Source organism: Erpetoichthys calabaricus, chromosome 4 (assembly GCF_900747795.2).
Source record: "Erpetoichthys calabaricus chromosome 4, fErpCal1.3, whole genome shotgun sequence".
Classification (NCBI taxonomy): Eukaryota; Metazoa; Chordata; class Cladistia; order Polypteriformes; family Polypteridae; genus Erpetoichthys; species Erpetoichthys calabaricus.
Genome location: NC_041397.2, coordinates 26,794,697 through 27,065,942, shown reverse-complemented (window position 1 = coordinate 27,065,942; position 271,246 = coordinate 26,794,697). Strand labels below are relative to the sequence as shown.

The window sequence follows — 271,246 nt, the reverse complement described above, 5'->3', positions numbered from 1 at the left end:
TAAGGAAAGAGTTCATCATCTTGCTGTTGTGATATTTTTGTTTCTTGATTTAGATTTAAGGGATAATGATCATGTCTTCATCATGAAGAAATTGTATTATAAAGATAACACTGTCAATTATCGACTGACAACGATCAGATAAAAGTGAAATTGCTGCACCTTTAGTTTGATGGGGTGTGAAAGACTTGTGAGCTCTTTTATTGACAATTATCTCCTCTGACGTTCCAAGTCAAAGTCAAAAAAGGAAGAAGGGTGAAAAGGAATAATGGCAGATGAGAACAGGGGGTTGGGAGGTAAACCCCAGCTTGTATATAATGTTGTAGTCAGTTGAACCCGGGCATTTCAGTGGTCTTGCAGTTTGCGTGATGTTTCCCGTCGAGTGGCCTTCTGGTAAAGCTTGGTGACCTGTGAATAAAACTATGTCGCTGTGCCGTACAAGAATGTTTTAAAAGGAGTAAGTAGGAAAACCTTGTTTTATAACTTTATTGAAGTTCTCTCTGTAAATATTGCATTATGATCTTCTAACCAAGATGTCCTAGCTTTCACTCCGAATTTCACCTCAACTTTAGTACTTTCTTGTTCACATTCGAGTAAGTGCTAAGAAGTTGGGGCAGGGTTTGGCAGTGTATCTTTCTTCAGGTTTCTTCATCTTGCATGTTTAAATGTTACTTGCTATGTGCTGCAATAAGTTACACTTCTGATACTTTGCAGTTTTTATAGGAATTTAGGCAAAACCATTTATTTTGTAGAATGGAAGATCTTGCTTAAAGTTGCACAGATTTCTTCAACAGTAGCACTCACTTTTCGATTATCTATAGTAAGTGCTTCCTGTTGGGGTAGTTTCTAGCTGACTAAGTCTCCAGAAAGACAAAGTTGTGACTTAGAGATGAGAATACAACAAGACTGCAGAACTGTAAGAAAGGAAAGTTATGTGGGAAAACAATTCCTAGTCTTTAAAATTTCTTCAGCAGTTGCACTGACTTGTTTCTTTGTAGTGGTAAGTGCTTCCTGTTGGGGTAGTTTCTAGCTGACTAAGTCTCCAGAAAAACAAACTTGTGACTTATAGATGAAAATAGAAGAAGACTGCAGAACTGTAAGAAATGAAAGTTATGTGGGAAAAACAATTCCTAGTCTTTAAAATTTCTTCAGCAGTTGCACTGACTTGTTTCTTTGTAGTGGTAAGTGCTTCCTGTTGGGGTAGTTTTAGTATGACTTTTCTACACACCTTCCTGTGTTGTGGAAGAAACAGCGAAAACTTATTGGAATGGAAAATGATTTATTCATCTGTTTTTCTCCCTGGGATGTTAATTTTCTGTCAACTGAATCCATCCACATTTTCGAAAACCGGTCATAACTTTCTGTTCGACGAGCTCATGACTTTGTTTTTTCGTACAAAATCTTTAATGGCCTTACTCTGAATTTCACCTCAACTTTAGTACTTTCTTGTTCACAATCCAGTAAGTGCTCAGAAGTTGGGGCAGAATTTGGTAGTGTCCTACCCTTCAGCATGTACGATGTTGTACGATTGGGATGGATTAAATGTGTACAGCTATGAGAGAGTGGAAAAGGGAATATTCAAGAGATGGAGCAGTACAGTTGCAAAGGTGGTTTTTCAAGAAGAGGAGCAGCTTTATGTTGGTCTCTAAGGAATATTTCCTAATGGGGTGCTTCGTAAAGCACATTTTCTCACACTATTCACTCTTTTGGAACCAATGGAAAGTTAATTTTACCTGGAGAGAAGTTTGTGCTTGGAAACTGCACATTTATACATTCTTATAATGCCTAACTTACTTCAAAGGAAAGCGTTCACTGTTCTAATGCGAGTAAGTGCTTTCTTTTGGGGCAGCTTCGGCACAAAAGATGATTTAGAAGAAGACTGCAAATAAGAGTGTTTTCATTTACTTCAACTCCTTGGTGATTGACTTTTTAATCGAACTTTACTGTATTCGAAGGTAAAAGAGATTTTTTGATTAAATAGCCATTGCAATACAATGAAGTCACTATTTTACTTTAAGTTACAAGTGTGTTTTTGTCTATTGTAGATTGTACTTTAAGGTGGGGTAAAAGTTCTCTTTAATTAAAGAAAGGTATTACCTAAACCATACAAAACACCAGCACTGAATTTAAATGTTATACTGTTTATAATACTTTAAGGAAAGAGTTCATCATCTTGCTGTTGTGATATTTTTGTTTCTTGATTTAGATTTAAGGGATAATGCTCATGTCTTCATCATGAAGAAATTGTATTATAAAGATAACACCGTCAGACACTGACTAACGATGATCGGATTAAATTGAAATTGCTGCACATTTAGTTTGATGGGGTGTGAAAGACTTGTGAGCTCTTTTATTGACAATTATCTCCTCTGACGTTCCAAGTCAAAGTCAAAAAAGGAAGAAGGGTGAAAAGGAATAATGGCAGATGAGAACAGGGGGTTGGGAGGTAAACCCCAGCAGGCTTATAAATGTTGCAGTCAGTTGAACCCGGGCATTTCAGTGGTCTTGCAGTTTGCGTGATGTTTCCCGTCGAGTGGCCTTCTGGTAAAGCTTGGTGACCTGTGAATAAAACTATGTCGCTGTGCCGTACAAGAATGTTTAAAAGGAGTAAGTAGGAAAACCTTGTTTTATAACTTTATTGAAGTTCTCTCTGTAAATATTGCATTATGATCTTCTAACCAAGATGTCCTAGCTTTCACTCCGAATTTCACCTCAACTTTAGTACTTTCTTGTACACATTCTAGTAAGTGCTAAGAAGTTGGGGCAGGGTTTGGCAGTGTATCTTTCTTCAGGTTTCTTCATCTTGCATGTTTAAATGTTACTTGCTATGTGCTGCAATAAGTTACACTTCTGATTGTTTGCTGTTTTATAGGTATTAAGGCAAAACCATTCATTTTGAAGAAAGGAAGATCTTGCTTACAGTTGCACAGATTTCTTCAACAGTAGCCCTCACTTTTCCATTATCTATAGTAAGTGCTTCCTGTTGGGGTAGTTTCTAGCTGACGGAGTCTCCAGAAAAACAATGTTGTGACTTATACATGAGAACAGAAGAACACTGCAGAACTGTAAGAAATGGAAGTTATGTGGAAAAACAATGCCTAGTCTGTGAAATTTCTTCAACAGTTGCACTGACTTGTTTCTTTGTAGTGGTAAGTGCTTCCTGTTGGGGTAGTTTTAGTATGACTTTTCTACACACCTCCCTGTGCTGTGGAAGAAAGAAGCGAAAGCTACTTGGAATGGATAATGACTTATTCATCTGAGTTTTCACTGAGATGTTAGTTTTACCTCAATTAAAACCATCCTCATTTTGTAAACCGGTGATGGCTTGCTATTCAACTAGCTCTATGACTTTGCTTTTGCTTACAAAATGTTTAATGGCCTTACTCTGAATTTCACCTCAACTTTAGTACTTTCTTGTTCACAATCCAGTAAGTGCTCAGAAGTTGGGGCAGAATTTGGTAGTGTCCTACCCTTCAGCATGTACGATGTTGTACGATTGGGATGGATTAAATGTGTACAGCTAAAAGAGAGTGGAAAATGGAATATTCTAGAGATGGAGCAGTACAGTTGCAAAGGTGGTTTTTCAAGAAGAGGAGCAGCTTTATGTTGGTCTCTAAGGAATGTTTCCTATTGAGAAGCACATTCTCTCACGCTGTTCACTATTTTGGAACCAATGGAAAGTTAATTTTACCTGGAGACAACTTTGTGCTTGGGAACTACAAATTTTTAATTCATACAACCGCTTAGTTACTTCAAAGGAAAGCGTTCACTGTTCTAATGCGAGTAAGTGCTTTCTTTTGGGGCAGCTTCGGTAGAAAAGGTCATTTACAAGACGACTGCAAATAAGAGTGTTTTCATTTACTTCAACTCCTTGGCGATTGACTTCTTCATCCATCGTAACTATATTCGAAGGTAAAAGAGATTTTCAATTAAATAGCCATTGCAATACAATGAAGTCACTATTTTTACTTTAAGTTACAAGTGCGTTTTTGTCTATTGTAGATTGTACTTTAAGGTGGGGTAAAAGTTCTCTTTAATTAAAGAAAGGTATTACCTAAACCGTACAAAACAGTAAAACTGAATTCAGCTCTTGAACTGTTTATAATACTTTAAGGAAAGAGTTCATCATCTTGCTGTTGTGATATTTTTGTTTCTTGATTTAGATTTAAGGGATAATGATCATGTCTTCATCATGAAGAAATTGTATTATAAAGATAACACCGTCAGACACTGACTAACGATGATCGGATAAAATTGAAATTGCTGCACATTTAGTTTGATGGGGTGTGAAAGACTTGTGAGCTCTTTTATTGACAATTATCTCCTCTGACGTTCCAAGTCAAAGTCAAAAAAAGAAGAAAGGTGAAAAGGACTAATGGCACATGATAGACGTGGGCTGAAAGGTAAACCCCAGCAGGCTTATAAATGTTGTAGTCAGTTGAACCCGGGCATTTCAGTGGTCCTGCAGATTGCGTGCTGTTTCCCTTCGAGTGACCTTCTGGTAAAGCTTGATTAGCTGAGAATAAAACTCTGCCATTGTGCCGCACAAGAATGGTTGAAAAGGAGTAAGTAGGAAACCCTTGTTTTATAATTTTCTTGAAATTCCTCCTGTAAATATTGCACTGTGATCTTCAAACCAAGATGTCTGAGCTTTCACTCCGAATTTCACCTCCACTTTAGTACTTTCTTGTACACATTCTAGTAAGTGCTAAGAAGTTGGGGCAGAGTTTGGCAGTGTACCTTTCTTCAGGTTTCTTCATCTTGCATGTTTAAATGTTACATGCTATGTGCTGTAATAAGTTACACTTCTGATTGTTTGCTGTTTTATAGGTATTAAGGCAAAACCATTCATTTTGAAGAAAGGAAGATCTTGCTTACAGTTGCACAGATTTCTTCAACAGTAGCCCTCACTTTTCCATTATCTATAGTAAGTGCTTCCTGTTGGGGTAGTTTCTAGCTGACGGAGTCTCCAGAAAAACAATGTTGTGACTTATACATGAGAACAGAAGAACACTGCAGAACTGTAAGAAATGGAAGTTATGTGGAAAAACAATGCCTAGTCTGTGAAATTTCTTCAACAGTTGCACTGACTTGTTTCTTTGTAGTGGTAAGTGCTTCCTGTTGGGGTAGTTTTAGTATGACTTTTCTACACACCTCCCTGTGCTGTGGAAGAAAGAAGCGAAAGCTACTTGGAATGGATAATGACTTATTCATCTGAGTTTTCACTGAGATGTTAGTTTTACCTCAATTAAAACCATCCTCATTTTGTAAACCGGTGATGGCTTGCTATTCAACTAGCTCTATGACTTTGCTTTTGCTTACAAAATGTTTAATGGCCTTACTCTGAATTTCACCTCAACTGTAGTACTTTCTTGTTCACAATCCAGTAAGTGCTCAGAAGTTGGGGCAGGATTTGGTAGTGTCCTACCCTTCAGCATGTACGATGTTGTACGATTGGGATGGATTAAATGTGTACAGCTAAAAGAGAGTGGAAAATGGAATATTCTAGAGATGGAGCAGTACAGTTGCAAAGGTGGTTTATCGACAAGAGGAGCAGCTTTATGTTGGTCTCTAAGGAATATTTCCTAATGGGGTGCTTCGTAAAGCACATTTTCTCACACTATTCACTCTTTTGGAACCAATGGAAAGTTAATTTTACCTGGAGAGAAGTTTGTGCTTGGGAACTGCACATTTATACATTCTTACAATGCCTAAGTTACTTCAAAGGAAAGCGTTCACTGTTTTAATGCGAGTAAGTGCTTTCTTTTGGGGCAGCTTCGGTAGAAAAGGTCATTTACAAGACGACTGCAAGTAAAAGTATTTTCTTGTACTTTGTTTTTCCGGCGTTTGACTTTTTAATCGAACTTTACTGTACGCGAGGATTAAAGGAATTTTTTGATTAAATAGCCATTGCAATACAATGAAGTCACTATTTTACTTTAAGTTACAAGTGTGTTTTTGTCTATTGTAGATTGTACTTTAAGGTGGGGTAAAAGTTCTCTTTAATTAAAGAAAGGTATTACCTAAACCATACAAAACACCAGCACTGAATTTAAATGTTATACTGTTTATAATACTTTAAGGAAAGAGTTCATCATCTTGCTGTTGTGATATTTTTGTTTCTTGATTTAGATTTAAGGGATAATGATCATGTCTTCATCATGAAGAAATTGTATTATAAAGATAACACTGTCAATTATCGACTGACAACGATCAGATAAAAGTGAAATTGCTGCACATTTAGTTTGATGGGGTGTGAAAGACTTGTGAGCTCTTTTATTGACAATTATCTCCTCTGACGTTCCAAGTCAAAGTCAAAAAAAGGAAGAAGGGTGAAAAGGAATAATGGCAGATGAGAACAGGGGGTTGGGAGGTAAACCCCAGCTTGTATATAATGTTGTAGTCAGTTGAACCCGGGCATTTCAGTGGTCTTGCAGTTTGCGTGATGTTTCCCGTCGAGTGGCCTTCTGGTAAAGCTTGGTGACCTGTGAATAAAACTATGTCGCTGTGCCGTACAAGAATGTTTTAAAAGGAGTAAGTAGGAAAACCTTGTTTTATAACTTTATTGAAGTTCTCTCTGTAAATATTGCATTATGATCTTCTAACCAAGATGTCCTAGCTTTCACTCCGAATTTCACCTCAACTTTAGTACTTTCTTGTTCACATTCGAGTAAGTGCTAAGAAGTTGGGGCAGGGTTTGGCAATGTATCTTTCTTCAGGTTTCTTCATCTTGCATGTTTAAATGTTACTTGCTATGTGCTGCAATAAGTTACACTTCTGATAGTTTGCAGTTTTTATAGGAATTTAGGCAAAACCATTTATTTTGTAGAATGGAAGATCTTGCTTAAAGTTGCACAGATTTCTTCAACAGTAGCACTCACTTTTCGATTATCTATAGTAAGTGCTTCCTGTTGGGGTAGTTTCTAGCTGACTAAGTCTCCAGAAAGACAAAGTTGTGACTTAGAGATGAGAATACAACAAGACTGCAGAACTGTAAGAAAGGAAAGTTATGTGGGAAAACAATGCCTAGTCTGTAAAATTTCTTCAACAGTTGCACTGACTTGTTTCTTTGTAGTGGTAAGTGCTTCCTGTTGGGGTAGTTTCTAGCTGACTAAGTCTCCAGAAAAACAAACTTGTGACTTATAGATGAAAATAGAAGAAGACTGCAGAACTGTAAGAAATGAAAGTTATGTGGGAAAACAATGCCTAGTCTGTAAAATTTCTTCAGCAGTTGCACTGACTTGTTTCTTTGTAGTGGTAAGTGCTTCCTGTTGGGGTAGTTTTAGTATGACTTTTCTACACACCTTCCTGTGTTGTGGAAGAAACAGCGAAAACTTATTGGAATGGAAAATGATTTATTCATCTGAGTTTTCACTGAGATGTTAGTTTTACCTCAATTAAAACCATCCTCATTTTGTAAACCGGTGATGGCTTGCTATTCAACTAGCTCTATGACTTTGCTTTTGCTTACAAAATGTTTTATGGCCTTACTCTGAATTTCACCTCAACTTTAGTACTTTCTTGTTCACAATCCAGTAAGTGCTCAGAAGTTGGGGCAGAATTTGGTAGTGTCCTACCCTTCAGCATGTACGATGTTGTACGATTGGGATGGATTAAATGTGTACAGCTAAAAGAGAGTGGAAAAGGGAATATTCTAGAGATGGAGCAGTACAGTTGCAAAGGTGGTTTTTCAAGAAGAGGAGCAGCTTTATGTTGGTCTCTAAGGAATATTTCCTATTGAGAAGCACATTCTCTCACGCTGTTCACTATTTTGGAACCAATGGAAAGTTAATTTTACCTGGAGAGAAGTTTGTGCTTGGGAACTACAAATTTTTAAATTCATACAACCGCTTAGTTACTTCAAAAGAAAGCGTTCACTGTTCTAATGCGAGTAAGTGCTTTCTTTTGGGGCAGCTTCGGCACAAAAGATGATTTAGAAGAAGACTGCAAATAAGAGTGTTTTCATTTACTTCAACTCCTTGGCGATTGACTTCTTCATCCATCGTAACTATATTCGAAGGTAAAAGAGATTTTCAATAATCCTCCCTTAAACTACAGTGGAGGATGTGTTTCAAGTTAAGTTACAAGTGCGTTTTTGTCTTTTCTAGATTGTACTTTAAGGTGGGGAAAAAGTTCTCTTTAAATAGAGAAAGTCATAACCTAAACCGTACAAAACAGTAAAACTGAATTCAGCTCTTGAACTGTTTATAGAACTTTAAGGGAATAGTTCATCCTCTGGTGACATTTTAGTTTCTTGATTTCGATTTTAGGGATAATGCTCATGTGTTCAGTATGAGGAAATTGTTTTCTAAAGATAACACCGTCAGACACTGACTAACGATGATCGGATTAAATTGAAATTGCTGCACATTTAGTTTGATGGGGTGTGAAAGACTGGTGAGCTCTTTTATTGACAATTATCTCCTCTGACGTTCCAAGTCAAAGTCAAAAAAGGAAGAAGGGTGAAAAGGAATAATGGCAGATGAGAACAGGGGGTTGGGAGGTAAACCCCAGCTTGTATATAATGTTGTAGTCAGTTGAACCCGGGCATTTCAGTGGTCTTGCAGTTTGCGTGATGTTTCCCGTCGAGTGGCCTTCTGGTAAAGCTTGGTGACCTGTGAATAAAACTATGTCGCTGTGCCGTACAAGAATGTTTTAAAAGGAGTAAGTAGGAAAACCTTGTTTTATAACTTTATTGAAGTTCTCTCTGTAAATATTGCATTATGATCTTCTAACCAAGATGTCCTAGCTTTCACTCCGAATTTCACCTCATCTTTAGTACTTTCTTGTTCACATTCGAGTAAGTGCTAAGAAGTTGGGGCAGGGTTTGGCAGTGTATCTTTCTTCAGGTTTCTTCATCTTGCATGTTTAAATGTTACTTGCTATGTGCTGCAATAAGTTACACTTCTGATAGTTTGCAGTTTTTATAGGAATTTAGGCAAAACCATTTATTTTGTAGAATGGAAGATCTTGCTTAAAGTTGCACAGATTTCTTCAACAGTAGCACTCACTTTTCGATTATCTATAGTAAGTGCTTCCTGTTGGGGTAGTTTCTAGCTGACTAAGTCTCCAGAAAAACAAAGTTGTGACTTATAGATGAGAACAGAAGAAGACTGCAGAACTGTAAGAAATGAAAGTTATGTGGGAAAACAATTCCTAGTCTTTAAAATTTCTTCAGCAGTTGCACTGACTTGTTTCTTTGTAGTGGTAAGTGCTTCCTGTTGGGGTAGTTTTAGTATGACTTTTCTACACACCTTCCTGTGTTGTGGAAGAAACAGCGAAAACTTATTGGAATGGAAAATGATTTATTCATCTGTTTTTCTCCCTGGGATGTTAATTTTCTGTCAACTGAATCCATCCACATTTTCGAAAACCGGTGATAACTTTCTGTTCGACGAGCTCATGACTTTGTTTTTTCGTACAAAATCTTTTATGGCCTTACTCTGAATTTCACCTCAACTTTAGTACTTTCTTGTTCACAATCCAGTAAGTGCTCAGAAGTTGGGGCAGAATTTGGTAGTGTCCTACCCTTCAGCATGTACGATGTTGTACGATTCGGATGGATTAAATGTGTACAGCTAAAAGAGAGTGGAAAATGGAATATTCTAGAGATGGAGCAGTACAGTTGCAAAGGTGGTTTTTCAAGAAGAGGAGCAGCTTTATGTTGGTCTCTAAGGAATATTTCCTAATGGGGTGCTTCGTAAAGCACATTTTCTCACACTATTCACTCTTTTGGAACCAATGGAAAGTTAATTTTACCTGGAGAGAAGTTTGTGCTTGGGAACTGCACATTTATACATTCTTACAATGCCTAAGTTACTTCAAAGGAAAGCGTTCACTGTTTTAATGCGAGTAAGTGCTTTCTTTTGGGGCAGCTTCGGTAGAAAAGGTCATTTACAAGACGACTGCAAGTAAAAGTATTTTCTTGTACTTTGTTTTTCCGGCGTTTGACTTTTTAATCGAACTTTACTGTACGCGAGGATTAAAGGAATTTTTTGATTAAATAGCCATTGCAATACAATGAAGTCACTATTTTACTTTAAGTTACAAGTGTGTTTTTGTCTATTGTAGATTGAACTTTAAGGTGGGGTAAAAGTTCTCTTTAATTAAAGAAAGGTATTACCTAAACCATACAAAACACCAGCACTGAATTTAAATGTTATACTGTTTATAATACTTTAAGGAAAGAGTTCATCATCTTGCTGTTGTGATATTTTTGTTTCTTGATTTAGATTTAAGGGATAATGATCATGTCTTCATCATGAAGAAATTGTATTATAAAGATAACACTGTCAATTATCGACTGACAACGATCAGATAAAAGTGAAATTGCTGCACCTTTAGTTTGATGGGGTGTGAAAGACTTGTGAGCTCTTTTATTGACAATTATCTCCTCTGACGTTCCAAGTCAAAGTCAAAAAAGGAAGAAGGGTGAAAAGGAATAATGGCAGATGAGAACAGGGGGTTGGGAGGTAAACTCCAGCTTGTATATAATGTTGTAGTCAGTTGAACCCGGGCATTTCAGTGGTCTTGCAGTTTGCGTGATGTTTCCCGTCGAGTGGCCTTCTGGTAAAGCTTGGTGACCTGTGAATAAAACTATGTCGCTGTGCCGTACAAGAATGTTTTAAAAGGAGTAAGTAGGAAAACCTTGTTTTATAACTTTATTGAAGTTCTCTCTGTAAATATTGCATTATGATCTTCTAACCAACATGTCCTAGCTTTCACTCCGAATTTCACCTCATCTTTAGTACTTTCTTGTTCACATTCGAGTAAGTGCTAAGAAGTTGGGGCAGGGTTTGGCAGTGTATCTTTCTTCAGGTTTCTTCATCTTGCATGTTTAAATGTTACTTGCTATGTGCTGCAATAAGTTACACTTCTGATAGTTTGCAGTTTTTATAGGAATTTAGGCAAAACCATTTATTTTGTAGAATGGAAGATCTTGCTTAAAGTTGCACAGATTTCTTCAACAGTAGCACTCACTTTTCGATTATCTATAGTAAGTGCTTCCTGTTGGGGTAGTTTCTAGCTGACTAAGTCTCCAGAAAGACAAAGTTGTGACTTAGAGATGAGAATACAACAAGACTGCAGAACTGTAAGAAAGGAAAGTTATGTGGGAAAACAATGCCTAGTCTGTAAAATTTCTTCAACAGTTGCACTGACTTGTTTCTTTGTAGTGGTAAGTGCTTCCTGTTGGGGTAGTTTCTAGCTGACTAAGTCTCCAGAAAAACAAACTTGTGACTTATAGATGAAAATAGAAGAAGACTGCAGAACTGTAAGAAATGAAAGTTATGTGGGAAAACAATTCCTAGTCTTTAAAATTTCTTCAGCAGTTGCACTGACTTGTTTCTTTGTAGTGGTAAGTGCTTCCTGTTGGGGTAGTTTTAGTATGACTTTTCTACACACCTTCCTGTGTTGTGGAAGAAACAGCGAAAACTTATTGGAATGGAAAATGATTTATTCATCTGTTTTTCTCCCTGGGATGTTAATTTTCTGTCAACTGAATCCATCCACATTTTCGAAAACCGGTCATAACTTTCTGTTCGACGAGCTCATGACTTTGTTTTTTCGTACAAAATGTTTTATGGCCTTACTCTGAATTTCACCTCAACTTTAGTACTTTCTTGTTCACAATCCAGTAAGTGCTCAGAAGTTGGGGCAGAATTTGGTAGTGTCCTACCCTTCAGCATGTACGATGTTGTACGATTGGGATGGATTAAATGTGTACAGCTAAAAGAGAGTGGAAAATGGAATATTCTAGAGATGGAGCAGTACAGTTGCAAAGGTGGTTTTTCAAGAAGAGGAGCAGCTTTATGTTGGTCTCTAAGGAATATTTCCTAATGGGGTGCTTCGTAAAGCACATTTTCTCACACTATTCACTCTTTTGGAACCAATGGAAAGTTAATTTTACCTGGAGAGAAGTTTGTGCTTGGGAACTGCACATTTATACATTCTTACAATGCCTAAGTTACTTCAAAGGAAAGCGTTCACTGTTTTAATGCGAGTAAGTGCTTTCTTTTGGGGCAGCTTCGGTAGAAAAGGTCATTTACAAGACGACTGCAAGTAAAAGTATTTTCTTGTACTTTGTTTTTCCAGCGTTTGACTTTTTAATCGAACTTTACTGTACGCGAGGATTAAAGGAATTTTTTGATTAAATAGCCATTGCAATACAATGAAGTCACTATTTTACTTTAAGTTGCAAGTGTGTTTTTGTCTATTGTAGATTGTACTTTAAGGTGGGGTAAAAGTTCTCTTTAATTAAAGAAAGGTATTACCTAAACCATACAAAACACCAGCACTGAATTTAAATGTTATACTGTTTATAATACTTTAAGGAAAGAGTTCATCATCTTGCTGTTGTGATATTTTTGTTTCTTGATTTAGATTTAAGGGATAATGATCATGTCTTCATCATGAAGAAATTGTATTATAAAGATAACACTGTCAATTATCGACTGACAACGATCAGATAAAAGTGAAATTGCTGCACCTTTAGTTTGATGGGGTGTGAAAGACTTGTGAGCTCTTTTATTGACAATTATCTCCTCTGACGTTCCAAGTCAAAGTCAAAAAAGGAAGAAGGGTGAAAAGGAATAATGGCAGATGAGAACAGGGGGTTGGGAGGTAAACCCCAGCTTGTATATAATGTTGTAGTCAGTTGAACCCGGGCATTTCAGTGGTCTTGCAGTTTGCGTGATGTTTCCCGTCGAGTGGCCTTCTGGTAAAGCTTGGTGACCTGTGAATAAAACTATGTCGCTGTGCCGTACAAGAATGTTTTAAAAGGAGTAAGTAGGAAAACCTTGTTTTATAACTTTATTGAAGTTCTCTCTGTAAATATTGCATTATGATCTTCTAACCAAGATGTCCTAGCTTTCACTCCGAATTTCACCTCATCTTTAGTACTTTCTTGTTCACATTCGAGTAAGTGCTAAGAAGTTGGGGCAGGGTTTGGCAGTGTATCTTTCTTCAGGTTTCTTCATCTTGCATGTTTAAATGTTACTTGCTATGTGCTGCAATAAGTTACACTTCTGATAGTTTGCAGTTTTTATAGGAATTTAGGCAAAACCATTTATTTTGTAGAATGGAAGATCTTGCTTAAAGTTGCACAGATTTCTTCAACAGTAGCACTCACTTTTCGATTATCTATAGTAAGTGCTTCCTGTTGGGGTAGTTTCTAGCTGACTAAGTCTCCAGAAAGACAAAGTTGTGACTTAGAGATGAGAATACAACAAGACTGCAGAACTGTAAGAAAGGAAAGTTATGTGGGAAAACAATGCCTAGTCTGTAAAATTTCTTCAACAGTTGCACTGACTTGTTTCTTTGTAGTGGTAAGTGCTTCCTGTTGGGGTAGTTTCTAGCTGACTAAGTCTCCAGAAAAACAAACTTGTGACTTATAGATGAAAATAGAAGAAGACTGCAGAACTGTAAGAAATGAAAGTTATGTGGGAAAACAATTCCTAGTCTTTAAAATTTCTTCAGCAGTTGCACTGACTTGTTTCTTTGTAGTGGTAAGTGCTTCCTGTTGGGGTAGTTTTAGTATGACTTTTCTACACACCTTCCTGTGTTGTGGAAGAAACAGCGAAAACTTATTGGAATGGAAAATGATTTATTCATCTGTTTTTCTCCCTGGGATGTTAATTTTCTGTCAACTGAATCCATCCACATTTTCGAAAACCGGTCATAACTTTCTGTTCGACGAGCTCATGACTTTGTTTTTTCGTACAAAATCTTTTATGGCCTTACTCTGAATTTCACCTCAACTTTAGTACTTTCTTGTTCACAATCCAGTAAGTGCTCAGAAGTTGGGGCAGAATTTGGTAGTGTCCTACCCTTCAGCATGTACGATGTTGTACGATTGGGATGGATTAAATGTGTACAGCTAAAAGAGAGTGGAAAATGGAATATTCTAGAGATGGAGCAGTACAGTTGCAAAGGTGGTTTTTCAAGAAGAGGAGCAGCTTTATGTTGGTATCTAAGGAATATTTCCTAATGGGGTGCTTCGTAAAGCACATTTTCTCACACTATTCACTCTTTTGGAACCAATGGAAAGTTAATTTTACCTGGAGAGAAGTTTGTGCTTGGGAACTGCACATTTATACATTCTTACAATGCCTAAGTTACTTCAAAGGAAAGCGTTCACTGTTCTAATGCGAGTAAGTGCTTTCTTTTGGGGCAGCTTCGGTAGAAAAGGTCATTTACAAGACGACTGCAAGTAAAAGTATTTTCTTGTACTTTGTTTTTCCAGCGTTTGACTTTTTAATCGAACTTTACTGTACGCGAGGATTAAAGGAATTTTTTGATTAAATAGCCATTGCAATACAATGAAGTCACTATTTTACTTTAAGTTGCAAGTGTGTTTTTGTCTATTGTAGATTGTACTTTAAGGTGGGGTAAAAGTTCTCTTTAATTAAAGAAAGGTATTACCTAAACCATACAAAACACCAGCACTGAATTTAAATGTTATACTGTTTATAATACTTTAAGGAAAGAGTTCATCATCTTGCTGTTGTGATATTTTTGTTTCTTGATTTAGATTTAAGGGATAATGATCATGTCTTCATCATGAAGAAATTGTATTATAAAGATAACACTGTCAATTATCGACTGACAACGATCAGATAAAAGTGAAATTGCTGCACCTTTAGTTTGATGGGGTGTGAAAGACTTGTGAGCTCTTTTATTGACAATTATCTCCTCTGACGTTCCAAGTCAAAGTCAAAAAAGGAAGAAGGGTGAAAAGGAATAATGGCAGATGAGAACAGGGGGTTGGGAGGTAAACCCCAGCTTGTATATAATGTTGTAGTCAGTTGAACCCGGGCATTTCAGTGGTCTTGCAGTTTGCGTGATGTTTCCCGTCGAGTGGCCTTCTGGTAAAGCTTGGTGACCTGTGAATAAAACTATGTCGCTGTGCCGTACAAGAATGTTTTAAAAGGAGTAAGTAGGAAAACCTTGTTTTATAACTTTATTGAAGTTCTCTCTGTAAATATTGCATTATGATCTTCTAACCAAGATGTCCTAGCTTTCACTCCGAATTTCACCTCAACTTTAGTACTTTCTTGTTCACATTCGAGTAAGTGCTAAGAAGTTGGGGCAGGGTTTGGCAGTGTATCTTTCTTCAGGTTTCTTCATCTTGCATGTTTAAATGTTACTTGCTATGTGCTGCAATAAGTTACACTTCTGATAGTTTGCAGTTTTTATAGGAATTTAGGCAAAACCATTTATTTTGTAGAATGGAAGATCTTGCTTAAAGTTGCACAGATTTCTTCAACAGTAGCACTCACTTTTCGATTATCTATAGTAAGTGCTTCCTGTTGGGGTAGTTTCTAGCTGACTAAGTCTCCAGAAAGACAAAGTTGTGACTTAGAGATGAGAATACAACAAGACTGCAGAACTGTAAGAAAGGAAAGTTATGTGGGAAAACAATGCCTAGTCTGTAAAATTTCTTCAACAGTTGCACTGACTTGTTTCTTTGTAGTGGTAAGTGCTTCCTGTTGGGGTAGTTTCTAGCTGACTAAGTCTCCAGAAAAACAAACTTCTGACTTATAGATGAAAATAGAAGAAGACTGCAGAACTGTAAGAAATGAAAGTTATGTGGGAAAACAATTCCTAGTCTTTAAAATTTCTTCAGCAGTTGCACTGACTTGTTTCTTTGTAGTGGTAAGTGCTTCCTGTTGGGGTAGTTTTAGTATGACTTTTCTACACACCTTCCTGTGTTGTGGAAGAAACAGCGAAAACTTATTGGAATGGAAAATGATTTATTCATCTGTTTTTCTCCCTGGGATGTTAATTTTCTGTCAACTGAATCCATCCACATTTTCGAAAACCGGTCATAACTTTCTGTTCGACGAGCTCATGACTTTGTTTTTTCGTACAAAATCTTTTATGGCCTTACTCTGAATTTCACCTCAACTTTAGTACTTTCTTGTTCACAATCCAGTAAGTGCTCAGAAGTTGGGGCAGAATTTGGTAGTGTCCTACCCTTCAGCATGTACGATGTTGTACGATTGGGATGGATTAAATGTGTACAGCTAAAAGAGAGTGGAAAATGGAATATTCTAGAGATGGAGCAGTACAGTTGCAAAGGTGGTTTTTCAAGAAGAGGAGCAGCTTTATGTTGGTATCTAAGGAATATGTCCTAATGGGGTGCTTCGTAAAGCACATTTTCTCACACTATTCACTCTTTTGGAACCAATGGAAAGTTAATTTTACCTGGAGAGAAGTTTGTGCTTGGGAACTGCACATTTATACATTCTTACAATGCCTAAGTTACTTCAAAGGAAAGCGTTCACTGTTCTAATGCGAGTAAGTGCTTTCTTTTGGGGCAGCTTCGGTAGAAAAGGTCATTTACAAGACGACTGCAAGTAAAAGTATTTTCTTGTACTTTGTTTTTCCAGCGTTTGACTTTTTAATCGAACTTTACTGTACGCGAGGATTAAAGGAATTTTTTGATTAAATAGCCATTGCAATACAATGAAGTCACTATTCTACTTTAAGTTGCAAGTGTGTTTTTGTCTATTGTAGATTGTACTTTAAGGTGGGGTAAAAGTTCTCTTTAATTAAAGAAAGGTATTACCTAAACCATACAAAACACCAGCACTGAATTTAAATGTTATACTGTTTATAATACTTTAAGGAAAGAGTTCATCATCTTGCTGTTGTGATATTTTTGTTTCTTGATTTAGATTTAAGGGATAATGATCATGTCTTCATCATGAAGAAATTGTATTATAAAGATAACACTGTCAATTATCGACTGACAACGATCAGATAAAAGTGAAATTGCTGCACATTTAGTTTGATGGGGTGTGAAAGACTGGTGAGCTCTTTTATTGACAATTATCTCCTCTGACGTTCCAAGTCAAAGTCAAAAAAGGAAGAAGGGTGAAAAGGAATAATGGCAGATGAGAACAGGGGGTTGGGAGGTAAACCCCAGCTTGTATATAATGTTGTAGTCAGTTGAACCCGGGCATTTCAGTGGTCTTGCAGTTTGCGTGATGTTTCCCGTCGAGTGGCCTTCTGGTAAAGCTTGGTGACCTGTGAATAAAACTATGTCGCTGTGCCGTACAAGAATGTTTTAAAAGGAGTAAGTAGGAAAACCTTGTTTTATAACTTTATTGAAGTTCTCTCTGTAAATATTGCATTATGATCTTCTAACCAACATGTCCTAGCTTTCACTCCGAATTTCACCTCATCTTTAGTACTTTCTTGTTCACATTCGAGTAAGTGCTAAGAAGTTGGGGCAGGGTTTGGCAGTGTATCTTTCTTCAGGTTTCTTCATCTTGCATGTTTAAATGTTACTTGCTATGTGCTGCAATAAGTTACACTTCTGATAGTTTGCAGTTTTTATAGGAATTTAGGCAAAACCATTTATTTTGTAGAATGGAAGATCTTGCTTAAAGTTGCACAGATTTCTTCAACAGTAGCACTCACTTTTCGATTATCTATAGTAAGTGCTTCCTGTTGGGGTAGTTTCTAGCTGACTAAGTCTCCAGAAAGACAAAGTTGTGACTTAGAGATGAGAATACAACAAGACTGCAGAACTGTAAGAAAGGAAAGTTATGTGGGAAAACAATGCCTAGTCTGTAAAATTTCTTCAACAGTTGCACTGACTTGTTTCTTTGTAGTGGTAAGTGCTTCCTGTTGGGGTAGTTTCTAGCTGACTAAGTCTCCAGAAAAACAAACTTGTGACTTATAGATGAAAATAGAAGAAGACTGCAGAACTGTAAGAAATGAAAGTTATGTGGGAAAACAATTCCTAGTCTTTAAAATTTCTTCAGCAGTTGCACTGACTTGTTTCTTTGTAGTGGTAAGTGCTTCCTGTTAGGGTAGTTTTAGTATGACTTTTCTACACACCTTCCTGTGTTGTGGAAGAAACAGCGAAAACTTATTGGAATGGAAAATGATTTATTCATCTGTTTTTCTCCCTGGGATGTTAATTTTCTGTCAACTGAATCCATCCACATTTTCGAAAACCGGTCATAACTTTCTGTTCGACGAGCTCATGACTTTGTTTTTTCGTACAAAATCTTTTATGGCCTTACTCTGAATTTCACCTCAACTTTAGTACTTTCTTGTTCACAATCCAGTAAGTGCTCAGAAGTTGGGGCAGAATTTGGTAGTGTCCTACCCTTCAGCATGTACGATGTTGTACGATTGGGATGGATTAAATGTGTACAGCTAAAAGAGAGTGGAAAATGGAATATTCTAGAGATGGAGCAGTACAGTTGCAAAGGTGGTTTTTCAAGAAGAGGAGCAGCTTTATGTTGGTATCTAAGGAATATTTCCTAATGGGGTGCTTCGTAAAGCACATTTTCTCACACTATTCACTCTTTTGGAACCAATGGAAAGTTAATTTTACCTGGAGAGAAGTTTGTGCTTGGGAACTGCACATTTATACATTCTTACAATGCCTAAGTTACTTCAAAGGAAAGCGTTCACTGTTCTAATGCGAGTAAGTGCTTTCTTTTGGGGCAGCTTCGGTAGAAAAGGTCATTTACAAGACGACTGCAAGTAAAAGTATTTAATTGTACTTTGTTTTCAGGCGTTTGACTTTTTAATCGAACTTTACTGTACGCGAGGATTAAAGGAATTTTTTGATTAAATAGCCCTTGCAATACAATGAAGTCACTATTTTACTTTAAGTTACAAGTGTGTTTTTGTCTATTGTAGATTGTACTTTAAGGTGGGGTAAAAGTTCTCTTTAATTAAAGAAAGGTATTACCTAAACCATACAAAACACCAGCACTGAATTTAAATGTTATACTGTTTATAATACTTTAAGGAAAGAGTTCATCATCTTGCTGTTGTGATATTTTTGTTTCTTGATTTAGATTTAAGGGATAATGATCATGTCTTCATCATGAAGAAATTGTATTATAAAGATAACACTGTCAATTATCGACTGACAACGATCAGATAAAAGTGAAATTGCTGCACATTTAGTTTGATGGGGTGTGAAAGACTTGTGAGCTCTTTTATTGACAATTATCTCCTCTGACGTTCCAAGTCAAAGTCAAAAAAGGAAGAAGGGTGAAAAGGAATAATGGCAGATGAGAACAGGGGGTTGGGAGGTAAACCCCAGCTTGTATATAATGTTGTAGTCAGTTGAACCCGGGCATTTCAGTGGTCTTGCAGTTTGCGTGATGTTTCCCGTCGAGTGGCCTTCTGGTAAAGCTTGGTGACCTGTGAATAAAACTATGTCGCTGTGCCGTACAAGAATGTTTTAAAAGGAGTAAGTAGGAAAACCTTGTTTTATAACTTTATTGAAGTTCTCTCTGTAAATATTGCATTATGATCTTCTAACCAACATGTCCTAGCTTTCACTCCGAATTTCACCTCATCTTTAGTACTTTCTTGTTCACATTCGAGTAAGTGCTAAGAAGTTGGGGCAGGGTTTGGCAGTGTATCTTTCTTCAGGTTTCTTCATCTTGCATGTTTAAATGTTACTTGCTATGTGCTGCAATAAGTTACACTTCTGATAGTTTGCAGTTTTTATAGGAATTTAGGCAAAACCATTTATTTTGTAGAATGGAAGATCTTGCTTAAAGTTGCACAGATTTCTTCAACAGTAGCACTCACTTTTCGATTATCTATAGTAAGTGCTTCCTGTTGGGGTAGTTTCTAGCTGACTAAGTCTCCAGAAAGACAAAGTTGTGACTTAGAGATGAGAATACAACAAGACTGCAGAACTGTAAGAAAGGAAAGTTATGTGGGAAAACAATGCCTAGTCTGTAAAATTTCTTCAACAGTTGCACTGACTTGTTTCTTTGTAGTGGTAAGTGCTTCCTGTTGGGGTAGTTTCTAGCTGACTAAGTCTCCAGAAAAACAAACTTGTGACTTATAGATGAAAATAGAAGAAGACTGCAGAACTGTAAGAAATGAAAGTTATGTGGGAAAACAATTCCTAGTCTGTAAAATTTCTTCAGCAGTTGCACTGACTTGTTTCTTTGTAGTGGTAAGTGCTTCCTGTTGGGGTAGTTTTAGTATGACTTTTCTACACACCTTCCTGTGTTGTGGAAGAAACAGCGAAAACTTATTGGAATGGAAAATGATTTATTCATCTGTTTTTCTCCCTGGGATGTTAATTTTCTGTCAACTGAATCCATCCACATTTTCGAAAACCGGTCATAACTTTCTGTTCGACGAGCTCATGACTTTGTTTTTTCGTACAAAATCTTTTATGGCCTTACTCTGAATTTCACCTCAACTTTAGTACTTTCTTGTTCACAATCCAGTAAGTGCTCAGAAGTTGGGGCAGAATTTGGTAGTGTCCTACCCTTCAGCATGTACGATGTTGTACGATTGGGATGGATTAAATGTGTACAGCTAAAAGAGAGTGGAAAATGGAATATTCTAGAGATGGAGCAGTACAGTTGCAAAGGTGGTTTTTCAAGAAGAGGAGCAGCTTTATGTTGGTGTCTAAGGAATATTTCCTAATGGGGTGCTTCGTAAAGCACATTTTCTCACACTATTCACTCTTTTGGAACCAATGGAAAGTTAATTTTACCTGGAGAGAAGTTTGTGCTTGGGAACTGCACATTTATACATTCTTACAATGCCTAAGTTACTTCAAAGGAAAGCGTTCACTGTTTTAATGCGAGTAAGTGCTTTCTTTTGGGGCAGCTTCGGTAGAAAAGGTCATTTACAAGACGACTGCAAGTAAAAGTATTTTCTTGTACTTTGTTTTTCCAGCGTTTGACTTTTTAATCGAACTTTACTGTACGCGAGGATTAAAGGAATTTTTTGATTAAATAGCCATTGCAATACAATGAAGTCACTATTTTACTTTAAGTTACAAGTGTGTTTTTGTCTATTGTAGATTGTACTTTAAGGTGGGGTAAAAGTTCTCTTTAATTAAAGAAAGGTATTACCTAAACCATACAAAACACCAGCACTGAATTTAAATGTTATACTGTTTATAATACTTTAAGGAAAGAGTTCATCATCTTGCTGTTGTGATATTTTTGTTTCTTGATTTAGATTTAAGGGATAATGATCATGTCTTCATCATGAAGAAATTGTATTATAAAGATAACACTGTCAATTATCGACTGACAACGATCAGATAAAAGTGAAATTGCTGCACATTTAGTTTGATGGGGTGTGAAAGACTTGTGAGCTCTTTTATTGACAATTATCTCCTCTGACGTTCCAAGTCAAAGTCAAAAAAGGAAGAAGGGTGAAAAGGAATAATGGCAGATGAGAACAGGGGGTTGGGAGGTAAACCCCAGCTTGTATATAATGTTGTAGTCAGTTGAACCCGGGCATTTCAGTGGTCTTGCAGTTTGCGTGATGTTTCCCGTCGAGTGGCCTTCTGGTAAAGCTTGGTGACCTGTGAATAAAACTATGTCGCTGTGCCGTACAAGAATGTTTTAAAAGGAGTAAGTAGGAAAACCTTGTTTTATAACTTTATTGAAGTTCTCTCTGTAAATATTGCATTATGATCTTCTAACCAAGATGTCCTAGCTTTCACTCCGAATTTCACCTCATCTTTAGTACTTTCTTGTTCACATTCGAGTAAGTGCTAAGAAGTTGGGGCAGGGTTTGGCAGTGTATCTTTCTTCAGGTTTCTTCATCTTGCATGTTTAAATGTTACTTGCTATGTGCTGCAATAAGTTACACTTCTGATAGTTTGCAGTTTTTATAGGAATTTAGGCAAAACCATTTATTTTGTAGAATGGAAGATCTTGCTTAAAGTTGCACAGATTTCTTCAACAGTAGCACTCACTTTTCGATTATCTATAGTAAGTGCTTCCTGTTGGGGTAGTTTCTAGCTGACTAAGTCTCCAGAAAGACAAAGTTGTGACTTAGAGATGAGAATACAACAAGACTGCAGAACTGTAAGAAAGGAAAGTTATATGGGAAAACAATGCCTAGTCTGTAAAATTTCTTCAACAGTTGCACTGACTTGTTTCTTTGTAGTGGTAAGTGCTTCCTGTTGGGGTAGTTTCTAGCTGACTAAGTCTCCAGAAAAACAAACTTCTGACTTATAGATGAAAATAGAAGAAGACTGCAGAACTGTAAGAAATGAAAGTTATGTGGGAAAACAATTCCTAGTCTTTAAAATTTCTTCAGCAGTTGCACTGACTTGTTTCTTTGTAGTGGTAAGTGCTTCCTGTTGGGGTAGTTTTAGTATGACTTTTCTACACACCTTCCTGTGTTGTGGAAGAAACAGCGAAAACTTATTGGAATGGAAAATGATTTATTCATCTGTTTTTCTCCCTGGGATGTTAATTTTCTGTCAACTGAATCCATCCACATTTTCGAAAACCGGTCATAACTTTCTGTTCGACGAGCTCATGACTTTGTTTTTTCGTACAAAATCTTTTATGGCCTTACTCTGAATTTCACCTCAACTTTAGTACTTTCTTGTTCACAATCCAGTAAGTGCTCAGAAGTTGGGGCAGAATTTGGTAGTGTCCTACCCTTCAGCATGTACGATGTTGTACGATTGGGATGGATTAAATGTGTACAGCTAAAAGAGAGTGGAAAATGGAATATTCTAGAGATGGAGCAGTACAGTTGCAAAGGTGGTTTTTCAAGAAGAGGAGCAGCTTTATGTTGGTATCTAAGGAATATTTCCTAATGGGGTGCTTCGTAAAGCACATTTTCTCACACTATTCACTCTTTTGGAACCAATGGAAAGTTAATTTTACCTGGAGAGAAGTTTGTGCTTGGGAACTGCACATTTATACATTCTTACAATGCCTAAGTTACTTCAAAGGAAAGCGTTCACTGTTCTAATGCGAGTAAGTGCTTTCTTTTGGGGCAGCTTCGGTAGAAAAGGTCATTTACAAGACGACTGCAAGTAAAAGTATTTTCTTGTACTTTGTTTTTCCGGCGTTTGACTTTTTAATCGAACTTTACTGTACGCGAGGATTAAAGGAATTTTTTGATTAAATAGCCCTTGCAATACAATGAAGTCACTATTTTACTTTAAGTTACAAGTGTGTTTTTGTCTATTGTAGATTGAACTTTAAGGTGGGGTAAAAGTTCTCTTTAATTAAAGAAAGGTATTACCTAAACCATACAAAACACCAGCACTGAATTTAAATGTTATACTGTTTATAATACTTTAAGGAAAGAGTTCATCATCTTGCTGTTGTGATATTTTTGTTTCTTGATTTAGATTTAAGGGATAATGATCATGTCTTCATCATGAAGAAATTGTATTATAAAGATAACACTGTCAATTATCGACTGACAACGATCAGATAAAAGTGAAATTGCTGCACATTTAGTTTGATGGGGTGTGAAAGACTTGTGAGCTCTTTTATTGACAATTATCTCCTCTGACGTTCCAAGTCAAAGTCAAAAAAGGAAGAAGGGTGAAAAGGAATAATGGCAGATGAGAACAGGGGGTTGGGAGGTAAACCCCAGCTTGTATATAATGTTGTAGTCAGTTGAACCCGGGCATTTCAGTGGTCTTGCAGTTTGCGTGATGTTTCCCGTCGAGTGGCCTTCTGGTAAAGCTTGGTGACCTGTGAATAAAACTATGTCGCTGTGCCGTACAAGAATGTTTTAAAAGGAGTAAGTAGGAAAACCTTGTTTTATAACTTTATTGAAGTTCTCTCTGTAAATATTGCATTATGATCTTCTAACCAAGATGTCCTAGCTTTCACTCCGAATTTCACCTCAACTTTAGTACTTTCTTGTTCACATTCGAGTAAGTGCTAAGAAGTTGGGGCAGGGTTTGGCAGTGTATCTTTCTTCAGGTTTCTTCATCTTGCATGTTTAAATGTTACTTGCTATGTGCTGCAATAAGTTACACTTCTGATAGTTTGCAGTTTTTATAGGAATTTAGGCAAAACCATTTATTTTGTAGAATGGAAGATCTTGCTTAAAGTTGCACAGATTTCTTCAACAGTAGCACTCACTTTTCGATTATCTATAGTAAGTGCTTCCTGTTGGGGTAGTTTCTAGCTGACTAAGTCTCCAGAAAGACAAAGTTGTGACTTAGAGATGAGAATACAACAAGACTGCAGAACTGTAAGAAAGGAAAGTTATGTGGGAAAACAATGCCTAGTCTGTAAAATTTCTTCAGCAGTTGCACTGACTTGTTTCTTTGTAGTGGTAAGTGCTTCCTGTTGGGGTAGTTTCTAGCTGACTAAGTCTCCAGAAAAACAAACTTGTGACTTATAGATGAAAATAGAAGAAGACTGCAGAACTGTAAGAAATGAAAGTTATGTGGGAAAACAATTCCTAGTCTTTAAAATTTCTTCAGCAGTTGCACTGACTTGTTTCTTTGTAGTGGTAAGTGCTTCCTGTTGGGGTAGTTTTAGTATGACTTTTCTACACACCTTCCTGTGTTGTGGAAGAAAGTGCGAAAACTTATTGGAATGGAAAATGATTTATTCATCTGTTTTTCTCCCTGGGATGTTAATTTTCTGTCAACTGAATCCATCCACATTTTCGAAAACCGGTCATAACTTTCTGTTCGACGAGCTCATGACTTTGTTTTTTCGTACAAAATCTTTTATGGCCTTACTCTGAATTTCACCTCAACTTTAGTACTTTCTTGTTCACAATCCAGTAAGTGCTCAGAAGTTGGGGCAGAATTTGGTAGTGTCCTACCCTTCAGCATGTACGATGTTGTACGATTGGGATGGATTAAATGTGTACAGCTAAAAGAGAGTGGAAAATGGAATATTCTAGAGATGGAGCAGTACAGTTGCAAAGGTGGTTTTTCAAGAAGAGGAGCAGCTTTATGTTGGTATCTAAGGAATATGTCCTAATGGGGTGCTTCGTAAAGCACATTTTCTCACACTATTCACTCTTTTGGAACCAATGGAAAGTTAATTTTACCTGGAGAGAAGTTTGTGCTTGGGAACTGCACATTTATACATTCTTACAATGCCTAAGTTACTTCAAAGGAAAGCGTTCACTGTTCTAATGCGAGTAAGTGCTTTCTTTTGGGGCAGCTTCGGTAGAAAAGGTCATTTACAAGACGACTGCAAGTAAAAGTATTTTCTTGTACTTTGTTTTTCCAGCGTTTGACTTTTTAATCGAACTTTACTGTACGCGAGGATTAAAGGAATTTTTTGATTAAATAGCCCTTGCAATACAATGAAGTCACTATTTTACTTTAAGTTACAAGTGTGTTTTTGTCTATTGTAGATTGTACTTTAAGGTGGGGTAAAAGTTCTCTTTAATTAAAGAAAGGTATTACCTAAACCATACAAAACACCAGCACTGAATTTAAATGTTATACTGTTTATAATACTTTAAGGAAAGAGTTCATCATCTTGCTGTTGTGATATTTTTGTTTCTTGATTTAGATTTAAGGGATAATGATCATGTCTTCATCATGAAGAAATTGTATTATAAAGATAACACTGTCAATTATCGACTGACAACGATCAGATAAAAGTGAAATTGCTGCACATTTAGTTTGATGGGGTGTGAAAGACTTGTGAGCTCTTTTATTGACAATTATCTCCTCTGACGTTCCAAGTCAAAGTCAAAAAAGGAAGAAGGGTGAAAAGGAATAATGGCAGATGAGAACAGGGGGTTGGGAGGTAAACCCCAGCTTGTATATAATGTTGTAGTCAGTTGAACCCGGGCATTTCAGTGGTCTTGCAGTTTGCGTGATGTTTCCCGTCGAGTGGCCTTCTGGTAAAGCTTGGTGACCTGTGAATAAAACTATGTCGCTGTGCCGTACAAGAATGTTTTAAAAGGAGTAAGTAGGAAAACCTTGTTTTATAACTTTATTGAAGTTCTCTCTGTAAATATTGCATTATGATCTTCTAACCAAGATGTCCTAGCTTTCACTCCGAATTTCACCTCAACTTTAGTACTTTCTTGTTCACATTCGAGTAAGTGCGAAGAAGTTGGGGCAGGGTTTGGCAGTGTATCTTTCTTCAGGTTTCTTCATCTTGCATGTTTAAATGTTACTTGCTATGTGCTGCAATAAGTTACACTTCTGATAGTTTGCAGTTTTTATAGGAATTTAGGCAAAACCATTTATTTTGTAGAATGGAAGATCTTGCTTAAAGTTGCACAGATTTCTTCAACAGTAGCACTCACTTTTCGATTATCTATAGTAAGTGCTTCCTGTTGGGGTAGTTTCTAGCTGACTAAGTCTCCAGAAAAACAAACTTCTGACTTATAGATGAAAATAGAAGAAGACTGCAGAACTGTAAGAAATGAAAGTTATGTTGGAAAACAATTCCTAGTCTTTAAAATTTCTTCAGCAGTTGCACTGACTTGTTTCTTTGTAGTGGTAAGTGCTTCCTGTTGGGGTAGTTTTAGTATGACTTTTCTACACACCTTCCTGTGTTGTGGAAGAAACAGCGAAAACTTATTGGAATGGAAAATGATTTATTCATCTGTTTTTCTCCCTGGGATGTTAATTTTCTGTCAACTGAATCCATCCACATTTTCGAAAACCGGTCATAACTTTCTGTTCGACGAGCTCATGACTTTGTTTTTTCGTACAAAATCTTTTATGGCCTTACTCTGAATTTCACCTCAACTTTAGTACTTTCTTGTTCACAATCCAGTAAGTGCTCAGAAGTTGGGGCAGAATTTGGTAGTGTCCTACCCTTCAGCATGTACGATGTTGTACGATTGGGATGGATTAAATGTGTACAGCTAAAAGAGAGTGGAAAATGGAATATTCTAGAGATGGAGCAGTACAGTTGCAAAGGTGGTTTTTCAAGAAGAGGAGCAGCTTTATGTTGGTCTCTAAGGAATATTTCCTAATGGGGTGCTTCGTAAAGCACATTTTCTCACACTATTCACTCTTTTGGAACCAATGGAAAGTTAATTTTACCTGGAGAGAAGTTTGTGCTTGGGAACTGCACATTTATACATTCTTACAATGCCTAAGTTACTTCAAAGGAAAGCGTTCACTGTTCTAATGCGAGTAAGTGCTTTCTTTTGGGGCAGCTTCGGTAGAAAAGGTCATTTACAAGACGACTGCAAGTAAAAGTATTTTCTTGTACTTTGTTTTTCCAGCGTTTGACTTTTTAATCGAACTTTACTGTACGCGAGGATTAAAGGAATTTTTTGATTAAATAGCCATTGCAATACAATGAAGTCACTATTTTACTTTAAGTTGCAAGTGTGTTTTTGTCTATTGTAGATTGTACTTTAAGGTGGGGTAAAAGTTCTCTTTAATTAAAGAAAGGTATTACCTAAACCATACAAAACACCAGCACTGAATTTAAATGTTATACTGTTTATAATACTTTAAGGAAAGAGTTCATCATCTTGCTGTTGTGATATTTTTGTTTCTTGATTTAGATTTAAGGGATAATGATCATGTCTTCATCATGAAGAAATTGTATTATAAAGATAACACTGTCAATTATCGACTGACAACGATCAGATAAAAGTGAAATTGCTGCACCTTTAGTTTGATGGGGTGTGAAAGACTTGTGAGCTCTTTTATTGACAATTATCTCCTCTGACGTTCCAAGTCAAAGTCAAAAAAGGAAGAAGGGTGAAAAGGAATAATGGCAGATGAGAACAGGGGGTTGGGAGGTAAACCCCAGCTTGTATATAATGTTGTAGTCAGTTGAACCCGGGCATTTCAGTGGTCTTGCAGTTTGCGTGATGTTTCCCGTCGAGTGGCCTTCTGGTAAAGCTTGGTGACCTGTGAATAAAACTATGTCGCTGTGCCGTACAAGAATGTTTTAAAAGGAGTAAGTAGGAAAACCTTGTTTTATAACTTTATTGAAGTTCTCTCTGTAAATATTGCATTATGATCTTCTAACCAAGATGTCCTAGCTTTCACTCCGAATTTCACCTCAACTTTAGTACTTTCTTGTTCACATTCGAGTAAGTGCTAAGAAGTTGGGGCAGGGTTTGGCAATGTATCTTTCTTCAGGTTTCTTCATCTTGCATGTTTAAATGTTACTTGCTATGTGCTGCAATAAGTTACACTTCTGATAGTTTGCAGTTTTTATAGGAATTTAGGCAAAACCATTTATTTTGTAGAATGGAAGATCTTGCTTAAAGTTGCACAGATTTCTTCAACAGTAGCACTCACTTTTCGATTATCTATAGTAAGTGCTTCCTGTTGGGGTAGTTTCTAGCTGACTAAGTCTCCAGAAAGACAAAGTTGTGACTTAGAGATGAGAATACAACAAGACTGCAGAACTGTAAGAAAGGAAAGTTATATGGGAAAACAATGCCTAGTCTGTAAAATTTCTTCAACAGTTGCACTGACTTGTTTCTTTGTAGTGGTAAGTGCTTCCTGTTGGGGTAGTTTCTAGCTGACTAAGTCTCCAGAAAAACAAACTTCTGACTTATAGATGAAAATAGAAGAAGACTGCAGAACTGTAAGAAATGAAAGTTATGTGGGAAAACAATTCCTAGTCTTTAAAATTTCTTCAGCAGTTGCACTGACTTGTTTCTTTGTAGTGGTAAGTGCTTCCTGTTGGGGTAGTTTTAGTATGACTTTTCTACACACCTTCCTGTGTTGTGGAAGAAACAGCGAAAACTTATTGGAATGGAAAATGATTTATTCATCTGTTTTTCTCCCTGGGATGTTAATTTTCTGTCAACTGAATCCATCCACATTTTCGAAAACCGGTGATAACTTTCTGTTCGACGAGCTCATGACTTTGTTTTTTCGTACAAAATCTTTTATGGCCTTACTCTGAATTTCACCTCAACTTTAGTACTTTCTTGTTCACAATCCAGTAAGTGCTCAGAAGTTGGGGCAGAATTTGGTAGTGTCCTACCCTTCAGCATGTACGATGTTGTACGATTGGGATGGATTAAATGTGTACAGCTAAAAGAGAGTGGAAAATGGAATATTCTAGAGATGGAGCAGTACAGTTGCAAAGGTGGTTTTTCAAGAAGAGGAGCAGCTTTATGTTGGTCTCTAAGGAATATTTCCTAATGGGGTGCTTCGTAAAGCACATTTTCTCACACTATTCACTCTTTTGGAACCAATGGAAAGTTAATTTTACCTGGAGAGAAGTTTGTGCTTGGGAACTGCACATTTATACATTCTTACAATGCCTAAGTTACTTCAAAGGAAAGCGTTCACTGTTTTAATGCGAGTAAGTGCTTTCTTTTGGGGCAGCTTCGGTAGAAAAGGTCATTTACAAGACGACTGCAAGTAAAAGTATTTTCTTGTACTTTGTTTTTCCAGCGTTTGACTTTTTAATCGAACTTTACTGTACGCGAGGATTAAAGGAATTTTTTGATTAAATAGCCATTGCAATACAATGAAGTCACTATTTTACTTTAAGTTACAAGTGTGTTTTTGTCTATTGTAGATTGAACTTTAAGGTGGGGTAAAAGTTCTCTTTAATTAAAGAAAGGTATTACCTAAACCATACAAAACACCAGCACTGAATTTAAATGTTATACTGTTTATAATACTTTAAGGAAAGAGTTCATCATCTTGCTTTTGTGATATTTTTGTTTCTTGATTTAGATTTAAGGGATAATGATCATGTCTTCATCATGAAGAAATTGTATTATAAAGATAACACTGTCAATTATCGACTGACAACGATCAGATAAAAGTGAAATTGCTGCACATTTAGTTTGATGGGGTGTGAAAGACTTGTGAGCTCTTTTATTGACAATTATCTCCTCTGACGTTCCAAGTCAAAGTCAAAAAAGGAAGAAGGGTGAAAAGGAATAATGGCAGATGAGAACAGGGGGTTGGGAGGTAAACCCCAGCTTGTATATAATGTTGTAGTCAGTTGAACCCGGGCATTTCAGTGGTCTTGCAGTTTGCGTGATGTTTCCCGTCGAGTGGCCTTCTGGTAAAGCTTGGTGACCTGTGAATAAAACTATGTCGCTGTGCCGTACAAGAATGTTTTAAAAGGAGTAAGTAGGAAAACCTTGTTTTATAACTTTATTGAAGTTCTCTCTGTAAATATTGCATTATGATCTTCTAACCAAGATGTCCTAGCTTTCACTCCGAATTTCACCTCAACTTTAGTACTTTCTTGTTCACATTCGAGTAAGTGCTAAGAAGTTGGGGCAGGGTTTGGCAGTGTATCTTTCTTCAGGTTTCTTCATCTTGCATGTTTAAATGTTACTTGCTATGTGCTGCAATAAGTTACACTTCTGATAGTTTGCAGTTTTTATAGGAATTTAGGCAAAACCATTTATTTTGTAGAATGGAAGATCTTGCTTAAAGTTGCACAGATTTCTTCAACAGTAGCACTCACTTTTCGATTATCTATAGTAAGTGCTTCCTGTTGGGGTAGTTTCTAGCTGACTAAGTCTCCAGAAAGACAAAGTTGTGACTTAGAGATGAGAATACAACAAGACTGCAGAACTGTAAGAAAGGAAAGTTATGTGGGAAAACAATGCCTAGTCTGTAAAATTTCTTCAACAGTTGCACTGACTTGTTTCTTTGTAGTGGTAAGTGCTTCCTGTTGGGGTAGTTTCTAGCTGACTAAGTCTCCAGAAAAACAAACTTGTGACATATAGATGAAAATAGAAGAAGACTGCAGAACTGTAAGAAATGAAAGTTATGTGGGAAAACAATTCCTAGTCTTTAAAATTTCTTCAGCAGTTGCACTGACTTGTTTCTTTGTAGTGGTAAGTGCTTCCTGTTGGGGTAGTTTTAGTATGACTTTTCTACACACCTTCCTGTGTTGTGGAAGAAACAGCGAAAACTTATTGGAATGGAAAATGATTTATTCATCTGTTTTTCTCCCTGGGATGTTAATTTTCTGTCAACTGAATCCATCCACATTTTCGAAAACCGGTGATAACTTTCTGTTCGACGAGCTCATGACTTTGTTTTTTCGTACAAAATCTTTTATGGCCTTACTCTGAATTTCACCTCAACTTTAGTACTTTCTTGTTCACAATCCAGTAAGTGCTCAGAAGTTGGGGCAGAATTTGGTAGTGTCCTACCCTTCAGCATGTACGATGTTGTACGATTGGGATGGATTAAATGTGTACAGCTAAAAGAGAGTGGAAAATGGAATATTCTAGAGATGGAGCAGTACAGTTGCAAAGGTGGTTTTTCAAGAAGAGGAGCAGCTTTATGTTGGTCTCTAAGGAATATTTCCTAATGGGGTGCTTCGTAAAGCACATTTTCTCACACTATTCACTCTTTTGGAACCAATGGAAAGTTAATTTTACCTGGAGAGAAGTTTGTGCTTGGGAACTGCACATTTATACATTCTTACAATGCCTAAGTTACTTCAAAGGAAAGCGTTCACTGTTCTAATGCGAGTAAGTGCTTTCTTTTGGGGCAGCTTCGGTAGAAAAGGTCATTTACAAGACGACTGCAAGTAAAAGTATTTTCTTGTACTTTGTTTTTCCGGCGTTTGACTTTTTAATCGAACTTTACTGTACGCGAGGATTAAAGGAATTTTTTGATTAAATAGCCATTGCAATACAATGAAGTCACTATTTTACTTTAAGTTACAAGTGTGTTTTTGTCTATTGTAGATTGTACTTTAAGGTGGGGTAAAAGTTCTCTTTAATTAAAGAAAGGTATTACCTAAACCATACAAAACACCAGCACTGAATTTAAATGTTATACTGTTTATAATACTTTAAGGAAAGAGTTCATCATCTTGCTGTTGTGATATTTTTGTTTCTTGATTTAGATTTAAGGGATAATGATCATGTCTTCATCATGACGAAATTGTATTATAAAGATAACACTGTCAATTATCGACTGACAACGATCAGATAAAAGTGAAATTGCTGCACATTTAGTTTGATGGGGTGTGAAAGACTTGTGAGCTCTTTTATTGACAATTATCTCCTCTGACGTTCCAAGTCAAAGTCAAAAAAGGAAGAAGGGTGAAAAGGAATAATGGCAGATGAGAACAGGGGGTTGGGAGGTAAACCCCAGCTTGTATATAATGTTGTAGTCAGTTGAACCCGGGCATTTCAGTGGTCTTGCAGTTTGCGTGATGTTTCCCGTCGAGTGGCCTTCTGGTAAAGCTTGGTGACCTGTGAATAAAACTATGTCGCTGTGCCGTACAAGAATGTTTTAAAAGGAGTAAGTAGGAAAACCTTGTTTTATAACTTTATTGAAGTTCTCTCTGTAAATATTGCATTATGATCTTCTAACCAACATGTCCTAGCTTTCACTCCGAATTTCACCTCATCTTTAGTACTTTCTTGTTCACATTCGAGTAAGTGCTAAGAAGTTGGGGCAGGGTTTGGCAGTGTATCTTTCTTCAGGTTTCTTCATCTTGCATGTTTAAATGTTACTTGCTATGTGCTGCAATAAGTTACACTTCTGATAGTTTGCAGTTTTTATAGGAATTTAGGCAAAACCATTTATTTTGTAGAATGGAAGATCTTGCTTAAAGTTGCACAGATTTCTTCAACAGTAGCACTCACTTTTCGATTATCTATAGTAAGTGCTTCCTGTTGGGGTAGTTTCTAGCTGACTAAGTCTCCAGAAAGACAAAGTTGTGACTTAGAGATGAGAATACAACAAGACTGCAGAACTGTAAGAAAGGAAAGTTATGTGGGAAAACAATGCCTAGTCTGTAAAATTTCTTCAACAGTTGCACTGACTTGTTTCTTTGTAGTGGTAAGTGCTTCCTGTTGGGGTAGTTTCTAGCTGACTAAGTCTCCAGAAAAACAAACTTGTGACTTATAGATGAAAATAGAAGAAGACTGCAGAACTGTAAGAAATGAAAGTTATGTGGGAAAACAATTCCTAGTCTTTAAAATTTCTTCAGCAGTTGCACTGACTTGTTTCTTTGTAGTGGTAAGTGCTTCCTGTTGGGGTAGTTTTAGTATGACTTTTCTACACACCTTCCTGTGTTGTGGAAGAAACAGCGAAAACTTATTGGAATGGAAAATGATTTATTCATCTGTTTTTCTCCCTGGGATGTTAATTTTCTGTCAACTGAATCCATCCACATTTTCGAAAACCGGTGATAACTTTCTGTTCGACGAGCTCATGACTTTGTTTTTTCGTACAAAATGTTTTATGGCCTTACTCTGAATTTCACCTCAACTTTAGTACTTTCTTGTTCACAATCCAGTAAGTGCTCAGAAGTTGGGGCAGAATTTGGTAGTGTCCTACCCTTCAGCATGTACGATGTTGTACGATTCGGATGGATTAAATGTGTACAGCTAAAAGAGAGTGGAAAATGGAATATTCTAGAGATGGAGCAGTACAGTTGCAAAGGTGGTTTTTCAAGAAGAGGAGCAGCTTTATGTTGGTCTCTAAGGAATATTTCCTAATGGGGTGCTTCGTAAAGCACATTTTCTCACACTATTCACTCTTTTGGAACCAATGGAAAGTTAATTTTACCTGGAGAGAAGTTTGTGCTTGGGAACTGCACATTTATACATTCTTACAATGCCTAAGTTACTTCAAAGGAAAGCGTTCACTGTTCTAATGCGAGTAAGTGCTTTCTTTTGGGGCAGCTTCGGTAGAAAAGGTCATTTACAAGACGACTGCAAGTAAAAGTATTTTCTTGTACTTTGTTTTTCCAGCGTTTGACTTTTTAATCGAACTTTACTGTACGCGAGGATTAAAGGAATTTTTTGATTAAATAGCCCTTGCAATACAATGAAGTCACTATTTTACTTTAAGTTACAAGTGTGTTTTTGTCTATTGTAGATTGTACTTTAAGGTGGGGTAAAAGTTCTCTTTAATTAAAGAAAGGTATTACCTAAACCATACAAAACACCAGCACTGAATTTAAATGTTATACTGTTTATAATACTTTAAGGAAAGAGTTCATCATCTTGCTGTTGTGATATTTTTGTTTCTTGATTTAGATTTAAGGGATAATGATCATGTCTTCATCATGACGAAATTGTATTATAAAGATAACACTGTCAATTATCGACTGACAACGATCAGATAAAAGTGAAATTGCTGCACATTTAGTTTGATGGGGTGTGAAAGACTTGTGAGCTCTTTTATTGACAATTATCTCCTCTGACGTTCCAAGTCAAAGTCAAAAAAGGAAGAAGGGTGAAAAGGAATAATGGCAGATGAGAACAGGGGGTTGGGAGGTAAACTCCAGCTTGTATATAATGTTGTAGTCAGTTGAACCCGGGCATTTCAGTGGTCTTGCAGTTTGCGTGATGTTTCCCGTCGAGTGGCCTTCTGGTAAAGCTTGGTGACCTGTGAATAAAACTATGTCGCTGTGCCGTACAAGAATGTTTTAAAAGGAGTAAGTAGGAAAACCTTGTTTTATAACTTTATTGAAGTTCTCTCTGTAAATATTGCATTATGATCTTCTAACCAAGATGTCCTAGCTTTCACTCCGAATTTCACCTCAACTTTAGTACTTTCTTGTTCACATTCGAGTAAGTGCTAAGAAGTTGGGGCAGGGTTTGGCAGTGTATCTTTCTTCAGGTTTCTTCATCTTGCATGTTTAAATGTTACTTGCTATGTGCTGCAATAAGTTACACTTCTGATAGTTTGCAGTTTTTATAGGAATTTAGGCAAAACCATTTATTTTGTAGAATGGAAGATCTTGCTTAAAGTTGCACAGATTTCTTCAACAGTAGCACTCACTTTTCGATTATCTATAGTAAGTGCTTCCTGTTGGGGTAGTTTCTAGCTGACTAAGTCTCCAGAAAGACAAAGTTGTGACTTAGAGATGAGAATACAACAAGACTGCAGAACTGTAAGAAAGGAAAGTTATATGGGAAAACAATGCCTAGTCTGTAAAATTTCTTCAACAGTTGCACTGACTTGTTTCTTTGTAGTGGTAAGTGCTTCCTGTTGGGGTAGTTTCTAGCTGACTAAGTCTCCAGAAAAACAAACTTCTGACTTATAGATGAAAATAGAAGAAGACTGCAGAACTGTAAGAAATGAAAGTTATGTGGGAAAACAATTCCTAGTCTTTAAAATTTCTTCAGCAGTTGCACTGACTTGTTTCTTTGTAGTGGTAAGTGCTTCCTGTTAGGGTAGTTTTAGTATGACTTTTCTACACACCTTCCTGTGTTGTGGAAGAAACAGCGAAAACTTATTGGAATGGAAAATGATTTATTCATCTGTTTTTCTCCCTGGGATGTTAATTTTCTGTCAACTGAATCCATCCACATTTTCGAAAACCGGTGATAACTTTCTGTTCGACGAGCTCATGACTTTGTTTTTTCGTACAAAATCTTTTATGGCCTTACTCTGAATTTCACCTCAACTTTAGTACTTTCTTGTTCACAATCCAGTAAGTGCTCAGAAGTTGGGGCAGAATTTGGTAGTGTCCTACCCTTCAGCATGTACGATGTTGTACGATTCGGATGGATTAAATGTGTACAGCTAAAAGAGAGTGGAAAATGGAATATTCTAGAGATGGAGCAGTACAGTTGCAAAGGTGGTTTTTCAAGAAGAGGAGCAGCTTTATGTTGGTCTCTAAGGAATATTTCCTAATGGGGTGCTTCGTAAAGCACATTTTCTCACACTATTCACTCTTTTGGAACCAATGGAAAGTTAATTTTACCTGGAGAGAAGTTTGTGCTTGGGAACTGCACATTTATAAATTCTTACAATGCCTAAGTTACTTCAAAGGAAAGCGTTCACTGTTCTAATGCGAGTAAGTGCTTTCTTTTGGGGCAGCTTCGGTAGAAAAGGTCATTTACAAGACGACTGCAAGTAAAAGTATTTTCTTGTACTTTGTTTTTCCAGCGTTTGACTTTTTAATCGAACTTTACTGTACGCGAGGATTAAAGGAATTTTTTGATTAAATAGCCATTGCAATACAATGAAGTCACTATTTTACTTTAAGTTACAAGTGTGTTTTTGTCTATTGTAGATTGTACTTTAAGGTGGGGTAAAAGTTCTCTTTAATTAAAGAAAGGTATTACCTAAACCATACAAAACACCAGCACTGAATTTAAATGTTATACTGTTTATAATACTTTAAGGAAAGAGTTCATCATCTTGCTTTTGTGATATTTTTGTTTCTTGATTTAGATTTAAGGGATAATGATCATGTCTTCATCATGAAGAAATTGTATTATAAAGATAACACTGTCAATTATCGACTGACAACGATCAGATAAAAGTGAAATTGCTGCACATTTAGTTTGATGGGGTGTGAAAGACTTGTGAGCTCTTTTATTGACAATTATCTCCTCTGACGTTCCAAGTCAAAGTCAAAAAAGGAAGAAGGGTGAAAAGGAATAATGGCAGATGAGAACAGGGAGTTGGGAGGTAAACTCCAGCTTGTATATAATGTTGTAGTCAGTTGAACCCGGGTATTTCAGTGGTCTTGCAGTTTGCGTGATGTTTCCCGTCGAGTGGCCTTCTGGTAAAGCTTGGTGACCTGTGAATAAAACTATGTCGCTGTGCCGTACAAGAATGTTTTAAAAGGAGTAAGTAGGAAAACCTTGTTTTATAACTTTATTGAAGTTCTCTCTGTAAATATTGCATTATGATCTTCTAACCAACATGTCCTAGCTTTCACTCCGAATTTCACCTCAACTTTAGTACTTTCTTGTTCACATTCGAGTAAGTGCTAAGAAGTTGGGGCAGGGTTTGGCAGTGTATCTTTCTTCAGGTTTCTTCATCTTGCATGTTTAAATGTTACTTGCTATGTGCTGCAATAAGTTACACTTCTGATAGTTTGCAGTTTTTATAGGAATTTAGGCAAAACCATTTATTTTGTAGAATGGAAGATCTTGCTTAAAGTTGCACAGATTTCTTCAACAGTAGCACTCACTTTTCGATTATCTATAGTAAGTGCTTCCTGTTGGGGTAGTTTCTAGCTGACTAAGTCTCCAGAAAGACAAAGTTGTGACTTAGAGATGAGAATACAACAAGACTGCAGAACTGTAAGAAAGGAAAGTTATATGGGAAAACAATGCCTAGTCTGTAAAATTTCTTCAACAGTTGCACTGACTTGTTTCTTTGTAGTGGTAAGTGCTTCCTGTTGGGGTAGTTTCTAGCTGACTAAGTCTCCAGAAAAACAAACTTCTGACTTATAGATGAAAATAGAAGAAGACTGCAGAACTGTAAGAAATGAAAGTTATGTGGGAAAACAATTCCTAGTCTTTAAAATTTCTTCAGCAGTTGCACTGACTTGTTTCTTTGTAGTGGTAAGTGCTTCCTGTTGGGGTAGTTTTAGTATGACTTTTCTACACACCTTCCTGTGTTGTGGAAGAAACAGCGAAAACTTATTGGAATGGAAAATGATTTATTCATCTGTTTTTCTCCCTGGGATGTTAATTTTCTGTCAACTGAATCCATCCACATTTTCGAAAACCGGTGATAACTTTGTGTTCGACGAGCTCATGACTTTGTTTTTTCGTACAAAATGTTTTATGGCCTTACTCTGAATTTCACCTCAACTTTAGTACTTTCTTGTTCACAATCCAGTAAGTGCTCAGAAGTTGGGGCAGAATTTGGTAGTGTCCTACCCTTCAGCATGTACGATGTTGTACGATTGGGATGGATTAAATGTGTACAGCTAAAAGAGAGTGGAAAATGGAATATTCTAGAGATGGAGCAGTACAGTTGCAAAGGTGGTTTTTCAAGAAGAGGAGCAGCTTTATGTTGGTCTCTAAGGAATATTTCCTAATGGGGTGCTTCGTAAAGCACATTTTCTCACACTATTCACTCTTTTGGAACCAATGGAAAGTTAATTTTACCTGGAGAGAAGTTTGTGCTTGGGAACTGCACATTTATAAATTCTTACAATGCCTAAGTTACTTCAAAGGAAAGCGTTCACTGTTCTAATGCGAGTAAGTGCTTTCTTTTGGGGCAGCTTCGGTAGAAAAGGTCATTTACAAGACGACTGCAAGTAAAAGTATTTTCTTGTACTTTGTTTTTCCGGCGTTTGACTTTTTAATCGAACTTTACTGTACGCGAGGATTAAAGGAATTTTTTGATTAAATAGCCCTTGCAATACAATGAAGTCACTATTTTACTTTAAGTTACAAGTGTGTTTTTGTCTATTGTAGATTGAACTTTAAGGTGGGGTAAAAGTTCTCTTTAATTAAAGAAAGGTATTACCTAAACCATACAAAACACCAGCACTGAATTTAAATGTTATACTGTTTATAATACTTTAAGGAAAGAGTTCATCATCTTGCTTTTGTGATATTTTTGTTTCTTGATTTAGATTTAAGGGATAATGATCATGTCTTCATCATGAAGAAATTGTATTATAAAGATAACACTGTCAATTATCAACTGACAACGATCAGATAAAAGTGAAATTGCTGAAAATTTAGTTTGATGGGGTGTGAAAGACTTGTGAGCTCTTTTATTGACAATTATCTCCTCTGACGTTCCAAGTCAAAGTCAAAAAAGGAAGAAGGGTGAAAAGGAATAATGGCAGATGAGAACAGGGGGTTGGGAGGTAAACCCCAGCTTGTATATAATGTTGTAGTCGGTTGAACCCGGGCATTTCAGTGGTCTTGCAGTTTGCGTGATGTTTCCCGTCGAGTGGCCTTCTGGTAAAGCTTGGTGACCTGTGAATAAAACTATGTCGCTGTGCCGTACAAGAATGTTTTAAAAGGAGTAAGTAGGAAAACCTTGTTTTATAACTTTATTGAAGTTCTCTCTGTAAATATTGCATTATGATCTTCTAACCAAGATGTCCTAGCTTTCACTCCGAATTTCACCGCACCTTTAGTACTTTCTTGTTCATATTCGAGTAAGTGCTAAGAAGTTGGGGCAGGGTTTGGCAGTGTATCTTTCTTCAGGTTTCTTCATCTTGCATGTTTAAATGTTACTTGCTATGTGCTGCAATAAGTTACACTTCTGATAGTTTGCAGTTTTTATAGGAATTTAGGCAAAACCATTTATTTTGTAGAATGGAAGATCTTGCTTAAAGTTGCACAGATTTCTTCAACAGTAGCACTCACTTTTCGATTATCTATAGTAAGTGCTTCCTGTTGGGGTAGTTTCTAGCTGACTAAGTCTCCAGAAAGACAAAGTTGTGACTTAGAGATGAGAATACAACAAGACTGCAGAACTGTAAGAAAGGAAAGTTATGTGGGAAAACAATTCCTAGTCTTTAAAATTTCTTCAGCAGTTGCACTGACTTGTTTCTTTATAGTGGTAAGTGCTTCCTGTTGGGGTAGTTTTAGTATGACTTTTCTACACACCTTCCTGTGTTGTGGAAGAAACAGCGAAAACTAATTGGAATGGATAATGATTTATTCATCTGTTTTTCTCCCTGGGATGTTAATTTTCTGTCAACTGAATCCATCCACATTTTCGAAAACCGGTGAAAACTTTCTGTTCGATGAGCTCATCACTTTGTTTTTTCGTACAAAATGTTTTATGGCCTTACTCTGAATTTCACCTCAACTTTAGTACTTTCTTGTTCACAATCCAGTAAGTGCTCAGAAGTTGGGGCAGAATTTGGTAGTGTCCTACCCTTCAGCATGTACGATGTTGTACGATTGGAATGGATTAAATGTGTACAGCTAAAAGAGAGTGGAAAATGGAATATTCTAGAGATGGAGCAGTACAGTTGCAAAGGTGGTTTTTCAAGAAGAGGAGCAGCTTTATGTTGGTCTCTAAGGAATATTTCCTAATGGGGTGCTTTGTAAAGCACATTTTCTCACACTATTCACTCTTTTGGAACCAATAGAAAGTTAATTTTACCTGGAGAGAAGTTTGTGCTTGGGAACTGCACATTTATAAATTCTTACAATGCCTAAGTTACTTCAAAGGAAAGCGTTTACTGTTTTAATGCGAGTAAGTGCTTTCTTTTTGGGGCAGCTTCGGTAGAAAAGGTCATTTACAAGACGACTGCAAGTAAAAGTATTTTCTTGTACTTTCTTTTTCCGGCGTTTGACTTTTTAATCGAACTTTACTGTACGCGAGGATTAAAGGAATTTTTTGATTAAATAGCCTTTGCAATACAATGAAGTCACTATTTTACTTTAAGTTACAAGTGTGTTTTTGTCTATTGTAGATTGTACTTTTAGGTGGGGTAAAAGTTCTCTTTAATTAAAGAAAGGTATTACCTAAACCATACAAAACACCAGCACTGAATTTAAATGTTATACTGTTTATAATACTTTAAGGAAAGAGTTTATTATCTTGCTGTTGTGATATTTTTGTTTCTTGATTTAGATTTAAGGGATAATGATCATGTCTTCATCATGAAGAAATTGTATTATAAAGATAACACTGTCAATTATCGACTGACAACGATCAGATAAAAGTGAAACTGTTGCACATTTAGTTTGATGGGGTGTGAAAGACTTGTGAGCTCTTTTATTGACAATTATCTCCTCTGACGTTCCAAGTCAAAAAAGGAAGAAGGGTGAAAAGGAATAATGGCAGATGAGAACAGGGGGTTGGGAGGTAAACCCCAGCTTGTATATAATGTTGTAGTCAGTTGAACCTGGGCATTTCAGTGGTCTTGCAGTTTGCGTGATGTTTCCCGTCGAGTGGCCTTCTGGTAAAGCTTGGTGACCTGTGAATAAAATTATGTCGCTGTGCCGTACAAGAATGTTTTAAAAGGAGTAAGTAGGAAAACCTTGTTTTATAACTTTATTGAAGTTCTCTCTGTAAATATTGCATTATGATCTTCTAACCAAGATGTCCTAGCTTTCACTCCGAATTTCACCTCAACTTTAGTACTTTCTTGTTCACATTCGAGTAAGTGCTAAGAAGTTGGGGCAGGGTTTGGCAGTGTATCTTTCTTCAGGTTTCTTCATCTTGCATGTTTAAATGTTACTTGCTATGTGCTGCAATAAGTTACACTTCTGATAGTTTGCAGTTTTTATAGGAATTTAGGCAAAACCATTTATTTTGTAGAATGGAAGATCTTGCTTAAAGTTGCACAGATTTCTTCAACAGTAGCACTCACTTTTCGATTATCTATAGTAAGTGTTTCCTGTTGGGGTAGTTTCTAGGTGACTAAGTCTCCAGAAAGAGAAAGTTGTGACTTATAGATGAGAATACAACAAGACTGCAGAACTGTAAGAAAGGAAAGTTATGTGGGAAAACAATTCCTAGACTTTAAAATTTCTTCAGCAGTTGTACTGACTTGTTTCTTTGTAGTGGTAAGTGCTTCCTGTTGGGGTAGTTTTAGTATGACTTTTCTACACACCTTCCTGTGTTGTGGAAGAAAGTGCGAAAACTTATTGGAATGGAAAATGATTTATTCATCTGTTTTTCTCCCTGGGATGTTAATTTTCTGTCAATTGAACCCATCCACATTTTCAAAAACCGGTGATAACTTTCTATTCGACTAGCTGATGACTTTGCTTTTTCATACAAAATGTTTTATGGCCTTACTCTGAATTTCACCTCAACTTTAGTACTTTCTTGATCAAAATCCAGTAAGTGCTCAGAAGTTGGGGCAGGATTTGGTAGTGTCCTACCCTGCAGGATTTTCGATGTACGATTGGGATGGATTAAATGTGTACAGCTATGAGAGAGTGGAAAAGGGAATATTCAAGAGATGGAGCAGTACAGTTGCAAAGGTGGTTTATCGACAAGAGGATCAGCTTTGTGATGGTCTCTAAGGAATGTTTCCTATTGGGGTGCTTAGAAAAGCACATCATTTTGGACAAAAATTTTTAAGTGCCTCTCAGACAGCCTTGGTATCACAATCCCTCCTAACCCATTAACAGCTGTGTTCGGTGTTCTTCCAGACGGACTTGAATTGGAGAAGGACAAGCAAACTGTGATTGCATTCACTACACTTTTGGCATGCAGACTTATTTTGTTAAATTGGAAGAATCCTAATTCTCCTCTTATAAGTCAGTGGGAAACCGATGTTTTATATTATTTGAAATTGAAAAAAATCAAATTTTCAGTTAGAGGATCTGTACAAAATTTTTTCAAAACATGGCAGGATTTAATCAATATTATTTTAGAATAAGAGAAATAACTATTACCGCATTTAACTCCCTTCTCCATCTCTTATTTACATAGATATTTACTTCTTCCTTTCTTTTGTTTAATGTTGCCTTATTAAAAAGCCTTAAGCAATTTTCCTTTAGCTAAGCTCTCCTTCTCAGGGGTGGGGTTTGATTAGTCTTCAAATTTGTTGGGTTATAAATTGATCAGTTTGTATGGAATGATTACAATGAAAATTAATGAAATAAAAAAAAAAAAAAAAAAAAAAGCACATTCTCTCACACTACTATGTTGTACAATTGCGATGGATTAAATGTGTTTAGCTATGAGAGAGTGAGGAATGCCTAAGATACTTCAGAGGAAAGCATGAACGGTTCTAATATGAGAACCGAGAGAGTTTGGATAAGTTGATAATATGGAAGGAAAGTTGTGAGTTTTATCGTCTATACTTAAGTTCGACAGACAGTTAAATGGACCGTTTATGGTTCTCATATAGTTACAAATCTTCAGTAATATGTCAGTGTTAAAAATGAAGCATTATTATCAGTTGTAATCTAAAATATTAAATCCTTAAAAAGCATGACTGTAATATTAAAGTTTGGAAGCTGGAAAGTTACTTTTGTTAAGAGTTTCAAATTTAACAAAGGAAGTTGGAAAAAGGATTATAATTGAGTGGATATCCATCCATCCATCCATTTTCCAACCCGCTGAATCCGAACACAGGGTCACGGGGGTCTGCTGGAGCCAATCCCAGCCAACACAGGGCACAAGGCAGGAACCAATCCCGGGCAGGGTGCCAACCCACCGCAGTGAGTGGATATACAGTATCTTAATTTTAAAAAAGCGTCAATAGAAGGATGAAAATAATATGACGCAATACATAAAACACTAACACAGTTAGAATATTTAATGTTACTTAATTATGTGGACATAGTTATCAGTTATTTAATTGTGTGATTTGTTGTGTTTATTTGCTACTGTACTGTGGAAACCAATGATTGAATTATCTGTGTTTTTCTTTTGCCACTGAAGCCTCCTGTACTTCATTTTCTTTTGTTTGTTTATTGCAGCAGTATACTAACAACTGACATTCTATAAATGAAGCAGCAATCAAAATAAAGTAATAAAAATACAACTTTTGTCATTTGTCAGTTGTGGAGAAGCGATTTTATCTACATTCAGTCCAAGTTGATTTTGTTCTGTAAATAAACAGAAAGCTCAATGGTAATAATTATAATAACAATAATAGTAATGATAGCAATAATAATGGAATGATGATTATTGTTAAAAATCATAATTTTTAATTTAAGCAAGAGAAAATTTAATTTATGCGAAATCATATATGTTGTACTATTCTCTAATAGCACACAACATCCTGAAACTTTAAATGTTTTCCTTAAGTTTTCCAGTTCATTTATTGTCAACCCACCAAGGCTTAATTCCTACCTTGTGGCTAATGCTTGGTTAGACTCTCAGGCCCGATGATCCTGACTGCAGATCCCAGCAGTAAGAACATGTAAAAGGACAGTGATAGGTTTTTATTTATGGAGTAAATTTCCACATTTTAATATCAAATGAACCAGTTATTATTAACAACAAAAAAACAAAAAAAAAACAGACTAGCACATGTACAATAATCAAGTTTAATAGGCAGCAATTAAAAGCATTTCCTTTTGACCAAAATGAAACGATGCTTTAAATATAAACTAATTATAGATACGGAATTTCCATGTCCAAATGCTTAAACATTGTAGTTATTATTAAAACAGTACTAAACTAAAGGAAAATTGTTAGATGCCATGCATATTTTATGTTGAGACATTCCTGAATTTTACTAAAACTTAGAATCTAATTAATATCATTTCTATGCAATTCAGTTTTTCACCCTTTTACTTTTAATTAACTCACATGTTAGCAATACCTTAGTGGAGAAAAAGAAAATTATACATACGAATGTAATTGGTTTAACTATGTTGGAAAAGAGGCTTGTCAACATTTTAAAATTTCTCCAACTTCATTCAAGATTTTTATTTCAGATAATGAAAGACTCACAAGAAAGTTTATAATAAAATTGTAACTTGTCATTTGCTTTCTCTTTTTTAAAAGAACAATAAACTATATGGTGACACATTAAATAGGTAAGAACTTGCAATAATAACACAAAACACATTGGTAGTGTTAAACTAATCTTGTTTAAACACCTGAGGCTACATTAAAACAAGAAAAATCAGTAAACCTATACAGTATAAAAATAAAACAAGCTTTTATATTTATTTATTTCATAGAAATATGCAAATGTATTGTTTTATCAAAACAAGCACAATATAAAGCCTCTCATAGCTATGGTTACTTCTTTGCAAAAGAACTGTCAGTGAAATTAAAGAATTAGGGGTACAAGCTAATGATCAGCAAGTACAGAGACTAACACCCTGAAACAATAGGTCCATGTTCTGAAAAATCAAAATCTTTAAAGGACATGCTTACATTGGAAAGGGACACTCCTTGATTAAAAATAATAAAAGATCTATTTCTAGAAAACAATTACTTATACAGTACATTTTAAGAAATATTTCAATTAATTTGTGTTTTAGACAGTTGTACCCCAGATGAAATGACTATTTTTATTTAGGGTTAATTATATACAGTACATTAGCAACAGTCAATAGCCCAAAATCAATCAAAACTATTCTGTATAAGGCTATGTATTCTCTTGAATATCTAACTCAAAAAGTACTTTTTATTTATTCTCTTGAGTATCTGAATCATAAAATACTTATTTTTAAGGTAAAAGTGAGGACAATTTTAAAATTAAATGCATGCTTCAAAATCCAGTTTCACAGCTTTATGTTCAAGAGAATAGACCAATTAAATGACTCAATTTTAAATATTAAATGGACAATCTGGCTTCGCCGTCATGAATTTCTTTAAACGTTTAATACTACATATGGGAAAAAACTTGGAACTCTGCTGTCCGAAATCTGTGTCTCAGGCTAAATTAATGTATTCATTTTGTGCTCCAAAGATTTGTTGCATATTATTAGCCACAATGTCTCCGGAGCTTTTAGAAGAGATAATACACAAATGCACATACATTGAGTCATTGAGCATTACATAATTTTGTAATTCTGTGCAATATTTTATATCCAAAAATCATCTGATTTCATTTTTGCCCCATGCCAGTTAAGTATTGTCAATTGGACAAGACTAATCCAAGATGCAATCAAGGAACACACATAGATTTATTAATTTAAAACTTCTCTTTCGCAAATTTCAAAACATATCACGCCTGAGATTATTTCTGTTTGATATAAATTGGTCAGTTTTATTTATGTGTTTATTTTTGAATGTCTAATATGCAGCATATTTCTTATTATATTTTAACTTTTATTCATTTGTTTGATCAAGCAAACCTCAGTTTTTTCTCTTTCATTTAACCTTCATAACAATTCTGACTGGATTTGCTTCTTCATTTTCAAAGGAACTATTTCAGGTTTATAAAAATTATTTGTGAAGTACAAAATACGCACCATATCAAATTTACATGCTTTAGATTATCTAGATAGCTAGATAGCAAAAGATCAAACTATCTAAATTTGGGCAAGTGGAATGATTTCTTTTTATCTTAATAGCTTATGATTTTTGCAGAACTTATATAGTACCTTAGATGTAGAAAGTCTACGATCATAGCAATTTAAAGGTATGTTATTTTGTTGTATATCAGCCTAAAAATGTAAGAAAAGTATCTAATTTTATTGCAAGTTATTTTATATCCTTAATTAAATTATTGTAAGCAGATGTTATGCAGGCACGTTTCTTTTTGTTTAAACATTACATAAAGATTGTTATCTGTAATGATCAGCAACATACAGAGCCAATGCAGTACGAGTGACTCAAAACAGCAGAGGTGAGACTTGTGGAAACAAGTGGGTATTGAGGTAAATAGTCAAAATTTGAACCAACTGTTAATATAGATAGCCCTTAACATCAATTTTCCTTGTGCTTTCTTTCATATGACAGTATAAGCAGAGGTAGCCATATTCTTATCTACCCTGACTGCTCTGATCTGGGATGAGTTACCTTTTCAATTCTGCCTCTAGTTTAAGATAAACACAAGTTTAGGACTCAGTTTCAGGCTTTCATATTAAAACCTGTAAATATTTCACATGCAATTTTTGAGCTGTTGCTTTTTATTATCACTCTTTCAAAATTTCAGTGTCATTAAACAGTGTTATTTGTTCATTCACATACCCTTTATAATATTAGATTTTGGCTGAAGACCTGAAAACAAAAAAAAATGCAGCAATTGAGAGAATCAGGATGGGGTACATACTTTTTTACAACAGTGTACTGTAGCTAAGGGGTTTTATGAATGGCTACTCATTTTTAAAATGTTTGACCCTACTTCCTTTTTAAAATGTGCAAAATGAAAAAATATAAAATTCCAAGACCTTTTTTAAAATTGAAGAAACATGGTTTGACTTTAAATTCATGCTGTATTTTTATGGCACAAAGAGGATATCTGTCTTATCTGTAAAAAATTTGTAACATGATTAAAGTGGATTTTTATAAGGCCACTTTTCCTTCTGTTCAGTAATACACATTATTTCTGTGACTGTTTAATAAAAAACATTGCTAATCCTTTTGTTTTTATTATTTATCAAATTTCAATTTTTATTTATCTAGTTCTTTTAATTATCAAACTGTAGAGTATGTAATTTAACAGACATACATATTCTTATAGCAGATAAAAATAACTTTTAATTAGCACACATGATTTGTCATTTTACAAAATCAACAGAGAACCATAGTATTTGTGGGAAAGTTTACTAAGCAATTCCATTAGGACATAAAAATGCAAATTCCGCATTGGCTCCTTTATTATAGTACTGTTTTACAGTACAGTAGCAACCTATATGATACAGCAACAGATTTTAGATATCTGGTGGCAAATATCATTAATAGAGCCGAGGCTTGTTTAAACTATAAATTATATAAAAGAAACAACTGTTTCATAATTTATAGCCACAAAGGATCTTAGTTAGTATATAGTGCATGTACAATAAATACAATCTCCATATACACAGGAGATATCATTGTCACAATTTACTATCACAGCCATACTTCTACAAAGACAAGTCCTTTTCGTCTTCTGAGTGTGTCCTGCTTTCTGTAGTTATCTTAGAGGAGAAACAGGGACTACCACCAGAAGATGGTTTGTGTTCATTAGCAGACCCTTGTAATTGTTTGTCTGATTCACAGCTTGTCAATGATTTGTCTGCTTCCACTGCATTTATATCAGAAAATGGTTCGTCAAGTTCATATTCACCGATTTCCTCAGAGACGGAATATATTCTATTTGTGTACTGGTCTGTGCTACTTAATTTTGTCTGTCTTTGAAACAGCCCAAATTGTGAAATGTCTTTGTGAAAATCTCTTTTCTGCTGCTTTTCTTTTACCGTTTCTGAGACCAAAAGTGCAGAACCATTGACAATACCATTATAGGACTCTGGAACTTTAGATAAAGGCCTTTGCTGTAACAAGGATGTCACATTAAAAAGATGAAGTTTACACTTCGGTTTTTCTTCACTGACAAGCGGGTCATGCTTAAAAGTTTCATCAACATCACTCACGCTTGAAGCCCCAGAGCTAAATTTTGTACCTTTGTTTCCTTTTAATAGTCCAAGAACTTCATATCTGAAGCTTGAAATGTCTTGTTTCAATTCCTAAAAAATTAAAATTAAAATCAAGTCAGGAAAGCAACCTCATTAAAATCTTTTACATATACTCTGATTATTCCGCAAGAAAGTTGCAAGCAAACTTTTATTGGGCCATGCAACTTGAGAAGTAAAGACAAATGTATTGTTATTAAGGACATACAACAGTATTGCAAGACGGTTCCAAAATAAACAACAACAGAAATTTGATTTATTATTTTCAAACTTGCAATAGTACTTCTATTTGTATTATTTTTTACCATGATTTTCTTTTATTAAAATAACATTTTTTTAATTTTATACAGGATCTCTTTGAACTGATTGAACTATTATAGAAGCATGAATATGCTTCAAAATTTGCCTTAGAAAATTAGAACAATCTAGGCAAGTTTTGAAAGTCTCTAAAGTTTTACTGTATACCACAGTACTTGGCAAGTTATTCCACATGTCAGTGGTACTCTGTATAAAGCAAAAAGGCCCAATGTTTGTGTAAAATTTACCCTTAACAAGTTTCCAACTGTGTTCTCATATTCTTGATAAACTCATTTTAAAGTCACAGTCTCAATCCACTGGACTAATTCCCTTCATAATTTTATCCTCTTAATCTTCTTTTGCTTAAACTGAAAAGGCTCAGCTCTTTTAATCTTTCCTAATAATTCATCTCCTGTAGCCCTGGCAGACTAGTTGCTGTCCTTTAGACTTTTTCCAGCACTGCCATGTCGTTTTTGTAGCCTGGAGACCAAAACTGCACCCAGTACCCCAGATGAGACATTGCCTGTGCATTATAAAGCTCGAGTGTTAGTCTGCAGATTCATTAATGTAACCAAAGGTAATAAGAACTATGCATCTGTAATGTTTAGCCATTTTTGTCATTTTTGCATTCTTTTAAGCACTTTTAAGTTACGCAAAATTAGATGCTTGTTCCGGACGATCTACAGACTTACATTCTGTATGTTTTTGTTTCTGTCCACATCGTCATTTTCACCATGCTGATGCACTTGCTTGTACTGCTGATTCCTGGATTCAGTGCCCTGTGATTGTATACTGCGCCTGGTAATTGTCTTGTAGAGGTTACACATTCTTGTTCTTTCAGTATGAGTTTTACAATATGTACCTTGATTTTCATCCCACTGGTAACTGTAAATTTGCCCTGTAAGGGTATAAGCACGAGTGTGCCCTGTGATCTACTAGTACCTTGTCCAAGATTGGCACCTGCTTTGTATCTAATGTTGACAGGATAGGCTTTGGCCCTTTGATGATTATTTGGATTAATTTGGTTTGAGAATTTTATATTATTATTTTTACTAATTTGTCTTTAAAAGTTATGTCATAAATAACATCTAGGCATTTAATGTACTTTCAAACGTTAAGTCATCAGAATTGTTGAGAAATGTTATTAGTACAAGGGTGTTGTACCATGTCATTTTGATCGTCATCTCATTGATAAATATTAAGAAACTGGAATGATCAATCACTGACTTAACATTTTCTAGTAAATATTCTGTAAAAGCCTTACATTTTCTAAATACAGTGGTACCTTGGGATATGAGTGCCCCAAGGTATGAATTTTTTGAGATACGAGCCGTCACTAGGTCGATTTTTTGCCTTGAGTTACGAGCCAAAATTCAAAATACGAGCCATCAAAGCGCATTCCGAGGAACTGACAACGGAGGAGTTGACGGAACTACAGACGCGGCAACATACGAGAGGTTCTGCAGGAGATCGGTATGGTGCAGGAGGTTATCTCTTAAAGTGACATAAAGGAAGTGTTTGCAATGTGGGAAAAAGTTTCAAACTTTAAAGAAAAGAAACACCCTGAAAAAGTTACAACTGATTGTGCAGCGGCGCTATTTAATGACACTTGTCTAACGCTTGACTTTATTGAAAAGAAACACCAGTTGCAACTGATCGTGCAGCGGCGATAGTTAACTTGACTTTATTGAAAAGAAACACCATTTGCAACTGATTGTGCAGCGGTGCTATTTAATGACACTTGTCTAACGCTTGACTTTAATGAAAAGAAACACCAGTTGCAATTGATCGTGCAGCGGCGCTATTTAATGACACTTGCCTAACTCATTTCAGAAATATTCTAAAGGGGAGGACTAAACAAATCTCCTTGGACAGGTTTCTATTGAAACGCCTTGAGAATGAAAGTGATGAAAGCGTGGCAAAAAAGAAAAAAACTAGTGAAGAAGAAAATTAAGTTAAGCAAAAGTGAAGTGAAAGAAAAAAACATTACATGCGCTAATTGGCTTCGCCAACATCTGTTTATTTCTTTAGATTCTCTTTTATGTATTAGGTTTTATTTTGTTTGTATACAATATTTGCTCATTATAAATACATTTTTCTTATGTTGAAAACATTTAACAAAAAATTGGGGTGGTTTTTTGGGGGCTGGCCCACATTAATCTCTTTTCAATTAATTTCAATGGGGAAAATTGATTTGAGATACGAGCATTTTGACTTACGAGCTCGGTCACGGAACGAATTAAACTCGTTATCTCAAGGTATCACTGTAGACTTATTTACTTATGAGAAGCTTTATTTTATACTAGCATAAGAACATAGGACATTTGACAAATGAGAGGAGGCCATTCAGTCCATCAAGCTTGTTTGACTAGCTAATAGCTAATCTGTCCAAATATCTCATTCAACACTTTGACTTTGAGTGAAGGACTTAAACAATATTTTATTGTATCTATTCAACCATCCTCCTTGAAAAACAGTATGAAGCTTCAGTTCTTTCACAAAAATGTCTTCTTGCTTTTCTACAGTAGATCACATGATTATTATCCTTTTTTATTTATAAAATCAATGTCTTTTTGCATTTTGTTTATTTTCAAATGCCAGAATTTTGGTAGGTGAGCATTTCTAATAGACAATAGTTTGATCAGTTAGTAACTCTTCTCATTTAGTCAAGTCAAGATAGTTTTTTCATAGAGCTCATTTAAAACAATGGCTGTTGACTAAAGTGCTGTACAGTTTCCACAAACAGATCAATAAACATGTAATTAAAAATAAAGACGATAAACGGAAAAAGATTTGAAAATAATTTTTAGATGGTGCAGAAATAATATAAAGGGGTAGACTATTCCAAAGCTTAGGGGCAGCTACTGCAAAGGCATGGTCGTCTTCTAAGTTTAATTCTAAACCTCAGTGTGAACAGCAACAGACCTAAGTGATCTAAACCATTCTGTGACAAAAAACAAAAAATAAAATTTGAAACTCAGTCCTATATCAAACAGGAGGCCAGTGAGGAGAGGGTAGAACTGGTGTGATATGACCATGTTTTTGTGAGCCTATTAGGAACCTGGCTGCAGCAATCTGGACTAACTGTAGACAAGGAAGGGACCCCTGGTTGACTCCTTAATGGCTGGTTGACTACACTGTATAATGAGTTGCAATTTCCAAGCTATGAAGAGGCAATGGCATAATTTATTTTTTCAAAATCAGCTGCAAAAAGAAAAGGCTTGACTTTAGCTCACCCTGAGCTGATATAATAAGCCTTTAAAACTGGAGTTAGTTTGTTTGTCAAATTTGAGGGCACTGTCAAAAATCACAAAAATATTTTTTTTTTGTGAAGGGTTTATAGTAGGTTGTCAGAGGGCCAAGGTTAAATTGCAGTTGCACAGGTAAGGTTAGAAGGTCCACACCACATAATCTCTCTTTTGTTGTTATTTAAATTGAGAAAATCTAGTGATATCCATGTTTTAATGTCTTTCAGATATTCCGGAAAGAGTATTTGCTGTGTTTCAGTAGAAGATATATCAGAGTCTGGGTAGCAAGGAAAAGATGCATTGATGCAATCTGAAAAAAAATAAGCCCAAGAATAGATCCATAGGGAACCCCCGCAGGTGAGAGGAATCAAGGAGAAGGGGAAGTCCCCCAGGCTGACTGATTAACTTCTGCCTGTTAGGTATGACCTGAATGATTTCAAAGCAGTACCTTGGATGTCCACATACCGTACAAGACTGGCGAAGACGATGTCATGTTCAGCTTTATCAAATGCTTCAGTTAGATCTAAAAATAATAAGACACCAGGGGCCTCATGTATAAAGCCGTGCGTAGAACTCAGACTATAACATGGCGTAAGCACAAAAGCGGAAATGTTCGTATGCACAAAAAAATCCAGATGCATACATCTAATTAAATCCCGGTCAGCGTGAAAAGTAACGCACGTGCACGCGCCTGCTGTCCCACCCCAACTCCTCCCAGAATTACGCCTCTTTGAATATGCAAATAAATATAAACAGCCCTTAAGCTCAGCCTTCTGTGAAAAGACAATGGCAAAAGGACGAGGGAAAATAGAAGAATTTCAGTGAATACCAAGTTGAGGCAAGGAAAAACGTACTATTTGTTGGTTTAAACAGTGATATAAACAACAAAAGGAAGTTGATCGAGTGACACAGGGTGTCGGAGAAACTCGAAAGCTCAAGTTCACAGTGCCCGAAATAAAAAAGAAGTTGTCACATATTCAAAGTCGCCGTGAAAAGGCAAGTCGTAGCCCACCGTCTGAGTGTCATCACAGCTTATTAGGGTACAGAGAAAAAAAAAAGGCACACAGTGGGAAAAAAGCACGAAATGTCAACTTTAATCTCAAAATTTCCACTTTAATCACATAGTTTTTGTCATTAAAGTAGAACATCATAAACTTCATCTTAAAATCGTTTAATTTACTAGTTTCTCAAATCCCTGCGTAACTAAAGTAGCACGTTAAATGCTTTGCTTTATATTTGATCTTCTATGTGCTCTGTGTGTGTGAATCACTACATGCTTCCGGGCTTTCTCTTCCTCCAACAGGACACAGAATCCATTACATTCGTAATATTACAGCTCTCTGAATAATTAAAATACTGAGATGTATATGTGATATCATTTTCATGATGATAGGAGTTAAAGCATGTTATTAAACATGGGAACACGGTGGTGCAGTGATTGTTCATGTCTCACGCAAGATGCTTGCCTGTGCCATGCGCGACCTACGATGAAATACTTTATTGTAGCAGTACTGTCTCTTTCAAACGTACTAACCCCCAATTCCTGTCTTTACTTTTCTTTCTCCAAATACCCATTCGCCACACAATCAGGTCTGTAATAGACGTTAATCCATCTGTAAGCTTAGAATGCAGATTCTTTAAAACTTTCAAGGAACATTGAAATATCTTTGTAGTACGTGTTTAATTATTCTATCCATCTATCCTTCCAGTGTCGTGCGAGCACCAGCAAGAATACAGCGCGAGGCAGGAACAATCCGTGAACGGAGCGCCAGCTCCTTGCTAGCACTGCGACACTGTGTTCTCACATGTTTAATTATTAAAAATATAGATTATTTAAAAAATGTCAACATTTTATTTGTATAATGTAATAAACATATTTTGCTGCATTTCATCTTAAAAATGGTATCGTCATCATATGTAAATACGTGCTTTATAAAGTGGCTCAGGTTGTGCAATACTATAACTGTATCGCAAGTTTACAGTGCAGTGATTGTACTTATAAGTACAAACAGATCTACAAGGAGCACTTGATGGACTGAATGAGTGCATTTATAGTTCTTGGGATGAAACTGTTTCTGAACCGCGAGGTCTGTACAGGAAAGGCTCTGAAGCGTTTGCCGTGTGAGAGCAGTTCAATAGACAGCATGGCTGAGGCAGCGTGTGCTTGAAGCTGTATACCGATAATTCTCTTTCCGATTAGCTGCTGTAGATCTGTGATTCCCCACTCAGATATAGTGATATAAATACTCCGAGTGGTGCAGTCAGAGTAATATGGAAAAAGATGATCCACTGTGGCAATCCCTAACGGGAGCAGCTGAAAGAAGAAAAAGAAGGTGCAGTGAGAGTAACAACGCTAAAGCAACTATGGTATTTGGAATACTTTGGCTATTCCCTGGACCATTATATTGTTACAGGTTAATTACAATCAGATGCCTTAAACTAATAAACAATATGCAGTTAGTTTCAGTGTATATGATAAAGCCACGTCAGAGATATGGATCTAACAAAGAAAGGGTAACCACACAGGAAAAGTAGCACTGCTTTGACGCTGGGTGCCGCCAGTTTGCAAAACTGGGCGGAGAACTTGCGTACACCAGGGTTGGAGCTACCGTGAAAATGTGCGTGGCTTTATGCCAAGTTTAGGTTTTATACATCACGATTTGAGCATGGAAACGTTTGTATGCATCATTTTTGTTTATACATGAGGCCCCAAGATACCTGTGCTTAAAAGTGCAGACTCTGTGCTCTGGTGTGCCTCAAAACCAGACTGAAATATTTTATAATACTTTATATATACAAAGTATTTCATAAATCTGATGAATTCACAGCTTGAGGGTGGGACTGAACCAATTACTAAGACAATTTTTAATAATGTCCAAAACACTAGGCACAACCACAACAAAAATATCTTTAGGAAGACAAGAGGCAATAATATTTAGCAAACAGGTTGTGGGTTTAAGGTGATTAATACCTAAATAAAGAGAGAGATATAGGCTCAAACTGATGAAAAACAGCTGAGCATGTAGGAAAGACAGAAGGGTCATCAACAGAGGGTGTAATGTGGGATCTAATTTTTGAACAAAAAAATTCCAAGAAAATCGTTGCATACTGTTCATTGACATGTTCAGGACATTTAGGATCAGATGGATTAAGGACAGTGTTTATAGGGTTAACAACAATATTTATTTATATAGCACATTTTCATACAAAAAGTAGCTCAAAGTGCTTTACATAATGAAGAAAAGAAAAATAAAAGACAAAATACAAAATTAAAATAAGATAACATTAGTTAACATAGAAAAGGAGTAAGGTCCGATGGCCAGGGTGGACAGAAAAAACAAAAAAAAACTCCAGATGGCTGGAGAAAAAAATAAAATTCTAAGTCTATGACAGTTATTCATAATGACATCTGAAAAATACTTTGTTCTAGCAAATTTTACACCTTTCTGGTAATTTTATAAACTGTGCCATAAAATATCAAAAGACACCTGAACCTAGTCTTTTTTCCACTTACACCCTACTCGCCAAATGGCCCCCTGAGAGTCCTTGACCTTAAACAGAGCAACAGAGTCTAAAATGTTAAAACAAGTAGCAATAAACAAAGTAAATAGACCATCAGTGCTCAGCTGAGGTGGAACTGGGCAGCAGTAGTGGAGTTTATAGTGTGAAAGCACAAATACTGACCATCTGGCATATGATTAGAAAGGCAAGCATTACAAAACGATAAACCACTGCACACAATGAGATTGGTTAATTTCAAACAGCTGTATTTCAAAGCTGCAGTAACTGTCAGTTGTTAATTGCCGATAATAATAACCACTTTTAAATACTGTCGCTAATCCACCACCTCAGCCGACAGTCCTATGGGAACTAAAAAACATACAGTTGGGCGGTACTAATTCAGCGCACTTAATAGTCTTGATATCCAACACCCATGTCATTAGTTCCTGTCACATGCCCACTTTATTAGTCTCTTTAAAAACTAATCCTGCAAGTAATAATGTGTTTGTTTAATCTAGTTAACCATTCAAAAAATTTTCCTTCAGTGAAGGAATAAAAAAAAAATGGATTTGTTCATGACATTATGGTAAGATGAAATTGGCATTGATGATTGATATTCACTGGAACCTGGATCAAAAATGACAGCTTCACAGCACAAAAGACACTTCACACAAAACCACAATATTTTTAACTGTAATATTTAATTTAAACTCTTATTTTTAGTTAGCAGCCATTCATAGTACTGTCATGCATTACTGTCCCATGTTAAACGTTTACTATGTAACAAGGATCAGTGATAATTGTATTAGGTAAAGTATTAGCTTTAACAAGTTTTTTTTTTTAAATTCACCTTGTAAAAGTAAGGGATTCTTTTTCATAGTATAAGACAAGGTTCTCACTCAAAGCTGCTTGGTTAGAGTAACAACATTGAATGGAATTAGTCATGCGTTTCATACATTGAACAAAAGTCACAGACACTCAGAAAACAATTACAGTACCTGGGGAAAAGACTCTCACAATTACCCAGAAACTAAAAATGTCTTTGAACACAATAAAAACAGCCAGGTTAGTGACATAGGTTTGTCTATCTTATTATTAAGTCTTCTTGTTTAGATGTAAACTGTTAACCAGTTTATATCATCCTTGTGTAAATTGATAAATTGTATTGCTTAAAATGAACGTGGTTCATTTACTGTGATTTTGGTTTAACAGGTGGAAATCTGATCAGCACAGAAATCCAATGAAAGTATTGTATGTGTCTTACCAGAAGTTTGAGTAAATTATTGACTAAATGTAACCAAATATTAACAGAAAAAAAATCTCTACATCATTTTAACTTGCACTGGCTTTCCACATCTCTGGTGCTGATTAAATCAAATAGTTTTGCCTTATCAGAATTAAAAAAAGAGTACAATTTCAAGGTTTTTTTGAGCTTTTTATTCAAGTTGGAGAACTCAACAAGGACAGTTTTACTTTTCCAGTGAAAATCACACATGTAAGGTGACACATGTGGAACATATCAGAGAAAAAAAGTACTGCAAGATTTACTGATACAGTCAAAATGTCCCTGCCCATCTGAAGCACAATATAAACTTCATTTTTGAAATTATAATTTAATGTTATTTTAAATCTTTATTTAACAAAGGATGGAAAAGGTTAGCCCTTCAAATGTTTTACGTTATACAACTAACAGAAACATGATGCCTGTAGGTACAAAGGAGTCTGTAACTATTACAATGAAAATTTTGCAGAACACTCTTAAGACTAAGCAACTCATGCAGTAATATTAATTTCAACCCATGCTGTTGCATAACCATGCTATGTCACAATCAAAATGTGAAAGGGCTACTGTTGTCATGATGTAGCAGAGCTGAAATATAGAAAAAAATCCTTTTAGATTTGCAAGGTAACTATTATTTGTTTGTGCAGAATAGGTTAGGAGGGCTGTCAGCTAATAAAAATAGTAATCACAAAATTAAAAGTAAAGTCAAAGCCTGGAATATAACCAAGCTCAAGATCACAACATATTTAAAATCTTACACTGATCTTTCTCTAAACCTCAAGTAGGAACTACCCCATTCTTTATCAATCTCCCAATTAAAAAGGAGCCAACTTAAAAACCATGTCCATGGTTGTAAAATTTGTATTTTTGTGTGTTTTTAAAAAATTATTTTCTTTTAAATAGTTCCCCTCAAAACAGGCCAAAGCTCAGTTTATACTAAATAAAGACCTGACATCACACTTAGCTATGTGTGTGCTTAAATACAAAGTGTGCTCTGTGGTGGCCACCCAAAATAAACAAAAAGGTATGAAAATGATTAAGAGTGGGATAAAAATAGCAACAACAACAAAAAAAAGATTGGTGAGATAACTGCATTATTCATAGTGTTCCTTCTTTCTCAAATGAGCTTTAGTGAAAGCCAGAAAGGCACTGACCCAGATCATGCACTTCCCATCTACAGTCTGGTCAAGCTGGGATGATAAATAAGAATGACAGCAGAAGTAAATATGTAAATAAGAAAATGGGGAGGAAGAGACTATAACAACAAATCTTATATTAAGAGGAGAAGACAAAACCATGATCAGAAATAGAAAATATGGAAGAAAATAACTATCTGTATATATATTTTTCATCCTTTATACATGCCTGTATAATAAAAGTGCTGTATATAGTGCAAAAAGTATAAAGAAATAAAACATATGTAAATAGAAAAAATAATGTGAAAAAGTGTGTGCTGATCCAGCATATTACCAAAAAATAAGTTCAAAAAGGAATAGTAAAACTGTAGTAATTTTCATCCAGAGGTAGTGGACACCACACTGAAGTATATCCAGAACATGTCCAGATGGCTTTGTCTGAGGTGTATATCTGGGCAGCGTCTAGAAGGGAGCAATTCAATAAAAGTGCTGGCCAAAATGTTTCAAGATGCAGGGTCTCTTCATCAGATGAGATGGTCTCATTAGCTTCGTAGCTGAAAGCCAATTAGAAGAAAGGCAAGCATAGATTTTGTTAACTTCTGCTCATCTGATTTAAAGAACCACAAAATCTGGATGGCAGTATCAGTCTTCTTCATAAGTGCTGATAAACCGTCCATCTGAATGCGACTCTGCAGTAAGGCTTACTAAGCTAGTTTGCCCCCCCCCCCTGCTGTGCGTAGGTGATGTTTCTCTTTTGTAGTAACCGCCACAGTTTAGTAGTGGAACACTGTGTTAAATGCAATAGGAGATTTTGGTCAAGTAAGGAATATAGTTAAAGAGTTTTTGCAAGGAAAAGGAATTTCTTGGATCACTTTAGGGACAATATTTATCTCTACAAAGGCTCTACTGAAGCCTTCATTAACTATTTTTGCAACCAGTCTCAATAACAATAGTATACAAATAATACATTTTATAATATATAGTAACTCTCCTCATTATTGTGTTACAAATATATTCAACAGGATACAAAAGAATAAAAGCACAAATGAATCTCAGTAAAAACACTAGAAAGAAATTGGTATTGAAAGAATAAACATCAAGGAAAAGAGAAGCACAAACTGAATTTGGATTTGCTGGTTATCCACTATTTTATGTTTTGTTTCTTGTTTTTTCTCCGTGTGTTTTAAGATTTGGTTACCTTAGATTGCATTGTTGGCAATTCATTTTCGCTCTTGTTTAAACATTCTTTGTTATTTCTCATTTTTGTTTTAATAAATCATTCATTTACAAAGATTCAATGTTTTGTTTCCTAAATACAAGGCAGACTTTTCCTGGTTCTTCCTTTTGTGGGGTATTTTTGAGATTTTGAGACTTTTAAGAGAATTTTTGTACTTTTAAACCAATTTCCCGTTTTGGGTCTTAGTCAGGCCAAATTGAGGCTGTTTTGGGCAAGAACGGAGGATTCTGGCCTGCTTTGGTTGTTCATTTGAAGGTCTCATAACATTTTGTAGCTCATCTGGAACAATCCTTGCATATTTTGCTGTTTTAGCCCATTAGTACATGTGTGGGCAAAGAGATTTGAGACTAAACATAGTTTGTTTAAAAACGCAATTCATAATATGTGCAACTTCAGCATTCTTTTTAGTATATTATTTATCAAACTTCAGCTCATGACTGCATATCATTTGGATTCACCAAGGCTTTATAAAGCAGCAGGGCAAGATGAAAGAGTACAAACGGTGCAAATGTGTTCACTTGAATCAAATTTGAATAAAGCAACTCAGAAAAAGTATCTGGATAAAAGTGCTATGTCATGTGTACACACCATAGGGTATGTAACAAACAAAAAATATTATATTATTATATAATTATTATATATATTATTATATATTAATATTATTATATTATTGTAGCAAGAGGATTTTTCTGATACCTGAATTTAGAAGAATATTGAATTTTACTATTGCTGGAAGTAAGATGTTTATTATTATTGAGAAATATGACATGACATGACTTGACAACCTTAGAGCATGTGTAATGGCTGAAAAGATTTGCTTGGATATTATTGATTACTTCCTTTTGAATATTTCAGAGGAATGAAAAGAAGACAGTGACCAGGAAATTAAAAGAAAAAAGGTATAATCAGAAAACAGGCAAAGGTCAGAATAGCAAACATAGTGAAATCATTCATCAAAGACCAAAATATAAAACAAGAAAAATGGTACAAAAATCAGATTCCTAACACTAATGTCTTTTTGGATGCATTCTTCTAGCTCCTGCTAACACTAATAAGAAAATGGTTTGAGAGGTTTTGAGAAAGGGATGCAGACTCACTGCCCTATGCAATACTGTAGCTGTACGGCATCATATTTTATATGCAAGTTTGAGATGACTCAAAGTGTCACATGACCAGCATGTTTTAAATTGAATCCATAAATTGGAAAAACTGTAAGTGCTGCTTATGCCTTTGATCTTATGATATCATATGCAGCACACTTCTCATAGACCATACTTGAACAACAACATAGCTGGTACAGTGCGTTGCTGCACCCACCACACAATAAAACAGCTTGGGATCCTGGTTGGCAACCCCCAAGCAGACATGCAGTCCAGTCCCACCCCGGAAATGACCATCTACCTGCTGCAGCCAGGTGTTATGTGGATGCCCCCTTGGCCTGGTCCAGCCACTCAGGTCCTCAACAATGAGGATTTTGTGAGCCGATTCACCCTTGGGGAATCACGCCACATGGCCGTATCCCTTAACTGACACTCCCTCACAATTCAGGTAATGTGCTTCATTCGGGACTCCATGTACAACCGCTCGTTAGACACAAAGTCAAACAAGCAGTACCACAGATTTCCTCAGATTTATACTTTAGCCTGTGCTTCTCTGGTAAATACTATTCTGTGCATTTTATAGCATTATTCCACATACTATACTTTCTTGAACCAAAAACTCCAAGAACATAATTTTGCATTTGTTTTGGAGACTCTCTGGGTCACTCTCAGCACTCACATATGCTCAACCTTCCTTTTTCTGCTGGACCACTCTGCCTAACTGACCCAAAGTTTTCTCTCTTTTTCAGATTTGCTGTTTCTTAAGTAAGGATTACATTTTCATTATGCCGAAATATTTCTCTATATTAAGCACTCTGCCAAAATGCAAATGGTCACACTGGAATAATCCAAAAATCTGTGGCATTCAAAGCATATTTGCAAGAGATCGTGATATCAGCAGGGTACGTTTGGGAGCTTAATTGTGAACTTTACAATCCCGCTTAGGATTTATGATCACAAGAGTGTCAATGTACCAAATCTGCTTTATATTAAAATAAACTCTGGTGATGGATCTGTGAAAACAACGTTTCTGTATTTAACAATGAGGTGCTTCACATTCAGCTTATCAATGCTAAAACACTAAAATGATCTGACTCATTGTAAACTGCAATCTCAATATTTTACACCAAAGCAAAAAAAGTATGTAAACATGAGAAGTTTGCAGTGCTAAATGTGGTGAGTCCTGTGGATGTGTTTACTATGCAGCAGTGCACAATTCCGGTCAGGGTGATGGCGTGATGATCGGATGGCCCACAGCTAGCATTTACTCCTCTTGAACCTAGACATTGATACTCATGACGAAGGGTGGACTGGTCAATGAGGACACATAAACATCAAAGGTTTGTGCAAAAAGTGCTTTGTTACATGATCAGTAATTCTACACTGCAAATAATGCAGTGCAATTTTGAAGAAATAATAATCAAAAACCAGCAATAAACAAATAAAGGATTAAAATCAGAAGGATGAAAAATTGAGTGCCTCTCTCTCTCTCTCGTTTAAGCTGCAGTGCCTTTCTATGTCCTCTCAGCCCCCCTCACTCACTCATAAGTCAGATTCCTCCAGGAGCTGAGACACTAGCAAGCATGGTCAACCATTTAAAGAAGCTTGCGCTTCAAGCCACATCAACCAATCACCACTAGGGTGTCTCAAGCCTGGCTACACCATCCCACCACCTTTTTTCACAGGTGTCCGCAGGATGATCTTCAGTACCTTTTGGTTGCTCCTGCTCTCGAATGCTCAGCTACCCTATGATCGCCATTTACTAGCTTCACACTGGGCCAACTGCAACACACCATGCCTTATGTCCTTCGCACCGGCTCATCTGCCCAGTGTCTGTTCCTCAAACCTTCTGATTTATTTTGTCTCCTTTCTGATCTCTCCTCAAACCTGCTCAGGCTTCCCTTTATAGTTCTGTGAGTGACGTCCTAATTAGATCCCATAGAGTGATGATGTGGAATCAGCTCTGCAACTGCACACAACCAAAGAGCCCAAGATGCACTGTGATCATTTTAAAAACCACATATCATCATAAACCCCTAACGTGCAGTACCATTGGAGTCTTGGCTGAAATTGTTTAATCTGAACTGAACATCAAATTGACAGCCTTTGAATGGGTAATGTTCTTACACTATTTGGCTCTAAAACTGCTAAGAGAAACCTGGTCTCATCCTGTTCATTGTTATTTACCATTGTGGGTGATTTGTAACGTTTAACTTCTATTTCTACTTGTACGTGTGCAGAAGTTGCTTTATTTGTTCATAGCTTTCTTTATTTTTTTTGTGTATATTGTTTCTTATTCTAATTCAGAACTTTGATGTTAATCTATTCAGATATTGTTTGGTGTTTCATATTAGTTTGTATTCTGTGTTATTGATTTGATCTTTGCTTTAATTCATAATGTATTCCTTTGAACACCATGAAGCACTTTTATCAAGATCAATAACGTATATTAAAAAGTACAGACAGCACCATAACTGATCTCTGACGAACATCGCTTTTAATATTATGTAATTTGAAAAACATTCTTCACCCAATAACCCTTTGCTGTCCTGGGTTTAAGTCAACATTGCATGTCTTTTATTTTGATCACAAGCATCTCAAGGTACCTTATTACAATATTTCTGAAAATCTAGATTGATATTATCACATGTAACTATCTGAGTACATACAGCATATTAGTGAAACACAATCTAAACCTACATTATATTGCCAAAAGTATTGGGACGCTTGCCTATACACGCACATAAACTTTAATGACATCCCATTCTTAATACATAGGCTTTAATATGGAGTTGGCCCACCCTATGCAGCTGTAACAGCTTCAACTCTTCTTCACAAGGTGTATGAGTGTGTTTATGGGAATTTTTGACCATTGTTCCAGGTAAGCATTTGTGAGGTCAGGCACTGATGTTGGATGAGAAGGCCTGGCTCGCAGTCTCTACTCTAATTCATCCCAAAGGTGTTCTATTGGGTTGAGGTCTGAACTTTGTGCAGGCCAGTTAATTTCCTCCACACCAAACTCACTCATCCATTTCTTTATAGATCTTGCTTTGTGCACTGGTGCACAGTCATGTTGGAACAGGAAGGGGCCATCCCCAAACTGGTTCCCACAAAGTTGGGAGCATGAAATTGTCCAAAATGGCTTCGTATGATGAAGCATTATGAGTTCCTTTCACTGGAACTAAGGGGCCAAGCCCAACCCCTAAACAATCCCATACCATAATCCCCCCTCCACCAAACTTTACACTTGGCACAATACAGTCAGGCAAGTACCATTCTCCTGGCAACTGCCAAACCCAGACTCATCCATCGGATTGCCAGACAGAGAAGCATGATTTGTCACTCCAGAAGACACATTTCTACTGCTCTAGAGTCCAGTGGCAATGTGCTTTAAACCACTGCATCCGACACTTTGCATTGCACTTGGTGATGTAAGGCTTGGATGCAGCTACTCGGCCATGGCAACCCATTCCATGATGCTGTTTAAGCACTGTTCTTGAGCTTTTGGAGGACTTCTGTACACTGTGTGTCTCAGCATGCGTTGTCCCAACTCTGTGATTTTACGTGGCCTACCACTTTGTGGCTAAGTTGCTGTTGTTCCCAATTGATTCCACTTTGTTAAAATACCACTAACAGTTGACCGTGGAATATTTAAAAGCGAGGAAATTTCACGAATGAACTTATTGCACAGGTGGCATCCTATCACGGTACTACTCTTGAATTCACTGAGCTCCTAGAGCGACCCATTCTTTCACAAATGTTTATAGAAGCAGTCTGTATGCCTAGGTGCTTGATTTTATACACCTGTTGCCATGGAAGTGATTGGAACACCTGAATTCAATGATTTGGAGGAGTGTCCCAATACTTTTGGCAATATAGTGTATGTTGATTGTTCACTAATACACATCTTGCAATTGAAAGGACTTTTCTCATTATTCTTTTACACATACATTAATTACCCTTTGTTTTGCTAAATACTGAAAAAAATCAAAACTTTGTAAGTCACAGTGTCAAGCTAATGCAATTTCTAATAAAGTATAAATGTTTTAAAAAGTACCTTTCTCATAAACTTTTGACTTTTAAGAGCTAAGACTAAACATACCTTCCATAACACTGTGACATCATCTTCCAAAAATGTTATTCTTTGCGCATTTTATGTAAGCTTTGGTTTCATTTTTGAATTCTGTTTTCATTCTGTGTTGAAAATTAAGCATCATGCATTGGTGACATCATCATCATGAGCAGTGAGCTGATTTACCACCACTGCCGTGGTGTGCATGCGCTAGGACCAGTACTTGCTCACAGCTTACAGACAACACAAAGTCAGACTGGTGCTTTTAAAAAAACACGATGAAGAAGAAGAAGCATCTTTTTTTTAATTCTGAGGAAATACATTTTGCTTTGGTTGTCTCTATGGAGGACTGTTCAACACAAAAAGCCAGACAGCTTTCTCCCATCTGTTTTGTTTTTGTGCACTGCTCATGTCTTACAGAATGATTGTTGTTTGGCTCCATGCTTTGTAATCTTTCCTCACAGTTCCCAGCTGTTTTGTGTCTTTGTTCCTGGAAATGATTTACATGTTGTAAAGCACTGTCCATCTGGAAGTATTCATTTGCAGAGCCGGTGTTCAGCTCATTGAATCAGTGAAACAGTTTATCAAGAGCTGTTTTGTTTCTTTCCAGCAAGACTGTAAAGGTTTTCTGCTTTCTCTGTTGAGTTAGTTTTTCCAAGCAGCCATGGAATACAAATCAATCGAAACTTGTTAATCTTTGTTTTCTTTGGGTGTCTAGTAACCTTTAGCCAACCAGCAGCTGAATTATAAAGTGCATCTGGATGAAAGGCCAATCAACCAATACAACCAAAACAGGTAATTCAGGTCCTTGTTTTTATTGTTGTTGTGTAGACTCACATATCATGAAGGATATTGATCTACAAAGTCTATTGCACCATTCTGGAGTCTATAAGGAAAATTTGAATTCCTGGCATAGATTCTATTTCTTCACATCAAAATTCAAAGTTTCCCATGGATTCAGTTGGTCTAATTTCTTGCATTTGCTTATTGTTTCTACCCTTGCCTTTTCTAACAGTGAATTTTATGCTGTATGTCATTCATTATTTTATTTACTTTAATTCTACATTGCTATGCTAGCAGTTGTTCCTTATTACTAGGATTCCAGCTGTTCCATATATCAAAGACTTTGGACGTGGCCAGTGTCCATGTGATCATGGTTGAATAGTCTTGGTGGCCATTTTTCACCTATTAAAAAGTAGGCCAGTGGCAATAGTGTTATCTAATTTGATTATTTTACAGTTGCCAGAGCCATTTTTAAGATCAAAATGTATAATATTCTTTTAAGCACATATGAAATGTGTACCATTGCATTTTTACATGTTTATTCTTCTGCATTTTAGATAGATAGATAGATAGATACTTTATTAATCCCAATGGGAAATTCACAATGAGATTTTAATTTAATGAGATTTGTTTGGGGTAAAATTTATTTAAAATTTTTACAGCTGTGTAGGATTAGTGTTTAGGTTTATCTTGTTAGAAACTTATGTTAGGAAGGTAGTCTAATCTTTTGGAACAGGGGCATATCAGTGGTATACATCCTTGCAGATTCAGCATTTACTGTACCTCCATTTTCACACTAGCATTTAGCCGGTTAGATTTTCTAGAAACACATAGTGCTCCTTTTCTTTTGGTCTTCCTTTTGATGCCTAAATTTAGCCAGATATTATCTGGCACCAGGAAATATGTTTTTTATTTATACTGTTTGTGACAATTAATGATTTGTTCTCTTTAATTAAATATAATATTAATTTGTTTTGGAAGATATTGGTAACTCCTTTCTAACTATGATATTATCTACTGTTTAGGCAGGTAAATATGGCCACTCCAAAAATAACATCAGTGATAGAGAAGGCTTATAAAAAGGGTAATGTTTTTGACAGTTTGAGATGTTTTCTTTAAAAGTTTACAATGACGTTTCCTGCTTATCATTTTTCTCTCTTGTTAAATACTAACTCCATGAGATTCAACAAATTCAAAGAATGGATTAAGCCAATTTGATTCAATGTGGGTTAACTATATGCTGACGCAGTTATGTGTGATTCTTGTTACTGTTGTTTTACACTTCAAATTAATAAGGTTTTGTGAAAGATTTTAGCTTTTTTACTCTATATCATAAGGATCAACAGTTTCTTAAATTTGCTTTAGTGGATTATAAATAAATGGCATAACAAATGTGGGTAGGTAATACTTGCAATAACTTATACTGCATGTATTATCATGAGATATACTGCAGAAAAGAGTCCAACAGAAACAACCAAATTAAACAATGAATTTTTAGAGCTCCTTTAGTGTTACTCTTCTATAATCACTGCAGTATATCCAATCAATGCCAACCCACCCAAAACAAAGAGGAGGTGCAAGCAAGTACTATGTACTTGAAGAAAACCTTAATTGATGACTGAAATGTTTCCATCAGGTTTCTTTATTGATGCCATTTCTAATGTGCCAAGCTGAGAATAACTGCTGAAACTCAAATTTGTGCATTTTACTCATATATTGCTTTCTCAACAGTGAAATGTGTTTTGACGACATGCTATTCACGCCATGGCAGTTTGTTGTAAATCAAGAGTTGTTTAATTTGGAAATAAATTCTGATCCATTTTGGTGAAAATCAAACTGTAACAAGAAATGTGTACAAAATAACTAACAACACAGGTATTATTTGCCCAAGAATTAAAGTGTAGTTCAATAGGAACAAAAATATTATTTTATTCAAACATATTAAACTAAGAAAGAAAATTATATGGATCATTTAAAATTTTGAGAATATGCTTTTCTACTAACTTACTGAATTTAATATTAAAAACAGTTCTATCTGATGTCATGTGAACAAATTAATTATTGTCTTGTGGAAAATTGTTATGCTTAGTGTCATTTTGCTTAATAACATTTACTTAGTGCCATTTTGACTGACATTTCATTCTAGTGTTGTTGAATGTTATTATTATATATAATTTGCTGATCAAATACAAAAAATATTATTTTCTATTCATATAATTTATACTTCAGCAATGATATATTGTTTAATTTACTAAATATTTATGAGTTATCAGCAGCAGAGTCAATATTATTCAGGGTTTTAAAACTGTTTTGAAAACCATTGCTTATAAATATATGTTACTAGACATTAAGCCCGTTACAATAACGGGCACTAGAACAGTAGTGCATAAACATTAGTAGGAACAGTCTATATTAAATAGCAAGGGACCTTGACCTCATTCTGTTTCTTGTCTTAATTTTTTTTTGTCAAAAATATTTTTGCAAGAAGCCTTAAGTAAAATAATAATAAAAATAAAATAGAAACGTATATGACAATACAGTAAGTATAATTAATATTACATTTATCCTCTCCTCTGTGGCTGTTGATTGATGTGTTGTGTGTGTTTGACGATCTCCTATCCTGCCTCTCTTTATTTTAGCTTGCTGTGGCGTCTCTCCAGCAAGTACTGTGCAGTTCCCCAGCAAGTATTTTAATCTGTGCTGGCGTGCAGCTGATTATTTTATGTGTGGCGTCTCCCCAGCAACGGATTTTATGTGCGCGAAAATAAATCTACTTTTAAAAGTCATCCTATTGTAATATCATGAAAATTCGTATATTTAGGAAAACCCCTTCAACGACTGACACTTTACACTTTACTGGGCCAAGCTTCTTAATCGCAAATCTGACATCCTCAGAGTGAACACTTGCACAACAACAAACACTAATACCACCTCTTTGGGGAAGCTGGTCTCCGCATCTCAGTACCTGATTGGATTTTTCGTGCCTTATGTTTTAGGTGTTACCTCATTTACCGAAATCCGATTGGATCGGCCATGCAATATTTTATATGTCCCGCCCACTCTGTCTTGTGTGACGTGTCAGGCGGCCTTTGAAGCATCTGCTTTGAAGTGTCGCACCGTGCCCCGTGCATGTGCACTTCACCAGAAGACACACACATGGACACATGGACGCACACAGGGATTTTATTAAAGAGGATAATAGTTATAACTGAGGGAATCTTCAGGATTTTGGTCAAGTGGAGTTTGAATAAATTCTGTAAATCCCAAGCTGAAACTGCAAATTAAAACAGTAAGAACACAGCAGCAGGTAAACTATTTAAAGAAATTGACTCATGACATCAAGTTAAACTCATGATTAGATTTCTTTATGGGCTGTCATTTTCATGCCTTGAATACTAAAATAACATTTGTTTGCGTAGCACAGTCACACATGTGACAATGTCTCAGTTAAACCAATGTCATGTGAAATAGTGTCTGCTCATAAAATCTGGCTAATTATGAGCATTTTAGTTACAAGTAAATGAGCATCATCAGAATCCGAGTTGTTTTAGCAAAGCCGGCAAATTATATTAAAAAGTATACTTATTTTAAATTTTGTCTTAAAATTACAATAAAAAAATCTTTCAGTATTTTCAGTACTACACTTTAAATAATTAATTTACCTGTAAGAAAATACTTGTTCACTAGATTTCTAAAACTGAGTATTTTCATAATTAAAAATTGTAACTAGTTGTCAGAATAAAATCTTATTACAGAAATGGCTCAGTTTAGCCACCTTGTCAAAATACCTGATTCAATGTAAAAATGTTTTTTGTTCTTTTCTAGAAATAACTACATTATTATAATACATTATTTACATGATGTTACCTAGTAATTGTTGAGATGAACCCACTGACAATAACAATGATAGAAGAAAAACAAAATATTGCAAATGATAACACTATGAAAACAAAACTACAGAAATGATCTGGGGTCTGTTTTAGAAAGACTGATTGGATCTTAAATGAACCCTGCTGTGGTATTGTGCAATTTTGCACCCGCAGATTAGCTTGTGGCAGAACACCGGATTTCAATCGGTACACATTCATGGCAACATTTACAAACCCTTATTAGTTGATAACTGAACAGCCAATCAACCATGCAGTACAAGTCTGAGAAACAGAGGGCAACAACATTCATGCCAACAGAGAAAGAGTTGCCAGCAGTAAAATGAACTACAATACATAAGTCATATCTGTTGGCCTTATTCCATTACAGAACCCCAAATCGAAACTGCATTAATAATCTTATAGGTATAGGTATTTGTGGATGAGGGGAGTTTTCAGAGTTGCTTCTTTAAAAGGTGGGAGAGTCCACAGAAGGGATGAATGTAGGCAGCCCATTCCATCAGCAAGTGTACTGTCATTTTTTACTGCTCAGAAATGTTTAAGATATTTAAATTTGTTTGCCTTACTATGACTATGTGGATTTTACCTTTGATGGCGGTGATTTATTTGTGTCTCAAAAAAAAAGGGAATGCCCTTAATTTTCATCTATGTCAAATGAAAACCACAGTTTGTTACATTATCACGTTTTACAAGGTTCCCCCAGATATATTAAAGTCTCAGATGTACTTGTAAAACAGTAACATTCATGCAGACACTTCTCTGGACATGGCAGAATGTCTGATCACAGTCAGATTATGTTTCTCTGGGCAGAATTTGGTGATGGAATTGTGTTTCTGTGTCAATTGTTTGTTTAAGAAGTGGAACTAAGTTTTTAATATTTGTGGCCCACCAGGCTGGCACCACCAGCTTATCCCGACACAGACAAGTGCGGGACACAAGTTCAAAGCAAACAGATTTTATTTTTTCTTTTTCCCTTGTGGGAAACACCTTCCCCATTCCCCACAAGTATAATACAGTCCAAGCACAAGCACAATACCACAAGTCTCTTCCTTCTCCTTATCTTTTCTCCTGTCCACTACTCCGGTTAAGCTTTGTTGCTCCTCCTTCCGACTCTGGCTCCCCGAGTAGAGGCTGCTGGCTCCTTTTATAAGGCACCCGGAAGTGTTCCAGGTGCTTGATTACTCGTTTCCAGCAGCACTTCCAGGTGTGGCGAAAGAACTGCCCATTAAGGCTCAGCAGCTCCTGCTGCAGCACCCCCTGGTGGTGCCTGCAGATCCCAACAGGGCTGCACTACACTCCACCTCCCATAAAGCCTTGCTGGAGTCCGAGGCACCGCTGCAACCCAGGGGGGTTGCCATCTAGTGTCCCGGGGAAGGTAACGCTCTGGCCACGCTTGCTCCCCCGGTCCTTCCAGCATGGAGGCGTCCTGGCGAGGCAACAGCCCCGGCCGCAAGCTACAATTTCATTGACTTTTTCTACTTTTTAAATAGTGCAGCTAGCATCAGCATTTCTGACAGGACATTTACAACCTTTGATCTTATGATTGGAAGCTCTGCTTCTTAATTATTGCAGCCTCAAAACATTAATCCTTCATGTTTATACCTGCACTTTTGCAGGTCAGTTTTAGAGCAATGTTTGCCCTAGTAAATGACCTGGAATTTGACAAATCTTTCTTTTTGGATGTGATAAAGCATGTTAAGGGTCCATGACAGTGTGTAGGTTTTACATTATATATATACTGCACTTTGTGCTCCAGGAGGGCATAGGCACATGTGGTAGCATAGATTAGATACCCTCATTCGGTAATGGGGAGATTAATTGCATATGCATTCACATCCAGATGTGCGCAGTTCAACCGGTTTCTTTGTTAGTGTTCTCAGGTTTACAATTAAGGCATCTGCACCCACAGGAATAAAAGGAACCTGAATTGAGAGAACTTGGAAGGAACAAAAATAAAAGAAATGAGAAGATCCAGAGGTTAAGAGCAGAAGAAAAATAAAGAAAAGCAGAAGTGTCAGGATTGTGGGAGAGCCAGTGCTACAGTGAGGAGGCAAGCAGTTGGAAATGTGGCCCTGAGTGCAGCGAGTGGACGCCACTTGCATGGTCGGGTCGCTCTTGAGGTGCTCTTATGTTCCTGCTGAAGTCAAAAAGATGGTGGCAGGAGACAGCAGCAGGACTTGTAGTGTTTCCTATTGAAGGCCAGGGGATAGTGGTGGAAACATGAGCCAGAAAAAATGGATGACTGTCTTTTGGAGCACATCTCCTCTTGCTGAGGAGACTGTAATGAGTATGGAGAGGAGATATTCATTTTAGGAAGCATAGAGGCTCATGATGGTTACATTGGATGGATCCTAATTGTATTTTAACTTTCGATATTTAACCTTTTTCTTGGATTATTTATTTATTTGAATTTTAACCTCCAATGAACACTGTTTATATTATAGATTATTTATTAAGTTATTTATTAAGGATGACTACATTGCACTTTATTTATTGTTTGAACATTGTACAAAATAAAAATCACTTTTTGCACATTTGCATCTAACTCATGTTTTTATTCTGTCTTATCATTCACAGGTTCAAGGGAGTATGCTAGAAGCATGCAACTCTGGTATCACACTAGAGCAGACACAGCTATTTCAAAAAGCAAGGTTAGTGAATTTTTCACATCTTTGGCCTCACAAATCTGTTCCAGAAACACAGGTTTTGCTAAACTCATGTTTACTGGATTGGAATTACCTGATTTCCATAAATCCTGATTTACTTTAACCAGATATCACACTACTCTTGCTTTCTGGTATAGACCCCATCTATTCATTGCCTTGTGTCATCATGGTTGAATAAAAATACAAGGCACATTCAGAGTGAACAAAGAGCTCTAATAAGCCAGAAACAGCTAAATCCACAACCAAGAAACACTAAATCTATGGTGTGATCTTCTATGGATATTTAGACTCTAAAATGGGAAAATATTAGTTACTCCTTCTTACACACAAATTAAATACGGAAGACACATTTGCAAATTAATCATACATCATACTAGTGGTTGAGATTGTGGATGTTGAGATTTGAAATACTTATTACTGTTATTTACAGATCTGTCTAAAACATTTTTCTAAGCTCTTTGATCCAAATTTTTTCATTTACTTAGCTGTTATATCTGAATAATGAACTGAAACAGATATGAAACCATAGTGCTGCTTAATATAGCTACATTACCTTGAAGTTTTCTTCTGTGAGGCCTTCTTCTGTTTTTGCATCTCTAATCATGGCTGCAACATATCGTTTTACCAAATTCTTCATAACATCCTAAAAAGGAAGAAAATACAGATCGCTTGGTAGTTATTTTAAGTTCTGAAATATTGTTAAAGATTTCTGACTTATTTCAAAGACCACAGCAGCTTGGATTATGCCATATGTCTTGCATTCTTCCAGCTTTATTTTTTTCACACCCTATACTACATGTAAGAGCTAGTGCTAAAATTTTATAAAGAACTAAAGAATATAAAATCAATGTTATAATTATTTGATTATAATTAACATGTGGCTTAAGAAATTAGAAAATATAAGGAAACTACAAAAAGTAAGAAAGGGCTAAGAATGCAATGTCACATTTTATTAAAAAGGAAAAAATGCACAATATGCACAAAGTAAAAGAAGCAGGAACTGGTACACAATTAACTTTTTGTACACATATTGAAATCACTGATCCTGCTAGAGGTAAAAATTAAATAAGGACTTAATATAAACTTAATAACATTTACTATTCCAGCAACAACTACTGTAGGTTATAATATCAATTTCTAATATATACTTTACAATTAGTACAGTATGTATATTAAATAGCAATGTCCTTGATGCTGTTAAGAACAAGGTTTAGTATAAAAGGCATAATATTTTATAAGAAATAAAAATTTAAAATAATTGGAAAATGAGGTACAGTTATAAAAGGCCTTGATGAAAGGACAAATACCCAGAATGTGTAAACGTCTTTAGTTCTTCCTACATTAAACACATTTGGTTGGCTGAGCTTGCAGTTTTCTGTTTTTTGTTTTTAAGTACTTAAAATTTCTCACAAATGACAGGACACAATCCAATGCATCTAGCTAGTTAGTTAGTTTTTGAATATCTGCTCAATGCACTGTATTAACTATTAAAGTAGGTAACTCTAATATAAACCAAAAACTGTTACCTGGTATTCATGGTTTTTTCTTAAATTTCCGGCTGCTCGTCTCTATAAAAAAAACAAAAAACTTATTACTGAAACCTTTTGCATATTATATATATATATATATATATACAATATATGTAGTGTATATTTATATATATATATTTTACTGATAATAATGTAATGTTTATAAATGAGATGTGACCAATTATTCTACTAAATGATACAACTCATTAGCATCTCTGTAAGTAGTTGCTTTTATTTCCACTGCACTGTACTGATATCTTCAAGTATTTTGCTTTTAAACACAAAAAAGCTTTGTTGGTTTAACTTCAAGGCTTTGAAATGCCGAGGTTATTTTCTGCAATGTGTTCTTTATTCAGGTGATAACAAATTCAGTAGGAGATGAAAAAGCCCACTAGTGCAGGTATGGTACTGGTTGTTACTCAGTTTTGCAATGATGTCACTAAATTTTAATACATTCAGCTAAACATGGTCTCGGGGTACTTTTTGAGGTTTGAGGATTAGGTATACGCTTTGTTCAATATTTAAACTGGGCAATGTTATCATACTGTACCGTACCAAAACGTAACTCCAAGTATGAATTCAATTAACTGGCTTCCAATTAAGTTAAGAGCTGATTTTAAAATTCTCTATCTCCTCATATAAAAATAATAAATAGTTAAGCCCCACTTATCTGACAGAAATTATTAAAACCTATACTCCTGTATAATCATATACTATTATGCAATTAGAAAGTGGCGACGTGTTTATTGAACATAATCTTGTTAGTTTTGTTATTTGTGCAGTTTCACCAGGGGAGCACTAATAAATCCCGATTAAGTACTAAGTAGACTGTCCATTACCTTGCCCTTACCCAGTAGAGTTAAACTGGCTCTCAGTGCTGCTCTGCTGCTGTAACTTATATGCAGAATCTGAAGCATGAGGGGCTAGTAACAAAAGTGGTACACTCCTGGAATAGGGAGATGGAGGAAAAGTAACTGGATCGCTTTGATCTTAACTTATACAAATGCTTAGAGATGTCTTATCCGATGTGGGAGAGTACGCAAGAATTTTTTGCATTGTTAATCAAAAAATGTGTTATTGATTGTGTCCTTACTAAAGCAATTCACCCATTCCCTAATAAAAAATCAGCAGTGACATCCATAATTTATCAAAGGTTAGCACTAAAGTATTTGAGGTTGTTCATATGGAAAGATACAAGAAATGCAGGAAGAAACCCTGAAAGCAACTCAAGCTGCTAAACTTCAGAACTTTACTTTTTATCTGCATTTACTAAGTATTTTCCATTTTCATTCCCTTCTCAGTGTTCCTTATGTCTTCCTTAAAGTCAATGTTATCTTCTGTCCAAATTGAACTGTTGTTGTTTGCCTAGGGAATGATTTTTTCAAAAAGCATCTAACCTGGAACAGTTAATATTTGAACTTAAAATCATACCAATTTATTTATATTTTTGTACATATTTCTTAATATTTCCATGCTTATGTTTTATCATCATATTTTGTGTTTATACTATATTTGTAACTATTGTATAATAATGTGATGGTAATAGGTAGCAGTGTGATTATTAAGAATTATTTGACTGTTGTGCTTTATCATTTTTCTTAAAATAAAAATATTACATTGTCATGACATCTCAGAAGAAGATAAACATCTTTCAGTTATAAGGCCATGCTTATGTGCATGGATTTATTTTACCATTATTTGTTCCAGGTTCACTGCTTTATCTTCATCAGGTTTTGAAAATAAATACGTAAAATTTTATGCAGTAGTATAAAAGTGTTACCTTTAAAATTAATATGTCAATTGCTCTGACATCTGTGCCTGTTATTTCCAAATGAAATTTTCACATACTGTACTTGCCTCTTCTAAAGTCTTTATCTCTTCTAATGTATGTACTTGATTTCTCTTGGTTTTTTATTAACCCTGTGTCATTGCTGGCCTGATAAAGCCTTTTCTGACCTTAGTCCTTTCAGATGCAATATTGTGTCGTGGATACATTTATTTATTAGTTTATTAACCTGCTTTGGCCATTGAATAGTCTTTGGGAGCCACCTTGGCTAACGTGGTAGCATCACTTTATACAATAAATATTGAGGCTTTTGTTACAAATAATGGCTCATCTTATTGTGAGATGCTAGTTAAACTGCATTCAACCCATGTATCTGTAATCTATCGATTTACATAATATTTCTCATTTCCAGAATGTTCCTTTTCTTCCTTTACTGAAGGTTGCTTATAGTTATACCTTACAACATTCAAGCCTACATAAGTTGTGTCCCTGTTGCTTATTTCATCTATCTGAAAAGTGGTAATTAATAGTAGTTGTGTTGGATTGAGATGCTAACTTTTTTCTGTTATCTCATTTTACTGTTATTAAATATGACTGTAATATTGGAATTACAGAGTAAGCAAACTTTTGGTACATTTAGGTTGTCCTTAACTTTACATTGAATTAATATTAAAGGAAGCATTGTATTAATAATATAATGAACAGATTTGGCCAAAATAATACATATCTAAGATTAAAATATATTATTTTGTGATATCATGAATTGTTCTATAATTTTAAAGGATTGTCCATGTTTTCACAGTCATTGTACTTTTATTAACTCCATCCTTAATTTTGTTGTGCAGAATCATGTTTGACTGCCTTCTAGTAGTGTATGTTTTAGCATACAAATGATTTTAGACACTGTATATTTATTAATTATAAAAGCACATTACTAAGCACTTTATTTACTGTTCTTTTAATGAATACTTTTCTGAAATGATTTTAGGAACAGCCTGAAAGGTTTAATTCATAATGTATTTCTGAAACTGAAACCAAATATAGGGCTTGGTACCTGTTAACTAAACAGATTTAAATTCTTGACTTGCTATTACATTTATTAAGAATGACTTGTCAAAGAAAAATCATATATTTTGCAAACACAAACAAAAAGTGCCAATGGTGGTTTTGATTATGATTTTAAAAAAGCAGTTTTCCTTAGTAGATATCATATTGATATGATTTCAACATAGTGTATGTTTAAGGAATTGATGAATTCAGTAAAATGTACAATAATTTCTAGTTATGTAACAGTAAAATAAAAAAAAAAAAATTGTTATACACTTAAAATCTGATCTTAATTATATTTTTGTTTAATGTAACATGAAATAACATAACACTCTCAAATATGCACAGGGCAGGAGACTGACATCAGACTGAAGTAGAACTGAGACTTCTTAAAGGGAGATATGGAGAGACCAGGAATGGTAAACATTGCAGAGGGCAGCCTTGCTGAGATCTGTAGTTCATGACAAGAAATTTGACTGAATTTTGAGCAACAACTAGAAGACAATAGTAATAGTTTAGCAATGAAATTATGTGAGTCAAAACAAAAATGAGTTCATCAGTAGGGTAAGAAACAGTTTCTGGGAGCACTGTCTAAACACAGTTACAGTATCCAGCCTAGAGAGAACTTGGAATGAGGGCCTGAGTGGCAAAGATAGTGAAGGAATAGTCAGCTCTTGTGACTGAAAGGATAAAACATGACTGACTCAGTGAAGACATGTTAATTGAAAAAGAGGAAATAATCCTTAAGGTTGGTGATGTTTGTGAAGAGAGGGTGATGTCAAATACAAAATTCAGAGAATGATATTGTTGTGGTTGAAAGCTATGTATTGAAACAGCAAAATAAAAGTAAGATTCAGGTATTGCTAACATAAATAGCTAAGAAGAAGCTATAAGAAGAATTCTAAGGCATGAAGGTAGAAAAAGAAGCAGACCCTGTACTAACACTTGAGGCACACCTGTGGAGAACTTCCAAGGACTGAACAACAAGTTATGCTATGAAATACAAAATGAAAACTCAGAAAACTGAACAAAATTTATGGAATGATGAAGTAAGCAAGGAGGGATATGGTAGAAGTTGCTCAAGTAGAATCAAGAGCTAATGAGAGTAAAGCCATTTTAACAGGTTGAAGTAAGTGAACTTAAGATGTATCTTTTGGAAATTAAGTGTAATACTGTTTAGCAGTAAAATAACAAGAAGCAAGGGTCAATGTCAAATGCATTCCATTTTTAACTGATAGGAAACATAATCACTTATATAATGGTGCCAATGTGAGGCACTTTTAATTACACACCTACAGTCACACATATAAAGGCAAGTTCGATTGAGAAATAAAATCTTTTAAAATGTACATGGACACTGGTCTACCTGAAGCAAAATGATTTAGAGAGAACAAGCATACCCTATAGAAATAGTGGCATGGGTAAGAAATGAAGCCACAACACTACCATACTGGTTTATATATTGAAATACTTACACATATAGCACTTATTTATAGTTTTGAAAATTAGCCAATGTGTCATTCTTTACAGTTTTTATTGCCACAATAAACAGATATTCACTTTATTAATGCATTACATTTGTCATAGTATTTTACATTTAACAGTATACCTGCATAATGAATGTAATATATTACTGAGCATTTTGTTAACACTTTAGTTCGAGTATTGCAGAAAAGCATCTATTACTCATTTTCTCTTATTCTTCATAAAACTAATCAAACATCAATAGATTAGTTATTCGTCTGTGTTGTTTGGCATATTGACATGATAGTAAAATGACTTATTAATATGAAGGATTCACAGTTTCTTATACTAAATATGCAATAGAGAAAAATGTGTCTCTGTACTTCATACTTAAGGCCACATTACACAAATAAACCATTTTTCTGATGCTTTGTAAGTGTCATTAAAATCAAAAGAAGCCTTTGTTAAGGTCTTGTTACATAAATGCATAAATGTAAATGTGTAATTGATGTAGTACCTAAAGTTTTATCAGAACTTTTTGCCAGATGGTTTCATTACACCATTGTAAGTGCCAGAGAAGAAGAACAGGCATCCTGGCCGCAATAAAGGTAGGATTCATGCCTGGCCATAAGGCCATAATGGAATGAGTAGGCAAACAAACTCAACAGGAGCAGATAATTTTCCCACACAACAGTTGACCGTGTCCCTCCAAGCTAAACCTGATCAGGACACCCACAGGGTGGCATGGAAGTTAGAGTCTGGAAATGCAGCCCTGTCAGGGTCTTCGGGGACAACCAGAGAGAGCTGCCGAGGGAGGACTGCCCTAGTTTCCAAACAACCTGGAAAGGGTCTGGATGACCAGGACAGGAGACCAGAAGCATTTTCCGGGTCTGGTTTACAAGGAAGCCTGCTGCCTCACTTGAATTAAGTCAGAGTCTGGAAACAGTGGGCTACACTCTTAGAGGAGGAAGGAGGAATCACGATTGGTTTATTTGTGTATTTTGACGTGTCTTTGGAAGGATGATCATTGGAGATCTACTGTGTTTGAATAAATGTCTTTTATTTGTACCGGGAATTGTGTGAGGTATTACTGGGTCTGTGGTTTGGGACTCTCTGGCACCCTCTTGTGGTTACAATATATATTTTTTATTCCCATAATGATACACAGTATTATATGCCCATAATGGTACACAATTATCAAATATAAGGTATTAAACATGTGCCGGGTTCCACTTGGTAGAATATACAGTAATACTATTTTGATGTGTATATACTTAATGGAAATTTTGTATACTTACTCCAAGAGATCCAAGACTCTCTGGCCTTTTTGTGATTTTCACTTTACACACATGTCTCTTGATCCATTTCAACAAGTGCCAAACTGATTTAGGGCTTGGAATGATATTAAATGGTGGAGGTAATGTTCCGCCTTCTTCAAAATAACTCATCCAAAGTTTTGTCCTTGCAAATTTCCACTCAATATCTGCATGATCCTAAAGTTAATAGAGTTAGTGACCATGTATGGTTAAGAAGCAGATTAAAGAATAATGTGTAACAGCAATAATATACATGTTGTACTTTAAAAAAAATGTGTTTTATGGTTTTTCATTTTAGAAACATATACATTCTTAGATTAAACTTAAACGTAATTAAAATATAAGTGCAATTCACCAATTTAAAACCCTTATTTATGGAATAGTCATCAAAAAAAAAATAAAACAATTAAATATATGTAATTAAATAAGAGAAAACTTACTGCAATAAGCTGATATGAATTGTTCATCATGGCAATTAACATATTTAGGAGGACTACAAGTGAAATCACATTATATGTTCCAAACATTGTAGCCCCAACAAATTCTGTAAACTCATGCTTTGCTTCAACATTTGTTACATGCAGACCAATTAACCCAAATATGGACCAGAATAAGGACTGTAGTGTCTCAAACAACCTAAAATATAAACAAAACACGTTTTATTAATTCCATATTTAAAAGTTTATATATTTTCAGATAACAAGAACATCAAAGTAGAAATTTTACTTTAGAATTAGACAATGATAATACATTTTAGTCAAGCTAGGAAGCCAATTTGACTAAATGAATCTGGATCTTAGAATGTAGTATTTAATCAACAATTTAATCATAAGATGAAGTTAAGGCTATTGGGCTATAGTCTAAATAATGTATTTCATTACAATCGTTTTTAACACCATGTTCTTCACTTATATAAAAATTATTTTCTGTAATAAATTCACAGGTGAGGAAAAATCAAATTGGGTCTGCAACAGATTTTCCTCCCTACACGATTACTGGCTTGTTCCACATCAGTTTTTGTCCATTGGTTTATTATTTGTGTCTTTATTCTAAAATGGTACATAGTAATTGTTCATTCTGTTTAGGGGAATAGAGGGAATAGAGAATAGAGATTCTGGAAATCTGTCTCCAAATTACAACATCAGAAAGATTTAGACAAGACCTGGCCATTCACCCCAACAAAGCTTGCCAGTCAGATCCTCTCAATTCCTCCAATATAACATCAAGTCGAGTTCTGAAGGTTCCTGAAGTCCTACTGCCTACCACACCACTTGGTAACTCATTCCATATGTCTATGGCTCACTGTATGAAGAAAAACTTCCTAACATCTGTGCAAAATTTAGCCTTAACAAGTTTCCAACTGTGTCCACATGTTCTTAATGTACTCATTTTAAAGTAACAGCCTCTATTCACTGTACTAATTCCCTTCATAATTTTAAATATTTCAATCACGTCATGTCTTAATCTCCATTTGCTTAAACTGAAAAGGCTCAGATCTTTTAATCTTTCCTCATAACTCATCCCTGTAGCCCTGGAATCAGCCTTCTCTGGAATTTTCTAGAACTGCTATGTCTTTTTTGTAGCCTGGAGACCAAAAAAGCTGCACACAGTACTTCAGATTAGACCACACAAGTGCATTATAAAGCTTCAGCACAGCGTCATTGGACGCTTTGTTAGGCTTCTTAATAGCTTCTGAACACTGTCTGGAAGTAGATAGTGACAAGTCCACTAGGACTCCTAAATCCTTCTCATAGGGTGTACTTTTGATTTTCAGAACTACTATGGTCTATTCACACCTAAAACTTTTACTTTCATTTTGTACTTACATTAAATTTCATCTCTCACAAATCTGCTGAAGCCTGTATGCTGTCCAAGTCCCTCCGTATTGATTGAACAGATCTGAGATTATCTGTCAATTTACCTAGCTTGATATCATTTGCACACTTAACCAGCTTGTTATATATAATAAAAATAGCAATGGCGCCAGCACTGACCCATGTAGGACATCACTTTTAACATCACCAGTTTCAGATAAGGTTCTTCACACCGTCACCCTCTGCTTCCTATGTCTGAGTCAATTTTGCGCCCATCTACAAAGTACACCCTCAACTCTCATGTGGCTTGTTATCAAATACTTATTGAAAGTCAATGTAAATAATTTCACATGTACCACTCTGTTTGCATCCTTTTGTTTCTTCCTCATAGGATTCCAACCTGTTAATAAAACATGACCTTCCTGGTCTGAACCCATACTGACTGTTCAGTAAGACTCCTGTTCTTGCCATGTGTTGCTCAACAGTATCCTTAATAATTCCTTCAATTAATTTACCTATGATACTATACTTGTTGACATTTGGGAGGACATGCATGTTAGTTGAACATATAAGTGAGAATTTCAATATATTCTGTATGTGTGACAATAATACTAACATTAATAATAATGCATTGTTTATATAAAAGAAACCCATTGTGAAATTATGGGAATAACACAGATAAATATATGGCTGTTGTTTTCAGGATCTGAAGACTCCTGAAGGCAAATCCCTGCATGTAATGCAAAAGATTTCATTATATAATAAAGCAGATGTGGGCACTAATTTCCTGCCTGATCTTTGTGTGAGAAAGTGGAGACTGACATCTGTTAGGAAAAATTCTGGGGAAAAAAAAAAAACAAACACCAAGCACAAAGAAGAGGGAAACATTAGAAAATTAGTGGTGAGAAAGAAAGGTTGTATTTTTTGCAGGGTAAAAATAAGCAGTTTGTTTTTCCTGTTGCTAATTCATAATTCTATATGTGTCTTCTTTCGTCTGCTGTATATTGTTCCTACTGGGCATGCACAATGTAAAATGGGGTCATGCATTCTGTGAGGACAGCAGAAAATGACCGCATTAGCCAGTCAAGCTAAAAAAGAACTGAAATAGCCCTACTGACTAACAGGGCATTTGGCCAGTATCATCTTCTTTAGCAGTTTGACATCATCACTTGCCTAACAAATCTCAACTGTCAGCAGTTAAGTGCTTCTTGATCCACCACTACAAAAATCCAGGTCAAAGTGCAAAATAAGCGACTGTTCTTTGTATTGACAGTGCTCCTGTTGCAAATTGCTTCTACTGGACATTCAAGATACAAACTTACTTTACAGTCATCATGATGTGTTCTTGCTGTCCCACGAGTGTAACTTACTGCAGTAACGCCACCAGTAACTTGTATACATGTTGATTATGACTTCAGTTTGCATTAGTGAATCTGAGTTTATTTAGCAGCCAGGTAATCTAACATCTATCACTCAACTACATTTTAATGGTCTGGTGATTAAAAAAAGCTTGTTATTCATTATTCTTTCTGGACAGATAGACTTTGACAGTAAAACCTTGATCATGAATTTTGTGTGATTAATAGCTGAATTATTGGGTTTTGACCTTTTAAATTTATTTTTCAGTCATGTAAATCCATCTGACATTCCTACCATATACTGTAGCTATGTGATAATAAAAATTGATTTATTGCTGAATTGATATTGCTACAGTGTAAGTCACTTTTGACTGCTTTAATTTTTTAATAGCTGATAACATAGTCAATTTAGAGGACTTTGCTTCTCATCCATTCAGTTTGTGCTTGCTTAGTCTTCCTGGCACTTTCCCGTCCATGTTCTGAGATTGCCCTGTGGTTTCCCACTTCCCATATTACTCAGCTATAAAGTTTGTTTTCTTTCTTCTATAATACTTTTAGCAGATGACTCTTCCATTTCTTTCTATTGCATTTTATAGCTGGCAAAATCATTTTAGCTTTTACATGGCAAACTCTTGAACCAAAGGAGGTGAAATGAACTTATATTTAACTTCACTGTTTGGTGTGTGTTGCTTGAAATATTTAATTCAACTTTCTTTCTGAACACCTTCAAATTTTTTTACATAGATTCAACTACAGAGTGTTTGGAGAGGTATATGTTAACAGGAGTATTGTGTGATTGAAAAATTAAGGTGAAGATAAAAGGTAAAGTTTTTAAAACAGTGGTAAGACAAGCAATGATGTATGAATCTGAGGGTTGGGCAATAAAGGGAGCGCAGAATAATAAGTTGGATGTGTAGAGTAAAAACAAAGGACAGAATAAGTAATGAGACAATCAGAGGTACAATAAACGTTGGGAGAGATATCTAAGAAAGTACAGAAAAGTAAGTTTATGTGTTATGGACGTGATGATGAAAGAAAATGAATATGTGGGCAAAACAGTGATGGAAATAGAAGTACAGGGGAAGAGAAAGCAATTAAGGCCAAAGCAGAGGTGGATGGATAAAGCAAAAGAAGACTGGAAGGAAAAGGGCATGACCGGGGAGGAGATGCAGGACCAAGGTGTATGGAGAAAGTTAATCATGAACATTGACCCCACATAGAAGTGGGAAAAGATGAAGAAGAAGAAGAAGATTCTGTTTTTAGTTCTGCTTTAATTTTCATCTATAAGGTCCAACCCAAATGGTCAATTAGCACACTTCTTTATTTGAACTGACCAATACACTTATGTTTTATGTACATTCTGACAGCCTGGCAGGAATTCGCAGGAACTAATTTTTGGCAGAAAATTTCCATTTATAGTGATAATTCTTAAGTGCATACAGAAGTCTTCTACCTCCTTTTGATTTTCCTCTCATATATGTACATACTGTATCGCCAACTGCTGAAATGAAAAATTTATTTGAGAGTGCATTTAGCAATAAAATGTATAATGGGGCAACAAATGTTTATGTATTTGACTAGAAAGACTGAATATAATGCATATTCTAATCCTTGGCTTTTACAAACACTTGAAACATGTTTTCTTTTGAAGTATTGTGCTAAGTGGGCTGAAGCAGCTGAGCTGTAACACATGCTCTTTTGGTAGGTTTATGAATTTTGAACACATTTGTCATTTATTCATTCTGGTTCACTAGGCTTTATCTTCTTCCTAGGCAGTACTACAAACAAATAAATTATTGTGGACAGAAGTTGGCCTAAAACTCTAACAATTTCAAAGATAAAAATCATATCTTTCTTTTTCTCATAATTATAACCTTTACTTTTCAAAGCACTGTCTATTCAAATCCAAACAAGATAATTTGATTTGGAATAGGAATTATTATTATTATGTTTTATTGTAAATTGTGTGTTACAAATTGTCATTTGTGATAACCATAAATAATACTTCCTTAAATACATTAAAAAGACAGTTTAAGAAAGTCAAATTTGTTTATGGGAAAATAGTTATGGGTAAGAGAGACCACTTACGTTGAAAATGCGTTGTTTTGCTTTTCACATCTTATTCCTTTACAGACTAAAGTTGTATCATTTGCATTAGTTTCATAGTAAAAGTACAATTGATTTAATCCATTTGCAAAGGCTAGCAGTACCAAGCAATATATGAATAAAAATTTTAAGATATCTAGTAACATTCTTCCAAGTGATATCTGTAGAGGTCCAAGATGGGAGTTTGCTGTAAACAGAGAAATTAACCTCAGAGAGCTAAAAATATTTGCAATGGCAAAAAAAGCCTCTGCCATGAGAGTTGGATGCCACATGTCCCAATCTGCCCGTTTCGTTAACCCATTGTGCTGTGAACAAATAAAAGACAGGAAAAAACAAAGTTAAAAAAACTGAAGTTGCAAATTTGAAATCCATGTAACACAGTGGATAGTAATTAGAGAAGCTGTTTTACTTTCTTGGTTAAAATATTTGCATGGCCAGTGGTTACTTGGTATGTATGGGTATTTTCCAGGTGCTCCAATTTTCTCTCACACACGTGCATACAGGCAACTCTAAATTATCTCTTTATGAGCAAGTATGGGTGTGTGACACAATGTGTCTTCCAAAGGATTTGTACCTTTGTGATGGCTCAGTGCTGCCACTCTTGTCTGGGAGCCTCTTGAACCCGAAACCATTGATAATGCAACTAGTCGAGCCAGCAGATAAGGACACAACTCAAAACAAGTAGAAGGTGCAAAAGTTATTTTATTAAAACACAATTCAAGGAAGTGTCCTAAAAAGTGCAGTACTCAAAGATGTTCAGTAAATAAATAATCCATAAAAACTGTGTATAGTATGGAGATTAAAACCCAATAAACAAACATTCCTTTAAAAACTGAGGTTCAAATCCACATAGCGACAATCTTTTAAAAAACACATGAGCCCCAGTGCTTCCCTTCTTACATGGTGTCCCCTACCCTTATCCTATTCAGACCTTGCAGTGGGAGGAGACACCTGCTGACAGGTGCAGTCAACCTTCTTATTTGGGCTCAGTTCCCTGCCGCCCTATGCAGGACAACCCGATGAGCCCTACAAGCCTCTCACGCCACTCCCTTTCCGCCCTTATGGGGAGATGCAGTCAGTCGGGCTGCTCCTACTCCAAAAAAAGTGCTCAGTAGCTTCCATGGCCCTGAGGCTCACTCCCAACAACCTGCCTCACTCCATTCACCTCGGGCACACTCGCTCTCCATCTTCCAAGTCCTTTTAACCTCCTTCGCGTCTACCTCTCTTGGTCACAGGCCAGTCTGTTTTCCTCTTGACCTCCGATCTGCTTTTTTCTCTCCTCCTGCACTTACGCTTCCCTTTTAAAACAGGGACATGGCACTACTGCAGCACTCAGCACCTGCTACAGTCAATTAGGGTTGCGGACACTACCATGGCCCCACACAAAGCCACAAGTGTGACAATTAGAACCATTTATTTATTAATATGGGCACCTTTCTCAGCCGCAGACCCCAATTTACCACAGCCTTATCTGGGGTAGTTATTACCTTTCATTTTGCAGTTTTGTAGCTTTCCATGCAATTCTTATTGTAACAAGACTCTTCACAAAATTAATGACAAAATAAATACTATTTTTGAGCCAATTCCCATTACAAACTCCTGACAACACAGAGCATAAGGCAGGAGTCACTACTGGTTGAGATGCAAGACCACTGATACATATATTAACACTCACCTAAAGTGAGTCAGTTTAGTTACCATATATCCTTAAGCTTATTGGAATCTGTGAGGAAGGTGGAATACTCCAGTGCCATCTCCATGCAGACAGAATCTCTAGATATATTATTATTGCCATAAACTGTTTTGGGGCATTTTCCTTTAAATGTCTAGCAAAAATTCTTTTAATACTGAATATGCTTCAGTTTTAAAAAAAAAAACGTTTTGCTCTGTAGCAGTGACCATGTTTCTTGAACCTACACTGTAGCTGAAATGCATGAATATGCATGAAAATCTGAGGATACTACAGAAAAGTTGAAGAAAACATAATGTTTTATATTGTAGAAAGCAAAATAGAAACAAAATTTGAAATGTGCTGCCAAAGCAGATCTTCATCTTTGCCAAATATAGTTTTGGATTAAGAATGCTGAGCTTAATATCTTTACTTCTGCCACATACACTTAATATTTTGCATGAATAAACTCAACATACAGTAAAATTGTTTGTAATTGTAGCTTTTCTTCAGAAAGTTAATTTTGTTTGATAAAAGCAATGCTAAATCATCTGCAGAGTTGTTCTTTGAACCCTTAAAAAGTATTAAATGAGTTCTAGGAACTCAACCCTTTACATGTTTCTAGTAATTGCAATTTTTATTAAGAAATCTATTATTTAGCAACTGCACTTTATCATTACATACAGTAAAAATTTTTATTTTCAGTATGAGTTCTGAAACAGTAATCAGCTTTGTGTACAAGTTGACGAATATGATTTTATGTATCTTTTTGATGCTGTCATATTAATCATTTTTGTATCAGAAATATTTTGCATTAGTAAAATCAGTAATATTTTATGTCATTTTTTCTGTGTCCACCTGGTTGCTACACTCTTAAAAATAAAGGTGTCAGAGAGTTCATTCAGAGTGATGTTTCCTAAAAGACCCATCCACATGGAGGTTCCTGAAAACTTCAATCTATTTAGCTCTGTAACAAGATTCATTCAGTAAATAACCAATAGATTTTTGATTTTAAAAGGACTCTTACTGCATACAATAACACAGGCAAAGATTAGGTTTTATTAATCTTTTGGTGTTCTGATAGGTAGCCTACTATACATTAAAGATTTAATTTTTTTCCCTTATATATTGTGAAGCTTTTCAAAGCACATAGAACCAAATTCATATGCAAAGAACCCTTTGCAGAATGAAATGGTGCTCAGTCAAACAATAATTCTACAAAAAATAACACAACCCAGTAAAGAACCACAAAAAGCCACTAATCATTATTTTTAAGAGCATAGGGTTGTGTTTAAAATCGGCAAAACATGTAGAAGAAGGGTAAAAAAAAAATCATAATAAAAATAACAAATAAGGGTCTGAAAATAAGAAAATTGGTCTTATCAGCCTATTCTGTAGCATGAAGTTATACGCTAGCAACAGCAACATGTCAGTAAATTTTGTTCAGGCCACATGAATGAGGTTTATAACTATAATACTAATGACTGATAACTTCGTGAGGTGGGTAATACATAAGTGAAAATAACGATAAAATGATATGCACATTGGGAAAGCAAAGACCCAACACAACTAGGTTTGACTTACTAAACCAGACCAATGTGGTACTGACTACCACCACATTTTCCCAGCAGAACACTTCACCTATAACAATGGTTAGTGCAACAAGCAACACCAAGAGGAAAATTGGCATCTCTAATTGAAGAGGAAAATGCCACCAAGAGGGAAATGGATCAGGTTTGTATTTTTTTACCAGACCAAATAGACAACCCATGTTATCAAATATTAGTAAAAACATGATGTCTACATTGATTACTTAATTTCAACTTATGTCTTAGACAGATAGCATGGCTAGTACTATACCAATTTGTTTTTTGAAGCAGTAAGATACACTTTTTCACTATCCTTTGTTTTATGCTTGGATGGGATGAAGATTATGAAGACATTAAGTGCTTTATGAAGCATTGAGCAGCTGGTCAGAAAAACAGCTCTCCAAGATTAAAAATAAAACATCAATGGTAGACAAGTAAAGATGTACAGCCATACCATATCTTGTAAAGTTAGTCGAAAATGCTTAGACCTAGATACACTTTAATCTAATATATCTGGGCTGAGCTGGTAGCCTTTATAGTTATTTTACAGGAGTTATTATACCAGTTGCAGTGGGTTGGCGTCCTGCCCAGGGTTTGTTTCCTGCCTTGCGCCCTGTGTTGGCTGGGATTGGCTCTAGCAGATCCCCGTGACCCTGTAATTAGGATATAGCGGGTTGGATAATGGATGGATGGATATTATACCAGTTCTGAAAGAATACAATTCATACTGTAGTTTGCATTAGAATATTGCTGCATCTAATTTACTGTTTGGAGTTATTGAACACAACCCAAATCGTGAAGACAATAAAGCATGCTCTGTGAGAAACAGTGCCAGTCACATTAGGTCTTTTGGGGTCTTTGCAAAGATTGTTTCAGTATATATAAGCAAACTCGATTGACTTAGTAACTGTCAGTCACTCACTCATGAACAAAAACACTATTTCTCGAATAACTGTAAAACAAATTTGTCAAAATAGTACTAGGTCAGAAGGTATCCGCTAAGAAAGTATTTTAATATTTAGGGGTAAACCAACCCAATAGTAAAAATAATACTACAAAATCTCAAAAATACCTTGATGGATTTGATTGGACATTGGTGACATTATAGAAAAAACTGCCACATGTTTTTATTTCTTGATAGTTGTCAATAAAATTGGTGTGTTAGAATATTCCAACATGTCCTTTCCTCATCAAAATGCTGCCTTGTATGCAAATGAAGCTTGCCAGGCAGAACAGCAGCATTAGCAATTGGGTCAAAGGAGTGTAAAAGGCAAAGTATACTGCACAAGGAAAAGATGGGATCAGAGCTTTGATTTCACATACTAACATCAACACTCTTTGATCTGAACTCCTCTCTCCCCATTCTTCAATATCGTGTACTAAAATAAACATGCTTCGATCTCCAATAGTGATAACTCCACACCATGTACATAGACCTAACACTCTTCAATATCATATAATAAAATAAATTAGCTCTGATCTCCAAGGAAGACCACTAAACAAAAATGTCATGCAATATTTGTAATGCATCGTGAGGGTAAACAAGATGTGAAAAACACACAGCACCTCCTGCATGGTTTCACTTCAGCCATTGAACAGGATGATATGTAGCATGAGCTGTGAAGTGAAAGGAGGAAGGTTCGGCAAAGCTCAAGTAAGATATGTTTAGCAATAAAGTTTGAGTCAAGTAGTCAGAGAAGGAGGGAGAAATACAGCAGAAGTGGTTTTCTTGTGTCCACCTCAAGCAGGTAGGAATGAGTCTGTTTAAATACCTTTTCCCTCGGTTAACACATCCCACAAGACCAAAAGGGAGAGGGATAGCTCTCGGAATTATTTCTTAACACCTGTTCTCTTCTATACAATTCTTACTTCTCTCTGGTTTTGAACTTCACTCCTTCATAAGAAGTTCTTCCCTTCATTGTTTACATTGTTTACAATTCTGTGTTTTATTTTCTCTACCAAGAAAGACATCACCACAATACATTTATGGGGAGAAAACCAGTGCTTGAAATGGCCTGGTATACATTCCTCCAGCAACTGTTTAAGAAACTTTGAAACCATAGTACTGGCTGTTCCACTTCAACCACAACACAGAACAACCCCAAAATTAAAATGTTCAATTCATTGCACTGCCTAAATGTTCAACTTCTTAACAACATTGTTGTTTGTAACAAGTTAAAGTACAATATGATTCAGTGTTGTAACTTCCATATCTGGCTATGGCTAGGGCAAAAAATAAGCTTAAACATCCAACTGATAAAAAACATGAAATGTAATGATTGAGTAAACGACACCAACAAATGAAAATTATAAACATTCAACAACAACAACAACAATAATAACAGAAATAATAGTAAAAATTCACTGTTTTTTTTACTGATTAACCATTTCAATTCAAAAGAATAGTTTCCTCTCACATTGTCTTTTGCAGTGTCTGTCAACCAAGGCCAAAGCCAGACACTAGGAAAAGCAGGAATTGATCAATGTCAGGAATGTTTTAGTCATGTGCAATTGTATGTAGCATATTCAGGGGCAAGGTGCTCCAGCTAACTAATAATATTAGCCTCTGGCAAAAAATAAAAACAACAAATGTTGTTCACAAAAAAAGTACTGTGTTAATTACATAGTACTTCTCATAAAATCTACTCTCTCTCTATACATAAAAATGTCTATCCATCCGGCATCCACAACATGGCTGAATTGTTAGTGAACCAAGGCAAGTGACCAACTTAAGATGTGGCATACAGTATTCAAGTTCTAGAATGTTTAATGAAAAAAGGCAACAAGAAGCACAAAGAGAGAAGGATGTAAGGGCTAGAATGTTCAATGAAAAAGGCAACAAGACCTAAAAAGAGAGGGATATAAGGCATATATGGTGAACTGAGGTTTGTAAATGCACAACACGATCAAAACAGATGGATTTACCATTGAACAATTAAACCCATTTTAATAAATAGAAGTTTTGCTATGCTAGCACATAACATTAAATACATGTATGTATAATGTATTTATATTATACAAATAGCTTGTCCATATGGAAAATTGTTAAAATATTTTTAATTTATTCACTATAGATGTTTTTTACCAAATAATTATAGGAACACAAATGTCTAAAACAATATCAAATAATGGAGAGTTGTATGTAACAAGATAGCCTTAAACAGCCAACTACAAAAATGAATTAACATGCAGAGAAGTGTCCTCTTATTTTGCCATGCATTTTTGGGATTTATTTATTCTGGACAATGCTAAATATATATGCATATCCAAAAAGAAATATAACAAAAGGAAAGAAACTAAAAATAAATAAAGATGAGTAAAAAATTGTGTACACTTACAGAAAATGGAAAGGGAGTGTAGCAATAAGAGGATGAAGTTATTTGACAAAGGCAATATTGTCTTATTATTTTTAAGAACAGATAGGGCTAGCCACCTGCATAAGATTTTATTTTTAGTTGATTAATTTTAAATGGTAAAAGTTTTAGTTAAGGCCAATGAGTGAACAGCATGACCTTTTCACATTAAGGGTCTTGCATATTAACTGAGTGAATGTCTAAATGTATTTCTGTTAAACTGACTTTTTGAGGACAGTGTGGGATAAGGATTATGTTTGTCCTTCTATTTGATATCTGAATCAGTGTTTTATTTCTATGAGCTTCAAAAAATTGAATTCAAGCAACTGATGTTGTTATGACAATGAAGCAAAGTAACTATAACCTTCAAAATTCACTGACCTCCTTTGTTAGAAAAGTATGTTGCTGGTCCTAGTGAGTAATCTGTTCATAATTCCCCTGCTGGGAATAAACTAATTGCAGTCTTTTCAAACATCATGCAAGATCAAAAGAATAATTTAACATTAGCTGCAGGATGCAGCTGAAGTCTACTTGTGTAACTTGCTACACTTGTGGAATGTCACTTTTTTCATCTTTATCTTTTTCTGTACCAGCACTTTTAGAAGGTGTGAAAATTTTATTTTAAAACTATGACTAAGCCTTTTCTGAACTGCATGCACTTTAGACTGTTCTGTTCTAAAACTATTATTTATTGATTTATTTATTCTGTTTATTATATCCCTCTATTGAAAGAAAGAAGTTCAGAATATTATTTTATTAAATTTATATGTGTATATACGTATGTTTAAACTTTTTCCATGCTATTTTATTTTCTGTCACATTTTCATGAATATACAGTATATCCATGCATGTATTCTGAACCTGTACCTTAACAAAAGCAAAGCATAAAAATAAACTGAACTGAAAAATAAAATTTTACAGGTAAAATGTAATCAAAGTTGACTGGGTGAAATATAATATGTGAACCAAATCAAAAAAAAAAAAAAATATATATATATATGACATTTTTTTAAGTTATAGTATAATTGTTTTATTTACTGCTTTTGATTTAGAGGGTATTAAAACAGTATAAAGCATTATATTAAGACATGAGTATTGAAAAGTGACAATTAAAAATAGTTAAATAATAATAAAAAAATGTAAAAAGTATTTTAAGTGAAAATTTATGATTGACTATAGAACTGTTGTAAGTAATGGAAGCACTGCTTCATATACCAACACCAGTAAAATTCTAAAATGCTAAAAATTATACTGGTAGCAAGAATGTGAATTAAAAAATTGGACTGACAAAGTGACACAAGTGTACATAAAATAACTATATAAAATGAAAAACTATAGATGCCAAGCATGGTCATAGCACATTATGTCTACTAATTTGTTACTAAATAATAGCAAAGCCATTAGTGTTTTTCAAAGTTGGCTTTTTTCTGATTTCTAACACAATTCTGAAAACAAACAGACAGACAATGTGGCAGAAATCACAGAATGTGCTCCCTATTTCTGAAGAGCTGGACTGGATATGTGAAGGTTGCAAAATGTCACCAGTGACATGTATGGCGTGCTAATTATTCAACCTGCCTGTGTTACAGTTGGGCGATATGGCAAAAAAATAAAACCTTGATTTTTTTTACAATGTATGGATGATTTATGATTTATTTGAATTCTTCAACATTTAAATTATTTCACCTATTCTTTAGAGAATAAAACACAAAATGGGAAGGTTGTACACATTTTGCAAACTAAAAATACAACTATCCCCTTTTTAGAAATACAAAAACATAAATATATACAGTACATATTTACATATACATATATATATATATATTATTGCTGGGCAATGATTAAAATATTTTAATCGTGATTAATCGCAGACAATCATAACAATCACATTGTTATCTGCAAAATTCAATAATGAACTCAAAAGTAGTGTACTGTGTGTATTTGGTTTGCAAACACTTTAAACAAATTAGGTGTTTTTTAACAGCAGTATTACCTTTACATAGTATCAGTTAAAATATTTCTTGTAAATCTCAACATAAACATTAATTTAATCAAATCAAATATAAAAAAAAGCTATTTGCCAGTGCCAGGGCATTAACATTTTATCTAGTCTGTTATAGAAAAACAAGTTACCCTCAGAGTCCAGAGCCACGATCACAACATTATAACGGGAACCTTCCGAGCAACAGCAAGTTAACATTTCTAAATCTGTTTTCTTTTTTATCTCAACAGATACCAGCAGAAACATTTTCTTTTATCAGGGAGCAACATCTATGTTCAGTAGCAATTCTTTGAGGGCTAATATTTTTTTCCAAAAAACTCACAAAGCAATGGTTTCACACATAAATCTACATAAAAAGTCTGTTGCTGCCTATTGTGCCTGCTGTCGGCACCTGTTTGCAGTTTGTGGCAGCAGTGGCTGTGCGGGGGGCAGCTCGACGACCAGCAGGAATGCACGGTGGGCTGGCTGCCTAGCTGTCTTTGTGAGACAGGTGCACAGGGGTGGCAGCTACAGTGAGATGCAATATGGTTTGCACCTCCTGTCATCGTAAGTGTCTGTCCTCCCATGCAAACGTTGCCATAGGTGCATCAGCTACATGAACATGTTCAGCATCATGATCAGCTGGGGACCGATCAGCTGATGCCGGTACCTCACTTTCGTTTTCAATCTACATCTCCAGATCACTTGCATCAAAATCTGAGTCCTACAAATCAGTGTCTGATTCAGCAATAATACGAAAAAAGTCATCCATGGATTAATTTGCTTTGTGCATTCACTTTGGTATCTCTCTACATGCCATTTTAGAAGCTGTTTGCTCTTTGCTACTCATGCACGCGCAGGGAATCGAGGTCAAATCGACAAAGCTAACTTTCCTTCTAGCGAAAGTGTATCGAAAAACACTGTAACAAGAAGATCACTGATCTATATACATCGCTAGCAAGACTGAGGCTCTCAAAATAATAATAATAACAAAAACTGTGTTAACGTGATAATAACTATATACATAATACAGTAATCCCTCCTCCATCGCGGGGGTTGCGTTCCAGAGCCACCCGCGAAATAAGAAAATCCGCGAAGTAGAAACCATATGTTTATATGGTTATTTTTATATTGTCATGCTTGGGTCACAGATTTGCGCAGAAACACAGGAGGTTGTAGAGAGACAGGAACGTTATTCAAACACTGCAAACAAACAGTTGTCTCTTTTTCAAAAGTTTAAACTGTGCTCCATGACAAGACAGAGATGACAGTTCCGTCTCACTATTAAAAGACTGTAAACATATCTTCCTCTTCAAAGGAGTGCCCGTCAGGAGCATATAAAGTCACAGAGATAGAGAAAAGCAAACAAATCAATAGGGCTGTTTGGCTTAAGTATGCGAAGCACCGCGGCACAAAGCTGTTGAAGGCGGCAGCTCACACCCCCTCCGTCAGGAGCAGAGAGAGAGAGAGAGAGAGAGAAATAGAGAGAGAGAGAGAGACAGAGTTTGTTTTTCAAGCAAAAATCAATACGTGCCCTACGAGCTTTTAAGTATGCGAAGCACCGTGCAGCATGTCGTTTCAGGAAGCAGCTGCACAAAAGATAGCAACGTGAAGATAATCTTTCAGCATTTTTAGACGAGCATCCGTATCGTCTAGGTGTGCAAACAGCCCCCCTGCTCAATCCCCCTACGTCAGGATCAGAGAAAGTCAGCGCAAGAGAGACAGAGAAAAGTAAGTTGGGTAGCTTCTCAGCCATCTGCCAATAGCGTCCCTTGTATGAAATCAACTGGGCAAACCAACTGAGGAAGCATGTACCAGAAATTAAAAGACCCATTGTCTGCAGAAATCCGCGAACCAGCAAAAAATCTGCGATATATATTTAAATATGCTTACATATAAAATCCGCGATGGAGTGAAGCCGCGAAAGGCAAAGCGCGATATAGCGAGGGATTACTGTATAAATATAATTATACTATATATATACACACACACAGATATATTATTGCCAGTGGGGAAAGGTGTTTTTATATTTGCAACCCTTGTTCTTCTCTGCAGCTTCCACATTTCTTTTGCATCACTTGCAGGAAACTTCCTAAATTTGTGCAATTTTCCTTACAACTTTTTTTTTATTATTTATTTTCTATCCCTCACTGCTCTTTCCTATAGTTCAGTTATGCCTTCTGCTTCTATCACAGGTCAGTTTTCTTTATCTTTTTATTTGTTTTCCCAAATAAGCAGTTTAGCTTGCAGAGCACATCAGCCAGCTTCTTCCCTCTGCTATCAGTACAGCTCTCTGGAGTTTCTCACCTATAGAGTAGTGGTTTTCAACCTTCTTGACATGTGAAACATTTTCAGTTTGCAAATTTCCTCACTCTAATGAGACTAGAAGTTGGTCCCCTCTATCATCTGTGTCTTCTTAAAGTTCCTAGCACTTTCTTGCACATGTTCTGGGAATGTCCTCTGGCTGCGGCTCTCTGGCACTATGTGGCTCAGCCTCTCTTTATGATTCTTTCCCCATTTCTTTGTCCCCACTCCTTCCTTTTTCTCCTTCCTCACTTTCCCTTTCCCTCTCCCAGTGTAGGCTTTTAATGACTGCAATCACTGCAACTAAATTGCTTTTAGCCTCTGGCTAGAAATCACCTGTGCTTGTCTCTTTTCCAATCAGGAAGTCTTCATTTCACAATCTTACCCTTCTTGAACTTTCTACATCTCAGATCAACAACTCTTCCATCTCTACTATCCACAATGTGCTTCATGTTTTTCAGTTAGTAAAGAGATAATTGAGGGTTTCTCCATTCTCCTTTCTTCATATTTTATTTTATTTTTGACCCCTTACTTTGCCATACGCTCCTTCATGATATGTGTGTGTTCCGGTTTACCCACTAACTCTTTATTTTTTGACCATTACAGATTAAACACTGTGAGGCACTGGGTTGGAATTCTGTGGGCCTACATGTACTAGTGTTAGATGGATTGGATAGCAAGGGGGAGAGGGTGTTCCAGCTTATGGATTTATTAACAGTGGAGAATGCAATGGACTGACAAAATGTCTTGTCTGGTTTTCACAGACAGACAGCTGGAAATTACTTTCATAAATTACATTTACCTTACCTAATACATTTACCTTTGCCTTACCTGATTCTCACAGACCAGCAAAATATTTTAATGTATTTGTTGCTAGTCCAAGGACCAGCAGTTGAGATACACTGCAGCAGAGAAGTCTTTTCCTCCAATCACATAGCCTTCCAATCGCTCTTCACATGCAGAATGTTTAATCGTCTTTCCCATTGCAGCTTAGCCACAGTTGCTGGGTAAGAAGGCACAATGGGCATCTCTGGTGCATTCTTCCCCGACCTGCAGATAAGGTACGCACTTTTAGCGGACCTTGTATGGTGCATGCTCAAGAAGAGGCTTTATTTTTGTCCTGTGTTTTCTTGCATTGGTTACATTCTGCAGGCTGTTTTAAGTGCTGAAGTAAACTGAATGTGCTTCCAGTTTTAACATCTATAATTTTTGCAAACTTTGCTTTTTGCATTTCTACACTGATCACAGCCTTTCTTTGGAACAAGCTCATTTGAGAAGTGACACTTGTCATATTGCTTGCATTAATGTTTTGTCTGTACACACGTGACCAGCTAATCAAACTATGGTGTTTGCTGAATTGTTTAACTGTACTATTTGGTAACTTAAAAACTACAATTTTTGTTTTTGAATATAGCTTTAAAACATTAATTTAAATTAAATGATTTAGTCCTAGTTAAAGCAGATTAATGATGGCATTCGGTAATAAATACATAAGTACTTAAGGTGCTGTATCAAGTAAAGTTTCTTATAGTACAAACTATACACAAGAATATTCTGCTTCTTAAGTTTGTTGAACTCCATAATTTATCAAACTCCATAATGCTTTGCAGGCACAGTGGGTAGCGCTGCTGCCTCGCAGTTAGGAGACCCGGGTTCACTTCCCGAGTCCTCCCTGCATGGAGTTTGCATGTTCTCCCCGTGTCTGCATGGGTTTCCTCTGGGTACTCCAGTTTCCTCCTACAGTCCAAAGACTTGCAGGTTAGGTGCATTGGCAATTCTAAATTGTCCCTAGTGTGTGCTTGGTGTATGGGTGTGTGTGTGTGCGCGTGACCTGCGGTGGGCTGGCGCACTGCCAGGGTTAGTTTCCTGCCTTGCGCCCTGTGTTGGCATGGATTGACTCCAGCAGACCCCTGTGATCCTGTAGTTGGGATACAGCGGGTTGGATAATGGATGGATGGATGGATAATGCTTTGCATTATCAGACAAAAGGCAAGCCTCAACAGGGTGACAGAACAACAGAGAATACGTAGAAAACTCACCCTATAGGATAAATATGAGTGAGTAATGCCTGTAAAATAGATTTATCATTTTAAATAAATGATTTCATGGCCCAATTCTTATGTATTGATTGCCTGTGCATAGCGTAAATTTACACCATCAGTAATCAAGTTACATGCAGAGTAATTTAAAAGCTATTCATAAAGGAATGGACAAGCATTGCTTACTGTAATAAAATGCCAGCACATACTGTATTTCAAGTACAGTTACAACATTAAGAAAATGTATTTTATGTTGTGCTTTAAACAAAATGCTCTTTCTGATGCAAAGATATAATGTCCTCCTTTTTCTTGTGAGCTCTCTGTCCTAACCTGTGCATATAATGACTTTCTCAGATAGCCTAAGGCATAATCATAGCCAATTATTTTAATTCAAGGTATTATACCAAGATCACAAATTCAATTTAAGACCCAGCGGCCAGTTACTGAAGTCGCAAATTGGAAGGCTGACACTATGTAGCATTATGTACTTGTTAAGCAAGGTGTGTGTTTTTTGTTAATGTGCGGATATCTTTAGCATAAAGATCTGAAGTTTTAGAAGCAAATAATGAAAATGTAAAATTATTATATCAGTAGGTATTTTTATATTAGTTAGGTAGGTCACCATAAAGCAATGTGAACATATTCTACAGTTATAAATTGAAGCAGATGGCTCATTTTTTTTTTTTGCAATAGAGTCCTTACTCATGCTTGTGCTGTTAGTAGAGAAAGAAAAAGGCAAAATAAAAAGCACAGAATTTATGAAAGATCATTAAAATGCTCAAAACAGGACAACGCAATACAGAACTGAAAAACATTACAAAAGTAATGTGCAAAACGTTCATCACTTAGTAGTGTTAACTCAGTGTTGTAAGTCCAGGTTTCTGGTGTCCTCTTACCCAAATAACTTAAAGTAACTATTTTTGATAACCATGCTTTAACTCAGAAATCAAAAATAGTCATCCACGTTCGCTGAAAGTGATTGCGTGAAAGGAGCTTTTGTTTGGGTACAGAAATCAAACCAGTGCCAGTCATTTTCTAAGTCTCACTTATAGTAGCTCCAATTAAAATTGTCATGCAGCTCCCTTAAGTTCTTGATTTCATCAAATTGTCCCACTCCAGGACACCCAAGTATGCTTTGAAGTACAGCTTCATGAATTTTCTGAGGTACTGCTAGTTTCAAACAATCTTCCCCATTGTCTGCTTATCACCACTGTCATTGCAGCATCACCATTATCATTGCAGCACCCTTTCCTGGACAGCTAGATTGTCCAGTTTAGCTGTGGGGCCTTTTTACAGTGTGATTCTCAGGTACCACCACTTCCTAATCAGGTCATTGTTCAGCTGGCACCCATTCTCACATCCGCTTTATTTCAGGGTCCTCTTTTTTAGATGTTCTTGACTCTGCTTTTCATTCGGCTAGTGCTAATGTGCAGTAACAAGTCCCTTCCTATGCGATTTGTAATTTTTCTTTCTCATCCTGCCTTTCACTGTACTGACAGTTCAATTTGGCATATGGCCTACGCATTTCTGTTGAACTGTGAACTGAAACAAATGTAGCCACTCCAACAAACAAGCAACTTAACTCTTATCCTCTTAAAATAAAAGCCATTGTATCACTGCATAGTCACTTCATATTGTAAAAGGTAGCCCATACATATACGATTTAAAGTGATGATTAGCCTCCACTGCTATCAGTTCCTTCCAGCCACAGAACACAATAATCATGTTCTTGTTTGTTCAGAGTCTGACTATAGTAGGCAGCCACCTTTTCTCCTTACAGATACTGCTGGGATGACACAGCTCCGAGGTCCATGCATCCTTTAATAACCTAAAAGCTTTTAGTCCCACAACTTCCCCATTTAAATGGTTGTGTTTTACAGTGTATATGAGCTGATGCAATTGGACAGCCATAGTTTGCAAACCCTGGCATAAACTTATGATAATATGAGGCAAATCATTGAAAGCCTCAGTTTTACTTTTGTGTAGTCTGAACTGACCAATCCTGGGTAGATTTCACTTTGTCCTGTTCTGTGGTAATATAACCAGCCACTCACCTGAAGACCTACAATAAACACTTCTCTTCTCAATAGCTGGAACTTTACAGGGTGCAGCTTCAACATATCTTCTATTGCAGCAACTAAATGCCAGAACAAAGAGCTAATAATTCAGCTAGATCATAGTATAGGCAAAGCCCACCTGCTTTTTTCACTTCCAAATTTCCCTGCTACAAGAAGAAGTTGGAAGAGGAGGATCAGGAGATGTCACAAAAGTTAAAATACCAAAGCAAGTTAACAGTCAATTTAAAATAAATTACTGCGAAAACCATACACACGAACAAAACTCAAAATCAAAAAGGGAATCACTACACTCAAAATCACTCAAATCACTCAAACTCTCTTATGTATATTATAATTTTAGATATTGTAGAAGCTGTTGTGCTTCTTTATAAGCATCATACCGGTTAAACGAGGCTGGGTGACCCCCTATATCACACCCCTACCAAACAAATGTCTCATCGCAGCAAGATAACCACAAAACCATAGTTCCTGCAAAGAAAATGAAAAAAGCATTGCAGTAACATGAAACTATTGCAGATAATAATAACTAGTGGAATAGCAAATCTAGAAAACAGACAAGACTGTATGAATTCTCCACATATCAACACCCCAAAAAGGTTAAATAAAACATTGCTACAGTACACAAGTTATAATAGATTGTCTTAATCACTCTAGCACAGTGTGCAAGTCCAACATGGTCTCTAAAGTTGGCCCATACACAACATATACCAAGCACAGGTACACAGTCCATTACATGTTCAAAACAGGAGAGACTTTACTTAAAGTACGTAAGACCATCTCTATAGAGAACACATTTTTTTCTGTGACATGGGGATTAACTTCACTTGCCAGCATCCACTATGAAGAGAGAGAACTAGCATTACCCCAAGCCCATTGAATTATCTATCCACAGGTGTGAGTTTGTGCATCTGACTTAGTGGTAGTCAACCTGGTCCCTACCGCCCACTAGTGGGCGTTCCAGCTTTCATGGTGGGCGGTAGCGGAGCAATCAAATGGCGCTGCAATTACGTACTATTGTCGCCCAAAAACTAGCAGTTCGTCGTTTTACTACCCCGTAGACAAAGAACTCCATGGTTTGACGCTTCTTTCTATGACAGAAACTGCTGGACAATGGAGACACCAATTAACTCATATTTTTGTCTCGATTCCCGGATTTTAGGGTAATAGGGTGACATTCTAGGAACCCCCCCCCTTTGACTGCCAAAACTAGCCGATGTCTCGCTACTTCGCCCCGATCGTAAAGAAGTGATGCCATTGGCCAACACCCGCTACATAAAATTTTATAAAACGCACAACCACGGATACTCACTAACTTAGTCTCGTCTCGACAAACTCTCGCTCAACCATGACACTTGTAACGTCCGGCAATCCTCAACTTAGAGGTACCCAGCATTTGTTACTCTGTCAACACATTCATCATTTCAACGTACGAGGAGCTACGATTACTACATCCCGATCCTGACTCCCAACGGCTGTTGTTGGATCCGCATATCTTTCAACATTACGGTCTGCCGAAAACCTTGTGGGATCATGATAGCCAGCGCCTTGACTGACCATCCACGTCCAACATACGCTGTGCTGTCCAGCGACCAGAACGCCTGATCCTGCCTGACCAACGCCAGGAGACGAGAAGGACGTCTCGCATACCGGATTGGAAAAGCGCGCAGCCTTCCAAAAGTCGCGACCATGCAACAGACTTCAAGCGCATAAGTTTTGTTCACGTTATGTAAGTGAAGCTAAATCGTTACGTAATCGAAACTAAAGTCAGTACGTAGTTAGATTTCTGAGAGCAAGCACAAGCTTACAGCTTCAAACAAAATATGTGAAATATCGTGAGTCCATGTATCAAAAAAAGAAATACGCACGCGGCTATTCGCCAGAGTATCTGAAGATGGGTTTCATAGAATCTGTTGTAAATAAACAACATCCAATGTGTTTATTGTGCCATAAAACATTATCCAATGAGGCAATGAAGCCAAGTCGATTGCGAGAACATCTTTCTACAAAGCATCCAAATAACAAGGACAAGCCCATTGAATATTTTCAGGAAATATATTAAAAATGTAAAAATCGTTCAACTATCGTTGCATCATTTAAGAAACAACATACAACGAACGAAGATGGATTAATTGCCACTTATCGCATTTCATAATTAATTGCAAAAAGTGGTAAAAGCTATACTATTTGAGAAACTGTAATAATACCCTCTATAAAAGAATTTATCTCAACAGTAATGCATCAGGATATACCTCAAATTTTAAAAACGCTGCCCCTAAGCAATAGCACAGTAAAGCGACAAATTGATGAAATGGCAGTTAATGTTGAAAACAAACTTATAAGTATTCTCCAAAACTCTTCATTTTCCATGCAATTGGACGAATTTACCATTGCAGATAATGATGCTTTATTGATGGCATATGTATGCTATTTTGATGAAAACAATATATTACGAGAAGAAATGCTATTCGCAATAAATCTCATCACAGATACAAAAGGATCATCTATATTTAATACTGTGAGAACATACTTTACAAAAAATATTCCTTTGAATAATATTGTTGCATGCGCTACTGATGGAGCACCATAAATGGTAGGTCGCTATCGTGGATTTTTTGCTTATTTGAAGCAGGAAGTGCCAAATGTTTTATGTATTCATTGTGTGGTGCACAGACAACATCTTGTAGGAAAACATCTAAGTACAAGTCTCCATTCATCATTAACTATAATAATTTGAGCCGTAAACAAGATCAAATCCAATGCAAAAAATGATAGAATGTTTCGGCAGCTTTGCCAGGACAATAATGAAGATTTTATTAAGATTACTTTTGCACACAGAAGTTCGGTGGCTGTCAAAGGGTACATCTTTGGCTAGATTTGTAGCATTATATGATAGTGTCATACAATTTTTTGAAAGTAATAATGAGACCAATCTGTGTCAACAGTTAAAAACAGTAAAGAATGATGCCTTTTACTTGGCAGATATTTTCAAGAAATTTAACGATGTCAATTTGCAGCTTCAAGGAGCTAATAAAATTCTTATAGGTTGCCAAAGTATTGTGCTATTATTTATTGACAAACTTGAACTACTTCGTCATAATCTATTGAAGAGAGAATTTCATTAGTTTCCTCAATTATCATCTATAAAAGATGATATAACTCCAGAGGATATTGACAGATTCAGTAGCCACCTCAACGAACTTAAATTGGACATGGAAAAACGATTTGAAGATATTTTGAAATTGAAGGTATATGACTGGATGAAAAATCCTTTTACCGCAAATATTGAAGAGGCTGATACAACTTGCCAAGAAGAACTGTTAGAAATTAGATATGATGAAGAAAGTAAACATAAATTCGACAGTGGTGGATATGAAAACCTATGGCAAAATAAAAAAATGCCAGTCTTATATCCAAATATGTGGAAAATGGTATTCAGTTTATTGATACCTTTCCCTACCTCATATCTTGTGGAATCAGGATTTAGTGCTGTTAATCATATTATGACCAAAGAAAGAAACCGCCTGAATATTTCCGAAAGGTGAGACCTTCGTTTGTTCCTCACAAAAACTGAACCGGATATTCAATATTTAGCTTCCCAGCATCAGCCTCAGGGATCCCACTAATAATTCAATTAACTAATGTAATTTCTATGTATGCAAAGTATAAATAAAAAGATAGAATTAACTATAGTAAGTTGTTTTATAAAGATTTATTCTGCCAAACTTAGCGAAACTCCGACATAAAGTACTTGGTAAGTAATTATTATTATATGCTTTAACTTGTTGTAACTCTGCTTTATAAATTTTATAAAGTAAAGTTACTTCCCTACTTTATAAATCACCATTACTGTGGAACCGGTGGGTGGTTAGAAAATTTTACTACTAACAGAGATACAAAAGTGGGCGGTAGGTATAAAAAGGTTGACTATCCCTGATCTAACTTATTATAATCTATGCAAAAGTGCCAACCCCCATTTTTATTCTTAGTATCACAATGAGTACACATCACCGAGACATGGAAGGTTCAATAGTCACAGCAACTAACCCAACCTGCACCATGCTTACCACCTCTCGTTTTCAAGCAAGGAAATCACACCAGGGGGTGCTTAATAGGTGTAGACTCTCTTGTACCGATAGCATGCTGTGCTAAATGAGTTGTACCAGTATTTGCAAGATGTTGGAGAATCAGCAACAATAACCCAAAAGCACCTTTCTCTGATGTAAACCCAGTCACTTACAGTTCTCATGCCGCAAAGTCTCTAACTTGCCGTACTGATGAGTGTCAGACATCTAGTTTCAGCTGAGTTAAAAACCCAGACTTGGGTTCTTGTTGTTAACAAAACCCCTGTGCTCTCTGTAGAAAGTCATCCCAAAATGTATGAATCCCTTCCTGACTCATGCCAACAGTGACCTCAGCCACTTTGTTAATAGCCCTCTAACTCTAACAAACTGTGATGAGATAGCTTGAAATATCTAGTCTTTTGGAAGGATGACAGTTCTTAATATAGAGCCAGTACCTCCAGCAATCACAAGGGCAGTCACTTTTTGATTCTTATTCCAAATATAAAAATGACAGTAGTCTCTTTGTTCAAGCTGTCCCACCGTTATTAGACTCAATGTTCATATTTCTATGGACTGTGAAGGATTCTGGGAATGCCCTGTTTATTGTCCCCAGACCCCATGCATTTCTTGACTGTTCTTTCTTAGTAGAGTTTGCTGATTTCTCTCACAATGGATAGAACCTTTAGATCAGACCCAATTATCCACATTACCAGCAGGGTCAATACTACAATACCTGATGCTACTCTGAATCCACTTCTTATAACAAAAAATTCTTATTTTACCCGAATAATGTCTTTACATCTGGTCCACATCATGTCCAATTCTCTCTTGACGACTCACCACAAAGTACAAGTTTTTATTCAGTAGCTTCATTTGATTTTTTTTCTAGGTAGATAGGTCGAGGAGATGATCATAATTATTCAGTGCAGCCGGAATCATCATCACCAAAAAACCATTCTGGACTAAATCAAAACTGTCCTTCAGATTCATCACCTAAATAATGTTCTCTTATTTATTGGATTTTCTATTGTGAAAATGTTACAGTTATTTTAATGATTCAGTGGTGCAGGTCAGTTGTAAGGCAACAAGGTGTATGTTTGGCAATTGATATTCACCTGTGTAAATGTGTTTTCACAACACAGGGATTGAATAGTTGCACAAACAGCATATTTCTGTTTTTTTCTTTTTAAAAGTTTTTTCTAATGAAAAACATTTTCATAGTAAAAAAAACTAGGGCTGAGTGTTAAGTTCTTAGAAATAAATACATTATAGAGACCAAAATTAGAGGACTGGTCAAGGAACTGAACACTTTTGCAAGGCACTGTATATAATTTTATTCACTGACATGAAACATAAATGTAACATGTTTTAAAATTTAGTGTGATTTGTAAGACTGCCCTACATTTAATGTCAAGACATTGAAAAAAGATACAACTATTATTCCATTGCGAGACATGGATGTCTGAGATAGCGCTCTGCTACCAGCGGTGTTATTTAGATTTTTTATTATTTACCCAATATATCCTGTATTAAGTCAACCTGAAAGGTTTAAATTACATGTATATTAAAAGCATAAGCAGGAAACCAAGGGTTCTGAAAGAGAAGGGAATGGTAGCAAAAGGTACATCAAAGTCTAAGCCGGTCTCAAGTTCATTTTATGGCTTGCCACAAACTGAGTTGGAAGAGACAGGCGAAAGGATGGATCAGCCAGGACCTCATGCTGCAGCATCTGCTCCAGCTAACACAGAAATGTGGAAGTACAACTGAGAGTAAGGTGCGCAATGAGAATTCGCGGATCTCAGGCAGGATAATGGAACCAAGTATGGCCACAACTACCACAAACATCCCCCAAGAGTCAATGGAATCAACTTCAATAGGTAACGTATCTCCACTCTCAGAACACGTACTAGCTATCTGTGTTGAAGGTGTTGATTATCTTGGTCAGGGGTAAAAAATAAATGATATAAAGGAGAATATACACAAGAGAATAGACAGTTCTAGCTAGAAGGATTGAGAAATGGCTTCCTTCTGTTATATCACAAGACCAAACCGAATTTATTAAAGGCAGACACTTTGCTTCTAAACTTCAATGTTTATTTAATGCAATATACTCACTAATAACTAATCAAACACACCAGAGATCTTTATTAACTTTGGCCACAGAAAAAGCATTTGACATGGTTGCATGGGATTACCTATTCACCTCATTTCACACTGTATAACTCTAGACCAGACCAGAAGCCACTATTTGTATTAACAACATTATTTCAAACTACTTCAAACTAGACAGGGGATTTGACAAGGATGCCCCCATCACCATTGTTTTTTGCAATCACCATTGGCCATTCAGTTTCAAAATGCATCAGAGATAAAGGGGATTATCAGAGAAGGATGTGAATAGAAAATATCACTTTATGCAGATGATATGTTACTACATATATCAGACCCATAAACTTTTGTACCAGTATTCCTTAATGCACTAGCAGATATTCAAAAGGATACTCAAAATTAATTTGTATAAAGGTGTGAATTTTCCAGTGAACACAATATTAGACTGGACATTTACCCATTTATTTTAGCAAATCATTTTAAATACCTAGGGGTAAACATCACAAGTAAATATAAAGATCTTTTTAAAAAAAAAATTTCTATGAGCATGGAAAAAATTAAACAAGATGTAAACAGTTTAACTTCCATCTCACATTAGCAGGGAGAATCAATACTGTCAACATGACCATCCTCGCCAGTCTTTCTTTTCTATTTCAGAGCATCAACATATACAATAACAAATCATTCTTTAAGAAACAGGACTCAATTATGACAAAATTTATTAGGTATTCTAAACATCCACGCATCCAGAGGGTGACTCTACAAAGACCTAACAGAGAACGGAGGCATGGCTGTACCTAGTTTTCAATTGTATTACTTACAGACAAATATGTAAGACCTGGAAATTGACACAAATTGATTAATATACATTAGCCTGGTCTGCAATAGAAAAAAAATCTTGCTGTGCTTCATTATATGCCCATGCTTTGTGCCCCAGCAAATACAAATTATCATCAATATACTAAATATCTAATTATCCATCAACCTCTCAGAATATGGAACCAATGCAGGAAGCACTTTAAGGCAGAGAAGCTTTAATCTGTTGCTCCTCTAAATGATAATCACCTTTTTCTACTCTTTCAAACCTACAAAGTATTTAATGCTTAGAAGATGACCGGGATTAAAGTGCATATAGATGATGTCTTTGCATGATATGAATAAATACACTTCAAATTTAACTTTACATCAACACAATTTTACACTGCTTTCAAATCAGAAAGTTAGCTAAAAGGAACCTGCCCAATTTCCCTCCCATTTCTATTTCAGAAAAAATACTGATCAGTCTTGAAGAGTCAGACAGCATCTCAATAATATTTAAAAAAATTTTAATGTCCCTTCCTTGCAAAGATTCCAGGGTAAAGTGGGAAAAGGATATTTCACTTAACATCTCAGAAAAGGAGTAGAAGGCAGCTATGCATAGAATACACTCCAGCTACACATGCACAAAGAATTCAATTATTCAACTTAAAATTTTTCAGGCTAAGATTCAGCCTGTGAATGTTACAATCAAGCTCCAGCCTCACTAGGCCACATGTTTTGGGCATGCACCAAATTAACATCAGGCTGAACAAAAATCTTTGAATGCTTATCAGACAGCCTAGGTGTCACAAGTGCTCCTAACCCATTAACAGCTGTGTTTGGTCCCAGATGGGCTTAAACTAGAGAAGGACAAATTGATTGTAATTGTTTGTACCACACAACTAGCATGCAGATATATCTTGTTCAACTTTCTTACTTAAAGGATCTGTTCAAAACTTTTTTAAAATATGGCAAAATCCAATTAAAACCTCTTTAAAATAAGCATTTACATCAAGGAAAAGGACATTCTCCCTTCTTTGTTATTTTTAAAGATTTGCTCTACTTGATGTCTCTTCTCTCTTTCAAGATGTAGGGCTTGAATTCTGCTTTGTTAACTTTGACATGATTGTATGGAATGTTATTTTCTTTGTTGTATAAGTTAGACTTGATCGTATCTAATGTTATTTTCTTCAAATAAAATCAAAAATAAAATCTTTAACCATTTCCACAAAATAAAAAAAAACAAATTTGACATTAATATATTTAATTCAGCTGGCTTCATCTATTTTTGTTATGTTCATGATAAACATGGTATAGGTTATTTAAGACAGATAAGGCATAATTTTACAACTGCAGCCTTAAATCTGCATTGTGTGGCGGACGGCCGATGCAGGTACACAATCTATAACATATTCAAAAGTAGGAGAGACTTTACTTAAAGTAAGACCACCTCAATAGAGAACATATTTTTTCTGTGACATGGGGGGTTATCTATCCACTGGTGTGAGTTTGTGCATTTAACTTACCATAATCTACATACAAGTGCCAATCCCCATTTTTTTCCTTAGTAATACAGTAAAAAAACATCACGGAGACATGGAAGGTTCAATAGTAACAGCAACTAACATATCCTGCACCATGCTTACCACCTCTGGTTTTCAAGCAAAGAAATCACGCCAGGGGTTGCTTAATAGGCGTAGCCTCCCTCGGGTGGGGATTAAATTCTGCTTTAAGTTTGACTTAATTGTATGGAATTTTATTTTCTTTGTTGTATAGGTTAGACATGATCACATGGAATGTTATTTTCTTCAAATAAAATCAATAAAAAAAGAATTTTTAACCATCTGCATAACATAAACAAACAAATTTGACATTAATATTTATTTCAGCTGTCCTCACATATTTTTGCTATGTTCAAGATAAACATGTTATAGGTTGTTAAAGGTAGATAAGGCATACGTTAAAAACTGCAGTCTTATATCTGTATTGTGTGGCGGACGGCTGGTGTCCTTACCTGGCCCAGACGCCTGTACAGTGGAAGGACCAGGGGGATATTGTGCTCATGGCATTATCTCCCTGGATTGCTAAATGGCAGCCCCAATGAGTGCTGCAGAACCACAGATTCCCACAGGGTCTCATGAAAGTTAGAGTTTGGTGGGTTAGCCTTTTTGGGTTCTGTGGATGCCGCCTGGGTTCGTGCAGGTGGCGGTGTTTTTGACCACACAAACAGAAGGGAACCAATTATTACAGATGTCTCTTTTTTGTTGTGCCACGACAAAACTGAAAAAGGGCCAAGATTGCAGCTTAAGTTGTCATGTCCAAAAAGCTTCACAAGCTCTTGGACTGTCAGACAGCACATTATTGGCTATCAGACTGCAGCAAGTTTGCAATACTTTGAAATTGTGAAACTGTGCTGAAAAGTCTGTTTGGAGACGTGTAGTTTGTCACCACCTGCGATTCACAGATGTGTAATCTGACAGCCACAAGACAATGAGATCCATCAACTTCAGTTATTAAATTTGATATGTCCTCTGATTAGAAGTTGTGTAATGTGCCAATAGCTTTAGACGATACTTAACACCAGTATGTATTTAAAAAAAAAAAATTAAAAAAGCTGTTTTTGAAGCTAAAACATTTTGGTAAATTTAGACAATGTTATTCACTGGATGTGCAAATTGTTCTTTATGCAGGTTTCAGTTAATTAAAAATGTTGCTGCAAGAATCATGACAAAAACTAGAAAGTGTGACCACATCACTCCTGTTCTTAAGTCATTAGGCTGGCTTCCAGATATGATTAGGGTGAGTTTAAAATGCTCCTTTTCACAAAAAACTAATAAAAAAATTAACAACTTAGTTGGCTAATGCCTTTACCCAAAGCAGCTTACCACACTTGAGATAAATTGTTTGGGATACTGATGAAGGCTTTGGACTTCAAACCCTGAAGTGTTGGACTCAAATCCTGCTACTGACACTACGTGACCATAAACAAAACCCTTCACCTGCCTATTGCTTCACCTGGATGAAGCTTTAAATGGCCAAGGCACTATTTATCTATTGTTTCTTTGGTTATTATTACTTGCAAACCAGAGTGTTCATTAAGATCTTAAGTATGTTTGTCTACTAAGAATTAGAAAGATTAAGAAAATAATAGTGAGTATTTGAGGTTTTATTTGCAGAACTAAATAGCTATGGACTGATCTGCTTGCCTATATAAGAGATGCCCCTTCAGTCTCAGCTTTTAAATCCAGGTTGAAGGCTTACTACTATACTCTGGCATATCCTAACTAGAGCTGCTGATTAGCTATGCAGAAAGCATCTGTTTGTAAGGTATTTCTCTCAAAATATAAGTAATACAAAAATTATAAACAATTAGTAACCCTTCTCTGTTATTTTAGTTATTAAGCTGTTTTCCTGCCCATGGGAAAGCTACCAGAGATTTTGTGAATTTTGGAATCAAAGGATGGAAAGATTTTGACATTATGTGAATTTTCAGCTGAGAGTTAGGAGGCCAGTTGGTCCAGATCTCCACAACTGTGAGTATGTTTGAGTTTGCCTTTTCAATTTGCATTATAACTGACCATTGGCTTATTGCAAATTACACTTAGATTTAAGTACTAGACCAACAGTCCATGCTTTATAATGGCAGTGACCAACTAGTTTATAATAATGCAATTATAAGAGTTAAGTTTCGACAGGATGGCATGGTGGTGCAGTGGTTTGTGTGGTTCAGGCTTTTGTTGAGTTTTTCTCCTGTTTTTCTTACACATTCTAAAGACATTCATGTTATTTTAATTGGTGATAAAGTATCTCACACATTCAAGGTTGCAAATGAAACAGAAAAAACAAAATATTAAAGAACATATTACAAGATTACTAAAGATTATTGTGTAGGCCGTAGTTTAGTAAAAAAATTCATAGCAGCAAAATCACTGACAAAGGAAATGGGTCAACTGGAAATTTCCTTATGTAGGTTTATATCAAAATATGAAATTATAAGAAAACAAAAATGAACTCTGTCACAAATGTTAATAAAAAAACAAATGAGTAGATCAACTCAAATTCAAACATTGTCTTTTGTAATCCATTCATAACAATGCAATGTGTAACAGGAGACAAAAAAAAATTAGACAGACTCAAAATGTTAAAAAGTTCAGCATGATAACTAGTAATTAGGAGGACAGAATAGGTTCTTAACAAGTAATCATTTTTCAAAGCTCTGTTATTTGTCATAATTAAACAGGTAATGAATGTTCAACAGAAAAAAAACAAAGAAAACTTCCCTTTCATCATAACAAATATTTTAAACCTTAAATTGTCTTACTCATATATAAAAGCATACAAGGGAATACAAATAAAGGAGGTCTAACAAATATTTAAAATAAGGTATCAATCAATCTCTATGCAGCGCATGTCTCAGAAAAAAAATACTGTATATGAATATTTAAAACATTACCTTTATATATGCAACAATTTTAAGAGAAATTGTTGCAAGATACAATGAGTTCATTAAGAAATCCATTAGATTCCACCAGTCATGCATGTAATCCTGAAGTCCGCCATCCCACATTTGCTTTATCTCAGCCCATATAAATCCTACAAATAAAAACATATAGTTATAACATTATAGTATAAAATATTTACCTTCAATTTAAGTCAGTTTAGTTGTTTTTATAGTGCTTTTCACTTTAATAAAAAAATCTGTATACAATGTATATATATGTGTGAGAAAAGGTTCTGTTTATACAGTGTAAGTGTCAGAGTGGATGTACTGGCATTTTCACAGAGACCAAGGTTAATTTCCTATCACACCAGGAAGTTGGTTCCTTGTACCTTTTCCAGTCTGAAGTCCATAATAAAAGGACAGAAGGAGGCTGCTTCCTGGGGCCATGTATTCTGCCTGTACACAGGGAGGCAGCATCCCTGTGGTGGAACTCCCATTTGTAAGCCCACAGGGCTTATTGGGAGCTGACATCCTGAGTGGCAGCCCTGGTGGGGTGCTTGGGTACCACCAAAGGGAGCTGCAGGAGAATGATGTCCCTTCTTTGGGAGACTTCTGCCTGGTCTGGAAGTGCTTCCGAAGTGCAATGCTTTGACCCCAGATGTACTCCCAGGTCAAGCATAAAAGATGCCACCTCATCTCACTTGGTGAGTCAGAGATGGTAGGAGGTGAAATACACTTGTGGAGGAGTGGTGGAAGGAGACACAAGGTGACCATTTCTGTGTGTTATTGGACTGATTTAACTCTACTGTATAAGAGAATTATTGCATCCTTTTATTTTATCTAAAATTGTGTTTGGCTGAGTTGTGTCTGGCATTTGGGCTCTGGCTGCCACAACATAGAGTTTCTTCAATAAAGACTTAGGGTGACATGGATGCAGTTTGTTAAACAATAACACATTACAGATGAGGGGGACTAGTTTTGATTTTTTAGCCTGGGTACGTTTTGCTGGAATTTGCATGTTGTCCCTATGTTTGTGTTGTTTTATGCCCTTATCCAGTTATGCAGATTTGTGTTAGGTTACGTGGAGAATCTGAAATCAGTTGGAATGTGCAAATACGTAATTGTAATTGAATAAGCCCTTAATTTTTTGGTTATTGCCATGCTATATAGTTATCGTCAGCCATTCCTCCTAGGATAGTTTACTCTAACAGGGTGGATTGTTTCAGGAAATAGATTAATGGATGGGAGAAAGAGACAAATGGTATACTAAATATGAGACATCAGTAAAAAAAAATAAATAAATTCAGTTGAAAGTAATTCTTACTGAAACAGTAATACAAGGGATGTTCAAAAAGTTTATGCACTTTTTTTAACTCTGTTTATTAAGAATTTAAAGAACAAATTACATCACTTTTCTACAGTCACCTTCCTTTGCAATGCAATTTTCCCAGCGTTAATTATTATTAAAATTATTAATCAATAATTAATTATTAAAATATAGATGAGTCCCATTTGCTAATTTTAAATGAAATCCAAAGACAGAAGTAAGCATACATTTTGAACAAAGAAAGCATTTGTATAACTTTAAGGTCATTTATTCATAGGTCATGTCTGCTCAGGTCAAGTCAGGGAGAATGCATTGAGAGCATGTTGCTTTACCCAACACTCGACAGAACAGCTCGGGATCCTGGTTGGTAACCACCAGGCAGACAAGTGGTCCAGTCCCATCTTCTGGAAATGACCATCTATCTGTCGTGTTACATGGGCATCCCATTGGCCTGGTCTAGCCACTCGGGTCCTCAACAATAAGGATCCTGTGAGCTAGATTTCTCCCTGGTAATCGCACCACATGGCTGTAGTACCGTAACTGACACTCCCTAACAATGCAGGTAATGTCCCTCATTCGGAACTCCATGAGAAACCGCTCCTTCAACATTAAGTCAAACCAACAGTACCCAAGGATTCTCCGAAGAGAAACAGTACCAAAGGAGTCCAGTCTTTGTCTCAGGTCACTGGATAGCGTCCATGTCTCACAACCATATAGCAAAGCATGAAGCACCAGGACTCTAAAGACTTGGACCTTTGTCCTTTTGCAAAGATATCGGGAGCGCCACATACCCTTTTCCAGCAACATCATGACCCACCATGCTCTCCCAATCCATCTACTGGCTTCATAGGAAGAGTCACCAGAGGCATGAATGTCACTGCTGAGGTAAGTAAACCTCTTGACAAGGTTTACACTCTCTCCGCAGACAGGACACTCGCAAGCCCGGGCACTCAGAATCCTCACTTAGTCTCTCAAGAGCCCCGATCTGAGCCTCCATTGACTCTGCGTACATCAGAACATCGTCGGCAAAGTGGAGACTAGTGAATCTCTCTTCACCAACAGATGCCCCACAGCAGCTGGACCCGACAACCCTGTCTAACACACAGTCCCTGCAAGCTTTGTACAGAGTAGGAGCAAGAACAAACACTTGACAAACCGCAAAATCAACTGGGAAAAACGCAGAGGTTCTGCCTCAACTCTGCACAGCAGTTACAGTACAAGCCAGCCACGATATCCAGCAACTTTTGAGGGGATCCTGCAAAGTCTCAGGATGTCCCACAGGGCAGCTCGATCAACTGAGTCGAACGCTTTACAAAAACTGGCAAAGGCTGCAAGAAACTCTGCTGATATTTGTGCTCCATGAGAACCCTGAGTGCCAGGATGCGGTCGATGGTAGACGTCTTAGGCGTAAAACCAGACTGTGCCAGTCTCTGGTAAGTGAGCAAGTGATCACAGATCTTATTGAGGATGACTCTAGCAAGAACCTTACCCGGCACAGAGAGCAGTGTTATTCCTCTGTAGTTGCCGCAATCCAGGAGATCACCCTTCCCTTTCCAGATAGGGACAACAAGTCCCATTTTCCAGTCAGTTGGAAGTAAAGATTGCTTGCAATGCCAGGAGGATAGCCTTACCACCAGCCTGGACAGAGTTCACCCCGAATACCACAGATCCCTGCAGCCTTCCCTACCCTCAACTGGTTCACCACCTGTCCAATCTCAGTGAGTTTGGGTGGTTCACAGCTAATTGGATGTTCAGGTTCAAGAACCGAGGACTCTAAGATAGCCAGCCCAGCGGGTCACAGCTGCAGTGTCATTCGTAAGGACTGTTCCATCAGCCCTACCCGGATATGCGTAATGCTTTGATTCCTCTGTCAGTATGACGTGGGTTACTAGACCGTATATGGTGTGTCACTTGCTCACAAATTTGTCTAACAAATGTCTCTTTATTTGTCCTCAGAGCCCTCAACTTCTCTCGATGATATCCAGGGTGAACTGCGAGATGAAGGACCTCCTTCTGGGAACACTGTTAACACAAACATATTTATTCACAATATATAATTAATGACCTTAACGTTAACAGTTGATTTCCCTGTTCAGAACCATTCTCAGTGACCAATATCAAGTAATCTAAAGATAGACATTTCATATCATTGTCATTACATGCTTCATACTTTATGTACATGTATGGTATCCCTTTTTGTCTGAACAATTTCTCTATATTGGATTTATGAGAAATATATATTCGAATAATGATGGTTCTTTCCATACATCATTAAATACTATACCTTCTTAACTTACTCTTTCTGAAGTATTTGCTTATATACATAACTGACCTACCTAAGTAAAATATAAGCTTACTGGACAAAAAATTTGTCACCGCCATGTAAGAGGTAAAACATACTTTAGACACCAACGGCGGGACACTTTGGAGATCTTATAGTGAAGAAGAAGTGGTGTTCTATGCGTGTTTGGTTCTCTCCGTGAAAAATGAGACATGTGACAGTTGTGATTGCTTGGCAAAAAATGGTTTTGCCAAAGGGTATAGTGTACAGGAAGTTGCCAACTTTGTGGGTGTGTTAAAGCGTACTGTCCAGTGTGTCTTCCAGCTGTGGCATGTGTTCCAGTCAAATGCTAATCATCACTAGAATTACTGTCGAAAGATGGTGCTCACAGATAGTGACAGTCACCGTGTGTCAAATATTGATAGTAGTAACAGCAAACAGCTTTGCCACCAGGCTTGAATTGTTGCAGACAATCAATGCAGACCCACAACAAACCATTTCCAAAGGAACACTCAGAAGAGAACTGCATGCCATGGATATCTGGAGCTGAGCACTACAGACAAGGCCCGTGCTAACAGCTATTCACAAACCTGCACGGAGGCATAAACACTGGATTATTGACACTTGTAAAAGTGTTATATGGTTTGATGAGTCACACCATACATTGTTAGCCTCCCATGAGAACTGTGTGTAAGGTGCTGTTCAAGCAGGAAGTGGCTTTCTTGTGTTCTGGGGGTGTTTTAATTTTTGGGAAATGGCTTCTTTGGTTGAGGGGACGATGTACATGAACCAGTAAAGCAACACTGAGGTTTTGGGTGATCATGTGTTACCTTTTGTGCTTCATTTCCAGAGTAAACACAGAATGACTAACCCATTTTCCAAGATGAACATTGCCATATAGAACATTCTGTGAGACAATTTGGGGCAACAAGCAGTCCGACCAATTTGGTCAAACTGTGGGATTTAGTACAGGAAGAGTGGATGAAAACTGAAGTCGCTTACATTCACCAACTGGTAGCATCCATGCTAGACAGAATTGCAGACAGAATTTGTTCTCATAGATGAGTTACATATTATTAGGACTTTCCTTATTTTTGGTCCGGTGACCAAAAAGTGTTTATTATATTGCAATTAATAAAAAATATTACCTAAAACCCAAGGAAGAATCATCCACTCCACAACAGTTGGTGCTGGTCCATGTATATTTGGGTCAGTGTTGACAATGCGTTGTGAAGCCAGAAGTAGCAAAAATAAGAAAGTCAAGTATGATGCTGTGTGACATATAAATTTGATAAATGGCTTTCTAATGAACAGTCCAAATCTGCTTTTGGGGGCCAGCAAATAACACAGAGAGAATACTGGAAACATGATTCCTATCAAAATACATGTCAAAAATTTTCCTGCCCAGTGGCGTCTTCTCCACCCAGGAAACTCATCATACCATCGAGAAGCCAGCAGCTGTTGACAGTTTGGCTGAGCAACAAACTATCAATAAAAACAAGAGAAATGCATTATGAAACAACTGTTAGTTATTTACTTCCTAATATGTTTACTGAATAAATAATTATTTGCATCAACACCCCCAAAACAAATAATTAATTTAGCTACATTATTGTTTAAGCTGCTATAAAAATAAAACCATCATTTAATATATTTTTTACATTTTTGCTTCCCAGATTTTTAGTTGACTTAATAAATCTTACTAGAAGAAATTGCTAATATGATATTTTGCCTTACTGATACACTTGCTACCTAATAAAGGCCAAACATATTAACTTTACAAAATGAATTGCTAGGCAACTACAATACAGGCATGTCCGTAAAAGACAATCCTGGGTATTATCCTTTGAAATAATTATAATTATAACAACAATAACTGAAAGTTACTTAGGCTTTTTTACACTTGAGCTGATTCATAGAATGAATTTCAGGTGCTAAATAACTGAAACTTGAAATGAGGAGAGATACTGAACATTTCTGATATGGCAAGCAGCAAATATGGGTAGGCATAATAATACCTGATACAGCTGAGATAATAGGAAACAATATAAGCTTTTTTAAATAAACCTTCACAAACAGAAAATATGGACAGGCATAAAAAATATCAGATAATGAAATAAATAAGCTTTCTTAAATAAACCTTTACATATTTATGTATCTGTATCCACATTTTATTGTGCAGAAAAGGTTGAATATAAACAGTCATTTTCCCCTCATGAAATGTGTGATAATTTCTCAAAGACTGCGCCTAGGTTAAAAACAAGAAACTAAACAACAAAAAAGCACTTACATTTTATGCTATGTTTTGAAAATGATATTATGAGGACATACTTGAATAAACCACATGGATGATGCTCTTCTTTGTGAGTTAGCAGGTGACGACTTCTGTTTATTTCTAATGCTGATACCCTACTGCTGTCCATTGTGTGGGACCAGGTAACACCTCCAAAATAATAAAACAATTCTGTTTTCATCTTGTTCACCTCTTTTCTACTCTTTTACTTCTTTATGTGCTTTCTCCCTGTCATTAATTTTCTTTTAACATATTCTGCTTTCCTCTGGTCTAAACCGCTCTCCATTTTTTTGGTGCAAATGCACCAATTTTTGCTTCTCTGTTCTGCATGAGATTACATTTTTCTTTGTCATCACTACAAATTACTGGGGTAAGTAACATATAAAAATATTATTTTTTGGTGAAGTATTCCTATAACAAAAATTCCTTATATTGTGTTAAATTTGTAATGTCAAATTTGTATACTATATAAGAGACTATAATTATAACAGATCTTGTATGATAACAGAAATTGTATGATAACCTAACAAAAAATCTTGCTAATATATTTATTTTTTGGGTTGCAAACACACCTGAAAAGGTCAAGTTTTGTTCACATCTTTTCTTTAAATATGTTGTTTGAAAATCTTGTATAGAGTACAAAATCTAACTTTTTCTTTGCCTCTCCTTATAACATTTATATAGATGTTTATTACAGTTAAATTCTGAAACAAAATTAAAATACAATTATACTATTCACATAGTAGTGTACAGTTGTAGGACAAAGTGGGCATTGCCCATTCTGCTAGACTTTAGTGGCACAATTTGTTTAAGAAAGCAAATTTAACAGGGAAGCAGGCTTTTCGCTGCAGAGTCCCTCACTTGAAATCCAAACTAAGTGACTGTACTCCAGCTTGTTCCAGGATCTGCCTGGACTTCATCTGATAACGAAGGTGTAAATCAGAGATGAACTGATATCACTCTAGGGGTCCCTCTGCAGACCTCTTTAGCCAGAAGGCACAAAATGGACTCAAGCAAGGACAAAGACCTGTAATTCAAAGGAAGACAACTAAGATGGACAGAAGAAGTCAAATATTAGAAGACACTGATTTTATAACTGGAAGTGACATTAATCCAATCAGGAAAAGGTTCAACCTTTCTTTAAAACTCTCTGCACCATCCTGAAGAAGACCCCTCTGGGATATTCGCTGGATACTTACCAAACTCCCTGGGGAATCTCTCAGGGTATCCTGTCTAGGATTCTCTCTGGGATGGTGAAATAAGCAAAATGACCTTCTGAAACCTGGTCTCTAAAACCTAAAAGGTTATGAGCTGTTCTTCCTTGGAGTACCAAATTCGACAAACTCTTTTCTTTGTGGAGCTGAGACCCAGTCAAGCCAAAGCCATATGCCAGTAGTTTGCTGAGGCTGAAAAGCCATTGCTTCAAGAAGGGAACTTCAGTATCTAAATTCTTGGGCTAAAATGAGAAACGCCTTTTCCCTATGAAGTGGCAAAAGACGGCAAAAGGCAAGATGAGGAAGCAGCAGCACAGCACTGACAAGTATCATGCAGCAAAGAGAAAGTGTTCACTCCAACACATGAATAATCTTCCACTTGAACCCGCAGCAGCAGCAAAGCAATAACTCTACACAACATCAGACATCATCCATAAAGACTTGGCATCATAAAACTACAGTATTTATCTGTGCCAAGATAAAGAACTCTGAATACCAGTAAACAGCCAGCCTATATGATATATGTTTGTCTGTCTAGTCTGTCTGCTTCCAATCTTATATATCAATATATATATATATATATATATATATATATATATATATATATATACAGTGGAACCTCGAGATACGAGCACCTCTGTATACGAGAAATTCAAAATACGAGGAAAGTATGAGCGAAAAATTCACCTCTAAATACGAGCATTGGCTCGCGTAACGAGCCACGAGCCGGGCTGTGGGTATAGCTCGCAGCTTAGCAAGGGGGCGTGGTAGCAGTTGCGAGCCGCGATCTGCGGTGTCTGCGTTTCTCACTTAAGTGCACAGGTGGGAAACTGCCCACATCCATGATTGTTCCTGTGGCTGATGGGCTGCAGCTGCCATGTCCTCCCCGCATATATAGAGAAGCGCAAGCCGGTTAAGGGGGAGAAAAAGTAAAAGAAGAGAGAGAGAGAGAGAGAGAGAGAGAGAGAGAGAGAGAGAAGGCAGGCAGGCAGGCAGGCGAGTGCAGGCTCGCGTGTAGCTGAACAGGCGAGCCAAACAGCTGAAGCAGGACTGTGTAGAGAAGGTCAGCTGCATTAAGAGTGTCTCACCTGTTGCACAGCCCGCAGGTGAGACGCTAACAGAGAAGAAGCACCGGCGATTGTCATCTGTTTTTTAAAGACGGCATCCTTTTGACGTTTTAACCTCGTGTTAAAGGATTGTTATTCTTGTGTATTTTAAACCTCCACTTCACAACTGTTTTAAGGATTATTTATTTAAAGATTTATTGAATGCTCTACTGCACTTTGGACACCTGTTTTGATTCTTTTAATAATCAGTTATATTATTTACCAGTGTTATTTATTAATGGTAGACTACAGTATATATAATTTATCAGTGTTATTTGTTAGGAAAATTGATTTTTATGTTAATATATTTGGGGTGCAGAACGGATTAACTGGATTTCCATTATTTTCAATGGGGAAGTTTGTTCTAGATACGAGAAATTCGCTATACAAGCTCAGTTCTGGAACGAATTAAACTCGTATCTAGAGGTTCCACTGTATTATATATATAATATATATATATATATATATATATATATATATATATATATATATATATATATATATATATATATATATATATATGCATTTATGATATTTGTATAATCCTTTTGTTTAACAATAAATTGATAAATGAGTGGGCTTCAGTTACCTTGATATAAATCTAAAGGCTGGAGACCCCCTCCTGCAACAGAGAAGGGTAAGGTAAATAAAGTAGAAGCCTTGCCAAATTATTGGATTAATTACTGGTATTGCCAAAGGTAATGAGACCATATGCTTTCTTAACCTTTAAACAGAAGAGAGTTTGAAATATCCAATCAGCTTTCATTCAATACCATTCACAGAGCTAAATCCACAAGGTATATTTTCTGCTCCACAGGCCACAAATGCCATGTACATTTTGCCTCAGACTAATTTACTTTTGTAGAAAAAAGGTCAAAATGCAGTGTTTACATCTACTACTTCAGTAAAATACTGTTGTCAGTATAGCCACACATCATTATATTATATGGTTGTTTGTATTCCTGAATTATTTACTAAACAACCTTTTATAAATAACAAGATAAAAAATGTGTCAAATGGTAAAAAAAATATGAAAATTCCTAATTTTCCTCCTAACATATATAATCAATCAATATGAATACTGTATAAATTTATTCACTGAGTAGCTGAACATGTGGCAAAACAGAAACTACAATTAGTATACATCTGGAGAAGGTAATAATGCATTTTGCATTGTCTTTTGCATCAAGAAATCTGCTGCAAAAAGATTAAAAATAGACATTATTGAAGTGTTTAAAGTTCTGAAGGAAAAAGGTACAGAGCATCAAGACTGTTACTTTAAAATGAGCTCAACAAGAACACAGAGACACAGTGGGAAATTGTTAAGGGCACATTTCACACATTACAAAGATTTTCTTCACACAGAACCAAAAACACCTAAAATTAGATACCAAGTAGTGTGGTAGACATTAGAACTTCAGGATCCTTCATAACTCAATTTGATGTTATTTTGGGGGAATTAAGTGGATAGTACTGGAAAGCCTTGTTGGGCTGAATGGCCTGTTCTCGTCTAGATTGTTCTAATATTTGAAAAGTGTTTTCTATCTTCAAAGGCGGAATACTTTTAAAAATGACCTAAGCTATATTCTTTATTACCACTGATGTAGGTAACTGTATTACATTTTTTGTATTTTTAAACTAAATAATCCCACCTAATAATATACATGTAAAATCTAAATGAAATATGTAATTTTAAAAAATCTATGCAAATGTTTTAGAAGTTATTTTTTAACCTTATGTATTTATATGAAAATTTATAGTAAAATGTATGCCTTCAGAAAATGTATTTTTATTTAACATTACCTTCAATAATTGACTATGCTGTTATTAAAAATTCTTTGAGGTTTTCCTTTTTTGAGACCATTATCAAAATTACCATGGATTTACTTGTGCTGTTAATATTGAAAACATAATTATCCCTCCTCTAAATCAAAGGATTTCAGATCAGCCTTTGTCTCTTCTGTGACCCTGAACAGAGTATAGAAAATATATGGATAGATGGACAGATAGATATTTAATTATGTTTGATCTGCTTTTGTTTTTGCCAATAAATGCTTGTTGAAATAAAACAAGATGACACTTAAAATTACAACAATAAATCAAAACTCATTGATTTTTTAAAGACCAAAATAGATCAAATATGATTACAACTTGTCTCTAAAAGAAAAGATCTCTTAATATCACATTGAATGCTTTACCAAATTAACAGAGAAAAATAGGAACATACCTTGCATATTAATTAGGTAGTACATTGGCTAATTTAATTTAATTAAGTTTAATTGTCTGTGTTTTTTTTTCTTTATACAGAACTCTTGACAGACCACACCATTACATCTCATTCTTGTTTTATTATGGTGGATTGACCTTTAGTCGATATTGACAATTTCTTCAAATACTTCTGGTCTACTGCATTTCAAATCAGCTTTCTTTGTTTTTGTTGAAACTCTCCTTCTCACATATGAAGCAGAAGTTTGTGTTGGTGACACATACAGCTAGTCTGTGGAGTCAAGCATTAAACAACAAAGCTGCAATAGCAGTACTTGCAATGAAAGAAGAAAGCAGTTACATTGGCTTCAATTTTATCAAAAGTATAGGGTTCTGAGGGATTCCTTGTGGAGGGTCTCCAAAGAGAAACCTTCATCTTTTTAGTTTTGTAAGAAATTCAGCCTTAGGAAGTCTTCTATATGAGGTATAACTTTCACTTTGCATAACAATAGATGAAGGTAAGTTCTGTCATGCCAAAAAAAGAAGAAATTATATGATAGGTGTAATGAAGTAAAGACAGTTGTGTAGAACACTAACTTGGGATAAAGTAACTCAAGTGAATCTCAAGTAAATTGTTTTTTTTAGCATAAAATGTCATAATAATTTCAATGTTTACATGAAAGACAAATGGGAACAACTAATAAAAGCAGAGTGAAGTGTAGGTAGTTTAGCACAAACACAAGAATAGTGATAAAACTGTGACTGGTGCCTTTAAATCATTTTTTGTGTCTTTTCTGAGGAGTTATAAGAACTTTTTTGCAGAGAGTCTGTGTTTTTTTAACCCAAGGAATATGATTCTTGTGTTTATTTCACTCTAACATTTGCTCTGAGTGTTTACCTTTTTAGTTTGCTTACTATGGCTGCCATTTTGTAGTACCTGTGTCTGCAATTGCTATGGCAATCCTACCTACAACCACCCAAGAGTATGTGATTGGCGCAGCCATATGAAGGGTGGAGCATGCATTCCCAAATCCTTCATGTTTAGAATAATAAAAGTGTGATTATTACAATTTAAACTTTTCTTGGTTAACAAACTTATTTTGCCATACAGGTCTTTTATTTTTGTTTTTCCTAATCTCGATGACAGATTGGTTTGATTTTTGGTAATGACCAAAGCTTAAATTGATGATTTTTCATCTCAAAAATGACTGACAACAAAATCAAAACTAATAGAAAGACTTGAAGTTAGGATAAATGTTGATCAAAAAGATAAGTCAAAAAATCCTGGAAAAGAAATGGAAAGAAAGCTTCCCCTTTTTACAGACAATTACTGAGCAATCCTGCTCATATGAGCCAACATACACACTGCATATGTGCACACAAACTCTCTGGCGATGCATGGACATAAACAGCAAACCGGACTGGTCTAACAACACAGTGGTGCTGTACAAGAAGGGCTAGAACAGACTGTACTTGTTAAGGAGAATCTGGTCTTTTGATGTGTGCAGCAAGCCGCTGCAAATGTTCTGCCAGTCCATAGTAGCCAGTATGTTGTTCTACATTGTGGTCTCCTGGGGAAGCAACTTGGGCTCAAAAGAAGTACAAAGCCTGAACAAAATTATCAAGAAATTTTGCTCCATCACAGGGTGAATCTTGGACACACTGGAAGCTGTTGTGGAAAAGAGGATGGTGGCAAAAACAGATAGATAGATAGATAGATAGATAGATAGATAGATAGATAGATAGATAGATAGATAGATAGATAGATAGATAGATAGATAGATAGATAGATAGATAGATAGATAGATAGATAGATGCCATTAACACTAGAATTACCAAAGCCTACGAAAAAACCCGTACATCCGGCCCACCTTAAATCCGTTCGTACCTCTCCATCAGCGTCTTTTGTCCTGTAAATGTGCCAATAAAGACAAGCAGCACTTTTTATCTGAAACTGGGAATAACCGCAGATGTGAGTGGTGAGGGGCAATGGAACTGGACATTCTCTGATCTGGATGGATAAAAGCTGACACACAAACGCTGGGGAATGTGCCTTCTTCGTACCTCACCGTCACTTACTTTTTTTTAAATCAGTTTAATTGAGTGATCGTGCTCACGCTGAATTAGTATGCACCTTATGGTCCATGATGTCAAAGCCGCTGACAAAAAAAACCCAGTGACATAGGTACAGTAATCCCTCGCTATATCGCACTTCGACTTTCGCGGCTTCACTCTATCGTGGATTTTATATGTAAGCATATATCAGATTTTTCGCTGGTTCATGGGTTTCAGTGGACAATGGGTCTTTTAATTTCTGGTACATGCTTCCTCAGTTGGTTTGCCCAGTTGATTTCATACAAGGGACGCTATAGGCAGATTGACTGAGAAGCTACCCAATCAGAGCACGTATTACGTATTAAATAAAACTCCTCAAATATATTGTGAGCAGGAGAGCTGTTCGCACCCCTAGAGGATACGGACACTCCTCAAAAAACACTGAAAGACTACCTTCACATTGCTCCCTTCCTTGCTGGGCTTACTTGTTACTTTGTTGCGCGATATGCTTCCCGCACGGTGCTTCGCATACTTAAAAGCCCAAACAGCACGTATTGATTTTTGATTGTTTGCTTTTCTCTCTCTCTCTCTCTCTCGCTCTGACATTCTCTGCTCCTGACGGAGGTGGTGTGAGCAAGGAGGCTGTTCGCACTCCTAGAGGATACGGACGCTCGTCTAAAAAATACTGAAAGATTACTTGCGGCTGCTTTGTAAAGCGATATGCTTCCCGCATGGTGCTTTGCATACTTAAAAAGCTTGAACAGCACCTATCGGTTTTTGATTGTTTGCTTTTCTCTTCCACTCTCTGACATTCTCTGTTCCTGATGCGCACTCCTTTGAAAAGGAAGATATGTTTGCATTCTTTTAATTGTGAGACGGAACTGTCATCTCTGTCTTGTCATGGAGCACGTTTAAACTTTTGAAAAAGAGACAAATGTTTGTTTGCAGTGTTTGAATAAAGTTCTTATCTCTCTACAACCTCATGTGTTTCTGTACAAATCTGTGACCCAAGAGTGACAATATAAAAATAACCATATAATCCATATGGTTTTTACTTCACGGATTTTCACCTTTCGCAGGGGGTTCTGGAACGCAACCCCCGCGATGGAGGAGGGATCACTGTATATATGATAATTTGGAATAACTAATTTTATGACCTGTATAGTACATTTCGGAAAACATTGTGGCACGGATGCAATATTATTTATATTATTCATATTCATTCGCATAACATCTTCAGGTTGTAATCAGTGACCGCGTGTTTCACGTTTTTTTTTCCCCTGATCTTGCCAGTCCCCACATGTTACTGTATGGTGCTGTTTCTTTTAAACTCCAGGACATGCAGAGGAAAGAATAGTACAGAGAGGTCAGTTCAGCGCTATATGCAATCATCAGATTCAAATGTTAACAGTTCACACACACGCAAGGACGGTCTTTCCTACATTTACAACATGTGTACCTGTTGCAATGTACACACTTCTCTCGTGTATAAACGGTGTGTACGCACAAAAGTGTTGCGTACACCCGTTTACACGCTCACATCGCGATGTATAAAAACTAAACTTGCCGTAAAGCCATGCACATTTTCACACCAAGTCAAAGCATAGCATATACACGTTTTTGGCTCAGTTTTGCAAACTGGTGGCACCCAGCGTCAAAGCAGTGCTACTGTTCCTGTGTGGTTTGCCTTTTTTTATTTGATTCACATCCCTGACGCAGCTTTATCAGATACACTGAAATTAACCGCATATCGTTTTTTAGTTTAAGGCATCTGATTGTAATCAACCTGTAACAATATAGTAATGCACAGAATGGCTAAACTACTCCAAATACCATAGCTGCTTTAGCGTTGTTACTCTCAGTGCACCTGCATTGTAACCAATTATATGTGAGTGGGGAATCACAGATATACAGCAGCTGATCGGAAAGCTGTATGACAGATTGTGTCAAGTACAGAGAGAATTGTCGGGGTAGAGCATCTAGCACACTCTGCCTTAACCATGTGCACAGTCTATTTGAACTTCTCCCATTGGCAAACGCTTCAGAGCCTTTCCTGTATGGACCTCGCGGATCAGAAACAGTTTCATCCCAAGAGCTCTAAATACATTCAATCAGTCCATCAAGTGCTCCCGATAGAACTGTTTGCAATTTTAAGTACAATTTATTGTTGTTGTTATTTTACCATTTTATAGGAAAATAAGTTTATGGAGGATTTGCATATTGAATTTCATTGTACCATACAATAAAAATAAAGGAATTCAATTCAACAGAAGAGAGCGTGTATTTACAGATGATGACGACTGGCTTCTAAGTCGATTTAGATTTCCAAGCGCTATCTTCCTGGAGCTCTTGATATAATTTTTAAGATGAAATTCCGTAAAGAATACTACATTATACATTTTTAACTTCATTTAAATAATGTATACTGTTATTAATTAAACGTATGGACCCAGTGGACAGCAGCAGCTATGAGCTGGAACCCTGTTCAGGGATTGCTCCTGCCTCGCGCTGCATGGTTGCTGGGATTGGCGCGACCCTGGACGGAGAGATGGATGGAATAATTAAACATGTACTGCGAAGATATTAATGTTCCTAAAAAGGTTTTAAGAATTGCCATTCTGACTTTTATTAAAGAGCTGATTGTGTAGCGATTGGTTACTTGGAGAAAGAAAAGGAAGTACAGGAATTGGGGGTTAGTATGTTTTAAAGAGACAGTACTGCTACAATAAATGATTTCATCGAGGGTCATGCACGGTGCAGCAAGCACCTAGTGGGAGGCAGGAACAATCTCTGGACAGGGCGCTAGCTCATCACTACCCCTGCACCACTGTGGCCCTATGTTTAATACATGCTTTAATTCATTTCATCTTGAAAATTATATCAAGCATATATCTTAGCATTTAAATTGTTCAGAGAGCTGTAATATCATGAATGTATTGTGTGTCCTGTCACCGTAAGAGAAAGCAAGTTTAATAACAAGCAAATAGTGATTCACACACATACAGTACATAGAAGAACACATAGAATACAAAGCATTTATCATGCTGCTTTAGTTACAATTGGATTTTAGAAACAAGTAAATCAAAAGATTTTAAGATTAAGTTTATGGCGTTCTACTTTAATGACAAAATAAACTATGTGATTAAAGTGGAAATTTCAAGATTAAAGTTGACATTTCAAGCTTTTTTTTCCACTGTGTTCCATATGACACTCAGATGGTGGGCTACAACTCGCCTTTTCATGGCGACTTTGATATCTGACAACTTCTTTATTTTGTGCACTGTGTGACTTCCTGATCTTGACCTTTCGATCAGCTTCCTTTTGTTGTTTATACAACTACTTAAACCAACAAATAGTACATTTTTCATTACCTCCACTTGGCATTCACTGGAATTCTTCTTTTTCCCCGTGCTTTTGCCATTGTCTTTTCACAGTTGGTACTAAAGGGAATATTTATATTGATTTGCATATTCAAAGAGGCGTAATTCTGAGAAGGGGTGGGCCAGCAGGCATGTGCACAAGCATTACACTTCACACTGACCGGGATTTATGTAGCGGAAGTGCATGAAATTTGTCTTATGCATGGTTTTGTGCATCTGAATTTTTTTGTGCATACACACATTTCGAATTTTGTCCATACACCATGTTTTAGTGTGAATTCTACACATGGCATTATGCATGAGACCCCAGATCAGCACAAAATCATCCTAGGCTGATAGCAACTGCTGATGACACTGCAACTGACATCTTATGTTTAAATAAAAAAAAAAACTCAAGTGTTTAAAAAATCAAAGGGAAAATCAAATCTAGTGAGTACTACATAAAAAAACAATTTAGTCTAAGAGGAAAAAAGACAGAAGCACTCAGTTTATGTTCTGATCAAGTTTATTATACTTAATGGAAACTAAAAATCAAAACAAACTATTATTAAAAAAACATTTTTGTAAACTGAAATAAAATAATTAACAAAGCTGAAATGAAAAACTGAAACTAAACAAAACTCTTAAAGCAACTGGAAAGACTAACTAAAATAAAATAACTTACAAAAAATATTTTCAGTTTTTGTTTTTGTAAGAATATTCTTGCCGTTAACCCTTGTAACTTTTAACTCTAAAACAGAAAGCCATCCACCATGATATATATTCATCCAGTGAACGGCAGCTGGTGACACAGGGCGGGTGTTAACACAGCATTTGTGGTGACGTAGCAAGCTGAGTATGGGCACGTAAAACGTGCGAAATAGAAAGTGATTTATGTTCCGCCTTTCTTTGCACTTGTTGTATATCAAGATATAATTCAAACGCCTGAAATCGGTATGTGCTGGTCAACAAAACCTTTACCATATGGACAGAAAAATCACGAGTGAGTAATGTTTCAGTTTATTTCTCATGTTACTGCTTTTTGTTGACAGTAAATCACCTTCCACTTCGCACAAGGAAAAATCATTTTTACTTTCTCGTATACAAAGTATAGAGAAAGTATAGAAATCATGAAAAAAATTCAACCTCAAAATTCTGATGAATCTTGACATTTTAGACCTCCCTGAGTCCAAAAAGACTGTTTTTTTGGAATTATCTGTGTGTGTGTGTAAACACAATAACTCAAAAACGCAATGAGATAGATGGATGAAATTTGACATGTGGTTGTAACACCAAAATTGTTGATCTGTATTAACTTTTGGGTCAAATCCATCAACTGGTAGTGGTACTTTACCTGAACACATTTTTTTGTTATTCATGCAGCTACAGAGTCTGATTTATTCAACTTTACTTTTATAATAATTTTTCAAGATATTATTTATTTGATTTGATTTGTTGTTGATGGTTCTTTAATGTACATAATATAAAAACATAATCATTGTCTTGCGGTTTACTCCTCAAATATCCATCCACATATCTGAGTTACAAGAAAGTCTAGGGGAGACTACTCCCGATTTTTTTAATGACCAATCACTTTTGCTTTAAAAAAAGTCGTCTAACAACAAAGTGATACAAACTTCTGAGTTGGTAATGTCTCTACTGTACTACAGGTAGGTAGGCGAAGACAGTCTGCCAAGTGATGAAAAACTAAACATACTGATGTGTTTTTGCATTTATTCTATATTTGTTAATCTTTTTTAGTTAATATTCACAGCTCAAAATACCTGATATTGTGAAATTAATCCAGTAGCAGAATTATATTTTTTTTCAATGTTGCTCTCTCTGAAAATAAACAGCTGAAATATCATTCTTTTGTTCTCAACATCAGCAATATCATACATATTGCATACCAGGGATTTTTTCTGCCTTGTATCCAAACCTGCTGGGGTAGGCTCCAGGTTTCCTGTGATCCTACTGTGGACAAACAGGTTTGGAATATGTATATATTGTTCTTAATATCAGATGCTGTTGTATTGTGGCTGTCCATATACCTATTCTCTGCTCATTAAGGGTTTACTGTTCTTATGCATGGGCTATTCAAATCTCACTACCCCTAACCTTTACACTACATTGTTATTTTTCTTAGTTTTCCTCAACAGAGCTATGTGGGGTCTGCACAGTGATTCAAGTCGAAGAGTTCTGTTCTTCCTAAGCCCCTGTGATTTTCATGATCACACCTGTCAGAACACAGTAGAATCTGTTTTCTGATTTTTGATATCTTTTCAGGCCAACAGATGGAAAAATTCTGTCTATAAATTGTATGTGCCTGAGATGAAATCAGAGATCAATATGGCTGGTAGAAAATGACAATACCTGTATGGGAGATTTTTGAATGCAATATTGAAGGCATTCATTATAAGCACATTACCTTGGAGCAGGATATGTTGTGTGCTGTAGACATTTTGAGTAAAAACTCTCAAACCTTAAAATTCACATAAATTTAATTTCAGATTGGGTCATTGTGGGAAATAAAAGGAAAAGATAAAAAGTGCCAGTGGTCAGCACAGATTTATTCAGCACAAATGACATCAAAAATATTTTAAAAATTATAAAAGTGTGTAAAATTGTTCATATTCAGTATCTGGTTTTGATTAAGCTTGTTTTTATCAGACAAAGACAAAACCAGATAGTAACCTATGTAGTGTTGTAAGATTACACTAACATTAAACTCATATCCAAATCCGTTAAGTGTACAGTTCTGCCTGATTGTGACACAAAATTAAACTCCGTAGGCACTCCATGCCATAATTACTAAAACTAAAACTGAAACTAATAGATATATAAATAAAATAGAAATGTCTTTGTGAAATAAAAACTAAATTAAAACTAAAAATACACGATGAAGGAAAACTAAAACTAAACAGAATTTCCAAGTAAGGTCAGAAAAAATATAGAAATAAAAACTTAACATAAAAAGGCAGAACTGTAATAACCTTGGTTCTGATATTCAGGTTAGACATAAGTATTTAATAGTTTTTACACAATTTGAAAGTCTTGATATATTGGCTTCACGAATACATTACGAAGAAAATATCGAGTATGGATTTGTCAGGTATTCAGACTACTGTTCCTCTACCACTAATGAAATAAAATAAGCACTCAAGCAGCAAGAAAAAGAAATTGCAAGTGCTGTGTAAAATTTTTCCCTACAATAGTAAAAATAACTTAATTTTTTAAATGCCTAAAATTCTGACCACTACTGCCAATTAATTATTAAGTAAACTCAACCATAATAATGCAGTTTGTTTCCAAAAGCACAGGAAGAAAGAGAAAATGTAATGCCACTATAACGCAATAGGAGACCTACTGTACATGTGTCCCTTAAATATAAATACTGCAAGTTAAGAATAGAACCTATTCATACTATACTTCAAAGTGACATTTAACAAACATTAAACAGAAGAAAATGTTCTCCAAATTGCACTCCACAGTATATGGAAAAAATGTCATTTGAGATTTCTTCCAAATTAGACAGTTCAACCTGAGAATGGGCCACTTAAGTGCATTTATTTGATTTTTATTGCCTTATATACAGTAATTTTAACTAAAATATAAATCCTCAAATAGTGCCTTCTATTTGAAAAAATTTGCACTCAAACAAAAAAATTAACACAGCTATAGAAGATTTAAAAGCAATTACCTTTACTGCTGCTTAATCTCTTTATTGTCCATTTTCTACAACTTTCTACCTAAATTACTTTTATGGAGATTTACATTGCAGCACAACAGATACAAATTAGCTTGTTGTGCAGCAGAGTAACTAATTAATCATCAGGCCCACCTGTGCATGTTCCTTACAGAGTACTTGCTTTTTAATATAAACAGTTATGGATCTGCATTAAATAAGTACGTCAGACAATAACTATAGTTCTGTGTATAAATGACCAAAGTGGCTGAATTTTACACTGCAGATCTGTTCAACAGATCTTACCCTCACCACAATGATCCATTGATGGCCATAGGGGTGTTGGCCACAATAATGGAAGGGCAGTTTTTCTGTCCCAAATATGTCATGACTCCTACCCATATTTGCACTCATCCCCATTTGAGATAAAGCCCACAGATTTCACAATGACACTGAACCTGTTGGTAGCCATGTTGTTATGGGAGTAAAGTCAATAAAAGAGATATCTCGATACAAATCCTTGGGGAGAACCTGTGCTAAAGGTGAGTGGAGAGGAAGTCATTTCCTCTCAGTATAACTATCAGGTGTCAGTCCAATACAAAAGTTCAGAATCCAACTCTACAGATGGCTATTTATGCCCGGAACTTAAAACTTAACTTGTGAGGGAACAACTGCATTGAATACTGAGCTGTATTCCAACAACAGCATTCTTACATTTGTGTCTCTTTTCTCAAAATGGAAGAGCACAGATGTAGTGTCAAAGCTATTGCATCATTAGCAGATCTACTCTGGTAATATGCAAATTATGCTGGATCAAAAATGGTAGGCTTGACAAAGAAAATAATGTCCCTGATCAGCCTTTTACAGCATTTGCTTACAATGGGGTGGTAAAAAATGGAAGTTTGTTATTTTTTGGCACTGGGACAATAACAGAAATTATTAAGCTATTGTTAACAGATAATACAAGATATTGTTACTGTTAAGGAACAACAGGCAAGGAGAGGGAATGACTGAAGATATCCATGAAAACATTAGCCAGCTGGCACACAAATACTCGGAGAGCACAACTAAAACACCACCTGGGTCAGCCAATTTGTAAGTGTTTACCCACATAAAAGTCTTGGACACATCATCTTCTGAGATGGAACGCATGTGGTGCTCTCACTCTCTATGTTTGAAACAAGCACAAAGCATATTTCACTCTGTGAGAGATGTGGTGATGTATATTGCCTTGGAGTTCCCTCAGTATTCAGTTATGGAATTTAGTACCTGCCACTAGGCCTGTGCGATATATCGAGTGGCACAATATGAACAATATTTTTTAATGCATCGTTTGAAAACAAACCTATCGCAATATATTATGCAATATGTTTTATTAAACACTACAAGTGTGTAGTGCGTTATTTCTGCTAATTGGAGCACATCCTAAATGCAGTCATTGCGATTAAACCCCACCTCCTGCTTATTTTAAACAGTAACAACAGTGGCTGAGATGGAGGCAGAAACGAGTATGGCTATCAGCGATGATTTAGTGCCAAAAAAAGGTACAAATGTGACTTCTGTTGTTTGGAAATGGTTTGGCTTTAGACCAAATGATACAGAACAAAAGACAGTTATATGTAAACTTTGTAAGAGAGAAGTAGGAACGAAGAGCGGCAACACCTCGAACCTCTTCTGTCATTTGAAAACAAAACACGTTACGAAGTACAAAGATGTATTAGACTTCGCGAGAACTCTGCTCAAAACGCAACGAAACACATCCCTGCCGCAAAACAAATCACGCTGGCAGCAACGTTCTCTCGTTGCATACCGTATGAAAAAACAAGCCCCAAATGGAAGGAAATAACAGCTGCAGTAACATACCACATTGCAAAAGATATGGTCCCTGTTGCCACTGTAGAAAAACACGGATTTCAGAAACTACTGAGAACGATTGATCCCAAATATGTAATTCCCAGTCGGAAATACTTTGCCGAAGAAGCGCTGCCCAAATTATACAACGAGGTAAAGGAGAAAATTCTGAATCAGCTTCAGAGCGTTCGCCACTTCTCCACCACATCCGATCTGTGGACTAATCGTACCATGCAACCATACATAAGCCTAACGGTTCATTTTATTGAAAACTGGGAGATAAGAAGCCTTTGTCTTCAGACAGGATTTGCACCAGATGACCATACCGGAGAAATGATTGCACGGGGGCTCAAAGATGCTCTTAAGTCATGGAAATTAGACGACGCGCGACAAGTGTGCATTACCACGGATAACGCTGCAAATGTGATTAAAGCTGTTGATCTGAACAAATGGAAGAGACTGCAGTGCTTTGGTCACCGGCTGAATCTGGCGATTGGTATGGCGTGTGTGTGCGTGCTAGTAATGTGTCGATCACGAACGAAACGGTTCTTTGAGCCAGCTCATTTTAGTGAGCGGTGGGAGCCGATTCCCGTTTTTTGGAACCGATGTCTGTGTAGTGTTTGTAGCGAAACACTAAGTGCAAACATCTAATCATGGGTCAGAACACTGCTAAATTAGACTGAATTATAAAAAGCTGGAGTGGGAAAATGAAGAGGCGTTTAGGAGCCGAAAGAGACGATTCTTAGTGAGCTGGGCAAAATGATCCGGCTCACTAAAAAGAGCCGAAATGCCCATCACTAGTGCGTGCGTGTATGAGAAATGTTTGAAAATAAACAATAACACGTAATAAATATAAGAAATTTGTAATAATAAACGTAAAGTGTGTGTGTGTGCACGTATGAGAAATATGTTAAATTAAATAATAAATATGCTAAGAAATAGTAAATAAACATAAATAATAGTGTGTATGAGAAATATTATTAATTAATAATTTTTATTTTATTTATTTTCATTGTAATCATTCCATACAAACAGATCAATTTATAACCCAACAAATTTGAAGACTAATCAAACCCCACCCCTGAGAAGGAGAGCTTAGCTAAAGGAAAATTGCTTTAGGCTTTTTAATAAGGCAACATTAAACAAAAGAAAGGGAGAAGTAAATATCTATGTAAATAAGAGATGGAGAAGGGAGTTAAATGCGATAATAGTTATTTCTCTTATTCTAAAATAATATTGATTAAATCCTGCCATGTTTTGAAAAAATGTTGTACAGATCCTCTAACTGAAAATTTGATTTTTTCCAATTTCAAATAATATAAAACATCGGTTTCCCAATGACTTATAAGAGGAGAATTAGGATTCTTCCAATTTAACAAAATAAGTCTGCGTGCCAAAAGTGTAGTGAATGCAATCACAGTTTGCTTGTACTTCTCCAACTCAAGTCCATCTGGAAGAACACCGAACACAGCTGTTAATGGGTTAGGAGGGATTGTAATACCAAGGCTGTCTGAGAGGCACTTAAAAATTTTTGTCCAAAATGATGTTAGTTTAGTGCAGGCCCAAAACATGTAAATGTTATTAATTAATAACAATGTAAATAATTAAAAAGACTGTAATTTGTGTTTGGTTTTAGAGAGAAGCATGAGAGATGCCCGCATTGAACGGGCAATTGGTGTATGCAAAAGAATTGTTGCATGTTTTTCCTTCAGCTGGAAAAAAAGAAGGGATTTGACCGCAACACAGAAAGAACTCAATCTGCCTTCCCATCAGCTCATAACAGAATCCCCTACAAGATGGGGGTCAAGGGCAGCAATGATACAGAGAGTGCTGGAACAAGAGAGGGCCATCACCCAAGTTCTCTCATCTGACAAGAAAACCAGACATCTGGCACTTACATGGCAGGACATAGATGTACTAGAGTCAACTGATAAAGCTATTCAGCCCCTCCTGGAATTTACAGATGCACTCTCAACTCAGTCCTATGTTACAGTCTCCTATGTTAAGCCAGTGCTACACCTTTTTCAAACCAGCATCTTGGCTCACCAGCCAGAAGACACAGAGCTCACTATGTCAATTAAGACAAAAATTCTTGATTATCTGAGAGAGAAATTTGATGACCCTGCCACCCAGCAACTACTAGATTTTGCTTCTTTTTTGGATCCACGTTTCAAAAGATCACACATTCCTGAGGAAAAGTATGAAGAGGTCAAACACAGAGTTGTGTCTGAAGTGGAGACCCTTCAACATGATGAGACCAGTGCCCAGCCTGACTTAGCTGGGGAACTTTCAGAAGCAGCTGAAGCATCACCACCACCAGCCAAAAAGGAGAAGAGAAGCCTTGGTAGCTTCTTTAAGAGGCCAACATCTTTATCGGCATTGTCTGACAGAGATAAAATTGAAGCTGAACTTTCAACCTACCTACAAGCAGCTGAAATTGACACTGAGACAAACCCACTTGCATGGTGGAAAGAGCATGAACCAATCTTTCCAACTCTCAGTCGCCTTGCAAAAAAATATCTCTGCATACAGGCCACTAGTTCACCCTCAGAAAGGGCATTTAGCACAGGTGGCAACATAGTAAACTGCCACAGGGCATCTTTAAAGCCAGAGGCAGTTGACAGACTTGTCTTTCTTGCACAAAATTTGTGAAATTGTGTTACCTGAATGCATGTTCTTGCCACGCTTTATTTGTTTACAAAACCTAGCTTAAAAAGAGCATATTCAAACATTATTATTTTAAGTTTTTTTTCGGACAACTGGCTTTCTTGCGTAAATGTTTAGATGGGTTTCTTGCATTAATGAGTATATTTTGGTTTATGCCTATGATGTAAAGTTGGAAGTTTGCAATTACATGTAAATAACTAAAGAGCAATATAAATGTGTGGCTTCTTTTTTAAGTACCCTAAGTTCTTGTCTATAAGCCGCGGCTTATCTAAGGAAAAAAGTTGTGAAAATGAAAAAATAGAATATCGGCATATACATAAGTCCGGCTTATACAGTAATCCCTCCTCCATCGCGGGGGTTGCATTCCAGAGCCACCCGCGAAATAAGAAAATCCGCGAAGTAGAAACCATATGTTTATATGGTTATTTTTATATTGTCATGCTTGGGTCACAGATTTGCGCAGAAACACAGGAGGTTGTAGAGAGACAGGAACGTTATTCAAACACTGCAAACAAACATTTGTCTCTTTTTCAAAAGTTTAAACTGTGCTCCATGACAAGACAGAGATGACAGTTCTGTCTCACAATTAAAAGAATGCAAACATATCTTCCTCTTCAAAGGAGTGTGTGTCAGGAGCACAGGATGTCACATAGATAGAGAAAACAATCTCTAGCAAACAAATCAATGGTGCTGTTTGGCTTTTAGGTATGCGAAGCACCGCGGCACAAAGCTGTTGAAGGCGGCAGCTCACACCCCCTCCGTCAGGAGCAGGGAGAGAGAGAGAGAGAGAGAGAGAGAGAGAGAGAGAGAGAGACAGAGACAGAGAGAGAGTTTGTTTTTCAGTCAAAAATCAATACGTGCCCTTCGAGCTTTTAAGTATGCGAAGCACTGTGCAGCATGTCATTTCAGAAATCAGCTTTACAAAAGATAGCAACGTGAAGATAATCTTTCAGCATTTTTAGACGAGCGTCCGTCTCGTCTAGGTGTGCGAGCAGCCCCCCTGCTCAATCCCCATACATCAGAATCACAGATAGTCAGAGCAAGAGAGAGAGAAAAGTAAGCAATCTAGCTTCTCAGCTATCTGCCAATAGCGTCCCTTGTATGAAATCAACTGGGCAAACCAACTGAGGAAGCATGTACCAGAAATTAAAAGACCCATTGTCCGCAGAAATCCGCGAACCAGCAAAAAATCCGCGATATATATTTAAATATGCTTACATATAAAATCACAATTTAAATGACCGCTACGCGCGTGTGTTGACTCGGTGACGCCCAGAGCAGAAAGAACGCGCTCCGGCCGCTCCTGCAGCGCCATGCGGGGAGTGAGAGAGACGCCAATATCTCACACTCTCTCCCCCATTAAAGAAATTAAATGGGTGCGAGTGAGACCACTGACCTCCCTCCCTTCTATTAGTTATAGGTTATAGTACGTTCGGCTTATCCACGAGTCCGGCTTATCTATGATAAGATTTTATTTTAAAAATTCGTATGATTTTTGGTCTCCGGCTTATACACGAGTCCGGCTTATAGACAAGAACCTAGGGTAATAATAGATAGGACAAAAATATCGTTGCATATCGTATATTGACTTTTGGTCCAAAAATATCGCAATTTGAATTTTGAGCCATATCGCCCAGCCCTACCTGCCACATGCTCCAGGTATGATTCACCTCTATCGCTGTATTCATACAAGGTTGTTTTTATTGCTTTCCAGAGTGCAGAGTGGCTTGTTTGTAGTTCATAGTGTTCCAAGAGGCAAATTAAATGTTTTGCACAATGAGACCTGTGGGAACTTTACTACTGATCCACACTTTCTGATAATGGTATATGTTTTTAATTTCGGATGAAGCAACATCCTCAGCACGCTTTTTGATCAACATCCAGATTGTATCTCTGTACTGGTCAATGTTATTTCTAGAGGCAACATTGGTCATATCTCAGTCATAATCAAAACAGTCTTGTAGCACAGAGTCTGATTGATCTGGCCACTGGTACACCACACTAATGCCAGATACATCCCATTTCAAATTCTGCTGATAGACAAGCAGAATACAGCAGATTTCTTTAGGTTTCAATTATTATAGTCCCTAGCCACAATGAACATTGCCTCTGGGTGTGGTTTCCTGCCAATTGAAAACTCACACAATTACCTGGACGTTGGCTTGTGGAGAAAAATAATCATAATAATGACTGTCCCAGTAGCCAAAATGGCCCACACATAATCATCACCAAAATTTCCCTCTTAGATGATGCTCTCTGTATCTCAAAAACTATAGATAAAGATTAATTTCCATGGTCATATTCATGTTCGGGGGGTAAAACATAGGGGAAATGAGCTATTTTGGTTGAGGATACATTTTGCCCGTTGACCAGTGTAATTATCATAACCATTAAGCATCCATCCATTCATTATCCAACCCGCTACATCCTAACTACAGGGTCACTGGGGTCTGCTGGAGCCAAACCCAGCCAAAACAGGGCGCAAGGCAGGAAACAAACCCCAGGCAGGGCGCCAGACAACACTGACAGACAAGCACTAATATCTGAGTTCTGCAGCACTTAATCCAAAAACAACATTAGAAAAAAAACTGTCTACTGTCCACAAGACTGTTCTGTAAATATTAACAGCTACTTCATTAAAAGACTTCTGCGGACCTGGCCCAGATGTCATTTAGAGAGATAGTGTGCACCCCCAAGGTGGTGAGGGAGGAGATTCCAGACCAGAGAGGTAGAAATAGGTGAGTCACAGTCACAAGACGTAATGTAAAGGGTGCACACACTCCAGGGGCCATCAACTCCAGAGTTAGTAGAGTCAAACTGTTATCACGTTCTTGTCTCTGAAGATTCTGAGGTGGTAGGCAGGGATGAGAAATAGTGAATGCCCTAAACATACATTTTTCTGAGGTGTTCACAAGTGAGCAAGTGGATAACCTCCCAGAGGTAAACAGGACTACTAAGGAGGTACTGAGGGATTCGGAAACTGTAGAGGGAGAAGTACTGCTGAGATTAAATAAGCTGAAATCAAACAAATCACCAGGACCAGATAATATTACCCTCGAGTTCTTAAGGAGGCTTGTGAGTACATATATAAACCCTTGACACATATTTTTAGGAAGTCACTGTGCACTGGAGAGATTCCAAAGGACTGGAAAATGTCAAATATCATCCCATTATATAAAAAGGGTGACAGGGCAGATCCAAGCAACTATAGGCCAGTAAGATTAACATGCATCACAAGAAAATTAATGGAAGGAATTATTAAGGATACGATTGAGCAACACCTGGCAAGGACAGGAGTTATTCTCAACAGTCAGCATGGGTTCAGAAGAGGGAGGTCGTGTTTAACTAACATGCTGGAATTCTATGAGGAGGCAACAAAAGGATATGATCAAAGTGGAGCATATGATATTATTTATCTTGACTTTCAAAAAGCATTTGATAAGGTGCCACATGAGAGGTTGGGCATCAAACTAAAAAGTTCAGGGTGATATTTTTAGATGGGTGCAGAATTGGCTCAGACGCAGTGGGTGATGGTGCGAGGAACCTCCTCAGAATTGGCCGATGTTAAGAGTAGTGTTCCACAGGAGTCAGTGCCGCTGCTATTTTTAATATATATATCTTCTTCTATAATACGCTACCGTGGCTGTTCGTTTATCTGTCCAGGATTTTAAATCACCTGTAGCTCGCAAACCGTTTTACCTATTGACTTGAAATTTGGTACACATATACTACGTGACGTCTACTATCCGCTTTCGGGGTGATGATTTTTTTACTCTTTTTATTTTTATTTTATTTTATTGTAGAATCAACTCTCGACAGCGTGGAGCAGGGCGGCCGTGCAGCGCATACGTACGGGTGCCGTTCTCATTCCCTACCACTTTCACTTTCTTGAGGCAGATTGAAGACTTAAGTGCCAAATTAAGTGAAAAATTTAAGAAAACGTACTAAGTAATTGCAACACAAAAACTAACTTAATCAGTTTTAACGCGAAAAGATGCTGACGAAAGAAGAGAAGCAGCGGGCCGCTAGGGTGGAGAAAAGAAGAGCTGCTCAGAAAGCAGCAAGTGCATCAACCTGTGAGCAAACGAATGCTAAACGTAGAGAGAAAGAGGATGAATACTATGAATGCTCAAGTCAAGTGTATTCACTGCACGTTATTGTGCAGTGCGCCGTTACTGGTGTATATATATATATATATATATATATATATATATATATATATATATATATATATATATATACAGGTACTCGTCGACATACGACCTATGCAAGTTACGACTGTTCGACTTTACGACGCGTTTGACTGTTTCCCCTGCCAGCTGTTGGCAGCGCCAGTTTCCCGCACTCTCAAGTCTCGCTACGCAGCAGTAAAAATATACGCAGCAGTGTTGCCCCACGTGTGTTTGTGTCTTGTTGTTTTGGCAATTTTCGATAATAATATAACCCTAACATATAACCCTATAATATTAACACTAATAGCAGCTTTCTACTCAAAACGGCAAACTTGAGAAGCTGCCAGCATCAAACCCAGAAGCTCTTGATTGGGCAGTTCTTAGGATTGCACTAGGCAAGCAGTCGCATCAACTGATTACCGCAACCTGCTTTCTTTTTTCTTCTTGAATAAAAGCGCACTTGTTCTGTTATACTTGTACTTGTGAAAGTGTTTATTTGATATTTGGACTTCAGGCTTCACACCAGTCATTCTCAGTCACACACACCACTCACATCCACATCCACAGTTATCCCAGTCTCGTTCGTGCACAAGTTTTATATACAATCATCACATTCAAATGTTAACAGTTCCCACACACAACTGCTGACTCCCAATCAAGAGCTTCTGGGTTCGATGCTAGCAGCTTCTCGAGTTTACCGCTTTGAGTAGAGAGCTGCTGTTATTGTTAATATTATACAATAAAAACACATTTGATTTACGTCTGTAACAAACGCTGTAAATTTATAGTGCTTGTCAAAGTTAGCGTTCACACTCGCCCCAATATGACACTGCTCTTTTCAAATAAAGACGCGCTATAACAGAGGTGAACTCAGATCAGAGAAAACCGAAGCCCTCCCCGCAAGAAATGTCGACTCACAGTGTATGAATGGCGTATGGAAGAAGTGTGTTAAGCGTTATGTAAATACTTTTGCTGGATTTAACAGTGAACAAGAACTTGATGAGATTCGTGAAGAAATAGTGAAACTGTCAAAAGACCTTTCATTGGAATGTGAAATGGAAGATGTCGAGGAGTTGCTAGACCGGGAATCAGGTGAACTTATGAATGAAGAGCTGATAGAATTGGAAGAAGAAAGAGTGGCGGAAGAAGAAACAAGAGAATTGGAGTAAGACGAAGAGGAGGAGGTGCCACAAAGAATGTTCACCACAAAGGGATTGTCAGAAGATTTATCTCTACTGAATAAACTCCTCGCTCATTTTGAAAAAATGGACCCAAATATTGAACGATTTGCGAGGATTGAACGGATGGCACGCAACACATTTCGTCCTTATTGCGAAATTTATGAAGAGAAAAAAAAACAAACAATTCAGACGAAGCTCACGATGTTTATGAAAAGAGCAACTCCTCCCATCACCCCGTCCGCAGCCTCGCCTGATCTGATGAAGGCGATATCGACAACCCGCAGCCAAGCACCAGTGGTGCCAGGAATTAAATGTACAGTACAGTATTTGTTTTGTACGTTTTCCACATATTAAACAAATTGTACTGTAGTATGCTGTGTTTGTCTTAGAAAGTAAGAAAATGTTGATAAAATATTACTTTAAGATGATTACAATATTATTACCCAGTCTAATATTCTTACCTTAAATTAACATAGGCCGACTTACGTCCAGATCAACTTACAACCAGTCAGTCGGAACCAATCGCGGTCGTAAGTCGACAAGTACCTGTATATATATATATATATATATATATATATATATATATATATATATATATATATATATATATATATAAATAAATATAAATGATTTAGATAGGAATATAAGTAACAAGCTGGTTAAGTTTGCAGATGATACCAAGATAGGTGGATTAGCAGATAATTTGGAATCTGTTATATCATTACAGAAGGAGTTGGATAGCATGGAGGCTTGGGCAGATTTATGGCAGATGAAATTTAATGTCAGTAAAAGTATTATAAATAGGAAGTAAAATTGTTAGGTTTGAATACACAATGGGCGGTCGGAAAATCAAGAGTACACCTTATGAGAAGGATTTAGGAGTCATAGTGGACTCTAAGCTATCGACTTCCAGACAGTGTTCAGAAGCCATTAAGAAGGCAAACAGAATGTAAGGTTATATAGCACAATGTGTGGAGTACAAGTCCAAGGAGGTTATGCTCAACATTTATAATGCACTAGTTAGGCCTCATCTGGAATACTGTGTGCAGTTTTGGTCTCCAGGCTACAAAAAGGACATGGCAGCACTAGAAAAGGTCCAGAGATGAGCAGCTAGGCTGATTCCAGGACTACAGGGGTTGAATTATGAGGAAAGATTAAAAGAGCTGAGCCTATACAGTTTAAGCAAAAGAAGATTAAGAGGTGACATGACTGAAGTATTTAAAATTATGAAGGGAATTAGTACAGTGAATCAAGACTGTTATTTTAAAATGAGTTCATCAAGAACACGTGGACACAGTTGGAAACTTGTTAAGGGAAAATTCCGCACAAATATTAGGAAGTTTTTCTTTTATCTCCAGGTATAGTGGAACCTCGGGTCACAACTGTAATTCGTTCCAAAACTCTGGTCGTAACCCGATTTGGTCGTTACCCGAAGTAATTTCCCCCATAGGATTGTATGTAAATACAATTATTCCATTCCAGACCATACGAACTGTATGTAAATATATATTTTTTAAGATTTGTAAGCACAAATATAGTTAATTACACCATAGAATGCACAGTGCAATAGTAAACTAAATGTAAAAACATTGAATAACACTGAGAAAAACTTGAACAACAGAGAAAACTAACACTGCAAGAGTTTGCGCTATAGCACTATGAACTGCTCGCTAAAAAAACTTTTTTTAATGAGTTTTAAGCACAGGTAAAAAAATAAACATTTGAAAAATCCGTAATTTAATAAACAACCAAGAAAAGTAATATTGCTGTAAACAGAAGTGAAGTGGAGGTTAAAATCCAATAGAAAAAAGTCATTAAATACAATGTGGTTAAAGCAATGCTTGAATCAGTCTCTTTAAAAACAAGCCCAGTGCATTCTTTAACTGCCTTCTCGGCCTTATGCCAGCCCTCTGTCTTGTGCGCATGCGTGTGTGTGTGTGTGTGTGTCTCTCTCTCTCGCGCACGCGCGTCTGTCTGTGTGTGTGTGTGTCTCTCTCTCTCTCTATCTCGCGTGCTCGCGTGTGTGTGTGTGTGTGTCTTTCTCCCGCTCGCTCACGCTCTCTCTCTGTCTGTCTCACTCGCTGCACAGGGAATGCACAGGGAGAGACTGAACACATGTGGAAATCATCAGCGCGCACAAACTGAAAGGGAAACTGACTTGTTCGTATACCGAGTGTGTGTGGTCGTGAACAGATGCAAAAGTTTGGCAAACTTTTTGGTTATAACCCGATTTGTACATGTACAGAGACGTTCGTGAACCGAGGTTCCACTGTACTCATTTTCACTGTTAAGAAAAAACATAGTAAACAGCTACTCTAGTTTGGTCATGCTCTGTGAACAACAAGTTAGAAGGAAGTTTGTTTTAAATTCCAGGAGGCAGAACTAGTCAGAACTTTTTTTTACCACAAATACTATGGAAGAAAGCTTCAGACAGAATAGAATAAATAAACGTACTGTGGAACATGACAATAAATAAACAATAACAAAAAATTGTGTCTTGAAATATACAGTATTTTTGGAGGTTGAAATATATTTTTGTAGCTTATTTCTTTTTGTATGTATATATTTATTTAATCATTTAGTTATGTCATTGATGAAACTGCACACAACATTAAATACACTTTGAATTTAAAACAGTAACTTTCAGTCCACAAAGCTGGTAGGGTGGGCTCTAGTGAATGCAGTGTTCTAATTGGAGAAGTGCCTGTACACCGTACTTAAACCTTCGGCTATCAAATACCACACTTACACCAGACACTAAGAATGCAGTCTCCTACTGATGAATTTGGAGTGTACAGAATTCTGGGCATCTTTTTCTGCACTTGTAGTCGACATGTCTACTCACATCTTTGAGCAAGCACATGAGCCACAGGATTCCCAAGACAAGCAAAATATGTCCGTCCAGTCTGCGGACAATTCATTAATAGGGCTCGCAAAATTGCTAGCCCGACGTCCCGGGGCTATTGTGTCTTCCAGTCGGGCTACCAAAATCTATCTCAGCCCTGCCCGTCGGGCTATCATAGGAAGGAAAAATATATGTCAATGCTTTTGCATTCTTTCGCAAATGTAGCTGGGTAATTATGTCATTTTCGGGCATCGATGAGCCACTGTCAATATGTGAAATATTGAAATCGCGTTTGAATTCGCGCTTGTTTTTTACTTTCACTTTGCGATCGCGCGAACTGTGTATAGAGAGCGGCAGCACTGATTGGTCAGTGACGGATTAATTGCGCACCAATTCCTCTGACATCGTCTTATCACTCATTAGCATTCAAACGTGACAAGTGAAATCTCCCGCAACAAGCTTAAACATGTGATAGAGGTTGATTGCACAGAGAATTTAAAAAATCGCTGACCGTTATGTGTGTGCGTGTGTAAAAATAGATGGATTTACGCAGGTATTTTAGTTCTGCTGAGCCAAATAAGACAGGTCAGGGTGAAGAAGGGACAGCCAAAGAAAAGCCTACCACAAAGCGGAAAAGTTATGACAAATCAGACTGTGAGGCAAAAAGAAAGTGCAGCTTTTTGGTTTCATGGAGAAAAGAATTTCTGTGGCTGGAATATGACAAGCTAAATAACATAATGTTCTGCCGGGTGTGTCGTGAGTTTCCCTCGATTTCTGACTCGACAAGCGCCTTTGTTACTGGGACCAGTAATTTTAGGAAAGGCCCCATCAAAACCCATGAGAAATCTCTGCATCACAAGAAATGCATTGGTGCTCAGTCTGCAGCATCTTTCCCAGAACAAACACCAATTGCAAAAAACATACTAAAAATAAACCAAGCACAACAAGAAGTCCTGAAAAAGCTGTTTAGAACAGCGTACTATGTTGCAAAGAGTGAACTACCATTGGCAAAATTTAGCAGTCTTTGCAAACTTCAAAAAGCAAATGGCCTAGATCTTGGTTCCACTTACCTCAATGACCCATGCTTGCAGAGAGTTTATTGGAGCAATAGCACAAACTTCAAGAGACCAGATCGAAAAGGAAATTCAAGAAAGCGGGTTCTTATCCATTCTTGCAGATGGCAGTACAGAGACTGGTATAATAGAACAGGAGTTGGTTCATGTCAGGTATGTGAGAGATAATGGTGACATATCCACATACATGATCAAATGTCAGCCAGTCAAGAGTGCAAATGCTGCAGGTATTTTAGAGGCTATTGATGAAGCAGTGAACACCATGGGTATCAGAGAAGACACATGGAAAAAGAAAGTAGTGTGTGCAAATTTTGATGGTACTGCAGGGATAATGGGTGAGAAAACAGGAGTAGCTGGGAGACTGAAACAGAGGATACCCCAGTCATAACAATCCACTGTGTGGCACACAAATTAGAGCTAGCCGTGCTGGATAGCGTGAAAGGCTGTGAGTACCTGGTGAAATTTGAAGATACACTGAAAACCATCTTTAAGATGTACTACTATTCCCCAAAGAAGCGAAAAGAACTGACAGAAATAAGTGAACTGCTAAATGAGAAACTGGCACATTTCAGTGGCCTGAAGAGCACACGGTGGCTTCCAAGCTGGCTGAGATGTCTGAAGGCTGTGGAAAAAAATTACACTCCGACTGTTGTTCATATGGAGAACATGGCAGGAGGAAGTGATGTTAAGTCCGAGGATGCAGCCAAGACTAAGGGGGTGGTGCAGGAGATGAAGACTGAGAAATATGTTCGCTTCCTGCATTTCATGTTGGACTACAGTACCATCTTATCCAAGTGCTGTACTGATTTTCAGCATGATAACCTAAACATCACATGAACAAATCAGTTAGTTGAGAGCACCACATCACGCTTACTCAGCCTAAAAACAAAACCAGGAGAATACCAGAAAACCTTGGACACAAAGTTCACAGCGAATGAGGATGGTAGCATTTGCTACTGTGGAACTCGGCTCACAAAAAGTCAGCAACCTGCTAGAAGAGGTGAGGGCACAGACAAAGACACTTTTGGTGCAGAGATTCAGAAGATTATTGACAACACATGGACAACAGATTTAAAAATCTGCGTGAAAAGCCTCTCTCTTGCTTCAAGGTTTTTGACCCTTCCACTCTTCCCTACCCCAGAGAAGAGCTGGCAAATTATGGGGATGAAGAGGTGGATTATCTTGTCACACATTTTGCCAGTTTGCTAGATGAGGAAGAGAAAGAGAAAATTTCACAAGAATGGATGGATCTAAAAATGTGGCTTGCAGAACACCGAGGTAGCAAGGTAGATGATTACTTGTACAGAGATCTCCTCTCTGAGAATCCAGAACACCTCTCTCATATCTTGTTGCTGGTGAAATTAATGCTGACACTTAGTCAACAGCCATCTGTGAAAGAGGATTTTCTTGCATGAACAGAGTGAAGACAACACATCGTACCTCTCTGCACCCTGAAACACTGAATGACTGCATGCAACTCTCCATTAATGGGGAAACAGTTGAATCTTTTTGCCCTGACAAGTCAATTCATTTCTGGATGTTTTCTGGAAAAGGTTCAAGACACCTGGATCATAAAACCCCGACAAGAACAAAGAGCAATGAATTGGAGGCCGATGCACAGGAAGAGAAAGCTGATGAAGGAGATGCTATGCCCTCAACGTCGAGTGGCATTTTCTCATCCGTGACTTCAGTGGAAATTTCAGATTCAGAATCTGACACAGACTGATTCATGTTCTACATAGTTCTTACAAGTTCATAGAAATTTCTGTTCAATTAGAACCAAATATTTGAGTTGATGATTGTAATTTTTATGCAGTTGTTGTAATTTGTGCTTTAACAATTTTTTGATTGTTGTTTTGTTTCCTTTACAATAGTATACATTAAAAATAATCTCTTTTTTATTCGGGCTACTTAAATTTATTTTGGGCTACCAAAAACTGAAGAGTGCCTGCCCGAAGGGCTACCAGGGATTTTGAAATTTTGCGAGCCCTGATTAATTAAAACACAACACTCACTACAGCCTGCCCTCCCAGGTCTGACAAGTGAAAGAAACCGTACTACATGTTGCATTTGGAGGAATATTACAAACAAAATTAAAAAAATACAGAAATAAATTAGCAATAAAAAACATATTCTGTGACAAATTTATTTACACTGACTCTTCATGTTCTTTGTCTTCATTTATTATTAAATTTCACAGTACTTTATTTACATTTTTATTTATTTATTTCATTTTGTCTGAAATATTTCTCCTTGAAATACCATGCACACCACTGAAAAGTGTAAAATTAATAGGTATAGGTATTTGTTTTTGCCTGAGGCCATCTGGCTCATTAATATAATGATAAAGCATAACCTTGTGCTCCTGTTGAAATAATGAAGTTGTGCAGGTTGGGACTGGTTATTGTTAAAATATTTTGTAAATGTGATTTTTGTGTCCATTCTTTGAAGATTATACATGAGCTTATGGATTCCCTTATGAAATAACATGATCTGCTTTCTACACGGAAACATACATCTGTGTTTACTAGTAGTGTGACGAGATCTCGTGGTATGAGATCTCGCGAGATCAGATTTGTCTTGTGAGATGTGTCTGGTCTCGCGAGAACATGACGATATCCTTGCGTTATTGGCATGATGGAGTGTGAGGGAGAAGTAAGGATAGAAGATGCGCCCGCGACATTTAAATCGCTGGTGTGGCAACATTTTGGATTCCTTGTGGAAATAAGAAACGGCGAAAAAATGACAGACAAGACAAAGACAATTTGCAAACACTGTAAGAAATTAATACCGTACACCTCTGCTAACACAAGCACTATGCAAAAGCATTTAGAAAACAACCACAGCTCGTTACTAAAAGCTGCGCCTGTGAAGAAAACGGAAAGCAATTCAGTTCGCATGAAAGGGCAAACAACCATAACAAATGCCTTTGCAGCTAAACTTCCACCATCCAATGCAAGAGCCACGGCAATAACAAGAGACATCGGCGTTTTCATTGCAGCCGATATGAGACCTTTTTCTGTGGTGGAAAATCTGGGATTTCGGCGACTCATCCACACACTGGAACCAAAGTATGCCATCCCGTCACGTGCACATTTTACTCGCATGGTGGTCCCAACCCTCTACAGGGAGTGCAAGGTAAACGTTGTACAGGCGCTGAAAGAGGCAGAAACCATCGCCATAACTACTGACGGACTTCTAGGTGTACACAGAGCTATATCACAATTACAGCCCACATTATCAACAGTAATTGGGAAATGGTACATTTTGTACTGCAGACGCGCCCACTTTTTGAATCACACACGGGGCAAACGTCGCTGAAGTTTTACAAGAAGCTGTCACACAGTGGGGTCTTAAAAAGCCAAACCATTGCATCGCTATTGTAACAGACAATGCGTGTAATATGGATGTGGCTGTGCGCGAGGCAGGATTTGAGCCGCACATCAAATGCTTCGCGCACACAATAAATCTCGCTACACAGGCTGGCCTCGGTGTTGCGCGTGTCGCTCGTTTGCTCGGGCGGGTGAGACGTGTAACTGCTTTTTTTCACCGGAGTTCGACAGCTGCCGTGGTACTGACGTCTAAGCAGAAGCTGCTACAACTGCCACCGCACAAATTAATAATGGACGTCACCACGCGATGGAATTCATCATTGGATATGCTGGTTCGTTACCTGGAGCAGCAGGCTGCTATAGCAGCAGCGCTCACCAGCCCAGAAATAAGCCAAAATGCCCGAAACATTGACACACTGGATACCTGCGACATTGTCAATGTCGAATTTCTTGTGAAAAAATGTAGACATGCTTATATTCTTAAAAAAGAACATGACCATATCTTAGGCTGTTCTGTATAGGTCATTACCTCATTACCTAGGTCTTAGCTCTTTTTCCATGCTTAAGAAAATTTTGTTCATTGTTTTGCACTCTGAGTTTTAAGACAGCACTACTTTGATAGTTACACTAATTATGGTTAATTGCACGTAAAGGGATATTTGTGTTGTTTATTATTTATTTTTATTTATACTATTTAATTTTATTGTGCAATTAATTGCCTGTCAGTTTGTGGCAAAATATTTTGCAGTGTTTACATGTTATTACTGCATATCATTCATCAAAATAGAAGTTTTATTTCATAAAGTTGATTTCAAAATGGATATGCATTTTTTGCATTTTGTGTTTTTCAGTTAAATAAAAGGCTATTTTTGCTATATATTTAAACATTGAGGATTTCTTTAAAAAAAATGTCTAAAAGTCTCGTCTCGTTCTCGTGAACCCAGTCTCGTGTCTCGTCTCGTCTCGTGGGAAAAGCGTCTCGTCACACCCCTAGTGTTTACTAAAAGTAAACATACTTTTTTTGAAAATCGGGGAAATGCCTTAAAAGAGGTTTTCTTGCCCTTAGGTACCTGTGTTATCGTGATATTTCCCTCTACTTACCCTTTACCTATTTTTTTCAAGGATACATGTACTCATCAGATTCGTTACCGGGTTGGTCTACTGTTGCACCTTAAGATCAACACACAAACACATACACACAGAGATACACACATACACACAGACCCTAACCACAACAGTGCCCTATGAGTTACACATACACAGTTGGTTAATCTCTAGCATGTTAAACCACACAAGTGCCTTATGAATAACACATACACAACTTGTCACTCTCTTAGCACTTCAAGAGACTTACTTAAAGAATTACTTATTATCTGCACAAACAACATACAATGTTTTAAATATATCTCAAACCTAAATATTACTTTGGTCTCTTGAATATATTCAAACATACAAACACTCAACATCCTTGGCTATAGGCCATTTATCAACCAAGAATGCCTTACTTTACATACTGTTCCCTACTATTGGGTGAAGCTCTCACCCCCAGCCTTAATATATCTTGCAGATCAGAGCATATGGCAAACTTCCAATTGCCCCAGGTGCTCTTAGTATCTACTTTATTACTTCAGTCACTCTAGATATGAAGACAAAGTATAGAACTTTAAAAGCTGTGTGGTATTTATTACATGAACAATAATACCAAATAGAACAAGGAATAATAGAAAATAAGACTGATAGTCTGGATATGTCTAGCACTTGAAGTTGTTGCTGACAATCAGATTAAAACGACCACACGTTGCTGGCACCCTCTTCTGACGTCGCTCTTCTTTCGTCGCTGTTTTCTGATGTTGCTCTTCAGACAAGGCATACTTATTTCTATGCAGGGGGTTTTGTAGCATGTGATTGTTAGATACAACTGATTGGTTGGCTGTCAATATGATGGATGAATTTGCTCAGACACCATAATTTTTTTGATTTTCCCAATCAATACAAGTTTTTGATGTTTTAAGAATCTCCTGTTTCAAGCTTTAAATTGGTTTGGGCATTTCCAGTCTCATGGTATCTCCTTCTGTTTTGCAGGTTTAAAGTAATCAGATACAGCTTGAAGACTAGACATGCCTTCCTTTCCCAAGCTGTAAACCAATTTAGTCACAAGTGATAAAATCATTGATACAGTTTGAGGCATCTCCTGAATTTCTGGTCAGTTCAAACAGATGTTACTGTGACTGACACTGATACAATTCAGGAAAACAGAATGTTTTGATGGTAAACTGCGCATGCAAGTGTCCTGTATTTAAGTTCATTTTGTTTTGTCTTGAGCAAAATATAATGAATATATAGACACAAATATTGCAAATTTTTCACACCACAACAGTATCCCAAATCAATGATATCAAAAAGAAAAGGTATTAATAATGTATATAGTGAACTCTGATAAAGAACTCAGTTGTTTAAAGACAACTGCTCTCAAAATAATAACAACTGCCTTAATAGTATCATTTTATTATAAAATTAAAATATTCTGAACTGCAATAAAGAACTTCACTGTTTAAAGATTATTGCTATCAGGAGAATGACTATCATAAAAGTATAATTTTATAATAAAGTTTAAAGGTTAATAAATATTACATTTATTTCCTACAAACAAGAGCTACAGTATAAAAACAAATAATAGGTAATCTGTTGTTTTCAATGGATTGCAAGAATTCAGCTATACTTCTAAAATGCTACTCAAAGGTAAATCAGTATTAAGCATGATACAACTGCATTTCAAACTGAGCTTTTGGATATGCAATTACATTCTTAATTTGCCTTAAATTATAACCTCACACTGGCATTTTCTTGCAAAAATAACTTTCTTCATGCTGCTTTAGCATTCAAAAACATATGGTACCTTTTGTTCAGTTCCATGATATGCTATTATTTTAAGGATGTATGATCACATTTTACTGAACACAATTACCTTTGGGGGGTTTATTTATAGAGCAAAGATTTCAAAGCGCTTACCTCTTTCTGACGATACTTAATTGCCAGCTTTAATCGTGCTAGATCATTGCTGCTGTCCTCTTCCAAAAGACTACTATTATCTCGGTAATTAAGAATAATTTCTAATTCTCGTGAGCTTCTTGTCTGATCCAGCAGGTCCTTTGCAAATTGCTTACACTGGTGGGACAACTCCTCATATTCCGACTTGAACTCATTTTCCACTTTGCTTAATTCCTGTAACTCCCAGCTTAACTGAAAAGCGATTAGAAAGGGGTCTTCACTTGATAAGGCAATTAAAGAGGGGCTTGCCAAGGCTCTATAAATGTTTAACCTTGATCTGGAATGCCGGAGGCTGTCCACATCTGAACTGGACACACACTCTACACAGTTGCATCGTACTTCATGAGGCTGCGGTATGGAAACTCCCTTCTGAACCAATAGCTTTATTATTTCATAATTGTTGGTGTGGGCAGCCAGAATTACTGGCGTGATATCTGGAGTGAAATCTGAGAACTGCTTGTCTAACAAGATGGGTGGAACCTGTGAAAGAAAGCAAAAATTCTTTTATAATATTATTACTTCTCTATCAGACTTAAGAACATTATCAAATCTTTCATGTTGTTTACATTGTCAAGTGTAGCTTAAATAACTTAGATCAAATATTTAGCTAATTTATACATTTAAATTTATTGTAACTATGCAGGCAATAAACAAAATATTTGCAGACTACAGAGCAGTTACACGGATCTCCTCCTCGTCATCTCTGGAAACCCTTTGACAACCCCTAACTTGTGTATTTAAATAGTAATAATACAAAAGAGATGTAATTAAAAGAGCTGTTAACAACACTTAAATCATCCTTATACTTTAAAAATAGAACAGAATGCTTTATTGTCACTGCACAGCAGTACAACAAAATAATAGGTGCAGTTATCCAATGGTGCTAGCGGATAAAAATAAGCTACTATAAAGATCAAATATAAAAAATGTACATATTATCAAATTACACTATGCATGAATACATATGAACATACCTACCCATATACACACACACACACACACACCCAAACCTCTCAACTATACACTATTAAGTAGCATTGCCATTTTTGTGCATTACCAGAATTTACAAAAAGTTTAAGAGGCAGCAACAACTGTAGACAACCTTCTTGTTAGTTGCTACTTTACTACCTCAGAAGAGACAGTAATGCATAGACAGTAATTTCATCACCTACGTGCAAACTGAGTATTCTTCTTCAATTCCATATATAGTCAAAGTAAAAATGCTGGTATTTAAATCGTGATTTATTGGGCATATAAAGGCAAAGACTGCAAGCAAGACATTTTATCAAATGCAAAATGAATAAAAAATGGATAAGGAAATTTCAGAAAACAGCAACAATGAAAGCAAATGTACACATTTACTTAGAAGATGAGTGATCAATGTACTTACAGCATGTGCTGGGCAACCTCAGATTATGAAATCAAAAGATGGTTCAGATGTGTCAAAATAAAACCCAACATTGCAAAAGAAGTGAAAAAAAACTCAGAATGTGCAGCCAGAATTTCTGTCAAGAAACAGTGCAATAAAGTAAAAAGCCAAAAAAGACATTAAATAATGCAGTAACCAAAAACTCATAAATTACTTTAAAAGATGAACGCTTAAGTGTTTTGTGAATTCAGTTTATGACAACTAGGAAGTGTATAACATAGACATTTATACCATCAAAGCAACGACTTCATACACTGCACACTCTCTGTCATCCTTCACAGTAATGACATGGCAACTATTAACAAAAAAATCCCAAAATGGCAGTGTCCATAAGAAACACAACAAAGCTCTGCGGAACATATTTAGTTTTTAACTATGTTCAAAACAGTTTGAAAAAAAAAATAAACATAACCGATACACTCCTTGACCTCAATAACCACAGAAACTATCCTAAAATAAATTTTAGAGAGCAAGGAATAGTTAGAAAAAAATTAAAACCATCAGCCAGATCATGACAATCAGACACTCAAAAAGACTGGATATCAATGATTTCATAAGAGAACAATTAAAAATAATACTAATCTCTAAAAATACCAGCCTGCTTCATGTATATTTCTCCTAACAATAAACAGAAAATCTTTTTATTATTGCACTTTAAAGAGAGCAAGTTTATAAAGTAATGTATGCCATATTTTAGATAATCAATAAAGAGACATTATGTTAACAATACAGATTTACTGCATTACATTTGTACAGATAACTCTGTGTTAAGTGACATTATACTGAAATTCTGAGTTAAAAACAAACATCAGCAAGTCAGTCATGAACATTACATGCTGACAGTTTAATTGTTAGTTACATCTGAATGAAGCACTTATCCTAAATAGTAATGCATGAATTCAATTAGAAATGTCTATAAACTGTTTCATATGTAAAAAGAAAACTTGTAAATATGTAAAAAAAATGCTTGCAAACTTGTTAGCTATTTCATTTTAAGAAATGCTCAGTTTAAAAATTATGACATTGTCATTTAACTTTCACCCTCATCTGATTCAAAGTCTGTGTTCTTCAAGAAAAGATGAGATGTGCGTTATTACTATGCTATTCTTTTCAGAAACCACTTGGTATAAAATATGGCATGTGTAGGATAACAAAATGAAACATCATAAAATCTCAGGTGCAGAGGTAGCAAAGAATGAAAAAAGCACTACGGCTCTACAGTTAGGCCAAAACTATGTAAATGTTTTCCTGTTTCAGAACTGAGTCAACTGATTACCACCTGGCTAAAGATGGGACCTCAGCTGCCTCAAAAACCTGCATATTGTAATTGTTTCAGTTACCCAATAAAAGGTATAATTTCGCTTGACTTCTCACTGGAAAATACCAAGAATGGACAGCATCATACCTTTACTTTAGTAGTCATTGCTATGTATTTGTACTCCTTAACAGTTATTACTTATAGCTGTATTACTTTTATGAAATGTATGTTAAAACATGTTGATTTCTACTATTAAAATATTTAAGTTTGGCATTGTCTTCTTTAGTTTTATTTTCCAATCCAATTCCAAGTGGCTCTTGACACTTTATACTGTAGTTCTCCCACAGAATTCAGCTTATAGTTTTACATACTCAAAATAAACTGTGACATATGAAAATATGCAAGGAGAAACAATTTAAACATTTTTAGTCTTGACCATAGACAGGTATGAAGAGATTTAACCAGGATTTTAAACTTCTCAAAAGAATCAATAAAGCTGACCCAGCTGAATTATTTCAGTTAAATGGTGGATCACATACTTGAGGACATCAGAAGAAGGACATTCAAAAGAGGAACTTCACACAAAGTGCAATGGGAATCTAGAACAAGCTCCATAGTTAAAGTCAAGACTAACAATTTTTAAATAATATTTAGATAACATACTGGGACACCACAGCTATTAGGTAACCAAACAAGTTTAATGGAGTGAATAAAAAACATATGCAATATTGCGAGAATATTCATTTTAATAATTGTAATTATTCCAACTAATGTGAAATGAAGGCATAAGCAGTTGATAAGGTGTTTTTTAACACACTGTGTTACAATGCTAAACTTACGTTTGAATAAGACATGTAAATTATTTTGTAATTATAATTCATATGTTTAGACTATTGTGAGGCACCTAAAAAACAGTCCAATTTAAAAAAAAAAGTGATGTGTAAAGCTATTCACAGGAAATAATAAGCTGTTATGTAAATTCATTTTTATAACTGAAAATTTTTCTGACCTCTTAAATATATAGTATTTAGATCACATCTAAGTGATAAGTATGGATTAGTACTTTATTTTTTTATTTTTTATTTTTTTAATTTTTATTTTATTAATTTTCATTGTAATCATTCCATACAAACAGATCAATTTATAACCCAACAAATTTGAAAACAAATCAAACCCCACCCCTGAGAAGGAGAGCTTAGCTAAAGGAAAATTTCTTTAAGCTTTTTAATAAGGCAACATTAGACAAAAGAAGGGGAGAAGTAAATATCTATATAAATAAGAGATGGAGAAGGGAGTTAAATGCAATAATAGTTGTTTCTCTTATTCTAAAATAATATTGATTAAATCCTGCCATGTTTTGAAAAAATTTTGTACAGATCCTCTAACTGAAAATTTGATTTTTTCCAATTTCAAATAATATAAAACATCGGTTTCCCACTGACTTATAAGAGGAGAATTAGGATTCTTCCAATTTAACAAAATAAGTCTGTGTGCCGAGAGTGTAGTGAATGCAATCACCGTTTGCTTGTCCTTCTCCAATTCCAGTCCATCTGGAAGGACACCAAACACAGCTGTTAGTGGGTTAGGAGGGATTGTGATACTAAGGCTGTCTGAGAGGCACTTAAAAATTTTTGTCCAAAATGATGTTAGTTTGGTGCAGGCCCAGAACATGTGACCCAGTGAGGCAGGAGCTTGGTTGCAGCGCTCGCAGGTTGGATCCTGGCCTGGAAACATTTTGGACAGTTTTAAGCGAGACAGATGAGCTCGATATATAATTTTTAGTTGAATAATTCTATGCTTTGCGCATATAGAACTCGAGTGAATTCTCTGCTTTGCTACCTTCCACTCCTTTTCTGATATATTGATTAAGAGATCTTCTTCCCAATGTCCTCTTGGGTCTTTGAAAGGTAGGGACTCTAATAAGATTTTATATATTGCGGAAATAGTGTTTGTTTCCTCGGAATTGAGCAGTATTTTTTCCAGCATTGTGGAGGGTGCAAGGTGGGGGAAATCGGGCAATTTCTGTTTAACAAAATTTCTAATTTGAAGATAGTAAAAGAAATGTGTAGCTGGGAGGTTAAATTTTGAACGTAATTGTTCAAAAGATGTAAATATGTTGTCTATATAAAGATCTCTGAGCATTTTAATCCCAAAACTTTTCCAGGTATTAAAAACTGGATATACTTGCGAAGGTTGAAAGAGGTGGTTCCCTTGCAGAGGTGCCACTGATAAAAGATTTTCCATCTTAAAATGCTTCCTAATTTGGTTCCATATTCTGAGTGAGTAAAGCACAATTGGGTTATTAGTATATTTGCGATAACTTTCATTTATTGGAGAGCAGAGCAGGGAATATAAAGAAGTACTACAGGATTTTACTTCTATTGCAGACCAAGCCTGGGTATGTGCATTTATTTGTGTCCAGGTTTTTATGGCTTGTATGTTTGCTTCCCAGTAATAAAACTGAAAATTAGGTAAAGCCATGCCACCTTCTGCCTGAGGTCTTTGTAGGGTCGCTCTTCGGATACGTGGGTGTTTTGAGTTCCAAATGAATGAGGTTATTATTGAATCTAACTGTTTAAAAAACGATTTATTGATATATATTGAAATGTTTTGAAATAAAAAGAGAAGTTTAGGAAGGATATTCATCTTAACAATGTTAATTCTTCCGGCTAGAGTGAGATGAAGGGTTGACCATCTATGCAAGTCTTGCTTAATTTTTTCCATACAGACGCCAAAATTTTGTTGATAAAGAGCTTTATGTTTACTTGTGATATTTACCCCTAGGTATTTAAACTGATCTGCTATGGTAAAAGGTAGGGTGTCTAATCTAATATTATATGCTTGTGAGTTCACTGGAAAGAGTATACTTTTATTCAGATTAATTCTAAGACCAGATATCTTTTGAAATTCTGTTAGTGCTGTTAAAACAGCAGGGACAGTGTTTTCTGGGTCCGATATATATAAGACCATATCATCTGCATATAGGGAAATTTTCTGTTCCAGTCCTTCTCTGACAATCCCCTTTATCTGATAAGAATTTCGGCAGTGAACCGCCAGTGGTTCAATAGCGATTGCAAACAACAGTGGCGACAAGGGACATCCTTGTCTGGTACCACGTTCTAGTTTAAAGTAGTCTGAGCAAATTTTATTAATACAAACTGAAGCTTCTGGACTGGTATACAGTAGTTTGATCCAAGCACAAATATTCGGGCCAAACCCAAATTTCTCCAATGCAGTGAAAAGGTAATTCCATTCGATCATGTCAAATGCCTTTTCTGCGTCTAATGATAGTAATATCTCTGGGGTGTTTGATTTTGCTGGTGAATATATAACATTAAACAAGCGTCGGAGATTTGAAGATAGATGTCGGCCTTTAATAAATCCAGTTTGATCTTGTGATATTACCGAGGGCAGCACTTTCTCCATCCTTCTAGCTAGGATTTTTGAGAGTATCTTAACATCATTATTCAGGAGTGAAATTGGTCTGTATGATGCACATTGTAACAAGTCCTTATTTTGTTTAGGAAAGACGGTGATTAATGCTTGTCGAAATGTTTGAGGTAGTATTTGGTGGTCTTTAGCTTCTGTAAATGTTACCAATAAGAGTGGAGCTAGCTGAGTGGAGAATTTCTTATAAAACTCTACGGGGTAACCATCAGGGCCTGATGATTTCCTGCTTTGTAGTGACTTTATAGCGTCTAGTAATTCTGTTAGCGTTAGAGGTTTATCCAGTTCCTCAGCACTTAAAGCATCTATTTGTGGTATTTGTGAATTATCCAGAAATGCATTAGATTGCGTGTTGTCTTCTTTGGGCTCAGTGGAATATAAAGACTTATAGTAATCTCTAAATGTGTGCATTATTTTATTATGGTCGATGATTTCTTCTCCATTCTTGTTGGTGATTACTGGTATTGCATTGTGAACTTCTTGTTTATGAATTTGTTGAGCTAAAAGCTTATTAGCTTTTTCTCCGTGTTCATAGTAATGCTGTCTAGACTTATAAATAAGTTGTTCAGTTTCTTTAGTTGTTAAGATGTTAAGTTCTGTATGCAGGGCCTGCCTTTTCCTGTGAAGAGCTTCACTTGGACGCCTGGCTTGTTCTTCATCTATTCTAGTAATTTCATTTCTTAGCTCTGACACTTTCTTGGTTTCTAATTTATTTCTATGGGAAAGATATGAAATAATCTGGCCTCTTAAGAAGGCCTTTAGAGTTTCCCAGAGTGTTCCTGCAGAAACCTCTGTGGACGTGTTTGTCTCTAGGAAGAAGCTGATTTGTTTGGATATAAATTCTGTGCAGTTCTCGTCTGCCAATAAAAGAGGGTTAAGACGCCATCTGCGAGGTGAGTATGAGGGGCTTATTGATTTTAGCTCCAAGACTAGAGGGGCATGATCAGAGATAACAATTGTGTCATATTTGCATGATTTAATTGTAGGCAGGAAATTATTATCTATAAAAAAATAATCAATTCTTGAGTAGCTATAATGCACTGGTGAGTAGAACGAATATGTTCTTGAGTTTGGGTTAAGAAACCTCCAGGGGTCTGATAAGTTGTGATTATTTAAAAACTGTGTAATTATCTTTGCAGTATTAGATGTCGTCCCCCCTGTCACAGGAGTCCTATCTAAGAGTGGATTTAAAACACAATTAAAGTCCCCAGCCATTATAATTTTATGAGTGTTCACTTTGGGAATGGATGCAAATAGATTTTGCATGAATTCCTTATCATCAACATTGGGTGCATAAACATTTATCAAAATCATTTTACTGTTATATAAGTTGCCCATGACCATCACATATCTCCCTTCAGGGTCCGACACTACCTCTGATGCTACAAATGGAACTGTTCTATGTATGAGAATTCCCACCCCTCTAGTTTTCTTTATAAAGCTAGAATGGAACATTTGGCCAGTCCAGCCTTTTTGTAATCTGAACTGATCCTTGGTTAGTAAGTGGGTCTCCTGTAAAAATACTATTTTAGCGTTTAAGCCTGTTAGGTGAGACCATACTTTCTTTCTCTTTAATTCGTGATTCAGGCCTTTAACATTCCAGCTCACAAAGTTAACTGTCCCATCATGGAGACATTGATTCTGAGTTTTTAATGTCATTTATAGTTTTAATTGGTAATATGGCAGTTTTAATCTTAGTTTCAAGATTCCCCATGAGTTGTTGCATTTTAGCCTGTTGTTGCATTAATATTTATAATTATAAGGATTACAAGAATAGATTAGATATAACCTGCTCTCCTTCTCTCCCCCCTTTATCCCCCCACCCCCCCATTTTGCCTCCCCACATGAGGCTAGATCCCACTTCGCGATGTTCCAGTCCTCTGACATACGAAGAGACAGAGCACGTCCAAAACAAAACAAACCCCACCCTGCAGCGGCGTTACAGAATTAAAACAGAGATATCTTTTACAGTTAAATCCTTAATACTATCTGCCGAAAATGTTCTCATTAACAATATTTAAGCTTGAAATAATCTTCAGCGCTTTTAAGTTAAGATATTAAGATTTAAAAAAAAAAAAAAAAAACAACCCTGGGAATGATTTTAAAAACTAGTCTAGAATAAACCTGGTAATTCCTACTGTAATAGTATAATGGTAATTATATAAATAGTAGAACAAGCAATAAACCAAGGGTATGAAGTTAAACAGTCTACTTTAAGGTATAGTAAAATAAAAAAATAAATAAATTTAAAAAAAAAAAAAAATTAAAAATAAAACAAATCCTACTTTAATCACTTCCACATTTTCACACTCACGTCTATAACTCTGATTAAAACATAAACATATAACATATAAAGTCCAGATAACAAAAAAAAAAAAAAAAAGAAAATAAGGGATGTATAATTATAATACCAGTCTCTTTAAACATGGATCCAGCGATCAGATCATAGGTCCTTCCCGTGCCTTGATAGAATACGGCTCTTTAATTTTAATTAACTTTCAAAAAAGTGTCGGAAACAGCTTCTTTAATTCTTTTTCAGCTTCTTCTTTGCTGAAGAAAATATAATGTCGATCTTGAACTTCCACTTTCAGTTTGGCAGGATACAAGAGGCTGTATTTGATATCGGCTTCCCGTAGAATCCTTTTAATGTCGATGTAGGATCTGCGTTTTGCAGCTGTTGATGGTGAGAAGTCGGGAAAAATACGAATAAGATTATTTTCGAATATAATCTCTTGCTTGTGTCTGAGAAGTGCCATCACATCAAGCTTACATCTTAGTCGTTCGAAGCGGACAATAAAAGACCTAGGTTTAAAGGCGCTTGGTATCTTTGTGCGATAAGCCGTGGCTATCTCATTGTCGAGTTTAAAGTCATCTCCAATTATTTTAGACAGTAATTCTACTGCAAATTTCACTGGGCTTGAGCTTTCTCGTTTCTCAGGTATACCCTCAATTCTTATATTATTTCTTCTGCACCCATCCTCCAGGGCTGCAAGTCTGTCTCCAAGTTTTTTGCATTCCGAGTTCGCAGCTGTGGCTTTTTCATCGGCGTTAGATGCCAGTTGTTCCGCTGTTTCCACTCGAGCCGTGAGTCCCTGCTTAACGTCTTCCAGCTGATCTGAAACGTCATTAATATGATCATCAAGCCTTTTCAGTTTGGAATTAGTTTCTTCAATGTGTTCCACTAATTTCTCCAACATGCCTTTAAAGTTCATGTCGAAACGTTTAAATAGACGCGTTTCCTTATCTTTGTTATCCTTCTTGAGCTCAATGGCCACCTTCTTAAGATCATTTGTGTTATCTTTCTTAAGCTCATTCTTAAGCTCCTTCATGGCCGTAACCATGGCAGTTGACTGTGTAGCGATCATCTCTTTCTGTGTAGCGATCATCTCTTTCAGTTCGGACAGTTTGCTTCGGCTTTCGTGCTCCGCAAGTGAAAATGCAGCTCCTGTTACAGGCTCGCGATGAGTAGATGAGAGCACGTCCTGCAGAGCCCTTTCTAGTCTCGAATGATCCTCAGAAATTGGCGATCCCTCGCGACCTGTATCACTTGCGCCTTCGCTCCCATTTTCACTCTCGACTGGAGACGATACAATGGAGCGGGGTCCCAGGAATTCTGCGCACTCTTCTGCCTGTTCCAGGTCAGTCTCCGTGAGGCCATACCTTACACTTGCACTCAGGCCGGAAGTCTGTCCGGACTTTGATGCAGCTTTAAGTTTCTTTTCCGGTTCCTTCTGACTTTTCTTCTTGTTACTCATGCTTGTATATTGTAGTGGAAGTTCCTTGGTCGGGTTAAATACAGGATACCTCTAAATAATATGAAATACGTGGGAAAATAAAGCCGCTGCTAGCGGAGCTCTGCTTCAGATGTCCATCTCCTATAAACGGACGAAACCAACTCCCGGATTAGTACTTTAAATCATCATGTCAGCAGGTTCAAAAGTAAAGCCTCCTCCATTATGGAAGATGTCACAAGATGCCCATGGATTGATTGTTCCCCTCCCATTGGGCAGGAGATTGTGCAGCTTACAAGATAATACTACCAGGTTGAGGAAGAGCTTCTTCCTGGATGCTATCAGACTAATGAAAAGAACATCACTAAATCTGACTCTAAACACTTTGTGATTTATATTACACTTTGCAATTTGTTTCAGTAGTTTCATGTACTAAACTATTGCTACTATATTTTATACTTGCTGCTAATTTCAGGGCATACTGCAATAGTATTTATTTTAGCCATAGTTATCTTACTGTATTTATGTTGTGACGCGTGAGTCACTGTGGTGAACAGTCTTCTAGCAACAGGACTCCTCCAAGGGGACCTGCGGTCTACGGTAGAGATACATGAAGACTTACTGAGCTTTTCCAACAGCTCGTCCACATGCAGCATCGGGTATGCATCAAACTTGGAAATCTTATTCAAGCACCTAAAACCAGTAACAAACCGTTGGGCTTTGATACGAGTACAATTGGACTCTGCCATTTGCTTTTGCTCGGCCAAATAACACCCAATTGGAGCATCTCCCTCACTTTCTTGCCTATCACGTTCGCTGGTTGCCTTTGATAGGCGAAACGGGGGCACCTGTAACACCGGGCGGAGTGATGATCTTGTGTTCTGCAATCATCATGGCCAGGTGCTGCCAAAAAGACATCCGAGTTGCCCTCGATCAGCGATAGCAATTCTGCTTTCAGAGTGTTAGTTAAATCATCCTCAATGGTGACCTCAGTCTGGGGGAACGACCATGTGGAGGAGGAGGATCTATTGCTTCAAGAAGTCATAATCATTGAGCCTTTCAGGAGGGAGGTTTCGCACAACTTGGAATGCCTACCCAGTTAAAAACAGGGCCATGATAGGTGGCCAGGTACCCCTGTCCCAGCAGATCAATGTTGCCGTGTGCTCGAAGCAGAATAGGAAACACTGTGGGTCGTCTGAGGGAGCCATCTTCACCAGCACATCCCTGGGTTGCACATCCCTGGGTTGCGTGAAGACTGGAGCGCCTGCATGAACCTCATTTTGCTCCTCTGGTATCAGGATATTATTTGCCTGATTTGCCCCCTGGGGTTCCATTGGCACAAGACCCCACTCCTGGTACCATGTTACATGTGAGTCACTGTCTTGCACACCAAAACACAAAGCTGAGTCTCAATACTTTAGCAAAACCAGCTTTATTCCGCTTGAAACAGGAACAGCACAGTTATTTATTATAGCGGGATCTACCACTCTCCTATACACAGACAGGCAGGGTCAGGGCCAGGTTAGTGGCCAAGTAATACTGTTCCCTGCATTTATAATGCTCCTTGAATCTCCCATCGACTACAGGTGCTTACAGAGCAACTGCATTTGGCTTGTAGTTGCTTTCGCTGCGCTCCACTGCAACACTGTGAGCCTACGGTTGCCCCGGACAACGGACAAGCACAGACACGGTAATCGCGGTTCGGCATACACTTTGGCGAGTCGTCCTGTTGTCCCAAAAGAGTTCAGAAACCTCACAATGCATTAGTGGTATTTTACTCTATTTATCGTTTATCTGTGATACCTTTATCACAAAGTCCATGGGGTTAGGGGGCTTACTTTTTATTATTAAGTTTTTTTTAATGGAATGACAATGAAAAATTCTTGTGTAAACAGATACATTTTTTTCAATACAATTCCCCAGATCTCTGATTTCTTTATAAAAGTAGAAGGCAGATGGTTGAAGGGAAAAGGCAAAAAAATGGGTGATCATCAATAAAGATACTAACACAAGAATTGCTTAGTATGGGAACCGACAAACTTTTCAAAAAGTTGTGTACGTGAAGGAAGGCACACTTTGTCTAAGTTAGTTGGAATCTAGTACAAAAGTGGATGAATTCGATTTACTTAGCAGCTCAGCAATTAGCTTGTCATTTGCTAACTTAAAATAAGAGAAAATGAATATTGAAATCCCCAAGCAACAGTAACTCCATAGATAAGACACAAGCTGAAATACGAAAAATTAGAAATTCAGTAATAAACACAATATGAGATTTAGGATGGTAATATGGTACAATAATAGTAAAAGGGTGACAGCCTTGTCAGTTGAGTAACAAGATATTCAATGGAGTAATAAAAATCTAATTTGAATTCTTAACTTAGTACTCAATCCTATTTATAATAGCAACCCCACCCCGTCACTAGAATCACTAGTTTTCATAACAACAAGTAAATCCCAGAAGAATCACTTGGTTGAGATAATAATAATCATGCAGTTACTGCCATGTTTCAGTCAGCAACAAAGTTGTGGTTAGTGGTGTCTTTATTATTAAGAGATAGAACGTTTAGCAGCACAATTTTCAGGTTCCTCTAAAAATTTGAATAAAAACCAACTTTGTAATCAGCAAAGAATGGTAAGGTCTGCACAGCATAGCGATGAAATGCAAATGTACAGTACAGCAAAATGAGGTGATTTTACTCCCGGTGGAATCGTAAATTATCCAGCACCAATTGGACAATCAATGAATTTAAAAAAAAACAGCAGATGCTAACATGTAGTACCTAACTTAAGGAATACATGCAGCACATAACTCAAGAAATACATGCAGTACCTAACTCAAGGAATACATGCAGTACCTAACTCAAGGAATACATGCAGTACCTAACTCAAGGAATACTGTACATGCAGTACCTAACTCAAGAAATACATGCAGTACCTAACTCAAGGAGTTTACTGCTGGCGTATCACAGATCAAATGCTTGTACACTTTCCAAAAGACAAGCACCCAGAAAAGGAAAATGAAAGGTCTACGCTATAGCCAAGGGCTATTCTGTGCAGCTAGACATTCAGTGGTCTGATCACATACAACTACTCCACCGGACAACTGAACCAAATTCAAAGTTAAATAAAACTGGAATTGAAACACGCACAATATCTGGCTTCACAGTCTTATTACCAGGTTACAGAAGGTGCACAAAATGCAAAGATGAAATGTGTAAACTTCAAAATGACATCTCAGCGATCTAGCTCCAGGTTACAAGAGGCCCAAAAGCTGATCCCTAAATAAAACAGACAAAGCAGGAAATCCTCAAAACTAAGGACCAGTCTGTGAATTTAGACACGATTCATAGAAAACAATAAAAGCAAGAAATGCAAGTAGATACAAATGAACAAACACCAAGAACAGGGTAAAAGAGAGTAGCAAGAAGCGGCAGCCTGACACACATAGCATACTCCCAACTCATGATCTGTAGCATAATTGATTTGAAGTTTATTTCTGGATTTTTACTTGCCAAAGTTTAATATTTTTAACATCTTATCCTTATTGTTTGTGTACATTCCAAGTATTGGCTGACTCTGTTGCATTTCTGTTGTAACAGGAAGACACACTCTGAGTTAATTGTATTCATTATTTCTCAGTGAATACACTTTCAGTTCTCTGAAAACCCTAGTAATATTCAGGTAGACAATGGTGCTAGTTTTTTTACTTATTTTTTACTTTTATGTTGGGTTTAGCATTTTGGTAACAAACCCCTGCCTGTCCTTGTCAACAATTTTTGGTTCGCGTTTTTGCATCTTAATCATTTTTATTCACAATAATCTCAGTAGACCCTGTGTCGCAGAACATTATGTTTATGAGAACCTAATTATTAACACTAGTGTTTGTGGATAAATTAATCTGTAAGATCTACTTTATAAAGCGTTTTCACTTTTCTTGAGAAAAACAGAAATGGATATCTGGCAACATGTTTTAGGTAGAAGCATTTACATTTATTTGCTTATCAAATGGTTTTATCCAAAGTGACTTACAAAATAGGTCAACATAATCAAGTACATATCAATCTTTGTGGATAGCAGATGGAATTAAAGGATATAATTGAAATGGTAATTCAAGCCAAAAGCTTAAATTACTCAACCAACACCTAAAAGAAAATGATAACCAATTAAACTAAAAAAAAAAGATTTAGAGAGAAAAAAAATTAACTAAAGAAAAAAGAAACAACTAACAAGAAAAGGAAAGAAATAACTAAACATTAAGGAATAATTTACTACACTGAAAAATTAAGGAATCTGAATCAATAATATAATCATAACCATAATATTCATAAAAACAAGTCTTAACTATAAAAAGAATTTTAAATTAACAGAGAAGGCAATGTCAGATTGCTAAACTAATCCAGTATTTAGCCTTTTATTTCCTAACAGCCTCAAAGGTGACTGTACTATAGTAGAACCTTAGGGGCAAACATTAGCTGGAAGCTTAGCCCCGTAAAGCTTCATCTTTAATTTACAAATGAATAATAATTAACAGAATAAACAATAAAAATAAAACTTTGAGACAGAAAAAAAATGAAAACATGACACTAATTTAACAAAAAGAGGATTGTTTATAATAGAATACTGCATTATAATCATCCTAGCCTGCAGCTTTTCTTCTTTGCTAAGATTTAACAGCATCCAAGATTTTGGAAAATGTTAAAGGTTTATCCAGCTTGTATATATGTACAATGCCTGGAGTGATTTTGAGTGTATCTTAGGGAACTGTCCTGTCCTCCCTGCCTCTACACAACAAACTTATAGTATACAGTAATCCCTCACCTATCGCGGGGGTTACGTTCCAGAGCCCCCCGCGATAGGTGAAAATCCGCGAAGTAGCGACCTATATTTATTTTATTATTTATACATATTTTAAGGCTTTATAAACCCTTCCCACACTCTTATAAACCTTTCTCACTCTCTTGTTAACCTTCCCCACACGCTTATAAACACTTCCTATGCTCTTAAACACTTTCTACATTCTTAAACACCTCAGACCAACACTGCACACTGCACGCAGCGATCAGACGTCAATGTGTATGCACTCGCTTTGTAAAGGGGGGCAGCTGAACTCAAGCTGAGCAGAAGTGGACTTTGTGCTGCTTCTGCCAAAATGCCTGCTTGTAGCTCTGCGAGTTCGGAAGAAGGAGGAGTGTGTGTGTGCGTGTGTGAGGGCTGAACGCACGTTCGCTCAAACCCCACTCCCCGGAGGCGCAGTTCGCATTGTCAAGAGGGTGGGGAGCTGAATGAACGCTAAGGAGAAGTGAACTTTGTGCTGGCTTTGTGCTGCTTGTCGCTCTGCCTGTCAATAATTTAAAAGCCTGTACATCACCAATTTTCCTGTCTCACTGTCTTGTCTTGCGTGAAGTTAAAATGTTTTATAATAGTGAGATGTTACTCATATACTTAGCCCGACATCCACATATCATATGTGTTAACAAAGTGTGTTTTATAAGTTTACATGTGTTTAAAGCATGTGGGATGGGTATTTTAAGGCTTAAACTATAAAAATGTTTATTTATATGGTCTTTCTATATCGCAGATTTTCTCCTGTTGCTGATGGGTCTGGAACATAACTTCCGCGATAGACGGGCAATCACTTGTATTTAAAAACCCGCGAAGTCGTGAATCCGCGAAAAGTGAACCGCGAAGTAGCGAGGGATTACTGTAATACCAATGCTTGCCATATACAAAAATTTTCAGATGACTCCACCATCATAATGCATTAATAATGGACATGAGTCAGAGTAGAGGAAGAATGAGGAGGACTTTGTTTCGTTTTGCAGAGTCAACAACCTACAACTTAACATCAACAAGACAAAAGAGCTGGTGGTGGATTTCCGGCATGCTAAGGATCCCCGAAGACCATCCACCATCCAAGGGGATAATGTGGAAGTGGTGTAGAACTAAAAGTACCTGGGGGTTCACATAAACAACAAACTGGATTGGCCTGACACACTGACACATTGGTTCTGGATAAGAAGGGCCAGAGCAGACTGTATTTGCTAAGGAGACTCTGGTCTTTTAATGTGTGCAGCTAGCTGCTGCAAATGTTCTACTAGTCCATAGTTGCCAGTGTGTTGTTCTACACTGCTGTCTCCTGGTGAAGCAACTTGAGCTCAAAAGAACCACAATATCTGAACAAACTTATCAGGAAAGCCTGTTCCTCACAGGGCTAATCCTGGACACACTGGAACTGTTGTAGAAAAGAGACTGGTGGCAAAATTGGATGCCATCATGAAAAAATCCCCTTCATCCACTACAGGAAGTGCTCTTTCAGCCAAAGGGTCATTCCACCACGGTGTTGTAAGAAGTGCTTCTGGGGGTCTTTACTGTTTACTGCTATCAAGCAATTCAATACTTCCTCCCAAAGTACTCTTTAATTTCATGGCACTGCCAGGTCTAAACACTAGCGTGGCAAACTACTCACGTACTAAAGTGACTATAGCTGCAGGTGGAAGTCCCATTTTACTTATGTTGTGTTGAGGTGCAGCAGTCTTTTAGCCAGCGAAAGCGCTGTGAAAAAGCTGTCTGATGTTACGGTTCTGCCTTTGTCCGGAAACGGCTTCATAAGCTTTATGACCTCAGACTCGGAAAGTCTTTGCCCTGGGTTGTAACTCAAAACACGGCTCTCACCAAAACGTTGCCAGATGTCCAAAATCACAGCAAATCTATCATTTTCACACGTTCTGCACAGGTGTCTTTGTTGTCAAAGTGCAAATGACGCATGATAGTCTGATAGCGGTCACAGGACTTCATACCTTTGATTGCCGGTACAACAAATAGTTCTGAGCAGGCATCAACCACAGTACCAACTGTGGTCATCACTGCTCTTGTGAAATCTGTGAACACTTTCAAGTTCCCAACTTGTACAAAGGGCAGTTGATATGAGCCGTTGGCTCAGGTCTGCGTCTGTTATGACAGTAGAACATTTTTGATTTCAAAATTAATTTAAGATTAATAGTTGTGGGCGGCAAGGTGGCGCTGCTGCCTCGCAGTTAGGAGACCCGGGTTCGCTTCCTGGGTCTTCCCTGCGTGGAGTTTGCATGTTCTCCCCGTGTCTGCGTGGGTTTCCTCCGGGCGCTCCGGTTTCCTCCCACCATCCAAAGACATGCAGGTTAGGTGGATTGGCGATTCTAAATTGGCCCTGGTTTGTGGGTGTGTTTGTGTGTGTGTCCTGCCCGGGATTGGTTCCTGCCTTGTGCCCTGTGTTGGCTGGGATTGGCTCCAGCAGACCCCCGTGAGCCTGTGTTCGCATTCAGCGGGTTGGAAAATGGATGGATGGATTAATAGTTGCTAGCCACATGCCAAGTCTTAATATTAATATTAATTAAATAAATTGGTTTATAATCTTAAAAAAATAAAGTTGTCATATTAAAAAAAGAAAAGAACGAGTGAGAGAGTTCCTGTAAAAGGAGTTATGCAAGGTATGAGTTATGAGCAAACAGATACAAAAAGATTACATGATTTTTTAAACTTTTAAAGGAATTACTTTAGTGGCTCCCATCTATTTGTTTAAAATTAAATAATGAACAGGAATTGATAATACAAATGGAAATTTCTTAAGGGTAAATTTTATGCTGGTCTAATATTCTTATTATGATAGAATATTAAGGTATATTATCCATATATATAATAAGAACCAACTGATTTAAGTAATAGTTGATCTGTTTATATCAGCAATAGTTAATCTACTTTCATTCACTTTTCCCACGAACTATAATTCTCTCTTGAGTTGGAAATTACCTCAGAGGCAACAAAAGGGATTACTTTATGAATCAAAACTGCTGCTCCTCTGGTTTTATTGCTATAATTGGAATGAAAATACCTGTCTAGTCCATCCTTTCTTTAAACTAGTTTAATCTTTAATATTTAAAGGTGTCTCCTGTAAGAAGTCTATATCTGACTTTAATGAGCTAAGTTGTGATAACACTTTTTCCTTTTCAATTTCTCATTGACATACTTGACATTCTAGCTAATAAAGATGAAAAAAATTACAGTTATCTGTTCTTTGTTTTATATCCCTTGCAGATACTCAAACTTTGGTTTGAGTTTCTCTAAAATAGTTATATTTTGTACTGCTTGAATTTAACTTTTTGAATACTTTCACATACCAAGCTCTTCAACCAGTAATATCTTAGAATTATGATGGGCATAACAAACAAACTGAGAATAGTGCCACCATCCCGTCTTATCCTGCCTTTCGAAACAAGGCAAAGAAAAAGTACTTCAGAGTCCCCCTGTTTTGACAGCAAGGCACAACAGAAACAAACAGGGGTCCTTCTTGATAAAGTAATAATAGAATTAAAAGGGAAATGTGGCAAAGTTGGCATCTTCTACTGAGTATCAAAAGCAATATCTTCTTTTTTATGGCTAAAAATTTAACTGCCTACATGGTATAAGTTGACTTAATTTATGAAAATGAGTTGTTTGAATGGTTCCGGTTCAGGTTTTGTGGTCATTTTGCTGTACAGAAATTGCATTGGTAATTGAAAGAAATTACATTTGTATGAAGACTGACGTAAATAAATGCTGCATTCTTTTTCTTCAAGATCTTAGTTGATCATTTTTGTCTTTGATGATCACCTCAAACTTTGCATAAGTATCCCTGGGTGAGCATTGTTCTTGTTCAATTCTTATTCAATTTATTAATACACTTATTTTGGTTTCCAGTTAAGTTGATCACTTCCTACTTTATTTTCTCTGAGCTTTTAACAAATGTTTAAATTGGGATTCATAAAGTATCTATCTATCTATCTATCTATCTATCTATCTATCTATCTATCTATCTATCTATCTATCTATCTATCTTAACATATACTAGTTAGTAAAAAAAAATAATAATTAGTACAACTTATACTATTTTACCTGGGAATCTGCTCTGTGCCTGCACTCAGTGAAGAGTGCTATACAAAAATAAGTTAGAACATTAGAACATTAGAACACTCTGGATGAGAACAGGCCATTCAGCCCAATAAAGCTTGCCAGTCCTATCCACTTATTTATTCCAAAAAAACATCAAGTCGAGTTTTGAAAGTCCCTAAAGTCTTACTGTCTACCACACTACTTGGTAGCTTATTCAAAGTGTCTATATTTCTTTGTGTAAAGAAAAACTTTCTAATGTTTGTGCAAAATTTACCCTTAACAAGTTTCCAGCTGTGTCACCGTGTTCTTGATGAACTCATTTTAAAATAACAGTCTCAATCCACTGTACTAGCTGTATTGTATTGCATCATATTGAGGTTTCTCAACCCAGACTCAAAACTACAAATGTATTTTTTATTATTAGTACATTAAAGTTACTCAGGAATAGACAAATGTTTGTTTATAACTGTTACTGCCCTCTTTCAAATCTTGGAAATATGATACCATTATATAACCATGCTTATCTTATTTGGAACTCACAACAATAGGTTCCGCTAATATAACCTGTTATGTTAAGTTCACATAAGTATTTGATTAATTAAAATGTTTAGCTTTGTTTAATTTTTGGTGCCTGAGAGACTTCAGTAGTTTAATTTTTTTTTACTGACTTTTTAACAAATTTAAAAATGAAATACATTCCTCCATGACATCACATTGTCTGTATTGTGGGTGACACCTTTTTGTGTGTTTTCTTTTTGCTCTGGTTACCAAGTTGTTGCTAGGTAAAATGAACCAAATGTCTGTAGCTCCTGACATCCTCAGGTCAAAGATAATGTACACTTCCTAATCAATGAAGTTTGAGGATATTTCAAAAGTACTCTAGAGTTCCTTTGTTAGTTATTCCTGATATTCTGACTACAAATTCTCTTCCATTTTGACTATTATTTTGTCTTTCATGTTGACATAGGTTACTTGTAATTACTAGTGGCTTCTGACCCTTCTTAATTCATTCATTTTTCTCGATTTTGGTTTAAAAGAAGGGGTCACTTGAGAGACTTTCTGACCCAGGTTCGAAATAAGTAAAGAGTAAAATAGAAAAGGTTACTGTAGAAGAAAATAAAATAAAAAAAAAAAACCAGCCAAATAATTCTAACTGAGGAGTACTGGATACTAGAGAAAGAGATCAAAAAAGTATTCTAAAAGTCAAAAGAGAAACCGAAAAAAAATTGCTAGTAAAGTCAAAAGAAACAGGTCAGGTCAAGTCAGGTTGGGGAGCATGCACTAGTACACTGCGTTGCCACACCCATCACACGATGAAACAGCTTGAAATCCTGGCTGGCAACCCCCCAGGCAGACACACGGCCCAGTCCCACCCTCCAGAAATGACCATCTATCTGCCGCAGCCAGGTGTTACGTGGATGTATCCTTGGCCTGGTCCCACCACTCAGGCCCTCAACAATGAGGATCCTGCAAGCCGGATCACCCTCAGGAGGAATCGCTCCACATGGCCGTAGTGATATAACGGACACTCCCTCACAATGCAGGTAATGTGCTTGATTTTGGGCTCCATAAGCAAACACTCGTTCGACACAAAGTCAAATCAGTGGTACCCAAGTACCAAGCGTCTACAAAGAGATACATAACGAAGAAGTCCAGTCTTCATCTCAGGTCACTGGATAGCATCCATGTCTTACAACTATTTAGCAAAGCATTAAGCACCAGGATTCTAAAGACTTGGACCTTCTTCCTTTTGCAAAGATATCAGGAGTGCCACTCACCACTTTCCAGCAACCTCATGACCCCCAATGCTTTCCCAATATTTCTACTGACTTCATAGAAACAGTCACCAGAGACATGTTACATCCGGCGCCGCCGAGAGTGGCAGCCTTTTCAGCAGCTCCGTGTATGACTGTATGTGTATGTGTACTTTTCTACTTTTATTTTTCTATTTTTATTTTGTGAATTTCCCATTGGGATTAATAAAGTATCTATCTATCTATCTATCTATCTATCTATCTATCTATCTATCTATCTATCTATCTATCTATCTATCTATCTATCTATCTATCTATCTATCTATCTATCTATCTATGTTGCTGCCAAGGTATGTAAACCTCTCAATGAGGTTGTCATTCTCTCCACAGACAGACACACTACTGATGGCTGTGCCCAATAGGTCATTAAAAGCCTGGATCTTGGTATTTGTCCAGGGACCTCATGTATAAACGGTGGGTACGCACAGAAATGTTGCATACGAACGTTTCCACACTCAAATCACAATGTATAAAACCTAAACTTGGCGTAAAGCCACACACTTTTCCGCGGTACCTCATACCCTGGCGTACGCAATTTCTCCGCTCAGTTTTGCAGACTGGTGGCACCCAGCGTTAAAGCAGTGCTACTGTTCCTGTGTGGTCACCCTTTCTTTTTTAGATCCACATTCCTGACGCGGATTTATAAATACACTGAAACTAACTGCATATTGTTTATTAGTGTAATGCATCTGATTGTAATTAACCTGCAGCAATATAATGGTCCAGGGAATAGCCATAGTATTCCAAATACCATAACTGCTTTAGCGTTGTTATTCTCAATGCATCTTCTTCTTCTTCTTCTTTCAGCTGCTCCCGTTAAGGTTTGCCACAGAAGATCATCTTTTTCCATATTACTCTCACTGCACCACTCGGAGTATTTATATCACTGTATCTGAGTGGGGAATCACAGCAGCAGCTGATCGGAAAAAGAATTATCAGTATACAGCATGAAGCAGACTCTGCCTGAGTCAGGGCAAAACACTTCAGAGACTTTCCTGTACGGACTTTGCGGTTTAGAAAAAGTTTCATCCCAAGAACTATAAACGCACTAGATCAGTCCATCAAGTGCTCCATGTAGAACTGTTTGGACTTATAAGTACAACCACCTCACTGTAACATACAGTTATAATATTGCACTATACAGTTATAATATTGCACAACCTGCGCCACTTTATAAAGTGCATATCTACATATGATGACGATATCATTTTTAAGATGAAATGCAGCAAAATATGTTGATTATATTATACAGATAAAACTTTAACTTCATTTAAATAATCTGTATTGTTAATAATTAAACATGTGAGGACACGGTGCCGCAGTGCTAGCTAGTTCATGGATTGTTCCTGCATTGCGTTGTATTTTTGCTGGTGCTGATGCGACACTGGAAGGATAGACGGATAGAATAATTAAACATGTACTACAAAGATATTTCAATGTTGCTTAAAAGTTTTGAAGAATCGGCGTTCTAAGCTTACAGATGGCTTCACGTCTATTACAGAGCTGATTGTGTGGCGATTGGGTATTTGGAGAAAGAAAAGTAAGGACAGGAATTGGAGGTTAGTACGTTTGAAAGAGACAGTACTGCTGCAATAAATTATTTCATCGAAGGTCGCGCATGGCGCAGCAAGCCTCTTGCGTGAGACATGAACAAGCACTGCGCCACCATGTTCCAATGTTTAATAACATGCTTTAACTCCTATCATCATGAAAAAGATATCACGTATACATCTCAGTATTTTAATTATTCAGAGAGCTGTAATATCACAAATGTAATGGATTCTGTGTCCTGTCGGAGAAAGAGAAAGCCCGTTTAAGAAGCAGGTAGTGATTCGCACACATAGACGATGAAATACAGAACAAAGCATTTAATGTGCTACTTTAGTTACAATGGGATTTGAGAAACTTGTAAATTAAACGATTTTAAGATGAAGTTTATAATGTTCTACTTTAATGGCAAAATAAACTACGTGATTAAAGTGGAAATTTCGAGATTAAAGTTGACATTTCGTGCTCTTTTCCCACTGTGTGCCTATTTTTTTTGTCTGTACCCTAATAAGCTTTCATATGACACTCAGACGGTGGGCTACGACTCACCTTTTCACGGCGACTTTGATATGTGATTTCTTTTTTATTTCGGGCACTGTGCGACTTTGTGAACTTGAGCTTTCGAGTTTCTCCAACACTCAGTCACTTGATCAACTTCATTTTGTTGATTATACCACTGTTTAAACCAACAAATAGTACGTATTTCCTTTGCCTCCATTTGGTATTCGCTGAAATTCTTATATTTTCCCCCATACTTTTTCCATTGTCTTTTCACAGAAGTCTGAGCTTAAGGGCTATTTATATTGATTTGCATATTCAAAGTGGCGTAATTCTGGGAGGAGCTGGGGCAGGACAGAAGGCGCGTGCACGTGCGTTACTTTTCACGCTGATTTGGATTTATGTAGCAGAAGAACGTGGAAGTCTGCGTACGTACAGATTCCTGCATCTGGATTTTTCTGTGCGTACGCACATTCCCGCTTTTGTGCTTACGCCATGTTATAGTGTGAGTTCTACACATGGCGTTATGCATGAGGCCCCAGGTCTTTACACATTTGTAAGCCCAGACACTCAGACTCCTCACTCAGTTTCTTGAGAGCCCCAATAAGTTCCTCCATTGACTCCGCCAAGATCACAGCATTGTCGGAAAAGATCAGTGAAACTATCTTTACTAACAGAAGCCCCACAGCAGCTTAGACCCACAACCCTGCCCAACACACTGTCCATGCAAGCACTGAACAGAGTAGCAGCAAGAACACACCTTTGACGAATCCCAAAATCAACTGGGAAAAACGCAAAGGTTCTGCCTCCACTTTGCATAGCACTCACAGTACCAGTGTACATACTGGCCATGATATCCAGCAAGATCGGGGGGATCCCATGAAGTCTCAGGATGTCCCTAAGGCAACTCGATCAATTGAGTCGAACAGATATGAAAATCGACAAAGGCTGCAAAGAAACTCTGCTGATATACATGCTTGTGCTCAATGAGAACCCTCAGTGTTAGGATGCAGTCGATGGTAGACTATTTATGCATAAAACCAGACTGCTCTGGTCACTGGTTGGTTAGCAAGTGATAATAGATCCTATTCAGGATGACCCTAGCAAGGACTTTACCCAGCACCCAGAGTAGCCGCAATCCAGGTGATCACCCTTCCTTTTCCAGTTAGTGCCAAAAATGCCCATTTTCCAGTCATTTGGGATGATGCCTATCTCCCAAAAGAAGCAAAGATTGCTTGCAATGCCAGGAGGACAGCCTTAGTACCATTCTTGAGAAGTTCACCCTGGATACCACAGATCCCTGCATATCTTCCCTACCCTCAGCTGGTTCACCACATGTTCAGTCTCAGTGAGAATGGGTGGTTCACAGCTAATTGGAGGATCAGCCTCAAAAACGGTGGACCCAGACCCTCCTAGCTGGAGGATCAGCTTTAAACAGATACTCAAAGTAGCCAGCCCAGTAGGTCACAACTGCAGTGTTATTCGTAAGGTTTATAAATATTAAGCCAATTTATTTTGAAAAACTACTTATTATTCTCAACAATTGGAAGCGAAAGAAGAGAAAGAAAATGAAAGAAACATGTAGTACAGACATGAATGAAAGTGAGCAGTAACGCAGTAAATTTTACATGGAAGTTACGGCCCTAAGAATGAAATATTGACTAATCCATTAACTAAAATTAGAGTTTCTGGGTCAAGAGATAAGAGAAAAAACACAGACACAGTGCACATTATCCAAACAAAGTAAGCATTTTAATCTAAATGCTTTAAAATAATACTCTTAAAAAAACAAAGGTGTCTGAAGTACAAACATACATTCAGAATGTTTCACCTTAGAAACAAGCTGATCTGCTGACATTTTGTAGATTACTGCTATGAATGAAAATCAATATTACATTTACAGAATTGTCATTTATTGAACTGTGATTGTTCAAAGAACAAACCATGATATATACATTTTGTGATATGATTTATGATATATTACAGCATTTAATTTTAAAAAGAAAATGCTCCTTATACTGAGACTTTTAGACCCGTTGTTTTCCTGGACACTCCATGTGGTTTTTGTTCCAACAAACTTCTGTTTTTAAATGGACTCCTAATTAAGCAAGCTGTTATTTCTCAGTTTCCATATTTTGGTGTCAGTTTAGAGATTACAGATGCAAGTTTGGTCATTTTTTATTAGAATGTACCAAGCATGTATTTATGTTACATAGGCATATTTTAAGTGTTTTTTTAATTTTTTTTTTTTTAAATTGTCATCATAATCGTTATTTTCATTTTATTTTACCTCATGTTTTGGTTATCTATTCCATCAATGAGCATGTTAGTAAGTGTAATGCTGAAGTAGCTGCAGCCTTTCAGCATTCTGTAATATTTGCCCTGCTGTCTGCACTGCTCATTGTTTATGTCATTATTAGCATACAATCAAGGGAGCAAACTACACAGAAAAAAAGGAAAATTATTATGGAAACAACAAAAGAGAGCTGAACATTTAAAACTTTTGATATAAAGGGTCAGAGGACAGGTAAAACATACATCCTTATGTAAACCTGTTAAGAAATAACTAATCATTAAGCTACACTACATCAGCTGTTGTTATTGTAAACATGACCACTCTTGAGTGTATGAAAATGCTTAGAAATCAATCGGGGTCACCTTAGTGGTGCATGCCCTGTGGCCCTTGTTGCCAAGAAGCCTTAGCATATGCAAGAAAAAAGTAATGGCGGCATTTTACTGTACATGTTTTTACCTTGCACTCTTGCACGTAACACACGTATGTGATGTAATGTAAGAGTGACCACTTGCTTAAATCTCTGAAGGGGAATAGCCTCGGGCTTGTTTTATTTTTCTATGTGATATTCACAGAGTGTAAAGATCTTAATCTGGTCATGCTGTAAATCATTTCCAGATAATGTAGATAATACATAAGAGTTGGCATTCATTATGCACCCAGCTCTTCCCAATAACCAAATCAGTCTAACAGTGAACAAAGTGCATAAAATACCTAGTCAGAGGCAGAACAAATTTCATAAAGAATGCCTCATCGGAGCGCAGACTTCACAGTAAAGCATAAGCTCTATATAATACATAAAGTGATTATCTCCACAACACTCTGAAGGAGTACAGTATGGAAAAACTCCCTAAAACAGAGTAACTGCTTAGACCCATCTCATGCAAGTGGCAGCACCTTTCAATATGCACTTTCTGAACCCACAGCATCATTTTTCTGAAGTTTAACGGTTCAATTGGTGTTGATCTGTATTTTTCTATTTCTTATACAGTATATTGCAACACTAATATTTCCGTTCATGGTTTGTCTTTTTCTATAGTATTGAGTTAAACGTATTTGATTCAGTATCATGCTATACTTCAGTTCTAAAATATATAACATAGTTTCCATTTTTTTAATATCTGCAACAATCTCTCTGATTCATTTTTTAAATTACCAAACAAACTAAGTGTATTAAACTTGCTCATAAGGTGGTCTATGTTAGTATGCAACTTTGTTCTTCTCTGACGACTCCCAGAAGCACACTGCAACGGCCCCCTGTAGCTAAGGATTTTTTCCCCAATCAGTTTCTTCATCTAGCTAAGGATTTTTTTCCCAATCAGTTTCTTCATCTACTAGAATCATAACATAGTGGTGTATGTGCCCAAAAAAGAATTGTGACTGCATTCTCGCACCATTGCTCGCGTACTGAAGTGTCAGCATGCACTTTTCGTGGCATTACATATGTATTTTTTGAGCATGCCCATGTCAATCAAACACAGGAAGCTCTGCAGTCTACTTGTGACTTTATGCTGTAGGAAGTAAGTAAATAATTCAAGGTAAATAACATTTGATCTGGCTTTTATGTAAGTAACATATAAATGTTAATGTTTTGGGCACATGCACCGTCCAGATCTAAACACTAGTGTGGAAAGTCGCTTGCGTACTGAAGAGTCTATAGCTGAAAGTGGAAGCTGCCATCGCTGTACTTTGTATATAAGAACCAGATCGAATGTTATTTAGCTATTTACCTTGATTTATTTACTTATTTTCCTACAGTGTAAAATTACAAGTAGACTGCAGAGCTTCCCGTGTACATATACAATGTACAGCAACGGCAAAAGTGCGATGTGCATTCTTTCTCTGATGTAGAACCGTCATCATCATCCAAGTTCACCTGTTATAGCGCGTCTTTATGTGAAAACTGCAGTGTCAGATTAGTGGGGGGTGAGTCATGAACGTGACTGTGAGAATAAAACTGAATAAAAAAAAAAACAAAGCTAACCTTTACAAGAGTAATAAATTTACACCGGCTGTTACAGACTCAAATCAAATGTATGTTTTTATTCTAAAATAGTAAGAATAAGAGCAGCTCACTTCTCAAAACAGATTCGTCCAGGGTCAAACCCGTGAAGTTTTGATTACTAGTCAACAGTTGATACCGTTGCACTACCGAAGCGGTCGTATCAAAGGGGTGTGAATGTCGCATCCTAACATGGGTTCTTTTTCTGCAGTTATATTCTTGAATAGAAGCGCACTTGTTCTGTTATATTTGTACCTTTTGTGAAAGTGTTTATTTGATATTTGGACTTCAGGCTTCACACCTTATACACTTCATGTCTACATGTTGTCAATTATTACTAAAACATGAAAAACATTTCTGTTTTAACAATGTGTTTACATAGACTGTTGTAGACACGGAACACACATGAAATGCATGTGTTCTAAATAATGATATAGTATTTATAAACGGTGTCATTTTGCTTGACTTCTCACTCTATACAACTCTAAGCAACTGACATGCAAGCAAACAGACTTTGAAATGAGAAAACTGTGCGGCGGTGGGGTGATGTGATAGTAGGCTGCTTATCGACACATTTACAGGACAAAAGACACTGGTGGAGAGGTGCAAAGGGATTTAAGGTGGGAGGAATCTACAAGTTTTTTCGTAGGCTTTGGTAATTTTAGTGTTAATTAGATTGTCTTCCTCCAGATCAATTATTGCAGACAAGCTAGTTTTCAGGGAATCACAATAATCACGGAGGTGGACATCCACTATCATTGAAGAATCACTGAAACCATTTTTTGCACATATCTGCTGCAGTTTATAGTTTTTTTTTTGTTTGTACTGACAGTTCATTTTGTTATGCACTGAAAAGCCCAAAGCACATAAGTCTCAAACAGTTCCAAAAATTTCCACTAGAGGAGCAAACACTATCAGAAACCCTGGCTATTAACACAGTGGACTACATAGAATCTTTACAAATAAAAGATTAATACAAAAATGCTCTTAAATAAGAAGAAGCTCTATGGAGTACAAAAAGACAAATGGAATGGCCTGAAAAGGCAAAGGCAATCCAAGGCTAACAAAATCCCAAAACAGCAATACAAGCTGAAGTTAAAATCACACCAAAGGTTAAAAAATCCACAGAATCAGAAAACATAGAAAAACGTCAGTAACACAGAGAACTCACCACACCACGAGCACATTAAGATGAACCACAAGGAACTGTGGGTTGCTCCTGCCTTAATTGGGCTGAAGCCAGTCCCTTGCGGTGATGGGCAGGTGGCCACACCTCTTGGGGGAACAACCCACAAAACACATGGAACATAACAAAGGCATAGAGAACAAAGCAAATTATTAACAAAAGTGATATTAACATAAACAAATTACACAAAAATGAACAAAATGGACATTAAACAAGGAATTGAACCCCACCCTGAGGAAGAACCCTGGCTGAAATATAACAAATACTAATGGTTCGATCTGTGCTACACTTTTATTTAGTACTGGCAAATTATGGAATGACACTAGTATTTGTTCAGTAAACCCTCACTTAATTAGTAAAGAACGGTTTTAGCTAAAAAGACCAATTTTTCATTTCAGCTATGGCAAGACGACTAGAGAATTGGGAATTTTAATTCAGAATGTAAATTGCATTCACGGCCACTGACATTGTACTGCACGTTAAAGGGCAACATATTATGGTAGTAGGAAATCTTCAAAGACTTTGGCTAAAATATATGCAGTGAACACAGTTGATAAAAATGTATGGTTGAAGATTTTAACTGTGCATTAAATCTCTGATGTAGATAATATTGTAGTTAGAGATGGTGAAGACTTAACATTAGTAATGATTTCACAGATCATTAAGGACCACAACCTCTCCAATTGAGTTGTGGATTTCCCACATTGAAGAAAATATTCTTTCTTCATAACAGTAAATCACATTAAATGTTTCTTTGATAATAACTTACAGTTCTTGCTTGAAAATATCATTCTATTATTATCTCTAACCATGCTCATTTTATTCCACAGCTCAAAACATTATGCCCAACTAGTACAATTTGCCTTTAATGGTTCAGTCCATTAATACTAACACATGAAGAATTTGTAAAATTATTTTGTAAAGAAATTGATATTTTCTGATACACAAAAATGTTTCCAGAAATTTCTAAAGTGGCAAATCATCATCTATGTTTCTCAAACTGTAGACTTCAATGACATCAGAGCTGACTGAGATTTCTATAGATAATCAAGTATATGAAAGTATAGCAAGAAAAGCTGTTACCACAAACAAAGCTGTTGTCTACAAGAGAAAAACAGAAACCTATCTACAAGACATGTCAACATTATTACAATCATGGGAAAAAAGCCAATATAATTCTAACCAAATAAATACAAGAAAATATAACTGTAAAGATTGATATTGCAGTTGGACCTAAAATCATGGAATATTATTTCCAATTTTTTTGACAGCTATGAACCTTTAGCTATTACTCTTCAGATGCAATCTAAGGTAAAAATAATCATAAAAGAACCATAAGAGCTTAAGCAAAAATAATTTCTTCATGTACATAATGTGGTACTCTATTTCCCACTCTCATGGTTGTCATTTGCACTAATTCTGTGGAAATGTATAAGATTTCTAGTTCCAACATCGATTTTGATAAAAGCATTATCTTCCCAGTAAATCTTTTTCCATATAAGACTGAACTTGGTCACTTTTTGTTGATTGTCTCAAAAAAGTTCAAATACAGTACCTAGGAGTAACTGGTATACATACAGTAAATAAAAAAAATCTCTTTGTGATGAAAGTATTAAACTAGACATTAATAAATGGGTATCCCTTCATCTTACTATAAGCTTAAAGAATTAATATTCCCAGAATGAACATACTGACAAAGTGTCTCTGTTTTTCCAGAACATCCCTCTATACTGTATTGTACCTATAAGTAAATCAATTTTAAAATGTTATACTCAGTTGTAGCTTTAATTTGTAATTCAAAATTACCATACATTAAAAAGGTGATACAAGAGATACCTAAAAAATTGCCTGACTTCCTTTCCTGTTACTATGCTGAAAATATACATACAATGAGATTTTAGACAGGAGTCAACAAAACTATACCTGCCTGGTTTGCCATGATAAAGAAATGTGTCTGAAATGCTTCTTTGTATGCTTTGAGCAGTCAACACTAATACTGTCACTGCACCAGCAATCCAGTTTTCCACTTCTCACTGGTTTGTGTAGAATCCAGTTTTAGAAGTCAGTGGGTATCCTGTTGTTTAGAGGGCTCTACATTGATAAGAAGTATGTATTCCTTAAATATAATCTTTCTATAATAAAGTACTTTTCCAAATACAAACTAGAAATACAATTAAAAGCAACCTGTCTAACTTTCCTGATTTTCCATTAATATCTATTCTTGAACTAACGCTGGCTAGTTTTGATAAAGATACCAGTAGTATTTCTAGATTCTACCAACAAATTTCAAGAAATTTACCCCTACGTGATTTGATGATGAGAAAGGGATCTTCCAGCTACTGTTTTGGAATCAAAGTTAACTATCTATAAGGCTCATTGTTCCTCAGCCTTTGCAAAGCATGTCATAATGTAGCTAAAACTGTACGTCTTACACATATATATCATTTTAAAATGTCTAAAATACATCCAGGACAAGGTCCAAAATGTGAACAATGTGATCAAGTGTCCACTCTACTAGCCACATTCTAGAAATTCTCCATAGCAGTGATCTGTACGGTCTTGGAGGGCCACAGGGGCTGCAAGCTTTCATTCCAACCAGTTTCTTAATTAAAAGACAGTCCTTGCTGGTAATGAAACTTGGTATTTAACTACCGTATATAGCTCGTTAATACTTTCATTCATCCAAGACAAATTTTCTATACATTGTTTTTTGAGAACAGTATCCATATGTTTTTTTGTACCGGAACAAATTTGAACTTCATGATCTTACTCTAAAATGAACAAGCAGTAACCTTTCTGTCATTTGAATATACACGGTGAGACACAAAAATAACTGGACTGGGCTTGGAGCTTTCAAGGAAAACCGTCTGGAGGTCGGCAAAATGTGAATCCTAGAACTATATCCCCTCCTACACGCCCTCCGGCTAGATATATCCTGTGAATAGTTCAGTCAGCATTTGCACAACAATCGCTACACGAGTTGCAGCTATAATGTCGGGTGAAAAAAAAAAAAATCGAACAGCGAATCAACATCAAATTTCTTGCGATATTGAACAAAACGGACACAGAAACTTATGAAATGATAAAAACAGTGTACAGTGATAACAGTTTGTCTCACACACAAGTTTCTGAGTGGCACAAATGTTTCAAGGACAAGAAAATATTGAAGACGTTCAATGCCCATGTGAAGAGGGTGGTGGGTGCTTCACCAAGAGAACACTCCTACAAACAATGCTTTTTAGGTAAAGCATTCTTTGACTGACAAAAACATTCCTGTCCTCGATCATCCTCCCTATTCGCTCGAATTTAGCTCCCTGTGATTTTTACTTGTTCCCGAAAATCAAAAGTGACCTGAAGGGAACACATTTTTCTTCAATGGATGAAGTGAAGGCAGAAACAGCAAGCCTGTTGAGGTGCCTCAAGCAAGAAAACTTCCAGCACTGTTTCAATCAATGGAAGATACGTATGGAGCGGTGTTGAGATCGGGAGGGGGATTATATAGAAGGTGACAATGGTTAGAATGCTGTAATTCATCAATAAATATTGTTTTTTTCACCAATCCAATTATTTATGTGTCTCACTTTGTATATAAGGAACACCATTAAAATGACTGTTAAACTTTTTTTTGTAATATTGGTATTTGAATTTGGAAAGGAATGGATATTGTGTTTTCAGTTTAATGGAGTCTTACAATGTTCTGTATCACTGTATTGTTTGTGACTATATCTTTGACTGAAGTATATTTGTGTTTTGTTAATAAAAAAGGCATAGTGCTTTAGGTAGGTCATAAATGTCAGTTATAAATGAGGGAGCCAATACATGACTACCAGGTGCAAATGTTCAATTGTACTCCCAAATAAGGTGTGACTATGATAATTACTACACTGCTTTCAGCATTTGATTCACCATCTTGGGTTGCAAATCAACACCAATTGTAGTAAAATGAAAACCTCAATAGATACATGCAATGAATTGGTGCTGAATGTGATTTTTTACATAATAAAACACCACAATGCTGTTCTGTTCACTACTCTTCAGTTCACTTTGTCACGATCTCCTGAGCACCAACTCATTCTTCCTCTCTTCTATGTTATCACTAAGATTTTTAAATGTTCTGGCATTTTACTATGACTCAGAACCAAATGATGTAACTATCCAAACAACGTCTTGAAACTCATTACATTAAATCTTTCTAAAACCAATGACAACTGTGAGTGTCATCAAAAAAATATGAGCCTGGATCAGAACCTTTCTCTGGCAGAAACTGTTGATAACTGATGTGCATGGCAATTTGTTAAAAGTGGAAAGCATGTCTGCACAAAAGCCTGCCAAACTCAATCATGAACTGTGTCGAAATGAAATGATTTTATGCTTCTGCCTTAAACTGTTCTAGCATCAAGTGATATTTTCTTCAGGAACATTGAACATTCAATAAAATCACTTACTTAAAACATTTCCATTAGCTTCACATTTTCTTACATACATTTACTTTGATCAGAATCATTTCTTGGTAATTGCTTTTAATATGCTTTTACAGCCAATGTACTCCCGCCTTTCTTTTTTTACAAACCAAAGCAAATTTGTTTTTTTCTATCATAATATAATATTCTCAAAAGTGCTTAACCATTTCAGGATTACAGGTGTCCACATATCCATTGCAAACTCCCTCAACAGCACACCCTCATGGTGCCATGTTAGGACCACCAAAAATCTAGCTCTGACATCTTTAAGTTGAGAGAGAAAAAAAAATCAAGAAAAGCATAACTAATGAAGGCTCCACAAACATAGTGAAAAGGCAAAGGGATATAAATCCGGAGAGTGGTATCTAGTGAACACCAGTTCTCTCTTTATTTAATTTTATTTAGAAGACAGTTCACAATCATTTATATCTGTTTAATCACTGCAAATTAATTTCAAAGACAGACATTTTAAGCTGCCTCAAAAACATAATGCCATAAAATAAATTTTACAGCTAATTTTGAATATCTGCACCCTGCCTATTTGAATATGGCACCCTGCCTGGGGTTGGTTCCTGCCCTGTGCCTTGTGTTGGCTGGGATTGGCTCCAGCAGACCCCCGTGACTCTGTGTTCGGATTTAGCAGGTTGGAAAATGGATGGATGGATTTTGAATATACTATAACAATATGATCCAGCAATTGCAGTTCTAAAATTAATTTTTCAAGCTTAACAAATAGAGTGATGGAAGGATATGCTAGTGTCACTTTATTCAATCAGTTTTCTACACATTAAAAATCCAATTATGTGAATTTAGAAAAAAACCACACACAGCGTATTCTTTGAGCCCTGATTGCTTGGCTCATTGTCATCTAATTTTGTCTCAGCCTGCCCAAGAGAAATAATGCAACAGAATGGTCTAGCAGTCACATCTGAGGTTTTGAGGGCTCCAGTGCATACAGACTGTACAGGTAAAAAGGGCAAAATGCCTGAAAAAAGTTTTTACTTTTACTTTTGTTGATTGAGCCAGATAACCTTAGACTTAGACTCCCTACTGTGGTTAAAGAAATACTTATGCAAACTTTTACTTACAGTAGATAATTTTCTAAATGTAGTTGAGACCCAAGTGTGATTATGCTCTTCAGTTCTTTATGGATGGGGCATACACTATATACCACATAGCATTTTATTTTCTCAAAAGACCATTCAGTATTTTTTTCCTGTCACGACACTGTTTAGACAGCTACAGGGAAAGCCTATTACTGTAAAGACACAGCTGTTGTGCAACCAATGCCTCTAAAGCAAAGACTATATTTAGACTGGAATTAGCCATACAACATTTTTGCACAGCCAATAAAGGACAGATTAATTTTACCACATCTAAACAACAAAAAGCAGGTATAGACCAGACATTTTTAATGGTGACATATGCCCCCTTTTGCTCATGGCATGATTTTGATTTAACCAGCATGAGACATATGTCTAAACAGTTTACGCGAAAATCTGCTCTGGTTTATTGCACATGTCAACTGTGAGAGGCACAGTTTGTATTGAGTATGTTGTAAGGTGTGAAGCAGGAAAACAGCAATATCCTAAAATATTTGGGGGGGGTGATGACAGTGGCATTTATGAAGAATTAAAGGAGAAAACCATATATGTATAAAAATGCACATTGATTGCTTCTTAACTACAATATAATTTTTATATCATTCAATGTTGAGCACTGAAGGAGAGCCACCACACTAACATATATATACAGTTAATCATTCACTACTGCAGAGTTTCTGCATAAGTTCAATTCAATGATACTTGACCACATTATGACAACATAATTGAAAAAATTCCAGGCATTGTCAGTAAATGAGCTGATTATGGCATTTTCTAACAGTCCTGAATCTGTTCACACCCTTTAGTTTATTTTATAAACATTGGTTACAACCATTACTTGTTACAAGAGACCCTGCAATGGCCTACACTCGCAAAATACTATAAGCCTTTTAATCACTGAATCGGGATATATACAGTAGTGCATAGAAAGATGTGTAAATTAACAAATAGGGTGTCATTTGGCTACTGAGGAGTTATTTGGGTAATTTTTAATATAATAGGATTAAATGCCAGCCTGGACAGCTACGTTATGTGTAGATTATAAATAAATAAATGCCATCTGGTGTATTTATAAGTAAAATCACAACAACCTTTCATTCCTGATATACTAAAATGAGTCAATGCAGGTCACTCTTCTTCGTAACAGTAAAAGGTAAAAGGTGATGTCTTATAAGACACTCCACAGCAGATAACATCTACATTCTATAGGCATTTTACTACAGTATATGGAAGGCACAAACAAAAAGCCAAAATACTTGTAATCCTGTCCTCCTGAACATCAGAATCACCTGTTCTGCACTTTCTTTCATTCATTTTCCACTGCTTATCCGAGACCTGGTCACAGGGGCAACAATCTTAACAGTGAGGCCCACACGTTCCTTTCCCTAGACCCATTTGCCAACTCATATTGAGGGATCCCAAGGCATTCTCAGGCCACTGATATTATCTGGATCTTTGGATTATCTGGATATAATTCTCCCAGTGAGATGATTGTGCCCGTAAGAATTTCCCCACCGAGGCTGCTGGGAGGCAATCCTATCAGATGCCCAAACCATCTCAGTTGGCTCATCTCAATGTGGAAGGTCAGTGGCTCTACCCCAAAACTCTCCTGGATGTTTGTGCTTCTCACCACATCTATAAGGGAGAACATAGAGACCTTGTGGAGAAAGCTAATTATGGTGATTTGTACCCGCGATCTCATCCTTTCAGTCATTACCCAAAGCTCATTACCATAAATGAGGGGTGGGAAAAACAGGATCTAATCAATTACTGAATCAGCCAGCATGAGAAAGTGCAATTCAAGGTAAATCATATCCACCTTCATAAAAAGATGAGTGTCTATATCTGTGTCCTTCCAGTTACTATACTTCTGTCATTCCAAAAGATGACAAATATTTGAAGTAACAAAATGTATTGCATTTGCCATTCTAGTAGATGGTGCATCACAAACATTAACATTGCTTTTATAAATCCCATGCTAAATGGGAAATAACAGAGACATGCATTGCATGGTGCACTGCAAACGTTAACGCTGAGGTCTATGTTGATTACTTGGATTTCAACCCATCTCAGAAAGGTAGCACAGCTAAAATCTAATAACACAGGGAAATTCAACCAAAAAAATATGGATAGCCGATCTGAAATACAGTAGGTATGGAACACATTTGAAAGTTAATAGTTCCAGGCAGTATAAGTTTCAGCACCACATCAGGGTTCACTGACCATATAGTTAAAATGCCACCATTTAAGTGAGGACATTGAAAATAAAGTGACATGTGACTGTTTCTGAAGTAAGCTTCATTTTTTGAGTCTAACCCTAAAGAAACTGCAATCTAATACAGTACAATCCTGCTTAACTGGCCTCGCATTAACCAGCCGACGGATTAACCAGCCTGTTAAAATAAAAAAAATATTTTTAATCCTGAGTTCTTCTTTATATTATATGTATGCACTTACTTCTTTCCTGGAAGGTGAGAGGGCTCCTACTTTCAGAGTGATTTCCGTTTATATATTCCTTTATGTATTTTCCATGGTGCCTTCTTCTTTCTACCTGGCGGCTCCCCTGCTTCTCCCATTGGGCTTCGCAACAGGGGAGTCACCCTACCTGCAGGTGCAGCTGCCTTCCACACTGGTCCGGTAGCCCTCCGATCCCTGGCTATGTCGGGCTCCATCCGGACCGAGACTTGGGTTCTTTCCCCAGTAGCCAGGGCACTCACGCTGGGGATAAACCAGCCCAAAGCCACAACGACTGCCGCTGCATTTAGACAACCAGTCGTCTTCAATACCGGTCACTCCACTTCCGTGATCGCTGAGCTGGAGTGACTGCTTTCTTCAGCCCCACCGAGTGTCCGCCAAACACTCATCTGGGTTCACCTCCCAGCTACCTGCCTTTGCTCCATTGAATCTGTTCTCTCTCGCTTGCTCGCTATCCTGCAATGGCTTTCCTCTATCTGTTCCTCCTCCATTAACTTCCCGTTCTTTCCTGTTCTCCCCCTAGCCGCCTCGTGCTTCTATTTATCACGGGGACATGGATCAGATGTGGCAATTAGCAGTTCCCGGGAGCAATTACTGATGCAGACGACTCCTCACCTGTGCACTTAAGCTAGGATTGCCCGCATCACGAATTCCCAGGGAACCGATCGGCCACACATATTTGCTAAGCCGGGAGTGCAGCGATTATTTATTTAAAAAGTGGCCTTTATGACTTGAGCTGTGGACCCGCTACACCACACTGTCCAGTCGTTGTACAAGAAAAAAACCTGTGTGCGAAATCGTGGATGAAGCCTTGTGGATATGGTTTCTTCAGGAAAGTCAAAGAGGTACAGTACATACCTAAGAAATATTTTTCTACATGAAAATAGATATGCATCGGATTAACCGGCCAAAATGGCAACCAGCCATGGGCCCAGTCCCGAGGTTGCCAGTTAAGAGGGATTGTACTGTTGTACTGTGACAATCTGAATTTGAACATATACCATACCCACCTTTTTCTGTAGGCCCATGTGACTACTACCTGTTCCCTTTATGTGAATAGCCCCCTTTGTGGGATGTGCTACGCTAATGATGAAAACATCAAGTCAGCTATAGAACAATGGTTGCACAAGCAAGACAAATCATTCTGTTTAAGTGGCATAGAAAAGGTTAATAAATGCCATACAAATTGAATTAGTATTGTTCACAGCTAAGTCAATGAAAAATAAATCTTATAAGGTTTGACTGGTGTTTTCTTAATAAACCTGGCTCAAATTTTGTTCAATATCCTTCTAATTTCACTTAATAAAACAATTCCACTTAGTAAATTTATTGTGCAAAATAATAACACAAATTACAGAAGAAAGTGTCCATAATTAGTTTACCCATATTTCTTTTAGAAAGCAGAAATTACACCAAACAGTCCGTTCTACCATTTTACATAACACAACATAACTAACAATAACACAGTTCCCAGCAAGTCATAAAATTAAATTAATGTAACCTTAGGGAACTATAATAACTTATAAAAGATTTACTCATTCATTATTTGATATATGTTCACATTTCCTGATCATCATCTGCTCAGGTGCATTTATGTTGTAATATTATTCAACAGAAAACAGTTTTGAGAATACAATATTGCAAATCAACACTTTCATTGCCATTAGTTGCTCCAATCTCAAATACAATGCCTCCATTTGTTCTATTTGTTAATTTTCTGAGTCTACAAATTTCATCAAGAAGTAATGGAGAGACAAAAGTCTATACTGGTAGCGCGGAACACCAGAGTTGTATGTAACACAAAACCATCTCAGAACATGACAATTTAGACTTATTTATGATTTTGAGATGTTGGAGCAGACCACAGTACTTTGAGAAATGCTATTTAGTTGCAGAGAATTTAAAGCTCCACAGAATGACTGGTCTGAGATTTGTACCCAGGCCTATGAAGCTGTGAGGTAGCAACATTAAGCACTATGCTGCCTAAACCACATGCAATTTGAAGCTTAATTATTTGAGATTATAGGAAAACTAAGCATTTCATCTGATAATAATAATAATAATAATAATACATTTTATTTATATAGCGCCTTTCCCTGATGTGTTTTAAATGAGTATCTTGTGTTTTGTTTCTTTAAATATAAAAATTAATCTTAATTCAGTATCTGATAGGTGCTAAAATAAACAAAATGCAGTACTCATCTATTTTACATTGGAATCTATGAGATGTGGCTGACTATGGAGAACTAGAATTAGTAACATAATGTTCTGAAACCCACCTAATCCAGTTCAGGGACTCAGGAAACAATCATAGCGGCACTGAGTACACAGTGGGAACCACCCCTAAGAAGGCACACACACCCACACGTACCCCAGCAATGGAGACAATTTAAAGTTGCCAGTTAACCTAACATACATGTTATTGGAAATGTGGAAGAAAATGCAGAGTTATCCAAAGTAACCCCACACAAATGGAAAAAAAATGCAAAATCCACAAGGAAAAACAAGACGCGGAATTGAAACACATGCTTCTAACCACTGCACTAGTGTAGCGCCCCAACATAAATGGGAACAATTGAAACAAAAAAAAAACTAATTAAATTAAAAGTTGATGAGATATGGAAAAGTTTTGTTTCCTTTCCACTAGAAAACTTTGTTTCTGAAATATTTACTTAAAAGATTCCATTACAGGTGACAAGCAGGGAGTGTCACGGTCAATATTTCCCATTTGTATCTTTCCATCTTGAGTTTTCATTTTTATCATAGTTAAACATCCTATTGTACATGCTCTTGTCACTTTTCTATTTATTTGGGCAGTGTTTTCTCAATCTCTACTATTAATCTATCTGGGTCTTGTTCAAAAAGCGGACGCCACTTGTTTTTAAGATTAGGCACCCTTACACTATTTTAAGATTAGGCACATACTCTAAATGTTTAAGATTAGGGACCCTGGTGTACCTGGTCTTACCCCCATAAATGTTAAGTTCAGGGTTTGTAATAGGGGTAGGCCAGTCTAAAACAAACAACAAGAAGGAGATGGCGTCCGCTTTTTGAATAAGATCCATCTATCTAAACATACTTAAAGGGATTATTGTGTCACCAAAATGAACTTGTCTTGGCTGGTATACAAGTCACAAATATTTGAAGAGAGAAGTCATCCCTACCACTGAGCATTAAGTACATTACTATAACAATATAAACAACAATGAATTTTGTTTCATTAGCATCATTTGTTATATATAAACTGTTAGACTCCCCAAGTCCTAGACAGTTATTTAAATGTACATTATTAGGACATACAAAAGGGTAACTCCATAATAATCAGAAAACTGCAATGGGATTTTCATATCCTGCTTATCTAATTTTCTTAAAAATTGTAACACAAATATTTTTAAAATAATATATACTCAATGAAAAGGCACTTATCTCACCGGTGTTCACTGGTGCATTATTTTAAAAGTAATTTTATCATACCTTCATTAAGTGATAATTTTTCTGGAACTATTCCAAAAAATTTACACATCCTTCATCTAGTTTCTTGTAATGGCATATTCTGATGTACAATAATCACATTGCCAGCTTCGTGGTTAATCCTGGTCAACTGGAAGTTAATCCTGCAACACGTTCATTTCAAAATGGCTAACAGATGGGTTAAGACTATTTGAAACTGGAAAAAATAACATCTAATCAATCAAGATCTGTTCACCTGTTCTAAACAAATTTTCTTGGCTAGAACTTAGAATTCTTCTTTTATTACTCCCAAGGTTTCATCTTAGACGTTTTCTTCTTGTTTAGTTTTTACATTATTTTTTTATTATTTTACTTGTATATATACATACCATATAATTTATTATGCCATTCAAGGGAAGGAACATGTAAAATAATGGATATATTAGTAAGAGAAGGTGCAATAAATATATAGTATGTTAATGCCATAATATTGTAAAGAACTGGTACTTGAAACCTCTATAAAAACCCTTACATTAAGAGAGTTATTTTCACTGACCTGCTTTTCTCCACTTGGTTTCTTATGATTGAGAAGCAGCTCAACAGCTCCAACAACCTCTTTCCTAATGGCATGGAGAAGAGCATCTCCTACATAGACATTAAAACTTAGAAGGAGTTCAATGATTTCAAGATTTTCATTTTCAATACCAATGAGGAGTGCTGTCCTGCCTAGAGGGTCAATGCAGTTGATATTAATTTTGAAATAAATTTCAGCTTCTACCAAAGCTTGCTTCACACTAGCATAATCCCCCTTTTCCACAGCACTTAAGTAGGCCTTTTCTGCAGGAGATAGTTCAGATTCTGCTCGAACAATCCGGAGTGGAATGCGATCTCGGTAGGATGAATTTCCAGACCTTTTATAGTACAGTTGAGCCATTTTTCATGCCATCTCACATTGCTGGTTCCTAGAAGAGTGAGAACAGAAGTCAGAAACAGCCAGAGGACTAATGTATTCAAGACCCTTCTCTCAACGTTTTAGAGTAACCAAGCAGAGCTTTTATATGATTTTCTTGTAAACCTCAGAGTCTCCAAGGAATAACCATCCCAAAAGCCAATGGACATCCTCTGGCTAAAGTGAAATCATAAGAAGGAGGAGCACTTTAATGTAGATGCAAACTACCATTACATTATTTACAGCTAAGCTAATTATGCTTAAGTTCAAATAAAGGTTTTCTGAATGTCTGTAATAATTTTATATACAGTATTTCAAGTAAAAATTGTATATATTAAGAGATTAATAATTTACATAAACTTTTATGCCTTTCAGTTTAGTCTATTTTACTAAATAAAGTAGAGCAATCAAACTTAAAGCAATGTTGGATTTAGAGGGAAGTCATCTTTCACTTCCAAAGCAGTAGGTACCTAAGTGGAAACTGAAGAATATATATTTCAAATAAAATTATACAAAATATATCTGATCCTGGCCATAATTTATTTCTTATTTTTAGCTTGATCAAACATCATAAGTACTGAGACATACTAAACAGAATTATTTTATCTACATTATATTAACAAAAATATTACTTCATAATTTAAAATTTTAGGAACTCATTTTACTTTCATTTCTTCAAATGTGGGACACATTTTACATGCATCCAACCTTTTTGTGCCACATTTATCTGATAATGGGGCAGTGCCTACCCCCAAGATAACTGGGCATGAGGCACTAAGCAACCTTGAATGTGCAGAGAGTCCATTGTAGCACATACACACAGTCAAAATGGCCCATCTTAGAGTCAGCAATTAAACTACAGCAAGTTTTGTATGTAAACTAGAGTACACTGAAAAAAAAACAAGAGGACATGGGTAAAACATGCAAACTCCACACAGACAAATTCTGACCTCGGTAACTGTGAGACAGTAGTGGCACACACCATGCCACAGCACCACATCAAGAATTTACTTAAATATATTTTAAACTGACACTAATTGCAACAGCTTCAATAGGGTGTGATAATTCTACAAAAGTACTTTAACAATAAGGTGAACATATATAAACCTTTATCTTGAACATATACAGTTTGGTTAGAAGACTGATTGCTTATCCATTGCTATTTATAAAACCATGACAGTTTTTCTGATTTTCCACAGCATGGGTGAAAAACTGGTGTAGCTATTTTGTAGAGAGAAAAACTTACAAATAACACTGTAATGTGCCATATAATGGTTCAGACTGTTAAATTATCTAAATGAGTGTACAAAAATTCAGTGTATGTAATTATTCTAACTCTGAATTGGCCAAATGCGGATAGAGAAAATGGAGAGATCAATGCAGATGACTTACTATTACTTTTATTTGGTAACACAGACGCTAAGAACACAGACTATCACTGATATGCCATGAGGGAAGAAAAACAATAAGGAAAATATGAAATATGAAACAAAAATAAAAATAAAACAGTTGAAATGCTATTTATGAAACTTTTTTGCCACACTCTGCCACAGAGTGTGAATTTGGTGTTCACTCAGAGTGACTTTGTATTGTAATGGGGACAAATGACAAATACATTACTACAATTCTGTACAGAAAGCTTACTTCACAGTGGAACTGGTGGAATATTCCCTATTACTGTATTCCTTAAATATGGTATAAATGTGTAAAAAAAAGTTGTACAAAGTTTTAAAAGTAAATGTGTCTGAATTGAATTTCATGTTGCTATCTAGTTCCTCATATTGTAGTTTTCTGTCCCTGTGTTCTTATAACGATAACTATATCACAATTGTTTTAAAGATGCTAAGAAATTTAATAATGCTACCTATATCGTGTTAAATCACTTTTTTTCCCTTTGACTTTTTCTACTTTCTATATTAGATACATTTTCCAGATCTGGCTTAGATATACTCAATTCCACACTTTGATTAAGCACCGTTGGTTGCAATCATAACTCGATCGGCAGTATGAATACGTGCAATGTGAAATAATTCGAATCAATTACAGTTGCATTTTATCAGGGGAGTTTGTTTATTAATACGCTTGTATGGCCTTTACACTTTATTACATTATTATTATTAAAGACATACAGCACGGGAAAAGTCAATTTGAAATGCAACATAAATAATATCCTCCGTATTTCCCCTGTAAATGAAATTATTCGGCTGTTCTCCATTCATTAATCCGAAATACAGTACGTTTAGGCATGAGTGTTCGAAAAAGTGCCATTTTAACAAACGCACGAACACCCTTCTGAATAGAATTACAGTAGGATTCACATCATATACTATCGGTGCCCCCACGACGATTAATATTTCGTAGATGAAACTTTAATGAGAGAGCTACCACAGTAATGCTGTACCACAGGCTCAAACACGCAGGCGCTATATCGTCACAACACATATTGCTACAGTTTTTTATGTGACATTAAATCACACGTTCTCAAGATTTTCTTTTTTTTTTTAAATAACAACACCTACATGATCGAGATCCAATAGATGGCGCTTTTTACCAGGAGGAAAGGATGCACCAAGCACAACAAGAAAAGTACTGTAGTTTTGCTTTTCAGAAAAGAAATGTTAAGAGCTCGTTTCCATCAAACCGAGTCGTATGTAAATTGAAAGCTTTAAAAACGTGATATTGTAAAATGTGAAAACCACATGCCAAGTGGCGTACTGCTTTAGTGACATCCATTTATATGATTTAAGATACGTGCCCTCATTCTACTTTGCAATATCAAATAATAAAGAGATATTAACGTACCACGGTATTACTTATACCAAAGTGCTCTCCCAACCGATTGCTACGCTGTTTCAGGCATTTCCCCAGGCACACGTAGATACTTCCACGAGGAACCGACGGTGACTGTGGACGTTGTTGCTTCTTCATGATAAGCGATTTGAAGAGGAAAACGGCGTGGAAACCACGAGATCCAGAATACTAAAGATCATCCTTACTCTGGGAAAGAATGAAATTGCTTTGACATCGACATCCCAAAGCAGTTTGTTCTTTTTTTCTCCGCGCAACAGATGATGAGTAAAAGTGCCGACAGCGCGCAGTTCCTCCGGTGCATTTCGACAATTGCTAAAAAATGCCACCTCCATCAACCCAAGTAAAAGACTGAAGTACTTCCAAGCTTCACACTTTATCATAAATACAGACCAACTCAACGTGCTGCTGTTTCTTCGAGTCTTATGAAAATCTTTTTTTCTAAAGTCAGCTGAAAATAATACTATTGATAATAAACCCAATCAAATAAAACAGAACACCTGGCAACACGATATGGTGTATTTTTAGAGTTCTTCGCCCCTCTCTCTCTCTCTCTCTCTCTCTCTCGCTCGCTCACTCTCATAAAATCGACTAAGCATTCACCTCCCCCTGCGTTACTTTAACGTTCAGTGTGGAGATTTTCAGTCTCAAATGGTAGAGAGAGGAGGGTGAGGGGTGACGAGTGTCCACTGATTAATGCTTTAGGATGCTTTACCTAAGCCAAGTGTTTGCGTGGAAAAATATACATATATGTATATGTGTGTGTGATTGGTTGATTGATTGATTTATAGTTTTTGGTTAATATTTGTAGCACAGTATCAAGACAGTTTTAAATCATGTACTATTACTGCAAGATCAAATTAACAACTTTAGAATCAAGACCAGGAACATATTGAAACAGTGCACATTATTCTATGCTGTTGGATATTTTGTAAAAATAAGCATATTTACAGAGCATCTTCCAACTATTTATTTTCTTATAATGCCTTCTTTCTTATGGAAAAATTATTTAACTTTGCAATTATTAAAACCACAAAAACACACACACATGCACTTACACACACTCACAGAGCATAGGGGGGACAATTATTGGCACTTCTGACCAATGGCATTTTTGGCTTGAGAATTCAGGTGATCTATACCAGAATTTTCCCGTATTTGTGCAGACTTCCAAAACATAAACGTTAACTTCCCTGACTGATAATATTTGTCACTCTTTTGCTAACGACTACTGAAACAAGCAAGAGTAAAAGTGCTGGCAGCGCGCAGTTCCTCCGGTGCATTTCAACAATTGCTAAAAAATGCTACCTCCATCAACCCAAGTAAAAGACTGAAGTACTTCCAAGCTTCACACTTTATCATTAATACAGACCAACTCAACGTGCTGCTGTTTCTTCGAGTCTTATGAAAATCTTATTTCTAAAGTCAGCTGAAAACAGTGCACATTATCCTATGCTGTTGGATATTTTGTACAAATAAACATATTTACAGAGCATCTTCCAACTATTTATTTTCTTGTAATGCCTTCTTTCTTATCGAAAAATGGTTTAACTTTTCAATTATTAAAACTACAAACACACAAACTCAGAGCATAGAGGGGACAATTATTGGCACTTCTGACCAATGGCATTTTTCGCATGAAAATTCAGGTGATCTATACCAGAATGTTCCTGTATTTGTGCAGACTAAACGTTAACTCCCCTGAGTGATATTTGTCCCTCTTTTGCTAATGACTACTGAAACAAGCAAGTTCAGGCACATTTCATGTCATAAAAACAAATAAATTAATAATCAAAGAATGGGATGCTGGTGCCTGTCTCAGTTGGCACTGATATTGTCATCATCTGACAAAATACAGCCATACAGATTTAACTAGCACCCATAACACAAGCACTTCAGAACATGTTATCCACCTGAAGCTAAGCATATTCGGGCCTGGCCAGTACTTGGATGGGAGACCATCTAGGAGAACCTTGGGTTGCTGCTGGAAGAGATGTTGGTGAGGCCAGCAGGGGTCTGCTTCTGAATTCCAATAGCCCAGAGCAGTGAAGGATGCACTATGCTGTAAATATGGCACCATCATTTGGATTATATGTAAAACTGAGGTCTTCACTCTCTGTAACTATTAAAGATCCCTGGGTAAAGAGTAGGTTGTATCCCAATGCCCAGACTAAATTGCCTGGCCCCTAATCATCGCCTGTCTCTAACTGGCTATCTCTCACCCCTTAAGCACCTAATAAATAATGCATGGTGAGTGTTTGATGCAAAATGGCTGCTGTGGCATCATCCAGGTGGATACTACACATTGGTGGTGGTTGAAGTGCTTTGAATAGTGAGAATAGTGCTTGTTTAAACAAAAAGTAAAGTGAGAGCCTGGCAACCACCTACTGCACCTAAGGAATTATATAGCCTATGAAGTGCCTAAATTAAAACAGCAACACCTCAAGTTTAGAGTCGAACTGCTCTGAGGCAAAAAAGGACTAGCCACAATAACACAAAAAGAATATACTGGCTATACACACTGCATGACTTGCACATCTAGTAAAAGCACTAAGCATTGTGTAGCCAGGTGTATGCTGGTCAGTTCAAGACCAGCAAACACTCGAAAAGAAAACTATTTTCTATATACAGTACATACCTGTTCTTTCCACACACTCATTCTGCACTTTGTTATAACAGGAGCATCACACGTCTGACTTCTATGCCACAAACTGGAAAGAGCATACATAGTGTGTATTCAGCAGTGGGTGAAAATGAAAATGCTGTATGTTTTGCAAATAATGTATTCCTGATATTGGTCTAATTTCTTTTTTTTTTAATTTTTTTATAATTTTATTCGAAGAAAATAACATTCCAAATGTCAAGTCTAACTTATACATTGAAGAAGATAACATTACATACAATCAAGTCAAACTTAACAAAAAAGAATTCAGCCCTCACCTGAGAGAACAGAAAAGAACCAACAGCAAGAGCAAATCTTTAAAAATAACTAAGAAGGGAAAATGTCCCTTTTCCAGATATAAATTCTTATTCTAGAATGTTATTAATTAGGTGTTGCCGTATTTTTAAAAAGTTTTGAACAATTCTAAGCAAGAATTAATTTTTTTTCCAATTTCAAATATTATAGAACATCAGTTACCTACTGACTAAGAACAGATGAGCTGGGGTTCTTCCAGTTAAGCAATATAAGTCTATATGTTAGTAGTGTGGTATAGGCAATTACAATCAATCTGTCCTTCTCTACTTCAAGCCCAACTGGGAGTACACCAAGCATAGCTATTAATGGTTTAGGAGTGATTGTGACACAATCTGATAAGCATTCAAAGATTCTTGTTCAAAATTATGTTAATTTGGTGCACTTCCAAAACATGTGACCCAGTGAGGCTGTAGCTAGATTGCAATGTTCACAGGTGGAATCTTGCCCTGGATACATGTTGAACAATTGTAAATGTGATCAATAAAAGATTTTAAGTTGAATGATTGAATGCGTTGGAGTTAGAATATATTCTATGCGTAGGTTCTCTTTACAGTAGCAAAGGTTCTGATTTGAAAGTAGAGGAAAAACTGTGTTGATAGGAAGTTAGATTTGAGGTGTAACTGTTCATAAGATGCAAATATATTATCTATATACAATTCTCTAAGTGTTTTAATCCTGGATGTTTTCCAAGCATTAAATACTGTTTAGGTTTGAGAGGGTGGAATATGGTCATGTAGAGGTGCAACAGATAAAAGCTTTTCTGTCTTAAAGTGCTTCCTACATTGTTTCCATATTCTGAGTAATTAATGGACAACTGGATTATTGGTTTATTGAAGATAATTTGTATTTACTAGGGAACAAAGCAAGTCATATAAAGAAGTTCAGCAGAATTTTATTTTTGTTGCAGACCTGGCTTGTATATTCATCAATATGTGTCAATGTCCAGGGGCCTCATGTATAAACGGTGCGCACGCACAAAAATGTTGCGTAAGCCCGTTTCCACACTCAAATCACAATGTATAAAACCTAAACTTGGCGTAAAGCCATGCACAATTTTCATTATAGCTAAATGCTTGGCGTACACAAGTTCTCCACTCGGTTTTGCAAACTGGTGGCACCCAGCGTCAAAGCAGTGCTACTGTTCCAGTGTGGTTTCCCTTTCTTTTATAGATTCACATCCCTGACGCGGCTTTATAAATACACTGAAATTAACCACATATTATTTATTATTATTTAATGCATCTGATTGTAATTAACCTGTAACAATATAATGGTCCACAGAATGGTCAAACTATTCTAAATACCATAGCTGCTTTAGCTTTGTTACTCTCACTTCACCTTCTTTTTCTTCTTTCAGCTGCTCCCGTTAGGGGTTGCCACAGCGGATCATCTTTTTCCATATTACTCTCACTGCACCACTCGGAGTATTTATATCACTGTATCTGAGTGGGGAATCACAGCTCTACAGCAGCTGATTGAAAAGAGAATTATCGATATACAGCATCAAGCACACGCTGCCTCAACCATGCTGTCTATTGAACTGCTCTCATACGGCAAACGCTTCAGAGCCTTTCCTCATGGTTCAGAAACAGTTTCATCCCAAGAACTATAAACGCAGTCAATCAGTCCATCAAGTGCTCCTTGTAGACTGCTTTGTACTTATAAGTACAATTACCTCACTGTAAACTTGCAATACAGTTATAATATTGCACAACCTGAGCCACTTTATAAAGCTTGTATTTACATATGATGACAATATCATTTTTAAGATGAAATGCAGCAAAATATGTTTATTATATTATACAGATAACACTTAACTTCATTTAAATAATCTGTATTGTTAATAATTAAACATGTGAGGACACGGTGCCACAGCACTAGCAAGGAGCTGGCGCTCCGTTCACAGATTGTTCCTGCCTCGCGCTGTATTCTTGCTGGGGCTGGCGCAACACTGGAAGGATAGATGGATAGAATAATTAAATATGTACTACGAAGATATTTCAATGTTCCTTAAACGTTTTGTATAATCGTTCTAAGCTTATAGATGGCTTAACATCTGTTACAGAGAAGATTGTGTGGCGATTGGGTATTTGGAGAAAGAAAAGTAAGGACAAGAATTGAGGGTTAGTACATTTGAAAGAGACATTACTACTGCAATAAATTATTTCATCAAAGGTCATGCACGGTGCAGCAAGCATCTTGCGTGAGGTATGAATAATCACTGCGCAACCATGTTCCCATGTTTAATAACATGCTTTAACTCCTATCATCGTGAAAATTATATTAAGTATACATCTCAGTATTTTAATTATTCAGAGAGCTGTAATATCACGGATGTAATGGATTCTGTGTCCTGTCGGAGGAAGAGAAAGCCCATTTAAGAAGCATGTAGTGATTCACACACATAGAGCACATAGAAGATCAAATACAAAACAAAGCATTTAACGTGCTACTTTAGTTACAATGGGATATGAGAAACTAGTAAATTAAGTGATTTTAAGATGAAGTTTATGATGTTCTACTTTAATGACAAAATAAACTATGTGATTAAAGTGAAAATTTCGAGATTAAAGTTGACATTTTGTGCTTTTTTCCCACTGTGTGCTTATTTTTTTTTCTCTGTACCCTAATAAGCTTTCATATGACACTCAGACGGTGGGCTACGACTCGCCTTTTCACAGCAACTTTGATATGTGACAACTTCTTTTTTATTTTGGGCACTGTGCGACTTTGTGAACTTGAGCTTTCGAATTTCTCCGACACTCTGTGTCACTCGATCAACTTCCTTTTGGTGTTTATGCCACTGTTTAAACTAACAAATAGTATGTTTTTCCTTGCCTCCACTTGGTATTCATTGAAATTCTTTTATTTCCCCCTGTGCTTTTGCCATTGCCTTTTCACAGAACACTGAGCTTAAGGACTTTTTCTGTTTATCTGCATATTCAAAGAGGCGTAATTCTGGGAGAAGTTTGGGGAGTGGCAGCAGGCGCATGCGTTACTTTTCACGCTGACCGGGATTTATGTAGTGGAAGAACGTGGAAATTGGCGAAAGTACAGATTTATGCAGCTGGATTTTTTTGTGCGTACACACATTTCCACTTTTGCCCTTACGCCATGTTTTAGTGTGAATTCTACGCACGGCATTATGCATGAGGCCCCAGGTCTTTATAGGATGGATATTTGAGACCCAGTAATAAAATTGAAAGTTAGGTAGTGCCATGCCACCTTCTGTTTTAGGTCTTTGTAGAATCGCTCTTTGAATGTGTGGATGTCTCGAATTCCATATAAATGAGTTTATAATTGAATATCATTTTTTAAAGAACAATTAGTTAATGTATATGGGAATGCTCTGACATAGAAGAAGAAGGCTGGGAAGGAGGGTAATCTTGAAAGTATTGTTTTTCCCAGCTAATGTAAGATGGAGGGTAGACAATATGTTCACATCTTGTTGAATTTTGTTAATGCTGGAGGCAACATTTTGCTGAAAAAGATCCTTATATTTTATTGTGATGCTTACGCCTAGATATTTAAACTGATGTAATAAAGTAAATGGATAGCTACTCAGTCTATTATATGCTAGAGAGTTCACTGGAAATATCACAACTTTTGTTCAAATTAATTTTGAGTCCAGATATCTTCTGAAATTGTGCTAGTGCATTAAGGACTGCTGGTAAGGAAGTTTGTGGATCTGATATATACAGTACCATATCATCTGTATATAGTGATATTTTCTGTTTGAGTCTTTCTCTGATAATCCCCTTTATCTATGATGCATTTCAAAAGTGAATGGCCAATGGCTCAGTAGCAATTGCAAAAAGCAATGGTGATAGGGAGCATTCTTGTCAAGTACCCAGTTCTAGTTTGAAGTAGTTTGAGATAATGTTGTTAATACAGACAGAGGCTTCTGGACTGGTATACAGTAGTTTTATCCATGCACATATAATTGGGCCAAACCAAAATTTGTACAATCTGGTGAATAGGTAGTGTCATTCAACCTTGTCAGATGCTTTTGCTGCCTCCATTAGGTGCATAGATATTTATCAAAATTGCTTTATATTTAAATAAATTACCCATTACCATGACATATCACCCTTCAGGATCAGATACTACTTCTGACACTACAAATGAGATTACTTTATGTATTAAGATTTATATACCTCATGTTTTCTTTGTATACCTGGAGTGAAAAATTTGACCAATCTCTTTGCAATCGAAACTGGTCCTTACTTATTAAGTGAATCTCCAGTAAAAATACTATCTTGATATTTTGGCCTATTATATGATTTTTTTTTCTCTTTAGATTGTGATTGAGACTTTTGACATTCAAGTTTACTATTCAGTGTTTGGTCAAAGAGACACTGCTTCTGAACAATCTAAAAGTAGTATATTGTCTTGTTGTGGTGAAAAAAAAAGTATCTTGCTCTATTTCCTGCCTCTCAGGCCCTCCCCATTTTGCCTCCCCAAGTGATGATAAACCACACATGCCAAGAGACAGGGCACATCCAGAAAAAAACAAATCTCGGGCAGCGATATAGTAAGGACTAAACTTGAGGTATCTTAAGATAATACAGTCCGGATATAATGTTAAACAGTCCCCTTAGGGAAAAGAAGAAAAAACACTTTAAATTACTAGGTACTTAATTGTTACCAAAATATATATATTGTGACGCATGAGTCATTGTCTTGCACTCGAAAGAAGATGCTGAGTCTACAGACTTCAGTAAAACCAACTTTATTTTCTCCAAAACAGGCACACTCATGGGAGCTACCACCTTAATACACACAGATACAGCAAATAAGCAGTAACAGTGCCATGTTAGTGGCTGGGTTAGACTGTTCACCGTATCAACCATTGGCCAATCTGCGCATTACATGGCAAGGCTGCGAATCTGCGATTACCTTGGTGATGGATAAGCAATCTTTTTTAATAGAATTTCAGCACACTGCACAATAGGGGAAATTTTTAGGGTCTCAAAACCCTTACATCTCCCCGAGCTTTGTTCACAGTGGGGTGAACGAAGCGACCATCTAAGCCGGGTATGGCCAGGCGCAAGAGGATATCCGCACTGATGTGCGTAGAACTGGGCCAATGGCAAACAGCAAAAGTAAATGGCTGCAAATTTATAAACCACCTAGTGAGTTGGGGGATCGCATCTTTCTGCTGGTAGAACCTCTGGAGTGGAGCATGATCTGTAACTAGGGTAAACTGTCTGCCCTATGACTAATAGCAGAGGACCTCCACAACACACTTAATTGCCAAACATTCCTTCTCAATGGTCGAGTAATTATGCTCCCTGGAGAGTAATTTCCTGCTCATAAACGTGATGGGATGTTATTCCTAATCGAAATACTGAGAAAGCACCATCCCGAAATTGAAAGCACTCACATCTGTCACTGGAATAAATTCCTTAGAAAAGTCTGGGTTCTGCAGAACCAGAAATGAAGACAAAGTGACATTTAAGTAAGAGAAGGACCTCTCACAGTTATCGGTAGAGACAATGGTGCTTTTTTTTCAGAACTTTGTCAGGTCAGTGAGAGGGATGGCCCTGCCCGAAATTTGGAATGAATCACCTGTAATACCCAGGGAATCCTAGGAAAGCACAAACCAACTTTGGCAGGCGCACCTCACCCACCTTGTCCAAGTGAGGTTTAATCAAACTTTTCCCTATAATGTACCCCAAATAATGCATTTCCGACATCCTCAATTTACACTTCTTAGGGTTAGCTGTGAGTTGTTCACAAGACTGATTCCAAAACAGAACTGCCGGTATTGAATCAAGATGGCCGCTTTAAAGACCAGTGTTGGAAGTGACGTCATCAGGGCCAGAAGCGGAAGAGACGACATTGGAGGCAGGGCCGGAAGTGTTGTCATCAGCAGCGGGACCAGAAGTGACATCATCAGAGGCAGGACCGGAAAGTGACGTCATCAAAAACGCCAGAACCCTACAGGATTTCCCAAGAATGGTCTGCAAGGGATGGAGAAAGACAGTTAGTGCACCCCTCCGCCCCCTGGTCAAACATGGAATTGCCATTATTCAGGCCCTTTAGTTGAATCCTATTTGCACGTGTGTGACAATATATATATATATATATATATATATATGTGTGTGTGTTTGTGTGTGTGTATATAAAGTATATATGTGTGTGTGTGTGTGTGTGTGTGTGTGTGTGTGTGTGTGTGTGTGTGTGTGTGTGTGTATAAGTTGTGTGTAGGCATGTGTTCATAAATGTAGTGATGGGGTGCTGGGCTGGCAGGGAGAAATGTCTGAATAGGTAGCAAGCCTAGCAAAAACTGAAGAAATCACCGTGGTAGTAATAAACTCCCTTTATATACCAGTGTGGGTAAGCAGTTTGTATCATAGTTGTGCAGAATGCCTCAGAAGAGTAATAAATATAGTTTCTGGCACAAACAAGAGAGATATTTGGTTTGGTGCGAGTATATAATGTTCTCCCACAATATTATGGGACAATAGATAGAGGCCTAAGTGAATTGTCCCAAACTGCCAGGTTTTAGGCTCCCACTTACATAGTACAGGTGTAGTGGAGGAATAGGACAGGTCAGGCAAACTGGGGACACATAGCCTTTTAAAGTGCACATTGAGGCTCAGGAATGCATGAAAATTTGGCATTATCAGAGAGCAATCTGATGAAGAAGTGTCCATGGAGCTTTTTGGGGGCATTGCTGACTCTAGAAGTGATTCTAGGGACTGTCATATAATTAATGTTTAATTGACTTATGTGTATGTGTTTTATTTATTGATAAGATCAATTAATGTAATGTTCATGATAAAAGAATCCATATTACAAAACTGAACATTGTATATATTAATAAAAGAGAAAAAAAATCATGAAAAAATGCAACTGTTTTTGTCAAAACTCAATTTCAGAGCTTTTTTCAGCTAAAGGATCTAATCAGAATTTCAAGAACAAAAAATTCTTATCAGTCTGCAAAATGCCAGAATTTTCAAATCTGTACAACTAAGCCTCTCTGTGTACTAATCAGATGGTGTAGCACAAGTGTGCTTTCATTTGGATTAGGCGAGATGGCTTTATGTACTGAGGAAAAAGCCACTGGGAAAAGTATTAAATGTGGTCAACAGAGTTTTAGAAAAAATCATGCTGGTCAGGCCAAATAATATTTTTTTCATTCCTAGATGCATCTAATCTATATTCTTTCAGCTTATAGCCAATCGGTTCCCCTAGGCAGAGGTTATATGTTTTGGGCAGATGGGAGATATTCAGAACCCAAGAGGCACAGCTTGAGGGGGAGGTAAGATTTGCTTGGCAACTTCTTGTCAGTGGTGAGCTGGACAATTAATTTAATCAAAATTAGAAACAGTATAGTTCATTTCAATTGTGCCTGTGGTTTGTGATTTTTGCTGTATATATATTTTTTAAAGTGTAAAGAGAAACAACTAAAGTATTTGCTTTACATTTATCAAAAAATATATTAACTAAATTAATAACATTTTTTCAGAGATAGAGATCCACAGTATTTATAATTCTGCTCTAACATTTTGTGTATAGAACGGAACTACTTGTGTTGCTGAGTCTGGGGCTCAGTTTAATTTATGTGTATTACTGTATTTATATTAAGTATTGTGCATATTTGTACACTGGCTTCCTGCTATTGCTTGAAGATAGACTATTATTTCTTCATATGCGTCTGCATAGCATTTAAATATCTCGCCAAAAATGTAAGGGTTCCTATGGATCTTTTTTCTTTTTATGAGTCTATGCTGCTTAAATGTAGAGAATTTTAAGAACAAAAGTGGCCTGCATTTTGCTGAACAGAAAGATGTTTATGGACCTTAGTTTGGAAGTCAGCACGATCTTACACAGCTTAATGTTTTTACTGACTGGTACAATAATTGATAACAATAATCTGTCTTTTAATGTCCAGAAAACAAAAGCAGGGGTTTGTGTACTTGCATGAAATTAATATATAATGGTTCACTGAGGTAAGAGTTAGTGTCTTATGCATACACATACTGATGATTTGAAATGGTCCCTTAACACCACCTATACCTATATTGTGAGGAATCATCATCAGCACCTTCATTGTTTTAAGAACCCTGAGAAAAGTCTATCTATTATCCCAGATCCTTACCAACTTCTTCAGGTATGGCAGATTCATTGCGCTATTTCACAAGATGTCGTGTAATTGTTTCTTAAAGCATCTCAGTTCACCACTGGAGCCAAGGGCCCATTTATCCAGGTTATTTATTACAAGAGATGCCTGAAAAAAAGTCTTTTCAATCATCTCACGCCCCACGAATCCAAATAAGAAGCCCTTTGCCTTTATGCTATCCATTGCACAAAAATCATGGTATTCCATTTCTATACCACTAGACATTTAGTTTTTAGCCATGAAACTGTTAGCTCAAATAATGTTATCTGTATTTTCTATAACTGTGACTTTATTATGCAAATAATTTTCAAATAACAGGTGTAATAAGGACAATGATGAGAGTCCCAGTGGAAGGCAAGATACCTGAAGCTTGTGATCAATAATGTTATAAAAATGAATAAAAACAAGAGTATTTCAAAAGTTATTTAAAACTGCTGACATAGAATTGAGATTAAAAATTTAAGTATTACTCCACTAAATGGAATCATCTCTGATAACTAATTAAAATTGTAGATTAAATCTAGAACAGTGCAACATCTAGATTGTAGCCTTACATCAAAATGTATGTTTTTTATGAGAAATTCAGACTTGATTCTAGGAGAGCAGAACATAATAACATAAAAAATTTGTACAAACGAGAGGGGACCATTCAGTCCACCATGCCCATTTGTTTAAGTAATAGCTAAGTTTGTCAAAATATCTCATCCTGATTCTTCTTGAAGGTTGTCAAGGTTTCTGCCTCATCTACATGTCTTGGTAGTTTGTTCCAGAGACCCACAACTCTTTGTTTAAAGAAGTGCTTCCCGGCTTTTTGTTTTTTTAATTTTATTGAATTTATTAAAATCAAATAACATTCCATACACATATCTCAAGTTTTACAAAAAGAAAAACTTGATTTTTTCGAAACAAATCAACCCCCACCCCTGAGAAAGAGAGCTAGGCCAGCAGTGTAAAAGTAAAGGCTAGTAAAGACAAATGAATAGATATAAAGCAATAAATGAAGATAAATGGAGTAAAAGAGGGGAGAGAACCTGCTTCCTCAATTTAAATGCTTATTCGAAAATGTTATTGATTAGATCCTGCCAGGTTTTGAAAATGTTTTGTATAGATCTTCTAAGTGCCAATTTGATTTTTTCCAGTTTCAAATAGTATATAACATCAGTTACCCACTAACTTAGAATAGGTAAGTTAGGATTCTTCCAGTTGAGCAAGATACGTCTACGTGCCAATAGTGTAGTAAAGGCAATTACAATTTGCTTGTCCTTCTCCAATTTAAGCCTGTCTGGAAGTACACCAAACACAACTTTTAGTGAATTAGGAGGGATTGTGACATCCAAGGCTGTCTGAAAGGCATTTAAAAATTTGGTCCAAAATTATGTTAATTTGGTACAGGCCCAAAACATGTGCAGTGTTTGCAGGTTGGATCTTGCCCTGGAAACATTGTGGACAATTTTAAATGAAAGAGATGCGCTCGATATATAATTTTAAGTTGAATAATTCTATGCTTTGTGCATATGGGGCTCAAGTGAATTCTGTGCATTGCTACTTTCTACACCTTTTCTGAAATATTGAATAAGAAATCCTTTTCCCACTGTTTTCTTGGATCTTTGAAAGGGAGGGACTGTAAAATATAAACACTTTTTTTATGAGTTTTAAGCACAGAGAAAAAAAATTAAATGCCACTTCTCTTGCAAAACTTTTCAAACCATCCTCTACTGGCTTTAAATTCCTCACCTTCGCCACTCGAAGAAGGATTTTTTTTCAGCAAATCGCCATGAATCTTCCTGGCTTTCTCGCATATGATCGCCTCGCTTACGCTATCCCCTGCAAGTTGCTTCTTGTTCAACCACACAAGCAACAGTTTTTCCACCTCTTCCAGCACTTGAGGCCTCTGTTTGGTTAACATTGTAACTCCTTTTGAAACATCAGCTGTTTTGTTAGGCCCTGTATACGCAAACAAAAGAAAATGGGAAATGGAGAATGGGAAATCATTGGCGCGTACAAACACACGTAGGGAAACTGGACGCCAGTGTTTTTGTTCAGCACCAGAGTGTGTGGCCGTGAACAGATGCAAAATTTTGGCAAACTTTTTGATCGTAACCCGATTTGTACTTGTTCGGAAACGTTCGTGACCAGAGGTTCTACTGTATAAGGAAATCCCCATCAGTCTGAGCTTTCATATGCAGACTGAAGACTCATTCATTTACTCTGGCGTACCCTGATTAGAGCTGCTGATTAGCCATTCCTATTGCATCTTGGTTTGTTAATCATGTGCCATAAATATAAGCATGTCAATAGTTTGAACTTTTGTAGAGCTTTCTTCATGTTGTTTCTCTTGTCAACATCCATCCATCCATCCATTTTCCAACCCGCTGAATCCGAACACAGGGTCACAGGGGTCTGCTGGAGCCAATCCCAGCCAACACAGGGCACAAGGCAGGGAACCAATCCTGGGCAGGGTGCCAACCCACCACAGGACACACACAAACACACCCACACACCAAGCACACACTAGGGCCAATTTAGAATCACCAATCCACCTAACCTGCATGTCTTTGGACTGTGGGAGGAAACCGGAGCGCCCGGAGGAAACCCACGCAGACACGGGGAGAACATGCAAACTCCACGCAGGGTGGACCCGGGAAGCGAACCCGGGTCTCCTAACTGCGAGGCTCTTGTCAACATCCACCCTCCAATCCATAGAAAACACACAAAAGATACTGGGATTATTGGAATCCAAAGATGAAAGGATTTTGCTTCTGATTAGATTGCAGCACAACCTTATGTAATGTTACCAGCATCTGTGGGGCAATTGGTAACCAGTTCCCTAGCTCACCAGAGATGTGACTGCATCAGACTTTATCTGTGATAACCAACCATGGATCTGCCAATAGGGTTATTTCTCCAAAGATTCTTCTGAATAGAGATTTTGCTTTCCTTTCCTCCATTGTCAATTTGAACCATATCTCAAATTTAACAATAATGGAAATATATTGTCTGAATTTGATTATGTTAATCAATTTGAAATTGCTCTGTTTAACTGCGTTCATCCTAATTTCTTTTTTTATATACTGTATGTATGTCATGTAATTTGTATCATGGCTGCAAGCTTGCTACAGAACTCTGTAGGCAGCACTCGGCGAACAGCGTTAAAAAAATAAATTGAAATTGAGTAATTGTGTTAAATAAATGTTACTATGTTACTATACTGCAGAGGTTTTCTAGCAAGCACAAATAACATATGAGTGCACCATGTCAAATCACTTTATCAAAGCATGCATTAACACAGAGAAGTGTCAATTTAGTTTCAGCTGCGATAGTATGATAGTTGGATAGTTAACAAAAGATATAAAAATGTCAATCTCTAGTACAGTATATTGTACACATATGTTCATGCACATTACTATTTGTGTTGCATGTTTAAAAAAATCATGAAAAACATAAAAGATAAGTTTGTAATTTTTCAAGTCAAAGTTTATTCTTTACAATCATGGTATAAATTAATTTGCCACATGAAACTATGTTCTAAAATGAAGTAAATTTTATAAATTTTAAATAAAACAGCCTAGCCTGCTCTTACACTTTAAATGAAGGTGGAGGGTACCAGGATCCAACGTGAAAACAAAAAAAAGCTTTTATACTTACCAGTACATGCCTTCCGCATTTCTGAAGCATGAAAGTATACTGGAAGTAATACATTTTATCACAGATTTATGGAACAAATAAAGATATGTTTCCTTTTCACTTGTCTGCTTGTTGTGGCCATCATGTGTGGAGTTTTAATATTTACCCTGGTTTGCAACCCTCATGCTGGCACACATGCTGATTCATATGGGAGATTATCCCTGCCACTCAAAAGAAAAACATTTATTATATTATTTTGCAAAGATACTGCTTGCTGTAAATGCGTGTTTCAGGAGTCTAGTGACAGCTGATGAGGGAAAGACTGATCTTGAACACAGCGTACAATCAACTGACAAGAAGGTAGGGTATAACTCAATGTCCTGGTTAAATTGCCCATCACGGCCTTGTCATTCTGGCCCCATAATAATCCACTGTGTCTGATTGGCTAACTTCACCACCTAATAGTTAATGTGTGGTAAGCGTTCTGGCATACAAATCTCTGCTTTTGAATCATTCACATGGATGCTGCACATTAGACCTTGTTGAAGAGGCTTACCACTTCTGTAAGTTTTAAAGCTTTTATTTTCACTTTGGGTCCCAGTAATTTTCACCTCTATATTAAAGTGCAAAAGAAAGCTAGGTATTTTTCAAAATTAAAATTAAAAAATTTCTTCACTTTAGTCAATAATTTCATCCGCCAAACTAACATATACCATGATACTGTATATGAGGAAGCAACAAAAGTATGATCAAAGTGGAACATATGATATTATTTATCTTGATATTTAGAAAGCATTTGATAAGGTGCCACATGAGAAGTTGGGTATCAAACTAAAAGAAGTGGGAATTCCGGGTGTTGTGTGTAGATGGGGGCAAAATTGGAACAGACAGAGGAATCAGAGCGTTATGATGCAAGGAACCTTATCAGAATTTAAGAGTGGTGTTCAACAAGGGTCAGTACTAGGGCTGCTTCTATTTTTAATATATATAAATGATTTGGATAGGAATATAACTAACATGCTGGTTTACAGATGATACCAAGATAGGTGGATTGGCAGATAATCTTGAATCCATTGAATCATTTACAGAGGGAACTGGACAGCATACAGGCTTGGGCAGATTTGTGGCAGATGAAATTTAATGCCAGTACAGTGGAACCTCGGGTCACGACCGTAATTCATTCCAAAACTCTGGTCGTAACCCGATTTGGTCGTGACCCGAAGTAATTTCCCCCATAGGATTGTATGTAAATACAATTAATCCATTCCAGACCTTACCAACTGTATGTAAATATATTTTTTTAAAGATTTTTAAGCACATATATAGTTAATAATACCATAGAATGCACAGCGTAATAGTAAACTAAATGTAAAAACATTGAATAACACTGAGAAAACCTTGAACAACAGAGAAAACTAACACTGCAATAGTTCGCGCTATAGCGCTACTAACCGCTCACTAAAAACATTTTTTTAATGAGCTTTAAGCACAGGGAAAAAAATGAACATTTGAAAAATCCATAATTTAATAAACAACCAAGAAAATTAACATTGCAACAATGCACACTACGAACCGATCGCTGTAAACATGAAGTGAAGTGGAAGTTAAAATCCAATAGAAAAAAGTCTTCATTAAATGCAACGAGGTTAAAACAATGCTCGAATCAGTCTCATTAAAAACAAGCCCGGTGCATTCCTTAACTGCCTTCTCGACCTTATGTGGCCAGCCCTCCCTCTCTCTCATTCTCGCGCGCACACACACGTGTGTGTGTGTGTCTCTCTCTCTCTCTCTCTCTCTCTCATTCTCGTGTTTTTGTGTCTCTCTCTCTCGTGTGTGTGTGTGTGTGTCTTTCTCTCTCTCTCTGTCTGCACAGGGAATGCACAGGAAGAGACTGAACATGTGTGGAAATCATCGGCGCACACAAACCGAAAGGGAAATACCGAGTGTATGGTCGTGAACAGATGCAAAAGTTTGGCAAACTTTTTGGTCGTAACCCGATTTGTACGTCTTCAGAGACGTTCGTGAACCGAGGTTCCACTGTACATGTAAAGTATTACACAATAGGAGGTCTGAAAATCGAGAGTCCACCTTATGAGAAGGATTTAGGTGTTGCAGTGGACTTGACTCTATCAACTGCCAGACAGTGTTCAAAAGCCATTAAGAAGGCTAACAGAATGTTAGGTTATATAGCACAATGTGTGGAGTACAAGTCCAAGGAGGTTATACTGAAGGTTTATAATGCACTGGTAAGTACTGGGTGGAGTTTTAGTGTCCAGGCTACAAAAAGAAAATAGCAGTGCTAGAAAAAGAACAGAGAAGAGCAACTAGGCTGACTCCAGCACTGCACGGGATGAATTATGAGGAAAGATTAAAACAGCTGTGCCTTTAGAGAAGATTAAGAAGAGACATGGTTGAAGTGTTTAAAATTATAAAGGGAATTAATACAGTGGATTGAGACTGTTACTCTAAAATGAGTTCAACAATAACCTGTCAACACAGTTGGGAACTTGTTAAGGGTATTTTTTGCGCAAGCAATTGGAGGTTTTCCTTTACACAGAGAACCATAGACACATAGAATAAGCTACCAAGTAGTATGGTGGACAGTAGGACTATAGGGACCTTCAAAACTCGACTTGATCTCATTTTTTAAGAATTAAGTGAATAGGACAGGCAAACTTTGTTGTGCTGAATGGCCTGTTCTCGTCTAAATTGTTCTAATGCTCAAATGACTGTGAAGAAATAATTTCGACTTAAAAAATATCCTTTAAAATGTAATTGTTTTTATAATGTAAGGAATGCTTCTTCATGCCTTATCTTGTCTGCACAGGTCACCTCTCACCATTGATTTTGTGTGCATCACCGTTTAATGTTGACACCCTCTAATTTTACATTTCTGCCTCTTAATAGTGCTCTCCCTCTTAATTTTCAATTTCTTGCCCTCTGAGGCCAGCGTAGTGTTATTATACTATGTACTGTACAGTTATCGCATTTGACGTCACCAGTAGGACTATAGTGCATGGTGACAATAAACTGCACTGAAAAAAATTAGTTGAATTGTGTCAATCCCAGAAAGTTCCAACACATTACAAAATAGCAAGCTTTAGTGTTTATGCATATTCAGACTTAACAAAAGGAGACCCCACAGTCAAATAGTGCATGTCACACTAATATATTGCCCTCTTACTTTATATACAATAGAATAGCTACTAGAACTTAGTAATGTTTGTGCGTTGTAAGAGTGAAGGACAGGAGATGACTTGCACCCAAATTATGAATTCATGTTTAGTGATTTTTTGCAGGTCCCTGGCTAGACATACGTTGAGTTGCCTGGTCTGCCGACTGAAAATATGAACAGGATTACGATAGGCTTAGACAACTGCTGCTAGATCTCTGCCCTGGACAAGACCAAATGAACATGTCACTGTACTGCTAGTCTGATTACAGAGGCTGCCTACCTGAAGCTGAATTATCAACAAAATCCACTGACTTACAGAGCTGTGTAAATTTAAATACACCAGACTATCGATCATCATTGTTTGCCCCAAGTATACTTGCCAGACACCTAAGTTTGTTTAATACTATCTGTGTCATCAGTGTTAATTTACAGTTTAAGCTAATAAGTTCTCTTTCTCTTTATTTATTTTTTTACTTTTTTAGTTTTTTTTTTTTTTTGTCTGCTGCTTCACCACCTTAGGCCACAGGTTCAACACGCCCTTGACCCTCTGCAGTTTGCATATCAGGAGAAGGTGGGAGCGGAGGATGCCATCATCTATCTATCTATCTATCTATCTATCTATCTATCTATCTATCTATCTATCTATCTATCTATCTATCTATCTATCTATCTATCTATCTATCTATCTATCTATCTATCTATAATGAATGAATTTTGAATGTTTTTTTGTTTTTTCTCTATTGCTACTGTATTATTAGACCAGGGGGTTTCAAACTCGGTCATGGGAGCCCACTGTGGCTGCAGGTTTTTGTTCCAGCCAGATTCATAATCAGTGACAATAACTGATAACAATGATCTAATTTAATTAGCTGATATTTTCTCCTGTTCTCTTATTCTGCATTCAGAAAAGCACAGCAGCACAATTTTTTACATGTATAAGACATTTAGAAATATTTCTATTTAGCTATAGATTTAAATGCTTATCTCTCTTTTGTTGATCTCATTATACTTTTCCCTTTCTTTGTGCATTTTGCTACCTTCATTGTATCTTAACAATGACAATTAAAAACGAGCAGAGCAGACACCCCAGCAAACAACACTGAATCGTGATAAGGTTGCGACTACTTTAGTGTCAGACTCACTAATTAATAAATAATGGCTTAATTAAACAATTAGAACACCAGGAAAAGAATTATAAAAGAAAATCTTGAGACAAGAGGAGACTATTGCCAAGAGATTTTTTCAAGTTGGTAGAGGGGGGTCGTGCTCTCCTCTCAACCATTTCCAGTTAATGGCCCATGCCCATGGTCCTCTCACCTCTCATTCATGTGAATGCTTTTGTCAGACACAGTTCCTGTGCTCTCAGCTCTTATAAATTTTTATGTTTTCCTCACTTTAAGTTCCCAATAAAAGAAGACTTATTATGTCCAAATCTTATTGAAGAATTTAATCCCGAAGGGTTATCAACAGAAGAAATGAGTACACGGGCAATCCTATCACCAAGAAATGATGAAGTCAAATGAATTAACATGGAAATTGTTGATCGGTTACACAGCAAATTGGTTAAATGCGTAGCAATAGACTATGCTGAAAAAGTTGGTGGTGATAGTGTGGAAGATGAAAACATCAACTTACAATATCCTGTAGAATATTTACAACCATTAACACTGTCCGGTCTTTCACCAGCTGAATTACTGTTGAAAGAAGTATGTATCGTAATGTTATTGCGTAATTTATGTATGAGTGATGGGCTATGCAACAGGACAAGATTAGTTGTATTCAAAATTGGTCAAACAATTCTAACATGTAAAATTTTAACAGGTGACAAGAAAGGTAATGTAGTACATCTTCCACGGATAACATTAGACACCAAAGGAGATCTTAATATGCCATTCGTATTAAAACATTTACAGTTTCCCGTTAGAATAGCTTTTGCTATGACAATTAACAAATCACAGGGACAAACATTCGAAAAAGTCAATTTATTTATTAAAGAGAAAGAAACGATGTTCACTCACGGGCAGTTATACGTTACATTGTCACAATGTAAGTCCAAACACAGAATCAAAATTCAATGCGATATTGACGAAAAGTTAATTCCAAATATTATTTTTACTGAAGTTTTACAGTAAAAGTATAAGTTTAAAAAGTATTTGCGTGTTAATTTCAAAGAAAAACAGAATGAAAACGTATAATGCAATGAATACTTCTAATGCAACATGAAACATAATTTTCTTTCAATTTATTATGTTTTACTATTTTTTATTCTGGTTAATTACTCACTGTAATGTAAAATAGTTAGTTCTATTATCCATATGTAACAATTCCCATGAAAATAACAATCTGTTTAAATTGTACATCCGCTTCCCCATACGCGAGCGGCAGAGCCATAAAGTGGCTAGCGCGTAGTGACCACCTGGAGGTTGGTGAGTGAAGCGAGCAGGGGGCAGAGCCCCCTAGTTGTTAAAAGGAAAAAAAATATATTATTCCCGTATAACTGCTTAGTACATTTTAATATATATATCTTTATATATATATATATATATATATATAGATATATATATATATATATATATATATATATATATTTGTTGTTTTTTTTTACCAAACTTTGTTTTCCAATTTCTATACAGTTCCCAAAACACAAAATCTGGGAAATAACAGTTTACTTAATTAGCCCAGGAGTCCAATTAAAAACAGAAGTTGTTTGGAACAAAAACCTGCAGCCAAAGTGGGCGCCCAGGACTGAGTTAGATTTAAATTTTGGATTTTCATGGTTGTTCTCTATTTGACATCCACAAAAAATAATGAAAGACTTCATGTTTATTGCCATAGCTCATTAAACATTAGAACACTGAAACATTTTCATGAGAATAGGCCATTCAGCACAACAACATTTGCCAATCATATCCACCTAATTTCCTCAAAATATCATTAAGCTGAGTTTTGAAGGTCCCTAAGGTCTTGATATGTACCACAACATTTTGTAATTTATTCAATGTGCTTATGGCTCACTGTGGGAAGAAAAACTTTCTGAAGTCTGTAAAAAGTCTACCCTTAACACATTTCCAGCTGTATCCTCATGTTTTTGTTGAACTCATTTTAAAGTAATAGCTGGGATCCACTGTATTAGTTCATTTTATATTTTTAAAAACTTCAATCATGTCACCTCTTAATCTTCTTTTGCTTAGCTCATACCTCTCATTCCTGAAAACAGCCTTGTCGCTCTTCTCTGGACTTTTTCTAGCACTGCAATGTCTTTTTTGTAGTCAGGACTCCAAAACTACACACAGGACTCCAGGTGAGGTCTCAATAGATAGATAGATAGATAGATAGATAGATAGATAGATAGATAGATAGATAGATAGATAGATAGATAGATCGATCGATCGATCGATCGATCGATCGATAGATAGATAGATAGATAGATAGATAGATAGATAGATAGATAGATAGATAGATAGATAGATAGATAGATAGATTCTTTATTAATCCCAAGGGGAAATTCGCATACTCCAGCAGCAACATACTGATAAAGAAAATATTAAAAAGTGATAACAATGCAGGTATACAGACAGACAATAACTTTGAATAATGTTAATGTTTACCCCCCGGGTGGAATTGAAGAGTCGTATAGTGTGGGGGAGGAACTATCTCTTCAGTCTGTTAGTGGAGCAGGACAGTGACAGCAGTCTGTCGCTGAAGCTGCTCCTCTGTCTAGAGATGATACTGTTTAGTGGATGCAGTGGATTCTCCATTATTGACAGGAGCCTGCTCAGCGCCCGTCGCTCTGCCATGGATGTCAAACTGTCCAGCTCCGTGCCTACAATAGAGCCTGCCTTCCTCACCCCCAGTTTGTCCAGACGTGAGGCATCTCTCTTCGGGCTGAAGAAAGGACTGTTTACCCTGACCCGGAGGGAATAAGGACTTGTGGGTTTGACCAGGAACCACTTCCGGGTCAGGGGATATAAAAGGACTGTGGGAAAGCCCAGACACTGAGCTGAGCTGGGAGGTAGGAGGGCGAAGTGTCTGGGCGAGGAGGATTGGTTAGAGAGAGAGAGAATTGTATAATTGAGAGTTTATATGAGTGTGGAGTGGAGGGTGCTTTGTGCACAGTTTATTTATAAAATAAATAATACTTATACTTTCACCTGGTGTTCAGAGTGGTACCTGAGGGTTCAAGAGGTGGACCACGCCTCTATCTGTTACACTGGCGTAGTCGGCAGGATACTCTGGCCGTCCGTTGGCAGAGGATCTGCGTTAAAAATAAATTGTGTAGTAGCAGAGAACCCTAAGAAGGTCCCTCTTGAAACCGCGGAGGTGAAAACCCCACCCGCGACAAAGAGTGCTGCTAAAGTGAGCCGAAAAATACAGCAGACAACAATGGGGAAGAAATCTGGGAAGAAGACGGGATCTACCCAGAAGACTTCGGTCCCAGATGGGCTGGAAACGCTGTGGGCTTACCTGACAGGCGGTGAGGAAGACTGGGCGCAGTACAAAGCCGAGCAAACCCGAGCGGGGCGGCAGCCGGAATGTAGAATCGCGACTCCTGAAGATTACTACAGGGAGTTGGAGCAGGATCGTCTACGTTCCGAGGTAAGTGCTGGGAAAGCACTCGAACCGCCGGGAACTTTTATGTCTTGTTTTGCAGAGGCCTGTCTGCACGAAGCGGACAGAGAGCACGCCCGCCTCACACCTAGGCAACATGGCCGTGAGAGGAAGAAGGCGAGCCGGTCTAGGAGTCTGCAGAGGGGAAGCCCATACGTCCACAATGACCACGTGACCTTGCGCGATGGAGACCGGGAAGAAGGTCAGTTTGGAGTTGTCAGTGAGGTCAATAATTCCCCGCCAAGTCTGAGCTCCCTGAAAGGGAAGGGGGCGGCGAGCGAAGCAGCGCCACGATAAAAAAAGGTAAAGAGGAGCGGGAAGTGACTGAACGGTCTGCCGACAAATTAAAAGAGGCAGATCGCAGTCAGCCACTGGAGGCTACCCGTTCCTCTAAGGACTCCAAGTCCCAGAAGCCTTTGCGAAGCCCAGCAGAGCACGTGCCAGGAGCGGACGTGCTCATTGGCTCCCGGCTGGAGGGTGGGGAAAACAAGGAAGTAACCTTGCCTCCGGCCGAAATAACTAACTTCATAGACTTACGGGAGCTCGAGAAATATCTCGAGCCAGTGTACGCTTTCTTTCAGGGTCTGAAGGAAGTGAAAGCATGCGTGGAGGAACTGGGAGCTACAGCCGAGGCACCACTTAAGGGACTATTGGAATACCTGCGGCGATTAGGCCAAGAAGCCCGACCTCGATTAATGCGCCGGTGCAGATGAGTGACTTCTGTACCGTATATCATAAGGGGACACAGTGCGATCCGGCACCGCAATTAAAAAGTAGCGGGTGTCAAAGCACTGTGAACCCGACAGTTGAGTGTGGCACAATGACTGACTGGGCGGGGGAGGAAGCGATCGAGCCGAGGCATGTGTGTGACGTGGCCTTCCGGAGCGAGTCGCCTCTCCAGACCCCGACCAGTGTGATAAGGGCGTTGTTGTTGGTTACCGGAGGGGCGGGGGAAGTGCCGATCTCCCCAGTACAGCTAAACAGTGCTGTTACCCGGAGCGATGCGGTACTAATGACGCCGCCTCCGAAACAACACAGAACAACGGGCGTGCAAACAGCAAAGAGGCTCTCTCTTCTCCATAGGGAGCCTCAAGCTGAGCACAAGCCCCAGAGAAAGCAGGAGATCCCTGAAATAAAACGCGGGTCTCCTGACAAAGTAAAGAAACAGGCAGAGAGCAGCAAAGCGGCCGTAAAACCCTCCTTAGCGGAGGAAAGGGTGGAGCTGTTTCAGGTCTCGGGAAGAGAGGCCACCAGGAGGACGTCGGCGGCAACCGGGCCACGTGTGGCGAAGTTGTCCCCGGAGGACAGGGGAGCGGTGGGATAGCAGATACACCGTTCCCCCAAGGTTCGCTGGGGGATCTCGACAACATAGCCAAGGTCCGGATAACGCGTCCTCCTGGAGGAGGACGTCCCTCGCGGGGATCGACGATCCGCCCCAGTTGTCGTCACTAAGGGGGGGGAACTGTGATGGACGACCGGCTACAGACTCCGGTTGCCACCCCCAGGCCGCTAGGAGGATCCCTCCGGACAGCATGATGGTGCCCCGAGTTCCAGCAGGGCCTCATGGACTTTGTAGTTTGTATACACAGCCCTGCTGGATACCTTGGGGGCCACCGGGAGTCGCTGTAGGGGGGCTAGTGGGCTCTTATGTGCCCTATAACCCGGGAGTGCATCATCATCACGTGACAGGAAGGAACGACGTGCTCCCGGGCTGAAAAAAGGACTGTTTACCCTGACCTGGAGGGAATAAGGACTTGTGGGTTTGACCAGGAACCACTTCCGGGTCAGGGGATATAAAAGGACTGTGGGAAAGCCCAGACACTGAGCTGAGCTGGGAGGTAGGAGGGCGAAGTGTCTGGGCGAGGAAGATTGGTTAGAGAGAGAGAGAATTGTATTATTGAGAGTTTATATGAGTGTGGAGTGGAGGGTGCTTTGTGCACAGTTTATTTATAAAATAAATAATACTTATACTTTCACCTGGTGTTCAGAGTGGTACCTGAGGGTTCAAGAGGTGGACCACGCCTTTATCTGTTACAGTGGTTTGAGTCACATTTAACAAAGTCCTTGATTTGGTCCCTATACTCCTCCTCCTGCCCACTCCTGATGCAGTCCACGATAGCAGTGTTATCAGCAAAGTTTTGCACGTGGCAGGACTCCGAGTTGTATTGGAAGTCCGATGTATATAGGCTGAACAGGACCAGAGAAAGTACAGTCCCCTGCGGCGCTCCTGTGTTGCTGACCACAATGTCACTAGTGTACTATGGAACTTAAGCATAACCTTCCTTGACTTATACTCCACACAAAACCTAGTATTCAGTTAGTCTTTTTGTTGGCTTCTGTTCATTGGATGTTCATGTTGTTGTTGTGCTTCTCATAAGTGGGACTTTCAAATTTCAGAGCTCTCATCATGTATGCAAATGTAACATTATTTTTTTTTGCTACATGCAATACCCAACATTTACTTAAAATAAATTTCATTTGCCAAATCCTGTATATTGCCCAAGTTCCTCTTCTACAATTTAGCTCATTCCATATTATCTGCCGGGCGGCACGGTGGCGCAGTGGGTAGCGCTGCTGCCTCGCAGTTGGGAGACCTGGGGACCCGGGTTCGCTTCCCGGGTCCTCCCTGCGTGGAGTTTGCATGTTCTCCCTGTGTCTGCGTGGGTTTCCTCCGGGCGCTCCGGTTTCCTCCCACAATCCAAAGACATGCAGGCTAGGTGGATTGGCGATTCTAAGTTGGCCCTAGTGTGTGCTTGGTGTGTGGGTGTGTTTGTGTGTGTCCTGCGGTGGGTTGGCACCCTGCCCAGGATTGGTTCCCTGCCTTGTGCCCTGTGTTGGCTGGGATTGGCTCCAGCAGACCCCCGTGACCCTGTGTTCGGATTCAGCGGGTTGGAAAATGGATGGATGGATGGATATTATCTGCCCTTCTATCTGGTTTGGTATCACCTGCAAAGTAATCCAGCTCATTATTTATATCACTAGATTGCCAGCTAGTATAGAAGCAGCCCCAGCACTGATCCACGTTTCCACTGACACTACTTTCAACATCACCTAATTCCTTGAAAACATAACACTTTGCTTCCTGTGTTTAACCAATTTTGCACCCGTCTTTACATTTATATAAAGAGTAACAAGCTTATTTTTTACAAATATTGTAGCCACTATTTTGCAGTTATTAACTGTGCAGGACATTTTATAAGGTGACAGATCTAAAATTTTTTAGTCAGGCTTTATCTAATAAAGAATTGTGGGAAGGTAGACCCTAACCTAGTAGATTTGAATGCTTGACAGCAATCAGGCTTGGTTAATGCTCCAGTGTAATGCAAGGCACCATCATACACACACATACCCACACTCACACTGGGCTAATTTAGAGATACTAATCACTCTAAACTACAGTATATGTTGTCAAGCATGTGAGTTAGAGAATCGCCTTCCAAGCGATTCGAGGGGATACGAGGGGAGTGCTGTTGCTAACAGTCTTATCTCCATTTTCCCTCACAGCCTTGAGAAATTGTCTCTTGAGGGAAACAAAGCCAAGGAAGCCCCACACCTTCTGGTCCGCTAGGTATAAAATTGAGATGCTCCCGGAAGGTGGCATCTCATTTCAGACCTGACTGTCATAGTGAATACTAAAGAGAAAGAGAAAAAGTGCGTCCCCGAAAGAGCACTGATTGAAGGGAATTGTCCCAAGCAAACAGTGCCAATGAGTGTGTGTTTTCTTTTCAGTTTTCTTATTTTTTGTTGGAATTAACCTTGTTTTTTTTTCCTGCTTGGCATCCCAAGCATTTGGCTTTTGCCCTGTCTCATCATTTGCCCCCAAAACAATGTCTTTGGAGAGCAGAAGAAGAACTGACATACCTTGAGAAAATCCCATGCAGACGCAATGAAAACATTCAAATTTGATATGGTCTTTAATCAGATTGAAGAATCAGTGGACATTCAGATACTAAGGAGGATGAGATTAGCAGATCACTTGAGCCCAGGACATCTAGGCTTCTGTGGCCTTTTCCAACTGAGTGACCAAACTAAGTTCAGTATAAATATAGTGTTTCTGTGGCAGCTCAAGCTTGGCAGATCATCTGTGGGGATGTGAATTGGTCAGTTGATTTAAGATTAAAATAAATGTAGGACGTGCAAACCATCAAATTCAAATTTATATAGTATGCTATTAACATAGGTAATGCAGACTTAAGGAGAACATGGACATTTACCATCCTGGGATTCCCTTTTTAGTATTTGGAAAATTTCAGTACAACATTAGACATGCCTACCCTACAAATAAACGTATTTGGAGAAGATGTTAGTGGAAATGCTCACTCTCCATATCATACTACTTCTTGTGATTTAGTACTATCTCCCAATTGACTGAGTAATATGCCTCAGATGCCAGTGTACACGCTGTACCCAGTCAGGGTTCAGCATGCACTGCAAAGTGACTCATAGTTTGAAAATATGTATTTATAAATATATTTAGTATATCTCCACATAGTGTCATATGTTTCTCATATGATATTTTATGATGTATATATAATCTAATGAATATAAAAGAGAACATTTATTTTAAATTGGACTTTATTATTGTATATAACTCTTTTGCTAATTTCCATATCTTTCACAGCAAACATCCCACGCTATGTAGCATATCTGCTTTCTGTTTTATCTTATGTATCCTGTGTGGATTGGACTGAAAGTTTGAACAGACACTAGAGGTAAAAAAAAAATACTTTGCTTCCTCTGGATGATAGTTTCCTTTTATTACTATGGGCATGGAGCAAGAACTGCATTGAGAATTTAAAAAGAAGAAGATAATTTACACAGGACCGCCGAGTTAAATGGACCATAATACATATAGGCACGCACAAGCAGGAAACCGTATACAAAGCAACTTTTTTTCAAATGAATGATCAATTTGAAATCATCAGACTTTTCCGATTCAATTATCCTCATTAAGTCTCCTAACTCCAAGTAAATCTGAAAAATAATCCTTGATGCAAGCAAGCTCCCCATTTCAGAACAAGTTTAGTATTCTAGGAAGTCTATATTTAATCATATGAATGAGAAACAGTAGTTTGTTGCAGAATAATTTCAGCACCTAAACCATCAAAGGAAGAAATGCAAGAATATACAATCACCAAGAAAGTATGTAAAGTGGCAGAAAGCAGTCCTTCTGTATAGTCTGATGTCTGAGGCATCTGCTGGTATTTTTTCATTATCATATTTTACATTCTTTTTATAACTTCATATACATACACCATTAGACATGCATTCAACTGTTTGGTTTTTTTAAGCCTCAGATTATTACAGAGTTGAACTGAACTGTATTTTAAGCATCAACATTTTGGGGCTACACCAATCACCACTGAAACATTCAATTTCTCCTGATTACGTAGTAGACTTCCTTTAGGTTGTAATAATTAATTGCTTAATTTCTACAAACTGAAAGTGTTTTTATGGTATTATTTTCCTTTACCTCTGGGATATTGGGTGCTGAGATATTATTATTCAACTGAGCATTAGCATATTAGATAAATCTCAAACTTTCCTGCAACAATGTATAATGTTCTCATACTTCTCATACAAATTATTACATTCAATCAATAAGAGGCACTCATAGAGGCTCTCAAAATGTTTGTGACTGTTTTGAGTGTAGTGCTTAGACTGTCATTACATTGCCTTTGTACTTCATTCACAATCTTTCATAGTTTGTGTAAGAACAAGTAATGTCAGGGTTGTTTAGTGGGGCCCTGGGGTCAATGAAGTGGCCCATCCCAAACAGAGATGATGGATTTTCATCACTTACACATCATGTTGCTAGTGAATAGTGGAAAGAACAACAGAATAATTAGCTAGGATGGTTTTACCACTCCTCTGAGAAGAACATTATAACAAATTTCTGTATTTTCATTACATAAAGCAAATCTGACCATAGGCTTACAAAGTTCTGAAATTAACATCCAAAATTCCATTAGTCAGTTTCCTACAGACTATATGTAAATGGTTTAGCCTGTCTAGGTGTTTCCCTCCTATGACTGCCACTAAACTTGTATCAAAACTGTCCATCACCCTTACTTTTGCAGGTGGTGAGACCACAAAATGTTTCTACATCATCATACCAAGCTGAGCCCAGTTGGGTAATGATGGTTCCCTAGCCTTCAGGCACTTGCCAGAGAATACCATCACAAGGCCTAGCTCCAGAAGTGTGTCCAAGTAACTCTATTCTAGGCACAGTCTTCTATTTTTTATCATCATGTGGGTCTTTATGAACTATTCTTTGTATGACCTTTTAACCCAAACTTATTCACCATAAAAAACCCCACCAGGAACACAAAGCGCCAAAAGACCTAGCTCTGATCACTCCTAAGGTACACAAGCCCCACCACTACACTGAGGTGATGGCCCAAGATGGGATAGCCATATCTCTACTCCTGGAGCTATCACGGGCATGTCCCACTGACTCTGTGACAGACCCAGGACACGCTAGATGGATTATATCACTCGTCTGGCTTGAATATGCTCTTGAGTCAGTTACAGTCAGTTTTGTGCCGAGTGCTGTTCCTATAAACAATATGGTCCACAGAAAACAAAGTGCAAAATATCAGCAAAATAATTTCACAAAAATGTACAAAATTATTCTACTTCAGGATTTGTCATGCATACGTGTTGGAGGATCTCTTCACGGGGTACATGATAACACACTGGGGTAAGAGGAGCCGCTATTGCTAACATTCTCTTCTTGTCCTCACCTGGCAGCATTGAGGAATCGCCCAGTGAGAGCACTTAGCCCCGTCCCTTCTGGCTTGCACACTATAAGAAACCTAGGTGCCCTGAAGGAGGGGTCACTTTCCACTTAGAACGACCCACTGGACAGAGCTCCACGGAATGGCCCTTGCCTTTGAAAGCAAAAAGAGCATTTTGTTTTGTTATTATTTGTGCCCCAGTGGCCTTTTCCTTATCTCCTTAAGGCGTAATTTTGCTATGAACATATGCATTAAATGGGGTGACTCAGTTGGTGTGCCAACTTTTCTTTGTTGCCCAATCTGTCATTCCTGCACATAGACTATAAAAATAAATGTCAGAGAAAGAAAAACAAAATCAACAAATGTTCTTGGATGTAGAATTCTGGATTGGGTAGAAGCGTAGGCAGACTCAAGTCAAGAGTGCCTGTGTTACTTTTTATTCAGCATTCCCATTGGGTGTTGGGATGGGGAGGGGACTGTCAAAAACAGGTCCTGCTAAAAGCCCATTGAGGCCTCCTTTGTGTGATTTTTGGGTCACACAAAAATGAATAGTTGTTGTTTGGCTGGTTCATTGCCACCTTATTTGGAACATATTAGGCTGAGAGAATATAAGCTGCTATTCAACAAAGACAAGCTCCGAAGCCATCAAAGCAAATTAATATGTTAGTAAGTTCTATTAATTAAACATGCCCTATAAATGCATAAATAATGCAACAAAACTCAGCTTTGAAAGAAAAATAACGAGCACAGCCAAGGCGATGAGGCTAAACAATGCATGTCTGAAAACCCCTCAGTCCAGGAGTTTAAGGGGCTTTATTTTTCCTTTTCGATTTCACTAATGAGGTGTATAAACTAGTACACCTCAAGTATGCAGGTTTACCATGTTGCAAAATCACTTTTAGGAACCTTAATATTAATTGCTAAATGCTTTCTTGACTGATACCATGCATTTAAGCAAGTTAATTCTGTACTGCCATGGTACAAAGCGGGCAGATTGAAAGTAGGCTAAAAGACTGAAAAGACAATCAGGATCTACCAGAGCTAAGAAGCCAGAAAGTTCACAAATTAAAACACCAAAGCACAACACATGAAAAGCAAATCAAAGTCAAAAAAACACACAAAATACTAACTGCCTAGAGTAATGTAAGTGATTTAAACACAGCAAAAGATGTCACACAATATCCATAAACTTGAACTATCTGCATGCCATCATCTTAAATACCATTAGCAGTGAGACATGAAGCTTTGCATTTGCAGGTATCATGTAGCAGCAACAGGGAGCCATTACTAGTAGAAAATACACAGTAAACAAAAATAACAATAAAAATAATAACAGTATTAAAATGAACAGATAAATGAAAATTAAGAGCAAAATTGGTTTATCTAACCTTAGAAACAAATTTATTGTACATTTACAAATTATTTATATCTTTAAAATAGTGGGAGCTCAGAATTCACTATGGAAGGCATAGCCTCAGAAACGTGCATTTGCCAGGTCTCAGGATTTATTATACTGAGCACAGGTGGCAATACAATTGATACATTTTTAGAGTTTGCATTAGCTTTAATTAATTCAGTGTTTTTTTTATGATCTCCAATTCTATAAATAGAAATAAAATACAGTAGGTAGAAACAATAAAAAACATAATTATAATAATATTCTAAGCACGTGCACGCATGGTGCTCAAAACCTGAATAGATAATGCAAGGTAATTTGAGCTGAGAACACAATTACAGAAAGAATCTGAATCTTACATGTTTATCTTTGTATATTTTCAATGGTATTTTTTCATCTAGTTCGAGAAAAGACAATTTCCCAAATCACAGAAATAAATAAATAAAAGCTGAGGCGATATCATATTTCTAAGTATTATTCATCTGAAGAGCATAATTTTGGCATTTTTATTCATACTGCTACAGCTCCTTTTTCAGAAATTATGATTTATCTATGTAGATGTGCTCTCTCAGAGTAAATTTCATTGTGATGTAAAATGTTTGTTGATGCATATGTTTAGAAAAATACAATTTTTGTTATTTAAGAAGAAGACATATCCTTACAGCATTTGATTTAGGGACAAAATGGTATACAAATTAAGCATCCTAGTTTTCAGCCATGTAAGCCATTGGAGCCAATAAGTCAGAACACTAACCTTCAGAATTGATGTAATCTTTGAGGTGGAAAATAAAATACAATTCACTACACAATTTTCGTATAAATTTGAAGTAGTTTATATATTATTATAGCAAATGTTACATATAGGTAGATTTATAAAGAGAATTTTATATTCACCCAATCCTTATTTTTTTTTTTTTATATTTCAATTGCCACTTCTCGCCTGCTATTATCATCATATACAAAGAGTCTCCAAAATGTATCAAAGCTGTCATCTCAATCCAAATCTAGTGATATGCAAGTAGGTCAAGACAAAAACTAATTCTATGGAAATGAAAAACAAATAAGAGAAATAACATATTTTGCCTAGTAAATATTTGCAGATACTGTATGGTTATTTCTTTCTATGTAATTTTGGATTTTTGCTTGTGTTCTTTATTATATGCATACAACACTTGCAGCATATATAACATTCATATTTTAAAAAATATTTTATTTTGTTTGTTTTAAATGAATAATTTTAACATTGGTAGAAGGTTGAGAGCAGCATAGTGACACAATGGTTAGTACAGCTGCCTTATATCTATAGTGGTCTCTCTGCAGTTTGCATATCCCCCCCACCCCCATGTTCATGTGAGATTTCTCCTGGTATTCTAGTTTCACTTATATTTCAAAGACTTGCATGTTAGGTTGATTGACATCCCTAAAAGGTTGACTGACATTCCTAAATTGTCTCAGTATAACTCAATGTTTATGAATATGGGTTGCAAAGAGCTGCTGTCTGATCCAGGATTGCAGATTGGGAAGGTCGTTGTAGTCATGTGTACAAATTACAGTGAAATTCACCTTGCATGTGCTAGTCAAGGACATCAGTCAGGACATAACTTGTTATTGCAATCTCTCCAGCTTGAATTTCTGTATCTTCATATTAAACTGCTCTCATCTGAATAGTATATAAAACATTCCTCAGTGATGATAATAATGGTCTCTTAACAGCTTTTGAGACTGTTGTTCCAGAGCGGTGGAGACTTATGTACAGTAAGTCTGACAGAAACCTCTTACTTCTATATATGTTGTTACCTCTTCATCTTGTCATTGCAGATTAATCAATTTCATTGCAAACTTCTCTCCTGAGGTGAGGTCCTGAGCTTCTATATATGGTTATCTAATTTGTGCAAGTTACCATTCTGCCAGTGTGCTATTTGATTTGCCAGCACCTTCATCAGGTTATACCGTTGGCTGTTGGCTGAGCACATCTTCATTAACTTTCTACATGTTATACTTTTTTTGATGATTCCACTTTCCAATTTAAATAATTTATTTGTGCGTTGTACCCTATTTTTTTCAGGATTTCTGCTGCTTTGAACATTCAGGTTTTATTGTCATGATGGCTCCCATTTATAAGCAGGTCTTCTTGCTTCTATTTGGAATATATTTGTGACTGCTTTTTTGGGTTTTCTGCTTCATTTGGATAAATAAAAACATTTGGTTTAGTATAAGACTTATATCACAATACTTCTTGTTGTGGGGGGGGGGGGACCTGGGACCTCATGTATAAATGATGTGTATGCCTATTTCCATGCACACTTTCAGATGTATTAAAAACGAAACTGTATTGGCGTGATACCATACACATTTTCACGGCAGCCTCATGCCATGAGTAGATAGATAGATAGATAGATAGATAGATAGATAGATAGATAGATAGATAGATAGATAGATAGATAGATAGATAGATAGATAGATAGATAGATAGATAGATAGATAGATAGATAGATAGATAGATAGATAGATAGATAGATACTTTGAGTATGCACATTTCTGCTTGATTTTGCAAATGGGGGGCACCCAGCGTCAAAGTAGTGATACTGTTTTTGTGTTGTTTCCATCTCTTTTTTAGATTCACATCCATGACGCGGGCTTTATCAAATGCACAGAAATTAATTGCGTATTGTTTACAAATTTAAGACACTTGATTGTAATCATTCTGTAACAATATAATGGTGCATGGAATGGCCAAACTATTCCAAATACCATAGCTGATTTAGCGTTGCTATTCTTAGTGCAACACTAAGAGTATTTTAACCCATTGTATGTGTGTGGTATCACTGCTGCACGGCAGCTGATCGGAAAGCTCTACAGTGAGTTGTGTTGAGAGCGCAGAGGATTATCGGGATACACCTTCCAGCCCTGGAGGACATTTATAACACACGATGCCTCAGGAAAGCCACCAGCATCTGCATGGATTCCATGCCACAGTCTTCTCTGTTCCTGCAAACGCTCAAAAACAGTTTCATCCCAAGAGCTATAAATACACTCATTCAGTCCATCATTTGCTCCCAGAAGAACTGTAATTACAATTACCTCAGTCTAGGCAAAAAAAGTTTTTAAATAAAGTGTTCTAAGGATACAATATTTTAATTTCTCCTACTCAAAAATAAATGTTATATTTAGAAAAGCAAGGTAAGCAATAAATGTGAAATAAATCAAAGAGTAGTAGATATATTTTCTAAAAAAATTTGTGGTGATCTGTCTTGGAACAACCCCATTGAAGAAGAAAGCAGTGATTACGTAGACCTCATTGCTGCCTGCGAAGGGGGTCCATAACAGTGCAAGCTTCAGGGCCCCAAAAATGCAGAACAAAGGATGTAAATCTGTAAGGGCTTGTCTGACCTTTGTTTCAGTTAATTTCCCAAATATTTGCCTCCTGCTAATGTGAACTGATTATTGTCTGCTCCTATCTTTGCTGTTCTTGCTTAATTCATGTATTTATTAGTCTCAGAAGGTAGATCTTGTAGACAGGAGCTGGTTGTATGCAACAGGCTCTTGTATGCTTTTCAGTAGGTTATATACTGTTATAACTAGTCACATAAAGAAGCTGTTAGATGTATGTTGAGCATATAACAGCATGCTTTACAGTATCTCTTCCACTCTGCACACTTAGTGTGGACATCTATTTAAACTGCTTTAAACTAATGAATGTCAGCATACAAAATAAACATGTTTCAAAAATACTGACAAAATACACAATGTGGACATACAAGCATAAATGTAGCAAGAACTTTGAGAATTAAAAAATGTGAATTAACATAATCAATGAATATGGCAGTTCCTAAAAATCAGAAGAACTGATATGCTGGTCGTGCTCCAATGGCTGTTTATACAGAATTACAAGCTTGACACCAAAACCGTGTGCCAGTATACCACATGCTAAAGTCTAAGCTCTGAGGTGACGGATTTAATTCTCTTAATGTTCTGTCTACCAGCTTCTGTTCCAAGTAAGTCTTAGTTGTACTTAGCTGCAGACAAGCATCAGCGCACTTCTCACCAATACAAACATTGCTCTGTTGGATTTTCTACTATTATTTGTTACTCCCCTCCATCCTTTACTGTCTTTCACACATTGTAATCACTTCTGCTTGTAGCATTTCTACAAGAATGCTTCTTAGCTGCAACAAGCCTGAGAAAGAAATTTATTTTAGGAATTCTTCACATGTGTGAAGAGTTAATTGGTGCCAAATGACTCTGATAAAAAAAAAACATTTAACTGAAAGTGACCTTTAAGTATTGTTCATCAGATGCAGACAGTTTTTTGAGCCATTTGATAGATAGATAGATAGATAGATAGATAGATAGATAGATAGATAGATAGATAGATAGATAGATAGATAGATAGATAGATAGATAGATAGATAGATAGATAGATAGATAGATAGATAGATAGATAGATACTTTATTAATCCCAATGGGAAATTCACATTCTCCAGCAGCAGCATACTGATACAATAAATAATATAAAATTAAAGAAAGATAATAATGCAGGTGAAAAACAGACAATAAATTTGTATAATGTTAAATGTTAACGTTTACCCCCCCGGGTAGAACTGAAGAGTCGCATGGTTTGGGGGAGGAACGATCTCCTCAATCTGTCTGTGGAGCAGGACAGTGACAGCAGTCTGTCGCTGAAGCTGCTCTTCTGTCTGGAGATGATACTATTTAGTGGATGCAGTGGATTCTCCATAATTGATAGGAGCCTGCTGAGCGCCCTTCGCTCTGCCACAGATGTTAAACTGTCTAGCTCCATGCCAACAATAGAGCCTGCCTTCCTCACCAGTTTGTCCAGGCGTGAGGCGTCTTTCCTCTTTATGCTGCCTCCCCAGCACACCACTGCGTAGAAGAGGACGCTCGCCACAACTGTCTGATAGAACATCTGCAGCATCTTATTGCAGATGTTGAAGGACGCCAGCCTTCTAAGGAAGTATAGTCGGCTCTGTCCTTTCTTGCACAGCGCATCAGTATTGGCAGTCCAGTCTAATTTATCATCCAGCTGCACTCCAAGATATTTATAGGTCTGCACCATCTGCACACAGTCACCTTTGATGATCACGGGGTCTATGAGGGGTCTAGGCCTCCTAAAATCCACCACCAGCTCCTTGGTTTTGCTGGTGTTCAGTTGTAGGTGGTTTGAGTCGCACCATTTAACAAAGTCATTGATTAGGTCCCTATACTCATCCTCCAGCCCATTCTTGATGCAGCCCACGATAGCAGTGTCATCAGCGAACTTTTGCACATGGCAGGACTTCGAGTTGTATTGGAAGTCCGATGTATATAGGCTGAACAGGACCGGAGAAAGTACAGTCCCTTGTGGTGCTCCTGTGTTGCTGACCACAATGTCCGACGTGCAGCTCCCAAGACACACATACTGAGGTCTGTCTTTAAGATAGTCCACAATCCATGCCACTAGGTATGAATCTAATCCCATCTCTGTCAGCTTGTCCCTAAGGAGCAGAGGTGGGATTGTGTTGAAGGCGCTAGAGAAGTCTAGAAACATAATTCTTACAGCACCACTGCCTCTGTCCAAGTGAGAGAGGGATCGGTGTAACATATAGATGATGGCATCCTCCGCTCCCAGCTTCTCCTGATATGCAAACTGCAGAGGGTAAAGGTCGTGCTGAACCTGTTTTTTTTTTTTTTTTTTTGTTGTTTTTTCTGTTTTCAACGAGCATTCATTATGACTCCATGAACACCACATATTGAAAATCTGGTTTGGTGCCCATGCCTATCTAATAAAGCTTTGTTGATCCAAAGCTATAACTTTATGTCTGTCAAAGGGTGTTAAATGACCCATTTCAAAAGAGTTGCTCAAGGCATTCCAGTATTTGTAGTTATCATCCACTTACTTAAACATGACATCTAAACATAACATGACTTTAAAAGAGGCCTTGGATATAGTAGCTCACCTGAAAAGAAGAAGTGATTGAAGCAGTAGGAACTCATTCAGGTTTAATGAGAGTATTCACGCTCTTAAATTAGAGTGCGGAAAACTCAGATGGAGAATAGCAAAGTTACTGGCCTCCTTATCTACATGGACAAACAGTGCTAAAAGGCCCACTCTGACTTCTGTTCTAATAGATGACAGGAGAAATAATCCTTGTATACTCTTTAAAATAACTACTAATCTAACAAAAGCGAATGCTGAACTGCAATGCAAAATATCTATAAAATTGGCAATACAGATTTTATGAATCACTTTAATGATAAAATTGACATAAGATGATCCCAGATTTTTGCATCAACTTGCTCCATGTTTCTTGACTTTGCAAAAGGTTAGGGGCTGTGAATCACTGGATCCTGGTTCCAGCGCCCAGAACCGCATCATTGGACTTGGTACTCCAATACTGGTGGTGCGGTGAAGGAGATCGTTCACATCCTTGTAGGCAGACGCTGAAGGCTCTTGCAAAACTGCAGGGTCTACAGAAGTGCCCAGTTTGTGAAATCTGACCACAGACTTGTTGTTGCTAATCTTAGGACCCAGTTTAGGTCCAGTAGATTACCACCTACTAGGAAAATGAGCCTGGACTTTGCCAGACTCCAAGACCAGGCTGTTTCAGGGGAGTTTGCACACAGTTTGTGTGTGGAACTTGCAGATTTGGGTACGACTGCCGATCCTAATGTGATGTGGGAGACCTTCTGTGAGAAGACCCTGAAGGTTGCTAAGGGTTGTGTTGGTGTTCCCAGAAGAAGGTGTTTCATCTCGCAGGGCATGCTGGATATCATCGAAAGGAGTTGCAGTGCATGGCTCAGTGGCAACTCTGGTCTGTACCGGGAACTGAGAGGGACAGCTGTGAGGGCTCTGAAGGCAGATAAAGAGGCTTTTGTTAGAGGAATTTGTGAGCAAGTGACACACCATCTGTGGTATTGTGACCCACATCCTGCTTACAGAGGAATTGAAGCATTATGCACGCCTGAATCTGTTCCTCGTACAGTCGTGGTCAGGGCAGCTGATGGAATGGTCCTTACGGATGACACTGCAGTTGTGACCCGATGGGCTGGCTACTTTGAGCAGTTGTTCAAAGCTGATCCTCCAGCTAGGATGTTGGATATCTCTGGGTCCACGGTTCTTGAGGCTGATCCTCCAGTTAGCTGTGAACTACCCAGTCTCACTGAGATTGCACAGGTGGTGAACCAGCTGAAGGGGGGAAAGGCTGCAGGGATCTGTGAACTTCTCCAGACTGGTGGTAAGGCTGTCCTCCTGGCATTGCGATCAATCTTTGCTTCCATTTGGGAGACTGGCATCATCCCAACTGACTGGAAAATGGGACTTGTCATCCCTATCTGGAAAAGGAAGGGTGATCGCCTGGATTGCAGCAACTACAAAGGTATAACACTACTCTCAGTGCCGGGTAAGGTCCTTGCTAGGGTCATCCTCAATAGGATCCGTTATCACTTGCTCACCTACCAGCGATCAGAACAGTCTGGTTTAACGCCTAAGAAGTCTACTATCGACTGCATCCTGGCACTGAGGGTTCTCATGGAGTGCAAACGCGGTTATCGGCAGAGTTTCGACACAATTGATCAAGCTGCCCTGTGGGACATCCTGAGGGTTTGCGGGATCCCCTCGAGGTTGCCGGATATCATGACCGGCATATACACTAGTACTGTCAGTGCTGTGCAGAGTGGAGGCAAAACCTCTGTGTTTTTCCCAGTTGATTCTAGGGTTCGTCAGGGGTGTGTTCTGCTCCTACTCTGTTCAATGTTTATATGGACTGGGTGTTGGGTAAGGTTGTGGGGTCCAGCGGCTGTGGGGCATCTGTTGGTGATGAAAGATTCACGGATCTTGACTTTGCTGACGATGCTGTGATCTTCGCAGAGTCAATGGAGGCTCTGATCGGGGCGCTCGAGAGACTGAGTGAGGAGTCTGAGTGTCTGGGCTTGCGAGTGTCCTGGATAAAAAACAAGATCCAGGACATCTTGGGCACAGTGATCAGCAGTGTGTCTGTTTGCGGAGAGAGTGTCGACCTTGTCGAGAGGTTTACTTACCTTGGCAGTGACATTCATGTCTCTGGTGATTCTTCCTATGAAGTCAGTAGACGGATTGGGAGAGCATGGGGGGGGGGGGGGTCAAGAAGTCGCTGGAAAGGGGTGTGAGGCGCTTCCAATAGCTATGCAAAAGGACGAAGGTCCAAATCTTTAGAGTCCTGGTGCTTCCTGTCTTGCGATATGGTTGCGAGACATGGACGCTATCCAGTGACCTGGAGTCCCAAATGAGGCACATTACCTGCATTGTGAGGTAGCGTCAGTTATGGCACTATGGCCATGTTTCCCTGAGAGTGATCTGGCTCGTAAGTTCCTCATTGTTGGGGACCCGAGTGGCTGGACCAGGCCAAGGGGTCGCCCACGTAACACCTGGCTGCGGCAGATAGAGGGTAATTTCCATAGGGTGGGATTGGACCGGGTGGCTGCCTGGGTGGTTGCCAACGGGGATCCTGAGTTGTTTCTTTGTGTAGTGGGTGTGGCAACGCACTGTGCCAGTGAATGCTCCCCAACTTGACTTGACTTGCACACCAAATATTACATTATTACATCCTGTCTATCTTGGAATAAGCAATTTTAACTTGGTAATGTAATGGGCTAGAAAAGGTACATTTTTGTGTGTTGCTTTTAGGAAAAGCATATGTAAATAAGAAATGTTAAAGCCAATAGATGAAGGGGCAATAGGCACCCTTAGTTTCAGATTGGTATGATAAAAAGGCACATTTCCAGAATAATTAATTCAGTTACAGGTTATTGTTGGAAGCTGTCTACAGGACAAAGATATTTACCTTTCTCACAAAAGAATGCCCTTCTTTGAAGATCAAACTGCTTTGATTTGTATCTCATCAACACACAATATTGTGGTAATAGAACTGCCTGCTTCCTTAGAAAATGTTTGTATTTACATGGTTCGAAAATTAATGTGTTCTGTGGACATAGGTCTCTAATCATCGTGCAATGATATGTGTACTTCTTGATAGTTAGCAACAATATTATTGTTTAACCAATGAAGATGTGTTTACATTATTGTTAAGCAAAGGAAACTGGTATGTACAATTGTTTAACCTATTGTCATGTTGATCTAGGCAGAGATAGAAACAGTTATATACCTCTTGGCAAGTCAAAATAAAGAAAAGTATGGTCAGAGATTCCTAACTGGCGCCTGCTTTTGGCACCTTACCACTGCGGCCACACATAGTAGTAAGACTGGCTTGTACCTGGCCCAGGTTCCCTTAGGCCCCAATTCTTAGCCTTATCAAAACATCATTGTTAACTGTCACAGTTCTTAATACACTAAAATTATCAGTTATTGAAAATAACTATTTCAAATTTACCTTTTCTTAAACATTTGTTTACAAAATTCTGGTCTGGTTAATGTATAGTACAGAAATAACAATGAAGGAAATTCTTCATTTATTGTTCTGATAGATTTTAGCACAGCCTTAGACACTATTCATCACTCTACTCTGATACATAGGCTAGGAAATTATATTAGGCTCTCAGGCATCATCCTTGCATGGTTTAGATCATATTTATCAAATTAATTACCATATATTCAGCAATGTACTGACAGTAATTCATCGTTACACTCACAAGTTAAATATAATGTCCCAAAGGGTTCAGTATCTGGACCTTAACTGTTTATATTTCATGCTTCCATTGAGAATTATCATCAGAAAATGTAACATTAATTTGCAACCATATGCAGATGACACCCAGCTATAATTTTCTTTTACACTGAATGAAGTTTCATTGACAATGTCCTTAATTTGGGTGGAGAGATGAGAGCTAATTGTCCCAGAATACAGAAAAAACAGAAATGTTATTTATTCTGGGAATGATGCAGACAACAACAATATTCCGTCACTTTTAGATTCAGGGTCCAAGAGCTGTGGAACGACATGCCTGCTTATATATTAGATGCCCAAATGGTCTCAGCTTTTAAATCCAAGGTGAAGACACATTATTTTAATCTAGCACACCCTGACTAGAGCTGCTAATTAGATTTACATTTCTGTTTGTTAGTCACTTACTGTACACAAAAATATAAGTAATAGCATAATTATGAAGCATTCCTAACCCTCCTCTCTTCTGTTTCTCTTCTCTGAATCTTGCCGTAGCATTTGCTGCCATTGCTCTACATCCAAGCTGTTTTCCTGCCCAAGAAAATATATCTGAGATACTGGAAACCTTGGAAAGGATTCTGCCACCAGACCAGATGGCCCAGCCTAGGCTTCACTGTACAATTCCGGGGGTTGGCTAGTTGGCTGCGGTCTCCAGGATGGTAATTGTGTCTGACTTTGTTGGTTAAAATTGACCATGAATTGCACGGTTGTTTGTTTTCTCTAGTGATGTTTCTGACCCATTGTAATCTGGCCATAGTACAGCAATAATATGTAATGTAAGTCAGTTTTTAACTGCTTTGTCTTACTCTGTGTTTACAAAGGTTTTGTATTAATCTGTGTTCATTATCTAATCAGTAATTTGTAAAGTTAGTAATTGCACTTAGGAATTTGTCATCACACTCTGAGCCTACACTCAGTGAGCTGTTCTATACAAAAATAAACTGAATTGAACTGAAATTGCATCACTACCATACATGGTTTGACCAATTACTATCTAATTAATTTGAATCAACTCCTCTCAAGAAAAACAATATTACATATTACAATAATGGATTTATTTATTAGGAAGAGAAACGTGTAGTTTTTAAACTGTGAGTTGTCCAAAAGGAACACAGGTGGGATTTAAAGAATATTCTGGCAATATCAGATTTGGATCCAGTTTTCATTGTCCAAATAGGAATAAATGATATAGATAAGCTGAAAAGTAATTTAACAAACTAGCTGACAAATTTAAGGGTATAACTGACACTTGCCTCTTCTGACAAGACTGATAGCAATTATCAATTTATAGCAGGCCAAATAAATAAGTACAATAATAGCACAGATTTCATTAAGCTTCTCTGGTTGATTTTAATTTCATGTAGTTCTGATTTAGAAGCACTGTGACAGTGTGTAGATTCTTGTATTCTGTTACACGACATATTCAAATTTAAAAATTCTCTATTTTTTATTATTTTACTGCTGTAGAGTATACAACCTTTCTCCTTGCATATTCAAAAAAACAGTAAAGCAATGTTCTCAAAGGGATTTACTTTGAATTATTTGACTCACACACATATGTAATTCCTGGCCCATTCGAAAGGGTTGCTGGAATCTATAAAAAGCGGCTGGCTGAGTCTTGTAGCTGAGGGAGGAACTTTGATATTTATCAAAAGGTATCAGGAGGAGATACAGTGACAAGTATTAAATAACCAAAGCAGCTAGATGGACTAAAAGGTCCTCTCTTGAATACTTAAATGTTTTATCTATTATATAATAAAACATCACTGTGTGTGTGTGCCTGGTCCCTCCTAGGAATCTAATCGGTCAGTTTTACAGTGGTTGTTTTGTCAAATGCATTTAAGACAGGAAACGATGGGCAAGAGAGGTTGACACACATGCTGAGAGCTGCGATCAAAAATTCACAAGAAAATGAATGATGTTTTCATACCAGGTAATAGAGGCCTTTGTACATCAACAGGTGGACAGGACATGAGCAATGGCACCTCGAAGTGACAGTGTCTGAAAAGTATTCTTTATGGGAATGCGGTTGAGAGTGGGAACACCACCTGAGACCGGTTGAGACACACAAGGTGTAGTAGGAACACTAAGAGTACACATAAGACAAGAGATCAAATATCAGATTTTTAAAATTTATTCTATTACCTGTCTTCAACACATAACATAACAAGTGTTCTTATAAACATTTTAGAAAATAGATGAGTTGAGGAACAGTAAAAGAAATAGTTAAAAGGTGATCATTATTCAAAGTAAATCAATGTACAGAAAAACAAAATGGATAGTTTTTAGAAATATGAAGATGTACGGAATTGTCCACCAAACTTACATGAATTCATCATAGCTAAACATTGTATTTCCTAAAAGGAAGATTTTATGTTCAGGGCTGACAAGTGAATAACTCAATGTTTGTACAACAGAAGGATTTAGGTCAGCTTACAACAGCCAATGTGTAAATATGTCTTCTAAAGAATAAGGGGTATTCTTCATGTTTACAACTGACAAAAAATATTAAAGCACACTGAAGAAGAAAGCATTAAAATGTATTTTTAAGTGCCTGTATTGTTCCTGCAAGGTACCTGTACTGTGTAGCTTCTCTCCAGCTACTGCCATTGCCCTAAAATATTTTAGGAGCCTCACACTTGTCAAAGTTATGCACAACAGTGCAAGTTTATGCAGCACTTCATAGAGATTAAAACACACATTTTCAAAGAAACTGCAGTTACAACTTAGTAATTTAGGTGATAATTCTCTCTGTTAAAAATATCACCCTTTATTTTTAATTTTCTTAGTTAAAAAATTAATTTTTGGGTTAATCCATTTTTGAAGTTTTAAACTAACAACATAAAGTACAGATCACACTATAGGCGCATAGCTTTAAAAATGTTTTCAGATAATTTTGATACACCTTAGGTGCTACTGATTTAGTAGTTTAGAACCTTCACCATGTTGTTCGTGTGGACTAACTTTTTTTTTTATTTTGTTAATTTAAATGATGCTGTTGATTGCTTTACAAAACATCTTGTAATGGTGTTCCCTTTAAAAAGGGTATTTAATAAAATAAAAATCAATTGATTTATCACTATATGGTTAGACCACAAAATATACAAAATGAAGCATTTTGAAAATGACGGTGTGATAAAATGCTCATTATGTAATTGTATCTAGTCTGATTTATAGTGTATGCATTATATGCACAGTTGAGACATTTTTAGTCCTTCTGTTTTGTTTTGGTTGCTGTCCTGTTGTTGGTTGCAAGAGAGTTTGATTGCTAGTCACAAGGTCACCAGTGTGGCGACATGTTACATTACTACTGTTACTTTTATAAAAGGTGGTGGCTTATTTATCTTTCATCTGCGTATTGGATCAAAAATGTCAATTTCCTCCTTGAAGTAGTTTTGTATTAGAAGTCAGGGTAAGAACAGGAAAGGAATCCTTTGAATTAGACTTTGTTTTGTGATGTTTTGTGGTTTTGGCACTTCATTTTTCCTATTACTGTTTTTTGGTTTCTAAACCTTTCCCATTTTTCAACTATTCTGTTGTGCTAATTAAATAGAAATATGTAATTTAAAAAGAAACCAGGAGAAAAGGCTTAGTTTAAAAGCAAAAAAGATCAAAAACCAGCACATCAACTGCTCCATGTACCAAAACTAAAACGAGAGACGAAAATTAACATAAAAAATTCAGGCACAAGTCAAAACCGGGAAAGAATTTAACAATAAGAGATTGGAAAAAGACATTAAGAAAAGTGTTTTGAATCCACAGTTCGGATAGGGAAATCATCCCAAGTATAACCTTTAAGGCCTGAACTAGATGTGGAATTTCAGTTCCAGACGCTAGATCCTTGATGCAGTAGTACTAACCATAAAATCACTATTTATAATACCAATACGTGAGAATGTGAAAAAAAATGTCTTACCTGTTTTGGTTAGGTTTTACTAAACAAGACACTGAACTATAATTCTAGGACAAATGACCCACTTCCCTCCATATTCCACATGACCTTTCTCTTGGACAGGATTGCTCTTCTCTTTCTTTCTGCCTTCTTTCAAATTATTTTTGAAGTTGTTTTCATTGTTGGAAGTCATAAATAAAACCCAGTGGGTGACCAAAAAAGCTACTGGCAAAATAATGACAATATACTCCTGATACCATTCTACAACATTTAAAAAGAAATGTAGCTTGGACTTACCTTGGCTTCCTGCCGAAATTCTGGCTTAATTGACATAAAAAACAATTTATATCTTGCTTTAGTGTATATTATATGCTTCTTGGATTTGTAAAACACCTTGTAATCATGTTCATGGTAACTGCTTTTTAAAATAAAGGCTGATTCATTAGATGTGTGGAAAATTAAATATTTACATAGTACAGTAAAAGCAAGGCAAACCTATTAAACTGGGCTTCAGATTATATCATGCTAAGCAGAATATCACAATGTGGAGATATGACCATCCTCTGCAAAGAATGGGCTTCCAGAGTTAACTGAGGCTTATTTTAACTAATGCCGATGTCACATTATATGACTTCTAGTTATGGGGTCTGTCACATTTACCACTGTAGAGTGTTTATTTTCCCTTTATTTTGCTTTGTTTAATTTATTTAAGATTCTTGCCACTAATTCTGCTATTAAACAATGGTCTGTCCTTTGCTCTTCTCATGGCTCCTGCTTCTCATTTTTTGCTCTCAACTCTAACAATTAGTTTTTAAAAACAAGACTAGGTTCTGCGCATTCTAAAAATTTGATGATTATGGCGGTTAAAATAAGCCCTTTAAAGGCACGATTCCCTTCTGCTCTGAGCCCTTCTCATAAATTGACTAATTATAAATAAATCCTTTATAGGCTGGACATTGCCCAAGTGTTGTTCTTAATTGTGTGCAGCTATTTCTCATGCACAGTGTCTCCTGCCCCTTGGATTTGAAGGATTCTTTTAATTCAGGTTTTGGTTTAGTGTAGTGTTTAGGCCGTTATTTCAAAAGCCTTGTTTGGTTCCTTGTGCTGAGTCAGTTAAAATTTGTTTTTAATGTTAGATTGTTTCAGATAAAGTTTTTGAGGTTTTTCTGTTCCAGTTTTTTTGGGGGGGCATTCCAGGCAGAATTTTTAAAATTATAATTACAGTTGGTAAGTTGGTTTTATTTTTTGTCCTTTTTATGTATTTACCTACATCCTAGTTTGGTTCAATTTTTAGCTTGAAGTACTCTTTTGTTAATTTAAATTCTAATTCATTGCCTTTAGACTATCTTATATTATAATAGTATTCTGGGAAATTAGGGTATTTTCTATATCATATGCTTTATTGTATTTATTTATTAGTGGAAAAAAATTAAATACATCAGATGTTCAGGCAACAATTAATTATTTTGAAAATGATATAAAAATAAAAAGAACACACACCTATCCCATAATAAGACAGTGTGAGCACCAGGAGGCATTGCAGCACCCCAAACCCCAGACACAACCAATTATTTACATAAAATACCTTGCACAGAAGTTTTAAACAAAGCATAAATTAATCACAACAGAATTCTTCTCTTCTCTTGCTCTCCTCTACGCCTCCCAGTTGAGCTTTGGCCTCCTTCCACCCGACTCACTTGGATTAAGTTTGAGCAATGTCTCTTTTATTTTAGACCCCGGAGTACTCCCGATGCTAGGGCTTGGCCTGATGGAAGTACTCTCGAGTCAATTGGAAGTCCTAGAAAAGCAGGGATTGTGAATCCCTTCAGCTCCCCCAGAAACCTGTTGGCTGCCTAGTTGGACTACAGGCAACCATGTGGGCAGTCTAACCCAATGAGGCTGCTACCTAGCATACTGGGGGAGAAAATATGTATAAATGCTCATCTCCTCCAGTCTCATCTCCTTTATCAATACACCCCATAAATGCAGAATCATCTGAGAATTTCTGCAGGTGACATGATCTACTGTTATATTTATAGTCGGAGGTATACAGAGTGAAGAGCAGACAGGCCTGTTCCTTGTGGTGCTCTTGTGTTGCTCACATTCATGTCAGACACGCAGTCTTTGAGTTTCACAAACTATGGTCTGCCTGACAGATAGTCCATTATCCAGGACACCAAAGGCTCAGTCACCTATACAGTATATCTCTAAGCTTACCTCTTAACGGGATGGCTGGATGGTATTGAAGGCAGTGGAGAAATAAAAAGAAGAAAAGTTTGAAGCATAATAATAAAGTTAAAGGAATAAAGGACCCAACTGCATAGTGTCTATCTGTCTTTCTATCATTTCCACCTGTGCATGCATTCATCATAAGGGTGCTGCTTGAATGAAGTAGTTAGAAATAGAAATGAAGAAATGTAAACTTAAGGCCTGAGAGGTTTGAGATACACTGAGAGAAATTTTGTCACAATTGAGAGACTAGAAGAACTAGCCATATAATTAAATGACACCATCTATTAATAGCTTCAATTAGTTTCTAATTAAGAAACTGGAATACATAAACGGTCCCCAGTACTGGGGTTATAAACTACTAATTACAAGTAAATATTTTATCACGGTTACATTTTATTTCAGTCATCCTTTTAAACAAACAGGGAAGCATTGTGTAGCATTGCATTTTTGATTATTGGCATAAAGATAGGATTATGACGGGTCACATCAATGAGGTCAGAAACCTAAGATGTTCTAGCTGCTTTTATATGTAAGCGTCAGTTCTTTTAATTGATATGGGATTCAAGGGATGTGGTTACAGTAAGTAGTCAGTATTTGCAGAGTTTTTTACACCACTGTCTTGAGACATTGAGGTTTCTTCACATGTCTATAGATGAACATGCTAAGATAACTGGTGTGGTTATTATATGAGCATGTTCTGTGTTGGAAAGGCAGTCCATCCAGTGTCCATTCCTAGTTTGTGTCTAATGCTATCTGGATAAGCTGCTGCAATGACCAGATTCATACTTTTAGTTAAAAATCGCAATTGTATTTTAAAAGGTACTTTTGTTTTTCTTAAGCAAGCTTGACTTAATACAAGAAAAGTAAAATAGATAGATAGATAGATAGATAGATAGATAGATAGATAGATAGATAGATAGATAGATAGATAGATAGATAGATAGATAGATAGATAGATAGATAGATACTTTATTAATCCCAAGGGGAAATTCACATACTCTAGCAGCAGCATACTGATACAAAAAACAATATTAAATTAAAGAGTAATAAAAATGCAGGTAAAAACAGACAGTAACTTTGAATAATGTTAACGTTTATCCCCCCTCGGGTGGAATTGAAGAGTCGCATAGTTTGGGGGAGGAACGATCTCCTCAGTCTGTCAGTGGAGCAGGACAGTGACAGCAGTCTGTCGCTGAAGCTGCTCCTCTGTCTGGAGATGATACTGTTTAGTGGATGCAGTGGATTCTCCATGATTGACAGGAGCCTGCTCAGCTCCCGTCGCTCCGCCTCAGATGTCAAACTGTCCAGCTCCATGCCTACAATAGAGCCTGCCTTCCTCACCAGTTGGTCCAGGCATGAGGCGTCCTTCTTCTTAATGCTGCCTCCCCAGCACACCACCGCATAGAAGAGGGTTCTCGCCACATCTGTCTTATAGAACATCTGCAGCATCTTATTGCAGATGTTGAAGGACGCCAGTCTTCTATGGAAGTATAGCCAGCTCTGTCCTCTTTTGCACAGAGCATCAGTATTGGCTGTCCAGTCCAATTTATCATCCAGCTGCACTCCCAGGTATTTATAGGTCTGCACCCTCTGACCACCTCTGACGATCACGGGGTCCATGAGGGGTCTGGGCGTCCTAAAATCCAGCACCAGCTCCTTGGTTTTACTAATGTTCAGGTGTAGGTGGTTTGAGTCGCACCATTTAACAAAGTCCTTGATGAGGTTCCTAAACTCCTCCTCCTGCCCACTCCTGATGCAGCCCACGATAGCAGTGTCGTCAGCGAACTTTTGCATGTGGCAGGACTCCGAGATGTATTGGAAGTCCGATGTATATAGGCTGAACAGGACTGGAGAAAGTACAGTCCCCTGCAGCGCTCCTGTGCTTCTGACCACAATGTCAGACCTGCAGTTCCTGAGATGCTCATACTGAGGTCTGTTTGTAAGATAGTCCATGATCCATGCCACTAGGTATGAATCTACTCCCATCTCTGTCTACTTGTCCTTAAGGAGAAGAGGTTGGATGGTGTTGAAGGTGCTAGAGAAGTCCAGAAACATAATTCTTACAGCACCACTGCCTCTGTCCAAGTGGGAGAGTGATCGGTGTAGCATATAGATAAATGCATCCTCTGCTCCCACCTTCTCTTGGTATGCGAACTGCAGAGGGTCGAGGGCATGGTGGACTTTTGGCCTCAGGTGGTGAAGCAGCAGCCGTTCCATGGTCTTCATCACATGTGACGTCAGGGTGACAGGCCGGAAGTCGTTCAGCTCACTAGGACGTGATACCTTTGGGACTGGGGTGATGCAAGATGTGTTCCAAAGCCTCGGGACTCTCCCCTGTTCCAGGCTCAGGTTGAATATGCGCTGTAGAGGACTCCCCAGCTCTAGCGCACAGGCCTTCAGCAGTCGTGGTGATACTCCATCTGGACCCGCTGCTTTGCTGTCACGAAGTCTCCTCAGCTCTCTGCTCACCTGTGCTGCTGTAATTGTGGGTGGGGATGTCTCTCCTATGCTGGTATCAGCAGAAGGATGGGTGGAGGGTGCAGTACTCCGAGATGAGAGTGGGTTAGGGTGGTCAAACCTGTTAAAGAAGTTGTTCATTTGGTTTGCTCTCTTCACGTCTCTCTCGATGGTGGCACCCCGCTTCGATGTTGCATTACTTCATATCTGTGATCTAATATTTGACAAATATTAGAATCTGAAAGGATTAAACATTTAGTTTGTTGGTGCTTGTAAGGGAAAAGGAAAACAAATGTGCTTGAGACTACCTGCTTGTTAAACTAAGACATGCATACATACATTTTGTCACAATAAGAACAAGAAGGAGACTCAAAGAGGTTTTGTTTAGTAGGTTGCAGACTAAATAAAGCAACTGGTTTTTAAGGAGTTCTAAACGGAACTGATGCATAGGTGGAAAATGGTGGTATTTAAGGAGAGGTACAGGAAGTGACGTCATCGGGGTTGGAAGTGGAAGTGACATCTTCTGGGCCAGAGCCGGAAGTGACATCATCGGGCCTGGAACTGGAAGTGACATTCTCGGAACCAGAAGTGACGTCATTGGAGCCAGGCAGAATTTCCCAATAATGGTCTGCAGGAAAAGAAGAGAAAGTGTTAATGCACTCTGCCCCCCACTAGTCTGGCAAGGAATTTCCCTATTTCAAGCCCTTTAGCTACCTCCTATGCGCACATGTGTGACACATTTAACTTTGTGCTTTGTTCTTTGATAACAGTTTACATATAAAAAGTCTTATTCTATAAACAAAATGTTTAGACATGATTTTTCATGATTAACTATTTTGGGACCTTTGGATGTTATTTAATGGCTGAGGGTATTCCTAGAATATACCATTTGTCTAAGTGCTCATTGGAGGGAATGAAATGTTTACCAGCTGCTATATGTAGATGAACTTCACTGATAACAGGACTAAACAGATTTGTTATGGAGAGCCTTGCTGCTCACATAGTGAGCCTCTACTAGTTGGTGTAAATGACTCAACTTTTTTTATTAACTAAGTATTTTCCACAACACTGCTAGTGCTCATATTTCACATCACTATGGAGCCGGTTTAACCAGTCCCAGGAGTTTGCCTAAAATAAACTTTATAATTGCATTTTCAAAGGAATTTTAATTTCACTTAAACTAGTCTAGGGTGAAGAATATAAATGTGCAATGTAGATATAAGTCTTGTGAAAATAATCAGCTTTGACACAAAGAAAAAAGGTTTGGGGCAGCCACCCGTATACTTAATCCCTGGTTGAAAATGGGCAAATACAAGGAAAGCTGTGAACAGGTTTGAGTCCAAAACAGAGCTGAATACATGTAGAGGTTTTCTTGCTTTTATAGTAGGTCGGTGGAAGTGATGTCATCTGGGGGCCGGAACCGGAAGTGAGTTCTTGCAGCCGGAACCAGAAGTGACACCATGGCCCGGAACCAGAAGTGATGTCTTCAGGGCCAGAGTCAGGCAGAATTTCCCATATTTGATCTGCAGGAATATCAGTGGAAAGATTAGTGCACCCCGCCGCCCCCTGGCCTGGCATGGAATTACCTTTGATTGGCCCCTCTAGCTGTCTCCCATGCGCACGTGTGTGACAGTTTTATAAGCATAACTGTTGAGTTTAAAGGACTTGAAACTTGAAAGCACATCTTATGAGGAGGCCTTAGGAGTCATAGTGGACTCGACACTATCTACATCCAGACAGTGTACAGACGCCATTAAGAATGCTAGCAGGATGTTAGGTAATATTACACAATGCCAAAGGAGGTTGTTCTTAAACTGTACAATATACTGATGAGGCCTCTTCTGAAGTAATGGCATATAAAACATTTGTGATGCCTTATCTGAAGTACTGCGTACATATCGGATCTTCTGACTACGAAAAGGGCATAGCAAAACTAGAAAAAGTCCATTGAACAGCAACTATGCTGATTCTGGGACTACTGGGAATAAAACTTTTATGATACAGAGCCTTTTTAGTTTAAAGAAAAGGAAATTAGATAGGGTCATACTTTAAGATTTAAACTTCTGAAAAGAATTAGCACAATTAATGCCAGATTTTACTTTAAAAGTTGTTTTTCAACAAGAACAAGAGGACATACTCTAGACGAAAACTTGTCAAAGGTAATTTTCACATAAATGTTACAAAGGTTTTCTTCACAGAGAGAACCACAAACAAATTAAATGAATCAATAGAGAGTAGAACAGTAGGGTCCTTCAAAACTTGACTTGTTATGATTTTGGAGAAATTAGGTGGGGGAACTTTGTTGGACTGAATGTCCTGTTCTCGTCAAAATTGTTCTAATGACTGCTTGTTTCAGGTCAAATAATAAAGGACTAAACTATGATGTTAATTTGTTTATAAGGATTGCTTTTAAGGGAAAAAATTGAGCTCTAATTATTTCAACCTGCCAGATCTCAAGGCAATCCCTTCTTCAGCTTTGTCGCTTACCCTGCAATGGCAATCCAGTACTTTCTTTCACCCAGGAAAAAATCCTTCAAAGCACACCACATATTAAAGTATATAAGAACTCATAAATAAAAGTAAACCTGATTTGTGTGTGTGTGTGTGTGTGAGAGAAAGAGAGAAATGGGAGCATTGCAGGTGAAAACGAAAGTGCAAAACACTCATACAGGATCATTCATATCAAGCTGATTTAATGTCACCAATTTAACTAAACTGCACATGTAAAAGAAAAGTAGAGCAACCAAAGAAACCCCAGATGGTAACAGAGAGAATATCCAAACTGCACAAACACAGCATGTTGGCCATCATTTGAACTCCGATTCATTGAGCTGTGAGGTAGTAATTGTAGCTACAATGCTGCTCTTTTCTGAAACCTACTAAGTTCTTTAATTTAAAGCATTGCCTTCAAAGGTGGATTACAAGAAACACCAAAGGAGCGCCACATTAAACAGATCACATATATGAAGCACTCTGATTTTGTAGATATGATTGCTGAGGCTGAAGCAATTTCTTTTTTTCTTATTAAATCATTCTAACAAGTGTTCTTCAAGGGACAGGAGTCTGAATGTGTGAGTCTGAGTGCTTTAAGGTATGCTGATTGGGTGCATGATTAAAATGACTAACTGAGATTAGGCACCATAAAGCAGACTTAAAATTAATGACTAATCAGCACCACATGTGCTCTGCTTCTGGATGAAGTAGAAGAAATGCTTTAAGCAAAACTACAGTTGTAATAATTTTTTAGAGTCTTTTGCTAATAAGTTGTCTCTACCTGTTTCATATTTATATATTTTTGATCTTCTTATCAATCTGTCCTTAAGTAAACAGTAAAATTTTCCAATTAAATGGCATGCCATTAAAAACAAGAGATAAAAACATAAAATTGTCATGAAAAAGCATAATACAGAGATAGAGAGCAAAGTGTGTGTTAAAAGCCTGTCTTTTCTTTTGAAAATATTGCAATAAACTCTTTTTTATCATACTTGCAGGTTTTTTTAGACTGCTGTCCCAATTTTTCATGGTGTTCCAGGTCAGCTGGGCGAATTGCTCTGTTAGACTCCTGCTTGTTTTTAATTGATTCCTGCATGTTCTGTGATGAATAAAACACTGCAACATGGCCAGTGGGGCTGAGTGGTCTCGTGGCCTCGAAACCCCTGCTGATTTTGTTTATTTTCTCCAGCACTGTGGAGTTTTTTTAGTCCTCCTGGCCATTGAACCTTACTTTATTCTTTGTTACTTAGTATTGCCTAATCTTATTTTTCTTTCTTCATCTTGTAATGCGCTTTGAGCTACATCATTTATATGAAAACATGCCATAGAAATAAATGTTGTTGTTGCAGATAGACAGACAGACAGACAGACAGACAGACAGACAGACAGACAGACAGACAGACAGACAGACAGACAGATAGATAGATAGATAGATAGATAGATAGATAGATAGATAGATAGATAGATAGATACTTTATTTGGGTTCAATAGGAAATACAAATGTTGTAGAAGTTCAAAAAAAATGAACATTATTACAAAAACAACATACACTAAAGACTTTCTGGCTTTGCTAATGATAAGAGAGCTGTTGCCATTTAATAACAGGCTTGTAGATGGGGTTAAACATGAGCTTATACTCCAAAGATGAATCACAGACATTTGCAGATGTGGTCATGTACAGAGAATGTGCATCCTGTTCTGTTTATAGTGCAATCGTGTATGCATTGTGCACAGCTTCTCTTCGAACACATTCATGTTTTGTTGTCCAGTCACATTGTGTCACATTGTACAGACACAAAAATCTAGAGGTACATGACATGGCAGCTGATGAAATTTATGTCAAGTGAAACCTCACGGCTATGTAGACATACAAAGTATAAAGGGATTGGAGGGATTGGATTGTGGTCAGATCTGCTTACTGGTGCCATAGGTTTATAATTAAAGGTAGAAATGTGTAAATAAAGCAGGTCCAGCTTATTGTGTCCACAGATGGAACATGAAAACATACTGACTGAAATTATTATTGTTTCTCTCAGATTTCTCCTGGTTGAAGTCATCACCAGTCCAGGGTTGGAACTGGTCATTATTAGAGTGTTGGCAACAGTGTGAATACTTTTTTTGTGCCGTGTCCCTGTTTGCAGAGGGATGAATATCGGCATTAATATGGATATATAATCTCCCTAGTCAGTAATGTGGATGAAATCTGTCAGTGAGTATTGCTTCATTACTTATTGTCATTGTTTCATTGCTCATTCGCATACATGTCCAATACCCTACTGCCTTTTTCCACTCCATCTAATCGTATCAGATGAAATATGCCCAGCATTACAATAGAATCTGGAATAAGGAGTTTAACCCAGTTCTCTGCAATTCATACAATGCCATAGCACCTAAATGCACAACTTGTCACACAGATAATTCATCTTATTTGAAAGAAATTGCACATTCCACATTATATTGAGGCACTTCTGAAACCTTTGCACCATACTTTTATTCTCACTCCAGTTCTTCACCCTCTCTGTCTTCGGACAAGTTGCTCCTCTGATATGGTGTGACAGATCTCCGAAGTACTAGTTATAACAGCTGGCTACTGGAATATTTAATATACCCCACTTTACGTTCCTCAGAGTCTCTTACATTTTTAGATGCAGAGATAAAGTAGACTTAAATCCTCTTTGTTCTTTTGACGTGTTACAAGTTCACAGCTTGTCCGAAAGGCAGTTGAGACAAACTGATGATTGGGTTTGTAATGAAAGCAGCAAATAATCAATTTAAACTCCATTTATAAATTTCTAGTGACAAGCCAAATAGCAGATCAGATCTAATCTTACATTTAATAATTGTTAAGAAAAAAAGAAAATTATCAAAAACAAGTAACTATAAAATGAAAACGGAGAGAGAACACAGAACATCTGTAAAATGCTGCAATGTGCATGGCATTTGGAAGTAGATAAAGAGAGTGATAAAGATTTCTGACAAAATTTTAGTCTCTCTGGCCATTCACATGACTGGGAAAGAGTGGGAAACTTTGTCATTTTCCCAGCAAATTCAAACATAGCCTTTTTTTAACTTTGGTTTTGGTTTAATTCATTCATGCTATCTATATGACCAGCAGAGAGTGAGACTTGGTCATTTTTCCTGCAACTAATTATAAGACTTATAGAGAAAACTAATGAGCAAGCATGTTAAGGGTGTCAAGGCTCTGGAGGAGGAAAGACCTGAATTATAAAAGTACTTTTCAGATCATACTTGTGGTCATACTGTTCACTCCTAAAAAATCTAATTGTTTTAGCTTTGAGTCGGTAGCATAGTGGAACACTGTGACGATGCGGGTTCTACTCCATGCTCCCAGCTGCTGTTAGGGAGCCCTTGAACCCAACACCGTCGGTAATGTTACCGATGAGCTAGACAGTGAGCCAATAACAATGGAGCAAGGGGATGGTATAAAAGTGCAAAGTGCTTTTATTTACAAATCTTACAAAACAGTGTTCAAAATAAAGAGTGCAATGTTTTCCCTAAAAGTCTTCAATAAATAAATCCATAAAAAGACGATGAGGTTAAAATGTTGCTGGAAGCAGTCCTTTAAAACAATTATAAGCCCGGTGCTTCTTTTAAATTAGCGTCTCACCTGCTTCTCCCATTTGGGCCCTGCAGCAGGCGAGACGTTCTCTCTGCAGCTGATCTTCTCTCACTCACACAGGTCTGGAGGCCTCCTGATCCTAGCTTCGGTCACACTCTCATCCCATACTGGGACTTAGCTTCTCTCCAACGGCCAGGACTTCCACGCTGGAGATTATATGCTTAAGTCACCCGACTCCCACTGTCTTCCACGGAGAGTCATCTTCCTCGCTAGTCACCCCTGCTCTTCTCCAAATGCTCAGCAGGAGTGACTACAATCAACTGCCCTAGGTGTTAGCTACACACCTTGCTAGGGCCCACAGTCCAGCTGCATTCAAGCATGCTCTCACTCGTTCGCCTTCGCGTTCTCTCCCCGGCCACTTCTTCTAGCTCTTCTGGGGGAATCCCAAGGCGTTCCCAGGCCAGCCGAGAGACATGGTCCCTCCAGCGTGTCCTGGGTCTTCCCCTGGGCCTCAACCCGGTTGGACGTGCCCGGAACACCTCACCAGGGAGGCGTCCAGGAGGCATCCTGATCAGATGCCAGAGCCACCTCATCTGACTCCTCTCGATGCGGAGGAGCAGCGGCTCTACTCTGAGCCCCTCCCGGATGACTGAGCTTCTCACCCTATCTTTAAAGGAAAGCCCAGACACCCTGTGGAGGAAACTCATTTCAGCCGCTTGTATTCGCGATCTCGTTCTTTCGGTCACTACCCATAGCTCATGACCATAGGTGAGAGTAGGAGCATAGCTCGACTGGTAAATTGAGAGCTTTGCCTTACGGCTCAGCTCCTTTTTCACCACGACAGACTGATGCAGAGCCCGCATCACTGCAGACACCGCACCGATTTGCCTGTTGATCTCACACTCCATTCTTCCCTCACTCGTGAACAAGATCCCGAGATACTTGAACTCCTCCACTTGGGGCAGGATCTCGCTACCAACCCTGAGAGGGCATTTCACCCTTTTTCGGCTGAGGACCATGGTCTTGGATTTGGAGGTGCTGATTTCCATCCCAGCCGCTTCACACTCAGCTGCGAACCGATCTAGAGAGACCTGAAGATCACGGCCTGATGAAGCAAACAGGACAACATCATCTGCAAAAAGCATTGACCCAATCCTGAGTCCACCAAACCAGACCCCATCAATGCCCTGGCTGCACCTAGAAATTCTGTCTATAAAAGTTATGAACAGAATCTGTGACAAAGGGCAGCCATGGCGGAGTCCAACTCTCACTGGAAATGGGTTTGACTTACTGCCGGCAATGTGGACTAAGCTCTGACACTGATCGTACAGGGAACGAACAGCCCTTATCAGGGGGTCCGGTACCCCATACTCTCGGAGTACCCCCCACAGGATTCCCCGAGGGACACGGTCGAACGCCTTTTCCAAGTCCACAAAACACATGTAGACTGGTTGGGCAAACTCCCATGCACCCTCCAAGACCCTGCTAAGGGTGTAGAGCTGGTTCACTGTTCCACGACCAGGAAAAAAAACACACTGTTCCTCCTGAATCCGAGGTTCGACTATCCGACAGACCCTCCTCTCCAGGACCCCTGAATAGACTTTTCCAGGGAGGCTGAGGAGTGTGATCCCTCTGTAGTTGGAACACACCCTCTGGGGACCACCACCCCAGTCTGCCAATCCAGAGGCACTGTCCCTGATGTAAATGCGATGTTGCAGAGGCGTGTCAACCAGGACAGTCCTACAACATCCAGAGCCTTGAGGGTCTCCAGGCATATCTCGTCCACCCCCGGGGCCCTGCCACCAAGGAGTTTTTTGACCACCTCGGTGACCTCAGTCCCAGAGATGGGGGATCCCACCTCCGAGTCCCCAGGTTCTGCTTCCTGATTGGAAGGCATGTTAATGGGATTGAGGAGGTCTTCGAAGTACTCCCCCCACCGACCCAGAACGTCCCGAGTCGAGGTCAGCAGCGCACCATCCCCACCATATACAGTGTTGACACTGCACTGCTTCCCCTCCTGAGACACTGGATGGTGGACCAGAAACTCCTCGAAGCCATCCGAAAGTCGTTCTTCATGGCCTCCCCAAACTCCTCCCACGCCCGAGTTTTTGCCTCAGCAACCACCAAAACTGCATTCCGCTTGGCCTGCCGGTACCTATCAGCTCACATTTTCATGTCTTAACATATTATTTTTCATTTAGATATTTCTTTAGCTATATGTGAATCAAGGCAGTCTGTCGCGAGACTTCACTACATCATCTACATCTTCCTGTAAGACATTCTGTTCAACGACATTACATATTCGGTCAAAAGATATGCTCTCCAATGTTTTCTTCAGTACCAAGGATTGGATGTATGCAACAATCAGTAAGATTTGCTGTTTCTTGTTAGATTGCAAAACATAGAAATCCATTCACAGATGGAGAATATGTAAAAAAATGTGCTTTTTAAATTGGCCAAACGTCTTTACTCTGGCTCCAAAAATAAAGAATATATTATTTAACTCCACTATCCGCAAAAACAGTTTACAACAGTATTATTAAGATGGGCTAGAATGTGACAGATCAACTGATTAATGATATAAAATCAGCATCTGTATTTTCTTTGGTATGTGACGAGTCGTGACGTGAAGGAAATTACACAAATTAGCCTTCTGGGATGGTATGTTTCCAATAAAGATCTCCATGAAGAAGTACTGGCTTTGATACCTCTTAAAGGACAAATCTGAAATGAAGATATCTCTTCAGCATTTTTGGAATTTTCGACTGTTAGGAAAATTGACATCAATAAATTAATATCTATCGCTACAGATTAGGCAAATAGTAATGATGAATAAAAATAAAGGCTTTGTTACACTGTTCAAACAAAAGTACTTTTGTTTGCAGAAGACTTGAACAGTGGAAATCTGTTTCTTTTTGAAACTTTAAAAAACATCTGGAAACTATGTGAAATATCACTGATAGCAAGTTCTTTCTGGCAGTTATTGTAAAAATGCATGATTCATTTACCCGTCGCTTCAAAGATGGCAGAAATGAGAAGTCCACTGTTTCGTTCTTGACAAAACCACTTGTGGTGAATGTCAATCAAGTAATTTTTTCACTGTTTCCAACAGTTGACAGAGCTCAGTTTGAACTATAACTAACAGACTTGAAAAGCAAATCTTTATAAGTGAAACTAGAAAACATTGAAACAGAAAAGGTGACTTTAGCCATGAGTCACAAATGGACATAATTTTCCAACTGTCAAAAGGAGGACCAACTGGTTTTCGAAACGTGAAACAGTCTATTATTGTCCACTCAAAACAGTAACTTTTGGAATTTTGACAATTTTTGGGTGCACTTATTATTGTGAGCAGATGTTCGCCAACATGAATGATATCAAAAGCAAGCTAAGACATAAGCTTGGAATCATGTTTAAAACTGAGGACTTCCAGGACTTCCAACTACTAAAAGCTAACCCTAGCCGGCCAGCACTCCTGTCCATATTACTTTCTAATGTCTTTTCCCTGGACAATAAATTGGACTGCATCCGACTCCAGCGAACTACCCAGCGTGAGTTTAGAGACTATTGTGTCTTTGTTTTCACGGACACGTGGCTCGGTGACAGAGTTCCGGACACCGCCATTCAGCTAGATGGGCTAGACACTTTTTGAGCTGACAGAAATGCTACTCTGTGCGGTAAGACTCGCGGTGGTGGGCTGTGCATTTATATCAATACGGAATGGTGCAGTAACTCTGTGCTTGTTTCTAGCTACTGCTCACCACCAGTGGAGTTTGTCATTGTTAAATTAAATGTAGACCTTTTTATTTGCCTCAGGAATTCACCACCATCCACATAATCGGAGTTTACATACTCTCCCAGCGCTAATGCTAAGGAAGCGCTCTAGGAACTGTACAGCGCCATCACAAACATACAGAACACACACCCGGATGGACTTGTTATTGTCATTGGAGATTTCAATCATGCAAATCTCAAGTCAGTGCTCCCTAAATTCCATCAGTTTGTGGACTTTGCAATAATAGGGACAAACACGCTGGATCTTATTTATACAAACATCCCTGCCGCGTACCGGGTGGAGCCCCGCCCCCACTTCTGAAATTCAGATCACATTTCTGTCATGTTAATTCCAGCATACAGACCACTCATCAGACGCACCAAACCGGTTCTGAAGCAGGTGAGAACCTGGCCAGCAAAAGCCATCTCTGCTCTTCAAGACTGTTTTGAGTGCACTGACTGGGACATGTTTAGAGAGGCTGCAACCAACAGCGACTGTATCAACTTGGAGGAGTACACGTCATCAGTGACCAGCTACATCAAGAAGTGTATTGATGATGTCACTGTCTCCAAGTACATCACTGCACGCCCCAACCAGAAACCTTGGATTACAAAGGAAGTGCATGTGCTACTGAGGACCCGGGACTCTGCCTTCAGGGAAGGTGACGAAATCGCCCTGAGAACAGCGAGTGCCAAACCATCCTGCACCATCAGAGCAGCAAAGCGCGCACACGCCCAGAGAATCCATGGACTTTTCCTACATGACAAAGACGCACGGAGCATGTGCAAAGCTATCCAGGCTATCACTAATTACAGGACCACACCACCCAACTGTGACAAAACAAAGGAGATGATTGTTGACTTTAGGAAGTCTAAGAGTGACCATCTGCCACTGAACATTGACGGCTCAACTGTGGAGGTCGTCAATAGCACCAAATTCCTGGGTGTCCACCTGTTAGAGAACCTCACCTGGTCCCACAACACCAGCTCTTTAGCCTAGAAAGTCCAGCAGTGGCTCTACTTCCTGCGTAGGCTGAGGAAAGCCCATCTTCCACCAGCTACTCTAACAACATTATACAGAGGAACCATAGAGAGCATCCTGAGCAACTGCATCACTCTCTGGTTTGGAAATTGCAAGGTCAGGGATTGCAAAGCCCTACAACAGATAGTGAAGACAGCGGAGAAGATCATCAGTGTCTCTCTTCCCTCCATCATGTACATTTACACCACACGCTGCATTCACAAAGCCACCAGCATTCTGAATGATCCAACTCATCATTCACATTCACTGTTATACTCCTACCAATGGGAAAAAGGTACCATATTGCATTAAAAAATCATATCTCAATCCCCCTTTTCTACCCATTATGGCTTTTTGTATATCTTGGGTCAAACATTTAAGATAAAATAGCTCTTTGCTTTAAAAAGGTTGCCGACTCCCGTACTATACTATAATATACTGAACTGTACTATAACACATAACTTAATACTAAAAAAAAATGGCAATGATGAGATTTTGTCTGGGATACAGAGCACCACTTCATCAGTATAAAGAGAAACATTTTGTTCACGTACTTCCTTTGTTATCACATTTAGCTTTGATTGCATCCAAAGAAAGCTTAGGTTTCATTAGTAACTGCAAAAAAAGCTTTGATGATAATGGGCATTCCTTTGATTCCGTATTCTAATTTAAAAAAATTAGACTTTACATTATTATACAAAGCAAAGATTTTGGACAAGAATGAAGGAATTTAATTCTTACACATACATTGGAGCTAAAACTGAAGGATGTACAATACAGTAAATAGATAGCCCCATTCAATTGTCGAAAGATTTTCTACTTTGTCCAAAATAAGCCCTACCTAAAGGGTCACATACTCATATTACATGAAAGCAATGGTGGATATTTCACACTGGATATCTGCCTTTGATAAATCCAGATTAATCTTAATCTATTATAGAAGTTAGCACATGCTGTTTTTTTTAATTGAAACTTTTCCCAGAAACCTAAAATTGTTATTCAGGTGAGATACTGTTTAAGAACAAGAAAATATGCACACATAACTCCAGTTCTTAAACTGGCTCACAGTTAAGCTTAGAGCTAATTTCAAAATCCTCCTTTTAATTTATAAAGCCTTAAATGACCTGTTTACTTACTTACACATTGCACATTGAGATCTCAGTATGCTGGCCTACTTAAGATTCCAAGGATTAAAAAAATAATAGTGGATGGTTGACCTTTTAGTCACTTAGCCCTGAAGCTGTGGAATGGTCTGCCTGCTACCATAAAAGATTCCCCTTTAGTCTCAGATTTTAAATCAGGCTGAAGACACATGACAATAGTTTAGCATACCCTGACTAGAGCTGCTGATTAGTTGCGCATACTGCATTTCTGCTTGTTAGTCATTCATACAGAAATATAAATATCACAATATTTTAAACAGTTACTAACCCTCTTCAGTTCTTTATAGAATGTCATTGCTTATATGCAGAATATTTGAACTTTAATTTGAAAAAATAAAAACAAAATAGCAGTTTAAAAAATGACAATCTACAAATATCTGATTATATAACAAATTGAAAGTGAATTGGAGAACTGAGGGTGGTGGCAGCAGCATCATTGCTGTGGACTGGTTTATGTTTTTGACAGTAAGTGAGTAAATGATCAAGAAGAAGAAAAGGAGGCACCAAGTTCTTCAAACTCATTTTCTACATTATCCGTGCTTTCTGCTTTTTTCTCTTGAAGGAAGCTTGAGAGAGGTTGAGAGAAGCAAGACGTTAAAGGCAAGGGCGCAGATGCTGCAGCAGTTGCAGGTTTATTAGATACATTAAAGAACAATAACATGCTGGTCTGCTCAGCTTCTCTTATCTTTCTTTCATACAGCTGTCTATAATAAGAGAAAATCCCACATTGTATTTCACGATTGTAAAGAGGAAACTAAAACACGGGTATTAAATGAAACTCTCGTAAACATGAAAACTTGTTACCCACAGAACTCAAGAATTTTGTCTTAAAAATTGGTAGATCAATTTTCTTTGGTCAGACAATTTATGTCCTTAATGTAAAGTGAAATTAGCCAAGCTATATTCAATATTATGGTTGCAACAAAAGATGATGTAACTAATGTAGGATTTAATATACAATTAACCTACCATTATGATATTTTCAGTGCTAATGTTAAGGATTAAAGAGAGGGAATGTTCAATATGAATTCTTTGTCATCCCAAATTTTACCTACGATTAATGTAGCTCTGCTCATTTTTCCATAGTGAGGGTGGAGTGCCCTCTCAGGGTTGGTAGCGAGATCCTGCCCCAAGTGGAGGAGTTCAAGTATCTCAGGGTCTTGTTCACGAGTGAGGGAAGAATGGAGTGTGAGATCGACAGGCGGATCGGTGCGGCATCCGCAGTAATACGGGCTCTGCATCAGTCTGTTGTGCTGAAAAATTTACCAGTCGATCTATGTTCCTACCCTCACCTATGGTCATGAGCTATGGGTAGTGACCAAAAGAACGAGATTGCGAATACAAGTGGCTGAAATGAGTTTCCTCCGCAGGGTGTCTGGGCTTTCCCTTAAAGATAGGGTGAGAAGCTCAGTCATCCGGGAGGGTCTCAAAGTAGAGCCGCTGCTCCTCCGCATCGAGAGGAGTCAGATGAGGTGGCTCGGGCATCTGATCAGGATGCCTCCTGGACGCCTCCCTGGTGAGGTGTTCTGGGCACGTCTAACCGGGAGGAGGCCCCGGGGAAGACCCAGGACACGCTGGAGGGACTATATCTCTCGGCTGGCCTGGGAACGCCTTGGGATTCTCACGGAAGAGCTAGAAGAAGTGGCCGGGGAGAGGGAAGTCTGGGCATCTCTACTCAAGCTGCTGCCCCCGCGACCCGACCTCGGATAAGCGGAAGAGAATGGATGGATGGATGGATGGATGGATGGATGGATGGATGGACCTTCTAAATCAGAGATTAGCTCTAAATGGGGTTGATTTATGAATCGTTATTCCTGCAGTGCTCTTGGCATAGTTGGAGAAAAATCCATGAGTAGTCTAATCTTTTTTCAGTCAAGATTGAGCTTTGTTGTTTAAATGGCTCTCCTGTATGAAGCCTATTTTTGACTTCAGTCTGCTAATATATAGGTGCATGTTTTTTTTCTTTTGAGTTCATGATTGTTACCTTTAACATTCCAGTTTAAGAAATGTAATGGTTTATTCATGTTATCAAGTTTTTTTAATTTTAAAATTCATATTCCTTTACAGAAGAAGAAAATGTCATCTTTTTTCTATAGTTTTTCTATTTTTTTATTTTGTTTTTTGAAAACTGAAAAAGGTTTCAGTTCAGATGCCAGCAGTGTAGGAACTGAATAAAAAACATGAAACTTGCTCTCTCTCTCTCTCTTCCCTTCCCTAAAAATACCCAACCAAAATTCCCCTAGAACCAAGGTTGTGAGCAAACACTTCAAAGTGTCTGTCGTCCTTCATACCATCAAGCCAAGCCCACATCCGCCCCCCCCCCCCCCAATCTTCTATCAGTTACTGAGATATCAACAAACATCTATTGTTTTAAAATACGTAAGGAGCCCTATCATAACCATATCGTTATAATATATTACATATTGAATGCTACTACTTACTAATTAGCTCAAGGACTCTTAACTAATTGCATATATAAAATTATATTTAACTAGTAGTCTGACTTAAAGATTCAAGTTGCAGGTAACAACTTATATTACTGGGACATGGATATATGAAAGCATTACTAATATTTGATAGTTTGTTGAATGTAAATGCTTGAAAATATGAGGCAAGTCATTAAAATTAACAGCATGCTTTTTGATATCTCTGAAATGAATACTAATTGTAACAGTAATTTGTAACACTATAGCAATATAATTATATTATATAACAATTACAAGAATATAGCAGTTTACTAATGTTATCTTCCAATGCTAAACTGGAAGATAACATTAGTAAATTAGTAATGAGTTAACAAGAAAGGAAGAAAGAAAATAATAATCATTAATAATTAATTACATTTGTATAGAACTTTTCTCAATACTTAAAGTGCTTTACTTAGACAGAAGGGAGCCACGTCTACCACTACCAATGTGTAGCACCCACCTGGATGATGCAACAACAGTTGTTATTGCGTCAATATGCTCACCACACATATAGTAGGTAGTTCAAGATAGTAGGTCAGTTCAAGAGAGGACATGATCAGGGGTCAGAATGACTAGGTTGTGATGGGCAATTTAGCCAGGATATCAGGACAAACCCTACTCTTTATGGAGAACGCCCAGGAATCTTTAATGATCACAGAGAGTCAGGACCTCAGTTTTACATCTCCTCTGAAGGACAGCACCATATTTACAGCACAGTGTTGCCATCACTGCATTGGGATCCACATTCAGACCACAGGGTAAGTGCCCACTGCGGGCCTCACCAACACCTTTTCCAGTAGCAAACCAAGATTTTCCTGGATGGTCTCCCATCCAAGTACTGGTTGGACTGAAACATGCTTAACTTCAGGTGGATGGCCTGTTCTGATGCTCAGGTGGTAAACTTAATAAACTTAATAGTAAAATTAATTGTAAATAAAAAAAAAGCAAAATCTTAAGATACATAAAGTTACATAAAATTATATAAAATCAGATCAATTTTTCTCATTCACAAACTCTCCAGCATTGTTGAAAACAGCATATCTTTTTTCAGCTGATTGATTCACAGGATATAAAGAGATGTTATAAAGTCTGAGCCATAAAATAAAAGTGAAGCATTGAACTGAAAAAAAAGTCAGTGAAAATTAAAAATGTGCAAATTGAGCAATTTTATATATTTTCTGCTTCAGATCACACAGGTAATCCAAAGGGTGTTTTTATATTCAGCTTTGTGCTAGAACATATAGTGCTTCAGTGAATGGTACCAGCTAAACGTACTATTTTTATACATGTCTAATCTTTAAATTAGCTTGTAAATCAATTTATCAAACCTAATTTTATTAATGTCCTTAAGGTACTGGATGTAACAAATCAGATTTGTCTTCTGACACCCTGGTGCAAGTACAACAATTTTTCCCTTAATATCACCAAAAGCAAAATGTCACTCTTTGGCTTCAGGAAACAGGAGGCAGACAAAATTTCCGCCTACATTAGAGGGAATTCTGTGGAGAATGTCAGTTGATTTTCACTTCTTGGAGCCACCATCACTGATGACCAGGCGTGGGCACAAATAGCATTTGTTCAGAAGGCTTACCAAAGGCTGCAGAAATATAGATTTTACATCAAGATTAATTTATGTTAATGTTCAAATTCATTGTCAAATTAGCTGAAATACCTATATTTATTTGTATAACTGGTTAAAGTAATAAATCAAATATTTGTTTTTAGAATATTGATACGTTGGACAATAATGACTAAAATTTTATCTATTACCTTTCTGATAACTAATAATTTCTCTGATCTCATGAGAATTTGTTCTTTTTGTGTATGATTGGATTCCATAATTGCTATAAGTCCTTGGTGCATTGGAACCATCAGTGCTACTTCCTTGTATTTCCCAGTGTAATATGGTCTCACAGTTAATTGTTTAATCTAATCTATGAACTACAGAATGTATCTACAGCGGCTAGAGTGTGTAGACATTGCTGCAGGTCTCTGTATTATTATAAGAGGCAGCAACGGTGGCAAGATCTATACTAATTAATAAAAGGCAAAGCCCTCACTGACTGACTGACTGACTGACTCACTCACTCATCACTAATTCTCCAACTTCCCGTGTAGGTGGAAGGCTGAAATTTGGCAGGCTCATTCCTTATAGCTTACTTACAAAAGTTAGGCAGGTTTCATTTCGAAATTCTATGTGTAATGGTCATAACTGGAACCTGTTTTTTGTCCATATACTCTAATGGAGGAGGCGGAGTCACGTATCGCGTCATCACGCCTCCTACGTAATCACTTGAACTAAAAACAAGGAAGAGATTTACAGCACGAGTCAAACGTGGGAACAAAGGTAAATGACATTAATTTTTGAGTGTCTTTTAATACTGTGTAAGCATACATATTAACACATGTGCAATTAAACGTGTGCATTTACGGGGTGATTTCTCAGGCTTAAAAGCTCGCCTTTTATTAAAAAGGTAAATGCTAACTGTTTTCATTCTGAAGGGCACAAACCACGTTGGATTTTGTAATGATAGTTGATTAGTAAGGTCTATTAAGGGATACTTACAGAATGATTAGTAATGCATGTGAATGCCGATGCAAGTAGGAGAATGGGCGTGAACTAAAGAACGATTAGTAACTTGTACAGTAAATGTCTCTAAAGTCTGTCTATTAAAAAGTTATTATATCTTTCAATCCTGTGTATTGATTAAACTACGAACCTAACAAGATCACTACATGGTGTCAGAAGTGGCGGATTGGAAGAGGAATCTGAAGAAGTCGCGTGTCTGTGAGTAACCCGAAAACGTGATCAGAAAGCGCTAAGACGTTCTAGCAAAAGAGAAAAAAAAATATGTTAGGATTACAGCCCCCACCAAATCTCCAGTTAAAGGGAAATGTAGCTGAAAATTGGAAAAGATTTAAACAGAGATTCGAGTTGTATCTTGCTGCGATTGAAGCAGATAGGAAAAGTGAAAAAATGAAAGCGTCTATGCTTCTACATGTAATTGAAGCGAAAAGGCGCTAGAGGTGTATAACAATTTTCAGTTTGAAGAAGATGGAGACAATATGAAATTGAACAAAATAGTTGAAAAATTCAAAACGTATTGCAACCCAAAGCGCAATGTGACATTTGAGCGGCACAAGTTTTTTACATGTTTCCAGAAAAGCGGAGAAACAACAGACCAGTATGTGACGGAATTGCGTAATAGGAGCTGTTCTAAGAAGAAACCGTCAAGACATCAAAGGACCAATAACCTCTAATCAGAACACTAACACCAGCGAAACAAATATTAACGAGAAAACAAGTATAAATCAGGAAAGAACATCTCAACTGCAAACACAATTAACCAGAATATCAAAATGTCAAGTAAAACCACCAGAACGACTCATTGAGACATGTTGAGGATTAAAGGAACATTTTCAATTAAGAAATGCTGAATTCCTTTAACAGTTGTGCTTTTTATACATAGTGTGAATGCTGGATGTATGCCTGAAATGTTCTGGATAGTTCAGTTGTTTGAAGTGATAAAGAATTAAACGTGTGCATTTACGGAGTGATTTCTCAGGCTTAAAAGCTCGCTTTTTATTAAAAAGGTAAATGCAAACTGTTTTCATTCTGAAGGGCACAAACCACGTTAGATTTCAGCCGTTAAACGCGCAAAAATGTCGGTACACCAGATAAATAAGCGCAACGTATTATCAGTTGTATTGTATGCTTACAATACATATAGAAATGTGTTAATCGTTAACTAATAGTATCAGATGGTGTTTTTCGACTCGCGCCTTGATTTCAACGATTGCATGTCTTGGTGGGTTTCCATAGCTTATTGTCAATATCTTTACACCTCTTTTTAAGACTTATTGACTGAAACGGGCTTTCATGAAAAAACTTAGGGCTTTGCTACAAGATACACCCTCCACAAGTTAAGGAAGTAAAAATAAAGGTATATATTTCTGTTTTATTTAAACCTTTTAAGTTCATATGCATAGCCCCATTTGGCTGTTTTAGGTTTTTTTTTTTTCTTCAGTAATATTTAATCTCCTTAAAGAAAAACAACATATGCATTTTACTTTTTTTGTATCTCTTTAGTAATATTTTAGTGTAAAAGGATAACGAGTATTTAAACCTTTTATGTTATTTTATAAAGTTATTTTACACAATGTTGAAAAATTAATAAGAAAGCTACATATTTTGGCAGCTGCTGCTTTAATTTTCAATGAAATGAAAAAAGCTGTCCAAGAGAAAACCTCAATGAAGAAGAAACAGTTTGCACTATCTAAAAAGGAGAAACCTTCATTTATAAAGGTTTGCTGCAGATGACTTAACTGAAAATAAATGAATAGTTCCTATGTGTATAATACATATTTATCTATTTGATTTATGCCTTTATTCCATTAACTTGCAACATCTAAGGTACAATTTGTTACATTACTTTTGTTTTTTGCAGCACAGGCAGGTGAAGTGACTTCCTCAGGGTCACACAGTGGTGTCAGTACCAGGATTTGAACTGACAAGCTCCGGGTTTGCTGAAATATTACTGAAGAAAGAAAAAAAACGAAAACGGGCAAATGGGGCTATGCATACAAATGTCCATCCATCCATTATCCAACCTGCTATATCCTAAATACATGAGCCAATCCCTGCCAACACAGGGCACAAGGCAGGAAACAAACCCTGGGCAAGGTGCCAGCCCACCACAGGGCGCACACACCCACACACACCCACACACCAGGGACAATTTAGAATCGCCAATGCACCTAACCTGCATGTCTTTGGACTGTGGGAGGAAACCGGAGTACCCGGAGGAAACCCAGACAGACACTGGGAGAACATTCAAACTCCACGCAGGGAAGCGAACCCGGGTCTCCTAACTGGCACCTTTCACTGCACCACCATACTGCCCACATACAAACTTAAAAGGTTTAAATAAAACAGAAATATATACCTTTATTTTTACTTCCTTAACTTGTGGAGGGTGTATCCTGTAGCAAAGCCCTAAGTTTTTTCATGAAAGCCCCTTTCAGTCAATAAGCCTTAAAAACAGGTGTAAAGCTAAACTTGCAGCACCGCTATTCAATTACACTTGCCTAACGCCTCTCCTAAGGGGACATACTGTGGGATCTGGGCATCCGTCAAAGCACCAATCACAGGCCCGATTAGAAAGCGGGAAGCTGTGATTTGTCATCTCCCTCCCATGTAACAATCACAGCCCGTGTTACAACGCACTATGTATGTATGTGTATATGTGTGTTTATGTATATGTGTGTGTGTATGTGTATATATATGTTGATATGTGTATATATATATGTATTTGTAGATATGTGTATATGTAGATATGTATATATATGTATATATGTATATGTATATATATGTTTACATAACCTCTTTAACACACTACTTCTCCACTGCGAAGCGCGGGTATTTTGCTAGTTTAATAATAATTTAAAGATAATTCAAAGTTGATTCACTCATTGGTTTAAAATTTCTAAAATTTGTGTGGGCACCAAATCTAAAATTATAAGTGACATCAAAAAATTAACATTACTAAATGTCTGCTGTGAACAAACAGTAACAGTTATTAACCTCATCCTTAGTCATTCTCTTTCTTGTGGATTTTGAGCAGTGACTCAACATTAAAAACCACATTTCATTCTGTTTCTTTGTGACTTATCTCTATCGCACTTAGTAACATAATGCAGGTGTATGATACCATTGGCTTTTTCAACAATGTAAGTTTTTTTATACAAAATGTAGTGTCTGATTAATTTCTGAGTTTGTCATGTGTCAACAATGAAATGAAGATCCTTTCTGCATTTTTGACCAACAAGGACCAGAATGCACCTGTTTTCATCTGGTGGACCAAATCTCGCTCCGTTTGTGATGTATAATGTAGCTTCACAAAATAATTTGAAGTAGTGAGTGAAACAGCCAGCCAAAACTGATGCTAATCTTTGTTTCACATGTAACATCACAACCACAACAGTTCCTAAAAAAATGGGAGTTATGGAGTTTTAAAAGCATTTTAGGGAGTTGAAAAATGGAACATTGCTCCTCAAGAGTTTAGCATCTTCATATGCCCCTATTGGACCCATATGTTTTCAGAAAGGGGACAAGATAAAAAACATGGGGAAAAAAACTGTCTTTTGGAAATTCAGCTAGTTTAAACACAACCCATGATGAGACAAAATGGCATAATTTTAGACAAAAGCAGTAGTACAGTGAGAAAATAAAGTTGTTATTCAAATTAGCTGAGAAGAAAACATTGTACCTGCAGTCTTAGTTGAGATCCCGCTCTGGCTGGTACAAAATACATCAACCCCAGTGCTTACCTGCTACCTCATGGGAAATTTAGTCCCCACATCAGCCTTGGATTTTGGATTGCCCCTCTTTTGCCACACCTTTGCCCAATATACCATAGAGTCTATATTTTAAGATGACCAATGGCAGCACATATGCAAATTTAGTGAAAATCAGTTCAGGGGGGTATTTTCCGTACGTCGCTTAAATCATCCGAGATCAGATGCCTCATCTTGGATGAGTTAATACCGGTGAAACTCATCTGGGATAAGTCATTTTTTCAAACGCAGCCGTGTACTAGATTAGTTTAGCTGGATCTAATCATCCGAGATGAATGCGTGTGCCCACGCTGATTGAAAAGCCGCATATATATTGAGTCTAGAAAACATGATCAGCAAGTCTTTGATAGGCTGTAACAAAGTGACGAAAGAACGGGCGCATTTTTTTTCCACACAAGTGGAGCAGGACTTTTTATTCGAAGGACATGAAGAATTTCAAGTTTTTATATGCACAAGAGGTAACACTGCAATAGCAGCCCAAACCAAGTGGCCGACAAATTAAACGCTAAGTAGTGTGCATTGTACTTACTGAATGCAGCGTTTCATTTCCTATGTGTCAGATTAATTATTATTTAAATATGTCATAATTCCAGATCAAATGTGAGCACAAGGAGAACATGGGAACAGGTTAAAGTGAAGTACAAGAATATACTTCAAACTGGTAAATATTGGTATATAACTATTTAAAGAATTGTTGACATAAATAATCATATATAATATAAAAAACATTCATTTTAAAGATAATAAGAAGGCAGACAAGCAAAAAACAGGTGGAGGTCCACGCAGTCCACACCTTACCCCTGCAGAAGAGTTGGCTCTCCAGCAAAATGCCCATCGCCCTGTTTCTGAGGGCATTCCGGGGGGAAGCTCCTCCTCAGAACCAGTGGCAGGATGCAGTGGTCACTTCATTTCAGGTAAAGGGTGGTCATTGCATATATTTTGTCCTCTATGTGTGCCATAGGTATGTTCCATATAGCCCTCTTTTTTTTTGTTGAGTCAGTTGCAAGGAATGTCATATCTCTAGAACCTCTACCTGACCAACAAAATATTAACGAAGGTCAAATATTTGATGAAGACACTGTGTCTGATTATTCATCAGGAGGAGAGGTACATTTTCCAAATAATGTTTGATCAAACTCCACTCTGATCAGTCCCATGTGCCCCAATCACATTTGGAAACCCTGGGTAATGAGAATGTTAGGCTGATTGTGAGATTCTTCATGGAACTGTGGGTGTTTTTGCCTGTGTGTTGCCTACCTGCAATGGTATGAAACACCTCTTTTATTGTCTGCACACGCAGGTGTCCAGGAAACACTATGAAAACCCGAAGGAAATATTTCAGAGCCAAACAGACTTTACGAATTGCCTGGAAAACTGCACTTCTATATAGATTTTCTGCATCGCCTACAGTATATAAAAAAGTGGCGCTTGCAAAAAACCTCAAAGCAATGCATACTGTCTGTGTGGTTGTGATAGCCCGACTTCGCCTAGTTTGACTTCGAATATAAGGTGCTAATTTTTGAGGTACAATATTCCCCCTCGGCTAAAGCGGTATTTTTCGAAAAGAATTTCTACCGGAAGCAATAAAGGATCTTGCCGATCGCACGAAACACTCTCTAGATGAAATTCTCTTCTTATAATTTGCGCACCGATATCAATTGGTTGCACATTCATGAACGGTGAAGCCATGACTGAATGAATTCCACGCATGGACACTGATTAAGTGTGTGAGCTAATCCTTGTTTACATCAAACAAACCTGCTCCGAGCAGGTTTGAGGATTAGGATGTGCTGCTATGACAACACATCCAGTAAGAGTTTAGAAAAACCGACAGATCCAGGATCAGGCCAAATCGTCAACAATTACATCCGGCTAAACAAGTAATCCACGTATGAAAAATACCCCCCAGGTGTTTTTACATAATTTACAAACAAACAAATGGTTTACAATTTTATTTATATCGATTCATATAATACTGTATATTGAAATTCTTCCTTGCATGCTAGCCAAGGGTTAGTGACCATAATACAGACAATGAATAAAACATCATATATTAAAGGTAAAAACATACAGTATGTATATATATAGATATATATATATATATATATAGATATATATATATATATATATATATATATATATATATATATATATATATATATATATTGTGACAGGGGCGGCATGGTGGCGCAGTGGTAGCGCTGCTGCCTCGCAGTTAGGAGACCCGGGTTCGCTTCCCGGTTCCTCCCTGCGTGGAGTTTGCATGTTCTCCCCGTGTCTGTGTGGGTTTCCTCCGGGCGCTCCGGTTTCCTCCCACAGTCCAAAGACATGCAGGTTAGGTGGATTGGTGATTCTAAATTGGCCTTAGTGTGTGCTTGGTGTGTGGGTGTGTTTGTGTGTGTCCTGAGGTGGGTTGGCATCCAGCCCAGGATTGTTTCCTGCCTTGTGCCCTGTGTTGGCTGGGATTGGCTCCAGCAGACCCCCGTGACCCTGTGTTCGGATTCAGCGGGTTAGAAAATGGATGGATAGATATTGTGACAGATGGCCGGGGCCCATGCCTGGCCGGGACGCCCCTTCACCACATCTGCCAGGGGGACAAGGGTGGGAAGCCCAGTATCTTCCCCTGGACGCTAGATGGCAGCACCCCTGGGTTACAGCAGTGCCTCGGACTCCCCCAGGGCTTCATGGAGGTTGGAGTTCTGTGCAGCTCTGTGGGATTCTGCAGGCGCCACCAGGGGGTGCTGCAACAGGAGCGGCTAGCCCCTTTTGGGCACTGGTTTCGCCTTACCCGGAAGTGCAGCCGGATGTCAGCAATCAACCACTTGGAGCACTTCCGGGTGCCTAATAAAAGGGAGCCAGCAACCACCACTCAGCGGCCAGAGTTGGGAGGAGGAGGACTAAGCTTGTGGAGGAGTGGTGGTGGAACTGAGGATAGTGCTGTTGTGGTTTATTTGTTCTTGGGACTGTGTTGTGGCTGGAGGGATTACGGGGAATATGTGCCCTCCAGCTGAAGAAAAATAAAGGTCTTTTATTTTATACATGCCTCCCGTGTCAAGTCTGTGTCGGGTCGGGCGCAATATAGCACCTTTATTACTATATATATATATATATATATATATATATATATATATATACCCATGTAAGAAACATATGCACTTGTCAGTTTGAGTGGTTAAAATATTTTTGTTTTTTCACTTTCTTTATTTTTTTTTTGTTAACCTTAACACAATTGGACATTTATAATTAAAATTATTACATCAAGTAGAAATAAAGTGAGTATCAATCAGCTTCATCAATTTTCTAAATTTGCTTAATCCATTTTAAGGTTATGAATGCCAGAACATACAGTCCTGTACACTAGGCAAGAACTAATACTGAAAGTTGTGCCAGTCATTCACATATTTATTCACACCCGTTCATTGTAGACTTAATCTTGTCTGATGAGTTTGTAGTATGGGAAAAATATCAGACTGTCCATATCAAAAGCCACACAGGCATAAGGAGAATGTGCAAAATAAACATGGACAATGATGATGGGGTGCAGAATTCAAACCCAGGATGCTGATTCCACGAGGCAGTAGACTGTACAATCATACTACTTTGTTGACCACTGAATTTGGTCTTAAATGTATGTTTTAGACTATAAATAAAGTTCTAAAAGGTAAGTATAAAGTAATTTATATATTTTTACTAGTATTGATTGAGATCCAGTCTGTGTAGTTGAGACTGCCTCTATTTGTTCACCACAATAAATAATATTCATGGATCATTTTAAGCTTTTCTGACTTTTGGATCTCCCTTTATTTTTAAATACTTAGATGTGACTAAAACTAACAAAGGTAATATCTTATTATAGTACAGAAGCATTTCAATAATAAGAGATCTCTTTACATTTGACACAGACACAATATATTCCTCCTCAATCTGCATTAGACACATAAGAAGATAAACCTTTGATGAGAAAAATGAAAAAAGTTCAGACCAAACTAATCCATCAGTTTTCATTTGCTTAACTCTATTAAAAACACAAGAAAGATTTTGGGTGCCAATAGACCACTCAGGCAAACACACAGTAGATCAATGACAAATTAATTCAGTAGAAAATGTTTATTTTCCACTCATTTCCCTCAACATAGATGATCAAAAATATATCTTGAGGACTTGATTTTGCTGTGTGCTCTACTGTTGCTCTACTGGATGATAATTTTCACCCTACAATTGGAGATCTTTATGAATGCCATAAACTGGCATACTTTTATGAGTTAACCCCTGGGTGGACCATCTTTTTTTAAGGATATGTTAACATACACTGTATAATTTGCGTGCATCATGTTCATCTGGAAGAATCCTAACTCTGTACTGTGGAAAATCTAAGCCCTGTATTACACAAAATTTAAGAAAATTCAATTTAAATTGTAAAAATCATTTTAAAAATCATGTATGTGGCATCTCCTTATGTATGAAATCCTCAAGAACTGAAAGGCTGTAATCAACATGTTTTGTTGCTGGATGAGCACTCATGACTAGCCACCTTATTCTTTTTTGGAGAAATTGGTTTTGTTGGCCGAAATGATTATCACATCACTGAATTTTATTTATTAATCTTTGTTTATACTTTACAGTCAATCAAATGAAAGAAATAAAATAAGTCTGTATGTGTTTTAATCATTGAATTCCAAAAATAAATCCCCATATTGTCATAATATTTTATAAAAATCAAATTGATCAAAAAGTCCCTGAGCTGCAGGTCCTGATCTCTGACTTTTTCTGGTCTTTTCAAAGGAGACACTTCCTAGAAAGTTACAGGAAGCACAACTACTTCAAGACAGGAACATCTGAGTTCTCTTTTCTACTAATAAATGTACATTTAAAGTTTACTTGGACTCTTTTATCAGTTAGTAAATGTGTGAAGTGCTACAGACCTGCAGCCCCATAGGTTTATATGCATAGTTAGATGAACTTCAGAAAAATAATACAACGTACATAAGCTCATGCAGTAGTCATCGACACATGAGAGAAAACAACATATTGTGAGTACTTGTAACGCCAAGAGAAAGTGTTAGTGTGGCACAGTTCATACCACATGCTGGAACACATTGATTTATTTATTTATTTTTTGTCTTATCTTTTTATTTACATGTTAATGGAAGTTTGGTGATGTGGTCAAAAATTCGCTATTGCTTTCCAGTTCAGATTGTGATTCTGTATTCTATGTTCATTGATTAAAGTTAAATTTAGCAAGGGGTCTTTATGTGTGTCTGTCTGTGTGTGCCTGTAAAAAATCAAAATTTGTGATTTTCACATCTTAAAATTACAATTTTTGTTGCAAAATGATGTGCTTTGTGGTGTTGCGTAGATGACTACATCTTTGCAAAAATACAAAAATGTAAACATTTTGATTTCTCCAGTACCTTCAGTACCATTCAGCCTTCCCAGTAAAGGAGTAAGCTCAGAGATATACAGGTGGATGAGTCTATGGTGTCCTGGATAATGGACTATGTGTCAGGTAGACTGCAGTTTGTGAGACTCAATAATTGTGTTTCTGATACGGATGTAGCACCACTAGGAACAGTCCTGCCTCATTTCCTCTTCACTCTGTACACCTCCGACTATAAATATAACACCAGGTCATGTCATGTGCAGAAATTCTCAGATGATTCTGCACTTATGGGGTATACTGATAAATAAGGGTGAGACAGAGAAGAAGAGTCAGGTGGAGAATTTTGTTTCTTTGTGCAAAAAGAATTGTCTCCATATTAACATCAGCAAATTAAATTCACTGCACCAAAGAGCTTCTATGTCCAGTTGTAATTCAGCAAGTGTATGTAGAGGTGGTCCTCACCTACCAATACTTTGGGGTTCACATTACTGAGAGATCCGACTGGTCTCAGAACACAGAGGAACTATATAAGAAAATGCAAAGCAGGCTCTTTCTCCTTAGGAGGCTGTGTTCCTTTAATGTGGGAAGTGATATCCTTCAGATTTTCTAAAGCTCTATGATGCAAGTGCAATTTTCTACATTGTGGTGTGCTGGGTTGGTAAAATCACTTCAAGAGAAGCCCACCAAAGCAAGGTAATTAAAAGGGCAAGCTGAGTTATGGGATGCTCTCAGGGTCCTGTGGGGTTGTAGAAAGGAGAGAATGAAAGCAAAACTGAGTGCCATTATTAACAATGCTGCACATCCTTATTCTGACACATTAACACTGAGGACTTCCAGCTAACAATTCATTCAGCAGGAGTGTGTCAAGAAACATTATGTAGGCTCCTTTATGCCAATAATACATCTGCATAATGGCTCTCTGTGACTTTTTATGTTTTCTTCCTTTTCACTCATTCTAAGTTTATCTACTTCTCTTATTTATTTACAGAGCTTCTATAAAAAACTGGGGTTGTCCAAGTAAAGTATCTATCTATCTATCTATCTATCTATCTATCTATCTATCTATCTATCTATCTATCTATCTATCTATCTATCTATCTATCTATCTATCGTAATAAACAAGCAGAAACAACAAGAAGTGTAGGGACACCTGTGGGCAAACCCTGTATAATTAGTATCTCAAAAAGAGAAAAAAAAGTTGGTAAGGGTGTAAAGAGACATTTTTTCAGGCAGGAGTCTGATTTCAACTGCCAAAGATGGTGGTTCTTCCAGGTATGAGGTTTTCCGGCAGGAAGAGACTGGTCCAGGTGGACAGACAACAGAAATGATGTCAGCTGAGGGAGGAAAATAAAATGCATTATTACAATGTGCCAACCCCTGGAGCGGCAAAGAAATACCATCACCAGTGCCCTTAAACTGACTCCTATGTACAAACAAATGACACTATCTATCTATCTATCTATCTATCTATCTATCTATCTATCTATCTATCTATCTATCTATCTATCTATCTATCTATCTATCTATCTAATAGGTTTCCAAGATATCTGTCCTAAAAACTCAAACCTATGTACATTAATAAATTTCTGAAAAAAACGGATCCATCTTCTTCAAACAGGTTGAATTGTGTTTGTCTTGTTACAGGCTCCTGGTCTATTGTTTTTGACCCAGTACTTATCTCTATATCTTTCAAAAACATTTTCACCCATGTTGTAACAGTAGTGGGTGCTATTGCTCCCTTGAAACCTCAGGTACCACGCCAAACACCAGGTAAAAGTCCAAGACTTTTTATTTTTATAATAACAACGTGCACAAAGCACCCTCCACTCCACACTACTCATACAATAAATCAATAATCAATCACCAATTCTCCTCTCCCAGACGCATTGCCACCCTTCCACCCAGCTCAGCTCACTCGTCTGGGGTTTCCCACAATCCTTTATAATCCCTGACCCGGAAGTGATTCCAATCCTACAGTCCATGATTCCTTATCACTTCCGGGTCAGATTAAAAAGTCCTTTTCTTTAACCCGGAAGCACGTCGTTCCTTCTGGTCATGTGATCATGACGTACTTCTGGGTTATAGGGCACGTATAAGTCCTTGAGCCTCCCTGTAGCGTCCTCTGGTGGGCCCCACGGTGTCCAGCAGGGTTGGGAATAAAAACTCCATTGTCCATAATTCCCTGCTGGACTTCGGGGCACTCCCATGCTACAGGGAGGGCTCCATCTAGTGGCCTGGGGGTATTGGCCGGGATGAACAGCCGGCCATTTCCCACAATGTCCAACAATAACTGTGGTAGAAATCGTTTAATTTATCTGGAATATAGGACCAGGCCTATTGATTTGCTCAATTTCTGCCAGAGTAGTTTTTAAGATAAAGTGAAATTTACATGGAAGCACTCTATAGATGATTCCATACAATTTTCTTAACATTGGTTAATAATCTCTGCTAAAGCAATAAATACATTTCCTAAGACGAGAACAATATTTTGAGACTAGTAAGTCTGTCCCTAGTTAATAAAAAGATGATTTTTTTTTTCATAAAATCAGTCAGGGCCTCTGCAACAGTCTCAGGCAAATTGCCCCCTTTTTGCTCTGTGATCATCTGTATATCTATCTATTTACTGTGAACATCTGAGCAGAAAGGTTGTCTGTGTAGTGAACTTGGAATTATGTGTAAATATGTAGTAAAAGTACAATAGGGAAAGTAAAGATCTGGCAAGGTGCAAAACGCAAAGCAATTAAAGACAATCCCACATTGAGTCACCCATTAACTTGTGAACCGTTTCCTATTTTTCTATCAGCTGTCGCAACTAAAACACCTGTGTTTGAAAAATAACACTTAAGAACTGGGCTTGCTCCCTTGTTTCTTCTGTAATCATCCTGATACATTTGCAGCTCCATCTTAAAAGTAAAGCAAAGCAGGCTTTGAGATACCTGGTTTTCTCATATCTACAGTACATCACCATCCCATCTCCAAAATAAATTAACCAAAATAGACTGGTGTCCTCTCCAAGGTCTTTTACTGCTTTTGTCTCTTGCTACTGGGAGAAGTCAGCAGGTCACCCCACACTCAATACTACAAGAAAATTAGGCTCAGAATATAAGTGTGCAAATGAAGAGTCATTGATTTACAGTATATATTTGTTGCTATTTCGTTTTCTTTTTCCCCATAACTAAACTTCACTTTGTATATAGTTCCTTATGCATTACTTAGGTAAATGAGTGTATTTTAATACATATTTTTCATACTCTTTCTTTTATTACCTCATCAAGCATCCTTTTTGTGTGTCACAAGCTAATTACACCATGAAGTACAAGTGAACACGGTTGGCTATTTGAAAATGATAACATCGCTTATGCTTGCATTTCTTTCTGTTGGCAGGATCCTTGCAATAACATTATAGAGAGGACTCTGTGATTAACTCACAGAATGTTCATTAAGCTGAACATCCTGCTTTCACTCTAACAAGGTTGGCAGGTGTTTTTTTCTCCTTTCTCTGCCTACCTGTTGCTATGGTGAGGCTGCTTTTTTTAAATCATTACTACGTTACATGGAATGGTGAGTATTTCAACTTGCTATCTGAAATTGTTCCTTTTAATTACTAAAGTTGATACGCTTTGTATAAATAAAAAACAAACACAAATATTCCTAGTGTTAG

General features: G+C 37.3%; 1 protein-coding gene across 1 annotated transcript; it reads right to left on the bottom strand.

Annotated features, from left to right (window-relative positions):
- Positions 1 to 46,427: 46,427 nt before the first annotated feature.
- Positions 46,428 to 192,991, bottom strand: LOC114649902 (short transient receptor potential channel 4-like). The gene is made up of 11 exons (XM_028799272.2): positions 192,456 to 192,991; positions 189,261 to 189,666; positions 149,071 to 149,589; positions 114,172 to 114,508; positions 109,428 to 109,567; positions 82,976 to 83,298; positions 78,156 to 78,351; positions 77,698 to 77,892; positions 72,100 to 72,141; positions 71,127 to 71,216; positions 46,428 to 47,418 (listed from the first exon to the last, which is right to left on the bottom strand). Exons 2-11 carry the CDS (start codon positions 189,636 to 189,638, stop codon positions 46,819 to 46,821), a joined length of 2,820 nt encoding a protein of 939 aa, XP_028655105.1. The 5' UTR covers positions 189,639 to 189,666; positions 192,456 to 192,991; the 3' UTR covers positions 46,428 to 46,818.
- Between the last annotated feature and the right edge of the window lie 78,255 nt (positions 192,992 to 271,246).

Bases quoted from the DNA above. Each gene is read 5' to 3' on its own strand.
- LOC114649902 (XM_028799272.2), bottom strand. From the start codon at position 189,638: ATGGCTCAACTGTACTATAAAAGGTCTGGAAATTCATCCTACCGAGAT. The intron at 149,590-189,260 runs GTCAGTGAAAAT...TTTCTTTCACAG, and splicing joins AACCAAGTGGAGAAAAGCAG to GTTCCACCCATCTTGTTAGA. The intron at 83,299-109,427 runs GTAATGTTTTAA...ATTTGTTCACAG, and splicing joins AAATTGTTGCATATATAAAG to CACAATGGGTTAACGAAACG.